The sequence below is a fragment of the Panulirus ornatus genome, chromosome 1 (genome assembly GCF_036320965.1).
Source record: "Panulirus ornatus isolate Po-2019 chromosome 1, ASM3632096v1, whole genome shotgun sequence".
In the NCBI taxonomy this organism is placed as follows: Eukaryota; Metazoa; Arthropoda; class Malacostraca; order Decapoda; family Palinuridae; genus Panulirus; species Panulirus ornatus.
In genome coordinates, this window is record NC_092224.1 from 29,625,486 (window position 1) to 29,913,843 (window position 288,358).

At 40.2% G+C, this 288,358-nt stretch overlaps 3 protein-coding genes across 6 annotated transcripts in view; 1 reads left to right on the forward strand and 2 right to left on the reverse strand.

The window, feature by feature from the left end:
• Nucleotides 1-59,548: 59,548 nt before the first annotated feature.
• On the forward strand, nucleotides 59,549-187,791 carry LOC139760579 (uncharacterized). The gene is given in 26 exon segments (XM_071684357.1): nucleotides 59,549-60,371; nucleotides 66,174-66,412; nucleotides 74,135-74,223; nucleotides 79,712-80,033; nucleotides 82,862-82,962; nucleotides 83,482-83,580; nucleotides 89,146-89,239; nucleotides 90,668-90,867; nucleotides 91,300-91,582; nucleotides 92,641-92,821; nucleotides 93,826-93,971; nucleotides 119,274-119,601; nucleotides 119,990-120,146; nucleotides 123,134-123,419; nucleotides 128,438-128,608; nucleotides 128,765-128,973; nucleotides 133,882-134,142; nucleotides 134,144-134,407; nucleotides 134,409-134,772; nucleotides 137,630-137,774; nucleotides 141,398-141,707; nucleotides 161,771-161,893; nucleotides 162,035-162,191; nucleotides 166,121-166,584; nucleotides 166,782-166,913; nucleotides 185,947-187,791. Coding segments are annotated over 26 exon segments (5,916 nt in total). The 5' UTR covers nucleotides 59,549-59,943; the 3' UTR covers nucleotides 186,310-187,791.
• Nucleotides 187,792-188,479: 688 nt separating this feature from the next.
• Nucleotides 188,480-207,661, reverse strand: Trs23 (trafficking protein particle complex subunit 4-like protein Trs23). Its single transcript, XM_071696796.1, has 6 exons — nucleotides 207,496-207,661; nucleotides 204,807-204,986; nucleotides 199,426-199,583; nucleotides 193,645-193,764; nucleotide 191,295; nucleotides 188,480-188,869 (listed from the first exon to the last, which is right to left on the reverse strand). Exons 1-6 carry the CDS (start codon nucleotides 207,644-207,646, stop codon nucleotides 188,670-188,672), a joined length of 810 nt encoding a protein of 269 aa, XP_071552897.1. The 5' UTR covers nucleotides 207,647-207,661; the 3' UTR covers nucleotides 188,480-188,669.
• Nucleotides 207,662-215,503: 7,842 nt separating this feature from the next.
• Nucleotides 215,504-288,358, reverse strand: part of mtd (TLD domain-containing protein mustard) — a 756,074-nt gene continuing 683,219 nt past the window's right edge. For 3 of the 4 annotated variants that reach the window (XM_071696920.1, XM_071656180.1, XM_071696985.1), the window contains 8 exons: nucleotides 268,920-268,949; nucleotides 268,355-268,517; nucleotides 266,732-266,927; nucleotides 264,070-264,150; nucleotides 235,582-235,710; nucleotides 230,719-230,874; nucleotides 226,412-226,581; nucleotides 215,504-222,518 (listed from right to left, as the gene is read on the reverse strand). In XM_071696920.1, coding sequence (XP_071553021.1) covers nucleotides 222,383-222,518; nucleotides 226,412-226,581; nucleotides 230,719-230,874; nucleotides 235,582-235,710; nucleotides 264,070-264,150; nucleotides 266,732-266,927; nucleotides 268,355-268,517; nucleotides 268,920-268,949 — 1,061 coding nt within the window. In that variant the 3' untranslated portion in view covers nucleotides 215,504-222,382. The remainder of the gene's footprint in view (nucleotides 222,519-226,411; nucleotides 226,582-230,718; nucleotides 230,875-235,581; nucleotides 235,711-264,069; nucleotides 264,151-266,731; nucleotides 266,928-268,354; nucleotides 268,518-268,919; nucleotides 268,950-288,358) is intronic. The other variant, XM_071656091.1, reaches the window with a different exon arrangement.

Here is a 288,358-nt window from a genome sequence, read left to right on the forward strand (position 1 = left end):
CGCCCGTTTCCTGTGCACCAGCTTTCGGTGTGGTTATGAGGGGGGGGGGGTTAGGGCTTCGGGTTTTGCTGTGGAGGGAGGGAGACGGAGGGAGGGGTGTTTTATAGGCAGAAGGGAGAGGGTGGGGAGGAGGCTGCTACTCAGGCAAAAAGAAAAGTCCCGGACGGGGACTGAGGCAACACGACCCGTGCCTGGCTCGCCCGAACCCTCCTCCCGCAGGTGACCAACCTAACTCACTCCTGCCCTGCCTCGGCACCCTCCACCCTCCTCCCTCCTGCTGCTGCTGCTGCACCACTTCCTGTCATCTTGTGGCTCGTATATTCATTATTTGCTTGTTTTGCCGAAATTGAATGACCGCCAGAATATACATTTTTTTTTTCTCTTTTTTTCCACAATTTGGTAAGTTTGGCGTGGGAGTCTAGTGTGAGGGGGGGGGGGGGTTTCCATGCAGTTGAGACGGACGGTGTGGCGGTGGTGGGTCAGCGAGCAGCCAGGAAAGGGGTTGGGTTCAGTCCAGTCGTTACCTCTGGGTTTGGGATACAGTTCGCAACGCGCTCGCGATGACGTCTGAGACTTCGATGTGTATTGTACCTCAGTCGTATACGATTGACGTTGTAGGTAATGGTGGAAAAAGGTATGACGAATTATATTGTCATTGTTTTCATTACAAGTGCAATAAAGTTCGATTATTCAGTGATGCATTGATTTGGCTGTATTTTTTTTTTTTTTTAGAGTTCTAAAATTGTGGTAATGATGTGGTGTACTTGTCCCACAGGGTAGTGCAAGCACCACAGATGTATACTTGTACCATTGGGGTACACATGTACCATAAGGGTACACATGTACAGGAAGAATGCACTTGTACCGTTCATTAACTCTTGTACAACATGAGTGCAAGTGAACCCCGGTACTGAGGTGGTACATATATACCTCCCTGAGGGTACAAATGCATTCACAAGGAGGTACAGTAAACCTGGGAGCGGGAGGCGTACGGTGCGTCAGCTAGGGTAGCGGGGCGGGAGGCGTACGGTACGTCAGCTAGGGTAGCGGGGCGGGAGGCGTACGGTACGTACGTCAGCTAGGGTAGCGGGGCGGGAGACGTACGGTACGTCGGCTAGGGTAGCGGAGCAAGCCTAACCCACACGCTGCCAGCCTCAGGCCTTCAACGTGGACTTTAATACCCTGCAGGTGGACTGGGAACGTCAGACGTAAGCCCAGTTGCCCCTCTCCGGACTGAGGTGTTTTCGCTACGTCTTATATCTTGCTCTTGAAGACAATGGTGGGCCTGGTTGCTGCCTCTGGAGTTTACAGCTAGGCTTGGGGGATCGGTAGCTTCATATGAATGGTTAGTCTTGACTTGGTTAGCAATATTCTTAAGTGTATCCCTCACGTACAGATCATTCTTTTGAAAAAGATCTTTGCCTCAAGTTATGAACTTCAGGTGATTGTATAGAATATAACTTTTGGGTTATAATTCAAACATCGCTTGTTGTTCTAAGGAGAAAACGGTGATCACTCATTTTCTTTCCTCGACGGTGATCACTCGTTTTCTTTCCTCAGTGGCATCATTGTTCGTATGTTCCTTGTGGTACGTACATCTTATTCACGTCATATCAAAGAAGGCATGGAGTGGTGTTAGTACCTGGCGTGGTATATCTCCATGCACTTTCATTGTGTATTATCATTACTGTTATTTTACGTTATAGACTTTAGTTACTGAGACATGATCTCTTCAGCTCGGGTCTCAAACGAATTACACACACACACACACACACACACACACACACACACACACAAAGAAAAAACAAGGCGTGTTAAGACAGCTGTGTCAAACATATCTTGAAATGATTTTGTGATCTTTTTATGATGTGTAAAAATTTAGGTGACACCAGCCGCACAGAATGAGGAAAGGAGGGTGGAAAGGGGATGGGGTGTGGTGTCAGAGATTGGTAGTAATCTTATCAGAAACTTTGACGATTACTGGATGCACGACCGGCGTTGTCCAACTGGTGCTCAGTGATGTCTGAGTCATTTGTCAAGATTAGGGTACTCCGTATATGTAAGGTGTGGGTGGGTGGGTGGGGACAGGCGGAGCCCGTCAGCACTGGCCTCATGACCTCCAGCACCACAGACCACCGCCCGCTACTAACCACCGCCACCACTAACCATTGCCACCACAAACCACCACCCGCTACCTGTTGCAGGAAGGCCACTGGGGTGTATGACTGCTTATGTGGGTGTGTGCACGTGTGTGTGTGTGTGTGTGACTGGAGTGGCGTATGACCTCGTAGGACACATGTTACAGATGTAGACCTCACTGGTACCAGGATACACGTCACAGGTGTGGACCTCACTGGTACCAGGATACACGTCACAGGTGTGGACCTCACTGGTACCAGGATACACGTCACAGGTGTGGACCTCACTGGTACCAGGATACACGTCACAGATGTGGACCTCACTGGTACCAGGATACACGTCACAGATGTGGACCTCACTGGTACCAGGATACACGTCACAGATGTGGACCTCACTGGTACCAGGACACACGTCACAGGTGTTGACCTCACTGGTACCAGGACACCAAGTGAGATACATGTGAACACATCGTGTTAGGTTGTCTTGTAGTGTGAGGCTCGGAGATGATAACTATATTTTCACAGAATTTATGTATATAAACTTTTGGATAACAATCTTCATAAACATAGTTTACAAACTTTAGGGTAAAATATGAAATAAGATTTTGCAAAGTTTTTGGGTGGGGTAATTCGTATAAGAGAATTGTTTTTTTTTTTTCTAAACTTCGAAGCCCCAAAATCTTCATTAAAGTTCATACACTTTTGGGTAACAGAATCTTCTTAATAGAGAAATATTCATTTCTGCTCCTGTACTGGTAGAGCCACTGGGAAGTCATTCCTTCCTACACATCGATGTCAAGTTTTTTTCTCCTCCTAGTGTAAATGAGCCTCCGTAGTGAGTGGTGTGGATAGTGTGGCTGGCTCTGAAGCACCGGGCCCGTGTTACAGAGTCTCGGGCCCAGGTTTGCAAACGAACGCTCACCCCAGCTGTTCGTTCTCCTCATCAAAGATAACATATGCGTAAGTCTGTGTGGTGTGGAAAGTCTGGGATGACAAAGGGTTACCGGAGAAGTGGTGTGAGTACTGTGGTGGTGAACTCTTTCCTGGCTGGTGGTGCACGGGCGGCTGCGGTGCGGCGGCTGTCACGACACCAGGTTGGAAATTAACCTTCATTATCTGGCGTTGTTGTAGGCGGTGCAGCGGGGAGGTGGCGCGTGAGGGCTGGCAAAAGGGAGGGAGGGAGGGCTGGCCACGCCGGGCCGCCTGGAGTCGCGCGAGTGTAATGACGCTTTCTTTATATTAACAATAAACTGCCCAGGGGAGAGGGAGTGTTTTTTTTTTTTTTTGTAACTTATGCGATCGTGGAAGGACGCGAGACAAGCAGAGGAGAAACCCGGAAAGTGGTGTAGTTTGACTCGGCTCAGTGTAAACTGATGATGTGGTTTACGCCGGGACAGTTGACAGTGACAGTGATCATGTTGAGGGACGAGAGACTGCGCTTGGCCACTTCCTGCATGTGTTTTGTGCAAGAATATATATATATATATATATATATATATATATATATATATATATATATATATATATATGGAGACAGGAGAGATAGAACACTGTTCACGTACGTTTTTCATGTGATAAAAGGCGACTAAAAGTGGCATTAGCAGAGGGCTAGAAATGCCCCACCACCCTCTTGTATAACCACTTACTTTCCAAATGTAGGACCATTAGGACGGAGCCAAGCGAGGATTTCCTCCACGAAGACTCGGCCTTCTGATCCTGACCCCACTCGGCTCCAGCTGGAAAGGTCAGCAAGTACAAGAATATACCTCCACGATTGTCCTTGTGAGGAGGAAAAAGGAAATATTTTTCCTCGTTGTCAGTAAGTCTGACAACACGGGTTTATACGATAACCATCTGTGTGTTACGAGGGGAGAGTTATAAGCTTGTGTTGCCCCGTCTCTTAACCTTGTGTATGTCTACCATGTCTTTACACCGTTTAGAGTACACACACACACACACACACACACACACACACACACACACACACACACACACACACACACACACCAGCCTAAGCCAGGCACCAATTCATCGACCAGTTCCGACGTGATGATGAACACAAGGCTGACTGCCAACCCGAGAATTCGAACCCATGGGGGTTCGATCACGGGTAGACCCAAGCTGATCCATGGCCAGTAACGCTAACCACCACACCACGGAGGCCCAAGAGCAGCTCTTGGCCACCTGGTGATCATACGTTGGTAGGGAGGACGCTAAGGGAGTCTCCCGTGATTATAATGGTCACAACTTGAGGAGTTTGTTGTCTGTGAAGCTCACAGTGTAGGAAGGTTTGCTGTCGTACGTACATGGCAACACTTCGGAGCTCCGCCATATTTCTGAGGTCACAAAATCTCTCTTTTTTTCCACTATGTATATAAAGGTCGGCGCTGCTTAACCCGTATCACTAGCTCACCTCACGTCGCCTCTCATCTTCACCAGCAGATGATGACGAAACCGTCCTTTCTTTGATTTCCTCGGGGTCGTATCTCATCAGCCTCCATCCTTGCGTCGCCGAGCCTTAACAACTAGTCCAGCCTATGTTGCTCATCGCGTTCAGCAGGAGCCTCGTCAGGATGTGCCAGCGTGTGGTGGTCCCTCCCTGTAGACACAGTCCCTGGCCATAGTTACTCTCTGGCCGGGTGAATGGGCGACAAGACGACCGCGAGACCCTACAGGTGATGGTTATCCACACTGTAGGGTCGTCTGTGGCCGCTTTACCACCACTCACCCCCTGCTGGTGGTCGTCCAAGACTTGGCCACACACACTCTTCCCGCCGACCCTCGCCCGGGTCACGGGGGTTCCATAAAATGTGGTATTTGGTTCACTGATGAGGCCGTTAACCCTATGGGTGATGGTTCAGGGCAAGGGAGGAAGTTGTCCAAGTTGGGAGGAGAGGAGGGGTTGAATAATGCGTGGGCGAAGGAGAAAAGACTTGCTGGAGAGAGAGAAAGGTAATGGGGAAGAAGTTGTGGCACCTGGGTAGCAAAGTAGGGGAGAGGGATTGTGTCGTGGAGAAGGTGAGAGGAGAGGGGGAGGAAGTAAAGTGGGAGGGGGGGAGGAAGTGGCGGTGTAAGTGAGTGGTTCACGCTTGACCAGCCTCACACGCAACATACACTCACGCTTCTGCCCCCGCCCTCACCCACTCCCCCACCGTCTGCACCTCTCCCTCCCCCAGTATCTACCCAACTCCGGCATATCCCCGCCCTCAGCACATCCTCCTCACCTTGCTTGCTCCTCTTGCATCACGTCTTCTCACTTTTTCACTTTTCCGTAGTGATGCGTCACGACTCATGCTGCAGGCAGGGGTTTCAGGGAAGCAGGTGCTGGCTCAGGCCAGGCTGAATATCTGGCTCAGGTGAGTCATGACTCTTGGGAGCTGATGGAGCCCTGCATCCCCTGGGGATGAAGTGCTGGTGCCCTTGGGGATGAAGTGCTGGTGCCCCTGGGGATGATGAACTGCCACCCGTGGGGGGGATGTAGTAGCAAAGGAGACGCTACTTCAAGAGAGACAGACAGTGCGTCACAAGAGACGCCACATCAAGAGCGACACTACTTCAGGAGAGAGACAACACCTTAGAGAGAGACGTCTCCCTCAAGACCGACTGTATAACGTGATACTTCGATATAAGTCTTGTCCTGCGATACTGTCCAAAGATATTGCTCACAGAGCTCTTGGTTCCTTTGATGCTACTTAATCAGAAGGGCTTAGTGTCCCGAGACAACAGCTGAGTCTCCTAAGATAATGTGCGTTGTGTCCTGAGGCAGGGGATGAGCGGGAGGACATGTGTGTTGTGTCCTGAAGCTGGGTATGAGCGGGAGGACATGTGTGTTGCGTCCTGAGGCAGTGGATGAGCGGGAGGACATGTGTGTTGCGTCCTGAGGCAGGGGATGAGCGGGAGGACATGTGTGTTGCGTCCTGAAGCAGGGGATGAGCAGGAGGACATGTGTGTTGCGTCCTGAAGCTGGGTATGAGCAGGAGGACGTGTTTTGCGTCCTGAGGCAGGGGATGAGCGGGAGGACATGTGTGTCGCGTCCTGAAGCTGGGTATGAGCAGGAAGACGTGTGTTGCGTCCTGAGGCAGGGGATGAGCGGGAGGATATGTGTGTTGCGTCCTGAAGCTGGGTATGAGCAGGAGGACGTGTGTTGCGTCCTGAGGCAGGATCGACCCGCTGGGACATTGGTCTAAGCGTTCCAAGATACAATGTTTACCTTTAGACAGTGTTCTGGTATATACCCTCAGCGTCTCGTGATAAATCTAAAAAGGCTTTGTTTGGTGGCGTATTTATGGCGTGCTTTACTGGGTTAATGAGAATGCTGGACCATTTTATTTTTCTCGGTGGAATGTGTATAATGAACCTCCCTTAGAGGGTCGTGTATGGCGGGCTATATTTGGCGGGCGGTGTTCGATAGCCTGTGCTTCGGCTATATTTGGCGGGAAGGTGTATGGCGCACTCACTGGGCGGGATTTATATGGCCCGTTTCTTAGGTGGAATTTGTGTGGCGCACGTATTAAATGGGATTTATATGGTACGCGTGTTGTGTGGGGTTTATATGGCATGCATATTGGACGGGATTTATATGGCGCATATGTTAGTTGAGATTTATATGGAGCGCATATTGAGCGGGATTTATATGGCGTGCATATTCGACAGGAATCATATTTCAGACACATACAGAGGGATTTATATGGGATGCATATTCGACGGGATTCATATGGCGCTCATATTGGATGGGATTTATGTGACGTGTCTACTGGGAGGGATTTCTCTACCCGGCCTGAGGGGTTGGGGTTTGTTTCTTTACCTGATGGACAAGTCACGACTCCACAACACCGCCAAGGTCAGACACCAGCCGCCTAACTGTACCAGGCATCTCGCAACTGTAAATTAGTAAGACATTTACATGTAAATAAGAGTCCCAGCAAGTTTGTTTTTTTTCTCTTCTGTTTTTACTTCGTTGTATACAAATGTCCGTCGTGTGATGACTGGGTTGTGGTTCTCTCTCTCTCTCTCTCTCTCTCTCTCTCTCTCTCTCTCTCTCTCTCTCTCTCTCTCTCTCTCTCTCCTCTCTCTCTCTCTCTCTCTCTCTCTCTCTCTCTCGTAGAGGCGTAGGGAGGTGCTCGACATCCATGGCAGAGGAGATTAGGTATCGAGAAACAGAGTTGGGCAGATCAGACTTGGAGGAGGGATAGGTCGGGAGATCATGAGGACAGATCTGGGTCAATTGTTTTACACCCGACGGGAGCAGAGACACACCAACATGGGTGTAGTGTAGGAAAAGCTGCCAGGGAGACAGCAAGTTCAAGGTCAGACTTAAACTAGGAACGTTTGGTGACACATATGCCATACAGTGTGTGGCTACACGGTATGACCAGGTGACGTACGTGGAGCCATGTCGGCGGTGGTACTTGACTGAGGACGGGAGTTTGACTGTGTGTGATGAGTCGTTTGATCTCACGGGGGAGGAATTTACTTGGACAGTTGGTGATTATATCCAGCGGAGACGTACATTTTGGTGATCCCAAGGGACGGTACCGTGGTTCGCATAAGACAGTACCGTGTTAGGGGTGGTAGCAGCGGAAGGTACGGGTGAGCGGTGCTGGAGGGGGTCTACTGTGTAAGTAAGTACTATATCGAACCATCGTCTGAGTGCCTCCTCTCCACTTATTTCGAATCTGTGCTATCGACATTTTGATCTGCCATCTTCCTCTTAGTGTGTCCATACATTCCTTCGTTGAATTAACAACTTCCTTCACTATCTACATGTAGTTTTAAGGTCACTTACTGACTCGCCAACATCAAAAGATCATGCACAGTAGTTAGCTTTCCTCGCTCCTCCCGTCACGAATTGGGGATCTATGAAGACATTAGCAGCAGGAGGGACGGGTTCCTGCTGATGGTGTTAAGAGGAGGTACAGGTTCCTGCCGATGGTAGAAGCAGGAGGTACAGGTTCCTGCTGATGGTGGCAGGAGGAGGTGCAGGGGACGTTTGCTCGGTGTTCTTGAGGCCAAAAGTGACCCTTGTTGATTTGTTAATCAAATAAAACACAGGCTTGTTAACCCTCGTGAGCACGACGGTACGACCCTTGAGTACGGCGGTACGACCTCTGGGTACGACGGTCTGGGCTTTGATGCCTATAGGTCGTACCGTCATGTTCATCCTCATACCGTCGTGGACGAAGGTTAATTACCGGGACGATAATGAATAATTAAGCGAGAATATAAAGCGAGAACTGTTGTGCAGCGTCTTTAGCTAATTCCTCTTTTCTGAAGGCCTGTGGTTATGTCCGTGGGAAGGTAAACAATGCTTGTTTCGCAGGAACTTGGGGTGTGTGGTCAGGAATAGCCAGTCACTAATTAGATTTTTTCATGTATTTTGTGGTGTATTGCACACGAATGCATGCCTTTTACTGATACCTCAAATGCTCGTCTTCTAGCGTTATAACGTATTTATGTGGGTTTAATTTCAGCAACCGCTAGTATTTTGTTAGTGAATCAGTTTGGTGGAGATACCCCTGCGATTTTCCCGTTTTCTCTGGTTGTAGTTGACGATAAACCTGCGACTGAAATCAGTGATGACTTTAATTCGTTCATTTACCGTTTTGATTTTTTGGACTCGGTTACTCCAACTAATATTTAGGTAACGGTCTCAAGTAAGACGTGGTGCTAGCGATGCCTGAAGCGTATGAACGGGTCTTAGAACGCTTCCGCTATCATTGTTGGCACGGGCTGTGAACCGATACCAAAGTTCCAGTTGAATTGAAACATCCCAAGTCAGTATAGCGTCCATATATTGAAAATAATTGGTTTCAGTATGTTTGGTTAGGCTTCCTGGAATATTTTTCTCTGATAAGTATTGACTTCAATTCTGGTGGGTAAGGCTGTCATAACACTCGACCAGGGAATGAATATTGGTTTGTCTGTTTTTGAGATTAAATCGCGTAAGCTCCTCTGACTTTTTATGCATTCATTCTTTACGAGAGCTGAGAGAGTGCAAGTGTTTATGCATACATACATTATGTATGATGAGTATTTGTAGATTTGATCGGGAGGCGTCATTCAGAAACTATATATTTTTTTTAAATGGCTACCGATTCCCTGTGTTTAATGTTTTGACGTATACCACGGTATGCAGTTCTGGTGATGATTCAGTCACTTTGTCATGAAAAGGTATGGATAGTTACCTTATATTGACGCATAAATATATGTCTATGTCTACAACGAAATGAAAATTCCACATTTAATGAGGAGATTTATCATTTTTTTTTTTTTTTTTGACAAAACGCCTCCATCTGCAAGTTTCCCTAGAACTCATCCTCACAGCCCCGTAGTTCTGATTCGGCTTAGGATATTCCTCATTCACTCCTCTGCTGCACTATCTCCATCTACGTGAAATAGGAATTTAGGATACTGTCACTGCACTAGTCAGGTAACTGCATCATAAAATGTGTCATCACCTTCCACTGACGGGATGTACCACAAAAAAAAAAAATATTTTAGGAAGTGCTTTTCCTTTACGTTGATTATATTGATCTTGTTTCTTCATGTAATACGTAATAGGTTTTGATGACCGTTCGGCTTTCGGTGACCATTACGTTAGCGTCATACACAAAGTGGTGGGGGTGTATGTAACATTTAGGCTGACGCAGCAGCAGCGGCCAGCGATCAGAACAGTTTTACTTGGACTTCCATATATTACCTTGTGGTGTATGTACATACTTCCTGCTCCAGTTTCCCTTCTATCCTCTTAAGGCTCCTGAAGCACTCACTGACAACTGGCTACGTCCAACGGTGGGGACCAAAGGTCACAAAGTGTTGTGATATATATATATATATATATATATATATATATATATATATATATATATATATATATATATATATTTTTTTTTTTTTTTTTTTTTTCAAAAGAAGGAACAGAGAAGGGGGCCAGGTGAGGATATTCCCTCAAAGGTCCAGTCCTCTGTACTTAGCGATACCTCGCTAACGGAGGAAATGGCGAATGGTATGAAAGAAAGAAATATATATATATATATATATATATATATATATATATATATATATATATATATATATATATATATATATATATATATGTGTGTGTGTGTGTGTGTGTGTGTGTGTGTGTGTGTGTGTGTGTATAGGGTGCGTGAGCGTGTTACGGGGTGAGGGTTTTATTTTTATGTTCGCGTGCTGTGGGATTCCGCGTACTTATTGGTTACAACCGCGAATGAAAAGTAAGGTTGGGCTTGGCATTATCGTCGTCGGCTGGAGAGAAAGGGAGTACAGTCTCGTGGAGGAACTGTCACCACAAAGAAGTCTATCCATCATTTTCTTGCTTCCGATTGTACCGCAACCTCGAAGTTGCAGGAGCCCATTAATGGGGTCCAGAGTTTATGGTAATAATATAATGGAGTCTTGCCTCTCATTTAGACAATGATAAAGGAAGTGGTTATGGTTCCGTTAAGCACGACCGGAATTCTCGTCCATAAACGTTTATGTTTAGGTTGGCTTACGCTAGGTTAGGTTAGGTTATGACAGGGTAGGGTAGGTTAGGGTAGCTTACGCTAGGTTAGGTTATGATAGGGTAGGTTAGGGTAGGTTACGGTAGCTTACGTTTGGGTAGGTTAAGTTGCTGAAGAAAATACCGATTGTGTTCTTTGAGCATTTTACCGACTGTTGCCGTTTGAAGTTCATGAAACAAAATCCGCTGTAAATTTGGTACAGCGGTGCTCCAGGGTCGAATCATCGTGCACAAGAGGGTTTGATACTATCTTCGTTACCAAAAGCAAGAGAGTTCTTACCACCCGCAAAAAAAAAAAAAAAATAACCAAAAAAATAATCAACCCTCACATTACCTTACGTTGAATTCTACCCTCTCGAGAAAGATGCATTGTTGATTACAAGTACCTGAATGAGAGTACGTTTTATGAAGACCTTGCTTAGTTGGAGAAAATCCAACTGGAACTTCAATCCACGATTTCGCAAAAAAAAAAAAAAAAAATAAATAAATCGCTGACTTTTGACACAGCGTGTATATTTCTGGAAGATAGGGTTCATAATATCTGTGGCGCCACGGTCACAGGGCAATGGAGATAAGGGTCTTACGAAAAGGGCAAACAGAGGAGACAACATATATCTCAAGCAGCGTCTGTTAAGTCCTTGTATAAATCAGTTATGTCTTCCTGTTTGGCTTATGGAATTTCTAAGGGTCGTTGATCAGTATACCGTGGACATGATTGGTCAACACCCGGAATGGTTGAAAAGCAAAAAGGGTGGTGGTCAGCTCAGACGGATCTACCCAGTGTCTGTTGCATCCTACTGGAACGAACGTAAAGACATAATTATCGAACCTGGATCTCTTGAAATGTGAGTGTTGGTGGGCCTTACTCACTGTCCACGGCCAACTTTCAATTCTGTGTGAAAGTTAAGTTTATTCAGATGGAACGGACATTTTAAGTTCACCTACTGATTATATCGGAATTTTCGACATTGATTAAATGCATTACAGTTAAACGGCTTCAGAGTCCTTGAACTTTTAAGAACAGATCCCCGCAATGTATTTTGTTGTGCAGACGACGGTACCCAAGCAAGGAGACGTATGTTTGATTAAATACGAATTTCTCGATTAATTTATGACAGGACCGTTGTGAGGCTGGGTAAGAACTTGTACTGCACACCGGTCAGTATATTATTATTATTATTATTATTATTATTATTATTATTTGTAGTAGTAGTAGGACCATTATCATTATTTCTATTATTATTATTATTATTATTATTATTATTATTATTATTATTATTATTATTATTATTATTTGTAGTAGTAGTATCATTATCATTATTTTTATTATTATTATTATTATTATTAGTATTATTATTATGATTGTATAATACATGTACAAGTTAATCATCTACTCGGTGAGTGTTCAAGGCTTGCAGCAGACCAGCGGTCACTGAAGCTTGATCCGTTATCCGTTAGGCAAATGCCATGATTAATGATGACATTGTTTGTGCCATGTGTTCTTCCTTGGTGTGTCACTTCGTACAGAATTTTACAAGAGTTAAATGATTCGTATCCAGAGATCTCGGTAATTCACTGGAAGAACAAAAACACGTATTAATTTTGTGATTTCCTCCCGTTCAGATAATCATCTATCAGGAACAGCTCGTGCCTGGCTATCACGTATATGGACCACGAGAGCAATATGTGAAACAAATATAGTTCAGATATTTATCATTTCAAGTAAATTTATTTCTTTTTGAATTTTAGTGATAAAATAGAGCAATTAGCGTTGCCCTCACGATTTTAGTCTCAATTGTTTGTGAGGTTGATTCATAGCTTCAAAAACTTTCCAAAAATCAGTTTCGCTTAGCACGGACTAGTTAGTTTAGCTAGCATACCAGCAGTGACATATAAAATTACTATCATAGGCTTTTTAATTCTTAAGTTTATTATTGCAGGCTTGTTAACATAAAATGTATTAAAATATTTAGCAAATTCAAACTTGTGTAATTTCAGGACTTCACTCATAAACTGTTCGTTCTTGTATGCTGCTCACAATATTTCCATCCAGCTACACGATGAACCTTGGAAACATTTGCTTCTCGATGGTCTTTTCCTGTACGGTATAGTGGAGTTGGTGTCCAGAACATTGAAATGTAGGGAAAAATCATTTATTAGATGCTATGATTAACATCTGTTGCTTTTCTGTTTTTGGTTAACTGAAATTATGTTAACATTTGTATGAGTATTTTTGAATTGTAGTTGTATGTCATTACATCCATATCATTTTACTGTTGTGAGCCTGAGGGTGGAACCCAGGCTACCACGAACAACGGGCGGACATGTAGTTAGAGTTACGCTGCCAGACGTGTACGGGAAACAAGTTGGTGACATTGACGAGAGTAACGGAGCGGTCACGCTTTACATAGTGTCAATAAACGCTAATGATGTAAAAACCTAGAGCACCGATATATCTATGTGTAATAACAAAAGAGGTCGGTGTTTCCATTAACTTTGAGCTCGACGATACAATATTTGAAAACGACGCTATGATGGACTGGTCGCCATACCCACGGATCGTACCGGCATGATCAGCAGTCACACCATTGTGTTAAAGGGGTTAAAAGTTACCATTTGTACCAATAGATTTTCGTTATTGTAAATAAGGAGCCTGTAAAATTAGCAGCTTTAGCCATCCCACCGTGCAGGCCAAAGCTTAGCATAACGAAGACGCTCTCAAAGGTAAATATAAACAAAGTTTTGGGTCAAGTTCCTAGTTCAGGTGGTAGAGGAGAACGAGTCTCTTCATTATCCTACGGAAAAAGGAAGCTTTTTGTGTGCTTGGTTCAGAATTACACTAAAAGTTACCATAATGAATAACATTACGTGGATAAACGTTGACCTTACCAGGCTTTTTGTGATTTCTTTTGTCATTGTGCTCGCGTCAACCTCTTATTTATATACCATGTCTTAACTTCACTGTGTATGCACACACACACACACACACACACACACACACACACACACACACACACACCTTGGCCTCAGAGAGGTACCCATTTATCGACCTGTTTTAGAGGAAGGAAGAACAACCCACCTGAGTTAGGTATGGGCCAAATTCCGCGCCCGTGATTCGTACCCATGCGGGCTTGGCTGGTCGATGCTGACTCGAGAATAACGTTGACCACCACACCACGGAGGGTTTCTCCAGCGCTAGTCGAATGTTTTACAGGAGGCAATATGTTATTTGATTTTCGGTAATCATGTTTACCAACTGATTATGCTTTTATCTCGGGTCATTCTTCAGTGACTATTCATGCGCCTGAAGTGAAACTTTTTCAGTTTCTCAAATAAGTTGAGGTATTCAGACAGAGAAATAAGACATTTTCACAAAATAATGGACGTATACATATTGTGGTTCCCACAGAAAATGAGACAGCACAACTAGCGCACTTGATCACGCCGGAGAATACAGGGGAAAATGGCTATCATGTTTCTTGAGACTAAAACTTAACATTTGCTGTTATCACCAGTGATTGCTCTCTGCTACCGGACGCTTACGTTGACATCATGCCTCTTTTTTGTGCACGGGTTATAAGGCTTCACTACGGTATGTAGCAGTGTTGTTCAACGCTCCATCAATGATATTAACTGTCAATTCTTTACTGTCTTACATTATGAATAACCCGTACCTCTCTCTTTGGAGTGAGTTGGGTGTGAAATGGTAAGGAAATGATCAGGCTAGATCTCGGATAACAGAACGAATGACGGAAATATCTTGAATTATATATTGTGAAGGGCATAGCTTAGCTGGAACAAAAGGGACACCTGCTGCCCACCTGCTGTGTCATCGTATTACTGAGAGCTGCAGGAGTATGATGATTACCAAAGGCTCAAGCCAGAGGGCGCTGCCTCCCGACGACCACTGGCATTCTGCGTTTATATTGTTAGACTGCCAGGCGAACGGACGGGCGGGCACTCATTACCAAAATGGCTTTCAACTTTTCTATCAAGCAGTCGCCCAGACTTACCGTTAGGCATTTAAAGGTTTTCGTTATCGTGTATTTATTTACGTTTATTGCAAATCGAGTGGAAAGAGAAGGTGAGTCTTCTGTTACGCCATTCTGTTCCCAGTGCCAGCGGCGGCTGCTGGTCGTCGGAAACGTCATAACCGATTATTAATGAAAATGAAATCTGGCGAGGTGTTCACAGGGCAGGGAGGAAAAAAAACTGGTCATGAAGTTGCATGTGTTGGGAAGATTGATGTGATGAAACTGGTAAGTTGGCTGTCATTCTTTCCTGCTTGTCTATTACGTTCCAGATGTTATTATGTCGAGTTCCTCGTTAGAGTGCAGGTCTTCAACAGTGTCCAAGGTCGAATGACGTGTTCGATGAGGAGAAACTGGTTTTTCTGGTACGATGGAGAAGGGAAGCATTATAGCGAGTGATGATGATTGATCCTCTCATATCACTCGGCGTGTAAGAGTGCAACGCACTCGGGTTCTCGCGTTTTTTCTTATAATTTTTTTTTTTTTCGTTTCATGATTATTATACTCAGAGAAAACTAGCTTTTTCTTATGTGGCTAGATTCTTATACGATGGTAACAGACATGGGGGTGGGGTGGGTGGGGGGGTTAAGAATGGAATCACGAACGCGCCAGGATAATGTCACACACACACACACACACACACACCACATAATCACATCATCAGGATTACACGAAAGTGCACTTTCGAACTTATCGTGTTTCATTTTCCCCGTGGACTCATAGGAATATACTTGATCACGCTCAAAATTGTGATTCTATCCCATATATATATATATATATATATATATATATATATATATATATATATATATATATATATATATATATAATGTATAAACATATATATATGTATATAAACATATATATATACATTGGAATCTCCGTACATTGTGGTTGTTGCTTATTATGCTCCCTTCAGCAGCAGTTTATCTTAGAGAATTTAGCTTTTTTTGAGTTGTTTGGATGGTAACTTGCTAATGGTGGTCAGTTATTCAACATGTTTAATGCAACATTTGTACAGAAATAAGTTTATTGTTAAACTTTGGCGGCCTTTTTTTGAATAAGAAATTTTATTTGATAACAAAACGGCTGATAACAGTATTCAAGGCAGTTTCGTTCGATAGAACAAATAAGTTTGCTTTAGACCTCATAGAAAATGGTATGGCTCACAGAACATGGCAAGACTTTGCAAGCGTCCATCGTAAAAAAAAAAAAAAAAAAATCGAGGAATTGAGAAAGTGTCAAAGTCTGCATGATGATTAATGCAACAAAACTCAGAATTTGTGACATATCACAAGCACATAGTCAAGACTTAAGTTTTGTGTGTACTCATCACCGTTGTAAGCCTCGCCTAATAACCGACCTATTCACTGCGTAACCAAGTTTTCAGACTTCGCGAAGTGAATGATCTCTCTCTGGCGCTTCTGGTTGGCAGAGAAGGCCCGCAGCGGTCGATATATGAGCGGAGGTTAATTACTGTCATATATCCTAGCGTCTGTTGCAGGTGCCGACCAATTAATTCTAATGACTAGATCAGCTTGAGGATTTACTGCTGGTGCCCGAGGATATTATCATCTCTGGCCATGAAGAACAGTCTTAATGAGGATCCTGTAGTGTTGAATAAGACGGATGTTGTCTGTCTGTCTGTTTGACTGGAATACCAGAGTTGGTGCGCACCGTTCTAATGATAGTAACACTTGTCACCCAACAACGACATTATTAAGAGTACTTACGTCCCATTTGCGAGAAGGATGGCTAACAGAAGACATCTTTAGGGATCAACACCAAGTCTTAAACTGGGGACCAGATGACGACTGATGATGTAAAAGAAATTTAGGATAAGCTGAGAGTGGAAGAGAACGGACACGCGAGGCGATGTTTGCTAGGAATATGGACCCCTTGATTAACACCAGTTACAGGAAGTAACATCAGCAGGAACGTGTGGGGTGATCTAGAAATCCAGCCGGGTAAAAGAAGACCTGACATCAGGAATGAACACCCCCACTTCTCCCCTGTGTGATCTGACTGATGGGAAGGTGTCAACCTCAGTTCTTGGGTGACCGAAGTTAAGAAGGATGTGTTTGTGTGTGTGTGTGTGTGTGTGTGTGTATGTGTGTGTGTGTGTGTGTGTGTGTGGGAAGTATCAATATGGCTACTCTGTGCTAAGTGCGGTATATATTGTAGTATTTGTAGCCTAAGCCGTTCTCTAAATCATTTGGTAATGTATCAAAAAATCCGAAAAGTCCTGTCTCCCCAAAAAGTCACCCTTGGTGGGAGCTTCCACAGCGCCCACGAAGCTGGTCGTGTCCACCAGGCGGGACCGCAGGTTAGGATATGTGGTGGTGTGTTTATGTCCATAGAAGGAAAAAAGAATAGGAAGTCTATTGAGCGTTTTTTTTCTTGATGGAGGTTCAGTACCCTCCTTTGCCGGCAGGCGGTGTTCTCAGCCTGGCATTACAAGCAATTCCTGTTGTCACTTCTGTTCCATGAAAAAAAAAGCCAGACATTTTTGATTCATCATAAGCAAAGACTGTCTTAACTGTACCTCGGAGAAACGTACAAAGAATATCGTAAAAGACAACTCATTTTCTCCATTACCTCGGTCGTTCCAGTGAGCAACTCCACACAGTGCTATCCCTGCTATTTTATAACTGGAAGGTTAACCCATATGAAAAAAAAAGTGAAGTGACACTTAATCGCTTTTCGTGCCAGTCTGAGAACGCCTCCTGCCGACAATGGTGGATAACAATTTCTACTATAAGAAAAATGGCTTACTGTCTTTTCTTTTTCTTTTCATTTTTACCTAAAGTATGTCTTCGTGGGGTGAACATAGGACAGTTGAAGACTTCGTGTTCAGAATTTTCAGGAAGGAAGTTGCATCTTGGGTAACAGGAATCTTGGAATATGTTGAATGGATTCGTGTAAAGTTGATGAGATGAGTGGTGTTCAGAACGAAGATGAGAAAGCATAACTTGTACATGTCTAGGGAGTTTAGTTTCAGGTGGACGTTGATCATCTGGTAGGGTGGTGTGCTGTAGACCGTGTTGGGAGGAGGGGGGATGAGTTTGTGCTTGTCGCGTCAATTTTGCGTGCGTTTTGTCAGTGTCGTGTTTCCTGGGGGAGGGTCGGAGGATCTGTAGGTGTAGCTTGCTCAGATGTGAAACAGGAATAAGGCTTTTTATTTCTCCTTTGGGGTCGGTTGGCGGCTGGTTATGAAGTGGCTTGGGCGAGGGGAGTGTCTGGTGTTGCCGCAGAGAAGTCAGTGCCGAGCATGCTGAAGTGGGGTTCAACTGGAAGTATGTTTGTGTCGTGTTGCTAAATTTCTGCAGCCAGACGGTTTTTCTGAGTGCTTCGGTCGTGTGGATTGCAGTATTGTCATATTTGCCTTTGGCAGGGAGGACGGCCAAGAGGGTGGTGAGGCGTAGTGTAGGGTGGATCAAGTGTTTGTAGATGATACTAAGGGATTCTGTTTCTAGTCTTACTCTGGTACCAGTAAATGTTGTGTAGGGGTTTGGTCCGTTGTGGCCTTTATCTTGATGATTTGTGATGTGATGATTGTATGGATTGTTTTGTTGAGTATATATATATATATATATATATATATATATATATATATATATATATATATATATATTTTTTTTTTTTTTTTATACTTTGTCGCTGTCTCCCGCGTTTGCGAGGTAGCGCAAGGAAACAGACGAAAGAAATGGCCCAACCCCCCCCCCCCCATACACATGTACATACACACATCCACACACGCAAATATACATTATACATTATACACGTGTGCGCCATTTCTCGTCTGAGCAAGGTAGCGCCAGCCACCTGTACCGAGGGTTCCGTATACTGTCGTGAAACAGAACCTGGAAAAAAGTGTATGTATATTTCTCAATAACAGAATATAGATAGTCATCGTAGAGGTGATAGAAGCCCGGTAAGTGCTATGACGTATCTGTGTTGTCGCAGATGAACGAAGTTATGTAGCCTTCGCTGCAGGTGTATTTCTCTCTCTCTCTCTCTCTCTCTCTCTCTCTCTCTCTCTCTCTCTCTCTCTCTCTCTCTCTCTCTCTATATATATATATATATATATATATATATATATATATATATATATATATATATTGTGTCTGTTATATCACATTTACAGCATAGTGATGAAGAGTTTCTGCTTGTAAAAAAGATCGATTATTTATTAAATGATGAAACACTATTAGGCTCAAGGGTGGAGGAGAGGCCAGAGGAGGAGGAGGAGGAGTTGAGGATACGAACAAGTAGCACGTGCAGGGCAGCGACCAGCTGGGACTTGCGTCATCTATGGAGGGACACGAAGTCTGGTGACCCCTCGTCGTGAGTCACGACCCGTACATGGGTGGACGAGGCTGTAAGAGGGTCGGATATTACCTGCCTTGTGAGGCTTCACTTCTGGCGAGCTGCTAACTGTGTAGGAGGTAGATGCTGTATAGTGGGTTAGGTTATGGAGCTGACGAGAAACATAAAAGTTAAGGGTATATTGGTGTCTCCTAAGTGCAGACCAGCAGGTTGTGATGCGCGCTGTTGGAAGTATACAAGTGTACTCCTACCACCTCCGTGCTTATATATTTCGCTATCACGCTCTCTGATCTGACTCACCCAATTAAGGATCCATTCGATTTTGATACATTGGGACCATAGCTATTGCCGTAACATTTTCCAGAGACTTGGAACTTGTCATGATAGAGATATAAGAAGATTGAAACAAGTTTTAGATATGTAGCAACTTGTCATGCTAGAGATATAAGAGGATTGAAGCAAGTTTTACATATGTAGCAACTTGTCATGCTAGAGATATAAGAGGATTGAAACAAGTTTTAGATACGTAGCAACTTGTCATGCTAGAGATATAAGAGGATTGAAACAAGGTTTAGATATGTAGCAACTTGTCATGCTAGAGATACAAGAGGATTGAAACAAGTTTTAGAAATGTAGAACTGGAGGGCTGTCCGAATTTGCTGGTATTTGGGATATGAAGGGAGGTTGAGGTAAAGAAAGTAAACCTTCGGTTTATACCTAGTGAATCGACCATGTAATCGTCTGTTGGGTGTCGTTAGGGGGACTGTTATGAGACGTATATGTTATCGTTGGAAAAAGTTGTGGACTTATATAGTAATAGTTTTCGAAGTTTACATATGTTCAGTAGACGAGAAGAGGTAGAACCCAGGTGAATTATTTATTATCGCAAAAGAAAACGAGCTCTTCTAATTTATTTTCATATAAGACAGCTTTGTTGATTACTTCGCAAAAGAACACGAATTCTTATAACTTATTTTTGTATAAGACAACCTAGCTGATTACTTCGCAACAGAAAACGAACTCTTCTAACGTATTTTCGTTTAAGACAGCCTAGTTGATTACTCCGCAAAAGAAAACTAACTCTTCTAACTTATTTTCATATGACAGCCTAGTTGATTACTTCGCCAAAGAAAACCAATTCTGCTAACTTATTTTTATACAAGACATCCTTGTAATCTGGTGTGTCCATCTGGGTGTTCGTAGGTGAGGAGGGTGAGTGGTGGTTTTTAGAGCGAGTCTGGTCATGTGTCTGGTCCTGACGGAGTGGTGTACTCTCTCCCTCTCTCCCCCGTCTGTGTTGCTGCCGGCCCCGCTGTGTACACATGCTCCTCGACAACTGATCAGCCGATGTCAACCCGTCTGCAGGTGTGCATGATACAAGTATACCATAATCAGGACAGTGTGTAAAAGTACTTCACCCACGGAAATTTAGATTTACATACAACATGCTGACCTTGCCTGCTCTTCGTTGGCCTATTGATGCGTAGAGCAGCGCCTGTACCGTATGTAGCCACAGAGACTGAGAGAAGAGATGTAGACAGATGTAGGAATCTTAATGTCTTAGTTAACCACGCCTGATTAACTGTTATTCCTGTATTGCATGACTGACACCAGAGTGAATTTTGCCAGACGCGTTACTGTCTGAACACGCCGGGGGCGACTGTACTGGGTGGGTGGGTTGATACAGTTGAAAAATATGATGTTCGTCTAGAATGTATTTTTTGTTGGTGAATATATATATATATATATATATATATATATATATATATATATATATATATATATATATATATATATATATATATATATATAGAGGCGGCTTTTTTTTCTTTTTTCTTTTAGAGAATGGTAAATTTTTTTGAGTATTCAGTCTTGATTATTTCTAATGATATCCAGGTAGATAACACCTCTGTAATGGTCGGGCAGTGACAGGAGCATTACCTTTTCGTCGGTCACTCATCCTCCATTAAGGAGAACAGTCAAGTCTAGCCCCTGGTACACCTTATGGACATACTGCTTTACAGACCTAGCGTATACCGCAGACATTCTTAAGCGTGCTCGCTTATATCCTGTCATGATGAACTCCTGGTTGTAGTGCTTAGCGTAGTGCTCAGAATATGAAATTCAATCTATCTTTTGGTTATAACATAGATAATATTACACATGCACACTGGCTTCCGCGGCGAAGTGGTTAACCCGACCACCGGAATTCGAATCCTAGGCGCCAGAAGTCGGCCAATAGCCGATCCTACTGTTCGTTCTACCCTCGGGGCTCGTAGGGACATTGCTTAGGCGAAAGTGTTTGTGTATGTCTAGATATATAAACTGTAAAGGTTCAGAGAGAGAGAGAGAGAGAGAGAGAGAGAGAGAGAGAGAGAGAGAGAGAGAGAGAGAGAGAGAGAGAGAGAGACGGGGCCCCACGAGTGTTAAATTCCTTCCTTGCACATTATGAATTGGTAATTACTGTACCCAGACAAAATATCGCTGAATCACATTACCCAACTTCACCAGGTGCAGCAAAATAATGAGTCGCACATCATAATATGAATTATCGTACATGTGCTTTTCATTATATATATAGTTTTTTTCTTCTTTTCATGACTGCATGAATCACGATACGACCGTAACATTATTATAGTTAAATATAATACTGGCAGTTATCTTGCCCAAACACAGCGATAATAACTGAACCACCAGTAACTGAGGTCACGACTTTATTATGTTCACTGCGTCATTACAAATGGAACGCACGGCACGTCAACACTGGTCGTAATATGTTGCCAAAAAACACAGCTTGGCAAATTCAGCTTCCTCTTGGAATCGTTCCCGAGACCATGTTGGAGGTATTTCCAGCACATTCGGTGGCCAGTCACGTAGAATGGGAAGTCATAAATATAGCAGAGGAGAGTGGCCGATATATCTCTGTAGATATTCTCTTCGTAATCATCCTGTGCAGTGATGGGTGTCACGGAGACCCTCGCTCGTCGCCTGAGTCGCAAAGTGACGTTACAAAGTTTCCAGCTCTTGCGCACAGCCGACCGTAAGTGTCGCTCTTTTGCCTGAGTACCTTCAGTCAGTCCACTGTGGGGGTTGACACAGGGTTGGGGGGTGTGGGTGACATACAGGGTGTGTGCAAGATGGAGCAATCGGCCGCGGGGTAGCTGGAGGGGCTTCGTGCGGGACTTGGCCTCGCGCTCCTCCACCCCCTCACGCCATGCTAAACCTGGTTACTTAAAACCACAAATTGGCTTAACTTCTGACATTCACCGCAGGCCGCGGGCACGGCGACACAAGGCCCTTTTTCATACAGTCATAGTCCACTGACTCTTGCTTTTACCTGGCACTGTGTGTCCAGCTATTCCTCGAACGAGGCGTTCTTAAAATGACTTGTCTTGCTCATCACCGTGATGAATACCTAACGTATTGTGTATTGTTAACTGTGTTATGACTGGTTTTTAGTGTCCTGTGTTTGTGCAAATTTCTCTCTCTCTCTCTCTCTCTCTCTCTCTCTCTCTCTCTCTCTCTCTCTCTCTCTCTCTCTCTCTCTCTCTCTCTCGTATTCATTATACTTAATTGTCGTCTCTCGCGTTAGCGAGGTAGCGCAAGGAAATAGACGAAAGAATAGCATAACCCACCCACCCACCCACACACACACACACACACACACACACACACACACACACACATATATATATATATATATATATATATATATATATATATATATATATATATATATATATAATACAGGAGAGGTCACTTTCAACGAGGCTGCATCATCGTCAGTGAGCTGAAAAGAATACAATGTCAAAATGGTTAAAAGTTTGTGGTAATTTTTTGGAAATTATTAATTGAAATGATCTCTGGCGAAATGCAGTCAACGCTATTTCCGTAATATTTCCAAAAAAAAAAAAAGAAATTGAGTTGAAATTGTTTTGAATGCTGTGTCACAAGACACAGTAGGATGCATATATTTTTGTTTGCGAAATTCAATGTGTGTGTGTGTGTGTGTGTGTGTGTGTGTGTGTGTGTGTGTGTGTGTGTGAGCTAATGCGGCACGGGCAACGAAATACCATAATCAAGGCTATCCCATCAACATTGTGTACATAAAACCCCAGCCTAAGCCAGGTATCCATTTTATCGACCAACCCGTAAGGGAGGATGAACAGCTAGGTTGACTTTGGACTGACTGCCGCAAGCAGGATTCGAACCTATACGTATGCGCGACCTCAGGCCGCCTATGAATGCGTCACGGTCAACGACGCTAGTATATATATATATATATATATATATATATATATATATATATATATATATATATATATATATGATAGTGTTCCCTCGTATTGGCGCGCTAACTCGAGTAGAAATGTGGACTCCCTTTCTGGGATCGGAGGCTGCAGCTACTCATCATCGAAGCCAAGCTCTGGAAAGAAAAACACCACCAATTTTCGAGCAAATGCAGCATGTCTCCTTCGTCACTTCGACGTCATGTTAACTTACGAAGGGAGGCGCCACCACACGCATCTTCACTACACCCTCGACACCACTGGCCTTCGACCCGACCCGAAAGGGGTCAGGCCAGAGGCCAGGGCTAGGGTGCTTATTGTTGGAAAGAGAAATATAAAGGTAAAAGAAGGTGAATAAAAGAGTGTTTCGTTCCCACTGAGGGAGACACAACAATGACTACGAGGAGTTTAAATATTTTTTTTTGAGGAAGTGGATGATTTTCGACCGAGTCAGGACCGTGGTCAACATTTGCGTCATTGCTCTGGGTCGGAGCAGGGATCAAGGGAAGGAATCAAAGTGCGGCAACATAGTGCTGCCCCACAGAAACACCGACTAGAAAAGTCTGGATGGGAGAAATTCCTGTTGGAAACGCTGGATGAACACGCTTGTCAACATATTTGTTTTAAGGACTTTTCGTTGGATTTTTGTAATGAAGCTTTTTATATGAACCCCTGATCGCAGTGTTTTATAGATAAGACCGGACTGGACCACTGTAGAAAGCCACATCGTCACGCCAGAGCGACCAGGAGCGTGGCTCATAATGTCATAGACCGCTGGGTCACTCTGCCTTGAAGTTCCGCTGGTTTGAGACACGCTTGGCCAAAATATTGTATGAAAACGTAGCATGAAATCGCGGTATGAAGCCCCCGCATTGAGATTCTGAAACTCTCGTTTCGAAGCGTCGCCGAAATCTTGATTCGAAACGCAAATCGGAGCAGTGCCTTCGCAACGGTGTCATTCACTGCTGACTGTGTGAGAGCTTCCTTGCCAGTGACCCAGACAATACCCACTTAGTCGCATTACCGCCGCTAAGCTGACGGGTGAATGGAAGGTTCCCAGACCTGAATTTCCTCCACGGTGACACCACTGGGGGCCCGACGGTGGGAGGAGGAGCCTCCAGCTGCTCGTAGTACAGTTCGGCGTCAGGAGTGGTGGTCGTCATGGGTGTCGGCTCACTAGTGCATGGTTGCTGCCTCATGTATGGACCACAGGCCCCACGTCAGGTATCGGGCGTCGGCCTCCAGAAGTGAGCCTCGATGTTGAGGTATCTTACTGGTCGCGTCAGTCGGGCCACAATTAACCCAGCTGTTCATCGTTTCCAAAGGGCCGGTCGATAAAATGAATACTTGGCTTAGGCTAGGATATATATATATATATATATATATATATATATATATATATATATATATATATATATATATATGTATATGAGATAGATTGATGGATAGATAAATATCATTTTCCCCGTGAACTCATAGGAATATCTTGATTACGCGCGAAATTGTGATCCTTTCCAATATATATATATATATATATATATATATATATATATATATATATATATATATAGAGAGAGAGAGAGAGAGAGAGAGAGAGAGAGAGAGAGAGCGTTGATAAGATGGCCTTGATTAAGGCATTCAGTTGCCCCATGTCGTTTCAGCTAGCGTAAGATGGATAATTCAGTCTCCCACACCCTGTTTTTTTTTTAAAGCACTTTATTATATTGTTTCTTAAAGGTCGTATGAAAGAAGTAATTGAATGTTTATGGTAATCATAAAGATTTGCTTAATTGATAATTTTTTCTCTCTTCCCGCAGGTGAGTAGTATCATCTGGGAGACGAAACTCTGCTACAGTAAGTCGTAACGTTCCCTCACACACGTCTGCTGCTTGACACCTGTGTCACTCACCCGCGAGAGTCCTCAGGGGTTCCAGTCGTCTGTTGGTCTGGTTAGTGCTATTACATCCACGTATACTAGTGCCTTTCCTGAACTGACAACATGTATGGTATGGGTACGTTCTTTGAGACACCTGGAGGAAGCGTGTCCAGGTTTTCTTCGACAGGGAGCTATAACTTGACGTAGCTGGACTTAATATTAGGCCGTGGCAGTCCATTAAGCGTTTTAGAGTCTAACTAATCAACCAGCCAACCAACTACCCTGGTAATCTTTTCAGCACCACCATACGACCTTTGAACAGGAAGGTACGAACCTTAAGTATGACGGTACGACCTTTTCGCTGTGATGGCCAGGACCTTTGACCTCACCTTTAAAGGTAAAGGTTCAAAGGCACGAGATTTCTTTGTGCTCCTCCCTCACGGTACGTGGACCCTCTCCTCCCTCAGGGCACGTGCTTCCTCATCAGGGCACGTGCTCCCTATCTACCTTCAGGGCACGTGCTTCCTGTCCTTCGTCGGGGTACGTGCCCTATCCTCCCTCAGGATATGTTCTGCCTATCCTTCTTCAGGTAACATGTTCCCTATCCTCCTTCAGGGTACGTGCTTTCTATTCCTCCTCGGGGTGCGTGCTCCTTATCCTCCCTCAGGTTACGTGCTCCTTATTCTCCCTTAGAGCACTTCGTCCCTATCCACCCTTAAGGTACTTGCTCTCTATCCAACTACAAGGCGCATGCTTCTTTTCCTCCCTGAGGGTATGTTCTCCGTTTCCCCCAGATACGTGTTACATATCCTCCCTCGGAGTTCGTTCTCTCTTTCCACGGGGTACGTGCTCCTCCTCTTTTATGGCACGAAATCCCTATCCACCCTCAGGGCACGTGCTCCCTATCCTCCCTCAGGGCACATGCTCCCTATCCTCCCTCAGGGCACATGCTCCCTATCCTCCCTCATGATCCGTGCTCCCTATCCTTCCTCAGCACACGTGCTTCTGTCCTCCCTCAGAATATGTGATCTCTATTCTTCCATAGGGAACGTGTTCCATGTTCTCCCTCAAAACACGTCCACCTTATCCCTCAGAACACGTCGTCCACCCTATCCTCCCGTAGAAACACGTCGTCCACCCTATCCTCCCGTAGAAATAGATGGCCCCTACCCTTCCTCAGGACACGTCCTCCTGCTATCCTCCCTCAAGGAACGTGCTCACCATCTCCCTTCAAAACGCAGTGTTCCTCCCAGCCACCCTTCAGTAACAACCACCTTCTTCCTGATCCCACAATAACAAGATCTATAACTGTATCAAGGTCCTGTTACGTCACGGTGCTGTGGTAATTAACCGGCCCGGTAAATACAAGATACACCCACTTCCGGTGGGCTTCGTGTGTGTGTGTGTGTGTGTGTGTGTGTGTACGGCCGCTGTGCCTTTGTCTTGGCGAGGTCAGCGGGCGAGGCAGTTGACGAACGGGTAACATGGCGGGGGCTAACCTTGTACACAGTATCCTTAGCTCAAGGCTATTTCTCAACACATCTAATTAATTGTGCCTTTTGTGACTCACGTTAGATTAAAGATAAGTGGTAAAGAATGAGCTGTATCCAGCTTAAGTGACATTAAAGAATGACCTTTCGGAAATTGAGTGCTAAAAAGAAAGAAAAAAGAAAATGCGTACAGCGGACTGCTTTTTTGGGATACATTCAGCTTGAAACACAGCCTTTGATGAAGAAAACGGAGACAAGTGTTTCCTGGGGAAATTGTTTTAGATTAGCTTGCTTAATAATGGGCATGAAATGGAACCAGTATAAGAGCTGAGCTTGAACAACATAAACCTCGTTTCCATTAGATGAAATTTGTTCTGGAGTCGCAGATTGCATTTCAGACTGCGGCTCATTCTCCTAATCTATGTAGAAACGCGTTCGCGATTAATGAATTTATATTGCTGGTAACTTGGATTACCCTTGGATTGTGTTCCCGATATTGTGTGTGTGTGTGTGTATGTGTGTGTGTGTGTGTGTGTGTGTGTGTGTGTTGATTAAAGAGGTTAAAAAGAAGCTCACTTGAATCGCGTAGAAGTTGATTTCCTGTTGCAGTGGTAGTATACTGTATCCAGAGTACGATGAGACCGGGGAGCGTGATTTGGAACATTTATCATCGTACGATACCAGGTAGGTGATAGTGGGGAGGGCGATGAAGGTCAGGGAAAACGAGGGGTTAAAAGAATACGCAAGAGTTTGGTGAAAGACTTGTAGATGTAGAAGTCAATAGAACCTACGAAAACCTTATTTGACCTCCCAAAGCAGTCGAGATTTATAGTAGAAAAAAAAGTATCACTTAGTGTGTTGAGCTGCTGGGTACTCTGTTCAGAGGCTGATCGCTGGGAGGGCGGGCGGCGGCGCGAACTGCAACTTGGTTTGGTGTTTACATTATTGGCCAGTTGTGCGACGGGGAAATCGGGTGTGTGTGTGTGGAGTATTCCGGTTGTAACATTAAGAAGTAAGGCACATTTCGGTCTCTGTAGGTGATTGGATAAGGTTCTCATGGTTCCTGATCTACAAATGTGTCACCAACTTTTACCTGAAGTGAACCAATATTTCCCCTGTTTATATAAAGCCGTCTCCACTGTATTATATATTACTGAAGGATTAAAGAAATGGATGCTCCTAAATGCTCTTACGGTCTCATTCTGATGTAAATAACTTATACTTACAATGGAAAGCAAAATTAATTTCCCTGGTGATGTTTCAGGTGATCCCCATACCATGTATCATTAGGGATTAATTCTAAATCATCCGATCATTTGTTTTATGAATTTTGCGTTAGATCACTTGATTCGTGGGATACATTTCCTAAGCCGTAGGCCGTGATGTTTGTGAGTGTTAACTCGAACCTGTTGAGCACGACAGTACAGTCTTGAATAAGACTGGACGACCCTTGGTTTTTTTTTGGGGGGGCCCTGGCCATTATATCCTTGAGCACAGTGCTTAAGGATGGTGCCACCATGCTCATACATGGTACCATCGTGGAGAAAGATGGTACCAACCGACGTACTTAAGGATCGTACCGCCCAGCTCAAGGATCATACCGACTTACTCAAGAACCACACCACCGTGGTCAAGGATCGTGCCGTTGTGCTTGAGGTAGAAAACGTAAACACCAAAAGTGGGTTAGATATAGACCAACCGGTTAAGTATGGATCTGGTTGCGTTGCTGTGGTGTAGACTTGGTTTGAGTGTGGACCAAAGGAGCTTACATGTTAAGTTAGGGTCTTAGGTGTGGACCATCTGGCTTGAGTGTTGATCAGGTGGGACAGGATGTAAAGGGATGAAACCCAACCCTTCCATTTGCAGCCTAGGAGTGCCTCAAGTGAGACGAGTTCGTACCAAATGTTTTGGATGTAGACCAGGTGGCTTGGTTGTGTACCACGTGACTCGGGTGTGGACCCGGTGGCTCTATGTGTGGACCAGGTGACCTAGGTGTGAACCCAAGGACTTCTGAGAAGCGGAGATAACGTCAGGTGGTTGGCTGACTTCAAGGAAGGACTGGTGACCCGCGGCGCAGCTCCGCCCACGGTAACCTTGTCAACAGGAGGAGAGGCCGAGAGAGGAGAAACTTCGTCTGTGGGAGAAAGAAAGCTGAGGCCACGATCTCTTCTGCGGGAGAGGAAGGGAAATGAACGTGACCTTGTGGGTGAAAGATTCCTTCCTCCTGACAGCGAGAGAAAATGATCATAGCCTTTGCCTTTGCATGTGAGAGAGGAGAGAGAGAGAGAGAGAGAGAGAGAGAGAGAGAGAGAGAGAGAGAGAGAGAGAGAGAGAGAGAGAGAGAGAGTTTGACCTGTATTTCCTGCTACAATAGCGTGGGAGACATGATCACTGATCCATGCTTACAAGGGTGAACGATATACACTTATGATAACAAGGCAATTGCTCTTGAACTCTTGATGCAAGGGCAAAAGAAAGTTCCTTATAGTTTGTTTGTTTCTTGACATGAGAATCGTAGGAAGGACTTGCTCCCTCCACGTTCTTCGCCTTGATCTGTTGCCCGTGGGACAAGGTAGTGTTGTGCTAAAGTTCTCTCAATAGTTGAGCTTCATCAGGCAGTATACTTCCCAGGGGTTATGTCCACCTTCCCTTTCCTCTGTAGTGGTGTCCCGCAGGACACGAACGTGGGACCATCGTGCTTCCTGGTCTTTATATGTGATACCTTGAGAGATGCACCTGCTTGATAGTAGTTTGTTGATTCTACCAATAGTGTCAGCGTCGCCCACAGGTCTTCCAGGTGCATTGATGGTATCAAACCTTTAAGAACTCTCCTTCCTCCGACTCGCATTCAGCAATCATCTCTGCTCGAAATCATTGCAGTTGTCTTATCCGTTAAGCAAAGTGTTCCATTATCCAGAGGAAGTGCGACGCATTTCATGTTATGATAGGTCGTTCTGGTCTTGGGCCAAAAGCGTCTCCAACAACGTGTGCCTTCACTCTTCTGTTCTGGCTGTGCTACAGCTGTTTCACATTGGCAGAATAATTCTATCTGCTTTTCTTTTTCTCTCATTCCATCTTGGACGACTCCCCTCTTTAGTTTCTCTCCCTAACTTAGTACCCTCATATCTAGCTTTTAGTCGCCGATCTGTTCCCGTAGGTGATTGATCAACTCTCTCTCTCTCTCTCTCTCTCTCTCTCTCTCTCTCTCTCTCTCTCTCTCTCTCTCTCTCTCAACACCAGTGTCCCTCATGGTTCTGTTGTGTCTCTTACGTTCTGCTTTCACTTCGTCAACGATTTTCTTTCCTCGGAAGGTAACCAGATGCTGTCATCTCGTGACGACTCAGCACCGCCGCATTCCTCAACCTCTCCTTCCACTCCGCTCCATCCTGTCTCGCTCGATCTGTGTCTCGTCTCGTCATAATTTCTTCTGTAAACTCAGACAGGATATCCTAGTGCGGCAGATGAAGCCTCGTTAAGTTTATTGCCTCTTAAAGCCTAATTTCTGCTCGTCTTATTTTCTCAGACCCATTATAACTTTCTCATCTGTCTTGATGGATCTGTAATTTCACCACTGAGCACAAATGAACGTACATAGTATTACTGTAACATGTAATGACTGTTTAGAAACCCCGTGTTACATTGATAGTTTAGTTTACCCTTAAGACATTAGGAATCGAGTTCAGATGCCGTAGATTCTTTTCTTGCTAGCAGTTTCCTCGGTTATACAAGGATTGTTTCGTTGTTGTATGGAGTACTGCTCTCACGTCGGAAAGGTTCATACCCCTTACATACTCACTAGGTAGAATCGAGTCCAGAGCTGTCCGACTTACCATCTCTCCTACTATGACTTCCAGACTTAAGCCACTTGCCATACGCCGCAGTGTGACCTCGCTTTCCCTCTTCTATAGATAGTACTCTGGTTTCCGTTTCTCGTTGCTGGCTGCTTTGTCCAACCACACGTGTCACATGATTACTGTATGGATGTCGGTAACTCAAGGGTGCTCCTTTGTGATAACTGTTTCATTCCCTACACACTGAAGCCTTGAAACTCTTACGACCCGTTCATTTTTGAAAGGCAGATTTTCTACGTCCTTCAAAGCTCTTTTAAGAAGTTTTCCTCCTATTTCTTGTTCTAACCCTCAGGTGTATATTTTTGTTTTTGACTGGAAACTTCAACAATGGGAAAAGAAACCCATTAAGAACCTCCGGAGCTGGACCACCGCCAGTAGCGTCACCTTGAACCATAACAAGACGAAGACGGTGCACACCAGCCTGGCTTACACGCGAGTCCCACCCACTATTGTCTCACAAGGCCTCAGCTCCCCCCAACCCCACCCGTCCTCCCACTTGTTCACCCCACCGAACTTCTCTTTGTCACTCTGAATAGTATGCGAAGCTCATTGTCTTGAAATGGAGTCTAATTCCCACATTGTCGCTGAAAAGAGTCCATTTCCCTCCATGTTTTGAGACGAGTTCATATCCCTCCAAATTTTAAACAGAGTTCATTTCCCTCCAGGTTTTGAAGCAGAATTCATCTCCCTCCAAATCTTAGAGTCCATTACCCTCTAGGTCTCGGAACAGACTACACATCCCTCGGTGTCTTAGAATCCATTTCCCTTCCATGGATTAGGGTCCATATCCCACCATTCCTTGGGTTGAAGTTAATCCCCACCTTCTCTTTGGAACAACACGTCGATACCTTCATCGGATATTTCAGCTGTCGTCTTTATAATCTTCATCGACAGGTTTCCTTTCTGGAATTTAAATCAGGGACCGTATGCGGATCTTTCTTTCTTCCTACACTCACCTGCTCTTTCCCTTCCCTGGTCTTCCTTCTTGTCCACCACAGAACAGGACTGTTGGAAAGGATCAGTCGTAGTCCCTCTCACACCACCCGCCAAGTGGCGTTCAGCACACTACAGAACCCGGGAATCTACCCGACCGTCACCCTGACCTCATCTGGCAATTCGGAAAGACGCTACTGTTACTACTTTCGCCACCGTCACCTCCTGTCACCCGAGGAGCTTCGTCTCGATGTTGCAGCTCGCCACAGAAACCGCATCAGACCCATCTGAACTCCCACAGACGGCTACAACAACAGCGCCATCCCAGCTATTGTTGACATCGTCAGTAATAGATAGTGTCATCCCAGTGTCTGTTGAGATTATCTGTTTGAGCCCCTTTCTCTTTTTAGTGTCACTGTCTACACTGTTTGTATATTCATCTTTTTAGCATTTAGGTGCAGGTAATTCGATACGTTATTATTAGTATCATTATTATTATGATAATGAAAATAATAATAATAATAATAATAATAATAATAATAATAATAATAATGATAATAGTAATAATGATAATAATGATGATAATAATGATAATGATAATAATAATAATAATAATATTATTATTATTATTATTATTATTATTATTATTATTATTATTGACCTAGTATATGTGGAGGAAGTCAGTATCAAGCATAGTTCTCTCGACAGGAATGATATTAATGATCATAACAATAATAATGAAGTTGTGTACCCCCACCACTAGGTAGACTACGCAATACTCGGTAAGCTGCTGCGTCACATGATTACTGTGTGGCCGTTGGCAACTCAAGGGTGGGCCGTTTTGATAACTGTTTCTTTCTCTGCACCTCGAAGCTTTGGAACTCTTGTACCCTTTCATGTTTTTCCCAGTAACAGTGATCCGACGCTATTCAAAAGAGAGGTTTTTCACTTCCTCCTAAATTCATGAATATTTTCTTTTGTCTCATCTTTTTCCCTTCCATTAACTTTCTCCATAATTTCATGTAGGTCCAGCCTTGATGTGGACTTCTGTCCGTGACTAGAGCCTCCAACTTAAGGAAAAAAAGGAAATAACATTTGTTAACTTTAGCAGTGAACAGTGCATAGCGAAACGCACGTAAAAGGTAACCCAAAGAAACTATGTTAGAAATCACCTCAGCATTTATTTAATGTTGACGTTGGGTAAAATGGTGGTGTTGGTCCAAGTGGGAGTTGTGTTGGCGTAAGGGCCGGAGAAGTCTACCTGCCAGGCACGCTGGGAGGCATCAAGACCCCGGTACTTGAGGAGGTTCCTGCCTAGTGAAGGAGAGTAATGAAGGGTGGGCCTCAGACGCCCGTGTCAGCACGCTCATAAACTGCTCCACTGAAGGAGGGGGATGGCAGACCTGCCTAGTGGATTGGACATTCTCTTGAAGCGCTTTTTGACGGGGGAGAATACTAGCCCGTCGTAAGAGGAGTAGAGGTGGATGATTTTCCTAATGTGGTTGGAATTACAGGGGGCGAAGTTAACCCCTGGAGTACGACTATACGAACCTTGAGCATGAAAATACGATTCTTGAGCACGGCGGTACGATCTTTGAGCACAACGTTACGATCCTTGAGTACGACGGTACTACCCTCAAGTACGACGGTACGATCTTTGAGCACGAAGGTACGACCCATGAGCATGACGGTGCGACCCTTGAGCACGACGGTACTACCCTTGAGCATGACGGTACGATCTTTGAGCACGACGGTACGATCCTTGAGCACGACGGCACGACCCTTGTGCACGACCTTACAACCCTTGGGTATAATGGCTTCGCTCGTTTTTTTACATCTTGGCTCTTCAACGTCAGGTGAGGGGGTGAGGCCGTCATACCCAGGGTCCGTGCCCCTCGTACTACACCGTGAACCACAGGCTTAAAATACCATCCGTAATGAAGGGTTGATAATGCTGGGCTATTGATCGTGTGTGATACGTGAACCTGGCGGCGGCAGCGGCGTCTGGTTGACTCACTACCCACCACCACTATCACCCCCCCCCCCCAGTGGGGGTAATGCAGGGGGAGGGATAGGGAGGAGGAGGAAGGGGGGGGACACCTCAGGGTGGGCCTGGGGATCCCACTCGTAAAAGTTACTGTCGAATGTCCCGTGAGTCATCCTTCCTCCTCCTCCTCCTCCTCCTGTACCTTCTCCTCCTGTACCTCCTCCTACACATCCTCCTCCTCCTCCTCCTCCTCCTCCTCCTCCTCCTCTACCTCCTCCTACACCACCACCACCACCTCCTCCTCCTCCTCCTCCTCCTCCTCCTCCTCCTCCTCCTCCTCCTCCTCCTCCTCCACCTCCCGTCACCCACACCAACACAAGTGAACTCCCACCACCGGGTCACGTACCCCCAGGCCGCTTCATTTCCTGCCACCTTTAACACCCTAGTGGGAACAAAACGCCTCCGAGAACTGTGTTGTGTCGGGCGTCTGTGTGTGTGTGTGTGTGTGTGTGTGTGTGTGTGTGTGAACTCCTGACCGTCAGCCTCATGGCTTGTTCCCCCTAGTAATAAGGTTCCTCACAGTCGCAGAAAACGCCTGACTGTCAGCCTCATCAAAGTTTCAGTCATACGTCGCATGACCTTCTGCCTGGTAGCGTTGGTAAGTTCAGAGCTCCCTCCCTCCCTCCCTCACTCTCTCCCTCCCTCCCTCACTGTTGCTCACATCTCTTTGTTCAGGTGCAAATTAGGTGCAGATTTTCATTCTCCGTCTGCTTCTGCCTCTGGGTTGTCCCTGGTATGTCCATATTGATCTCCTAAGTGGGGGGAAACCCCGGACTGACTGTGTGCCATTCTTGTGAGTCTGTCGTGTGTGGGGTGAATGAGACGATGTTATCCAGGTCATCAAACCCAGCTTGAGGGCGAAGGTGCGACCCTTGAATAATATGATTGCCTCACCTCAGCTTAACCCTTAAGGATGAGATGAGATATCAGGACATCATCAAACCCCTCCCTCCCCCTCGTGCCCCAGGGGGTTAAAGGTGGTTCAGCCTTTCGCCAAGGTATGGTTGACCATCCTCACTATCCATGGTTGACAGTTTTCACAACCCATGGCTCACCATCCTCACAATTCATGGTTGACCATCCTCACAATCCATGGCTGACAGTCCTCATAATCCATGGTCGACAATCCTCACAACCCATGGTTGTCCATCGTCACAATCCATTGCTGACAGTTTTCACAATCCATGGCTCACCATCGTCACAATCCATGGCTCACCATCCTCACAATCCTCCTGATTTTTTCCTCTCAATTTGTGACATTCTGTACAGTGTGGTTGTGAGGGAGGGGGGGATACATACGTGTGAATTTTCCCATTTTGTAATTACCTGTTTGTGCTCTCCAGAGAGGAGGTTCTACAGCTATGGTGGAGACTCTCACGTCTCTTGAACTTTCTCCACCATCATGCAACTCTGTAAACTCCGGAATGCAGTCCCCACAGTCACACACTCGTCACTCACGCACTCCACCACATGCACTGTTCTTGTACTGTCAAAAGATTATGTTTTTCCTCCATATTTTTTGTATAGGTTTTCGTGCCAGGTTCCATGTTGTGGCCTCTGGTTGTTCCGTGCGTGCATTTCCCCGAAGATGTGTTCGCTGTTGATTTCCTCACACTGGTTTAAGGCGGTAGAGGTTGGGATCAGGTCACCCCATCCTCTTCTCTCTTTCATAGTGGGCAAATGTAAAGTCTCTAACCTTTCCCTGTAAGCCAGCTCTCTTAAATTCGGGCCTAATGTAGGAGGTGAACAGCTTGCAAAATATTTCTTTATCCATTTACTTGAATGCTGTTTTGATCTTTGCCAGGCAGACACCTTGGCTCCCTGACTGCTTTTCTCCTCATGTGGGACTCTGGCGACAGTTTAGGGACAATGCCATCCGCCCAAGTCCTTCTTTCGCATAGATTCCTGTAACTTACTCCCGGCCTGACGATATTAATATGTGTGTGTGTCTGTGTCTGTCTGTCTGTCTCAGTTTTTACATGTTAAAATGTTAGCCATGTCCTGGACAGTGTTGCTACCAGAGTGTTGACACTTCATGGCACTGTCGCTGCTGGTGTATCGTAAATATTTCCCCCGCCAGGCGCTCCGTATTGCCACACCTCCACCTCCACCACCACCACCACCTCAACACTCCTGAACCTTCTCCAACACCACCACCTCAACACTCCTTAACCTTCTCCACCAACACCTCAATGCTACTTTCTCCAACACCACCTATCCACGAGCTTCTCCAGAACCTCCTCCTCAACACCAGCTTCTCCAGCACCTGGACACTACCTTCTCCAACACCTTAACACCAGCGTCTCCAGCACCATCTCAACACCATCTTCTCCAGCACCACCTATCCACCATCTTCTGCTGCACCACCTGAACACTACCTTCTCCAGCATCATCTTAACACCAGCTGCTTCAGGTCCACCTCAACACTATCCTCTGCAGCCCAACTTCAACCCTACTCCTCCAGCACCGCCTCAGCACCAGCTCCTCCAACACCGCCTCACTCAACACTACCTCCTCCAACACCACCTCAGCACTACCTTCTCCAGCACCATTTCTCCTTACTACTGTCTCCCCAACACTGACTTCTCCATCATAGCCTCACCCGTTTCTGTTTCCCCAGCAACAGTATCTCCAGCACCACCTGCCCCATTTCAATGTCCCTAAACGCTTACTTTTCGAGCATTACATCATAGTTTTCTCACAGTTTCCCCCTTACAGAACCCTCCTCACTTCTTACTTCCCTCAACATGACACACATAACCCTTCCTCATTCACAGCTGTGGGGCCAACACCCACTCCTCCAACATCCTCATCTTCCGATACATCTCACCCTTGGCCACCCCCTCCTCCTCCTCCTCCTCCTCCTCCTCCTCCTCCTCCTCCTCCTCCTCCTCCTCCTCCTCCTACCTCCCTCCTACACCCACACCCTTACCCTCTCTGCAGGCAGGGCGGGAGGGGTTTGGGAGGAGGGAGATGGGGAGGAGAGCACCAACCCTGTGACGTCAGGCGGTCGATCCAGCGGCCCTCCTGGCTCCAAACACCGTGGCTGTGGCCATGGGAGGCACCGACCCTCACAGCTGGTCTCTGCTGCTCCTCACAGCTGGCATTGTTTACACCACCCTCCCCCTCGCCCCTCGCCCACCACCACGCGACACCGGGAAGTGCTGGCTGCTACATGGGGCTGTGGTACTAACAGACTACCAGGGACGGACCCCCTGGTGGTCTGTGTCCTCTCGTCGTTAACAGACCCCCTTCCCTCGTGACAGTTTGGAGACTTCAAGGTCGTCACCGTATGGACCCATTGTAATTGAGCTGACACGCGAGGCATCGATCGAAATGCGGTGTTGACTCATGGACAGGTGCACAGCAGACGGTAGACAGCCGGGCACAGCCCTGCACACACTCTCTCTCTCTCTCTCTCTCTCTCTCTCTCTCTCTCTCTCTCTCTCTCTCTCTCTCTCTCTCTCTCTCTCTCTTCTCCCCCCGAGTGACGTACATATCTCATGACTGAATAATAATGGTGCAGAGGGAGGGTCGACTGGTGACGCCCCGGTAGACGTGGTGACACAGGTAGCGTTGGTCAAGCCCCGCCAGCCTCCCTCCCTCCCTCCCCTGCCGAGGTCACCCCCCTAAATACGTTTTTAGTTTCCTTAAAAGAAAAAAAATGAAGAAAAATTTGAATTTCTTAAAAAAAAAATGAAGGAAATTCTTCCCTCACAGTGTTTACACCGCCGTGTGTTTCCTTCAAGTTATTGTTGTGTGGAGAGAGAGAGAGAGAGAGAGAGAGAGAGAGAGAGAGATGGGGGTTCCCGGCTGCAGTAGTTAGGGCGGTGGATGGTTCCAGTAGCTGTGTGTGTGTGTGTGTGTGTGTGTGTGTGTGTGTGTAGTCTTTTACGTATAATTACCAATTTGCACATTGCTGGGAGGGAATTCTACACCCGTACCACCGTGCCTCTCAAATATTCTCAGTTGTAACTCACTGCTGCGACGTTCTTACTCGTGAACTCATAGTTCCTTCACTTGTTTCACGCGCCTCTTGCCTTCACACATTAGCACTATACAGGTGTTCCTCCAGTCCTCAGGCACGTCAACATGAACCATACATACATCAAGAATCCTGTTTTCTGTTGTTGGCTCGACTCAGCGAGGCCCTTGTCTACCGCTGTTGGCCCGGGTCTTGCCAGCCATGCAGGACACATCACTGGTCCAGACTTGGTATAGATTTATCACGCCATAGTACAACCACCAGGTCATCATCCTCGGTCTTATCAGCACCAAGACAAGTGTATGAACGTTTCAGCTCATGAATCGCCTCGCCCCCTCTGTACCTCACTACTCCGTCCAGTTGTTGTGCGGTTACAACACAGCATCAGTTATGTAGGCAAGGTGTGGCTTGGCTCAGTGGACGTGCCCACCTCCCACTACCTCGTATCTAGTGATGGCACCAGATCACTGTAAATTGATATTCTAGAAATAATCCTAATTCCTGTAAAGACATAATGTCTAACTGGAATCCTCAGACTTCCGTTCAGCACGCCATTGCTCTCATTAGTAACCCGGATTTTCATGAAAACCTAAGGACAACGAAATCAACCCAAACATCTCGACTCTCACCCATCCACTACAGTTTCTTAACAAACCTTCTCACTGCCGCTTTTCATGATGATCTCTCGCAGTAACTCGTGGATGGCTCCTGCCAACCACAGCCTCCCCTCCTCCGGCACAGTGCTAGTGGCACTAGACATCAACCAAGCATTAGCCACCGTCCCTCGACGTGTCCTCACACACAAGAGACTTCGTAAGAATGACAAGAAAAGAAAATGTTTAATTCCAACTGTCTCTCCTCCTTGAAAAAAAGAGAAAAAGTCCATTCGTTTGTAAAATGAGCTGAGAGTTACATCTCAGTTGTGCAGCACCACATGAGCAACAGTAAACACGTTAGGAGTACATCACGAAAATGACACGCTGGTATCCCCAAAATAAAATGTCTCTATCACCACAGATATTCACAGTCAACACAAAAGTTCACACACAAACTAGATGCTCTTAAGAACAGTCACTGGCACCAGTTTCAGACAGGAAAAAAGAAAAAAAAGAATCCCCAAGTATTGTATACAGACAATATACCCACTCCACTCTAAACTGTATATTTCGTGCTTGATCATTCGCGCCTTCATAAGCGGTCGTAGCAGAACCTCAAACTCAGTCAAGACAGAGCACTCAGAACAATCACCGGCAGTCAAGACAGAGCACTCAGAACAATCACCGGCTGCATAAGAACCAAGAACATTCACCAGCTGCAGTAAGAGACAAAAGTACTTGACGTTCTCAGCAGCTAATTCTGTGCCGTACCGTCGGCCGTCTCCCACCCGTGCCACATCATAGCCGCGTAGCAACCTTCCACACGGAAATCAAAAGCTCTCTCTCCCCCCAACCACAGTTTAACAACCCATCCTCACCAGAATCTCCACTCCTTAGCAAAACCCCCACCTTCATTAAACACCTTCACGTCAACATGACCAGACGGACGCGAAAGAACCTTCCCTCGAACCCAGTCTTCATTTCACCAGACTAACATTACCCCCCCATATGGAACGTTACTCCACCGAAAAACGCGAGTCACAATAGCGCGTGTGTACTTTTGGCCACCAGCCATCCCTTCAGTATCACAGACATTGATTAACATCACGGTATCCCACATGACCAGGATGGAACCTCCACACCTGCATACCATCTCCTCGCCTGCCCCTTATCCCCACACCTTCATTTATCTTGCCCAAACAGACATCACGACACTTCAATATCTTAGGTCTGGCCCATTAGACGTGGATGACCTCCTGAGGGCCGTGGGAACCCACGCTAGAGGTGTTTGTCTTGCTGGGGCCTGGCTGTGATTAGGGGACTCCATGGCTGGTTCATTATAAATGTATGCCAAAAATGAATATAAATATATATATATATATATATATATATATATATATATATATATATATATATATATATATGAATATATATATAATGATTGTGTGTGTGTGTGTTACTGGACCCCGTCTGCCTGTGGTTATACCGCGGGTAAGGTCACCACCATCAGCGAGGCTGTGTTATCGTGTGTTGACCAATGCGAACACTAGTCTCGTGGAAGAGCTTTCTCCTCCAGCGGAGGTCATCACATCCCTGCTTATGGACGTGGTGCAGTCGTGGTGGTGCAGGAACTCCTGGAGAAGGGTTCCTGACAGTAACAGCAGGACCCTTTCAAGAAAGGGGTCTTAGGGTAATGAGAATCACACACACACACACACACACACACACACACAGAGTGGCTAAGGATGAAAGAAGACATTGGAGACAACCGGAGCACTTCGCTCTTACGTTTCGGTTCAGCGAACCATTTTCGGACGTGAAGTTCTCTGTATACAGAAAACCTACGAATGGAGACGATTTTAATGCATTTTCCATGAGCTCACAGTATGAGAGTGAAGACTGGTGTTGTGATTGGTTTTTATGTGGGAGCATTTAGGATATGCCGTGCTGACTTGCTGGAGGACTGAGTTCAAGCATGTTGACGAAGCTTTCAAGGAGCTGAGGTACCCAGATGGCACGATGTTGAGATTAAGAAAGTCAAGGAAATAGATGAACAGACATGGCATAGAAGGAAAGAGTGAGCTGATGGAGGATACATGAATGTTTCCTAGATCAACCACTCACTTGAAATGGACAGATGATTACAGAAAGTCGGGAGTCAAGATAGTAAGCGAAGCAAGTGCGAAAAATGGGTGATATTTTGAGACTAAAGACTAAGAGAAACAAACGCAAGAATAGCGTCGTGTACATCATCAATGCTGGCTTGTGTTCCCCGCGGTTACTATGGAGAAGGTGGGCGTGGTTTGGACCAGCGCCTGGATGAGCACAAGGCTGTGTGTGTATGCACAGGACTTCGAATTCCTTCACGGTTCATGCACGGGATTGTGGGTACCTTCCAGGATGGAGGCAAGCAAAAGTGCTACATGAAGATTTGGAAATGAAAGAAAAATGGTAGAGGCAGCTTGTAGCACGAGAGAGGAGACGACGAATCATAGAACCATGGAAGCTGAAGTGGCACAGGGTGGGTGAGGTTGGGGGGGGTTAAGGTTCTGGGAGCACTATAGAATGTGTGGAGAGAGAGTGTTATCTGGGGGAGCAAAAATGAGTATGGCTGAAGGTATAGTGCCCCATTATTATTATATGGATGCAAGGCATGGACTATATATATAAGACTGTGCGAACGAGGATGGGTGTGTTGGAAATGAAATGTCTACGAAGAGTATGTGGTGTGAAGTGGTTATATCGAGTAAGTATTGATAAGTATTGAAATAGTAAGAGAGAGGTGCGGGAATGAAAAGAAAGTGGTTGAGAGAGGTGAAGAAGTGGGTATGCTTAAATAGTGTGGGCATGTGGAGCAAATGAATGTGGAAAGGTTTACAAAGAGGATATATGTGTCAAAAGTGGAGAGAAGCAGGAGAACGGGGAGATCAAAATTGGACATGGAAAGATGAGAGTGAAAAAGCGATCGGGACCTGAACAGGCAAGAGGGTGAAAGGCGTGCACGGGATAGAATGAACTGGAACGATTTGGTAGACAGGAGTCTCGACTTGGTGTCAGTGGACTGAGCCAAGGGATGTGAAGCGTCCCGCCTCTCACACCGTAAAAGCTTTGGCTTTCCAGGTGCTGGGGTCGATGATGTTGCTGAGGCTGTAGAAGTGGAATGTGATGGTGCTGACGATACTGTTTCGTTTTATGTGTCATGTAGGCACTAACGACCTACTGAAATAGAGATCGCAGGAGCTCTAAGAGAAGTATCGCCAGCTTATTCGATGTTTTCGAAACAGAAGCAATAACACCCATCTCAGTGGTACTGCCCAGGATCGATACCGGGAGCGCCCTCTCCAGTACGGCGTTCACCCGCAATATAGATTAATGAACCTTCGTTTCCAGGAGGGAGTTGAATTCGTAAACATGTGGAAGCAGTCTTGCATGCGTTCTGATATGTTTACGGAGGACGGGCTGCACCTGAATAAAGTGGGAGTTGTGCGTTTTAGCAAGTTCCTTGGTGGGTCTACACGAACGTTTGGGTCGAAAGAATAACACAGCACGTATGGACCAGGTCTGTCCCCCTCCGAAAGTGCTTTTCGAAACAAGAAGTCTCAGTCACATATCAGAAACATTTGTGTAAATGTACTGAGTGTACATAACAATATTTTAAAGTTAGAGATAACTGCACTGGTAAAAGAAATTATGACATTGACGTTCATGAGTCGTGGTTAGATATCAAAAGATAAAGGTTTCCTGCCAAATACGTAATATCTGTTGAACTGTGATAGGTGCAGTGAAGTAGTCGGTGTTGTGAGAAATGGTGTAGCCACTGATCATATCGACTTCATTATGCAGAAATTAACGATAAGCTTCGTATGAAACTAAACAGTGGGACTAATTTACCTTCCATAGCAGTAGAGGAAACATGTATGCCAATACGTAGTAGACGGTCCGTTGCCATAGAGAAGCCAGTACAGTGGAGCGACGAAATAAAGAAGCGACTGTTGCCTAAGAAGTTAGCACATAAGAGACCAGAGACCAGTTACTAACGTGATAGATTATGTAAATTAGCGAAGAAAGTCTAAAAGACTTCGACGTCAGAGTAAGCGTCGATATGAAGCGTATATTGCCAAAGAAGAGCAAAAGACACCGAAAGAGGTTTTGTAGTTAGAATTAAGAGAGCCATTGCCCAGTCGTTTGGTGTATTGACTACAGAAAACGGTGACTTTGAAAATAAAGCCACGGCAAAGATCTGTAATGATTTTTTCCACTTGTATTTTCATAGAGGGGAGGAAAAAATGATTTTTTCCCACCTGTATTTTCAGAGAGGGGAGGGAAAAAATGATTTTTTCCCACCTGTATTTTCAGAGAGGGGAGGAAAAAAAAAAGTCCTGCAGATATTGATGTAAAATCTGAAGTTGTATTAGCGGTAGCAAATTGAATAAAAGTAAATAAAACATCAAGCCCAGATAAGTTTTATTCGAGGGCACTGAAAGAGGCGAAAATGAGATAGTCAAACCCTTGACTGCCCTTGTCAGTAGGTCCCTTGCTACGGGAGAAGTTCCAGAGGATTTCATGTTTACAAACGTAACACCGATATTTTAATATCGGTAATATGTTATTGCCCGGAGATTAGCGTCCATCTAGCATAGTCTTTTCTTCGAAAATATATGGAAATTATCATTCAGAAAAAAAAGACACTTGATAAAGGATTCTCAGTGTGGTTGTCGACGAAATTGCTCATGTCTGACAAATCTATCTACCTAGATTTTCTAAAAACATTCGTTAAAGTTCCGTATCAAGTTTCCAGTAAAAAATCAAGTCACTGGGCAATGGTGGGGGTTTTACTGAGGTGGATGAGAGATTGGTTACTGGCCGTAAACAACTGCGAATAGCGGCCAAGCCTCTAAATGGTTAGACGTAACAAGTGGAGTGCTGCATGGATCACTTCTGGGGACCGGGTCTCTTTCTTGTATATATGATAGTGATATTGATAATGGCCTGTATTGTAAGATATCGAAATTCGTAGATGATGATACTAAGCTGTGATGTAAAGTAAGATATCGAAATTCGTAGATGATGATACTAAGCTGTGATGTAAAGTAAGATAGCGAAATTCATAGGTGATGATACTAAGCTGTGATGTAAAGTAAGATATTGAAATTCGTAATTGATGATACTAAGCTGTGATGTAAATTTACAGCTGAAATTCGTAGATGATGATACTAAGCTGTGATGTAAATTTACAGCTGAAATTCGTGGATGATGATACTAACCTGTGATGCAAAATTTACAGCTGAAATTCGTGGATGATGATACTAACCTGTGATGTAAAATTTACAGCTGAAATTGAACGTCTCCTGCTTCAGAGTGACATAGACAAAACTGATGGATTGAGCTGACAGATGGCAAATTAGTTCTGATATGGATACGTGTAAGATTTTACCGATCGGAAGTAAAAACGAGAATGTAAGCTACAGTGTGAATTCTGTTGAGCTAGAAAGGGTAAATGAAATTAATACTTGGGATTTGATAATCTCTTGTGACTTACAGCCGGGTAAGCAGTGCACAGAAGCAGTTAAAAGGGAGCGAAGAAAAATTCTTGAATTCACAGGTAAGAATTTTGAACATAAAGTTTGAAGATAACATCGCCACTCTTTTAAGGTCATTGGTGCGTCCTCATCTTGAATAATGCCTTCAGTTTTGGGCACCTTGCATGAAAAAAAGACACAGACCGAATGGAGAGAGTGCAGGGTCAAGCTACCAAGATGATTGCCAGACTAACGAATGGAGAGAGTGCAGGGTCAAGCTACCAAGATGATTGCCAGACTGAGAAATTAATTGATCCTATGAAAACCGAGTGAACAACTTAAGATTTTTTATGCTTACGAAAGAGAAGGTTGAGACGGGATCTAATACAGGTATTCAAAAATGATCAAAGGCTCCGATCATCTCGATCTAAGCAGGTACTTAGGGCTTGATCTGTCTCATTTTTACTCGTAGTAATGAATTCAAACTCGAATGAGGTGAAGTGCTTTTTCTTTAATAGGATCATTAACTTTTTGAAATATTTTTTTTTCCAGTCAGGATGGTTTGGAAGCAGTGCTGTAGACTCATTTAAGAATAGAACTGATAAATATTTCGCTTCAAGCGTCTTTAATTACATGAAAAGTTTGCAAATGTTTCCCTGAAGTTTATATGCTTGCCTTTTTTACGCTCACACACATTCACAAATCGCACAGCCTCGAAAGGACCCAATGGTCTGGTGCTGCTTGAATTATTTCTTGGTATTCCTAAGTAAGTCTCCCTCACCCCCGCTGTTCTTGCGTGTCTTTCCATCTGCCACTTCGCCTATCCCTCCCCCGGTCTTCCTTCCTTCCTCCTCCCTTCCCCCCGACCGTGTGGGTTCCCCGGGCCTGTCCCTCCCCGGCAGGCAGCCGGTGGTAGTGAGAGTGGCCAGTGTCGCCCCAGCAGCCGTGCCACACACTGCCTGGCTTGCCTCAGCCTCACCCTCTCCCCGCCTGCCTCTCACACCCACCTGCATCTCACCCTGTTCGGTCTCCTCACTCACTTCCCTCTCATCTCGTTCTTGCCTCACCGGTGGAGTGTGAGGCATGGCTCGGCTCCTTATGATCTGGGAGTGGTTTTGGTGCTGGCGGCCATGATAGTGTGAGGAAGTGGAAGTGAAACTAGTGAGAGAATGAGGAAAACAGAGTGAAAAAGTGAGGAGAGAGAGAGTGAGGAAGTTCTCAAAGAAGATAGTGTGAGAAGGTGGAGGTTCGAGGAAGTGGAGGACCGATTAAGAGTGTAGGAGAGTAAATGACACTATGGAGGACTGAGGCAGTGTAACAGGATGAGGGATGGAGGAACCGAGTGTGCGAGGGGATGAGTGAAGGGTGGAATAGAGGAGAGAGAGAGAGAGAGAGAGAGAGAGAGAGAGAGAGAGAGAGAGAGAGAGAGACTGTGTGTGTGTATGTGTCTGTCTGGAGGGGGAGGGGTGTGAGGCAGCATGAGGCAGAATATTGACAAGGGCCGGGCCTCGCGCTGCCCGCAAACACACCCCGGGTTACTATAGCAAAGCACTGTGGTTGTCCCGTCCCCGGGCCTGGCTACCTCCCTCGTGGGGATGACGACCCACCCACTCCACCGGACCCGGTCTCTCCAGAGCTACGGAGATGGTCTTGCATCACCCGTGAACCGCAGGACCAAGAAAACCGAAAAATTCCAATAATCAAGCGACAATACACAAAGCTGCTGTGCCAGCGGAGTTGTGTGGTGATTGTGATATCCCTGAAGTGTCCTTCAACCACTTGTGATACTGTGTCAGACGTGAGGGAGGAGGAGGAGGAGGAGGGTGACGAGTGTACACACGTCTGGCATGCTGGTGTCGAGGCATCAACAGGTTTAGCAGCGGAACGTGGCCGTCGGTGGCTGTGTGGTCGATCAGCTGATTGGTGTCGGCGGAAGAGACGTACTGCCCCGCCCACCTCTCACGGCCTTTATCACGTACACTCCCTCACCTCTTAGCTCCCCGTCGTCTTTCCCACCCACAACTACCTCTCACCTTCGTCACTTCCCTCATCTTGCTCCCAACACTGAAGACGCAACACAGAGACGCCACACCGGTATCCCAGTCTGCCATGAGTCGCGAGTGAGAGAGAAAGGAGAACAGTGAGCGAGCGTGTGTGTAGCATCGTTCACCCAGCGAGATGGGAACTAGGGCCCCGTGGTGTGCAGACGTCGGCCCCTTCGCCCGGCCCCGCGCGTGGACACTCCCTCCTGCAGCTGCAGCAGACACCAGCTAGTGATCACCATGGCGAACGTCTCCCCTTCCTAAATCCCCTCTCTCCTCCTGCTGTGGGAGCTGAACTGGTGTTCTCTCCCTCTCTTACTCCTTCTTCTTCTTCCTCCTCCTCCTCCCGGTTGATGACCAACGCCCTGCCTCTCCCCCTGCTGCGTCATGGCCTCAGGGTCGTGGCCCCAGCACCCCTACCAGGGGAGACCCTACCGTGGAAGGGGAATGCCGTACCGCGCCTCCCCCGGCCTCCCATATGGGTAAGACTTGACAATAACCAGATTTTCATTCTTGTGAACAGCTACCCTACGGGTGCTATGGCGGCTCCGACCCCACTTGTACGATGTTTGAGTCATCGTAACCCCTGGGGTTAAGTTATTGTACCCAGAGGGTTGAAAAGAAAGTGCATCGAGGTGCCTGATTGGTTTTGAACCCTTAGGTTTAGTGGCTTAACCCCACAAGTACGATGATTCTTTCCACGAATATGATGACTGCAACTTATGAGTGCGATCACGTAACTCCAGGTGTATGGTGACTTTTTCATCCTCCCGAGTATGATGATTTAAACCCTAGGAGGACGTTGACTATATACCTCACGTGTATAATGACTTTTAAACCTCACGAGGACGATGACTGTCGTCGCCTCGAGGTTGACAGACATAAGAGCAGTATGACCAGGTTAGGTTAGGTCAGGAAACATGGTCTCGTAGACTCTACAACCAACACATGTCAGCACTGTTTTTCGCCTCAAAAGTTCAGACGCGAACGGTGGTGGTGATCCGGTGAAATATACATATAAAATAAAGGTAAAAGAACTGGAGAAAAGAAAAGAATAAAATGGGATGAAACTATGTGTTTGAGAATGAGTCGGGTCGTATCCGTTAGGGAAGACTTGAGTGGGTAAGGGCTCCACCTTGCATTTGCCAAAATTTAGCGGTGTAAGGGAAGAAACTGGTGTCACAACGGCCCCACTTGAATTGACGAAGCTTAGCGGTGTAAGGGGAAGAAAAAAAGACATATCACAATGGCTTTCCCCTGATTTGCCACAAGTCTTGAGTTGCTAGAGCTTAACGGTGTCAGGAAAGAGACAGACGTCACAACGGCCAACCCCTCATTTTCCAGCGGCCACACTGAGATCGTGTGATGTAGTGGTGGCACGTCGGGTATCATGAGGTGTAGTTAATGGTGAAGGACTAGAAACAATGAGGATATGTATGGGAGGTACTGCAAAGACATTTGTCCCGTGTCAGGTACACTCTTGAGTAGGGGCGTCTCCAGCCAGTGGATGAGCTCCCTCAACTGACATAAGGTGCTGTAAGGATGGGAAGAACAACTTCTCCCTACAAGTCACATGAAATCACCTCATGGTTCGCACTTGAAACATACTGGATGTGTTAAAATATCTTCAGTAAAACAGGGAAGAAGTAAAAGAAAAATGTTTGCAGATGGTTTACCATCTTTAAGTTTATGCACCAAATTTTAACTTTTTTAACCATAGAAGACGTGTTGTGCTGTTTATGTGTAATTGCTACCACTGAGACAGGCTGCGTTTAATGACATCCCACTCAGAATCATAAGCAGTTTAGATGAAACTCTCTTCATCTGTAGCAGACCTAACGAACTGCAGTACCTGTTGAAGATTCCTTGTGTTATTGTCAACTTAAAACCGACTCCTGGCTGCTATTTGCATGAAGTGTTGCGAATGTGGTCTATTGAAACACTTTTGTGGGTCAGCCTCTCTCACCCTGGAAAAACTTGAATGGACGTAGATGAAGTAAGGTAGTGAATCTGTTGTGGACTGTAGGATTACTTCATGCAGATGATCTGTGTTGATTGTCTGTGATGGATGTTGCATTCGTCTTCCAGTTTTGAGATTATGAATAACCCAAGTGTTTTGTGTGATGAAGATTGATAGGAGATACGTTTTGAAATCTTTTCTTTTTTCTTTCAAACTATTCGCCATTTCCCGCATTAGCGAGGTAGCGTTAAGAACAGATGACTGGGCCTTTGAGGGACTACCCTCACCTGGCCCAATTCTCTGTTCCTTCTTTTGGAAAATTAAAAAAAAAAAAAAAATGAGAGGGGAGGATTTCCAGCCCCCTGCTCCCTCCCCTTTTAGTCGCCTTCTACGACACGCAGGGAATACGTGGGAAGTATTCTTGCTCCCCTATCCCTTGATATTATGATATTGACATCAAGTGATCTCACATTAATGGAAAAATATAAATCAGTATATTGATATTTCACCAGTATAAAGCCCTGATTGAGATCTGACTAAGGTAAGCTGAAATGGTATGGACACATGGAGAGTATGAACGAGGCAAGATTGACCAAGAGAATCAAGTTGAAGGAGGACATCGATATGGAGATGGACTGAAAGAGGTTTGAAGGTGTCTTGGTCTGAGTATTCAAGGGTGATGTGAGAGTTATGCATGGAGGGGTAGAATGAACATGGAATGATTGGGGAGTGGACGTGATACCAGTGACCTGAACCCGTGAAGGGTATATGAAGTGGCCAGGGGAAACCACGGAGTGGTCAGGTGGGATGTGAATGGCGGGTTCTGGTCTCGAAACATTCTATATAACAGCTAGAGAGTTGATGTATGCCACTGAGGCCTTTGTTTGTCTATGTCTGACACTCCTTCGCTGCGATAGGAAACGGAGAACGAATATGAAGAAAACGAGTCACATGCAATAGAGGTCCACTTCGATTTGCCTACTTCTTATTTTGGGCATGATGTCATCACCACTTCGATGTGTCTTGTCTGTGTAAACGTCCCTCTGTCTCTCTGTCCGTTTGTGTCGCTGCGTCACATTTCATTACCACAATCACTCCCGAGACCTTATTGCACGGGACGCTCTATGTTGGCAACACACGCGACCTGGCCAGAAATGCAGAGATGGTTATTGTCACGGAACATGAGGCAGTGAGAGTGCATTTTGTTCTGTAAATAAGATAACTAGATTAAAAAAGAAAAGTGCTGTATAATGAATGTATGCTAGTGTATGAGTGAAACATGGGCAAGTGCTGTATAATGGCTATACGCTACTGTATGAGTGAGGTATGGAAGCGTGAAGGAATTAACAAGACCGCGTGACTGAAGTGCTTCACAATCTGTTTACATGAAGTTACTGTATGAATGAAGTGTGTTCCTGTGTGGGTATGTTACATTGTAATGTAACTCTCTACTACAGGGTGCGTCATTTACGGTACTGTATGAGTGACGAACGCAAGGTTAGTTCTATGATTTTTTGTTTTGGAATATGTAAAGCGATGGCACCGAATGCTTATTCAGGGCTGTTCATATTATATACATTGACTCCCATTAAAAGATATATAAAAACTTGTCTCTTGTATAGGATCTAACATCTTTGCTTCCTTAAAAAAAGAAAAAAGAAATTGTCTTAATTCGATTGTCTGAAATTTCTCAGTACTTTACACTAGTTCAAATATAATTCATATTTGATATTGAGCCATAGTCGTGGCGTTCCAATAGTACATGTTTCATGGTAACATAATGGTTGCGTGTGTCATGGTTGACAGTAGTATGCCCAGTTCACAGTCGACAAAGTTTCATCGTCTGAAATATGGCGATGGTTGTTGTGGAAAGGGGGAATGCCACACGTCACCATTTGTCTTGATTTGCCGTAGATTATTCTTAGGGGATTTTGTAAGTCCCATCTGGCTCGTCATTTCCATCTAACATTATTGTGTTCTTAAAATCATTGTGCGGTATAACTCCAGTATGTAAGTTGTTAGATTTGTTTTTTGTTATGATGAAGGCTCCAGTAACGGATAAAAGTTCACATCTCGGCCGGGCCTTAATTGAGATATAGCTGCTTTACTCTCAACAGTTAATGTAATTGTGGATTATATTATACTGTGAATGAAACGCATTATGGTACGACAGACCTGTGTTAGTGTATGAGTAGATTACTCTGTAGTATTTGTGAGTTACGATTTAAGTGATACATGATTGTGAGTAACGATTTTCTGAGTGAGCTACGCTGTTTTGAGTGAATTTCTATATTGCATAGACTGTTTTACTATTCAAGTAAATCTTTTTCGTGTATTAGTGAAGTGCCTCGCAGAAAGATGAACCAAAAACTCTAAGCCTGAAATTATCTGAATGAACACTAGAGTGAACATTTATTTCCAAATAGGCCAAACACTGCTGTATCTTTAAATCTTTGGAACCGTGGCAAAAGTATATGATAGTAAGGGTATTATTACCAAGTGAATAGCCATAAGCGTTAGGTAACCTCACCGTTGAATTACAATCAAGACAAAGTCTCCATTACGTTACAAATTGCCTACCAGCACCATTAGTATACAGTCACGGAGACAAATTTCGTTAAATGACATCGCGCGGGGCAACTTGCCATCTGTCAGAGTTAACAAGTGTGTGATAACATCAATTTGCAACCCACGCCACCGCCTAGGCTCCAGGGAATTCCTGATTCATTTTTCTTCAAGCGTATCGAGGGATCTTTAATTTACAGAGGTAAATGATAGGGTATATGTTATACAGCTGTACTACCTCTGAGTAAGGTTAGAGAGGTATTAGGTGGTAACAGTCAGCGTGGTGAGTGAGTGTTGTGAACGGAACAGTTGCCAACTATTGAAAAACAAAGCGTAATGTTTCCAACAACCTGTTAAGCATGACGGTACGACCACCTGAGAATGACAGTACGACCTTTTGAGAACGATGTTACGACCCTTAGGTATGATGGCGTGGCTTTTGACTTGACCTTCATGGGTCATGTGTTATCTTGGTAAAAGGTTATACCGCCGTGCTCAGAGGTTGTACCGCCTTGATCAGGGGTTGTACTGCCGTGCTCAGAGGTTGTAACCGCCGTGAGCAGGGGTTGTACTGCCGTGCTCAGAGGTTGTACCACCGTGAGCAGGGGTTGTATCACAGTGCTCAGAGGTTGTACCGCCGTGAGCAGGGGTTGTACCCCCGTGCTCAGAGGTTGTACCGCCGTGAGCAGGGGTTGTACCACCGTGCTGAGGGGTTGTACCGCCGTGCTCACGGGTTGTACCGCCGGTTTCAGGAATGCTTCTGATGAGATCGAGGACAGCGAGAGGAACCTCAGGTGGTGATTATGGGAGCACCAAGAACGCGTGACGTACAGTACTCTCCGTCACTCTCAACACACTTTGCTCTCGACTTGTACCGGCGGGTCCAGCGGCTCGCCCTCGCTTAGGCTCAAACAGAAACTCCAGCAATTGAACTTTTTGACATAGTGTCTAAGTGATAGAAATATCATGAAGTAACACTAATCCTGAAATTCAAGCCTTCGTTTGCATGAAATAGATATGTTTCTCGAATTGGCTTAAGTCTAGTTTAGTAATAATGGTTTGAGACGTTACTTGATAAAAAAAAAAAATGAATAGGATTAAGCATCACACCGTGTACTGCTCCATGATATTTGTGTATATTTGAAGTGTCTAATAGAAATCTCTAGCGCCCTGCTGTATTATGATTTTGTATCTTTCGTAAAACATTTTTCTGAACTCAGTACCTGAAGAATAACAGTTCACCGACATTTTGATCAGTGAGGAGGAGTTACAGATTTTGAAAATACTTAACGTAAAAGAAAGGTGCATAGTATTGTGGTGATAATGGAGGCAAGGCCGGCGCTACACAGGCCCTGGCCAGTCGACCGTAACGCGCCTGCTGCCAGACGTACGCGGAAATGTCTTTACATTCCAAAAGTCATGGAGGCGTTCATCATAAGCACTCAAGATATATCGTTGTGTAAGCTCATCACGCAATGTAAGGGGCTCTAGTTTATGATGCTTTTAATGATGATGGTCTGGTGTATGTCAGCAGACCTTGGATGATGGCAGACTGGATTAATGCAATGTGATCGTTGTGTGTGTTGGGGCTGGAGTCAAGAGGTGGCTTGCTCACCTGCTGACTCATCATTGTTCAGAGGGGAATACATATACGAAGCACTTTATCCATTTTCTGAAGGTGTACTAATTCTGAGACTCACGGTTGTACAGTGGGTCTTTTAGAGACTGATTGATCTCATGATGGAAATGGGGAAAGAAAGGCTAAGGAATAGTATTAATTAAATATGGTGGGACGTGACCAAAGACTTTATTCACGGGAAAAAAAATCCCCCAAATATGTTCCCATCCTGCGTAGTTTATGTGCTGCCAACATTATGTAGATTTATGGACATCATTTTCATTTACCGACGACTACACATCAGCTAAGTGAACGCTCATTGGGTATGATAACATCCATACGTGATCAAAGAGCATCCGGCTATATGTTCAACAAGCATGATGGACTTTGTTGTGATTGGCTATAGTGTAACTTGCCGTGTTGTGATTGGCTGTACTCTGCCTTCTCGTGCTGTGACTGGTTGTACTGTGGTGCTCTGTTGTGATGGCAGTACTGTGACTTCCCTTGTTGTGAGTGATGTAATGTGACTTGCCGTGTTGTGATTTGCTGTACTGTACCATACTGTACTGTGACTTGCTTTGTTATGAATGGCTGGCCGTTCTGTGACTTGCTCTGTTGTGACTAGCTGTACTGTTACTTACCATGTGACTGACTGTGCTGTTACTTACCATGTTGTGACTGGTTTTACCGTGACTTGCCATGTTGTGACTTGCTGTGTCGTGATGAGCTGTACAGTGACTTTCCATGTTATGCTTGGCTGTACTTTGACTTGCTGTGTTTTGATAGGCTGGACTGTGACTTGTCGTGTAACTGACTGTACTGTGACTTACCTACCATGTGATTCGCATGACTATCACTGCAACGTTTCGTGTTGTGATTGGCTGTGCTGTCACTTGCTGGGTTGTGATTGGCATAGCCCGTCACATTTCATGTTTTAATTGACTGTACTGACACTTGCCGTGTTACGGACTCTGGAACAGTACCACCTACTCTTGCAGTCAAATTTGACCAGGGAAAAAAGAATACCACGAGACCCGGTTCTTTGTTGACGTTGGGGCCCGCGGCGTAGAGAGGTGTCACTCCCACCCCGAGTGCAATTAACGCGAGTACCATCATGACCAACTGAAATACCGGTGCTGCATGATGATAGGTTGTTTGTCTCTGCATAGGAGGAGGGGTAGGAAACCCTCTCCCTCTCTGTATGTTGCATGCGTGTCGTATGCATGTTGGATTTTTTATTTACTTTTTTTTTTAATAGTTATCAGCAGCTGAAGATCAATAAGACGGAATCCCAGCCATGCATGGAACAGATTAGAATATTGTCATCACTACATGTAGCTGTTGGAGGTGCTAAGTATCTCATTGTCTTTCACAAAGCATAGTTTTTTGTTTTATTTTTTTATCGCTCAGCGATATGTGTGGCTGAAATTTGATCCGTAAGTTATAATGGCTTTTGCTTTTGTGTATAGTAAATACTCTATTGTTTATTGATGAATTCTTTTTAACTGCCATATGATTATCGCGAACTATTCTTAGTGTTTCCATGTGTGACTGAATATATACATCCCTTGAAAAAATAACACCCACGTTTAGATTGATTCACATACAGGTAGTACGTTTGATATATATATATATATAACTTTAGGCTTCATGAGTTTAATGTTTTCATGACATGTTCTGAGTTTATAAATAATACTTGCCGGGAAAGTGCAGTATCAGCAATTGCCAAATGTCCGTTTTATTCTGTTTTCAAAAAAGTAAATGTAGATATTTTTGAAATTGTCATTGTTTTTTGGAGGGGAATCACCTTACTTGTGGGTTTATCGGCTTACATTATACATGTCGATGTTAATCAAGATTCCCGGGTTATATATAATACGTTTTGATATTTTTTGTGCCCATGCGTAAACAACCACTGAAGCTTGAGATAAATTGTTCGAAGAATTATGTTGGAGTAAACCTTGCGCATTAATAGCTCCCAGAATTTTGAATGTTCTGGGGAACGATTTGTTTCTTAATTGTCCGGATAGTTCTCAGATATATTTGATTTGTTTCATTAACATCGCTAATTGGAAGCGATGACGATAATATGAACATAAACGAGTGAAACATTTGATGGAGTGCCTTACGTGTAATATGATCTCGATAGTTAATTCGTGAAGATTTCTAAGAGACATATACCTGTAGGAGGAGCTCAACCATAGAGGTTATATAGTAATGTGGTGGGTAGATGAGTAGTAGTGGCAACCTCGACCCGGTGGAAGCGTTGGCCATCTTCAAGACATACGCTGCTCAGCAAAGGACGGTAAATCACGTACTCTTCTGTCCTTTATATACAGGAGCCCCGGAGTTGGGTTAGGTTTCTTGGTGTCACTATTATGACCATATTTCTCCTGCACTTGAAAGCCTTCACCACTGTGGTCGTGTTTTAACATTGTTAGTTTTTTATTTATTTATTTACATGGTACCATTTTATTTTTGGGTTCGTTGAGTTTCCCAGTAGAAGAAAAGTTCTTGAAGCTTTTGTGACATTAACGTGTCTTTTGACGGAAGTTAGAATTTTTTTTATATTCCGAGCCAGACTTAACTGCCGCTGGACTAGATCTAATTTTCAGTTGATTTTTCCCCCAAAAAAAGGAATATCAATCTTAGCAATATCTTGTCCATAACCCAAGTCAGGAGCCGACAGTGACAATTGTGTAAGAAAATACTTCTAAAGTAAATAGAATTTTCCGTCTGCAAAAGAAAAGCTATTTAACAAATGTATGTCAAATTTTAATTTCACAGCAGATGAAGACGTGTGTTTGAAACACTTAGGCAGAGTAGACCATTACCTGTCCATGGGCGGGTTCTTTGTACGTGTACCGTGGCACCCACCCGCTGCTGCTGCTGTGTTGTTGACCTCCTGGTCGTATACCGTGAAAACGCTACTGTTGTATTTGTGGAGTGCTCGTCGTGTGCTGTGGCTCGATGCTACTATCTTGGTGGCCTCATGGTCGTGTGGGACCCGGGGAAATTTCACTACCCAGGGAATTGTGGTTAGAAAGAGCAGTTGACTCGAGTTCACTACATGGCGTAGGAAACCAGTTATTTTAATCAGGGATTTCTTTCGTAAGTAACTGAGGAACTTGAGCTTTACTCCTGACGAAGGTGCTAACTATCTGGGGTTTGCTCCTGGGTAAGGAACCTAATATTTACGCCTGACTTAGGAACCTAGGACTTACTTCTGACGAAGGAACCTTTGATGCATTTTTGTCGAAGGAACCTGGGATTTACTCCTGACGAAGGAGGAGCCAGGGTTTCATAAGTGGTGCATTAACTTTTGATAATAACACTTAGCCTTACGTCTCGACGTCTGGGTCAGGGAACTGAGGATTATATCAGTGTGTCAGTACTTGACTCAGGTACCTGCGGTTTCCACTTAGAAAGCTAAGTTTTTCACTTGGAAGCGAAGATGTGCATAGCATTACCGACAATTGGTTTTACTTGGTTTAGACACCTGTGGGTCGTACTAACCCAAGGATATGGTCATTATACTAGGCCTGGAGTCCTTAGGGATATTGCTATGCTGAGGACGCGCGATTCCTCCCTGCCTGAAGACTTCATGTCATGTTTACCTGACTTAATGACCTTGTGGTGCTGGGACAGCAGATTCTGTGGTGCAGAAGGAGGAGGAAGACCATGTGCAACAGCTGTAGGCAGATCGTGTGGTGGAGGTGGTGGTGGCAGCGGTTGGTAAGACCATTAGCCAGTCGTTTAAGTCGTCGTACTAAAAGTGTTAAGTCGCGGGACTTAAGGGTTTACACATCGTTCATTGACGGGGAGCGGGACACGGCCGGTAAATCCGGCTTGGATTACCGTCCCAACGACATGACACTATTTCTGTCAGTTCGTCTCGTCTGATTGTTTCAGTACCTGACCAGCTTCCTTTCATATATATATATATATATATATATATATATATATATATATATATATATATATATATATATATATATATACTAACCAGGACTTCTCAAACTTACATTACTCTGTCTAGCACGGTTTTAATCAGATTGTTCTGGGCTTTTTTCTAACCTTGAGTGTTCATTTTGGTGTCATGTTCGGAGCCTTCCTAACCTGGAAGATTCCGTTTCTCCAAAACCATTTATTCACACTTCTCATTTTCCGCTAACAAACCAGATAAAGAAAAAAAAAATCAACGCAAATTTACCGGATTGGTGCGAGACCTCTTTACTCATCCTTTACTCACCTTTTACTCACTCTTTGAGCAAGACTTTACGACCCCCGGGGTGCGTTGGTGTGAGCACCTTCCAAGTGACCGAAGGGTTAAGGTTAGAGGCGCCTGGCCCATCATACTTGAGGATCGCACCATCGTACTCAAGGGTCTTACCATCGTACTCGAGGGTCGTACCATCGTACTCATGGGTCGTACCATCGTACTCGAGGGTCATACCATCGAACTCGAGGGTCGTACCATCGTACTCGAGGGTCGTACCATCGTACTCAAGGGTCTTACCATCGTGCTCGAGGGTCATACCTTCGTACTCAAGGGTCTTACCATCGTACTCGAGGGTCGTACCATCGTATTCAAGGGTCGTACCATCGTACTCAAGGGTCGTATCATCATACTCTATCATCATACCCAACGGGATGAAAGTATGATTGGATTTCTGGGGAGGGTGTTGGACGTTCGTGAAGCGTGGCGTTTGGCTTTCAGTCATACTTTCATTATTCTTCCGTCGGAGTGGGTCGTCTTCTTGAGGGTGTGGTAGTGGTTGGAGGAGGCGCTGCTGCTGCAGCATTTCGTGTGTGGCCGTCGGCCTATGTTCGTCGTGGTCTTCGAAGAGGTTCTGGGTACTGGACGGCAGTGTGTGTGTGTGTGTGGATGTGGTTATCGGCGCTGTCGGATATGAGTTTATCGACGTGATCCATCGTAGTTCGTGATGTCGACATGAATTTAGCTGGCATGCATGCTTACCGACAGGGGTGTGTCATTGTATTTTTATTTTCCCCCACGTAGTTATGTAGTTGATACACAAATCTGTCTTTGTGATGACTGTGGTAGTTGACGACGTAGTGGTGGTAGTTGAAGACGTAGTGGTGGTAGTTGACACACAAATCTGTCTTTGTGATGACTGTGGTAGTTGACGACGTAGTGGTGGTAGTTGAAGACGTAGTGGTGGTAGTTGACACACAAATCTGTCTTTGTGATGACTGTGGTAGTTGACGACGTAGTGGTGGTAGTTGGCAGTGGTGGTACTAATTGTTGTTGATGACGATGATGGTCGTGATGATGGTGTAGACAGATGGGGGGGCGACAGTCACGACTCCTTTATTATGTATAAGATAACTAAGATAACCAGACTAAGTAGGTGCGTTGCCCGTTGTCCCTCCTGTAGGACGGGGGAGATGAGAGGTGGGGGGAATGGGGATGGCGGAGAGGGGGTTGGCTCTCTCTCTCTCTCTCTCTCTCTCTCTCTCTCTCTCTCTCTCTCTCTCTCTCTCTCTTTCTACCTCAACAGGTGTTGCAGGTGTCTCATGCTGTACAGGTGTGTTTTGTGGTCTCATCAACCTACTTTAACGAGGGACACAGGTGTAATGAGTGGGGGTTGGGGGTGTGAGGGGGGGTGCTTGTTTAGTGAAGGGGGAGGGGGACTATTAATACAGTTTTATAGTTTTTTTTTTTTCAGTGTTCGTCGGCTGTGTCATATTGTTTGGTGAATATGGTCACACACACACACACACACACACACACACACACACACACACACCAGTCGAGTGCTGACATGCACTCTTGACCTCACGTACATAAGTTGTGCTCAGCTGTACACGGCTGCGCGGTGTTCCCCTCAGGTTTATTATGCCCTGCTCCGCTATACTTTGCTCTGTTGTAATGTAAGGTTTTGCTTTGCTGTATTGTGCTGTGCGTTGTTCTGCTTTGCTGTGCTCTGCTGTGATCTACCGTGTTCTGCTTTGTGGCACTGTGTTCTTTTGTGTTGTACTGTGCTTTGCTCTGTTGCACTGTGCTCTGCCTCTGTTGTACTGTGTTCTGTTCTGCTGTACTGTGCTCTGGTCTGTTACACTCTGCTCTGCTCTGATGTACTGTGCTCTGTTTTATCACACTGTGCCCTGTTCTCCTGTACTGTGTGCTCTGCTATCTTGTAGTCCTGTGCTGTGTTGTTTTGTGTTGCACTTTGCTACATTCTGTGCTCTGTTAACCGCGTTGTTTGACGTCAGTCGTGTGTGTGTGTATATATAGGATAGGGGAGAAAGAATACTTCCCACGTATTCCCTGCGTGTCGTAGAAGGCGACTAAAAGGGGAGGGAGCGGGGGGCTGGAAATCCTCCCCTCTTGTTTTTTTTTTAATTTTCCAAAAGAAGGAACAGAGAAGGGGGCCAGGTGAGGATATTCCCTCAAAGGCCCAGTCCTCTGTTCTTAACGCTACCTTGCTAACGCGGGAAATGGCGAATAGTTTGAAAAATATATATATATATATATATACTTTGAATGGCCATACTTATTTCCTGCTTACTGCGTTACTTGACGAAGACATTTTTTCTGAGAGTTTGACCTTAACCCTTGAGGTAGATGGTACGACCGTTGGCCATGGTGGGGCAGGTCACTAGCTGCTTCTGTTGCAGGGTGTGAACGTAAGACTGATTCCTGGAGTATGAGACCTTATCTTTAGTATAAGTTGGTATACATGTATAAGGTCAGCAGTAGAGTGTTGTATATCCCTTTTTTTTTTTTTCGCTTCCCTTTTACGTACAGAGTTATGTGTTGGTGGGGCCTGGGGCTTATAGAAATGTACCCTGACTCTTATGTAGCGTTGATCGGTGTGTGTGTGTGTGTGTGTGTGTGTGTGTGTGTGTGTGTGTGTGTGTGTGTGTGTGTGTGTGTGTCCTGAGTACATATCCCGTCAAGGAATTATTTTAGCCTTTTACCCTTTCCATATATATATATATATATATATATATATATATATATATATATATATATATATATATATATATATATATATATATAGTGGTGTTGGTGACGGGAGGTTATCTAAATCTTTGTACGATATTCTGAATCTTGAGTTTTGGAGGAGGAGATGGTTGAGGTTGGCGCCGTCCAAGGATGACCTCAATGAAATTGGGTGTCTGTGTCACAAGTGTTCTCTGATTGTCACGATATTAATGGAATCACTGGAGAAGGGAGCGAGGGAGGGAGGGAGGCAGCTAACTACTGCCCTCCCTCAGCGTTCACAGGTGAGGTGAGGGAGGGAGGGAGAGAGTCCAGGGACCACAGTGTTCCCTCACCTGACGACTCCTCTTGATCCTCGTCCCACTCACACACATATAGTGTCACCCTGGCCACTGTTGTGCTGCAGTGTTAACCCCCGAGCCACAGCGGTGCGACCCTTGATCACGACGGTACGACCCTTGTGTACGAGGATGCGACCCCTCTGGATTCGAAAATACGACCCTTTGAGTACGAAAGATCCGCACCGTCGTGCTCAAGAGGTGAATGAGGAAGGTCAAATGACAGCTGTGTAGGTGTAATCAAGCGTTTCCCCGCTACTATTTCTGGTTCTGAGCCAACCTTGACATAGTTACGACACAGATGCCCACCACACTCCACCACACTCACACACAGCTGTAGCCACATACACACACGTGAACACCTGCGCCTCGGGCTTGGTGGTGGTGGTGGGCGGTGGGGGCGACTGCCGTCGCACCTTCCTACCGCCGGAGTTTTGCTGGGGTGAGTGTAGTGCAAGGACGGACTCCCCGCCGCCCACCGACCGACCCAGCTCTGTGTGTCGTGGCCACAGGAGATGTTGCTATGGAAGATACCGTTGGTGGAGACACTTAAGGGATGAAGGCTGCCTTGGAGGCCAGGTCCCCGTAGTGCCAGTCGATTTTGGCCTCGCCAACTTCTGCTGTACGGATTTCCCCTTGTCATGACATGTACTGCAGTTTCCTTCTTGAATGGACTGGCCTGGTGATGTACACCTGTTGCGGAAACGGAAGGGAAAGGTTCCCTCGTGAAAGAGGACAAGTTTTATTGTCCGGGTGTGTGTGTGTACCGGTGTGGGGGTCGGTCTGGGGTGAGTCACATGTAGGGACAGTGCCCCCAGGGGAGGAGGCCCGGCACCACCATGTTGGGACGTCCAGACGTGACCCCGCCCCACCCTCCACCCTTCCGACGCCCGTGGCTGCCCTGGATGAACCTCGCGTGGCCAAAGGTCTTCCCCTTCTCCAAGCTTACCTCCCTCTCCCGTGTCTTCTCTCTGGGGAGCTCCCCGGGCCACGTGTGGCGTACCCAGCCCAGGGCTACCGCCAGGGTCTCCTCTGTATGGATGTCACCCACCTCCCATGCCCGACACGACGTCATGTCCCCCTCTTCTGCTGCCACGCCCGCCTCTACACCTAGGCCACCCTCGCCATCCTCCACCCCGTCGGAAGCGTCCGTGCTTGCCGGCTGTTGCCCCTGCGGGAAGTGTAGGTGGTGCTGCTCCTGCTGCCTGTGTCGTGACCCGCTGCTGACCAGAGCCAATCACGCCAAATGGTTCAAGTGGCTCCTCAGGTGAGACGTGACGTGGCTACCGTGCTGCCACCTGCTTTCACCTGGTCCTCGCCTTCGAGCCCAGGTTTGTCTTGCCAAGTGTACATATCTTTTACCTGTCATGTACAGTCCTCGGGAGAGGTGCTGTTGCACTCCTGGCTGCCCTCTGTTCTCCAAAACCGCTTGAGAATCACGATTCATTTGCCTCTCTTAGCATTCCACATCACACCTCATGCCCATCATTCACGCCTAAACAGATCACCTTCAGTCCATCAAAAAAAGGAGACGTCTGGCCACAGAGGAAGGGGCGCTGTTGGACTGTCAAAGAAATGTCCATACTACCTACTTCCCCCTCACCCCTTCTCTTTAATTCTGGTCTACTCACATATGTATTGCGATAGATTAACTCGTTACAGAAACCTGTAGAATGAGAGAAGTGTTTCCTCAACGGTAACAGTTACCTTATAGCAGGTGTTGTGTGTGTTTGTAGAAGTACGGGTTCCGTGCTGGGTGTTGTAACACGGGGCGACGGTCACGTAACTAAGCCAGCTTGGTGTAGTGGGGAGCTGATTACCCTGTGCTGTAATTCGGCCGTAGGTGTACGGAAAGATTGATGCGCCCTTGTATATGGAGTACTGCTTTCACATCGTGCCCCCATGCTGGAACTGAAAGCTTGACCCACATGCCCAGCGCCGCAGTCTTGGTTGCCTTTCCTTCTATAGATATTACTCAGGTTTCTACTCTCGAGAACTGTCTGCTGCTCGTGTGTGTGTGTGTGTGTGTGTGTGTGTGCCCCTTCCCCCCGCCATTAGCTAGCTCACGTAATACTCGGTAGGCTGTTGAATCACACGATTGCTCTGTGGCTATTGGCAACCCAGGGGTGAGCCATTGTGGTGTCTGTTTCTTTCCCAACACCGCTAAACTTTAGAAAACTTTTATCATTTTTTTATGTTTTTGTTTTCCCTTTGTCTCGACCAGTTAGCAAAGGAAGGTTTTACGTCTCAACCAAAGTTCTTAGAGCCTTTTTTTTTTTCCCCTGAGGACATACGTCAGTAACTGGAGACTTTGACATAGAAAAAAAGAAGAGAAAGGTGACGGTATTAGGTGGGCCGCAGGTACATGGACATATCTTCTCTACACCAGTGCTGACCCGAGGCCTGCTCACAGCTCCAACTCACAGCCACTTGTATCGTACAGGAGAGACAACATCCTTTTCAAAAGGCGATTTATTTGTGGAGTGAGATGCAATGTTTGCAGCCATTTGGGGAACATAAAGCTCTACACGATAGAAGCAAGACAAACGTATGGATCTCATGTTGAACTTACTGCAGGAGACACATACACTGAGAGGGATTTTCAGAGGCGATTGCTTTTATTTCAAAGGTTTGCCCATGAATACCGATCCGTTAGGATATTCGGCTCGTGTGACAAAAGTGATACTTATCAGTGCTGAAAGGTTATTCGTGCTGCTATAATCGTCAGAAGGTGATGAACCGCAGGATTAATGAAGAGCTGTTGAGGAAGGTAAGGTTTAACTGTGATCACGTCTTAGAAAACCTCATCCCAGATCAGCCATGATGAACAACCTGCCAGACGTAAAGGTAGAAATGAGCGAAAAACAACGTTGTATCCCAGCTCTTGGGTAAAAGTATGACGGACGAAAATTTGTGCAAATAGAACTCTTTTTAGATCGTTCGATGAGTTCGCTCTGATTCTGACGAAAAGATTTTAATTTGGATCTGATTTTTTTCACAAATGATGACCAGCCATGTTGGGGAGGGTGGGTAAACCTGTGGGCGTCGCTGTTCAGAAGAGGACCAGAGAGGGTTGGTCCTGTGACTTGAACTCTTGAGGCAGGTCATCGTACACATTCAACATGAGGCAAAATGCTACGCAGAGCACCAAGTACACCCTCACGTACCCTATTTAGAGCCCCAGGTGTACATACATGCCCTGCCCATAGCCCCAGTTTTCCACATGTGACCCGCCCAAAGCCCCAGGAGTACACACGTGCCCCTCCCACAACCCCAGGTGTACACACGTTCCCTCCCACAACCCCAGGTGTACACACGTTCCCTCCCACAACCCCAGGTGTACACCTGTACCCTTCCCACAACCCCAGGTGTATACACGTTCCCTCCCACAACCCCAGGTGTACACCTGTACCCCTCCCACAACCCCAGGTTGCCATTGAACGGTAGGCAGGTATGGGAAGGAGGACCCATGGCCCAGGCTGCAGCAGCAGGCGGCAGCAGTGAGGCAGACCTCCGGCCGGGGGGTTAAAGCTGAGTGTCGTCTCCCTGCCCCAGAGGCTCTTCCTGCTCCTGGTGGGGCTGCTGACGATGTTTCCTTGACTACGGCCGCTGTTGCATCGCCCATTGTTGCCGCTTAATGCAAATGTTTCTTTGGCTGCCGATGCAGGTACAGCTGCTGCTTGTACAGCCGCTGTTCCTGCTGCTGATACAGCCGCTGTTTCTCTTGCTTGTACAGCCGCTGTTCCTGCTGCTGATACAGCCGCTGTTTCTCTTGCTTGTACAGCCGCTGTTCCTGCTGCTGATACAGCCGCTGTTTCTCTTGCTTGTACAGCCGCTGTTCCTGCTGCTGATACAGCCGCTGTTTCTCTTGCTTGTACAGCCGCTGTTCCTGCTGCTGATACAGCCGCTGTTTCTCTTGCTTGTACAGCCGCTGTTCCTGCTTCTGGTACAGCCGCTGTTCCTGCTGTTGGTACAGCTGCTGATCCTGCTGCTGGTACAATCGCAGTTCCTGCTGGTGATACAGCCGCTGCTCGTACCTGAATACCAATATGTTAGTTTAGGTGCAGGTGTGGGTGCCTGACCGTGCCTCAGTATATTGCTCCTGCTGAAGACGTATAGACCCAGCTCCTGACGCGCTGGTGAGGAACACACTGACCCATGTGCCCTCGCCACTGCTCTCTCTTCTCTCTCGTCTTGCCTTCGCTGCGCACGAGGGAGTCGACCCCATACGGGTATTGCAGTGTAACCAGACGGGAGTCACACCCAGAGATAGACAGGGAAGCGACGAACCGACTTCGGGAAATCGTTGACGAAGTCACAGCACCGGGTAGAAAGACTCCTGGTCCCCTTCGTAGTGCGGTAGGCTTACGTAAAAGTGGTGTACCCCGTATCCCTCAGCGGGAGCAGAGCAGAGCACGTAATGTGACGATGAAGTTTTGACCACGAAAACATTTCCCCCGTCGGTATAACTGGCTGCAGGCCCGTTGGTCCTGAATGGTTGACCGCGGTGTCCACGGGTTTCAAAGTTCGACTGCCTCTTAGTCGCTCCAGGTGGCGTTGAAACAGTGTAGCATTCACGACGTAACGTGTGGGGCCGCGGGAGACCGCCTCCGTGTAGATGTTAGCGTGTATACCACTACCTCTGGTGTCAGGCCACAGGATCTTGGCGTTCTGGTATTCGTCTGTGTTTGTAGTGAACGACGTGTGAGCGAAGGCATCAAAGGGGGGGTCAGCCGAGGCTTTGTTCGCTATGTTGTCTCGTTCAGTTCTTCCTGGGCTAATGCGGGAGATATACTGCTGAACACGTCCATCATACGTGAGGATCGTACCTTCGTGTTCAGGAGGTCGTACCGTCGTGTTCAAGGGGTCGTACCCTCGTGTTCAGGAGGTCGTACCGTCGTGTTCATGGGGTCGTACCCTCGTGTTTCAGGTGGTCGTGCCCTCGTGTTCAGGAGGTCGTACCGTCGTGTTCAGGAGGTCGTACCGTCGTGTTCAGGAGGTCGTGCCCTCGTGTTCAGGAGGTCGTACCGTCGCGTTCAGGGGGTCGTACCCTCGTGTTCAGGAGATCGTACCGTCGCGTTCAGGAGGTCGTACCTTTGTGCCCAAAAGTTTAATGTCGTCTCCCAACCCTCCCTCGTAGAAACAGTCGCGTCTTCCTCCTCAGCAAAGAAGGTTGTTCTCATGAAGTACATGTCCTCCCTCTCTCCTCACTTGGAAGAGAGCTTTCTCCTCTCCCCCGAGGAGAGTTCCCTCTCCCTCCAGCCAGGGGACAGGCCTGCCCGAGCCTCATCACGCAACGGTGACCGTGTGAACCCTTGCTGTAGGACGGGTTATGGCGTTACGTCACCAAGGAGTTCAGTTTAGAAGTAACCACCTCCGTTACACCAGGTTTACTTCTGTTTTCCCTTTTTTCCCATCTCGACGGGTTCTTCTCTTTCCCATCCCGACGGACTCTTCTCTTTCCTATCTCGACGGGTTCTTCTCTTTCCCATCCCGACGGACTCTTCTCTTGCCCATCCCGACGGACTTTTCTCTTTCCCATCCCGACGGACTCTTCTCTTTCCCATCCCGACGGACTTTGCTCTTTCCCATCCCGACGGACTTTGCTCTTTCCCATCCCGACGGACTCTTCTCTTTCCCATCCCGACGGACTTTTCTCTCTCCCATCCCGACGGGCCTCTTCTCTTTCCCATCCCGACGGACTCTTCTCTTTCCCATCCCGACGGACTCTTCCCTTTCCCATCCCGACGGACTTTTCTCTCTCCCATCCCGACGGGCCTCTTCTCTTTCCCTTCCCGACGGACTCTAATATTTCCCTTGGAGACGGTATTTTCTATGCCTGAGGTAAACCCTTTATCTAGCGTTTGGAACAAGCCATTGTGTGGCCTTAGGTCCACAGTCAACCATTGTGTTTCTCAGTTTAGTGTACGTCTTCTAATGTGTTCCGAGTTCAGAGTAAACCATTATGCATTCCTGTTATTGTTCTTGTTGTTCTGAATAAACCACCGTTGTGTTCTCAAGTTCGGAATGAAATATTTGTTTTCAAGGTTGTTCTCAAGTTCGGAATGAAATGTTATTTGTTTTCAAGGCTGTTCTCAAGTTCGGAATGAAATATTACTTGTTTTCAAGGTTGTTCTCAAGTTCGGAATGAAATAGTATATGTTTTCAGGTTGTTCTCAAGTTCGGAATGAAATATTTGTTTTCAAGGTTGTTCTCAAGTTCGGAATGAAATAGTATTTGTTTTCAGGTTGTTCTCAAGTTCGAGATGAAATAGTATTTGTTTTCAAGGTTGTTCTCAAGTTCGGAATGAAATAGTATTTGTTTTCAGGCACGGAATGAACCATCTCCTGCCCCCGTAGATGAACCACCTGTCTTTCCTCACCATACAAACATCCTGTGTTCTGTTCCCTGTTCCTTCAGGACATCTCCACCTTCGCCCGCTGAAGGACGGGAGGCGCTGCGCTCCACGTACGGCAGAGGGGCTCCATCATGCTCTCTCCCTCACGATAATCTTTTCCCCTCTTCCAGAAATCCTCCTCCCTTGGACCCACCGTAAAGACTGGCTGACTCTCTCTCTCTCTCTCTCTCTCTCTCTCTCTCTCTCTCTCTCTCTCTCTCTCTCTCTCTCTCTCTCTCTCTCTCTATCTATCTATCTATCTATCTATCTATCTCTAATTCTTTCTCTATCAATCACAACCTCATCCAATCGGATTATCTCTTTGCCAGCCACCTCTCACATTCTCTCTCTCTCTCTCTCTCTCTCTCTCTCTCTCTCTCTCTCTCTCTCTCTCTCTCTCTCTCTCTCTCTCTCTCTCTCTCTCGTATCTTCCCCACACCCTCCTTATCTTTCCCAGCCACCTCCTACCTCCCTTATCTCTTATCCAGCCAACCGAGATTCTCATCTTTCTTATCTTTCCCAACTTCGCCACTCACCCCATTATCTCTCTCCCAGCCCCCTCTCGCCCTCATCGCCCTTCCATCCACCTCTTACCCTCCTGTTCTCTCTCGCATCACTTATGTCTCTCCCAGCCATTGCTCACCATCCTTTTCTCTCTCTCTTCCGCTGCAGCAGCGTAGCGTCGCCAGGAGCAGTGGTCGGTGCCGCAGGCGGCAGTGCTGGCAGCTGCGCCAGGTGCGGCCAGGCCTTCTCCATCTTCTTCAAGAAGCGGGTGCAGTGCGGCGGCGGCTGCGGCCTCCCCGTGTGCCGCAAGTGTGCCCCTTGGAGTACCGCAGCCAAGGCATACGTGTGCGGCGTGTGCTCCAGCCCGCAGCCGCAGGAGACCAGGGAACCCCGATCCCCAGATGATGGTTAGTACTGGAGGCCACAGTGTGTGTCTGTATGTATGTACGTTAGTAGTGGAGGCCACACTGTGTGTCTGTATGTATTTACGTTAGTACTGGAGGCCGCAGTGTGTGTCTTTATGAATATGTACGTTAGTACTGGAGGCCACAGTGTATGTCTTTATGTATGTACGTTAGTACTGGAGGCCACAATGTGTGTCTGTATGTATGTACGTTAGTACTGGAGGCCACAGTGTGTGTCTTTATGTATGTACGTTAGTACTGGAGGCAGCAGTGTGTGTCTGTATGTATGTACGTTAGTACTGGAGGCCACAGTGTATGTCTTTATGTATGTACGTTAGTACTGGAGGCAGCAGTGTGTGTCTGTATGTATGTACGTTAGTATTGGAGGCTACAGTGTGTGTATGTATGCATGTATGTATGTATGTATGTATGTATGTATGTATGTATGTATGTATGTACGTTAGTACTGGAGGCCACAGTGTGTGTCTGTATGTATGTACGTTAGTACTGGAGGCCACAGTGTGTGTCTTTATGTATGTACGTTAGTACTGGAGGCCACAGTGTGTGTCTTTATGTATGTACGTTAGTACTGGAGGCCACAGTGTGTGTCTGTATGTATGTACGTTAGTACTGGAGGCCACAGTGTGTGTCTTTATGTATGTACGTTAGTACTGGAGGCCACAGTGTATGTCTTTATGTATGTACGTTAGTACTGGAGGCCACAGTGTATGTCTTTATGTATGTACGTTAGTACTGGAGGCCACAGTGTATGTCTTTATGTATGTACGTTAGTACTGGAGGCCACAGTGTGTGTCTGTATGTATGTACGTTAGTACTGGAGGCCACAGTGTATGTCTTTATGTATGTACGTTAGTACTGGAGGCCACAGTGTATGTCTTTATGTATGTACGTTAGTACTGAGGCCACAGTGTGTGTCTTTATGTATGTACGTTAGTACTGGAGGCCACAGTGTGTGTCTTTATGTATGTACGTTAGTACTGGAGGCCACAGTGTATGTCTTTATGTATGTACGTTAGTACTGGAGGCCACAGTGTATGTCTTTATGTATGTACGTTAGTACTGGAGGCCACAGTGTATGTCTTTATGTATGTACGTTAGTACTGGAGGCCACAGTGTGTGTCTGTATGTATGTACGTTAGTACTGGAGGCCACAGTGTATGTCTTTATGTATGTACGTTAGTACTGGAGGCCACAGTGTATGTCTTTATGTATGTACGTTAGTACTGGAGGCCACAGTGTATGTCTTTATGTATGTACGTTAGTACTGGAGGCCACAGTGTATGTCTGTATGTATGTACGTTAGTACTGGAGGCCACAGTGTGTGTCTGTATGTATGTACGTTAGTACTGGAGGCCACAGTGTGTGTCTGTATGTATGTACGTTAGTACTGGAGGCCACAGTGTGTGTCTTTATGTATGTACGTTAGTACTGGAGGCCACAGTGTGTGTCTTTATGTATGTACGTTAGTACTGGAGGCCACAGTGTGTGTATGTATGTATGTACGTTAGTACTGGAGGCCACAGTGTGTGTCTGTATGTATGTACGTTAGTACTGGAGGCCACAGTGTGTGTCTGTATGTATGTACGTTAGTACTGGAGGCCACAGTGTGTGTCTGTATGTATGTACGTTAGTACTGGAGGCCACAGTGTGTGTCTGTATGTATGTACGTTAGTACTGGAGGCCACAGTGTGTGTCTGTATGTATGTACGTTAGTACTGGAGGCCACAGTGTGTGTCTGTATGTATGTACGTTAGTACTGGAGGCCACAGTGTGTGTCTGTATGTATGTACGTTAGTACTGGAGGCCACAGTGTGTGTCTTTATGTATGTACGTTAGTACTGGAGGCCACAGTGTGTGTATGTATGTATGTACGTTAGTACTGGAGGCCACAGTGTGTGTCTGTATGTATGTACGTTAGTACTGGAGGCCACAGTGTGTGTCTTTATGTATGTACGTTAGTACTGGAGGCCACAGTGTGTGTCTGTATGTATGTACGTTAGTACTGGAGGCCACAGTGTGTGTCTGTATGTATGTACGTTAGTACTGGAGGCCACAGTGTGTGTCTGTATGTATGTACGTTAGTACTGGAGGCCACAGTGTGTGTCTTTATGTATGTACGTTAGTACTGGAGGCCACAGTGTGTGTCTTTATGTATGTACGTTAGTACTGGAGGCCACAGTGTATGTCTTTATGTATGTACGTTAGTACTGGAGGCCACAGTGTGTGTCTTTATGTATGTACGTTAGTACTGGAGGCCACAGTGTGTGTCTGTATGTATGTACGTTAGTACTGGAGGCCACAGTGTGTGTCTTTATGTATGTACGTTAGTACTGGAGGCTACAATGTGTGTATGTATGTATGTACATTTGTGCTGGAGGCTACAGTGTGTGTCTGTATGTATGTACGTTAGTACTGGAGGCTACAATGTGTGTATGTATGTATGTACGTTAGTACTGGAGGCCACAGTGTATGTCTTTATGTATGTACGTTAGTACTGGAGGCCACAGTGTATGTCTTTATGTATGTACGTTAGTACTGGAGGCCACAGTGTATGTCTTTATGTATGTACGTTAGTACTGGAGGCCACAGTGTATGTCTTTATGTATGTACGTTAGTACTGGAGGCCACAGTGTATGTCTTTATGTATGTACGTTAGTACTGGAGGCCACAGTGTATGTCTTTATGTATGTACGTTAGTACTGGAGGCCACAGTGTGTGTCTGTATGTATGTACGTTAGTACTGGAGGCCACAGTGTATGTCTTTATGTATGTACGTTAGTACTGGAGGCCACAGTGTGTGTCTGTATGTATGTACGTTAGTACTGGAGGCTACAGTGTATGTCTTTATGTATGTACGTTAGTACTGAGGCCACAGTGTGTGTCTTTATGTATGTACGTTAGTACTGGAGGCCACAGTGTGTGTCTGTATGTATGTACGTTAGTACTGGAGGCCACAGTGTATGTCTTTATGTATGTACGTTAGTACTGGAGGCCACAGTGTATGTCTTTATGTATGTACGTTAGTACTGGAGGCCACAGTGTATGTCTTTATGTATGTACGTTAGTACTGGAGGCCACAGTGTATGTCTTTATGTATGTACGTTAGTACTGGAGGCCACAGTGTGTGTCTTTATGTATGTACGTTAGTACTGGAGGCCACAGTGTATGTCTTTATGTATGTACGTTAGTACTGAGGCCACAGTGTGTGTCTGTATGTATGTACGTTAGTACTGGAGGCCACAGTGTATGTCTTTATGTATGTACGTTAGTACTGGAGGCCACAGTGTATGTCTTTATGTATGTACGTTAGTACTGGAGGCCACAGTGTATGTCTTTATGTATGTACGTTAGTACTGGAGGCCACAGTGTGTGTCTTTATGTATGTACGTTAGTACTGGAGGCCACAGTGTGTGTCTGTATGTATGTACGTTAGTACTGGAGGCCACAGTGTATGTCTTTATGTATGTACGTTAGTACTGGAGGCCACAGTGTGTGTCTGTATGTATGTACGTTAGTACTGGAGGCCACAGTGTGTGTCTTTATGTATGTACGTTAGTAGTGGAGGCCACACTGTGTGTCTGTATGTATGTACGTTAGTACTGGAGGCTACAATGTGTGTATGTATGTATGTATGTACGTTAGTACTGGAGGCCACAGTGTGTGTCTGTATGTATGTACGTTAGTACTGAGGCCACAGTGTGTGTCTTTATGTATGTACGTTAGTACTGAGGCCACAGTGTGTGTCTTTATGTATGTACGTTAGTACTGGAGGCCACAGTGTATGTCTTTATGTATGTACGTTAGTACTGGAGGCCACAGTGTATGTCTTTATGTATGTACGTTAGTACTGAGGCCACAGTGTGTGTCTTTATGTATGTACGTTAGTACTGGAGGCCACAGTGTGTGTCTGTATGTATGTACGTTAGTACTGAGGCCACAGTGTGTGTCTGTATGTATGTACGTTAGTACTGGAGGCCACAGTGTGTGTCTGTATGTATGTACGTTAGTACTGGAGGCCACAGTGTGTGTCTTTATGTATGTACGTTAGTACTGGAGGCCACAGTGTATGTCTTTATGTATGTACGTTAGTACTGGAGGCTACAATGTGTGTATGTATGTATGTACGTTAGTACTGAGGCCACAGTGTGTGTCTGTATGTATGTACGTTAGTACTGGAGGCCACAGTGTGTGTCTTTATGTATGTACGTTAGTACTGGAGGCCACAGTGTGTGTCTGTATGTATGTACGTTAGTACTGGAGGCCACAGTGTGTGTCTGTATGTATGTACGTTAGTACTGGAGGCCACAGTGTGTGTCTGTATGTATGTACGTTAGTACTGGAGGCCACAGTGTGTGTCTGTATGTATGTACGTTAGTACTGGAGGCCACAGTGTATGTCTTTATGTATGTACGTTAGTACTGGAGGCCACAGTGTGTGTCTGTATGTATGTACGTTAGTACTGGAGGCCACAGTGTATGTCTTTATGTATGTACGTTAGTACTGGAGGCCACAGTGTATGTCTTTATGTATGTACGTTAGTACTGGAGGCCACAGTGTATGTCTTTATGTATGTACGTTAGTACTGGAGGCCACAGTGTGTGTCTTTATGTATGTACGTTAGTACTGGAGGCCACAGTGTATGTCTTTATGTATGTACGTTAGTACTGGAGGCCACAGTGTGTGTCTTTATGTATGTACGTTAGTACTGGAGGCCACAGTGTGTGTCTGTATGTATGTACGTTAGTACTGGAGGCCACAGTGTGTGTCTGTATGTATGTACGTTAGTACTGGAGGCCACAGTGTGTGTCTGTATGTATGTACGTTAGTACTGGAGGCCACAGTGTATGTCTTTATGTATGTACGTTAGTACTGGAGGCTACAATGTGTGTATGTATGTATGTATGCATGTATGTATGTATGTACGTTAGTACTGGAGGCCACAGTGTGTGTCTGTATGTATGTACGTTAGTACTGGAGGCCACAGTGTATGTCTTTATGTATGTACGTTAGTACTGGAGGCCACAGTGTATGTCTTTATGTATGTACGTTAGTACTGAGGCCACAGTGTGTGTCTGTATGTATGTACGTTAGTACTGGAGGCCACAGTGTGTGTCTGTATGTATGTACGTTAGTACTGGAGGCCACAGTGTATGTCTTTATGTATGTACGTTAGTACTGGAGGCCACAGTGTGTGTCTTTATGTATGTACGTTAGTACTGAGGCCACAGTGTGTGTTGTATGTCGTTGATACGGCGGGAATTTCAGGCAACGGATCTGTGATCAGATGACAACACAAGCGACACCCGCCGCCGGGATTATTCGGGTCTTCGAGATGACCTTCTGCGAGTGGCTTGTCCCCGGAAGGTGGTGGGCGGGGGTGTGGTATGGCACTCTCCGCGCTCCCCCGACTGCTGTTTGTTTACCCAGTGGAATTGCCTTTTTCCCCAGTGGGATGACTTTATAAGATGAGGACAGGTCTTGATGAGGGGGGAAAGCTTCAAAAGGTTCGGTATAAAAGGTTAAAATTCTTCGAGAATGCCCGATTTATAAGGGTTTATGCCTATAAGGGAGACTTTAAGAAGGACTAGATCCTTTTAGACGGCAATTTAAGAGTTTCAGATCCTTTCAGAAGGCTACGGAGAAGGTTCATGTGTTTTCACAGGGCCCTTTACGATTGTTTTGATTCTTTCAGTGAGCCTGGTTCAAATGCTTCGAAAGAGGCCTGTATAAAGGTTCAGATCCTTTTAGAACTTCCAGTAAGTAACTTGAGAACTATTCAGAGCCTATTAAGAGGGTATACATCAATTCAGAAGTCCTCATATGAAGGCTCACGTTCTTTCAAAGGGCTCAGTAAAAGGTTCAGGTATTTTTGAGTGTTCCAACGCGAGAGATCAAATACTTTCTGAAGGCCCGGTATAGTTGCTCAAATGATTTCGAAGAACCCAGTGAGGAAGTTCATATGATATAAGGAAGCCAGAAAAGATTTAGGTCCTTTTGTGGAAACCCTTTATGAGGATTCAGATCACGTTTCATATGAAGGCTTAGATCCTTTTTAAAAACCCTTTTCTGATGGTTCATATCTTGAAGGACTGACATGAAAGTCCGGTTCCTTTCAGTCTCCATTTGGAAGATTCCGTTCCTTTTGTAGGGCCAGGTATAAAGGTTTAGATTCTTTCTGAGAACGTGTTGTGGAGGCTAAGAGGGTTTATGGTCTTTCAGTGTCTGGTATCATTAAGACAGTTTCATGTGGCCTGGGTGGGATGTTCAAACCTTATCAGTGGAACAGTTGTAAAGGATTAAATTCTTTTAAAGTTTGGAGGGCACGGCAGTGAAGTTTAGAATCTTTCTTTGACAGTTCAGTGGGAAATATCCTATCTCGTAAGAGGCCTCACAAATTGGCTTCACATCTTTTTAGAAGGTTCAGTTCCCTTCAGAAAGTTTAATTGGAAGGTTAAGATCCTTTTAGAGCGCTTGATAAGCAGGTTCAGATTCTGTCAAAGTGCCCAGATTGAAGGTTTCGAACCTTTCCAGGTGTCTATTCTAGGATCACATTTTTTTGTTTCAAAAAAGCTTGAAAGTTTAGATCGGGTCAGAATACCAATTAGTAAAAATCAGATCCTTTTAGAAAACCCGTCAAGAAGGTTCAGTTCCTTTCATTTGTTCTGACAAAGAGGGTTGAAGAAGGAAGGAAGGTTCAAGCCTCTTTCAAAATGTCTGGTAGGAAGGTACAGATAACTTCAGATGTTAAGAGGCCAGGGAGAAAGATTCACATAGTACAACAGATCGAAATAGGATTGAGTCGACTCTTTCACAGGTCACCATATATGAGTCGAATCCATCTTAAATGTCGGGCAGGGATGCTCAACATCTTTACGTAAAACCCTAGTTGGAAGATTCAGATCCTTTTAGAAGTTCTAGAAGGAAGTTTTGATTCCTTTCAAAGCCCTTGGTGTAAAAGGTTCAGATCGCTTGAGAAGGCCAGATTGGGATGCTCAGCCGGTTCTGTAGGAGAGTTTAGATCCTTTATAAGGTAGGAAAGTTCAGATAATCTGGGATGGTTTAATGGAAAAGTTCAGGTCCTATGAGATGGCTTGATGGGGTATTTCAAATCCTTTGAGAAGGTTCGACAGAATGGCACAGAGCCTTTCAAATGGCTTTTCACCTTTCAAGATGGCCAACATAAAGGTTCAGGTTGATTCAGAGGGTCTTGTAGCCTTTCAGCAATGCCTTTAGGGAGCTTTAAGGTATTTTGAATGGCCGTATATGAAGGTTTAACTCCTTTATTGGTACCATGTAGGAAGGTTCGGAGTATATAAGAGAGCCATGTATGAAGGTTTAGACTCATTCCTAGCATCAAGTACCAAGGTTTCATAGTCTTTAGAGAGCCATGTATGAAGGTTTAGACTCATTCCTAGCATCAAGTAACAAGGTTTCATAGTCTTTAGAGAACCATGTATGAAGGTTTAGACTCATTCTTACCATTAAGTAACAAGGTTTCATAGTCTTTAGAGAACCATGTATGAAGGTTTAGACTCATTCCTAGCATTAAGTAACAAGGTTTCATAGTCTTTAGAGAACCAGGTATGAAGCTTCAGACCCGGTTCGAGAGTGTTCGGACCTTTGGTGTATACATTATGATCATACTAACATGTTACATGCTGTGTTGACTGACCCTTCCCTCTCTGCCTCTCGCCCTCACACAAGCAACCCCTCTGGACCTGAGCAGGATCTCGGAGCAGAGCAAGTGGGACTTACTAATTTACTATTACTGCTTCTGCCACGGTGAGCAGGAGGTACTTGTGCCCTGCTGCTGCAGCTGCTTCCTTTTTTTCTCCCCTCTCTGCTTCCGCTTTTTTTTCTCTGTGCTGGTTTGCTTTGATTTCTTTTAATGTGCTTGCCTTCGTATGGCTTTATTTCTGCTGCACCTGCTTTTTTTTTGTCCCTGCTTGTGCCTGTTGCTGCTGTGACTGTACCTGCTCAAGTAGCTTCTCAGCTCTTCTCTTCTCCTGAGCGTGCGCTGTGGACCTCCCGCATGAACGTCCTCCAGATTAAAAAAAATAGAGAAAATTACACTCGTACTCTACAGGGTTCAGACACACGTCTGCAGTAGTGTAATTTGATTTAATGGCAGTAATGTAATTGAATCTGAACTTTGTATAATCATATAGTCAGGCCTGAAACGTCTGTCTGAGAATGGTAATGAAGTTTCTGTAACCAGAAGCTCCAGCTGAGGTCCTGTACACTTTTCAGTAGATAAGAATCATTTTGTAAAGTTTATATCACTTTTTCTTCCTCTTAGACAAAATCTTTTGTTGATTATCATTTACAATTTACAGTTAATTATAATTGTACATATATACTTCTGTAGAGTTGATGAGGTTTATGTATGTAAATTGATACTTTTGTAATGAAAAAAAAGACCATGAGAGATAGAATCATTTAGTTTGAAAATGTTTTTTGAGTTTTGATCTGACAATCGAATCGTGTTTATGATGGGCAGTGGTTTTGTTGACAGCTTTGAAGGGGAGCAGCAGTCATGATAACCCATCGTTAAGGCAATAGTGAATATGGAACCATCCATCTCATTTTCTTCACGTGGAACCATCCATCTCATTTTTCTCCACATGGAACCATCCATCTCATTTTCTTCACATGGAACCATCCATCTCATTTTATACACATGGAACCATCCATCTCATTTTATACAGTTGGAACCATCCATCTCACGACATGAGCATTTTGTCCACACACACACACACACACACACACACACACACACACACACGCACACACACACACACACACACACACACACACACACACACACACACACACACACTGTACACACTCACTGTTGTTCTGTGCTTCGTCCGTCGTTGCAGTACAGACGTCTCGGTTACCTGGGTGGGAGTGGAAGGCTGCGCGGGAGCGAGCGAGATCTCCGTGTGATGGTTCGTGTCATTTGAGACTAAAGTCATCAACGCGCTGCCTGAGGCTATACAAGCGATCCCAACACAATGCCTTTACCTCCTCCCTGACCTCCCTCCCTGGTCTCCCTCCCTGATCCCCTCCCTGATCTCCTCCCTGACCTCCCTCCCTGATCTCCCTCCCTGACCACCCTTCTTGACCTCCCTCCCTGACCTCCCTCCCTGACCTACCTCCCTGATCTCCCTCCCTGACCTCCCTCACTAACTTCCCTCCCTGACCTCCCTTCCTGATCTCCCTCCCTGACCTACCTCCCTGACCTCCCTACCTGATCTCCTCCCTGACCTCCCTCCCTGACCTCCCTCCCTGACCTACCTCCTTGACCTCCTCCCTGACCTCCCTCCCTGACCTCCCTCCCTGATCTCCCTCCCTGATCTCCCTCCCTGACCTCCCTCCCTGACCTACCTCCCTGATCTCCCTACCATTTGTAGAATGTATGAACGACCTCCAACACTTCATAGAACCTGACGACTAATGTGACCTCGCCATCCCACCGCTGAGAGAGTTGTGAATGACGGCAAGGATGAATGCCTTGACCTCAATGGGATTGGGTGGGGATGGGGGAGGTTGGTGTTAATGGCGGGCCACACGCTGGCTGCTGCCACTTTAATACCACCTTCCTCGTGGACGTCATCCCACACCAGATGATCATCTACACGGGACTGTAGTCTTAAAGGTGTGTGTGTGTGTGTGTGTGTGTGTGTGTGTGTGTGTGTGTGTGGTTGAGTGTGTGTGTGTGTGTGTGTGTGGTTGGGTGTGTGTGTGTGGTTGGGTGTGTGTGTGTGTGGTTGGGTGTGTGTGTGTGTGTGTGTGTGGTTGGGTGTGTGTGTGGGTGTGTGGTTGGGTGTGTATGTGGGTGTGTATGTGTGTATGTGTGTGTGTGTGTGTGTGTGTGTGTGTGACACGGCGCTCACCTCATTGGTCATCGCATTCTGTTGGAATCATTCACAGATATCTGAGGCATGTAGGAAAGGGGAGGTCGTGGGGTTCTGTTCTCGTAGGTGTTAGCGTTCTGGTGGCGAGGCTGGCTGGCTGGCTGGACGTCCGAGAGTGCGTGGCCCGCCTCTGACCTTGCTCGTCCTTCCCTCCATAGTATTGTGCGTCCCGCGGCAGGACCCGCTCCCCCAGCATGGGGCGCGGCAGGAAGGTGTCTTCAGCGTGGGTGTGGTGCTGGAATGACGCTTCCCCTGGGAACGTGTTTTTTTTCTTTACCCCCAGTCATTATTGTGTGTTCTCGTGAGACATCTTTCTTTCCCCCTCCTCTCTACACCTGCCTCACCCCTTCCTATACCTACCCCCTCACTACACCTGCCTGACCCCTCTCTACACCTGTCTGACCACTCCTTACACCTGCCTGAACCCTCCCTACACCTTCTCCCTCCCTACACCTGCCTGACCACTCATTACACCTGCCCTCACGTCCCTACACCTGCCTGAACCCTTCCTACACCTGCCTCCCTCCCTACACCTTCCCCCTCCCTACACCTGCCCCTTACTACACCTTCCTCCTCACTACACCCCCTACCTACACCCTCTACATCTCCCCCCCCCCCTTCTTTGTACATTGTTACCCTCCTTACCCCTTCCCCAATCTCTTCCCCTCCCCCTGGTAATGATGCCCTCCCACCCCATCACCCAGCCCCTCAGCCACATCCCTTCCGACAGACTTGCGCTCTTACTCTCACATCCTGCCCCTCCGTCTCTGACACATCCTCTCCCTTGGCGCCTCTCCCCCTCTCCTGCTCCTCCTCACCCGCCTCTCCTGACCCTCCTGACGCCTCTGCCACGGTCGCCGCTCCTCCTTTTGGTCGGTCTTGTTACCATCCTACATACTCTCTCTCTCTCTCTCTCTCTCTCTCTCTCTCTCTCTCTCTCTCTCTCTCTCTCTCTCTCTCTCTCTCTCTCTCTCTCTCTCTCGTATCATAAACATTTTCTTCTTTGTAGTTTCCCTCCCCTAGGGAGGGTCGTGTCTAGTGCTGCCATCTTGCTCTCAAGCCTCCCTTCCTTTCCTTCCTTCTTTCCTTCCTTCCTTCCTTCCTTCCTTCCTTCTTTCTGTTCCTTCACCTTTATACCTCTACTTCCTCTACCTCCTCTCCTCCTCTGTCCTCTCTCCCTTTTCTCCTGTTCTCCATATTCTCTTCCTTACCATCCTCCTCCTCCTCCTCCTCCTCCTCCTCCTCCTCCTCCTCCTCCTCCTCTTCCTCCTCCTCCCCCTCCTCCTCCTCTTCCTCCTCCCCCTGTCTGTCCCTTCCTCCTTCCCTGTACCTTCTCCCTCAGTTCCTCCTGCTTCTTCGCCACCTAATCCACCTTTTCCCCTTCCTCTCACCCCCTTCCTTCACCTCTCCCTTCCATCTCTCCCGGCACCCTCTCTTCCTTCTCACCTTCCTCTCCCTGGCATCTCTCCTTTCTCCTCCCCTCCTCCTCCCAGCACTGATCCTTCCCCTCCTCAGGAAGATCTCCTCCTCCTCCTCCTCTTCTTCCGGCCTCCTCGCCCCTCCCAGCATTCCAACCTCCGCCCTCAGCCCCTCCTCGCCCCTCCCAGCATTCCACCTCCTCCACCCCTCCGCCCTCAGCCCCTTGGGACCTGTAGGTCTTGTATATTTACCTCCCTCGCCCCCCTTCCCCCTCCATTCCTCCTCCTCCTCTCTCATCCCTCACCCACCTGCTGCACCGTCCTCCTCCTTCCCCTCCCTCCATTTCTCCATCTCCATCCCTTCCCCTCCCTCCCTCCATTTCTTCATCCCCACTCCTTCCACTCTCTGCCCTTTTTTCCCTCCATCCCCAACTCCTTTCCCTCCCTCCGTCCTCCACTCCTTTCCCTCCCTCCGTCCTCCACTCCTTTCCCTCCCTCCGTCCCCCACTCCTTTCCCTCCACTCTCCCTCCCCCCCTTCTTTTCATCCTCAGTGCGGTGGCTATTTACATTTTTTTCTCCCCTCCCTCCCTCCCTTCGCACCCCCATCCCTCTCCCCCCAACATGGCCTCCTGTCAACACCCATCTATAATTCCCTTCAACTAGGGGGCGCTCCTGGTGGGCAAGGAGAGAGAGAGAGAGAGAGAGAGAGAGAGAGAGAGAGAGAGAGAGAGAGAGAGAGAGAGGCGGACACGGGCGGTAGGGAGAGTGAGGGAGATGTACACACGCGGGTCTAGCTAGTGAGAGGCCAGCCTGAGAGAAGTGCGCACGGCAGGTAAGGCTGCTGCCAGTACTGGAGACCGTCGGGAACATCGACTGTAGATTGTCCACCGCCGCGTGGCATGGCTCCTCCTTGTCCTCTTGTCATCGTCGCCATTCTCTTCTCTCTTCCTCTTTCTCTTCCCTCATGTTCGTCCAGGGGGTGTCTTATTTACTCTCTCTCTCTCTCTCTCTCTCTCTCTCTCTCTCTCTCTCTCTCTCTCTCTCTCTCTCTCTCTCTCTCTCTCTCTCTCTCTCTCTGGCCAAAGTTCCACAGAGCAGCACATCAGTGTACTGTCGTGTGCTGAACAGCATCTCATTTCACAGCGCCTTCTGTGTGTGTGTGTGTGTGTGTGTGTGTGTGTGTTGGGGGAGGGGGGGGGACCCTCTCAGTACATCTTGACTCGCTACATCATCATATGTTTATGGTTTTCTTTACTTATTCATGTATTCCTGTCTCACTATACACATTCAGTTTCTCCAACCGATTCATCAAGAATAAAAGACTATACATTTTAAGGCCTTTATAATGTGTGTATATATATATATATATATATATATATATATATATATATATATATATATATATATATATATATAGATAATGTTATGAGAACTGAGTAAGAAGACAGGAAATCGAATCGGGTTCGCTGTTAACGAAACACCAAACTCATACTTCAACCAACCCCCATGTTTGTTTATAAGTGACGTCACGCAGTGCGGAGGCCTTTTTTGTACACGACGTTTGCTTAGTGTGTACGCACGCGCGTCCGCTCTCATACCTTCGTCAATGTTAGGTTTGTGCTGAATGTCGTATCCAGTTTCGTTATTATACGTAATTGTCCAAATGCTCCTAAATAGTCTTCGTATTATCATTACGCTCTGCACCAGTTCTACCCACAGGTTGGACACTTCCGTCACTGTTGGTAGATATGAACCAAATTGAATGTGATTATTATACCTTCAGTGTCGTCACTGTTCACCCTATCCATGTAAGCAGTGACGACTGTGATTATAGTGATTACCATAGCTCTGCATGCTTGGGTTCTATTAAAAGCACACAGTTATCACCCTGCAGTGTATATTTTAATATGTACTCTTTTGATTCGGTTGTAATGGCGCGTAGCCTCGCCAAGATATCCTAGGATGTTGTCATCCTGTTGCCCTTACAGACGACCCGTACTTATCCTCCCCTGGATCTTGGCTGCGGGGAGTCATATTGATGTGCACGTTAATGTTGATATGCACGTTCGTGCTGACGTTGGTGTCGGCATTGACGCTGGTGTGCATGCTGGTGCTCTCGTGCATGCCGTTCTTGACGTGCATGTTGATGTTCATGTGCATGTTGGTGTTGCATGTTGCAGAGAGGGACCTGTTCAGCAGACACCACGCCGGCCTCAGCCAAGCCCTCGCCCGACTCTCCTACTCCCTGCAGATGTCCATCCTCAGTAAGTGCGGGGGATCTGGAATGGGTAGGAGACTGCTGGAAGGGTAGATGAGAATGATACAATAGACAGTCTGGATGATTATACGAGCCAGTTAAGGCACGTCAGAATCTGGAAGTGTAGATAGAGAAAGGGACATGTTAAGTGAATAGAATAGTAGATGGAAAGGGGAGACATTCGTAAGACTAAGACGGAAAAGAAGACAGCAGGGTATGGAAGAGGAATGAGGGAACGAGTCAGGGTTGGGTGGAACACACAGACCAAGAAACACGTAAGGGAGGATCAGTATAAGAATGGTGATAATGATAAAGGCAGAGTAATACATGATGATGAGTGGGAGATGTATGAGGATGGTGATGAGTTTGAGAAGTCTAGTGTGAATTGAGTGATGAGTATGAGGGTCGTGGGGAGGAGACGGGTGATGAGGATGGTAATGAGTATGGTGGATGAATGTGAAGAAGATGGTTAAAGATGATAATGACTGGTGATGATGTGTATGAGAATGGTGAAGAGTATCGGAATAGTGAGTTTTTAGAATAATCGTTTTGGCGGATGATGACATGCGATAAGTGTAGGGGATTATGAGTATCTGGATGAGACACTCATGATGATGAGGGTGGGAAAGATGAGTGTGAGGACTGAGGATGACAGTATGCAAGATAGATGAGGAGTGTGAGGAAGCGAAGTCGCTATACCCATTACCTCCTAGATTTATGAGGTCGTCTAGCCTCACATTCGACACACTGTCCTTAATAACACCTCATACCTTAGTTCTACAGATAGTGAAAGTGTTAATTCCCAGTTTAATTTTCACCCCAAGAGGTCATGAGTAAGTCAGATGATGAGGAGGTTGTCATGGACGAGGGAGTGGGAGCAGCGTTGCAGATGTGGTAGTGGTTTCAGCAGGTGTGTGTATGTGTATGTGTGTGTGCGTGTGTTGGAGCGACCATGCCAGGTGTGGGAGAGGCGCCAGGTGTGCCACTTTTATGACATAGCGCGACAAAGCGATATATTTTAGCGATATATTATGACCGGGGAAACCTGGTATAGCAAGACATACCTAGCAGTGTGTATCCATCCATACTCTCCTACGTTTCTATAGCTAGGTTGTATAGTGAAGTTTAGCCAGACCTTCCAAGCATACTAGTGCTGTTGCGCAGTACTGGAGTGCTATTTCTGAATGGCTAGATATAGTGAGGTATAACTATATACATTTAAGATACAGGCGAGTTTGTATACGTGAGTGAAGGCAGACTACTCTGGTGGTGTGGTCGGGTATAACCAAATATTGCAAGGAGAAGTCAGATATATCAAAATAGAACGAGCTATAGTTGATATGGGGTATAAGGTAGATATAGCCAGTTTTAGTGAGGTGTGACCAGTCGGATGAAGTAGAATAAGATATATCTTAGTATAACGAGGTATAACCCAGACATTCCAGCGATCTTCAGGTACATGAAGATATACAGAAACACCCGTAGATTGGCATATCATGATGTAACTGAGTATATTCCCATGTGTACCAGTATATCCTGTATTACCTCGGAGGATCCTTTTTGTGTATTTTTGTTTCCCCCTAGACTAGTAGACGTAGCGTAGATAACAGTAGATATAGTTACGTTTTATTTCGTAGAGTAACTGACAATGTGTGATTGTTGTCTTGGTAGATATAACTGCTTTTGTAGGTAACCTGGCCCGTAGTTATTATAATACAGATGTAACTAGCATATATATATATATATATATATATATATATATATATATATATATATATATATATATATATATATATAAGACCATGTACTACTATCTTTATTGTTAGCTATAGTTACCAGCATCACTGTTGATACAAGATTGAGTAGCTGTCTCTCCATTGTAATGTATTGATGACAGTCATACTAGGATACAGTAATGATAACGTATATAAAAAAGGTGACAGCGGCATTTATGATACTGCTTTGATAGCCATCTCGATAATACATCACCCGACTCCCACCACGACAAGATGATACAATACACAGTTGATGAATCACCATAAACACAATACAGTAGGTACAGTCACTGTAATACAATAACGACACCCACTGCCACTGACGCTACGCTGGTGAAACCAACCTCCCCCGCCCACTGTATACAAGAGGCCCCGCATCACAGCATCACAGCACCACCACTGCATACACCATCACAACCACGGTACCACAGCACACTCACCAGCACCACACCATAACGTCCGTAGCACCACAGCCACAGCACCACCCCATCACGGCACCACAGCAGCACACCACTACAGTAACAGTACCATAACCACCGAAGTCATAGCCACAGCAGCACAACACACAGCATGAGTACCACACACACACACGACCACAGCACCAGCACAACACGAACACAAGCGCAGCTACAGCACTAGCACCAGCATGGTCACAGCATTACAACACAGCACCAGCATCAACCCACCACAGCACCACACCGTCAAAGCCCCAGGATCAGCACCACATCTACACAATCACAGCATCAGGACCACACCCTCACAGCACCAGCATCACTCCACCTCAGCCACAGCACCACACCAACACCACCACAGCCTCAATACCAGCACCACAACAGCACAGCCTCTTCGTTACATCATCACCAGCACCAAATCACCACAGCCGCAGCGCCACAGGAATACACCACAACCACGTCACCACAGCCACAGAACACCACCGCACCACCACAACCACAGCACCGCATCACATCACACCACACCACCACAACCACAGCTGCCCCCCCTCCTCCAGCAGCAGTAGTGTAGAGCACCACTAACCCAGCCGTTGCCGTGCCCCCGTCAGATCGGCCGCTGCCACCTGAGGACCTTCCCACCACCCGCCACGCCCAGCTCTCCCAGCACGTCACCAGAGCTATCAAGGACGCAATGATCCTCCCTAGCCAGGTAGGTACTGTGTCTTCAATGATCATCTCCAGCCAGGTACTGTGTCCTCCCCAGCCAGGTTCTGTCCTCATGGTCCTTCTCAGCCAGGTACTGTCTCCTCATGAATCTTTCCGGCCATGTACTGTCTCCTCGTGATCCTCTCCAGCCAGGTACTGTCTCTTCATATTTCTCACATTGCATCTGTCTCCGAGGCCCCTCAACCTCCATAGCTAGGTACCAGACGAAGCCGCTGTGGTCAGGTAAAGCCTGTAGATAGTCTCTATGTCATTCGTCCCATGGGTCACACTGTTGTTGTATGTGAAGCTGTTTATGTTTGAAGCACCTGCTATACAGCTATGTCACGCGTGTCATACGGTGATAGATCGACAGACAATGCTGTACACAAAATATGTACGTAAGTATCTCACCCAGTGGACGGTGGTATGCATAATGTGCCTTGCAGTTAGTAGATGGCGTTGTTTTTCTAATGCGTTACACGCAGGGTGTGGCACCGTGACTGATGTTTCCTTTCCCCACCAGACGGAGGGGTATGACCCGGCCGTCTCGCCAGAGACGCCCGTTGAGGACTTCAACTCCCATACATACGAGGATATCCTGGCCACCGCCATCCTCAACAAGGTAATGTCTGCTCCTCATACTGACTGACTTTATAGGCTGACCTCCGTTTTCTAAACGCCCCCTTTCAGAGCCAAGTTTCTGAGTATGATAGTCGTTTTTCCCCCAGAAAAACAGTCTGTATTCAGATTTCTCGGGAGGGAAGGACGAAACACGTCTGTTGTGTTTTCTGATGATCATATATATATATATATATATATATATATATATATATATATATATATATATATATATATATATATATATATATATTCCTAAGAGTCCACGGGGAAAATGAAACACGGTAAGTTCCCAAGTGCACTTTCATGTAATAATCACATCGTCAAGGGAGAACAAAAGAGAGAAATATAACAGTCAGTTGATATACAACGAAGAGACGAAGCTAGGACGCCGTTTGGCAAACATGCGATTGTCTTGGACACTCGCATGTTTACTAAATGGCGTCCTAATTCGAGTCGTCATGTTCAAAGGTTGTCGTCATAGCCCAAAGGGTATAAAGTCGTCGTACTCAAGTTAGGTCGTCAGATTCATGTGGTTAATTCCTCATAACTCAAGGTGGTAGATCGTTTATTTCTTAATGTTGAATTACACACACACACACACACACACACACACGCACACGATAGAAAATTGGCTTTGCAGTGAGTCGTGAATAACCCAAAAAAATGTTTCGGGCGTTGATCCATTTCCATCTTCACTGTCAAGAGCATTCCCTGAGTGGGTGTACAGTGACCAACGACAATTCGTGTCTTGGGTTACACAACCCAACAACAACAACAACAACAACAACAGAAAAATGTAGGACGACACTGTCCACAACAAGATTTTTCTTGTCGGATGCGCCCTATATTTTATCATAACGCCTAGGCTTCCGTCATTATCACCACCGCCATTGACTTCTGTTTTACGACCGGGAACTATTTTCCCCATGAAATATATTGGAAGGTACGGAAAAAGTGCGGACTTAATTTCAGAATTCAGGAGAGTGGCAATAGGTAATGCAATGGAAGATTTAAGTTCTTCAACAAATGGGGACGAATGAAACTCATGATGTGTAGTTTTTCTTCGTTACCATGGGCGTGTAATATTATACGTATTTGCCATAAGACATCTGGCTCTGTATCATGGTGCCTAAGCGTTACTTGAGGCCACAGAAATGTCAGTAACACTACATATGTATGGTAATGAGCTGCAGAGGAATACAAAAGGTAATTATGACTCACGTGACAACGCATCATGACTGTAACACATCAACACTAATCCAACACAGTACATGGGACTTAGTGTCATCGTCTTTCGCTAGTTGCGCTCTCCCTGCAATCCCATTAAGTGGACACACTTCGAACTACCGCCATTTTAATTGCCTTACACCAGTATTTCGAAATAATGCGCTTAGTTCGTTCTCACGTGCCAGGAAAAGTTAAAGGTTGTCCTAGGTTCTGTTGATGAGCGAACGAACATGTTTTACCTTACTTTTTTCGCTGTACAAACCCACATATTCCCTTTTCTTCATATCCCTGCCCAGTGGTGAGTTACTTTTACCCAGGGTTAAGAATAATACAAATCACACTCCGAGGGTCTTATTGTATTATGCATAGCAGTATTCTCCACATAACCAATGCCAAACAGTCAGTTACATTCCACAATTTGATTTCGGGCGTCGCGAAAGTTTACCGACGGATCTCCTACTGTCGTGGGTGAGGTTAACCAACATATAGCAATGTTGGCATTGGTGTTGAGCACCGCAACATTGCCATAGGTCGTGTTGTTAACGTTGCTTCTCTGTTTGGGAGGCGTAGTAAAGAAGGTGTTGTTTTCCGGCTCTCAAAGTGATCAAGAAAACAAAATTAAAGTGGCAGTAGCATTATCATCATCAATCCGGCAATGAACCACACTGCATCGGAGGCCGAGCGAACAGTGTTGTGAACGATGCATGTGATGGGTAGGTTGTTGTTTCTCTTCCTAGGTATGGTCCTAGGTATGGTATGGTATTGGTTGTTAGTTGTGGTTCTGGTTTTTATTAGCTACTGTACCGGTTTTGTGTTCAGTGCCGGTTCCGGGAGTTCTATGTATAGTGCCGGTGCTAGGATATGGTACCAGTGGCTCGTTACGTAACCGTTGCGCTGCTACAACCGTCGTCAACACGTAACGAATCGTTATAAAGACATAACCAAAAAAACTCATCCAGCTATGACTTGAACGTTCTTGTCAAAATTCTTTTCTCAAAACTTACAAATCTCCTTCAGTTCGGGAAATTCACGGCTCTTAATTCGATCGTTGCCAGAAGAGATGAAAAGAGTTCTTAGAAGGTGTGTTATTAGAGGACCTAAGCCGTCTAATTTATCAGGTTAAAGGGAACAGATCCCTTAGGTGATCCGCTTTTATGACCTCTGGGATGTCTGGACACAAGAGCCATGACGCTTGCCAGGGAAGCGTGAAACCCACCAAGTGTGGTGGATTCATAGTACGAGGGAGCACAGCCCATTTCTGGGATGTCGAGGATCCGTCGTTTTAAGTTAATTTGCCTTTTTTTTTGCGTTATTATAAAATTTATTATTCATCTGTAATTTGATTTCATCTTACGCATTTGTCTTGTCATTGCCGTTATGCTGTTAAGTGTCCTTGTCCTGTTCTGTGCTGAGCGGGAGTTGGAATTTTTGCTGCATTGGCATCTGGCTGCCAGTGTCCAGTCGGCAGCAGGGAGGGGAGGTTCGAACGTCTACCGACATCAACACCGTCGAGGTACTCCCCACCTTCTCTGTGTCCACGCTCTTAATATACTGGGAAACGTACTAACTGTGTACATAGTTCATCACTAAAGAAGAAAAGAGCCTATATACTTTTATCAGTTAACAAGAAAGAACATGTGATTCAGGTGATAGTGAGAATTTTCACCGTTAAAACGGAGGTCCCAGTATATATTTTATAACTTATTTACAGGCGGTGTTTAAACCTTACTGGCTCATCTTTGTGCCTCATCTTACAAAATGGACCTACCGAACATTGGCTCAACCTGCAACACACTGGACAATGTGATTACAGATTATTTTAGGCCAGAGCCAAACGCGTGATTATGTACACAGTGATCAGTAGCCACCTGCTGATGTTAGTTGTGACGTGCTGTAAAATGGTGTAACGTGAATTGCTTAACAAGAAAGGATATTGTCTGAAAACATTTCACGAGAGTAGTGGGTTGTGATGGTATTTTGGTAATTGTCACATGAGAAATATAGGTTGCTAACCAGGTAAGTGAACATGAATTACTTTTGAGTACCGTACAGAAGTGGGGTCACACCATCAGTAAGTATATATATATATATATATATATATATATATATATATATATATATATATATATATATATATATATGGAGCGGGTGGCTAGAAATCCTCCCCCTCTCGTTTTCTTTTTTCATTTTCCAAAAGAAGGAACAGAGAAGGGGGCCAGGTGAGGATATTCCCTCGAGGGCCCAGTCCTCTGTTCTTTACTCCTATGTATGAACACACACACACACATCTGAGCCTGATGCAGGTACCCATTTATTGACCTGACTCGAAGGGAGGATGAGCACCTGGGTTGGGTATATGCCGACTGCCACGCCCAAGATTCGAACCCATGCTGGTCCGACCCCAGGCTGGCTAGTGGTGACTCGTGAACAATAACAATAGCCAATACACAGATACCTCTTAGAATAATGCGTCATCGTACACTCTGGTTGTTAGATAGTAGCTCACATTATATGTGTATTTTCACCAAACTCCTCGTAACCTCTAAACTATCACTTTCATATGGTTGAGTTGAAGCTAGGCAGTGCATGAAACACAAACCAGTATGTTTTTTCTTCCAAAATGCTTCCCCATGCAGGCAGTTTGAATATTCAATACTGTCTGCGGTATAACATACAGAATTGTAATCTCAGGTTGATAAAGCACTTGTGTATATATTGCTCATTATTAGTGTTTCCCCTGTGGCAGTGTCTGAATGTTCTCATTTAGATACAAAATTATCCGAATTATTACCCAACACGCACACTAGATGTACCTTTTGGAATTAAGGTGGGGAATTGTTGCCAATATGGGTGACTGTGATTACGTTGAGTTACCGGTGCTCTGTTGGTGTTGATGAAGAGCAGTACGAAGTCTTACTGAATAAGCTTGACTGTTGGACTGTCTAGGAGATGAGTTGAAAATTATCGGAGTATGTTGTTACGTCTGATTTGAAAAAAAAAGATATCATATTGGTTGCACCATAGAAGGCGCTGCGCCTTCGGTAATCATTTAGTTAATGCGTCCGCCACACTCTTTTTCCTCCATATCTTAGAAACCAGCGAAGGCAATAGAACGATAGTTCTTCCCTCCACATCTTAGAAACCAGCGAAGGCAATGGAACGATAGTTCACACCAATTCTAGTTAGTAGGAATTTGGGTCGTACCATCAAGGTCAAAGTCGCAACAAGGGACATGGTAGCTTTTATGTCTGCTTTATAACTTTTTGAAAGGTGGAGGTGACTAGAAGGATAATCTGCGCAAATGGTACTCAACACAAATCGATGTCTTGCTTGGCCCACCCTCAATTGCCGTACTTTCAAGGTGTTGGGAGTGTATGTCTGGTTGGTTGAAGTTTTAAGATTCAACTTGGGGATTGGTTGTTGTTATTCGTGCTTGTCAGAACATTTGAGTGTGTGTGTGTGTGTGTGTGTGTTTTGTCAGGGTTGTATTCGTTGAGAGTAGAGTCATACTTCTTTTTTTTTTTTCCACTAGATATCTCTTGAACCAGTGGAAAGTTTAGATTGATACTGCAGAAACCTCAGCTATTACTGGACGATGTTTTGCCACCTGGGTTTTTTTTTTCTCCTTAAAGGTCAGTGTCGCAGTAGGGAACATGGTATGATTCGCCTCCAGAACTTCAGAACCAGTGGTGGTATTGGAATGAGACTTTGCACATTTATGACCGTCTATGTTTGATCTTATACAAGACCCCCTTATAACATGGTTGTCAAGTTGCCCATCCAGTGACATTTCACTGTTATCTAGAGATTGCTGGGAACATGGACCCCATCATTCTACAAGGATCCCGGTACTTACTGATGCTGAGTGACAGATGGATATCTGTACTGGTCCTCCCCTCCTCCCCCCCTCTGGTCTCTAACCATGTATTGAAATAAACCAGCGTCAGCAAAATGACCCTTGTGCTAAAATACTGATCATCGCAAAGGACCCTTGTGTCTGGACTTGAACTACCCCCTCACCCTTGATCTGGCAGTACACTTACCCATTTTAGACAACTTAACTCTAACATGTAATTCATAGATCTACAAATTTTATTGTACACTTAACATTAACATACAGACGAGAGAATTACAAAATACATATCCTAACAATCACTTTTGTCGTTATGTGTCGTCTTGAAAGGAAGCTTCTGAAATTAAGAACCAATAATATGCTTTTAACTCACAGCAGATTCATTTGTGTTGGTCTGGTTTTTAGAAATGTTTATAGATTAATTTTTTTTTGTGTTGATGATGTTCGTGATTGTAGAGTAATCAGTGCTATCTTGTCACTTTCCAGGTATTAGAATCATGTGAGGGAGGACGACCAGATGAGGTGACTATTGAAGTCAGCCATGATGTCACAAGCACAGACACAGACAGTGGCATGTCAGGTCAGAGATTATTCATTTTGGGTCATAACACAAGTATATATATATATATATATATATATATATATATATATATATATATATATATATATATATATGTCTTCCTAGTGCTACCTCGCTGGAGGGGAATGCTTATTCATGTGTGGCGGGGTGGCGACGGGAATGGATGAAGGCAGCAAGTATGAATATGTACATGTGTATATGTGTATATGTCTGTGTATGTATATGTATGTATACGTTGAAATGTATAGGTATGTATATGTGCGTGTGTGGGCGTTTATGTATATACATGTGTATATGGATGGTTTGGGCCATTGTTTCGTCTGTTTCCTTGCGCTGCCTCGCTGACGCGGGATACGGCGATTAAGTATAATGAATGTAATAGATATTTGATTACGTATTGATTCGGGAGTCCTCTCTATCTATATAAAGTTCCATGAGCACTGAGGAAGATGGCCACATCCTCCAGCTGGGAACACAGGTCAAAACCTGCTGTGATGTTGTGTATGTGTCTATGTGCATTTAATAAGTGCTTTATGTCTTCTTTATGGTAGTTGCGTTGTGGACAGGATGGGTCTTTTGATGTGTTGAGATGGTGTTTGTTGTGGTGTAGGGATGGATGATATCTAGAGCATAAGGAAAAGAGTTTGATTCATGTTTGACTCGGGAGTAGCAGTTTCTGATGGGAGTGTATGTCTGGTTGGTTGAACTTTAAGGTTCAGCTTGGTGGTTGGTTATTCTTAATGCTTGTCAGAACATTTGAGTGTGTGTGTGTGTGTGTGTGTGTGTGTGTGTGTTTGTGTGTTGGTCAGTGTTATTATTCGTTGGGAGTGGGGTTGACCTGTTAGTAGAGGTTACTCTTCTACGTAGGGATTGGTGGTTAGTTATAGAGTGGATTGGGTGGGAGGGGTCTAGTACCGTTTCTCAGATTGGAGTGCCAAGTATGCTGAGGTGGAAATGTATAGGGAGGGATCTTTGTTTAACTGTAAAGGTGTTGAGTGCTATTGTGGTGTCTAGGCAGGCAGTGATTATTTTGAGAGCAATTTTTTTGTGGTTTATAATTTTGCTTTTGAGGAAGTGGAATGCCAGGCACTTGAGACGTAGTGTAGAGTGAAATGAATGAATTGTTTTTAGAGGTACAAGTTAGTGTTTTGGAAGCATTGAATTTGTATGGTGCTTTTGCGTTGATTATACAGAGTGGTGAATGAATGTCATATATTGTATTATATGTGATGCTTCGAATAGATGATGTCTTGTGTTGTGGTATTGATTGTCTATGCAAGGTGACTGAAGGGTGTAGGCTGGATTCGTGTTCATACAGGGTTAAAAGAGTAGCTAATTTGAGATAATGATTAGGATTAAGGTGTTCAAGTGGCCATGCTGTCTCATCTTCCACAAAAATTAGATAATTTGTTTCGTGTACTGTCACAGGTGGTGCAAAAGAGAGTCGGCGAGGTCGACACACGAGAGGTGAGGTCAGTGAGGCTGGGTCAGAAGGCAGTGAAGAAAGATCACTGACCCCGCCACTCCATTCTGACTGTAGGCCACCAACTGTCAGCCCTGATCAAGGTGTTGTGACTGATGATTGCTGGGCTGGTGCTGTGTCAGACGGTCCACCACTACAGTTTAAGGTTAGCCAAATTATTGATTACTCGAATTCCTAGTGCAATGAAAGTCATAATCTTTTTTTTTTATGCACAGATAACCTGTCTTATATGTTTCATTGTGGTGTACATACCCATCTCATCAGGTGTATGAGATAGCCAGTGCAGCAGTGGTTGATGAATTGAGTAAAATGACTCAGGAAACGTCGGGAATCAAGTCATTGCATGTTCTGATTCTCTCATCAGATGGACTCTGAGGACGTAGTGATTAAAGCTCCACTCTAGCGATTTTATTTTTTTTTAGCCACACAACTTTTGCAGTAGAAAGAACTTTTAAGTAGCTGTGCCATCCTAATCCCTTAGATTGAGGACGTAGTAATTAAAGCTCAACCTCTAGCTAGCCACTACTTCTGCAGCAGGAACCACCTCTTAAGTAGCTGTGCCATCCCGATCCCTCAGATAGAGGAGCATGTCGAGGAGATCACCACCCATCACCTGACCGACGATGATCAAGACCTGGAGGGGACGTACGATGATGACATCAGTGACTCTGGCGGGTCCTGGCAAGGTTCCCGGTGCTCTTTGGACGACCCGAGAGGTACGAGGCACCACAAGAAGGTGACGCATCACTCGGTGACAGAGGAGCCCCTCTTGTCCACCATCAATGTTGCCCTTCCTGACCCAGCCCACATCACCTCCAGGAGGGTATCCTTCCCAGAACTTGGTGCTGATATTTTACATGGTAGGTCTCTCCCTTTCACCTTTACAATCTACTGGCTTTCGGAAATGCATTGATTTTTAGGAGACTGAAATGATTCATTGTAGTATAGTGTTGATTATTTACTAAACAGTAGGAGTTTGTGCTAGATACTCTTAATGTACTCATTTTACCTTTAAAAGAGTGTTAGGGTTAAGATAGTGAGGTATTGTATGTGTGATTTGGCTAGTATTTTAGGTTACTTCATATATATATATATATATATATATATATATATATATATATATATATATATATATATATATATATATATATATATCCTTTCCTTTCCTTTCATACTATTCGCCATTTCCCGCGTCAGCGAGGTAGCGCAAAGAACAAAGGACCGGGCCTTTGAGGGAATATCCTCACCTGGCCCTCTTCTCTGTTCCTTCTTTTGGAAAATTAAAAAAAAAAAAAGAGAGGGGGGAGGATTTCCAGCCACCCGCTCCCATATATATATTGGAAATGATCATGGAAGATATCTCATAATGCTTCCCCGAGGCGAATGAAAACCCAAGCAAGATGGGGTAGTGAGCATTTCGTACACGCCCTGTTGCCACTCTGGCCAAATTTCATAATAGGTACTCATAAGTAGGCTTTCCTCTTTTGTTTTTTTTTCCATCTTGACCTACGCTCCTTTGACCTTCTCTCTCCTTGCCGTTATGTATGACTTGTCTCAACTCGATTTGACTACACACGTCCATGTTAAATGTTACCCTTTGCGCCCTTTTTCCCCAATGTCATGTCTTCCTTTATGTCGTTATTTGCGAATATTCATTGCATTACGTCTGGTCACGTTTTCAGTTTGTCCCATTCACCATATTTTCTTTTTTTTTCTTTGTTTAGAATATGTTCTTCCAGCCCAAAGATCATCGTGGACCTGCATTTAATGTCCCCCCCGACCCCGGCCCCCCTCCTCATGCACAACTTACTCTCAGCTCCCCTCCAGTGAAAGCAGAAAAAAGTTGAGAGAGAGACACACACACTCTTGATCATATTCCAGCCACGGCAGTCTTATACCCGTTGCTCTCCATTTTCAGATTCGTGTTCTAACACCGAGTGTTGTGAGGTGGGTCCTGGCGACATGGTGGTTGACTCAGATACTTGGGAAGAGAACTGGCTCTTCCGTCGGCATCGTCTTGTGGGTGCTGCCGCCACTGAGCCAGTCACGATGCTCATCCCCAATCCTGAGGCTCATGTCCCAGCCACTGTGGGCAATAGGTTAGTCTCCTTCTCCTTTGGTGTGTTGTATTCCAAGATCCAGGCACCTGTGTCCCATCCTTCCTCGCGATCTTTCTGAGTAGCTATACGAGGTGGTCCCTTTTGACCATCTTACACTGTCCGTGTATCAGAATTGATGGTCATGTGATGTGTCTCTTTAAAACTAATCTACCAGGCGAGACTCATGCTGCAAGTCAGGGTTCATTTCTCAATGTTTCGATCATTGTCCTCCTCAGGAGAATATGACGAAACGTCTTACATAGGGTTGTACACAATGCTGCTGATATCAGAGCTTCCCACTCGCTGTAGCACAGTGCTCCCTAATTGGTCAGCTCCTCTTGCCCACCTGTCACATCCCGCCGCTGTGTTGATATTGTCCTCAAATAGAATGTAGGCTGCTTCCACTGCTTTTCTCCTCTGTCTGTCCAAGCCTCTCTGGTTGATTGTGCTTCCTCTCATCTTTTTTGATCTTGAACTCTCAAGATCCGGTCGTTTTCACCCAAGTGTGCCTACAGAGGGTGCAGTCCAGGCTAGTGGAAAGTGTGATTATCGGTATAAGAGATGAGGACCTTCCCTTTCTGAGGAGGGACTCTATTGACCTCATAACTCTCTGTGTGAAGTTGGGCCATATGAGTTCATGGGAAGAAGTACCAGCAGCGGAGCAAGCTAGCCATGGGCTCAGTGGTGAGTGTTGCCCTAGTATGACTTCGTGGATCACTGGAAGAGGAGCACTACAAGAACATCATAGGTAAGACAGCAACCTGGATGAAATGATGTGGGTGATGCGCTGGTCATTGTCCCCGGGAGACATGATGTACGAAGGATTCTACAAAGAAATGGAATCCAGAACAGTATTATTTGTAAGACTAATCTAACATTGCCCTCAGTTCAAACAGCATTGATTTAAGTTTTAAGGTTTCTTTTTTTGTGACTTGCATGTTAGTGACTAAGGAATGATACTTGATCTGTTATGATGGAACACACACTTATTGGAATAATTCCAGGGACGTGGACGAATTATCAGAGCTTTCGGAGCAGCACTCTTTTTGTAGTGGAGAGCCATGGAGTACAAGTGAAAGCGAAGGCGAGGGAGAGTTGAGGGAGACCTTCCAACCCTATGCTGCCTCCAGAGAGCTTTCCACGCTTGCAGGTCAGTAAGGTGGCAATCTTGCAACTGTGTATGATGTTGATTTATGATATCAACATTACACATGACAGCTCGAGTATGGATGCGGATTTAACCTTTCTTCGTCTGTTTCCTGATGCTGGCTCGCTGACGCAGGGAGCGGCGATCAAGTGTAAGAGAAAAGAATGTATATGTATCATTTTTTTTTATTATTGTTATTTTCTTGCAACTATTGCCTATTTCCCGTGGGGCGGGGTGGTGTTGGGATTCGATGACGTCAAAAAAAAATCATGACCTTCAATTAAGCTGCTACGCGAGAAGCATTTTAGATGATTATCAGATTATTTCCATCGTATTTACTGGGTATCTATCGGTAACTGAGAGCATCTTGATACATTTTGGGTTAAAATATACCCTGAACTATTACCTGCAATTTTTTGGTATTTTTCTCAGGAAAATAGATTTCCTTCATAGCCTCATTATATGACCTTTAATTCAGCTGTTAAATGACTGCAATATTAAAGTGTTATCTGATCATTTACATTGTATTTCCTACGTATCTATCGGTGAATGAGGGCATTACTATATATTTCCCACGATTATTTCAAGTATAGAAATATTTGAAAATACTATGTTTCAATTTTGAAATAAGAGTGTTTTTTAGAGCCGAAAATACAATGAATACCTCATTATAAGATAAGGTTTTCATGCTGAATACAAATCTGTGGTTAAAATATCGTTTGGTTGTCTCTATGACCTTTAGATATACCCTTGAACGAAGACAGTTTTCAAATATATGATCAATTGCATCGTATATACTTGGTATCTATCGGTCAAATATATGATCAACTGCATCGTATATACTTGGTATCTATCGGTACATGAGTACATTGTTATATACTTTCCATGTTTATTTCAAGTATAGAAGTGTTTAGATACATTATATTTCAATTTTGAAATGAAAAGCTTCTTCATTTGAAAAATATCCTGAATAGAAAGTTTTGCTATTTTTCTCAGAAAAATAGATTTTCTTCAAAACCTCATTATAAAATAAAAATTTTCATGGTGAATACACAAATCTGGGGTTAGAATATCGTTTGGTTCTCTTTATGACCTCTGTATTTGCTGTTTAATAAAGACAATATTAAGATATTATCTGATCATATCCATTGTATTTACTGGACATACATCTGAAGCTGAGGGTTCTGTTATATATATATTTTTACGATTATTTCAAGTATAGAAGTTTTTGAATATGTGATGTTTCAGTTTTGAAATGAAAATTTTTTTAGCTGAAAAATACACTTTTTCGTATTTTTGTCAGATATAGATTAGCTTTCAAAACTGAAAAATACCCTTAATTATTGAGTGCACTTTTTCGGATTTTTGTCAGTGAAATAGATTTCTTTCAAAACCTCATTATTAGAATATTTTTCATGGTGAATAAAAATCTTGGAGTCACGATGTCGTTACGTCGACTATAAAATTATGACCTTTGAACTGTTACATAATGCAATTTTAAACATTTTATGAACATTTGCATCGTATTTCCTGGGTATCTATCAGTAACTTCCAATATTATTATATATTTCTCATGAGTATTTCAAATATAAAAGTGTCTGGATTTGTTATATTTCAGTTTTGAAATGAAAATTTTTTAACTGAAAAATACCCTGAACTTGGAATTTTTGATGTTTTCCTTAAAAAATAGATTTCCTTCAAAACATCATTATTAGCATTATTTTCCATGGTAAATAAAAATAGGGTAAAAATGTCGTTATTTCGAATATATGTCCTTTAATTGAGCCGTTAAATAATGCAAATTTTAGAGTATTATATGATCATTTACATAGTATTTCCTAAGTATCTATCGGTAACTTACAGCATTATTATATGTTTTCCATAATTATATCAAGTATAGAAATGTTTCAATATGTTATATTTCAGTTTTGAAATGAAAAGTTTTTTAAGCTGAAAATTATCCTGCACTTTTGCGTGATTTTCTCAGAAAAATAGATTTCCTTCAAAACCTCATTATTAGCATTATTTTGCATGGTGAATACAAATCTGGGGTTAAAATGTTGTTATTTAGATTTTATTTCCTTTAATTGAGCTTTTAAATGATGCAATTTTCGAGTATTATACAATCTTTTACATCATCTTTCCTGGGTATCTATCGGTAACTTTCAGCATTAATATATATTTTCCACAATTATTTCATGTATAGAAGTGTTTGAACATGTTATATTTCAGAAAAATAGATTTCTTTCAAAACATTATTATTATCATTATTTTGCATGGTGAATACAAATTTGGGTTGTAAAATGTTGTTATTTAGATTGTATTTCCTTTAATTGAGCTTTTAAATGATGCAATTTCAGAGGATTATATGATTTTTTACATCGTATTTGCTGGGTATCCATCGGTAACTCACAGCATTATTATATATTTTCCATGATTGTTTCAAGTATAGAAATGTTTCAACATGTTGTATTTCATGTTCGAAATGAAAAATTTTTTCAGCTGAAAAATACCCTGGAGTATTACCTGCAATTTTATTTATTTTCGCAAAAAATAGACTTCCTTCAAAACATCATTATAAGCATTATTTTGGATGGTGAATACAAATCTGGGGTTAAAATATATCGTTATTTCGACTTAACGTCCTTTAATTGAGCCGTTAAATAATGCAAATTTTAGAGTATTATATGATCATTTACATAGTATTTCCTAGGTATCTATCGGTAACTTACAGCATTATTATATGTTTTCCATAATTATATCAAGTATAGAAATGTTTCAATATGTTATATTTCAATTTTGAAATGAAAAGTTTTTTGAGCCGAAAAATATCCTGAACTATTACCTGCACTTTTGCGTGATTTTCTCAGAAAAATAGATTTCCTTCAAAACCTCATTATTAGCATTATAAAAATAGATTTCCTTCAAAACCTCATTATTAGCATTATTTTGCATGGTGAATACAAATCTGGTGTTAAAATGTCGTTATTTAGGTTTTATTTCCTTTAATTGAGCTTTTAAATGATGCAGTTTTAGAGTATTATACGATCTTTTACATCATCTTTCCTAGGGTATCTATCGGTAACTTTCTGCATTAATATATATTTTCCATGATTATTTCAAGTATAGAAGTGTTTCAACATGTTACATTTCAATTTTGAAATGAAAAGTTTTTTCAGCTGAAAAATACCCTGACCTATTACCTGCACTTTTCTTATTTTTCTCGGAAAAATAGATTTCCTTCAAAACATCATTATTATCATTATTTTGCATGGTGAATACAAATCTGGGGTTGAAATGCCGTAAGGTCGACTTTATGTCCATTAATTAAGCTTTGAAATTATGCAATTTTAGAGTATTATATGATCATTTGCATAGTATTTGCTGGGTATCCATCGGTAACAGAATTATTATATATTTTCCATGATTGTTTCAAGTATAGAAATGTTTCAACATGATATATTGCAATTTCGAAGTGAAAAATTTTTTCAGCTGAAAAATACCCTGGACTTTTATTTATTTTCGCAAAAAATAGACTTCCTTCAAAACATCATTATATGCATTATTTTGGATGGTGAATACAAATCTGGGGTTAAAATATATCGTTATTTCGACTTTACGTCCTTTAATTGAGCCGTTAAATAATGCAAATTTTAGAGTAGTATATGATCATATACATAGTATTTCCTAGGTATCTATCGGTAACTTACAGCATTATTATACGTTTTCCATAATTATATCAAGTATAGAAATGTTTCAATATGTTATATTTCAATTTTGAAATGAAAAGTTTTTTGAGCTTAAAATTATCCTGAACTATTACCTGCACTTTTGCGAGATTTTCTCAGAAAAATAGATTTCCTTCAAAACCTCATTATTAGCATTATTTTGCATGGTGAATAAAAATATGGGGTTTAAAATGTTGTTATTTATATTTTATTTCCTTTAATTGAGCTTTTAAATGATGCAATTTTCGAGTATTATACGATCTTTTACATCATCTTTCCTGGGTATCTATCGGTAACTTTCAGCATTAATATATATTTTCCATAATTATTTCAAGTATAGAAGTGTTTCAACATGTTATATTTCAATTTTGAAATGAAAAGTTTTTTCACCTGAAAATTACCCTGACCTATTACCTACACTTTTCTTATTTTTCTCAGAAAAATAGATTTCCTTCAAAACATCATTATTATCATTATTTTGCTTGGTGAATACAAATTTGGGGTTAAAATGTTGTTATTTCGATTTTATTTCCTTTAATTGAGCTTTTAAATGATGCAATTTTAGAGTATTATATGATATTTTACATCATCTTTACTGGGTATCTATCGGTAACTTACAGCATTGATATATATTTTCCATGATGGTTTCAAGTATAGAAGTGTTTCAACATGTTATATTTCAATTTTGAAATGAAAAGTTTTTTCAGCTGAAAAATACCCTGACCTATTACCTGCACTTTTCTTATTTTTCTCAGAAAAATAGATTTCCTTCAAAACATCATTATTATCGTTATTTTGCATGGTGAATACAAATCTGGGGTTGAAATGCCGTTAGGTCGACTTTCTGACCATGAACTAAGCTTTGAAATTATGCAATTTTAGAGTGTTATATGATTATTTGCATCGTATTTGCTGAGTATCCATCGGTAACTTACAGCATTATTATATATTTTCCATGATTGTTTCAAGTATAGAAATGTTTCAACATGTTATATTTCAATTTCGAAGTGAAAAATTTTTTCAGCTGAAAAATACCCTGGAGTATTACCTGCACTTTTATTTATTTTCGCAAAAAATAGACTTCCTTCAAAACATCATTATAAGCATTATTTTGGATGGTGAATACAAATCTGGGGTTAAAATATATCGTTATTTCGACTTTACGTCCTTTAATTGAGCCGTTAAATAATGCAAATTTTAGAGTATTATATGATCATTTACATAGTATTTCCTAGGTATCTATCGGTAACTTACAGCATTATTATATGTTTTCCATAATTATATCAAGTATAGAAATGTTTCAATATGTTATATTTCAATTTTGAAATGAAAAGTTTTTTGAGCTAGAAAATATCCTGAACTTACCTGCACTTTTGCGTGATTTTCTCAGAAAAATAGATTTCCTTCAAAACCTCATTATTAGCATTATTTTGCATGGTGAATACAAATCTGGGGTTAAAATGTTGTTATTTATATTTTATTTCCTTTAATTGAGCTTTTAAATGATGCAATTTTAGAGTATTATATGATATTTTACATCATCTTTACTGGGTATCTATCGGTAACTTACAGCATTAACATATATTTTCCATAATTATTTCAAGTATAGAAGTGTTTCAACATGTTATATTTCAATTTTCAAATGAAAAGTTTTTCAGCTGAAAAATACCCTGCACTTCTCTTATTTTTCTCAGAAAAATAGATTTCCTTCAAAACATCATTATTATCATTATTTTGCATGGTGAATACAAATCTGGGGTTGAAATGCCGTTAGGTCGACTTTATGTCCATTAATTAAGCTTTGAAATTATGCAATTTTAGAGTATTATATGATCATTTGCATCGTATTTGCTGGGTATCCATCGGTAACTTACAGCATTATTATATATTTTCCATGATTGTTTCAAGTATAGAAATGTTTCAACATGTTATATTTCAATTTCGAAGTGAAAAATTTTTTCAGCTGAAAAATACCCTGGAGTATTACCTGCACTTTTATTTATTTTCGCAAAAAATAGACTTCCTTCAAAACATCATTATAAGCATTATTTTGGATGGTGCATACAAATCTGGGGTTGAAATATATCGTTATTTCGACTTTACGTCCTTTAATTGAGCCGTTAAATAATGCAAATTTTAGAGTATTATATGATCATTTACATAGTATTTCCTAGGTATCTATCGGTAACTTACAGCATTATTATATGTTTTCCATAATTATATCAAGTATAGAAATGTTTCAATATGTTATATTTCAATTTTGAAATGAAAAGTTTTTGAGCTGAAAAATATCCTGAACTATTACCTGCAGTTTTGCGTGATATTCTCAGAAAAATAGATTTCCTTCAAAACGTCATTATTAGCATTATTTTGCATGATGAATACAAATCTGGGGTTAAAATGTCGTTATTTAGATTTTATTTCCTTTAATTGAGCTTTTAAATGATGTAATCATAGAGTATTATATGATCTTTTACATCATGTCTCCCGGGTATCCATCAGTAATTTACAGCATTATTATATATTTTCCATGATTGTTTCAAGTATAATAATGTTTCAACATGTTATATTTCAATTTCGAAGTGAAAAATTTTTTCAGCAGAAAAGTACCCTGGAGTATTACCTGCACTTTTATTTATTTTCGCAAAGAATAGACTTCCTTCAAAACATCATTATAAGCATTATTTTGGATGGTGAATACAAATCTGGGGTTAAAATGTTGTTATTTATATTTTATTTCCTTTGATTGAGCTTTTAAATGATGCAATTTTAGAGTATTATACGATCCTTTACATCATCTTTCCTGGGTATCTATCGGTAACTTTCAGCATTAATATATATTTTCCATAATTATTTCAAGTATAGAAGTGTTTCAACATGTTTTATTTCAATTTTAAAGTGAAAAGTTTTTTCAGCTGAAAAATACCCTGACCTATTACCTGCACTTTTCTTATTTTTCTCAGAAAAATAGATTTCCTTCAAAACATTATTATTATCATTATTTTGCATGGTGAATACAAATTTGGGGTTAAAATGTTGTTATTTAGATTTTATTTCCTTTAATTGAGCTTTTAAATGATGCAATTTTAGAGTATTATATGATATTTTACATCATCTTTACAGGGTATATATCGGTAACTTACAGCATTAATATATATTTTCCATGATTGTTTCAAGTATAGAAGTGTTTCAACATGTTATATTTCAATTTTGAAATGAAAAGTTTTTCAGCTGAAAAATACCCTGACCTATTACCTGCACTTTTCTTATTTTTCTCAGAAAAATAGATTTCCTTCAAAACATCATTATTATCATTATTTTGCATGTTGAATACAAATCTGGGGTTGAAATGCCGTTAGGTCGACTTTATGTCCATTAATTAAGCTTAGAAATTATGCAATTTTAGAGTATTTTATGATTATTTACATCGTATTTGCTGGGTACCCATCGGTAACTTACAGCATTATTATATATTTTCCATGATTGTTTCAAGTATAGAAATGTTTCAACATGTTATATTTCAATTTCGAAGTGAAAAATTTTTTCAGCTGAAAAATACCCTGGAGTATTACCTGCACTTTTATTTATTTTCGCAAAAAATAGACTTCCTTCAAAACATCTTTATAAGCATTATTTTGGATGGTGCAATACAAATCTGGGGTTAAAATATATCGTTATTTCGACTTTACGTCCTTTAATTGAGCCGTTAAATAATGCAAATTTTAGAGTATTATATGATCATTTACATAGTATTTCCTAGGTATCTATCGGTAACTTACAGCATTATTATATGTTTTCCATGATTATATCAAGTATAGAAATGTTTCAATATGTTATATTTCAATTTTGAAATGAAAAGTTTTTTGAGCTGAAAAATATCCTGAACTATTACCTGCACTTTTGCGTGATTTTCTCAGAAAAATAGATTTCCTTCAAAACCTCATTATTAGCATTATTTTGCATGATGAATACAAATCTGGGGTTAAAATGTTGTTATTTAGATTTTATTTCCTTTAATTGAGCTTTTAAATGATGCAATTTTAGAGTATTATACGATCTTTTACATCATCTTTCCTGGGTATCTATCGGTAACTTTCAGCATTGATATATATTTTCCATAATTATTTCAAGTATAGAAGTGTTTCAACATGTTACATTTCAGTTTTGAAATGAAAAGTTTTTTCAGCTGAAAAATACCCTGACCTATTACCTGCACTTTTCTTATTTTTCTCAGAAAAATAGATTTCCTTCAAAACATCATTATTATCATTATTTTGCATGTTGAATACAAATCTGGGGTTGAAATGCCGTTAGGTCGACTTTATGTCCATTAATTAAGCTTTGAAATTATGTAATTTTAGAGTATTATATGATTATTTACATCGTATTTGCTGGGTATTCATCGGTAACTTACAACATTATTATATATTTTCCATGATTGTTTCAAGTATAGAAATGTTTCAACATGTTATATTTCAATTTCGAAGTGAAAAATTTTTTCAGCTGAAAAATACCCTGGACTTTTATTTATTTTCGCAAAAAATAGACTTCCTTCAAAACATCATTATAAGCATTATTTCTGGATGGTGAATACAAATCTGGGGTTAAAATATATCGTTATTTCGACTTAACGTCCTTTGATTGAGCCGTTAAATAATGCAAATTTTAGAGTATTATATGATCATTTACATAGTATTTTCTAGGTATCTATCGGTAACTTACAGCATTATTATATGTTTTCCATAATTATATCAAGTATAGAAATGTTTCAATATGTTATATTTCAATTTTGAAATGAAAAGTTTTTTGAGCCGAAAAATATCCTGAACTATTACCTGCACTTTTGCGTGATTTTCTCAGAAAAATAGATTTCCTTCAAAACCTCATTATTAGCATTATTTTGCATGGTGAATACAAATCTGGGGTTAAAATGTTATTATTTAGATTTTATTTCCTTTAATTGAGCTTTTAAATGATGCAATTTTCGAGTATTATTCGATCTTTTACATCATCTTTCCTGGGTATCTATCGGTAACTTTCAGCATTAATATATATTTTCCATAATTATTTCAAGTATAGAAGTGTTTGAACATGTTATATTTCAATTATGAAATGAAAAGTTTTTTCAGCTGAAAAATACCCTGACCTATTACCTGCACTTTTCTTATTTTTCTCAGAAAAATAGATTTCCTTCAAAACATCATTATTATCATTATTTTGCATGGTGAATACAAATTTGGAGTTTAAATGTTGTTATTTAGATTGTATTTCCTTTAATTGAGCTTTTAAATGATGCAATTTTAGAGTATTATATGATATTTTACATCATCTTTACTGGCTATCTATCGGTAACTTACAGCATTAATATATATTTTCCATGATTGTTTCAAGTATAGAAGTGTTTCAACATGTTATATTTCAATTTTGAAATGAAAAGTTTTTTCAGCTGAAAAATACCCTTGCACTTTTCTTATTTTTCTCAGAAAAATAGATTTCCTTCAAAACATCATTATTATCATTATTTTGCATGGTGAATCCAAATCTGGGGTTGAAATGCCGTTAGGTCGACTTTATGTCCATTAATTAAGCTTTGAAATTATGCAATTTTAGAGTATTATATGATCATTTACATCGTATTTGCTGGGTATCCATCGGTAACTTACAGCATTATTATATATTTTCCATGATTGTTTCAAGTATAGAAATGTTTCAACATGTTACATTTCAATTTCGAAGTGAAATATTTTTTCAGCTGAAAAATATCCTGGAGTATTACCTGCACTTTTATTTATTTTCGCAAAAAATAGACTTCCTTCAAAACATCATTATAAGCATTATTTTGGATGGTGAATACAAATCTGGGGTTAAAATATATCGTTATTTCGACTTAACGTCCTTTAATTGAGCCGTTAAATAATGCAAATTTTAGAGTATTATATGATCATTTACATAGTATTTCCTAGGTATCTATCGGTAACTTACAGCATTATTATATGTTTTCCATAATTATATCAAGTATAGAAATGTTTCAATATGTTATATTTCAATTTTGAAATGAAAAGTTTTTTGAGCCGAAAAATATCCTGAACTATTACCTGCAGTTTTGCGTGATTTTCTCAGAAAAATAGATTTCCTTCAAAACCTCATTATTAGCATTATTTTGCATGGTGAATACAAATCTGGGGTTAAAATGTTGTTATTTAGATTTTATTTCCTTTAATTGAGCTTTTAAATGATGCAATTTTCGAGTATTATACGATCTTTTACATCATCTTTCCTGGGTATCTATCGGTAACTTTCAGCATTAATATATATTTTCCAAAATTATTTCAAGTATAGAAGTGTTTCAACATGTTATATTTCAATTTTGAAATGAAAAGTTTTTTCAGCTGAAAAATACCCTGACCTATTACCTGCACTTTTCTTATTTTTCTCAGAAAAATAGATTTCCTTCAAAACATCATTATTATCATTATTTTGCATGGTGAATACAAATCTGGGGTTGAAATGCTGTTAGTTAGACTTGTATGTCCATTAATTAAGCTTTGAAATTATGCAATTTTAGAGTATTATATGATCATTTACATCGTATTTGCTGGGTATCCATCGGTAACTTACAGCATTATTATATATTTTCCATGATTGTTTCAAGTATAGAAATGTTTCAACATGTTATATTTCAGTTTCGAAGTGAAAACTTTTTCAGCTGAAAATTACCCTGGAGTATTACCTGCACTTTTATGTATTTTCACAAAAGATACACTTCCTTAAAAACATCATTATAAGCATTATTTTGGATGGTGAATACAAATCTGGGGTTAAAATATATCGTTATTTCGACTTTACGTCCTTTAATTGAGCCGTTAAATAATGCAAATTTTAGAGTATTATATGATCATTTACATAGTATTTCCTAGGTATCTATCGGTAACTTACAGCATTATTATATGTTTTCCATAATTATATCAAGCTTAGAAATGTTTCAATATGTTATATTTCAATTATGAAATGAAAAGTTTTTTAAGCCGAAAAATATCCTGAACTATTACCTGCACTTTTGCGTGATTTTCTCAGAAAAATAGACTTACTTCAACACATCATTATAAGTATTATTTTGGATGGTGAGTACAAACCTGGGTTTAGAATATATCTTTATTTCGACTTTACGTCCTTTAATTGAGCCGTTAAATAATGCAAATTTTAGAGTATTATATTATCATTTACATAGTATTTCCTAGGTATCTATCGGTAACTTACAGCATTATTATATGTTTTCCATAATTATATCAAGTATAGAAATGTTTCAATATGTTATATTTCAATTTTGAAATGAAAAGTTTTTTGAGCTGATTCTCAGAAAAATAGATTTCCTTCAAAACCTCATTATTAGCATTATTTTGCATGGTGAATACAAATCTGGGTTAACATGTCGTTATTTAGATTTTATTTCCTTTAATTAAGCTTTTAAATGATGCAGTTTTAGAGTATTATATGATATTTTACATCATCTTTACTGGGTATCTATCGGTAACTTACAGCATTAATATATATTTTCCATGAGTATTTCAAGTATAGAAGTGTTTCAACATGTTATATTTAAATTTTGAAATGAAAAGTTTTTTCAGCTGAAAAATACCCTGACCTATTACCTGCACTTTTCTTATTTTTCTCAGAAAAATAGATTTCCTTCAAAACATCATTATTATCATTATTTTGCATGGTGAATACAAATCTGGGGTTGAAATGCCGTTAGGTCGACTTTATGTCCATTAATTAAGCTTTGAAATTATGCAATTTTAGAGTATTATATGATCATTTACATCGTATTTGCTGGGTATCCATCGGTAACTTACAGCATTATTATATATTTTCCATGATTGTTTCAAGTATAGAAATGTTTCAACATGTTATATTTCAAGTTCGAAGTGAAAAATTTTTTCAGCTGAAAAATACCCTGGAGTATTACCTGCACTTTTATTTATTTTCGCAAAAAATAGACTTCCTTCAAAACATCATTATAAGCATTATTTTGGATGGTGAATACAAATCTGGGGTTAAAATATATCGTTATTTCGACTTTACGTCCTTTAATTGAGCCGTTAAATAATGCAAATTTTAGAGTATTATATGATCATTTACATAGTATTTCCTAGGTATCTATCGGTAACTTACAGCATTATTATATGTTTTCCATAATTATATCAAGTATAGAAATGTTTCAATATGTTATATTTCAATTTTGAAATGAAAAGTTTTTTGAGCCGAAAAATATCCTGAACTATTACCTGCACTTTTGCGTGATTTTCTCAGAAAAATAGATTTCCTTTAAAACCTCATTATTAGCATTATTTTGCATGGTGAATACAAATCTGGGGTTAAAATGTTGTTATTTAGATTTTATTTCCTTTAATTGAGCTTTTAAATGATGCAATTTTCGAGTATTATACGATCTTTTACATCATCTTTCCTGGGTATCTATCGGTAACTTTCAGCATTAATATATATTTTCCACAATTATTTCAAGTATAGAAGTGTTTGAACATGTTATATTTCAATTATGAAATGAAAAGTTTTTTCAGCTGAAAAATACCCTGACCTATTACCTGCACTTTTCTTATTTTTCTCAGAAAAATAGATTTCCTTCAAAACATCATTATTATCATTATTTTGCATGGTGAATACAAATTTGGGGTTAAAATGTTGTTATTTAGATTGTATTTCCTTTAATTGAGCTTTTAAATGATGCAATTTTAGAGGATTATATGATTTTTTACATCATCTTTACTGGGTATCTATCGGTAACTTACAGCATTATTATATATTTTCCATGATTGTTTCAAGTATAGAAGTGTTTCAACATGTTATATTTCAATTTTGAAACGAAGTTTTTTCAGCTGAAAAATTCTTTTGCACTTTTCTTATTTTTCTCAGAAAAATAGATTTCCTTCAAAACATCATTATTATCATTATTTTGCATGGTGAATACAAATCTGAGGTTGAAATGCCGTTAGGTCGACTTTATGTCCATTAATTAAGCTTTAAAATTATGCAATTTTAGGGTATTATATGATTATTTACATCGTATTTGCTGGGTATCCATCGGTAACTTACAGCATTATTATATATTTTCCATGATTGTTTCAAGTATAGAAATGTTTCAACATATTATATTTCAATTTCGAATTGAAAACTTTTTTCAGCTGAAAAATACCCTGGACTTTTATTTATTTTCGCAAAAAATAGACTTTCTTCAAAATATCATTATAAGCATTATTTTGGATGGTGAATACAAATCTGAGGTTGAAATATATCGTTATTTCGACTTTACGTCCTTTGAGCCGTTAAATAATGCAAATTTTAGAGTATTATATGATCATTTACATGGTATTTACTAGGTATCTATCCGTAACTTACAGCATTATTATATGTTTTCCATTATTATATCAAGTATAGAAGTGTTTCAATATGTTATATTTCAATTTTGAAATGAAAAGTTTTTTGAGCTGAAAAATATCCTGAACTATTACCTGCACTTCTGCGTGATTTTCTCAGAAAAATACTTTTCCTTCAAAACCTCATTATTAGCATTATTTTGCATGGTGAATACAAATCTGGGGTTAAAATGTTGTTATTTAGATTTTCTTTCCTTTAATTGAGCTTTTAAATGATGCAATTTTAGAGTATTATACAATATTTTACATCATCTTTCCTGGGTATCTATCGGTAACTTGCAGCATTAGTATATATTTTCCATAATTATTTCAAGTATAGAAGTGTTTGAACATGTTATATTTCAATTTTGAAATGAAAAGCTTTTTCAGCTGAAAAATACCCTGACCTATTACCTGCACTTTTCCTCTTTTTCGCAGAAAAATAGATTTCCTTCAAAACATCATTATAAGCATTATGTTGCATGGTGAATAAAAATTTGGGGTTAAAATGTTGTTATTTAGATTGTATTTCCTTTAATTGAGCTTTTGAATGATGCAATTTTAGAGTATTATATGATATTTTACATCATCTTTACTGGGTATTTATCGGTAACTTACAGCATTAATATATATTTTCCATGATTGTTTCAAGTGTAGAAGTGTATCATTATGTTATATTTCAATTTTGAAATGAAAATTTTTTTCAGCTGAAAAATACACTGACCTATTACCTGCACTTTTCTTATTTTTCTCAGAAAAATAGATTTCCTTCAAAACATCATTATTATCATTATTTTGCATGGTGAATCCAAATCTGGGGTTGAAATGCCGTTAGGTCGACTTTATGTCCATTAATTAAGCTTTGAAATTATGCAATTTTACTGTATTATATGATTATTTACATCGTACTTGCTGGGTATCCATCGGTAACTTACAGCATTATTATATATTTTCTATGATTGCTTCAAGTATAGAAATGTTTCAACATGTTATATTTCAATTTCGAAGTGAAAAATGTTTTCAGCTGAAAAATACCCTGGACTTTTATTTATTTTCGCAAAAAATAGACTTACTTCAACACATCATTATAAGTATTATTTTGGATGGTGAGTACAAACCTGGGTTTAGAATATATCTTTATTTCGACTTTATGTCCTTTAATTGAGCTGCTGAATAATGCAATTTTAAAGCATTATATGATCATTTACATCATATTTCCTGGTTATCCATCGGTAACTTACAGCATTATTATATGTTTTCCATAACTATATCAATTCTAGAAATGTTTCAATATGTTATATTTCAGTTTTGAAATGAAAAGTTTTTTGAGCTGAAAAATTTCCTGAACTATTACCTGCACTTTTGCGTGATTTTCTCAGAAAAATAGATTTCCTTCAAAACCTCATTATTAACATTATTTTACATGGTGAATACAAATCTGGGGTTAAAATGTCGTTATATAGATTTTATTTCCTTTAATTGAGCTTTTAAATCATGCAATTTTAGAGTAATATATGATGTTTTACATCATCTTTCCTGGGTATCTATCGGTAACTTACAGCACTAATATATATTTTCCATGATTATTTCAAGTATAGAAGTGTTTCAACATGCTATATTTCAATTTTGAAATGAAAAGTTTTTTCAGCTGAAAAATACCCTGACCTATTACCTGCACTTTTCTTATTTTTCTCAGAAAAATAGATTTCCTTCAAAACATCATTATTATCATTATTTTGCATGGTGAATACAAATCTGGGGTTGAAATGCCGTTAGGTCGACTTTATGTCCATTAATTAAGCTGTTAAATAATGCAATTTTAGAGTATTATATGATTATTTACATCGTATTTGCTGGGTATCCATCGGTAACTTACAGCATTATTATATATTTTCCATGATTGTTTCAAGTATAGAAATGTTTCAACATGTTATATTTCAATTTCGAAGTGAAAAATTTTTTCAGCTGAAAAATACCCTGGAGTATTACCTGCACTTTTATTTATTTTCGCAAAAAAATAGACTTCCTTCAAAACATCATTATAAGCATTATTTTGGATGGTGAATACAAATCTGGGGTTAAAATATATCGTTATTTCGACTTTACGTCCTTTAATTGAGCCGTTAAATAATGCAAATTTTAGAGTATTATATGATCATTTACATAGTATTTCCTAGGTATCTATCGGTAACTTACAACATTATTATATGTTTTCCATAATTATATCAAGTATAGAAATGTTTCAATATGTTATATTTCAATTTTGAAATGAAAAGTTTTTTGAGCTGAAAAATATCCTGAACTATTACCTGCACTTTTGCGTGATTTTCTCAGAAAAATAGATTTCCTTCAAAACCTCATTATTAGCATTATTTTGCATGGTGAATACAAATCTGGGGTTAAAATGTTGTTATTTAGATTTTATTTCCTTTAATTGAGCTTTTAAATGATGCAATTTTAGAGTATTATATGATATTTTACATCATCTTTACTGGGTATCTATCGGTAAATTACAGCATTGATATATTTTTTCCATGATTGTTTCAAGTATAGAAGTGTTTCAACATGTTATATTTCAATTATGAAATGAAAAGTTTTTTCAGCTGAAAAATACCCTGACCTATTACCTGCACTTTTCTTATTTTTCTCAGAAAATCGATTTCCTTCAAAACATCATTATTATCATTATTTTGCATGGTGAATACAAATCTGGGGTTGAAATGCCGTTAGGTCGACTTTATGTCCATTAATTAAGCCTTTAAATTTTAGAGTATTATATGATCATTTGCATCGTATTTGCTGGGTATCCATCGGTAACTTACAGCATTATTATATATTTTCCATGATTGCTTCAAGTATAGAAATGTTTCAACATGTTATATTTCAATTTCGAAGTGAAAAAATTTTTCAGCACTTTATTTTCGCAAAAAAAGTAGACTTCATTCAAAACATTATAAGCATAATTTTGGATGGTGAATATAATTCTGTGGTTAGAATATATCGTTATTTCGACTTTACGTCCTTTAATTGAGCCGTTAAATAATGCAAATTCTAGAGTATTATATGATCATATACATAGTATTTCCTAAGTATCTATCGGTAACTTACAGCATTATTATATGTTTTCCATAATTATGTCAAGTATAGAAATGTTTCAATATGTTATATCTCAATTTTGAAATGAAAAGTTTTTTGAGCTGAAAAATATCCTGAACTATTACCTGCACTTTTGCGTGATTTTCTCAGAAACATAGGTTTCCTTCAAAACCTCATTATTAACATTATTTTGCATTGTGAATATAAATCTGGGGTTAAAATGTTGTTATTTAGATTTTATTGCCTTTAATTGAGCTTTGAAATGATTCAAGGTTAGAGTATTATATGATGTTTTACATCATCTTTCCTGGGTATCTATCGGTAACTTAAAGCATTAATATATCTTTTTCGTGATTTTTTCAGGTATAGAATTGTTTCAACATGTTATATTTTAATTTTGAAATGAAATGTTTTTTTAGCTGAAAAATACCCTGACCTATTACCTGCACTTTTCTTATTTTTCTCAGAAAAATAGATTTCCTTCAGAACATCATTATTATCATTATTTTGCATGGTGAATACAAATTTGGAGTTGAAATGCCGTTAGGTCGACTTTGTGTCCATTAATTGAGCTGCTGAATAATGCAATTTTAAAGCATTATATGATCATTTACATCATATTTCCTTGGTTATCCATCGGTAACTTACAGCATTATTATATGTTTTCCATAACTATATCAATTCTAGAAATGTTTCAATATGTTATATTTCAGTTTTGAAATGAAAAGTTTTTTGAGCTGAAAAATTTCCTGAACTATTACCTGCACTTTTGCGTGATTTTCTCAGAAAAATAGATTTCCTTCAAAACCTCATTATTAACATTATTTTACATGGTGAATACAAATCTGGGGTTAAAATGTCGTTATATAGATTTTATTTCCTTTAATTGAGCTTTTAAATCATGCAATTTTAGAGTAATATATGATGTTTTACATCATCTTTCCTGGGTATCTATCGGTAACTTACAGCACTAATATATATTTTCCATGATTATTTCAAGTATAGAAGTGTTTCAACATGCTATATTTCAATTTTGAAATGAAAAGTTTTTTGAGCTGAAAAGTACCCTGACCTATTGCCTGCACTTTTCTTATTTTTCTCAGAAAAATAGATTTCCTTCAAAACATCATTATTATCATTATTTTGCATTGTGAATGCAAATCTGGGGTTGAATTGCCGTTAGGTCGACTTTATGTCCATTAATTAAGCTGTTAAATAATGCGATTTTAGAGTATTATATGATTATTTACATCGTGTTTTCTGGGTAGCCATCGGTAACTTACAGCATTAATATATATTTTCCATGATTGTTTCAAGTATCAAAGTGTCTCAACATGTATTTCAATTTCGAAGTGAAAAATTTTTTCAGCTGAAAAATACCCTGGAGTATTACCTGCACTTTTATTTATTTTCGCAAAAAAATAGACCTTCCTTCAAAACATCATTATAAGCATTATTTTGGATGGTGAATACAAATCTGGGGTTAAAATATATAATTTTTTCGACTTTACGTCCTTTAATTGAGCCGTTAAATAATGCAAATTATAGAGTATTATATGATCATTTACATAGTATTTCCTAAGTATCTATCGGTAACTTACAGCATTATTAAATGTTTTCCATAATTATATCAAGCATAGAAATGTTTCAATATGTTATATTTCAATTTTGAAATGAAAAGTTTTTTGAGCTGAAAAATATCCTGAACTATTACCTGCAATTTTGCGTGATTTTCTCAGAAAAATAGATTTCCTTCAAAACCTCATTATTAGCATTATTTTGCATGGTGAATACAAATCTGGGGTTAAAATGTTGTTATTTAGATTTTATTTCCTTTAATTGAGCTTTTAAATGATGCAATTTTAGAGTATTATATGATATTTTACATCATCTTTACTGGGTATCTATCGGTAACTTACAGCATTGATATATTTTTTCCATGATTGTTTCAAGTATAGAAGTGTTTCAACATGTTATATTTCAATTATGAAATGAAAAGTTTTTTCAGCTGAAAAATACCCTGACCTATTACCTGCACTTTTCTTATTTTTCTCAGGAAAATCGATTTCCTTCAAAACATCATTATTATCATTATTTTGCATGGTGAATACAAATCTGGGGTTGAAATGCCGTTAGGTCGACTTTATGTCCATTAATTAAGCCTTTAAATTTTAGAGTATTATATGATCATTTGCATCGTATTTGCTGGGTATCCATGGGTAACTTACAGCATTATTATATATTTTCCATGATTATTTCAAGTATAGAAATGTTTCAACATGTTGTATTTCAATTTCGAAGTGAAAAAATTTTTCAGCACTTTATTTTCGCAAAAAAAGTAGACTTCATTCAAAACATTATAAGCATAATTTTGGATGGTGAATATAATTCTGTGGTTAGAATATATCGTTATTTCGACTTTACGTCCTTTAATTGAGCCGTTAAATAATGCAAATTCTAGAGTATTATATGATCATATACATAGTATTTCCTAAGTATCTATCGGTAACTTACAGCATTATTATATGTTTTCCATAATTATGTCAAGTATAGAAATGTTTCAATATGTTATATCTCAATTTTGAAATGAAAAGTTTTTTGAGCTGAAAAATATCCTGAACTATTACCTGCACTTTTGCGTGATTTTCTCAGAAACATAGGTTTCCTTCAAAACCTCATTATTAACATTATTTTGCATTGTGAATATAAATCTGGGGTTAAAATGTTGTTATTTAGATTTTATTGCCTTTAATTGAGCTTTGAAATGATTCAAGGTTAGAGTATTATATGATGTTTTACATCATCTTTCCTGGGTATCTATCGGTAACTTAAAGCATTAATATATCTTTTTCGTGATTTTTTCAGGTATAGAATTGTTTCAACATGTTATATTTTAATTTTGAAATGAAATGTTTTTTTAGCTGAAAAATACCCTGACCTATTACCTGCACTTTTCTTATTTTTCTCAGAAAAATAGATTTCCTTCAGAACATCATTATTATCATTATTTTGCATGGTGAATACAAATTTGGAGTTGAAATGCCGTTAGGTCGACTTTGTGTCCATTAATTGAGCTGCTGAATAATGCAATTTTAAAGCATTATATGATCATTTACATCATATTTCCTGGTTATCCATCGGTAACTTACAGCATTATTATATGTTTTCCATAACTATATCAATTCTAGAAATGTTTCAATATGTTATATTTCAGTTTTGAAATGAAAAGTTTTTTGAGCTGAAAAATTTCCTGAACTATTACCTGCACTTTTGCGTGATTTTCTCAGAAAAATAGATTTCCTTCAAAACCTCATTATTAACATTATTTTACATGGTGAATACAAATCTGGGGTTAAAATGTCGTTATATAGATTTTATTTCCTTTAATTGAGCTTTTAAATCATGCAATTTTAGAGTAATATATGATGTTTTACATCATCTTTCCTGGGTATCTATCGGTAACTTACAGCACTAATATATATTTTCCATGATTATTTCAAGTATAGAAGTGTTTCAACATGCTATATTTCAATTTTGAAATGAAAAGTTTTTTGAGCTGAAAAGTACCCTGCACTTTTCTTATTTTTCTCAGAAAAATAGATTTCCTTCAAAACATCATTATTATCATTATTTTGCATTGTGAATGCAAATCTGGGGTTGAATTGCCGTTAGGTCGACTTTATGTCCATTAATTAAGCTGTTAAATAATGCGATTTTAGAGTATTATATGATTATTTACATCGTGTTTTCTGGGTAGCCATCGGTAACTTACAGCATTAATATATATTTTCCATGATTGTTTCAAGTATCAAAGTGTCTCAACATGTTGTATTTCAATTTCGAAGTGAAAAATTTTTTCAGCTGAAAAATACCCTGGAGTATTACCTGCACTTTTATTTATTTTCGCAAAAAAATAGACCTTCCTTCAAAACATCATTATAAGCATTATTTTGGATGGTGAATACAAATCTGGGGTTAAAATATATAATTTTTTCGACTTTACGTCCTTTAATTGAGCCGTTAAATAATGCAAATTATAGAGTATTATATGATCATTTACATAGTATTTCCTAAGTATCTATCGGTAACTTACAGCATTATTAAATGTTTTCCATAATTATATCAAGCATAGAAATGTTTCAATATGTTATATTTCAATTTTGAAATGAAAAGTTTTTTGAGCTGAAAAATATCCTGAACTATTACCTGCAATTTTGCGTGATTTTCTCAGAAAAATAGATTTCCTTCAAAACCTCATTATTAGCATTATTTTGCATGGTGAATACAAATCTGGGGTTAAAATGTTGTTATTTAGATTTTATTTCCTTTAATTGAGCTTTTAAATGATGCAATTTTAGAGTATTATATGATATTTTACATCATCTTTACTGGGTATCTATCGGTAACTTACAGCATTATATATATTTTTCCATGATTGTTTCAAGTATAGAAGTGTTTCAACATGTTATATTTCAATTATGAAATGAAAAGTTTTTTCAGCTGAAAAATACCCTGACCTATTACCTGCACTTTTCTTATTTTTCTCAGAAAATCGATTTCCTTCAAAACATCATTATTATCATTATTTTGCATGGTGAATACAAATCTGGGTTGAAATGCCGTTAGGTCGACTTTATGTCCATTAATTAAGCCTTTAAATTTTAGAGTATTATATGATCATTATTATATGATCATTTACATCATATTTCCTGGTTATCCATCGGTAACTTACAGCATTATTATATGTTTTCCATAACTATATCAATTCTAGAAATGTTTCAATATGTTATATTTCAGTTTTGAAATGAAAAGTTTTTTGAGCTGAAAAATTTCCTGCACTTTTGCGTGATTTTCTCAGAAAAATAGATTTCCTTCAAAACCTCATTATTAACATTATTTTACATGGTGAATACAAATCTGGGGTTAAAATGTCGTTATATAGATTTCATTTCCTTTAATTGAGCTTTTAAATCATGCAATTTTAGAGTAATATATGATGTTTTACATCATCTTTCCTGGGTATCTATCGGTAACTTACAGCATTAATATATATTTTCCATAATTATTTCAAGTATAGAAGTGTTTCAACATGCTATATTTCAATTTTGAAATGAAAAGTTTTTTGAGCTGAAAAATACCCTGACCTATTACCTGCACTTTTCTTATTTTTCTCAGAAAAATAGATTTCCTTCAAAACATCATTATTATCATTATTTTGCATTGTGAATGCAAATCTGGGGTTGAATTGCCGTTAGGTCGACTTTATGTCCATTAATTAAGCTGTTAAATAATGCGATTTTAGAGTACTATATGATTATTTACATCGTGTTTTCTGGGTATCCATCGGTAACTTACAGCATTGATATATATTTTCCATGATTGTTTCAAGTATCGAAGTGTCTCAACATGTTGTATTTCAATTTCGAAGTGAAAAATTTTTTCAGCTGAAAAATACCTGCACTTTTACTTATTTTCGCAAAAAAATAGACCTTCCTTCAAAACATCATTATAAGCATTATTTTGGATGGTGAATACAAATCTGGGGTTAAAATATATAATTTTTTCGACTTTACGTCCTTTAATTGAGCCGTTAAATAATGCAAATTATAGAGTATTATATGATCATTTACATAGTATTTCCTAAGTATCTATCGGTAACTTACAGCATTATTATATGTTTTCCATAATTATATCAAGCATAGAAATGTTTCAATATGTTATATTTCAATTTTGAAATGAAAAGTTTTTTGAGCTGAAAAATATCCTGAACTATTACCTGCACTTTTGCGTGATTTTCTCAGAAAAATAGATTTCCTTCAAAACCTCATTATTAGCATTATTTTGCATGGTGAATACAAATCTGGGGTTAAAATGTTGTTATTTAGATTTTATTTCCTTTAATTGAGCTTTTAAATGATGCAATTTTAGAGTATTATATGATATTTTACATCATCTTTACTGGGTATCTATCGGTAACTTACAGCATTGATATATTTTTTCCATGATTGTTTCAAGTATAGAAGTGTTTCAACATCTTATATTTCAATTTTGAAATGAAAAGTTTTTTCAGCTGAAAAATACCCTGACCTATTACCTGCACTTTTCTTGTTTTTCTCAGGAAAATCGATTTCCTTCAAAACATCATTATTATCATTATTTTGCATGGTGAATACAAATCTGGGGTTGAAATGCCGTTAGGTCGACTTTATGTCCATTAATTAAGCCTTTAAATTTTTGAGTATTATATGATCATTTTTGCATCGTATTTGCTGGGTATCCATGGGTAACTTACAGCATTATTATATATTTTCCATGATTGTTTCAAGTATAGAAATGTTTCAACATGTTGTATTTCAATTTCGAAGTGAAAAAATTTTTCAGCTGAAAAATACTCTGGAGTATTACATGCACTTTTATTTATTCTCTCAGAAAAATAGACTTCCTTCAAAATATCATCATAAGCATTATTTTTGATTATGAATTCAAATCTGGGGTTAGAATATATCGTTATTTTGACTTTACGTCCTGTAATTGAGCCGTTAAATAATGCAAATTTTAGAGTATTATATGATCATTTACATAGTATTTCCTAGGTATCTATCGGTAACTTGCAGCATTGTTATATGTTTTCCATAATTATATCAAGTATAGAAATGTTTCAATATGTTATATCTCAATTTTGAAATGAAAAGTTTTTTGAGCTGAAAAATATCCTGAACTATTTATTACCTGCACTTTTGCTTGATTTTCTCAGAAAAATAGATTCCTTTCAAAACATCATTATTAGCATTATTTTGCATGGTGAATACAAATCTGGGGTTAAAATGTTGTTATTTCGACTTTATTTCCTTTAATTGAGTTTTTAAATGATACAGTTCTTGAGTATTATATGATGTTTTACATCATCTTTCCTGGGTATGTATCGGTAACTTACAACATTGATATATATTTTCCATAATTATTTCAAGTATAGAAGTGTTTCAGCATGTTATATTTCAATTTTAGTTTTTTCAGCTGAAAAATATCCTGACCTATTACCTGCACTTTTCTTATTTTTCTCAGGAAAATCGATTTCCTTCAAAACATCATTATTATCATTATTTTGCATGGTGAATACAAATCTGGGGTTGAAATGCCGTTAGGTCGACTTTATGTCCATTAATTAAGCCTTTAAATGATGCAAGTTTAGAGTATTATATGATTATTTGCATCGTATTTGCTGGGTATCCATCGGTAACTTACAGCATTATTATATATTTTCCATGATTGTTTCAAGTGTAGTAATGTTTCAACATGTTGTATTTCAGTTTCGAAGTGAAAAAATTTTTCAGCTGAAAAATGCCCTGAAGTATTACATGCACTTTTATTTATTCTCTCAAAAAAATAGACTTCCTTCAAAATATCATTATAAGCATTATTTTTGATGATGAATTCAAATCTGAGGTTAGAATATATCGTTATTTTGACTTTACGTCCTGTAATTGAGCCGTTAGATAATGCAAATTTTAGAGTATTATATGATCATTTACATAGTATTTCCTAGGTATCTATCGGTAACTTGCAGCATTGTTATATGTTTTCCATAATTATATCAAGTATAGAAATGTTTCAATATGTTATATCTCAATTTTGAAATGAACATCATTATTAGCATTATTTTGCATGGTGAATACAAATCTGGGGTTAAAATGTTGTTATTTCGACTTTATTTCCTTTAATTGAGTTTTTAAATGATACAGTTCTGGAGTATTATATGATGTGTTACATCATCTTTCCTGGGTATGTATCGGTGACTTACAACATTAATATATATTTTCCATGATTATTTCAAGTATAGAGGTTATATTATATGTTATATTTTGATTTTGAAATGAAAAGTTTTTTCAACTGAAAAATACCCTGACCTATTACCTGCACTTTTCTTATTTTTCTCAGAAAAATAGATTTCCTTCAAAACATCATTATCATCATTATTTTGCATGGTGAATACAAATCTGGAGTTGAAATGCTGTTAGGTCGACTTTATGTCCTTTAATTAAGCTGTTAAATAATGCAGTTTTAAAGTATTATATGATCATTTACATCGTATTTCCTGGGTATCCATCAGTAACTTACAGCATTATTATATATTTTCCATGATTGTTTCAAGTATAGAAGTGAAAAGGAGGCTATGCCATTAGTTGAAAAAAAGGTAGTACAGTCTTACTCAAGAACTTTTCATTCCAAAGAAGTCCATTTTCCTTGCTTCTGATCACAGCACATCCTTGAAACTGCTGAACTTCCACGGAAAGAGTCCTGGGCTTATGATGATAATGATAAGAAAAAGTATTTACTCCAGAGGAGTCCATTTTCCTTGATTTTGATTTTAGCACAGCCTTGAAACTGCTGAACTTCCATGAAAAGAGTCCTGGCCTTTTGATGATAATAATAAGAAAGAGTGTTTACTTATATGAGTACTCATGATGAGAGTTTGCAAAAAGATAGGATTAGCACTTAGCACTGACCACAGGAAATGTTAGAGTTACAAAGAAAGATTTATGTGAGTTACGTGATGTCAAGTGTTATGTAAGAGATGTAGAGATTGTATGTACATGGACTGAAAGCCATCAGTCCACATTTGAGTGAGGCTGAAGAGAAAGAAGCTCCTTGGGTTAAAGGAGTAACACTTGAGACCTTCTGAAGTGCTGACTGATTGTACAGCTATCACTAACCCTCTTATACTCTGGCAGGTAGGAGAGAGAGAGAGAGAGAGAGAGAGAGAGAGAGAGAGAGAGAGAGAGAGAGAGTAATAGGGTGGTGGATGAGTGAAACAAACCAGATAAGATCAAGTGCGTTCACTGAGTTTTATAAGGTTCAAAAATATTATGAAAAACTAATTCTCTATATGCATGATTAAGTTAGTGTCATGAGATACTAACATTTACATTTACATAATACATTTCCTTTGAATAATACTTACATGAAATCACATAGCAAAATATGCAGACACTCGAAAGTGCCAAGTAAAACGAAAGAGATGATATTAAATAAAGATTTCGTCATCCCTACAGGTGAAATTGTAGCAGAGTTTGCTCAGCAGGACCAGGAATATACTGTAGACTACAGTGTCCCTAGCCGAGTCACAGCCACATACACAACACAGCAAGGCACTGGTGGGAAACCTCCTCATTCATCCCCTCAGACCAAAACCGCTCACACTCAAAAGTCTTCAGGAACACATATGTGGACTCAGTGTCTGGATAGAAATCACAAGGAAGTCCCCAGAGGCTACCATGATGGGAAGACTGTGGAAGGTGTTAGGAATCTTGGAATTACAGAGAAACCACAGACAGATCCAGATTTCATATCTGATAATGAGAGGCCAGTGCCAAAACCAAGGTATGTAAAATGCACAGACACCAGTGCTGTCATTATCAGAAGTAAAAAGAGATATGCGAACAAGATATTGGGTGAACTTGCTGTGATATTTAGAACTGAAGCACCGTCGGTATAAACTGGTTATGTAACAGAATACTACTTCTGTTTGTGTGTAAAAGTATGTTTGCTATTCTGACCTTGAAATATCAATTTCTTGCATTATGTTTAACACAGTGATTTCTGTGAAAGGAATGAATAACTGAAATAACATGCATTTCATTCTGAAAGCTGTGTGATAATTTACATAATTTTTTGTGTTTTGAAATATTGAAAGTATGATCTTGGTACATATTCTAAAACTTTAGAGGACTTAATAGATTAATTTAAAATTGCTAATCTTATCCAATAGGAAACTTTCTTTAGCTATGGTGCCTCCTTCGAAGACTTCCTTTAAGTCTCCTGTGCAGATCCATCCATCTTTAGCAGAGGACCTGACCATTTTAAGCCCCCCCTTGGGGGTACCTCATCCTAAAAATGCTGAATGGAGAAAAACTGGAGGAAGTGAAGTGTTTTAGATATCTGGGAGTGGATCTGTCAGCGGATGGAACCATGGAAGCGGAAGTGGATCATAGGGTGGGGAGGGGCGAAAATTTTGGGAGCCTTGAAAAATGTGTGGAAGTCGAGAACATTATCTCGGAAAGCAAAAATGGGTATGTTTGAGGGAATAGTGGTTCCAACAATGTTTATGGTTGCGAGGCGTGGGCTATGGATAAGGATGTGCGCAGGAGGATGGATGTGCTGGAAATGAGATGTTTGAGGACAATGTGTGGTGTGAGGTGGTTTGATCGAGTAAGTAACGTAAGGGTAAAGAGGATGTGTGGAAATAAAAAGAGCGTGGTTGAGAGAGCAGAAGAGGGTGTTTTGAAATGGTTTGGGCACATGGAGAGAATGAGTGAGGAGAGATTGACCAAGAGGATATATGTGTCGGAGGTGGAGGGAACGAGGAGAAGAGGGAGACCAAATTGGAGGTGGAAAGATGAGTGAAAAAGATTTTGTGTGATCGGGGCCTGAACATGCAGGAGGTGAAAGGAGGGCAAGAAATAGAGTGAATTGAGTCATGGTATATACAGGGGTTGACGTGCTGTCAGTGGATTGAAGCAAGGCATGTGAAGCGTCTGGGGTAAACCATGGAAAGCTGTGTAGGAGTGTATATTTGCGTGTGTGGACGTGTGTATGTGCGTGTGTATGGGGGGGGGGTTGGGCCATTTCTTTCGTCTGTTTCCTTGCGCTACCTCGCAAACGCGGGAGACAGCGACAAAGTATAAAAAAAAAAAAAAAAAAAAAAAAAATACTGTATATTATTATCCTGAGAAGTCAAGTACTTTTACCTTGTGTATTCTTTAGCAGTAAATTTGTGATAGTATTCTCGCTTTATTGTGAGATACTGTATTATACGGTATATGCATATTTCTATATATTTTTGAAGATGCATTTTGCTTGTCATTTATGTTAGCTGATTTACTTATAATCTGCAGACATGTTAATAAGAGGTTTCACACCCTCACCTGTCTATCTATCTATCTATCTATGTCTATATCTCTTACGCCTGCTCCTTTCTGGAATTCCTTCAAGGGGGTAGCCATGGCAATAGAGTCTTCATACCTAGTAAACTCCAGTGCTGTTTTTTAGCCTTTGGTGCCTCACCCCTAACAGGCCACTGGCAAAGGGCAAGTCGAGGGCATCGTTTGCAGAGGCTCCTACCTAATGCCCCTGCCTTATCTAATGCCCCTACCTACCACTTCTATCTATTGTTCCTTCCAGTTTACCAAAAGGCAGGGCGAGCACATAGTGCTCACCATAGGAAAATCTAGAGTTACGAAGAATGAGCTGTTTAAGTTAAGTGTTGTTAAGTGTGATGTGTGATAAGGAGAGGTTGTATGTTTGTGGACAGAATGCCAGTAGTCCACATGTTGGCAAGGCAGAAAGAAAAGACAGCTACCTGGGTCAGAGGAGTGCAATTTGACAACCATTAGGTACTGGCACACTATGCAGCCATCACTAACTCTCCCAATACCCAGGTGGGAAGTACTGGTCATTGACTGCCTGCCAACTACTACCTACACCTACATTTGTTAAAATGGTAAGTTACTTTGCAGATGAATCTGAACAAAGCACAGTGAATTATATGTAATATTGCGCCTTGCTGGGAGATGATTACACATTATCTCTCAAAATTCAATTTTTTCATCTCACTAACACCCACATTTCCAAACTGCACTACCTTTTATGTTTTTTATTTTTCCATCACACCAATTAGTTCACTGTATATTACAGTGGTTTTGCTTTTCATGTTAGTCACTTGTTTCTAATTGTCTTATAGAGATTCTCTCCATCTCTTAATCTGTTTTCCTCAAACTCTTGGATCCCTCTTAATTCCTGTATGGGGAAAGAATTGTGACAACATACTTAAATTTTTAGAAAGTTTTATACTTGTTTTTGTTACCTAGATACCCATTTGTGCAGTAGGGAGAGAGGGCTCTACTGTCATGGAACCCCATCCCTTAAACTTTCTCTGCCATCATATAACTTATGCATTTGCATACTAGCTTGCACAGTTTCACTTCATGTTTGGTTCCGCTCTTCTACCTTTCTGAAACGAAGATTGTATTTCTTCACTTTTGTTCAACAAAGTTCTTCCTTTCTACATCTTCAGGTTGATGTGCATATGCAATTTACAAAGAGCTGTTCATGTCAGCATTGTCAAACTGATTAAGAAACCTAAAGGTTGTGATCTGGTTGTTCATTGCTCTTCTCTCTTCCATGTTGGCAAATTTTGTGACTCATTTCTCTTAATTTAGACAACTTATTTGTGGCTTTCCTCTGATCCTTCTTAGTTAGTCTATGCTTTTTTGATTGTAATGAACAGACTCGATAAACATGTTCTAGTTTGGTATATGTTGTGGATATTTTGCTGAATATATCCAATAATTGCGAACTGAGTTGTCTCTTTAAACATTCACTTCAATCATTTCAAATATGATATTTCACCTTTGTCTGTGCAGTACAGCCATTACATCTGATATCTTGGATTTTATCTTTCCATGGGTGTATTTGAGCTGAAAAGCTGTTTGCTATTTCTTTGTATGGCAATACTGCTTTGCTGCCATAAATTAGTAACAGTTTATTCAGACACTTTTCAGCAACCAGCAACATGCCATGAACTACCCAGGTGGAAATGAAAATGGATGTTGTATATAAATTCATATGGGTAATATATGTAGATGTATTTAGATAATGTGACACATACCTTTGGGTATCACAAAATGATTGCATAATATGTGTATATATTAAGCTGTTAGGGGAGACATATCACATGCTAGATAGTGTTGCTGGCTGAACTTATATCCATTTATAATTTTACCACACAAATAAGTAAAGTTTTGATGAATGCATCATTTTTTCAGCAAAAAAAGCTCCTTCGAATGACAAGAATATAAGATTGACGGTATATGTATTCATTGTTTTGTCATAATAAGACCTCCAGAACTTGAAGATGGTATATAGCTTGACTCTCTGTCTGTCATATGCAGTACCACCAATTTAACTTTATGTAAGATCCATGAAATTAAAGACACAATCCCCATCTCCAACAGGATTGAGCTGGTATCAGAATGGTTCTCTGGTACCTGTGGGTGACTGTGACCACTGGACATGGCGTCAGGGATCCACCCATCACCTGCATGTATATGGTATCACACCTGCTGCTGCTGGGGTGTATGCTGCTGCTGCCTACACTGCCACAGACTGTGTCTGGGCTTTTTGTAGAGTTCAACACAAAGGTATGGAAAAGGAGGAGCTTTGTAACCTTCAACTTGTGTACTTATGTGTAGAGGTCTTTAAAAGTTTTTTTTTTTTTTTTTTTTTTTTTTTTTTTTTTTTTTATATGCAGTCTCAGGGGTGAGGGGATTGGGGGTGCTTGGGAAGCTAATCAGTTATTGTTTGCTGTTGACATGACACTGGTAATAGTCTCAAGTGATAAACTGCAGGGAGCAATATGTTGTCAATGACTGAAACAGGGTGTATGAAGTAGTCAGGGGAAACTGTGGAAATTTGGGGGGGTTTAATTGAGGATTGGGGCTGTGGTTTTGGTGCATTGCACATGACATCTAGACTTTTTCTTTGTCTGTTCTTGGTACATCCTTCCAAACTGGGGGATTTCAATTATTAAGAGAATTAGGATTCTCATGGTGATAGGGACTAATGTAGACAACTTTTTAGAGTGTATATAGGAAATCTCCTGTACCAGCATGACACAGAGCATAGTATGATGAGAGTGATTGATACACCGTTATTGCTAGACCTTATCTCTGCTTATACTAGCAAGGGTGTTGAGAACATTACATATGATACACCAGTTGGAAGACGTGATCTTGTAATGCTGATTGAGTATGTGGTAAAAGGACATTAAAAGAGCAGAGATGAGATAGAAAATAAAAAGATATTATTATCATTAATTTCTACAATAACTTAGATCAGGAAGTGAAATTTAGTTATTTGAAATTTAAAGAAAAGGATTAAAGGCATTGGTACATCAAGCCTCAAATAAATGGGAATGGTAAAAAAAGGAAGGAACAGTTTAAAAAAAGATGTCATAAAGCAAAGGAGCTTCATGATGTTCAGCGGCAAAGATATAGAGGGCAATCTATCCAGCTGGCATTGGCAAAGTATAAGAGAGCATGGAACGAATATGGCAAGATGAGGAAAGAGGAACATAGGCACTTCAGAAAGTATATTGGGGACATGGCAGTAGGTGATACTTGGTAGGCAGCCAGCAACCAGGAAGGTATATTACCAGTACTCCTGGGTATCAGGAGGGTCGGTGATTTCTACATAGTGATCCAGCTTTTCATTGGTTGTCAAGTTGCACTCCTCTGACCTACATAGCTGTCTTTTCTTTCTGCCTCACCTACATGTGGACTGCTGGCATTCTGTCCACAAACATACAAATTCTCTCCCTGTCAACACAGCACTTGACAACAATGAACTCACAGAGCTCATTCTTCGTAACTCTAGATTTCCTGTGGTGAGTACTATGTGTTAACCCTGCCTTTTGGCAAAAGGGTTGGAGCAATAGATAGTAGTAGGCAGGAACATTTAGGTAAGACTTTTAGGTAGAAGTAGTAAACTGGAACATTAGGTAGAAGTGGTCAGTAGAAACATTAGGTAGGAGTCTCTGCGAACACTGCATTAGAGTGGCCCTCTGCCAGTGGCCTGTTAAGGTTGAGGCATTACAGTCTAAGAAGCAGCACTGGAGTTCACTAGATATGGAGATTTTTTTGCCAAGGCCACCCTCTTTGATGGAGTTACTGAAGGGAACAGGCATCAGAGATATAGATAGATAGATAGGCAGCTAAAAATCCAAAATTTTTCCATAAGCTTATCAAAAGCCATTTGTCAGTTAAGGAGCAGTTAAATAGGCTATGGGATTCAGGGATATATTGGATGATGTAAGGGTATATGAGGAACTAAATAGCAAGTTCAGAAGTGTTATCACAGAGGAAGACACTATAACCTCAACATCAGTGTGATAGAATGGGGAGGCGGTTTTGGAAATCACTGAGATCTGGAAATGATATTAATAGAATATTGAAATGACTTGACCCATATAAGGATCATGGTCCTAATGAAATTTCATTATTTATGCTAGAGTTGTGCATATATGCTTGATAAGCCACTTTAATGACTATTGAAGATGTCACTGGAGAGAGGCATAGTACAGTGAAGATGGAAAAGAGTAAATCTTTATATCTGTATACAAGAAAAGAGACTGTAAATAGTTGTTGAACTACAGACTTATCTCACTAATGAGTGTGGTGTGTAAGATCTAGAAAATTTATTTTTTGAAAGCAAGTGGATGACTTTCTGCTCCTAAGTGAGAGACAGCAAAGTTTTATGGAAAAAGATCATGTGTAACTAACCTCTTACAGTTTTACAAGAAGGAGCTGAGACTGCCAGACACTGTATCACATAAGAGGCTGAATCTCAAAGCAGGATAGATTATCTCACGGGAGAGATGATCACAAAGGACTCATTTCAGAGGAGCCTTTTCCAAATAGGTTAAAGTGCAGGGTGCCATAGGGTTTAGTTCTAGGACCATTGATATTTATTTTTTATCTACATTACTAACGTACCTTATGGTATGGAATCCTACATGAATGTAGTTGCTGGCAATGTAGAAGTCATGAGGATTGCATCAGCTTACAAGGAGACATAAACAGACTCGAAATATGGTCTGAAACATGGTTGATGGAATTCAAATGTAAAGTAATAAGGTTGGGACGAAGTGAAGGAAGCCTCAATATGATTGTTACTTGTCGCTTATCAAGAAGTAAGCTTCAAGATTCTTTGTGTGAGAGAGACTTGGGAGTAAACATCGTCTCTAACCTGTCACTGGAGTCCCATACTAAGATAACAAGAGACAAACTTTCTGCTGGCAAATATTGGAATAGCTTTCAAGTATATGGATAAAGAAATATTCAGCAAGCTTTTCATATCATACATAAGGCCAAAAACTAGAATGTACTTTTTAGGCTCAATCACTGCACGTATAAAAGTACAAAGAACTCAGAAAAGGTTCAGAGGAGGACAGCAAAGATGGTACCAAAATTAAGAAAGATAAGGTATAGGAAAAGTTGATGGCTTTAGATTTATCTACCTTGGAAGAGAGAAGAGTTAGGGATGACTTGATCATGACCTTTGAGTTTTTAAGAGAGATTAGTGAAGTAGACAGTGTGTAGTACTTTGAGAGATTTAGGGTTAGAGGAACCAAAAGACATAAATTGGAAGCAAGTAAGAAACTTGTAAATAAAGATGTAAAGAAACACTTATATAGTATGAGTAGTGGATGCCTGGAATGGATTGGCTGAGGACATGGCTAATGTAGACAGCATACATATGCTCAAGAGGTTGTATGATAAAAGAAAGTGCTCAAGCGATGGGTCTCCATGAGTATAAACACTCCCTCTCTTTCTACAGTACAGATAGGTAATTAATTACCAACTTCTGCAAGTTTTTACTCATATCTGCCACCAGTCCTGTGTTATCAGCAAACAGCAGCTGACTAACCTCCCCAACTCTCTCCAAGACTTTCATTCACCTCCCTTACCACTCCATCCATAGAGACTAAGACAGCCATGGTGACATGACGCACCCATCCGCAGACCCACCTTCACCTGGAACCACTCACCCTCTTCTCTGTCTACTTGCACACATGCCTTACTCTTTTGATAAAAACTTATTGCTTCTCATACCTTTCATCCCAGACCCTGTATTTCTAACACCTTCCACAAAGTATATCCATCAACCTTATGATATATTTTCTTCAGATACACAAATGCCATATACAGTTCCTTCCGTTTCTTTGAATATTTCTTACATGTTCTTCAAAGCATTCACCTAATCCAAACATTATGTATCACTCCTAAAACCACATTGTTTCTCTCCAGTCTAATTCTCTGAGCATGCCACCAACCTCTCAGTCACCATGCTCCCATAAGGCTTACTCGGTACACTCAGCAAACTTATCCCTCTGTAATTCATACACTCACCTTTCTTCCCCTTTCATTTATATAGTGGCACTATGAATGCATACTACCAATTCTCAGGCATCTCACCATGGTCCATATATATTTTGAAAATTCAAAATAACCAGTCAACAACAGTCGCCTTTTTTTTTTAAGAGATATATCTGCAATACTATCCACTCCAGCTGTCTTACCACTTTTCATCTTACACAAGATTTTCAACAACTCTTCTCATTTTATCAAAGCATTTATCATGACTTTCATTTTGCATACCTACCCTGCCTGAACAGCCTACATCTCCCTCCCTATCCTCAAACAAGTTCAACAATCTTTTGATTAAAGTACTCACCCCATCTTCTCTTCACCTCATCCCAGCCTGCTATCATTCCCCATTTGTCCCTTTCACTTACTTCCCGCCCCAAGAGTTTCTTCAATCTCTATGATACTTGCAGTACTCAGGAAGCCATTCATGTCCACCATCCTGGCTGAACCATAGGTCATAGAGTTTTAGTGATGTGTGTGTATTCGTATGGGGAAAGTGCAGGGTATCTAAGCAGTAAGTGTTCAGTGTGTTCATTGTAGTTGTTGTTTTTTGTAGGTATGAATGGTCCTGGAATGTGTTGAATCACTGTGTGTAATAATATAGAGATGGATGATGTCCAGAGGATAGATAGGAAGGGTGACTTATTTCTATCTAGATATAGTGGTTTCAGGTGGATTTATGTTGACTGAGGTGGTGTTTAAGACTGAGTTGAGAGGGCAGTTGTTTAGTGTAGTGCTTGTTGGGTCATTTCATTGTGTGTGTATGTGTGTGTGTATTAATAATGTGTTACGTTTGCTGGGAGTGGGGACATCTTTGAGAAGTTAACTGAAGTGTGAGACAGTACAAGTAGGCTTTTTCTTTTTTTTTACTTTGGGGTTGGTGGTTAGTTATGGAATGGTTTGAGTGTGAAGGGTGTAGTGCTGTTGCAAAGAAATGAACGCTGAGCAAGTTGGGATTTTACTAGGAATATCTCTGTTCCCTTGCTTTAGAGAGGTAGGTTAGGTACAAATGAATTATTACCTTGTTTACATACTGTACATCCAGTGTATTGCTGTTGTGTAAAAAAAGTAATTGTTTAGTACTCATGAATTTTTTATCCATTATGGGAGTAGAACACAACCATTTTCAGGGCAACCCCATTAAGTTACTAATATTTCCATAAAACTTTTTTTCTGCATTACTTTTGCAGAACAGGTTTACCTTGAATCACAATTTTTCTTCTTTATATCAGCAAGTTCAAGACTTCAAAAGCGTCCCACCTTCACCAAAGGATTATCAGATATTTCCATTGAAGAAGGTGGAGAACTGTACATCCAGTGCCAAGTACAAGGTCATCCAGAACCTAGAGTCATTTTCTCCAGGGGCTTGGAACGACTAGAACCTTCTTCCAGAGTTGCAATAGGTAATTGGGTAATAAGGGAAACTACATCTTGTTCTTCCTCTTGTCAGGAAACCATTAACATGGTTTGCCAAATGTTACAATTGTTTGACAAAAACTGAAAGACAGTGAGGGATTCACAAGTAGCAGAATAGTTTTGTTCATCTTGTTTCCATTCAGAGAGTGACCAATATGGTACATGGACATTACGCCTGCGAGAGTGCACTACAGCAGATAGTGGAGAGATCAGTGCCACAGCTGCAAACATGAAGAGTACCATAACTTCCCGATGCAAAGTCAGGGTTGTACCAGAAGGTACCCCAGTTCTGCAACAAGACCATACCAATCATGAAAGGTTACAGTCATCAAACTTGCAATCAAACAAACAGGTGTGTATATCTGAGAAGGAATGTTAGTTTGATTTATTTTTTTTAGAAGTAAAAACAGGAAGGTACCAAATGTGCTTCAGGCAGTTGGGCATCCTTGCCTTTTGTAGCTGACCTACAAAGTTAAAGCTGGAGACCCTAGCTCTTTAAATGTTCACCACAAAAGATGCATGTGATCTCAGATGAAAATAGTGTGCCTGCAGCTGCTTTCAGCAAGAGATTGAGGTCTGTATGTGAGAATAGCATATATGGGAAATAATTGGGGAGTGTAAGGGTATGGAAGTTGGAGACACCTTCAGAAAGGGAAGATTAGATGGGTTCATATGAGATATTGCATAGATGGTGTGACAGTGGAATGAAGGATTTGAGGTAGGCCTGCAAGATGTTGCAGATGGTTATGCAAGAGGTTTGGCATTGTTCTTGAAGGATTTTTTGAAAAGATATTTCATTGCAAGTGTGTTAGCAAAATATTATTAGTTGCAAAAAATTAAGTATAGGAAGTTTAGAATATCTGTAATTGTTGCATATATGCCATGTAATGATAGACAGGAAAATGTTTAGTATACCGTCTTGAGAGAACTTAGAGGAACACTGGAAGATTAAGATGCAATGAAGAAGCTATATATGACACATGACTTGAGTGGATAGATGAGGGACAAGGTGAATGAGGGATATGAGTTGGGTAAGTGTTCTCAAATGTACATTGAATTTTGGCAGTTAGACAAGTGGAGGAAATTGGCCAAATTAAGAAAAGCATATATGGATTTTGAAAAGACTTATGATAAAGTGAATTAGAAAGTTCATTGGGAGATTCAGACTCTGTATGGTTTGCATTGAAGATCTGAATATTGTATCAAGCTGTTTTCTAATGGAAAGAGTGCATGTGTAAGAGTAGGAGGTGTTATACTTAGATCAGCGTAGGATTGCTTTATGGTTTGGTGGCTATATGGTTATATGGTTGTATGATGTTTTTTATGGATGAGACAGTATACAAAGGCAAGTTGGGATGAATATGGTGTATTACTTGTGAATGTGTATGGGAAGTTGTGACTACTGTTATTGCTTGCATATGATGTTGTGCTGTTAAGGGAAATTAGAGAGAATGTTAGGCTTCATAGATGATGTATATGGCAGGAAGATTCTGAAAATGAATGCTAGTAAAAGGAAAGCCTCGTTTCTGAAAGGAATGTGGCTTTCAAGATTGAATATGTAAAAGTAAAGTTCAGTTAAAGATGGTGGTAAGAATTCTAACATTAAGAGTAACTCTTGCAATGGAGAAAAATTGGAAGGTACTGAGAGGTTTAGTGAGTGAAAGAAAATGTGTACAGGAAGTTACATAAAGAAACACTTGTTCTAACACTGATGTATGAATATAAAGCCCAAGTTCATATATATATATCAGGATAGCTCAAAATTAAAAGCAGAAATGGATAGCTTTAGTAAAGCAGGTGAATTAGGAGCAAAGAACAAGAATGTCATGATATTTGGTGTGAAAAAGTAATTAGGAAAGTGCATATATGAAAGCACAGTGTCTGCAAAAAACCCTTGTCCGCCCCATATATATTCAAAGGCGGTGTCACACTTACATTATAGTGCTTTGTCATCTCTCCTTTGCCTTGATTACCATCAACAGACATCTAAGCATGGAACTGGCAAGGTTCCTGAAGTATCCTAGGTCCATGTTTTTGGTCCATAGGATCTTAGTCTTCAGATTGAGGCAAGGCACTGATGAGGTGCTGCAAGAAGTAAGCTTGACTTGTCAGCTGGTTTCAACTGTGCTCAACTAGGTTAAGGTCTGGGGAGTTCTCTGGCCACATCAGCAGTTGTATATTTTTGTCTGATAACCAATTTATCACTTTCTAGCCTCATGGCAGGGGACATTGTTCCACTTGAAGTGATCACACCCATGAACCTCATAAAAAGGAAGCAAATAGTTCTGTAGCACCTGAATGTACTGCTCTCCATTCTTTGTAGTGATTATAGGAAAGTACAATTCTCCCCTACCCTTGACACTGCCAAAATATCCCCAGATTGTGAAACTATCTGGGTATTTCACCAGCTGGCACCCTTCAGCCTCCTCATCCTCCCCCTGCCTTGACACCACTCACTTAAAGGAACTTTCAATGGAAAACATCACCTTACTCCACATTGCTCGCCCTAGTCCTTCCATTTCTTTGCAAATAAAAGTCATCTGCATTTCATTTCCTTTGTAAGCAGGAGTTTGGCATTTGGCTTGCGATAGGGAATGTAAAGTTCTATTGCAGATGATGTTGAATGATTCTTTGAGAGATGTTCCCTTTACGTTTTGGAAGGCTTTTCTTGATTTTGGCAGCTAGAATGCAGGGTTGTTTCAGCATTTCTTGTTTTTGGAGTTAATTTTGAGATCTAGAAATCTTCCTTGGGTGACCAGGGATAGGTTTTGGTGATGGGATGACATTGTCATGAAGGCCTCAGGCACAGGCAAGCAGCCACCTGATCATGCGTTCTAAGTTCCTAGTGCATCTAGAAATCTCACATGTACCCACATTTTCTTGCTTTCAGTTGAAAATCCAGGTTTTTTTCTCAAGAGAAAGGTAAGAGCCAGCTATCTTGAAGCATAGGTGGAAGAAATACAGCACCCAGAAGCAAAATTACCAGAATGTAGCAGCTAGGCTCCTAGGAGTAGAGAAAGAACATCCTTCCCCAAAGATAGTGTGAAGCACACTTGAGGCAGATTGCTGGTGCTTACACTATTGAATACACTAGTCTTGGAGTCCAGATGAAGGACGATTTCACCCTGAAAGCATCATATGCTTGTACCCCCTGTTAACCTTCGCCTTGTTTCACCTTTGAAAATGTTTAGGGGGTGAATAAGGTTTTTTGCAGAATGTAGGTCAACTGATTATTTGCTTAAGAACATATATATATATAGGAGTCAAATTGATGTTATAAGGACAAGGGGCAGAATGAATAGATAATGAACAGATAACAGGATAAAGTTGATTAGGGCTAGGAATGCTTAAGATGAGGATTCCAGAAAAGTAATTTGAAAGTGGATGCATTGAAGCATTGTGTGATTGAAGACAATGTTTTCACTTATATTTGTAACTTGATTTACAAAATGAAAAAGCAAAAAGTCATTTCCAAAGTTTGGAAGCTCATGTTTCGTTTTGAAAGATTGGGCATGGGTTGATGATGTGTGTGAGTGATATCAGGTGCTTAAATACAGGGTGACAGATCACCTGACCACCTGATGTTGAGATTGAAATTCCAAAATGTTTATCGCACTTTTCTAAAAAGCCACCTGGATACTCACCCTTACACAATAACAAATGTTCATTCCTTTACCATCTGGCCTGTTAGAGAAGCATTTGGTGGACATTTTGGAGCTTCAATGTTGACAATCATGACTGGCTTCTAACACTTCATATGGGAGGCTTTATTAGCTAATACATCCAGTAGAATTGGAAATGGAATTCATGATAATATGTATATGGATGGATAGATTGGAGCAGAGCTATGAGATGGAGAATAGGGGAATATGGCTGTACAGTTGTCAGTTTCAGTGGGTTGTGGAAATTGTATTGTGAGTGAAAAGTGACTGGCAGATGCCTATATGATACTATGTCACTTTCATAGTATAGATCCATTCTTTACTTCATATAATGATATTTACTAATAAACTTTCCATAGATTTTAGGGGTAACACACACTATTCTATACTCCAAAGTATGTTGAAATAGTTGCATTTTCTAAATCACTTCCTTTTTAAGAATTGTAGTTTTTGTGCCATGTTCCTGTATTTAGAGTTTGCTAAGTATTAACTGAAAATACCATTCATGTTTGCTGCACATAACATATCTGAAGTATGATAAAGTTGAATTACTACATCACATATTGTGGTAATGATAATATGTGAAGACCTTATCATTTCTGTTTCAGTAAAAAAGTTGTAGGCAGTTTTCAAGTAAAATATCTTCTTCTATATTAAGAATTCAACTTTTAGATTTCAAAAACTTACACCAATAAGAATGATATAAAAGTTTGAAGTAATTGCAGGGTGTATTGTGCTTTGATGATTATTTGATTATTAGATGTTCCTTGTATTCAGCAAAATAAAGAGAGATTTTGGATTCCACTGGTAGTCCATTCCTGACTAGCATTCTTGCTGTATAGGGGGACAACGATGACAGTTCCCGCTCATACTCCGAACTTCTCCAAAGATACTTCTTGTGCTGCTGGGGGCGCCCTCGAATAGACGACTCAACCCCTCTTCTCCTTCAGTCCTGAGGCAGACATTTGTAATGGATATTTCCACTACTGATTAAATTTATGTAATGGCTACCACTTTGTCTTCTTAGACCCAACAATAGTCTTTGCACACTTTGATTTTTTATGGCATTAGCCTTCCTTGGTTGTTTTTACTTATCAGTAGGTCCATGTCTATCATGCTGTACATGGAACCAGTGCTATTTAGTGTCCTGGTTCTTCTCTGTTATATCATCTTTTACAGGATTTGGCATGTTTATTAATTCAGCTGAACCACTGAAAGTTTGAGTGTCCCATCTGCTTATGTAAGAGAAATTTTGATGATTGAACGTTCTATTTTCAGTTTGTTTTTACTGATTCACTAACTTAAAGGGAAGGTCAACTTCTCCACACATTTTCTTTTTTGCATGTTTTTACATGTCATTGCTTGCACTTTATTTTATTTACACTGAAAAGTTGTCTTTCTTTTTCAAAAACTTCCTGTTATAAAAGCTTGATGTCATAATTAAGTATAACATGACTTGGATCATGTTGAATTCATCATTGACACATTTACTAACTGGTGTTAGAAATTATTTCACTAACAATATATGCTACTGTAAGTCAACACTTTAATTACCTATTTTATGCTGTTAACATGTTGTACAATGTTGTTCTCGACAGCACATCCCCAGGCCAGGTAGCAGGCACAAGAAGAAAATACATGACCCTGGCTCACTCCCATCCAATACCACATGGCCTTCCTCAGAGAGCCTACTAACCTCTGCCAAAATACTACCTCCATCACTCCAGGGGAACTCAACTGCATCACCAGGTGTTGGCGCAGATGCTAATGATTTGGATGATATTCAGCGGATTCCCACAAGACCAGGTATACTCCTGAAAGATGTGTGTATTTGCACCTCTAAGCCTACTATAGACACTGGGACATGTTCCCTTTTGTAAACAGACAGCTGCAGATGGTGACATGTGCCTTGAGTCTTCCATGGTGTTCAGTGTTTCTGGAGCTTCTAAGCCTGTAATGCATGGAAAGAAAGTGCCCTTAGAACCTGTAGAGTATTGTGACATAGTAGATGATGATACAAGTAATGGTGATGGTACTGATGAAGAAGGGGCTTTTTCTGATGAGGCATGCTCACACTTGGTATATTTGGCCATTGAAATTGGTATAAGTCACTCTTACATCTGTTTTAAATGAATCCCTCAGTCTTATCTTCACTAGCCTAGCTTGTCCATATAGCTCTTTGCATGATGCTAGTCTCAGTCTTGAATATTATCCTTCCAGCCACAGTGATAATTCCTCCTCATCTGATGAGGAACAGCCATTTAAAAAATCATCATACAGAAGTTGCTCTTCCTCAGTAACATCTGTACTTAAGGGTCACAAAGCTAATATCCTCCTCTCGGTAGACCCCAGTACCCCATCTTCTTTGACTGCTTACGAGTTGCATGCCTCTAGCATGCTGAGGGACCACCATCAGGAGTATGAAGAATGTACACAGGGTGATGAGCCTTTCTCTCCCTTTCAAGTAACTACATCTCAATCCCCACCAGGTAATTGAATGGGATTTTATGTTTTTCTAACTGTTGATTGTTTTTTAGGTTCAGACTGTAGTATTCTTTTAGGGGTAAAGTACTAATCATGACTGTAAATGGTATTTGTTAGCCTTATTGTGCATTTCTTATTTAAGAGCTGTGAATGATAATGATGAAAACCAGAGATATGTGATTGCCATATTCATTCACACTCAGTCTCTGGCTGTCATGTGTGATGCCCCAAAACCACAGCTCCCTATCCACATCCAGGCCCCACAGACCTTTGCCATGGTTTACCCCAGACATTTCACATGCCCTGGTTCAGTCCATTGATAGCACGTCAGCCCCGTTTTACCACATCATTCACGTTCACACTATTCTTTGCAAGCCTTTCACCCTCATGTGAATTCTTTTTCCCCAATCCTATGGTTTATTGTTATTACATGGTATTATTATCACTATTATCATGCAACCCTAGGACCTCTTTTGAGTGGCCCTTGCAGCTTTGAGGTTACATTTCTTGCAGGAACAAAATAAATGATGGACTCTTTTGGAGTGAGATGGTCCTCAGTGAGACATTACTTTCAAATCATTATTCAGCCTTATCAAAAGTAACCTCTTGTTTTAGTGGAACCATTTTCAGCCGAGCCTAGTAACACTATGTTTACCAATGAAAAATTAATGTAACAATATTGTAAACTTTACCTATGAATATTCATATTTAAAGTTTTAGAGCATTTAGTTCTGCCAGCCATACAACTTATCCCTGTTTATGCTGTATCATATACAAACATCTTCACCTCATATACTATTGCATTATGTCTTTTATTTTCCATTGTCTTCATTCACACTTACACAATATGATTCCTCTTCAGCATACTTGGTATTTGATTCTTTGCTGCGTTACTAGACCCCGCCCACTCAAACCAATCCATAAATAAGCACCATCTCCCAAGTGGAATCAGTGACCATTTCCTGTTCACTAGCTGGGTTTGCCATTTAATTGTTCATTCCATTAGTCAAGCCACGATGCTTTTATAAGGAGCTTTATTGACGTGTTCAGAAAGTGTGTTTTTGAGGGTTATTCTGTTAAGAATATGAATTCGAACACTATTTGAGGCTTGAATTTAAACATGGCCAAAAGAAAATAATCATCAGATAGGGAAAAAGGCATGATTTTTAGTATAGTTGTCTGATTATTGTAGTAGAGAAAAAGTGTAGCCAAGATTTTTATGAAGTCTGTTGGGGATGAGAGAGCTTGGGAAGTGAGTCAGTTGTTGTTCGCTGATGATACAGCGCTGGTGGCTGATTCATGTGAGAAACTGCAGAAGCTGGTGACTGAGTTTGGTAAAGTGTGTGGAAGAAGAAAGTTGAGAGTAAATGTGAATAAGAGCAAGGTTATTAGGTACAGTAGGGGTGAGGGTCAAGTCAATTGGGAGGTGAGTTTGAATGGAGAAAAACTGGAGGAAGTGAAGTGTTTTAGATATCTGGGAGTGGATCTGTCAGCGGATGGAACCATGGAAGCGGAAGTGGATCATAGGGTGGGGGAGGGGGCGAAAATTTTGGGAGCCTTGAAAAATGTGTGGAAGTCGAGAACATTATCTCGGAAAGCAAAAATGGGTATGTTTGAGGGAATAGTGGTTCCAACAATGTTGTATGGTTGCGAGGCGTGGGCTATGGATAGAGATGTGCGCAGGAGGATGGATGTGCTGGAAATGAGATGTTTGAGGACAATGTGTGGTGTGAGGTGGTTTGATCGAGTAAGTAACGTAAGGGTAAGAGAGATGTGTGGAAATAAAAAGAGCGTGGTTGAGAGAGCAGAAGAGGGTGTTTTGAAATGGTTTGGGCACATGGAGAGAATGAGTGAGGAGAGATTGACCAAGAGGATATATGTGTCGGAGGTGGAGGGAACGAGGAGAAGAGGGAGACCAAATTGGAGGTGGAAAGATGGAGTGAAAAAGATTTTGTGTGATCGGGGCCTGAACATGCAGGAGGGTGAAAGGAGGGCAAGAAATAGAGTGAATTGGAGTCATGTGGTATACAGGGGTTGACGTGCTGTCAGTGGATTGAAGCAAGGCATGTGAAGCGTCTGGGGTAAACCATGGAAAGCTGTGTAGGTATGTATATTTGCGTGTGTGGACGTGTGTATGTACATGTGTATGGGGGGGGGGGGTTGGGCCATTTCTTTCGTCTGTTTCCTTGCGCTACCTCGCAGACGCGGGAGACAGCGACAAAGTATAAAAAAAAAAAAAAAAAAAAAAAAGATTTTTAAGATTATCATTCTACCCTACTGTTATTGATATGGTAAAACTCAATCATGAGGTATATTTGGGCAGGATCAGCTGTCCAAGATATGACTAGGCATCTAAAAATCATGGCATTCTGTATTTAAACAATATTTTTTTTTCATTTTATACAGTGTTACACAGCATATGAATATGTATTGATGCTATACATACAGTCTGATGTGTGCCATGATAAAGTCTCAGTTCACATAGAATACTGCAGAAAACATAAAGCAAATATTTGAAAAAATTTAGTAAAATACCTATCCTCTGTACATTCAGCTTTTGAAAAGCTTTCTTTGGGTAACATTAAGGAGTATGATGTACTTAAATAAACATACATTAGTACATAAATCTGTAAAATTCTGGTTAGGATTTTTTTGCTCTGTAGTAGGGTCATGAGGTATAGTGAGAAGTTACATTGCTGAATCTGATATTTATTGTCCCAAAAGTGCTTCACTGTTTCCTTTATTTCATACTTATGTGATTTTGGTTAGGTTCTGTATTACTTTCCATCTCAGGAGAGTATCCATGTCCTGTGGATACGTTGCTTGCATTCTTATATAGAATTGATTTCTGTACAATTTCAGGTACAATTGCTGAGAGAGAACACCGCAAGTGGGAAGCTGCAATACCCTTGCCTAACAATCCTTATGCCCCTGAGCGTCTGGTTCACCGCCTCTCACATGCTCGTGTATCAGACCATACCACTCATCCTCGTCGTGCCCTCAGTATGTAAGTGCACATCTGAACAGTAAGTTGTACTGATAACTGCACAACACTTTTTTCACTATATATATACATATATATAGTGTGTGCGAGATAGTGCTAGGAAAAGACAACAAAGGCCCCATTCATTCACACTCAGTCTCTAGCTGTCATGTAATAATGCCCGAAACCACAGCTCTCTTTCCACATCCAGGCCCCACAGAACTTACCATGGTTTACCCCAGATGCTTCACATGCCCTGGTTCAATCCATTGACAGCACGTCGACCCCAGTATACCACATCGTTCCAATTCACTCTATTCCTTGCACACCTTTCACCCTCCTGCATGTTCAGGCCCCGATCACGCAAAATCTTTTTCACTCCATCTTTCCACCTCCAATTTGGTCTCCCACTTCTCCTCGTTCCCTCCACCTCTGACACATATATCCTCTTGGTCAATCTTTCCTCACTCATTCTCTCCATTTGACCAAACCATTTCAAAACACCCTCTTCTGCTCTCTCAACCACACTCTTTTTATTTCCACACATCTCTCTTACCCTTACATTACTTACTTGATCAAACCACCTCACACCACGTATTGTCCTCAAACATCTCAATTCCAGCACATCCACCCTTCTGCGCACAACTCTATCCATAGCCCACGCCTCACAACCATACAACATTGTTGGAACCACTATTCCTTCAAACATGCCCATTTTTGCTTTCCGAGATAATGTTCTTGACTTCCAAACATTCTTCAAGGCTCCCAGAATTTTCGCCCCCTCCCCCACCCTATGATTCACTTCTGCTTCCATGGTTCCATCCGCTGCCAGATCCACTCCCAGATATCTAAAACACTTTACTTCCTCCAGTTTTTCTCCATTCAAACTTACCTCCCAGTTGAATTGACCCTCAACCCTACTGTACCTAATAACCTTGCTCTTGTTCACATTTACTCTTAACCTTCTTCTTTCACACACTTTACCAAACTCAGTCACCAGCTTCTGCAGTTTCTCACATGAATCAGCCACCAGCGCTGTATCATCAGTGAACAACAACTGACTCACTTCCCAAGCTCTCTCATCCACAACAGACTGCATACTTGCCCCTCTTTCCAAAACTCTTGCATTCACCTCCCTAACAACCCCATCCATAAACAAATTAAACAACCATGGAGACATCATACACCCCTGCCGCAAACCTACATTCACTGAGAACCAATCACTTTCCTCTCTTCCTACACGTACACATGCCTTACATCCTCAATAAAAGCTTTCCACTGATTCTAACAACTTGCCTCCCACACCATATATTCTTAATACCTTCCACAGAGCATCTCTATCAACTCTATCATATGCCTTCTCCAGATCCATAAATGCTACATACAAATGCATTTGCTTTTCTAAGTATTTCTCACATACATTTTTGAAAGCAAACACCTGATCCACACATCCTCTTCACATCCTATATATATATATATATATATATATATATATATATATATATATATATATATATATACATAACAGCCAGAGACTTAGTGTGAACGAATGTGGCCTTTGTTGTCTTTTCCTAGCACTACCTCGTGGGCATGCGGGGGGATAGGGGTGCTGTTTCATGTGTGGCGAGGTGCCAATGGGAATGGATGAAGGCAACAAGTATGAATATGTACATTTGTATATATGTATATGTCTGTGTATGTATATGTATGGATACATTGAAATGTATTGGTATGTATATGTGCGTGTGTGAGCGTTTATGTATATGCGTGTGTATGTGGGTGGGTTGGGCCATTCTTTCATCTGTTTCCTTGCACTACCTCACTAACGTGGGAGACAGTGACTAAGTATGATAAATATAGATAAATGATATATATATATATATGTTTGTTTCATACATGGGTATGGAGGATGGAAGGAAAAGGATACAAGTACAGGAGCCTATAGCAAGAAGGGAGGTAAAAAAGGGGCAATAATGAGGTTGAAGGTAAGCAAGGCACTTGGTGTCGATGGAATTTTGGCTGAAATGGTGAAGTATAGAGGAGAAAGTGTGATAGACTGGATACATTTGATATATGATTTAGCATTGAAACATAGGATTGTGTCTAAGGATTGGATGAAAGCAATTATTGTTCCTTTCTGCAAAGGACAAGGTGCTAAAGATATATGTAGCAATTATAGGGGATTGAATATGTTAAGTATACCAGTAAAAGTGTATGCAAGAATGTCAATTGATAGTGACAGAAGTGACTAAATGCAGAATAAATGAGGAGTAAGGGGTTTTAGGAAAGGTAGGGAATGTGTGGATCAGATTTTCATGATAAAATGACTGTGGAAAAGTATCTAGCAAAACGTTGTATGCAACTTTTATGGATCTTAAGAAAGCGTATGACTGTCAAGTGAAATTCTGTCAGGATATGTTAAGGGGTAGGGGTACAACTGTTGCGTGATGAGAAAGCCTTCTATAGAGTTGAGTGAAAAGTTTTGGTATGCATTTGGGTGTGAGGCAGAACTGTATGATGTCATCATGGCTTTTTAACATATATGTGAATGTGGTGATAAGAGAGATGTAAGTACAATTAGAGAAAAGGGGTGTAGAGATGTAAAATAGTAGTAAGGTATGGTGGCCAGTGACAAGCCTGTTTGTTTGGATGATACTCTTTGTTTGCTGAGAGTGGAGTTGCAGAGTCAGCATAGGTGATTGAAACAAAATGCAAGTGTTTGAAAGGAGACAGTTGAAAGTATAGATTTTTCAAATTTCTATAGAGGGAAAGAAGAGTGTACTAGACTGTGTTATAGATATGGGATGAGAAAGACTGGAACAGGTGAGAGAATTTAAGCACTTATGAGCAATCTTGGGTAAGTTTGGTTATATGGAAGGAGAGACAGCAGTACAGGGTAGAGGAGTCACTGGGTCCCTTTGAAGAATAATGAAGGGTAAAAGTGTAAGTATGGAAGTGAAGAAAGGATTGAGAGATGGCATATTCCTTCCAGCCTTGACTTATGCTGCCAAAACATAGATATAGAATGAGTCAAATGGGTCATGAATCAAGATTGTGGAAATGAGCTGTTTGAAAAGAGCATGTGGTATGACTAGATGAGATGAAAGAAATAGAGGGTGTATGAGAGATTTGATATGGCAGGAATGCAAATGGAATTGTAGAGTGGTAAAAGCATAATACTTTGTGGTAGTTTGGGCATATGGAAAGAATGCAGGACAGGGAGGTTACAAGGAAAGTGTTTAATGGTACAGTTAAAGGAAGACCCCCTGTGACCTGGGGGAATAAAGTGGAAGAGTTTTATAGGGAGAGAAATGTTGGAAGATTGCATGAAATTGTGTATGTGAGGAAAGCATTAAAGGATAGCGATAAGTGGAGACCTTTTTTCCAGAGCCACCATCTTGGTGGGAGTTCCCAGAGGGAGAAGGCATTAGAGATATGGATAGATAGGTAGACATGTATTATTAAGTTTATTATATTCCATAGATATCATACTAAATACCCAGTGTCTTCTGTATAACAAACTTCACAGTAATACTGTTAAGATTTGTAAATATCTTGATAATTTCTTTTTCAAATGAATTGAATTGATGATTCTATGATTTAATCTTTGTAACACTTTATGACTTCTGATTCTTTTGCATGGTTAGAGAATTGGCTGAGGAGGGTGAGAGGGAGTTAGATCCCAGCCTTCGTGATGGAGTGCCACCAAAACCTGACCTGAACAGGTATAGTCGAGACTATTATGTGGCTCCAGCCACCAACATTAGGTCTTCCCAACATTTCATGCATCAGAAAAGTCAACAACATCAAATACATCATCCAAAACAGCAGCAGCAAAAACCGTGGCAACAGCATCAACAAGAACAGCAGCAGTCCCACAGAAGTCTTCTTCAGTCATCATCCAGTGAGCATCCAGCAGTATTAAGAACATCACCAGAACCTACCACACATACCCAGGTACACAGCCAAGTGCCATGTAAAGATACCGGGGAACCCTGCATGTCAAGTAGTCAGAATGAAAAGCTGATGTATTCCTCTACATTTCCAGAAATGTCCATTTGCAGTGGTACTAGTTCCTACTTATCTCTTTCACATAATAGTACTAACGCTCATAACACTAATGCATGTATTACAACTAGTTGTGGAGGTGCCTCTGACAAATGCACTGTTAAAGGTTCTGACATCATATTTAGTCATATAATTGATTGTTTCAACAAGAGGAGTGGTTTCCTAACAAAAAAAGAGGCAGAAAGATCAAAGTTTAGTAATAATTTACAGTATGGTATGACTGATGACAGTGAATTAACACCACCTGTTATGATCAGCCATACCACCCTTGACCAAAGATCCTTGACTTTCACCTGTTCTTTAACACCCACGTGTACCTCTGCACCCACTCATTCCGTCTCAGTCCAGCAATCATCAACATGTACACAATCCTCAAAGTCCAGTTGTTCTTCCATATCATCTGATTCCATTACTCATGACAGCTCTCCACTTTCCAAGCTTATAACACCAGTTTCTCCAGAGGATGTTGGGATAAGGGAACTTGAGGATGAGTTGATTCATCATGATTTCACTCGAAGCTCCTTCAGGTCTCTTCAGGCCTCCAAAAGTTTTAGTCTCAACCCACTCTTTGAAGATGAACTAAAAACATGCAGTGAAATTCAGAGTGTAGATAACCAGATCCCAAAAAGCAATAATAGTAAAAGGTTTACAGCTTCCCATCTCTCAGAACCATCATCAGACTACTATAGCTCTTATGAATCCTTGCCCTATTTGTCATCATTCAGCCGTGAAGGAAGCCTGAAACTTCCTAATCCCCAAGTGACGATGGAGGCCTTTGAGAGTTTCTCTGAGATGGGTGGTTCTATGAGACATCCAAAAAAGAAAACAAGCCTAAAGCCTTGGGGAAGTTTTAAGCATAAGAAGACCATGATGTTTTGATAGTAGAGACACTGCAGAGCAGAGTTTGTTGGCAAGATATTTTTAGTTAATGTTGTCAATTGAAGTATAATTTTTATGTCAGTTATCAGTAAATAGTTTGGGTTTTGGGAAAAGGATTACTTGTGTAAGAGTTAAATGAAATCCAGAAGTATATAATGGAAATGTCATAGGATTTGTGGAGAATTGAGTAACCCGTGGACATAACATGAAATTAAGTAAAAATCTTATGAATAAGGATTTAAAAAATGGATGAATGAAACAGATTGACTGAGGCTGTAGTAAATGCTGACAGTGTACATGAATTTAAGAGGTTGTATGATAGTAGAGAGTGAACAAGAGATGGGCCCCACAAGTGTGCAACAAATGGGCAGTTACATCCACCTTCTTCCTTTTGTGGATAAAACCCCAAGACTTACATCCATACAACTGTTGGAACTTCTGTACCTATCTTTGTCCTTACAGACCCTGACTTTCTCCTTCCACACCTCCATAAATCTTAATTGTCTCAGTGACTTTTGCTTTCTAATCCTCAAAATTCATGTTTTTGGGGTTATTCATAGAATGTATATAACCTTACATTTTTTGCATAACATTGAAAAATAATCACTTAGAAATAAGTTCATTTCATCCATTACTTTCGTCCAACAGTATTTAGAAGTCTTGCAAAGGTTTCAGCACAATGCACTAAAAAGTGCAGGATTAAGCCCGAGTGTCAAGTAACTTTCCATTGCCTGTGTTGTATCATTTTTTTTCAACTACACTGGAAATTTTATCACTGATTATTAATCATGTTTTGATCTATACTGCAAATCTTTTCTTTTAATAATCTCTGTGATTTATTGATAATTTTTTCATAACAGCAAAATTACGTTTTTATAGTTACCATCTGCTCCGATCAGATGCAGTGTTATCAAAGTCATGCTGGCACTGACAAAATTGCCTCAACTTCTGCTAGAAGACCTTCTACCTCATCTTGGTCAACTTTCAATGCTAGAGGTGCCAGTGACCATGAAATCATTCTCCACATGATCCAAAGACAGAAAAAACAAATCAGCCTTAATTATATTAGGATTGTTTACTTTTTCCTCTAAACATGGCTAAAAGTTGCCTAGTTCCCCCATAGAGAACTCTTGAAAATATGCTGTCCTTGGTATGGTTGGAGGGTGACTGATTTCAGGGAGTTATTTTCATGCACTGCCACCTTAGCCACCACCCAGATTTGACATGTGGCTTTGAAACTGAGGCACAAAACTCAGTGCATAAATTCCCATCTTGAGGCATCGTCCAGCTCGTGTAAATCTGAACTTGGAGTTATAAAGGGGTTAATGCCACTGGGATCTTACCTCCCCTTTCCACCCTCTGACTCGCTTCAACCCCCATTGTTCCATCTGCTTTCACTTCTACTTACAGGTACTTTGATCAAAACATTCCTCTTCGTTCAAGTCCTCACCATTTACTCTTACTTTAGACTACCCTCTCCCATTCTTATGCAGCATCTCATCACCATACTTTTGATCATATTTACTCTCTCCATTCTCCTTTCACACAAGACCCAATTTTCAGTCAGCTGCTTTTGGATTTTGTCTTGATTGTCTATCACCAGCACAATGTCATTAACAAATTATACATACCTGAACCCACAGCCCTTAGCATACTGTAAGCCCGCCCCTTTCTACAAGACCTTTACATTTATCTTGTTCACCACCCCATATATAAACAGATTAAACAGCCATCCATGATGCAGACCCACTATCGTTGAAAGTACTTTTTATTCCCTTCCTATTCACACACATTTCTTACTTTCCTGAAGTGAGCTTAACTGCATTCAATTTACAGACGAAGCACACTTGAATACTTTTATGTTGTATGTATGGTCACCAACCAAATATACTAATTTGAACAAGCCTAAAGAGAATTCAGAAACTCTACAAGTGTGAATAAAGTATGATGGAACACTTGTACTACCATGAAAGATTGAAAGAGCTGCAACTTTACACTTTTGAGAGAAGAAAAAGATACATGGCATTCTGTGCATACCAGCAAGTTGAAGTTCAGAAAATAAGTTGGAAGTAAACCAGAAACAGAATAATGAAATCCACAAATATTCCTAGAAATATATTGGAAAGATGCATCACTCCCCATATTCCTTTCCAACATCCTCACTCCAAACATTTTTCCCAGCAGTTTCACTACTGCCATTACTTTTCCAGCATTATGTCTTCTTCAGTATCCCTATTCCCAAACATTTATTGCCCATGCTCACTTTCTCCCAAGGCTTTCAGTTTCCCAATGCTTTCCATGCCTGTACTCTCCCATTTCACTTCAGTCTCACTCCCCACAGCACCCTCATTCCCCTCAGCACCCTCACTCTCCTCAGAACCTCCACTTCATAATACCCTTATTTTCCCAACACCTTCATACTCTAGCTCCCTCATACCCCCAACTATTGCACTCCCCTATCACCCTCATTCCCCTAACACCTTCATTCCTCTAGCACTCTCACTCTTTAGCATTGTCATTCCCTAGCACCCTTACTTCTAAAAGCTCTCATTCCCCAATGCTCTTAGTTTCTCAATGCTTTCACATCATTATCACTCCTGTTCCAAACTTTACTCCATCATCATTCATTACAGTAAAATTATATGAAGTAATGTCTTACATTCAGCAACAGGCAGCTTACATATCTCTCATGCATTCTGTTTACTGTGTGATAGAGGAACATTGAAAGATAACCTGGCTTTTGGTGATATCTAAGACAGTTATCATCATTGGAACATTCTTTCACTCTGATAAACCCTGTCTTTTTATGCCCCAAACTTTGTTGTACTGACTTCTGATAAGGCCTGATAAGGATAGATGAAATAACGATGAGATCATAATCTATACTGTGAACCAAGATAAAGGGGCACATATTGGAGGTAGGTTGTCAGTAAGTGGAGGTATTGCTGCTGGTGCTGGTGAGGCTACTAAGACTTTGGAACACTGGTCATGGTATAGACATTTATGGCTTCTGCTTGCTTTGCTGGTAAGACATTTTTGATCTGTCATTGCCAGTGTTTCATTGCAATTAAAAGTGGTAATGGGCCACTTCATTTGAGGAATCTTTGACAACAGCATCAGGATACCTTATTCTCTTTCACAGTGACTTGATATCACCATAAAGTCACTTGTAGGCTCAGATTGTTAAACTGTGAGCTAGTGCTGCACAAGACTCCTTAGTATAGTATTATAAATGTAAAATGATCTTTACCCTCATTGTTATCAGGCATATTTGCTGTCATCAGTAACATGCTCCTTGTTTCTCATGCAGGGAATAAGTGGGAAGTATTCTTTCTCCCCTATCACCAGGGATAATATATACATTATATTTTTATTTATATTTATTTTGCTTTGTCGCTGTCTCCCGCGTTTGCGAGGTAGCGCAAGGAAACAGACGAAAGAAATGGCCCAACCCACCTCCATACACATGTATATACATACACGTCCACACACGCAAATATACATACCTATACATCTCAATGTATACATATATATACACACACAGACACATACATATATACCCATGCACACAATTCACACTGTCTACCTTTATTCATTCCCATCGCCACCTCGCCACACATGGAATACCATCCCCCTCCCCCCTCATGTGTGCAAGGTAGCACTATGAAAAGACAACAAAGGCCCTATTCGTTCACACTCAGTCTCTAGCTGTCATGCAATGATGCCCGAAACCACAGCTCCCTTTCCACATCCAGGCCCCACACAACTTTCCATGGTTTACCCCAGATGCTTCACATGCCCTGATTCAATCCACTGACAGCACGTCAACCCTGGTATACCACATCGATCCAATTCACTCAATTCCTTGCCCGCCTCTCACCCTCCTGCATGTTCAGGCCCTGATCACCCAAATCTTTTTCACTCCATCTTTCCACCTCCAATTTGGTCTCCCACTTCTCCTCGTTCCCTCCACCTCCGACACATATATCCTCTTGGTCAATCTTTCCTCACTCATTCTCTCCATGTGCCCAAACCATATATTTATATATATATATATATATATATATTCTTTATCTTTTAAACTATTCACCATTTCCCGCGTTTGCGAGGTAGCGTTAAGAACAGAGGACTGGGCCTTTGAGGGAATATCCTCACCTGGCCCCCTTCTCTGTTCCTTCTTTTGGAAAATTGAAAAAAACGAGAGGGGAGGATTTCCAGCCCCCCGCTCCCATATATATATATATATATATATATATATATATATATATATATATATATATATATATATATATATATATATATATTTTTTTTTTTTTTTTTTTTTTTTTTTTTTTTGCCGCTGTCTCCTGCGTTTGCGAGGTAGCGCAAGGAAACAGACGAAAGAAATGGCCCAACCCACCCCCCATACACATGTATATACATACGTCCACACACGCAAATATACATACCTACACAGCTTTCCATGGTTTACCCCAGACGCTTCACATGCCTTGATTCAATCCACTGACAGCACGTCAACCCCGGTATACCACATCGCTCCAATTCACTCTATTCCTTGCCCTCCTTTCACCCTCCTGCATGTTCAGGCCCCGATCACACAAAATCTTTTTCACTCCATCTTTCCACCTCCAATTTGGTCTCCCTCTTCTCCTCGTTCCCTCCACCTCCGACACATATATTCTCTTGGTCAATCTTTCCTCACTCATTCTCTCCATGTGCCCGAACCATTTCAAAACATCCTCTTCTGCTCTCTCAACCACGCTCTTTTTATTTCCACACATCTCTCTTACCCTTACGTTACTTACACGGTCAAACCACCTCACACCACATATTGTCCTCAAACATCTCACTTCCAGCACATCCATCCTCCTGCGCACAACTCTATCCATAGCCCACGCCTCGCAACCATACAACATTGTTGGAACCACTATTCCTTCAAACATACCCATTTTTGCTTTCCGAGATAATGTTCTCGACTTCCACACATTCTTCAAGGCTCCCAGAATTTTCGCCCCCTCCCCCACCCTATGAATCACTTCCGCTTCCATGGTTCCATCCGCTGCCAGATCCACTCCCAGATATCTAAAACACTTCACTTCCTCCAGTTTTTCTCCATTCAAACTCACCTCCCAATTGACTTGACCCTCAACCCTACTGTACCTAATAACCTTGCTCTTATTCACATTTACTCTTAACTTTCTTCTTGCACACCCTTTTTTTTTTTATCAGTTGCTGTCTCCCGTGTTAGTGAGGTAGAGCAAGGAAACAGATGAAAGAATGGCTCAACCCACCCACATGCACATGTATATACATAAATGCCCACACACGCACATATATATACCTATGCATTTCAACTTATACATACACCGACATATACATATCTACACATGTACATATCCATACTTGCTGCCTTCATACATTCCCGTCGCCACCCCGCCACACATGAAATGACACCCCCCCTCCCCCCACGCGTGCTAGGAAAGGACAACAAAGGCCACATTTGTTCACACGCAGTCTATAGCTGTCATGTGTAATGCTCCGAAACCACAGCTCCCCTTCAACATCCAGGCCTCGCAAAACTTTCCATGGTTTACCCCAGACGTTTCACATGCCCTAGTTCAATCCAATGACAGCACATCAACCCAGTATACCACATTGTTTCAATTCACTCTATTCCTTGCACGTCTTTCACCCTCCTGTGTGTTCAGGCCCTGATCACTCAAAATCTTTATTCACTCCATCCTTCCAACTCCAAATTGGTCTCCCACTACTCCTCTTTCCCTCCACCTCTGACACAGATATCCTCTTTGTCAATCTATCCTCACTCATTCTCTCCATGTGACCATACCATTTCAATACACCCTCTTCTGCTCTCTCAACCATACTCTTTTTATTACCACACATCTCTCTTACCCTTTCATTACGTACTTGATCAAACCACCTCCCACCAAATCCTCAAACATTTCATTTCTGACACATCCACCCTCCTCCACACAACTCTATAGCCCATGCCTCGCAATCATATAACATTGCTGGAACCAATATTCCTTCAAACATACCCATCTTTGCCCTCCGAGATAACGTTCTTGCCTTCCTTACATTCTTCAACGCTCCTAGAACCCTTACCCCCTCCCCCAGACCTGTGACTCAGTTCCGCGTCCATGGTTCCATCTGCTGCCAAATCCACGCCCAGATATTTAACCCTTCACTTCCTCCAGTTTTTCTCCATTCAAACTTACCTCCCAATTAACTTGCCCCTCAACCCTACTGAACCTAACAACCTTGCTCTTATTCACATTTACTCTCAACTTTTCTTTCACACACTTTCCCAGACTCAGTCACCAGCTTCTGTAGTTTCTCACCTGAATCAGCCATGAGCACTGTATTCTGTCCTGATTAACTTCTGTGTTAATCCTCTTTATTAATTCTTGATGGTTTCAGACATAACTCTCTTGATCTTTTTGGTCTTGTAAACTGCATCATTTCTTGATAACTTATCTGCTCTGTCACAGATAGTCAACTTGCAGTGTCATGAATTGTTAACTAATCAACTACTGATGCTCCTTGTTGACCTGTCATGTGATCTTCCTCTTTAATTTTTAATTGAGGTTAAATACACTTACAAGTAAAATAGCTTTGTTGTATTTACCTAAGAATGGGGGTTATTCATTCTTTTCTTTTTCTTAGTCTAGACTGTTCATTTCCTCTTCTTATGTTCTTTAATGCACCAGCATGTTAGTGAATGCCTTGCTCAAAGTTAATTCAATCATTATGTAAAACTTTGAGAACTTTGTGATGTCAGAACATATTAAAACAGTCAAATGATATAAAGAAATATCTTGACTGAAATGCCTCTTTAGTATTTAAGCCTAATAGAGTAGTAATTTTGCTCAATAGATATCGCTTTACTAATACTAAAGATGTTAGAATTACTGGTGATTAGCTAATATTATAAACCGTTGTAGCATAAACAGGTAAGCACCCTACCCTGTGATGATTATAGTGAATAAAGAAGCTTGTAGGAGTACATTACTATTACATTTGTTACGTATGCCCATGAATATAGTTTTAAGCATGTCTGGCATGAGTATAATTGAGGTAGCTGATGGTTTTTCTTTACACTAACACTTTGTAAAATGGATTTGCATGCCTACTACTTGTGCTTCTTTGATGCATGTCCGAGGAAGCTTTTCACCCTCCTGTATAACACAATTTATGGAATAAATAGTATTTTCTTCACCTGTATTTCATTCTTTTTTTGGAAACCAGGTATATGTTGCTATAGTCTGTGACTTATGGTTTTCTTTCCAGAATGTAAAACGTTTTATAAATAGATCATTTTAGTGGATCCAAAGTAATTTAGCAAATGAGACTGAAATTATAGATCACTAGTAGCGTGGACTGAAATACAGCAATGAAATTTTATCATGCTGTTCTTATATGTTACTTCCATCTTTTCTTTTCACTTGCTCTTTGTATTTGGTAAATAACAAATGTACCCAAACAATGTTGATTCAAGAGAAAGAACTAACTTCATTCATTACAAAGGGTGGCATGATAGTATACATATGCGAGAGAATTGGGTTCCTATGGGGTTGGGAATCTTAGTTCTGCAAGATCCGTTCCTACTAATACTATGTGTATGCACTTGATCTATCCCACATAAAGTAGGAATGAAATTAAAGATGATGGATTTGCGTTACCAGGGAGGTACTTCTAGTTGAAATTTAGATATTGAAGAGATGGGATAGGTTAAAGTTGAAGGTATCCCTCTTGTGTGTAAGCTTCCTGGTGTTTTTGTAAGAGACCTAACTTCAAATAATGACTTAACAAAATAATCCCTGGGGATAGGGGAGAAAGAATACTTCCCACGTATTCCCTGCGTGTCGTAGAAGGCGACTAAAAGGGGAGGGAGCAGGGGGCTGGAAATCCTCCCCTCTCTTTTTTTTTTTTCCAAAAGAAGGAACAGAGAAGGGGGCCAGGTGAGGATATTCCCTCAAAGGCCCAGTCCTCTGTTCTTAACGCTACCTCGCTAATGCGGGAAATGGCGAATAGTTTGAAAGAAAAGAAAGAAATATATATATATATATATATATATTTTGATAGCACCTCCCCTCCAGCAGCCCTTTCTAAACATAAAAATTGGCACCTGAACACAGGTGACTAGAATAACTTGCAAAAATTCTTTTCTGTCTTTCCATGAGCAAATTACTATCTAGTATGTGGTGATGCTTTTGTCTTCACCAGATGCATAGCATAGGGTAATGCTGTGGGAATGGAAGCATTTATCCCTCTCCTCCTCCAAGACAACCTCTTTCCAGTTGTTGGTTCAACCATTTCTGAACTGAGGTCATTCTGGCAGGAGATCAGGTTTGGAAAAACCCTCCTTCCTCTGATTTCTGTTCATCATTTATCACTGCCTGTAATCATTGCAGTTACGTCATCTATGAGGCAAAGCATTCCTTTATTCAGAAGTTGTGTGATGGCATCTCATCCACTGATAAGTCTTTCTTTTCTCTAGCAAAAGGCATCACTAACAGCTTCTGTCAAACTGCCTTTACTTTATTTCTCTGTTCTGATAGTGCAATATCTGTCTCTGTCATAAACAAAGCAACTCTCTTTGGTTCCTATTTCTTCTGTAACTCTATCCCTGCTACTCCTCTTATTAATCCTATGCCTCTTCCCATAATCTTCCAAACTACTCAAAAAGCAGGCTTATGGTCCTGATGGCATACATTCCTAAGGACTGAAAGAGTGTGCCTCTGAACTTGCACCTGCATTTGCTCATCTGTTCTGTTTCTGCCTGAAAACCAGAACTTTCCCTTCTTGAATGCATGCATTGGTACATCCCATCCCCATAAAGGGGACTGGTCTAACCTCTCAATCATCCTGTTGCTTTAGCATCTACCATTTCAAAAGTCTATGAATTCCTCCTCAACTCCCATATTCTCAGACATTTTGCATCTCCCTGATCACCAGTATGGATTTCATAAGATGAGACCCACTGGAGATATTAATTTCTATCTTACTAATGTCTGGTCATCATTCCTTAAAGATTTTGTGGAATCCTGTGTACTTGCCATTGAAATATACAAAGCTTTTTTTAAGGTGTGGCATCAGGATCACATCTCTAAGCTCCCTTCTTTTGGTTTCCCTCCCTTACTTTGTCCCCTCACATGTAGCTTCCTCTTTGGCTGATATATCTCTGTGGTTGTTGATGAATTAGCCTTTTTCCCCTTTCTCCTTCAACAGCTGTGTCCCTCAAGGTTGTGTCCAGTCTCCTACACTTTTTCTGCTTTTTATCTGCGATGGGAATTAATAAAGGCAGACTAATAATTATGTACATGTGTATATATGTATATGTCTGTGTGTGTATATATATGTATACGTTGAGATGTATAGGTATGTATATTTGCATGTGTGGACGTGTATGTATATACGTGTATGTGGGTGGGTTGGGCCATTCTTTCGTCTGTTTCCTTGCGCTACCTCGCTAACGTGGGAGACAGCGACAAAGCAAAATGAATAAAAATAAAAATATCTGTGATTTCCTGTCTTCCTTTAATAATCAAAATGCACTCCTATGCTTACAACTCAGCACTGCATTCCTCCAAATCCTTCAGTTCTACTAATCTCTTAATCTGCATCTCACCTCAACACAGCTTTCTCAATAAACCCAGACTTGAACAGGATATCTCAATGGGATAGACAAAATTGAGTTAAGTCTAATGTCTCCAAGACCAACTTTCTAACCATCTCTCTTTTGAAAATTCCTCACAACTTTATGTTGAAAAGAATATCGTGCACAAGGCAGCTGGAAATCAAAAACTCTTTCACAAAGACATCAGGAGCCAGTTTTTGGTCAAGGTACAGCTAAACAGAATAAGGGAAATATCATAAAGGATATGTGAGAAACTGATTAGCAAGTTCAAAAGTGTTTTCACTGTGGAAGACTCAATAGTCCCAACTCTAGTGAGATGGAATGGGGTGGAGCTTTTGGAAATCACCAAGATATTTAGAAAAGATATTAAGAGAACACTGAAAGGACTTGATCTGTACAAGGCTCATGATTCTGATGATATTTCATCATATGTGCTATAAATGTGTGCAGATACACTTGATAAACCACTTGAATTACTATTCAAGATGTCACTGGAGAGAGGCATAGTGCCAAAGGAATGCAAAAGGGTAAACATCATACCTATATATAAGAAAGGGGACCAAGAACAGGCTTTGAACTACAAACTGGTTTTGCTAACAAATGTGGCATATAAGATTCTTTAAAAGATTGCATGTGGGTGACTCTGTGCAGAAATTACATAAAAGAGAGACAACATGGTTTTAGGGCTAGTGAGCTCAGTGCTAGACAAAAGGGAATATTGGGTGGAATGTGTATATCGATACTACCAGAAGGCATTTGACACTGTACCACATAAGATGCTACTTATGAAGCTGGATCACCATGCAGGTGATCCAGCTAATTTGAAGATTATCTCAGTGGGGAGGAAAAATGAATGCATGTCAGAGGAGCCTTTACCAAACGGGTTGCGGTAACCAGTGTAGTCTTGCCAAAGGGTTTGATTTTGGACCATTAATCTTCTTGATCTCTTTTGATGACTTGCCTGAAAGTATGGAATCCTGCCTGAATATGTTTGCAGTTGATGCAAGGTTCATGAGGGAAGCTAAAAGTTAGGAGAATTGCATCAGCTTACAAGTGAACCTAAACAGACTCCAAAGTTGGTCTGAAACATGTTTGATGAAATTCAACTCTAGCAAATTCAAGTGATGAGTATATGATGAAGCAAAAGATGGCTTCAATATGATTATTACTTAGCAGGAAATAAGCTTCAAGATTCAGTGTGAAAGAGGGACTTGTTAGTAGACATCGTCCTTTATCAGTCACCAGAATCCCATATTAAGAGAAAAGATATGGAGACAAACTGTTTGCTGGCAAATATCAGAATTGCTTTTAAGTATATGCATAAAGAAATATTTAGCAAGCGGTTCATATCCTATGTATGCTTCTCAGGTTTGGTCACCACAACTACAGATGCAAAAAGAACTTTTAAAGAAAGTCCAGAGTAAGGCAGTAAAGATGATACCAGTCTTATGACAGCCAAGCTACAGGGAAAAGCTGGAGGGTTTGAAATTACCCACCTCGGAAGAGTGAAGGGTGACCTGATCAAAACCTTTAAGTTTTCTGAAGAGACCAACAAAGTGGACAGTACTTTGAGAGATGTAGGGATTTAAGAACCAGAGCATATAACCTGAAATTAAGTAATAATCTTGGAAATAAGGATGTAAAGATGTACTTTTATAGCATAAACGTGGTGGATAAATAGAACAGATTGACTGAAGACATGGTTAATGCAGACAGCATTAAGAGAGATGAAAGCAAAACTAGGTAAAAGGGGTGCAGAGATGGAGTGTGACAGTGAGATATGGTGGCTAGTGGCAAGCCTGTTTGTGGATGATACTGCGTTGTTTGCAGAGAGTGAGGAGGAGTTGCAGAATGTTGTAAGTGTGTTTTATGATGCATGTAAAGCATAGGAGATTGAAGGTAGATGCAAGTAAAAGTAAAGTAATGGTGTTTGAAAGGAAATGGAATGAAAGTATAGATTTTGTAAAACCATATAGATTGAAACAAAATACATCAAATTGTAATGTGGATGTGGAAGGAAAAAGACTGGAAGAAGCGAGGGAATTTAAGAATCTGGGAGCAGTCTTGAGTAAGTGTAGTGATATGGAAAAAGAGAGAAGGGATAAAGCAGTACAGGTTAGAAGAGTCATTGGGTCCCATAATTGAATAATGAAGGATAGAGGTGAAGTAGGGAAGTGAAAAATTGATTAAGGGAAAGCATAGTCCTCCCTACCCTGACCTATGCAGCCAAAACATGCATGTGGAATGAGGTGCAGAGGTCAAAAATCCAGGCTATGGAAATGCTCTATTTGAGAAGAGCATTAGGTGTGACTACATGGAATGCAGAAAGAAATGAAAGTGTATAGGAGATGTGGAATGGCAATGAATGCAAAGGAATTGAATTGTAGAGTGGCAGAATGGGTGAAATGTGATACTTTGAGGTGGTTTGAGCTTGTGGAAAGAATGCAAGACTGGGAATTTACAAGGAGAGTGCATGATATTACAATTACAGGGGATGGTGTGAGTGGAAGACCACCTGTGACATTGCAAATAGGGTAGAGGAATACTGGAGAGAAACAGAGGAAGAATGCATGAAATGGTGCATGTGAAGGAGGTATGTAAGGACAGGGATAAGTGGAGACTTTTGCCATGGCCGCCACCTCTTGATGGGAGTTCCCGGAGGGAACATGCATCAGAGATATAGATAGATAGATAACATATATAAATTCAAGAAGTTGTTTGATAGTAGAGTGTTCAAACTTCCTTCCCATGTTGTACAAATTGGTACATAATTACAAATAGGAAATATCATTGAGCAGTTACTTCTCATTTGCCATGCACTTTTGCACATAGACACACATTGTAACAATTTTTTATGATTGTGGTCCTGACCAGTGGATGTGATCAGCTTTCTGAGTGCTGCAAGCGCCCCATAAGGCTAGAAAGGACTCCTGGTGCATATATATATTGGGCCATTTCTTTCGTCTGTTTCCTTGCGCTACCTCACAAACACGGGAGACAGCGACAAAGCAATATATGAGTGAAACGAAGCTCAAGGGTAAAGGGGAAGATTGGTTTGGGAATGTCTTGGGAGTAAAGTCAGGGGTTAGTGAGAGGACAAGAGCAAGGGAAGGAGTAGCAGTACTCCTGAAACAGGAGTTGTGGGAGTATGTGATAGAATGTAAGAAAGTAAATTCTCGATTAATATGGGTAAAACTGAAAGTTGATGGAGAGAGATGGGTGATTATTGGTGCATATGCACCTGGGCATGAGAAGAAAGATCATGAGAGGCAAGTGTTTTGGGAGCAGCTGAATGAGTGTGTTAGTGGTTTTGATGCACGAGACCGGGTTATAGCGATGGGTGATTTGAATGCAAAGGTGAGTAATGTGGCAGTTGAGGGAATAATTGGTATACATGGGGTGTTCAGTGTTGTAAATGGAAATGGTTAAGAGCTTGTAGATTTATGTGCTGAAAAAGGACTGGTGATTGGGAATACCTGGTTTAAAAAGCGAGATATACATAAGTTTTGGAAAGAGGGGCAAGTATAAAGTCTGTTGGGGATGAGAGAGCTTGGGAAGTGAGTCAGTTGTTGTTCGCTGATGATACAGCGCTGGTGGCTGATTCATGTGAGAAACTGCAGAAGCTGGTGACTGAGTTTGGTAAAGTGTGTGGAAGAAGAAAGTTAAGAGTAAATGTGAATAAGAGCAAGGTTATTAGGTACAGTAGGGTTGAGGGTCAAGTCAATTGGGAGGTGAGTTTGAATGGAGAAAAACTGGAGGAAGTGAAGTGTTTTAGATATCTGGGAGTGGATCTGGCAGCGGATGGAACCATGGAAGCGGAAGTGGATCATAGGGTGGGGGAGGGGGCGAAAATTCTGGGAGCCTTGAAGAATGTGTGGAAGTCGAGAGCATTATCTCGGAAAGCAAAAATGGGTATGTTTGAAGGAATAGTGGTTCCAACAATGTTGTATGGTTGCGAGGCGTGGGCTATGGATAGAGTTGTGCGCAGGAGGATGGATGTGCTGGAAATGAGATGTTTGAGGACAATGTGTGGTGTGAGGTGGTTTGATCGAGTAAGTAACGTAAGGGTAAGAGAGATGTGTGGAAATAAAAAGAGCGTGGTTGAGAGAGCAGAAGAGGGTGTTTTGAAATGGTTTGGGCACATGGAGAGAATGAGTGAGGAAAGATTGACCAAGAGGATATATATGTCGGAGGTGGAGGGAACAAGGAGAAGAGGGAGACCAAATTGGAGGTGGAAAGATGGAGTGAAAAAGATTTTGTGTGATCGGGGCCTGAACACGCAGGAGGGTGAAAGGAGGGCAAGGAATAGAGTGAATTGGAGCGATGTGGTATACCGGGGTTGACGTGCTGTCAGTTGATTGAATCAAGGCATGTGAAGCGTCTGGGGTAAACCATGGAAAGCTGTGGAGGTATGTATATTTGCGTGTGTGGACGTATGTATATACATGTGTATGGGGGTGGGTTGGGCCATTTCTTTCGTCTGTTTCCTTGTGCTACCTCGCAGACGCGGGAGACAGCGACAGAGCAAAAAAAAAAAAAAAAAAGTATGTAAGTAGGAGAGATGGCCAGAGAGCGTTATTGGATTATGTTTTAATTGACAGACACGTGAAAGAGAGACTTTTGGATGTTGATGTGCTGAGAGGTGCAACTGGAGGGATGTCTGATCATTATCTTGTGGAGGCTAAGGTGAAGATTTGTATGGGTTTTCAGAAAAAAAGAGTGAATGTTGGGGTGAAGAGGGTGGTGAGAGTAAGTGAGCTTGGGAAGGAGACTTGTGTGAGGAAGTACCAGGAGAGACTGAGTACAGAATGGAAAAAGGTGAGAACAATGGAAGTAAGGGGAGTGGGGGAAGAATGGGATGTATTTAGGGAATCAGTGATGGATTGCGCAAAAGATGCTTGTGGCATGAGAAGCGTGGGAGGTGGGTTGATTAGAAAGGGTAGTGAGTGGTGGGATGAAGAAGGAAGATTATTAGTGAAAGAGAAGAGAGAGGCATTTGGAGGATTTTTGCAGGGAAAAAATGCAATTGAGTGGGAGATGTATAAAAGAAAGAGACAGGAGGTCAAGAGAAAGGTTCAAGAGGTGAAAAAGAGGGCAGATGAGAGTTGGGGTGAGAGAGTATCATTAAATTTTAGGGAGAATAAAAAGATGTTCTGGAAGGAGGTAAATAAAGTGCATAAGACAAGGGAGCAAATGGGAACTTCAATGAAGGGCGCAAATGGGGAGGTGATAACAAGTAGTGGTGATGTGAGAAGGAGATGGAGTGAGTATTTTGAAGGTTTGTTGAATGTGTTTAATGATAGAGTGGCAGATATAGGGTGTTTTGGTCGAGGTGGTGTGCAAAGTGAGAGGGTTAGGGAAAATGATTTGGTAAACAGAGAAGAGGTAGTAAAAGCTTTGCGGAAGATGAAAGCCGGCAAGGCAGCAGGTTTGGATGGTATTGCAGTGGAATTTATTAAAAAAGGGGGTGAATATATTGTTGACCGGTTGGTAAGGTTATTTAATGTATGTATGACTCATGGTGAGGTGCCTGAGGATTGGCGGAATGCGTGCATAGTGCCATTGTACAAAGGCAAAGGGGATAAGAGTGAGTGCTCAAATTACAGAGGTATAAGTTTGTTGAGTATTCCTGGTAAATTATATGGGAGGGTATTGATTGAGAGGGTGAAGGCATGTACAGAGCATCAGATTGGGGAAGAGCAGTGTGGTTTCAGAAGTGGTAGAGGATGTGTGGATCAGGTGTTTGCTTTGAAGAATGTATGTGAGAAATACTTAGAAAAGCAAATGGATTTGTATGTAGCATTTATGGATCTGGAGAAGGCATATGATAGAGTTGATAGAGATGCTCTGTGGAAGGTATTAAGAATATATGGGGTGGGAGGCAAGTTGTTAGAAGCAGTGAAAAGTTTTTATCGAGGATGTAAGGCATGTGTACGTGTAGGAAGAGAGGAAAGTGATTGGTTCTCAGTGAATGTAGGTTTGCGGCAGGGGTGTGTGATGTCTCCATGGTTGTTTAATTTGTTTATGGATGGGGTTGTTAGGGAGGTGAATGCAAGAGTTTTGGAAAGAGGGGCAAGTATGAAGTCTGTATTAGATGAGAGAGCTTGGGAAGTGAGTCAGTTGTTGTTCGCTGATGACACAGCGCTGGTGGCTGATTCATGTGAGAAACTGCAGAAGCTGGTGACTGAGTTTGGTAAAGTGTGTGAAAGAAGAAAGTTAAGAGTAAATGTGAATAAGAGCAAGGTTATTAGGTACAGTAGGGTGGAGGGTCAAGTCAATTGGGAGGTAAGTTTGAATGGAGAAAAACTAGAGGAAGTAAAGTGTTTTAGATATCTGGGAGTGGATCTGGCAGCGGATGGAACCATGGAAGCGGAAGTGAATCATAGGGTGGGGGAGGAGGCGAAAATCCTGGGAGCCTTGAAGGATGTGTGGAAGTCGAGAACATTATCTCGGAAAGCAAAAATGGGTATGTTTGAAGGAATAGTGGTTCCAACAATGTTGTATGGTTGCGAGGCGTGGGCTATGGATAGAGTTGTGTGCAGGAGGGTGGATGTGCTGGAAATGAGATGTTTGAGGACAATGTGTGGTGTGAGGTGGTTTGATCGAGTAAGTAATGTAAGGGTAAGAGAGATGTGTGGAAATAAAAAGAGTGTGGTTGAGAGAGCAGAAGAGGGTGTTTTGAAATGGTTTGGGCACATGGAGAGAATGAGTCAGGAAAGATTGACCAAGAGGATATATGTGTCGGAGGTGGAGGGAACGAGGAGAAGTGGGAGACCAAATTGGAGGTGGAAAGATGGAGTGAAAAAGATTTTGTGTGATCGGGGCCTGAACATGCAGGAGGGTGAAAGGTGTGCAAGGAATAGAGTGAATTGGATCGATGTGGTATACCGGGGTTGACGTACTGTCAGTGGATTGAATCAGCGCATGTGAAGCATCTGGGGTAAACCATGGAAAGTTGTGTGGGGCCTGGATGTGGAAAGAGAGCTGTGGTTTCGGGCATTATTGCGTGACAGCTAGAGACTGAGTGTGAACGAATGGGGCCTTTGTTGTCTTTTCCTAGTGCTACCTCGCACACATGAGGGGGGAAGGGGATGGTATTCCATGTGTGGCGAGGTGGCGATGGGAATGAATAAAGGTAGACAGTGTGAATTGTGTGCATGGGTATATATGTATGTGTTTGTGTGTGTATATATATGTGTACATTGAGATGTATAGGTATGTATATTTGCGTGTGTGGACGTGTATGTATATACATTGTGTATGAGGGTGGGTTGGGCCATTTCTTTCGTCTGTTTCCTTGCGCTACCTCGCAAACGCGGGAGACAGCGACAAAGCAAAATGATAATAGCCTCCACAAGATAATGATCAGACATCCCTCCAGTTGCACCTCTCAGCACATTAACATCCAAAAGTCTCTTTCGCGCGCCTGTCAATTAACGTGTAATCCAATAACGCTCTCTGGCCATCTCTCCTACTTACATACGTATACTTATGTATATCTCGCTTTTTAAACCAGGTATTCCCAATCACCAGTCCTTTTTCAGCACATAAATCTACAAGCTCTTCACCATTTCCATTTACAACACTGAACACCCCATGTATACCAATTATTCCCACAACTACCACATTTGAACACCCCATGTATACCAATTATTCCCACAACTACCACATTACTCACCTTTGCATTCAAATCACCCATCACTATAACCCGGTCTCGTGCATCAAAACCACTAACACGCTCATTCAGCTGCTCCCAAAACACTTGCCTCTCATGATCTTTCTTCTCATGCCCAGGTGCATATGCACCAATAATCACCCATCTCTCTCCATCAACTTTCAGTTTTACCCATATTAATCGAGAATTTACTTTCTTACATTCTATCACATACTCCCACAACTCCTGTTTCAGGAGTACTGCTACTCCTTCCCTTGCTCTTGTCCTCTCACTAACCCCTGACTTTACTCCCAAGACACTCCCAAACCACTCTTCCCCTTTACCCTTGAGCTTCGTTTCACTCAGAGCCAAAACATCCAGGTTCCTTTCCTCAAACATACTACCTATCTTTCCTTTTTTCACATCTTGGTTACATCCACATACATTTAGACACCCCAGTCTGAGCCTTCGAGGAGGATGAGCACTCCCCGCGTGACTCCTTATTCTGTTTCGAGTGAGTAACGTAAGGGTAAGAGAGATGTGTGGAAATAAAAAGAGCGTGGTTGAGAGAGCAGAAGAGGGTGTTTTGAAGTGGTTTGGGCACATGGAGAGGATGAGTGAGGAAAGATTGACCAAGAGGATATATGTGTCGGAGGTGGAGGGAACAAGGAGAAGAGGGAGACCAAATTGGAGGTGGAAAGATGGAGTGAAAAAGATTTTGTGTGATCGGGGCCTGAACATGCAGGAGGGTGAAAGGAGGGCAAGGAATAGAGTGAATTGGAGCGATGTGGTATACCGGGGTTGACGTGCTGTCAGTGGATTGAATCAAGGCATGTGAAGCGTCTGGGGTAAACCATGGAAAGCTGTGTAGGTATGTATATTTGCGTGTGTGGACGTATGTATATACATGTGTATGGGGGGGGGGTTGGGCCATTTCTTTCGTCTGTTTCCTTGCGCTACCTCGCAAACGCGGGAGACAGCGACAAAGAATAATAATAAAAAAAAAAATATATATATATATATATATATATATATATATATATATATATATATATATATATATATATATATATATTTCTATTTATTTCTATTCTGCCTTGTCGCTGTCTCCCGCATTAGCGAGGTAGTGCAAGGAAACAGACGAAAGAATGGCCCGATCCACCCACATACACATGTATATACATACACGTCCACACACGCAAATATACATACCTATACATCTCAACGTATACATATATATACACACAGACATATACATATATACACATGTACATAGTTCATACTGTCTGCCTTTATTCATTCCCATCGCCACCCCACCACATATGAAATAAAAAAACCCTCCTCCCTCATGTGTGTGAGGTAGCGCTAGGAAAAGACAACAAAGGCCACATTTGTTCACACTCAGTCTCTAGCTGTCATGTAATAATGCACCGAAACCACAGCTCCCTTTCCACATCCAGGCCCCACAGAACTTTCCATGGTTTACCCCAGACACTATACCTTCCTGCTCCAGGATCCCTATGCATGAGGTTCGTAGCACTTTGGAAGCATGCCATGCCCACTGAGTGGGTCCCATTGGTCAAAAAAAGTGATGTTGTGTGTAAGGTAAGTGCCCGACATTTAAGTAAGAGTTCATTGTCTTGCAGTAAGGAAGTTGCACCTTAGGAATAACAGGTCATGTGATATGTTAAATGGAATGATCTGTGATAACCAAAAATGCATGGGTCATTGATAATGCACTATTTGACTTAGGAACAGATACAGATCAGTGAAGGTGGACTAAAAGGTTCCAGTAAAAGTAGCAGTGAGGCCACCTTAAGAAGTACAGAGTTGGATTCCTACCATCTCAGTGATTGGAAAAAAGAACTCCGATCAATTCAGGTATAGTACTAAGTTTACCAGTTTTGTATGTTGTATGGTTTTCTGATTATTGAATGAACTCATGAAGCCATCTGGTGAATTCATTATCAAAGTACAGTTGCATCCATATGTTAAAAACAGTATTTAATCATTTTGAAACAGGATGCGTGTGTGGGACGTGAAGTAGCCAAATTCCAAAGAACAATCAATGAGACTCAACGAAGGTGGGAGGAAAACTATGCACGTCATGTTCCTAGAAGTTCTTACTTTAATGGACAGTCTGACAGTTCCACAGAAGTTCTTCACAATCCACGTGTTGGTATGTTGTTTTTATCCATGGAAAGTGATAGAATCATGTAATTTTGAATTCATTTATAATTACTCCGGGACCTCTTAAATTTCTTGCATCACCTAGTATAGCATTAAAGAAATATAATCCTTCTAATATCCTTATTCCCTGGGAGATCATGTATCTTCATCTTATACCTTTTTGATATGTTTCCATGAATTACTCTTTCGTTATAGATTCTTTATTGTCCTTCCTTGTTTGGCTTGAGGTTAAAAACATTGTTCTTTATGCCCTCCATTTGTTTCCAAGCACATTTTATCATAAACTTTATATATCTCTCCCTCCAACTTTTCAGACTATAAAGCTATAGCTTTTTCCATTGTTCATGGTAATTTATATGCTCAGTCCATTCATCTTAATTGTAAAATGTTTCTGAAATCTCTCTGATGCTCCCTCACCAGCATTAGCATTTCTAAGGCCAGATAGGCCTCTTCCATTTAATTGCTGGCTTTGGGTAGATGCTGCTGGATGTGTGGATGCCAAATTAACGAACACAAACACAGCAGGTTGCAGGAAAACCACTTAAGCAGGTATACTTAAGTCACACAAGTAGCACAAATCAGCATTCAACAGTGGTAGCTGTGAGACTGACCCTTTGTCAGAAACATGGCAAACTCCACTTATGACCCACATTTACTCACCAGTCAGCCCTCACAAAAGTTTCAGCCCACTTACTATTGCACACACGTTTTGAAATATTTTACCTATTTGTAAATATCTTACTTAGGGGAAATACGAATTTAAAGTATGAGATTTGTTTCTGATGTCATAATCTGTGTTCCTGGCTATGAAACGTACTATGTGGTTGCCTTTTTTTACTTGCTGCTTGGCACTGTTTAGTGTACTTCAAGTAGTTGCTAATGACAACTCCAAGGTCCTTTTCTTCATTTAGCTTAGTTAGAGAGTTTCTGAATAGTTTGTAAGCTGTAACATATATCCTTTTCTCCAAAGTGCATAATTTTACACTTGTTTACATCAAACTTCATTTGCCATATGTCTGACTACCCTGATAGTAAGTTATAAGATCTCTTTGAATAATTTCTCACTCCCGCCTGCTTACAGTTCTGCCTCCTGGTTTAGTATTGTCTGTAAATTTGAGAGTGAGCTCTAGTTCATTAATGTATATTATGAAAAGAATTGGGTCTAGGACCAACCCCATGTGGCACACTACTTGTTACATTTAGTCAGTCTGAGGGTTCACTATTTAATGCTAAACACTGCTTTGTTCCGGTAAGCAAGTCCCTGATCCATGTACAGAGTTCTTCACTGATTCCATGTGCTATGAGTTTATTTAAAAGTCTCTTGTGAGGTACTTTATCAAAAGCCTTTTGGAAATCTGAATATACTACATCAGACAGTACTTTTTTGTCCCATTTCTGATAAATAATATTAAAGAATTCCAAATTTGTCAGACAGTGTCTTCTATTGCAGAAACTGTGTTGGTTGTCCAGATATGATTTTGTGATCTAGAAACGTTACAATTTTATTGTATTATTTTTCCATTGACATAAGGCTAATTGGATGGTAGTTCAAGGCACACTTTTTGTCTCCTTTTTTATATTTAGGAGTAACATTTGCTTGTTTACAGTCGGTTGGCACCTGACCATCTGATAGAGATTGGTTGAATAATTTGTTATGGGGTATATCAGCTGTCTCCTGACATCTTTTAAAAATCTTGGAGCTGTTACCTGGGCTGTTGGTTTTGTTAAAATTTAATTGGTCCAGGTATTTAATTATTTCAGAGCTCTTTATTTCTCTAACCCTCAACTCTTCTTCATCAGACCCTTGAAACATTTTCATTGGTTGTGGTATTCGAGATGTTTCTTCAATTGTGAATACAGATTTAAAGGAATAATTTAGTATGGTAGCCATTTTCTTTTTCATCAGAAGTTAGTGTGTCATGTTTGTTTCATGATGGTCCAATTCCTTCTTTTACTGTTTTCCTTTGTCTTCTATATTTGAATAATTCCTTAGGATTATTCTTAACTTTCAAGGAAATTTTTTTTCTTCCCTGCGTTTACTGTCTTATGACCTTACACTCTCTTTTGATTATGATTAATTCCTGGCAATTTTCATTGGTTTCCATTGACTTTAAATTCTTATATGTTTTCTTTTTTTGGCAAATCAGTTCTTTTATTCTCCCATTCATCCATGATGATTTTGAAATATTGCAAGTAGTGTGTTTTTAGAATTACTCTACAATTCCTATACTGTGTGAATGTCACGAAGTTGTAATGAACTAGTACTGCGAATTTCGTGTCTGATGTTTTCAAAATTTGCTCGCCTTTATTCTGGGATCATGGTCTAAATTTTAGCTCTAATCTAATCAAATTGTGATTGCTCTTTGACAAACTCTCACCGACTGACCCTACTTGGCCTTTCTTTGTAAATTCTTCTGCCTAGGTGATATATCATTGTCTGTTTCCTGTATTGCTACCACTTTTGCTGACAAGAATCCAGCTTCCTCTTCCCACCCTTATATCCTGACATCTAGTTTTTACAAGGTTTTGCTGTTTTCCCTAACACCTACCAAAAGCCTATCAAATACATCACAGACTAAACAAGAATTGTACTAACCTTCTCTGAGGAGAAAATCCCTGGTAAACTCCCAATGGCATCAGGGCAGGCAACTTGAGAAGCTGGAACCATCTTCTAGGATTTCACTAAGATTCAGAGGCTTTCTCTAAAATTCAGGGGATTTCAGTATGATTAATTTGGGTCACTTTGTGGCACACAATAAGGCCTGTTTGAAATTGGGTTGGTGAGCACATCGCAAAAACACTTCTCTCCTTGACAAAGGTTTCTACCAATCTCTCTATCAAAGATTCCTCTCAACTCTCGTCTTTCCTGTGACAGTTCTGCAATTCCATCTCGACTCAGTGAACATACTTGGTATCACTGTAACATTCACTCTTTCTTAGAAACCTCACGGTATAGAATAACTAAGTCTGCCTCTAGGAAACTGGGTGTCCTGTATAGATATCGAAACTTTTTTGCTTCCAAACATTTGCTCTGCTTATACATAGGACTGATTCATCCTTATATGGATTACTGCTCTCATCACATCTGGGTTGGTTCTAGCTCTGCATCCTTACTTAACATGTTTGAGTTGAAAGTGGTCCTATTTATGAATTCTCTTAGGCTAACTTCAAAACTTGACCCTCTTGCCCCATGCTGCAATGTTGGTTCACCTTCCCTCTTCTGTAAGTATTACTTTGGTTTTTGCTCCCAGGAGTTGGTTGCTTGTGTGCCCCCACCACTAGCTATGACCATGCAATACTCAGCAAGCTGGTGCATCCCATGATTACTGTGTGGCCATTGGCAGCTCAAGGGTGGCTTGTATTGGTAACAGTTTCTTTCCCTACTACTCGAAGGCTTTACTTCACCTGCTTGTGGTTATATTGCAGATGAAATTTCACTTTTGCCAAGGTTTTATCGTTGTTAGTGAATGAAAAGGAGTATCATTTCTCTGTTACTGATTGTAGTGCAGCTTTGAAGCTGCAGAAGCTCTGTATAGGGATCCAGGGGTTACATAATAAAGTTAAAGTAATTGATTTAATTTGTACATTGACTGATTTTTTGTCGGTAGAATAATTTTCAGTTACTATACTTCCATGAGATTTTCATCAAGATTTTAAACTAACTACAGTAATTTATTTATTGATGTCTAATTTACAAAATCTGAATAACTGTTGGAACTAACCCTGATGTGAAAATTGATTGCATTTTTTAGCTTAAAAGTTTCACTTGATCATACTGGATATTTTCTCATTTCTTTATTGTTTTTCATGCAAAATATATCATTTGATTTTTCCCATGGACGTTTTAACTAATATCTGAAAGAATTTTACAAAACCCTATTTTGAAAAAGATTTAATATGACGGTCTATCACTTTCAGATTCATACTTGGTTCCCCCACGGCATGACCTTTGGCGGACAGTGAGTGAGGACACTATTACTGCTCACCCAAAAGAAAAAGCTGTGGTACAGCCACTCTTAAGGCATACAAGTGTTGATAATTTGCAGCCGTCTACTAAAATCTCCAATCTTCATAATTTGGGGTCAGTTCCTCAACAGAATATGAACATCAATTCTGTAAGCAGTATGAGCAATATCAATGTAAATACTACAACTAATCTTAGCAAAAGTGCTAGTTACCAGCACAATTCACACTACAAAAGATCAATGGAGAGTATGAGTCCATATAGTGATGGTGAAAGCCATGGTGAGGGGATTGATAGTGATGCCTCAACTCACACACAAGATGAGGTTCCTACGTTACCGTCTGTTAGAAAATTGGCCTCAAAGTTTGATATTGCCAACCGAGAGAGAGTTAATGATTTAGACAAACATGAAAAGGATGTAAGTATTCATTTTCATTTCTCATTTACAATGAATATGAGACTTTTAATTCAAAACCTTGATTATCCACTGAAGTATCATTGACAAACAAGAAATAGTACTTAGAAGTTTAAAGATGATTATATGCAATTATTTCATAGCACTCTGAATATATAATTACTAACTATGTCATGAATTAATTTGTGCTTTGTAAACAGAATTCTCTTTCATTCTATGGGAAGAAGAACATCCACCTGATTGAGAAGGTATCCCCAACTGATCAACCATACAGTCGCAGCTACATCAACAACCTTAATAAGAGAACGGAGAAGCCATACATTGTTAAAGAGGTAAGGTATTTGCCTGATGATCGAGATTCTCATCATGCTCCTGAAACTGGTTTATATAATAGTGATGCTGACAATTCAGAATTTGATGATCATGCATCACTTACCAGCTTCAGTTTGCCACCAACATCTAGCTCACTTAGTGGTAAATACAGCTTCAGTACCTCCAGCCTCATAGACACTGACTTTTGCAATTCAGTAGACTGTAGGGACATAAGCAAACTTACTACACGTGACCACATAGACGATAAAACTATTTTTGGAGTGACTCTCCATAAGACAGGACAGAGTTCTACTGTCACTAATGATAGCAGGAAACAAGCATCAGTTTCCTGCATTTCTCCAGCAGAAGCAATGCCTGTTGAACATATGAACTATGGAAGCAAATGCATCTCAAATATCACCATGTGTGATCAAGAGAGGAAAATGACACCACTTGATTGTCTTTCAGATGCAAATGCCCTTCGACAATCATCTTTCATAGAAACACATAATGGAAGCATTTTGGGTACATCTGATCTAGATTCTGATAAGTTAGAATATCAAAAAATGCTTCCTAGTGTGTTAGATTTACATTTAGCCTCAGATTTATCTAAAATGAATGCCTCAGTTTCATCTCTACAAGCAAACAAAACACTAGGCATTGAACAGCCAGCAACAAGACATTCACCATTTAACAGGCAGAGCAGCCTGTCAAGCATCTCTGTATTATCTGGCCCAGCATTTGCACCCAAGGGAAAAAGACGTATGAGTGATTTTCTGAATAATTACCGTGGACAGAAATCTTTATGTGAGACTAATCAACCAGATATTATATTTGACAGGAATATAAATAGGCAAAGGTCTAATGATGCCTGTAAACTGCTTGAAAATTCATTTCAGGGTCAGTTGAAAGAGTCATCTAAGAGAGAGACATTTGAGAAATCAGAAAGAAAAAAGTTATTCACGGCTATATATTCCGACACAGAATCACCCAAGAGAGAGACATTAAGAAAATCAGAAAATGGGAGGTCATTCAGATCTCCAAATTGTGACATACCTCAATCTTCAGAGCTCCAAAATACTAGAAGCTCTAATATTAATGAAGAAATACAAGAGGAAACAAGAAACAAATCAGTGGCAGCAAAAAGTGATATTTCAGTGAAACTCCCTGCCATTGATAATATAGGATGTTTTACAGAGAAAGAAGACATTAATCACCCATCAGGAAAGAACTTATCTCCATTTTCATTAGGCTGTAGTAGTGAAGAATCAGTTGTCAAAAAAGGATATAGGATGTCAAATGCTGCTACAGACCATGGATTGCTTCAGATACCTGTCACTGATTTTTCAGATGATGTTGATGGTGACTCCATTTCTCAAAAAACTGACATTACATTTACTGCTACCCAGGTATACAGTGAGGAGGAGGATCACTGTACAATAGATCTAGATAAAACACATGTATCAGCATTTCTGGGTCAAGTAAAAGAAAATTTCCAAACACTGACAGAATCAGAGGTTGACATGCCCACTGGCCAAAATTCATGTGAAGATAATGGAGACAGAGCAGTCAAAAACATGAAAAGTATGCATCCCATGAAAAGACATAAGAGTATTGGAGATTTGTTAAAGGAATATAGTAATATAAGTTCACTTGAGCAAAAACCTAGATTCACTGCAGTAAAACCAAATAAGAAAGAGAATGTGATCAGAACAGATTCAAACAAGACTATCATAACTATCTCAAACACTGAAATGCACTCATTACCGAAGATTCAAAATATTGATACATCTGAGCACACTGCAAAGAATTTGAAATTGCTTCCATCCAGAAGTGCTGGACCTAATGTCAAAATTCCTTCTGTTTCAAAAATAGATACTTCTGTAAATAATATGTATTACAGTGACCTTGAAACCACCAAGCAAGCAGATGATACAGTTCAAACAGTAGATGGTTGTGCTATAAATAATAAGTTGCAAGGGGACACAAGCACATGTACAGTGATCAGCATGTCAGATGACACTTCAGCATCCTCTAGCACTGTTGCAGTGCATCATGCTAGTATTGTGTGTATAGAGGACAACATTGAAGAAGGTAAGAACTATTTGCCCAGAGTTAGTGCTTATGGCAAAGCCTTACCTGATTCAGGAGCTATCAGTGGTAATATGCAAGCTGTTACTGTACCTGTTGAGCATTTGCCTCCTCCTGGTGTTAATGATATGGCATTGAATGGCTTAAAATCAGAGAATAAACTTTCTGTACATTCCATGGGGTCTGGTTTAATTGGAGCAGGGTTTACAAGTCACAGTACAACATCAAATCCTTCACAAGATGGGATACAAATTAATGATGTTCACATAAGCACCAAAAAAGATATTAATGAAGTTAAGGATATTCATCTTGACATAAAGAAAGGTGATGTTTATAAACCAAGAGCTGTAGGACCTCACATAACAGTGATATCTGTAGCTGAATCGTCTGTCAACCCTCTCCCATCACATACGCATGGTATGTCCTGCCCCTTAGATTCCAGTGATGATGACCTCCCTCTTGATGACCCTGCTGAAATCACCAGAATAATTGTTCACGGTTCTCGCACTGGCAATAGCAACAAAAAGATGATAAAAAGACATAATCTTATAAAGGCATCAATTCCAGCCAACTCACCATTTTCCCCATTAAGATCAAAGTCAACTATTCCAAAAGCAGATGGCCCATCTGTGAAGAAATTAGGCCCTAGAGATTCCTGTGATGAAGGTGTCGACTTCCAAATGAGTGATATGGAGACTACTCCCTCGCCTACTTCCTTGGAGTCAAAATCAACCAGTAGTCTGGACAACATCGGGAAGGAGGTCTGCGAACCCATGGTATAGTGCAATTTATCTGCACGTATGCATGAATCAAGAGGGTTCACAGAGAATGAGGTATTATTTGGCATCATTGCAGTATGGGTTTGCTTTCTTTGGCTAATGTCTTTCCAGTTCTTGTAAAATATCATAGCCTGGTTGCCTAAATTTCAAGTATCCTACTACATTATGGGTGTATATACTTTGTTAGCTGTTTCATCACAACTTTAAATAAATGCTCAGCAAGTAGGTTTCATTGTAACATTCCTAGAGCTACACACATTATACTGTTAATGAAAGTGAGTGGTAATAGAAAAAAATTTTCTTTGTATAAATGAAAAGATGCATATTGACTATGGTATCACCATTTGATTGCGGGTCCTGACCTTCATCTGTCTACCATTTTGCTGCAGGTCTTAATTTCTGTTAGCTAATAATATTTTAGCTTGGCGCCTTTCACATTGCAGCTGACGCTTTGGCTTTGTGGCAGAAAGATGCTATGAGCCTCGCCATTTAGGCCTAGTTACCCTTTTGATGTCAGAGTAAGGATTATGGCATTGCTCTGTTGCAGCAGAAAAGTAAACTCCAGTAGAGTACACATGAAATTTTAAATATTTATTTGCTACTTCCCATGTTAGCAAAGTAGTGCTAGGAGTGCATGAAGAAAGGCCCAACCCACCCACATACACATGTATATACATACACACACACACACACACACACATATACATACCTATACATATACATACCTATACATATACATACATATACATTCACAGACATACATATATACACATGTACATAATTCATACTTGCTGCCTTTACTCATTCCCGTCGCCACCCCACCACACATGAAATGACAACCCCCTCCCCCTGCATGCGTGCGAGATAGTGCTAGGAAAAGACCACAAAGGCCACATTTGTTCATACTAAGTCTCTAGCTGTCATGTATAATGCACTTAAACCACAGTTCCCTTTCCACATCCAGGCCCCACAAAACTTTCCATGGTTTACCCCAGACGCTTCACATGCCCTGGTTCAATCCATTGACAGCATGTTGAGATATTTCTTTCTTTCTTTCAAACCATTCGCCATTTCCCTCATTAGCAAGGTAGCGTTAAGAACACAGGACTGGGCCTCTAAGGGAATATCCTCAGCCTGGCCCCCTTCTCTGTTCCTTCTTTTGGGAAAAAAAAAAAAAATATATATATATATATAGATAGATAGATAGATAGATAGAGTTGATAGGGATGCTCTGTGGAAGGTATTAAGAATATATGGTGTGGGAGGCAAGTTGTTAGAAGCAGTGAAAAGTTTTTATCGAGGATGTAAGGCATGTGTACGTGTAGGAAGAGAGAAAAGTGATTGGTTCTCGGTGAATGTAGGTTTGCGGCAGGGGTGTGTGATGTCTCCATGGTTGTTTAATTTGTTTATGGATGGGGTTGTTAGGGAGGTGAATGCAAGAGTTTTGGAAAGAGGGGCAAGTATGAAGTCTGTTGTGGATGAGAGAGCTTGGGAAGTGAGTCAGTTGTTGTTCGCTGATGATACAGCGCTGGTGGCTGATTCATGTGAGAAACTGCAGAAGCTGGTGACTGAGTTTGGTAAAGTGTGTGAAAGAAGAAAGTTAAGAGTAAATGTGAATAAGAGCAAGGTTATTAGGTACAGTAGGGTTGAGGGTCAAGTCAATTGGGAGGTAAGTTTGAATGGAGAAAAACTGGAGGAAGTAAAGTGTTTTAGATATCTGGGAGTAGATCTGGCAGCGGATGGAACCATGGAAGCGGAAGTGGATCCTAGGGTGGGGGAGGGGGCGAAAATCCGGGAGCCTTGAAGGATGTGTGGAAGTCGAGAACATTATCTCGGAAAGCAAAAATGGGTATGTTTGAAGGAATAGTGGTTCTAACAATGTTGTATGGTTGCGAGGCGTGGGCTATGGATAGAGTTGTGCGCAGGAGGGTGGATGTGCTGGAAATGAGATGTTTGAGGACAATGTGTGGTGTGAGGTGGTTTGATCGAGTAAGTAACGTAAGGGTAAGAGAGATTTGTGGAAATAAAAAGAGCGTGGTTGAGAGAGCAGAAGAGGGTGTTTTGAAATGGTTTGGGCACATGGAGAGAATGAGTGAGGAAAGATTGACCAAGAGGATATATGTGACAGAGGTGGAGGGAACGAGGAGAAGTTGGAGACCAAATTGGAGGTGGAAAGATGGAGTGAAAAAGATTTTGTGTGATCGGGGCCTGAACATGCAGGAGGGTGAAAGGAGGGCAAGGAATAGAGTGAATTGGTTCGATGTGGTATACCAGGGGTTGACGTACTGTCAGTGGATTGAAATCAGGGCATGTGAAGCATCTGGGGTAAACCATGGAAAGCTGTGTAGGTATTATATTTGCGTGTGTGGACGTGTATGTATATACATGTGTATGGGGGTGGGTTGGGCCATTTCTTTCATCTGTTTCCTTGCGTTACCTCGCAAACGCGGGAGACAGAGACAAAGCAAAAATATATATATATATATATATATATATATATATATATATATATATATATATATATATATATATATATCCTTTCCTTTCATACTATTCGCCATTTCCCGCGTCAGCGAGGTAGCGTTAAGAACAAAGGTCTGGGCCTTTGAGGGAATATCCTCACTTGGCCCCCTTCTCTGTTCCTCCTTTTGGAAAATTAAAAAAAAAAGAGAGGGGAGGATTTCCAGCCACCTGCTCCCTCCCCTTTTAGTCGCCTTCTACGACACGCAGGGAGTACGTGGGAAGTATTCTTTCTCCCCTATCCCCAGGGATATATATATATGTATATATATATATATATATATATATATATATATATATATATATATATATATATATATATATATATATTTATTTTATTATTATACTTTGTTGCTGTCTCCCGCGTTTGCGAGGTAGCGCAAGGAAACAGACGAAAGAAATGGCCCAACCCCCCCCATACACATGTATATACATACGTCCACACACGCAAATATACATACCTACAGAGCTTTCCATGGTTTACCCCAGACGCTTCACATGCCTTGATTCAATCCAGTGACAGCACGTCAACCCCGGTATACCACATCGCTCCAATTCACTCTATTCCTTGCCCTCCTTTCACCCTCCTGCATGTTCAGGCCCCGATCACACAAAATCTTTTTCACTCCATCTTTCCACCTCCAATTTGGTCTCCCTCTTCTCCTCGTTCCCTCCACCTCCGACACATATATCCTCTTGGTCAATCTTTCCTCACTCATTCTCTCTATGTGCCCAAACCATTTCAAAACACCCTCTTCTGCTCTCTCAACCACGCTCTTTTTATTTCCACACATCTCTCTTACCCTTACGTTACTCACTCGATCAAACCACCTCACACCACACATTGTCCTCAAACATCTCATTTCCAGCACATCCATCCTCCTGCGCACAACTCTATCCATAGCCCACGCCTCGCAACCATACAACATTGTTGGAACCACTATTCCTTCAAACATACCCATTTTTGCTTTCCGAGATAATGTTCTCGACTTCCACACATTCTTCAAGGCCCCCAGAATTTTCGCCCCCTCCCCCACCCTATGATCCACTTCCGCTTCCATGGTTCCATCCGCTGCCAGATCCACTCCCAGATATCTAAAACACTTCACTTCCTCCAGTTTTTCTCCATTCAAACTCACCTCCCAGTTGACTTGACCCTCAACCCTACTGTACCTAATAACCTTGCTCTTATTCACATTTACTCTTAACTTTCTTCTTCCACACACTTTACCAAACTCAGTCACCAGCTTCTGCAGTTTCTCACATGAATCAGCCACCAGCGCTGTATCATCAGCGAACAACAACTGACTCACTTCCCAAGCTCTCTCATCCCCAACAGACTTCATACTTGCCCCTCTTTCCAAAACTCTTGCATTTACCTCCCTAACAACCCCATCCATAACCAAATTAAACAACCATGGAGACATCACACACCCCTGCCGCAAACCTACATTCACTGAGAACCAATCACTTTCCTCTCTTCCTACACGTACACATGCCTTACATCCTCGATAAAAACTTTTCACTGCTTCTAACAACTTTCCTCCCACACCATATATTCTTAATACCTTCCACAGAGCATCTCTAGCAACTCTATCATATGCCTTCTCCAGATCCATAAATGCTACATACAAATCCATTTGCTTTTCTAAGTATTTCTCACATATATTGTTCAAAGCAAACACCTGATCCACACATCTTCTACCACTTCTGAAACCACCTGGAGGTTTTGGCTCTGAGTGAAATGAAGCTCAAGGGTAAAGGGGAAGAGTGGTTTGGGAATGTCTTGGGAGTAAAGTCAGTGGTTAGTGAGAAGACAAGAGCAAGGGAAGGAGTAAGCACTACTCCTGAATCAGGAGTTGTGGGAGTATGTGATAGAATGTAAGAAAGTAAATTCTAGATTGATATGGGTAAAACTGAAAGTTGATGGAGAGAGATGGGTGATTATTGGTGCATATGCACACGGGCATGAGAAGAAAGATCGTGAGAGGCAAGTGTTTTGGGAGCAGCTGAATGAGTGTGTTAGTGGTTTTCATGCACAAGACTGGGTTATAGTGATGGGTGATTTGAATGCAAAGGTGAGTAATGTGGCAGTTGAGGGAATAATTGGTATACATGGAGTGTTCAGTGTTGTAAATGGAAATGGTGAAGAGCTTGTAGATTTATGTGCTGAAAAAGGACTGGTGATTGGGAATACCTGGTTCAAAAAGCGAGATATACATAAGTATACGTATGTAAGTAGGAGAGATGGCCAGAGAGCGTTATTGGATTACGTGTTAATTGATAGACGCACGAAAGAGAGACTTTTGGATGTTAATGTGCTGAGAGGTGCAACTGGAGGGATGACTGATCATTATCTTGTGGAGGCGAAGGTGAAGATTTGTGGGGGTTTTCAGAAAAGAAGAGAGAATGTTGGGGTGAAGAGAGTGGTGAGAGTAAGTGAGCTTGGGAAGGAGACTTGTGTGAGGAAGTACCAGGAGAGACTGAGTACAGAATGGAAAAAGGTGAGAACAAAGGAGGTAAGTAAGGGGAGTGGGGGAGGAATGGGATGTATTTAGGGAAGCAGTGATGGCTTGCGCAAAAGATGCTTGTGGCATGAGAAGCGTGGGAGGTGGGTTGATTAGAAAAGGTAGTGAGTGGTGGGATGAAGAAGTAAGAATATTAGTGAAAGAGAAGAGAGAGGCATTTGGAAGATTTTTGCCGGGAAAAAATGCAAATGAGTGGGAGAGGTATAAAAGAAAGAGACAGGAGGTCAAGAGAAAGGTGCAAGAGGTGAAAAAGAGGGCAAATGAGAGTTGGGGTGAGAGAGTATCATTAAATTTCAGGGAAAATAAAAAGATGTTCTGGAAGGAGGTAAATAAAGTGCGTAAGACAAGGGAGCAAATGGGAACTTCAGTGAAGGGGGCTAATGGGGAGGTGATAACAAGTAGTGGTGATGTGAGAGGAGATGGAGTGAGTATTTTGAAGATTTGATGAATGTGTTTGATGACAGAGTGGCAGATATAGGGTGTTTTGGTCGAGGTGGTGTGCAAAGTGAGAGGGTTAGGGAAAATGATCTGGTAAACAGAGAAGAGGTAGTAAAAGCTTTGCGGAAGATGAAAGCCGGCAAGGCAGCAGGTTTGGATGGTATTGCAGTGGAATTTATTAAAAAAGGGGGTGACTGTATTGTTGGTAAGGTTATTTAATGTATGTATGATTCATGGTGAGGTGCCTGAGGATTGGCGGAATGCTTGCATAGTGCCATTGTACAAAGGCAAAGGGGATAAGAGTGAGTGCTCAAATTACAGAGGTATAAGTTTGTTGAGTATTCCTGGTAAATTATATGGGAGGGTTTTGATTGAGAGGGTGAAGGCATGTACAGAGCATCAGATTGGGGAAGAGCAGTGTGGTTTCAGAAGTGGTAGAGGATGTGTGGATCAGGTGTTTGCTTTGAGGAATGTATGTGAGAAATACTTAGAAAAACAAATGGATTTGTATGTAGCATTTATGGATCTGGAGAAGGCATATGATAGAGTTGATAGAGATGCTCTGTGGAAGGTTTTAAGAATATATGGTGTGGGAGGAAAGTTGTTAGAAGCAGTGAAAAGTTTTTATCGAGGATGTAAGGCATGTGTACGTGTAGGAAGAGAGGAAAGTGATTGGTTCTCAGTGAATGTAGGTTTGCGGCAGGGGTGTGTGATGTCTCCATGGTTGTTTAATTTGTTTATGGATGGGGTTGTTAGGGAGGTGAATGCAAGAGTTTTGGAAAGAGGGGCAAGTATGCAGGCTGTTCTGGATGAGAGAGCTTGGGAAGTGAGTCAGTTGTTGTTCGCTGATGATACAGCGCTGGTGGCTGATTCATGTAAGAAACTGCAGAAGCTGGTGACTGAGTTTGGTAAAGTGTGTGAAAGGAAGAAAGTTAAGAGTAAATGTGAATAAGAGCAAGATTATTAGGTACTGCAGGGTTGAGGGTCAAGTCAATTGGGAGGTAAGTTTGAATGGAGAAAAACTGGAGGAAGTAAAGTGTTTTAGATATCTGGGAGTGGATCTGGCAGCGGATGGAACCATGGAAGTGGAAGTGAATCATATGGTGGGGGAGGGGGCCAAAATTATGGGAGCCTTGAAGAATGTTTGGAGGTCGAGAACATTATCTCGGAAAGCAAAAATGGGTATGTTTGAAGGAATAGTGGTTCCAACAATGTTGTATGGTTGCGAGGCGTGGGCTACGGAGAGAGTTGTGCGCAGCAGGGTGGATGTGCTGGAAATGAGATGTTTGAGGACATTATGTGGTGTGAGGTGGTTTGATCGAGTAAGTAATGTAAGGGTAAGAGAGATGTGTGGAAATAAAAAGAGTGTGGTTGAGAGAGCAGAAGAGGGTGTTTTGAAATGGTTTGGTCACATGGAGAGAATGAGTGAGGAAAGATTGACCAAGAGGATATATGTGTCATAGGTGGAGGGAACGAGGAGAAGTGGGAGACCAAATTGGAGGTGGAAAGATGGAGTGAAAAAGATTTTGAGTGATAGGGGCCTGAACATGCAGGAGGGTGAAAGGTGTGCAAGGAATAGAGTGAATTGGAACGATGTGGTATACCGGGACGACGTGCTGTCAATGGATTGAACCAGGGCATGTGAAGCGTCTGGGGTAAACCATGGAAAGTTGTGTGGGGCCTGGATGTGGAAAGGGAGCTGTGGTTTCAGTGCATTATTACATGACAGCTAGAGACTGAGTGTGAACGAATGTTGCCTTTGGTGTCTTTTCCTAGCACTACCTCGCACACATGAGGGGGAGGGGGTTGTTATTCCATGTGTGGTGAGGTGGCTATGGGAACAAATAAAGGCAGACTATGAATTGTGTACATGTGTATATATGTATATTTCTGTGTGTGTATATATATGTGTACATTGAGATGTATAGGTATGTATATTTGCGTGTGTGGACGTGTATGTATATACATGTGTATGTGGACGGGTTGGGCCATTCTTTCGTCTGTTTCCTTGCGCTACCTCGCTAACGCGGGAGACAGCGACAAAGCAAAATAAATAAGATGAATAAATATATATATATATTTTATCCCTGGGGATAGGGGAGAAAGAATTCTTCCCACATATTCCCTGCATGTTGTAAAAGGTGACTAAAATGGGACGCAGCGGGAGGCTGGAAATCCCACTGACAAAGAAGGCTGCTTCTGCTCACATCCGTTCTCTAGTTGTGTTCTGTAATGCACCAAAACCACAGTACCCTATCCACAACCAGGCCCCACAGACTTTTCTAAGGTTTACCCCAGTTGCTTCATATACCCAGGTTCAGTTCATTGACAGCATATATACCACATCATTCCAATTCACTCTGTCCCGTGCAAACCTTTCTTGCATGTTCAGGCCCCGATCACTCAAAATCTTTTCACTCCATCCTTCCATCTCCAGTTTGGTCTTCCTTTTGTCCTTGTTCCCTCCGCTTCTTACACATATATCCTCTTTGTCAACCTTTCTTCACTCATTGTCTCCAAATGCATAGGTTATACACAGATTAAATCATTTAGTTATTTCAGTAGTGATACCTATGAAAAAGTAACCAGACCATTTCCCTTATTTGATGTCGTAACACCTGCAAAAACTAACGCTGTTCAGCATGTTCATAAATAAACTTCATACCAAATAGAACCAATACAACAAGTATATCACCCATAATGATGCTCTCACTCATTTGCTATATACAAATTGCCTGAACTGCTTGTAAACAGGACTGTGATGTCAGAAAAAATATTGTGCGTCAGAAAATATCTGCATTCTGTCCAGTGCTTACTCAATTAATTCTTTGAAAATTTTGCTTTTCTTTAAGCGGAGACTTTCATGTGTGGTATTTTCGTACACACCCTTACTGTACATTCAATTTTGGGTTCTCCTTGTGGATGTTTTGGTGTTTGTTATAATGTGGGTTTTATTTATGATGAATTGTCCTGTGACTGATGGGTTTTTGGAAGCAGAATGAGCATCTGTTTAAGTTTCATGGTAGAATGGCACAGTGTATTCCTCTTCTGTGTTCTGAAATTCTCTCAATTGCTGTTCAATTTCAGTGTTGTCACTGCATTGTGATTTGGTGGACACTGAAGCTTCTTTATACACAGTGTGCATGAAACAAAAATTTATCTTGAAATTTTATAGATTCATACACACATTTTAGATTCATATACAAAATGTCTGAATTATGTCAGATGGATTATGATAATACAGAAAAATCTGCAGTGTGGGTTAATCTAAAAATAATGTGGAAAGAACTGTAGATCATCTGAGACTCAGTATAAAGATTATATTATATACTGGGTTAAAGATTAAGGAAACTTTACATTATTTCAAAACAAAAGTATATTTAAATGATGCCCAAGTAACTGAAATATATATCTCATTCTGTAAAGTAATTTACATTAAATCAGGAAAATGCATGGAAAGGTGTATGTGAAGGAGGCATGTAAGGAGTGGGAGAAGTGGAGACTCTTCGTGACCACCCACTTGGTGGGAGTTCCCAGAAGGAACAGGAATCAGAGATATAGATTGATAGACATACTTTTTACTTGTGAAAATATTAAACAGCATAGACTTCATAAAATCATAAATCAGATACCATAACAGTAGTCATTTTCCCCTCAAGCAGTATAATCCCAAGTACTCTTATTGTGATGAATTAATGAATCTGTCAGTTTAGACAATGATTCATTTGATCAACCAGTAGTTATCACCTAATGTAGGTAGTAGTTGATAGGCAGCCAATGACCAGGGAGGTATATTACCAGTACTACTTGCTTAGGTATTAGGAGGATTAGTGACAGCTGCATAGTGGGCCAGCACTTCAGGGGTTGTCATGTTGAACTCCTCTGACCCAGGTAGCTGTTTTTTCTTTTTGCCTCACTCACATGTGGACTACCGGCATTCTGTCCACAAACATATAATCTCTGTCACACTTCACATTTTGACAACACTCAGCTTACACAGTTCATTCTTTGTAACTCTAGATTTTCCTTCATTTTACACTGCACTAGCCCTACCTTTTGTCAAAATACTAGGAGCAATAGATAGAAGTAGTAGGTTGAAACATTGAGGCAGGAGGACTAGGCAGAAGTAGTAATTAGGACATTAGGAAGGTGCATAAGGTAGAAGTAGTTGGTGGGAACATAGGTAGGAGTCTCTGCAGACACTGTTCTAGAGTTGCCCTCTTCCAGTGGCCTGTTAAGGCTGAGGCATGAAAGGCTAAGAAGTGGTACTGGAGTTCACCTTTTTATATTCCTAGCTAAGTTGGCCAAAAAAGTATCCATAGTTTTTATCAAGCATGGAAATGTACAGTGATATGTTTTTTATAGAATAAAGAAAGGAAATTCATACAGGTATCATAGGGATAATGATGAGTGTTCACTTATTTCTGACAGTTGAAGCTTTAAGGGAAGGCTTTAGATAATTCAAGAAAGGTGCTTCCCACAGTTTTTCCTGAGTTGAACTTTTCAGCTTTATAAGCTTTACCACACATTGCAAGTTGCACAAGCCTTTTTCTTAAGCTCACTGTAGCAGTAAAAAGGTTTTGTATGTCTGTGAAAATCTCATTGCAGTATTCAAAACATAGCACTGAAAAGGCAGAAAAAAGGCCTTAATTTGTTATGTGCTCTGAATCAACTTAGCCCGTTAATGTCACAATAAGATTGTTTTCAACCTTCATGATTCACAGTTTTCATGTTTAAAAAAGTATTTAACCATACATTTTCAAAGATATTCACATCATGAAAAAATAACTTCAGAAGTGTATTTCATCTACTACCTTCACTGTAGTAATAGGTTGAAGTTTTGTAGATGTTTCAGAATAATGAGCTAAAACTGTAAGAGGCAATAGTGGTACTAGCCTATTCTTGTCATGATAAAGGCAAGAGACTCCAAACATAAAGCTTCAGTCATGTCTGTGTAAAGACTAAGGTTTTCCAGACCTGTTGGCATTGTAGTAGAAGAGTGAACGTTATGCTTAAGGTCACCTGGTAGGCATTCTTCAGGCTTCTGCTTATGAAAGTGTTTGAGAAAATCCATATGTGTAATTTCCATAATCCAGAACTTGAGGTTGTGGTCCTTTGAAAACACCTGAGGTGGTCTAGTAATTCCTAAAGAATCAGAGTGTGGCCTAGCTGCAGAAGATGAAGAGGAGAAAAAAGATAAATCTGGTTTTAGTAACTTCAGTCCAGGGACAGAACATCTGTTGCAGCAGCCTGCCACATCTAACAGTTGAGAATTTACTCTATCAGAATTTGGCTTCTAATGGTCACACTATACCTAACAAGACTAAGTTTGGGATTTGAGTGATTTATCATGAAAGTCTATTACATCATAAATTTAGTCCTTTTAGGTAAAGGATCCATCAGACTGAGTTTGGGTTGTACTAGTATAGTCCATTAGTTCTTGATCTGTCCCAGATGTTGGGTGTCACCTTGTATCACCTTGGTGCACTTTTTCAATTATATATTTATTTATTTTGCTTTGTCGCTGTCTCCCGCGTTAGCGAGGTAGCGCAAGGAAACAGACAAAAGAATGGCCCAACCCACCCACATACACATGTATATACATACCCGTCACACACGCAAATATACATACCTATACATCTCAACTTATACATATATATACACACACAGACATATATATATATATACACATGTATATGCATGGGAAGTATTCTTTCTCCCCTATCCCCAGGGATAAGCATTCTCTCCATGTGACCAAACCATTTCAAAACACCCTCCTCTGCTCTCTCAACCACACTCTTTTTATTTCACTAAAAGCAGTGGCCTCTACATAAACACAAATAAACAGTTGTAGATCTTTCAAGATGAAACAAGACTCACCCTAGTCACCGGTTGCCAGTCTGAATAAACGTTCATGGTTGCCAAGTAAATAATATCATTACCTGTGTTCTTATGCTATTGCCGTGTTCTTTGTGGTTACAAAGCCTGGACATTTGTATCAAATCATGGTAGATAAGAGTGCTATTAATGTTGTACATGCAAAGATGTCCAGGAAATGCCTCAGCATTTCTGAAAATGATTGCATGGGGCAAGTTGCTTATGCCTATGCTTACCCTATTTCTGAGCAGTTGGTGATTCATATAACTCCAGGTGACCCAGGAACTCTTTCCTTCTGATTCAGAGAGGTCTTCGTTACTTTCTAAACACCTCCAGTCTTGTGGGGAAGGTGACCTACAACAACAATTATCACAAAAATTAGGTGGTAAGTTTTCATTACCTTGTTATTATTATTATTTTATTCATAAACATACCTTAAAAAGTTCAGAAGGTAACTTGAGTCTGCTTTTAATGGAACCTCCACCCTACCCAATTACTCTGTTAGAATGGAGTTTCACAGTAATGGATTGGTTCTAGTGGCAAAGGGGTCCCTTAGTCATATGGAAAGGATCCAATTAAAAAATTCCTTCCATATCTACATTTCTGTTGATATTCTATTTTCTATTATACTTTGTCACTGTCTCCCACATTAGCAAGGTAGCACAAGGAAACAGACGAAAGAATGGCCCAGCCCACCCACATATACATGTCCACACACGCACATATACATACCTATACATTTCAATGTACACATATATATATATACATACACATGCATATACATATATATACATGTACATAATTCATACCTGCTGCCTTTATTCATTCCCGTTGCCACCCCGCCACACATGAAATGACAACCCCTTCCCCCCCACACGTGCGTGAGGTAGCACTAGGAAAAGGCAACAAAGGCCACATTCGTTCACACTCTGTCTTTAGCTGTCATGTATAATGCACCGAAACCAAAGCTCGCTTTCCACATCCAGGCCCCACAAAACTTTCCATGGTTTACCCCAGATGCTTCACAAGCCCTGGTTCAATCCACTGACAGCACCTCGACCTTGGTATGCCACATTGTTCCAATTCACTCTATTCCTTGCATGCCTTTCACCCTCCTGTATGTTCAGGCCCTGATCACTCAAAATCTTTTTCACTCCATCTTTCCACCTCCAATTTGGTCTCCCACTTCTCCTCGTTCCCTCCACCTCTGACATATATATCCTCTTGGTCAATCTTTCCTCACTCATTCTCTCCATGTGACCAAACCATTTCAAAACACCCTCTTCTGCTCTCTCAACCACACTCTTTTTATTACCACACATCTCTCTTACTCTTTCATTATTTACTTGATCAAACCACCTCACACCACATATTGTCCTCAAACATCTCATTTCCAACACATCCACCCTCCTTCACACAACCCTATCTATAGCCCAAGCCTCGCAACCATATAACATTGTTGTTACCCCCATTCCTTCAAACATTCCCATTTTTGCTTTCCGAGATAATGCTCTAACCTTCCACACATTTTTCAACGCTCCCAGAACCTTCACCCCCTCCCCCACCCTGTGATTCACTTCTGCTTCCATGGTTCCATCCGCTGCCAAATCCACTCCCAGATATCTAAAACACTTCACTTCCTCCAGTTTTTCTCAACCCTACTGTACCTAATAACCTTGCTCTTATTCACATTTACTCTCAGCTTTCTTCTTTACCAAACTCAGTCACCAGCTTCTGCAGTTTCTCACCCAAATCAGCCACCAGCGCTGTATCATCAGCGAACAACAGCTGACACTTCCCAAGCCCTCTCATCCACAATAAACTGCATACTTGCCCCTATCTCCAAAACTCTTGCATTCACCTCCCTAACAACCCCATCCATAAACCCCTATTTTCATTTGCCCTCTTTTTCAGCCACTGGACCCTCCTCTTTACCGGTTGCTAATTCTTTTTGTGCATCCAACCATTTGCTTTCCTTCCCTGTATTATCCATACACCTCTCTTTTCTCTTTCCCCAACAGCTTTACTTTGTCATTCCATGACTCATTTGTCCACCTCCCACATGCCATACACCTTTTACTAATGTCAGTCCTGCTTCCCTAAATACTTCTCATTCCTCATCCACTCTCCTAATTTCATTTACTCTCCCATTGTGCCATTCTACATTCTGTCTATCCTGGTATCTTTTCAAAGCTCACTTACTTTCACCACTCTCTTGCCACCCATATCATTTTGTCCTTTCTGAAAGCACCTGCATATCTGCATCCACCAGTTAATGAACAGGCATCCCACCAGATTCCCTTATCAGCACTTTCACATCCAATAATCTCTCTTTTACACATTTATCAGTTAGTACATACTCCAGTAATGCTTGCTTACCATCTTTTCTACTCCATGTATACTTATGTACATCCCTCTTTTAAACTAGGCATTCCCAGTCACCCATCTTTTTCATCACAAAAAATCCACAAGCTGGTGACCATTTCCATTCTCAACACTGAATATGCCATCCCCCAATTATGCCCGCGACTACCACATTACCCACTTCTGTATCCAGTATCTCATCCAAATTGTGCTCATTTCTTCCCCAAAACTCTCACAGCTCTTCATCAGTCTTCTCATGGCCAGGTGCATAAGTATCAAAATTGTGCTCATTTCTTCCCCAAAACTCTCACAGCTCTTCATCAGTCTTCTCATGGCCAGGTGCATAAGTAGTAATAATCACCCACTTTTCGTAGTCCACTTTCATTTTTACCCACATCAATTGTGGGTCGACTTCTTTGCGCTCTTTCTTACATTTCCATAATGTCTGCATTACCATGGTCAATGTTTTAACTCCACTACAATAGTGTAATGTCAGTGTTTTAACCCCCAACAGAAATTAATCCAACATGCACCCTCCATACCCTTAACGGTGAACCACTTCCCCTCCGCAAAACTCCAACGCTAGGTATCACATACAATGCACACTTGCTGTCCACTGCCCACTTCACAGACATCAACACATAGGCCATGCACAAAGTAAAATGCCCTCAGAACAAGGGAAAAAAAAAGGGGATCCTTAGTATCCTGTACAAACAACTTGGCTGCCTCATCAAAAACTCCACCTAGATGTCAAGGGTCAGAAATGGGTCACACAGTAGAGATCAACAATGAACCTTGCACTATGCAAACTCTATTGGTGATCTGAAAGAAGGAAATGAGTTTCTTAGTGTTTAAAAAGGTGGAACTTTGGGTGTGGGTGAGTTTTAGAGACTAGAGATAGTGGAAGTTAGAGCAATGGGATGATGGTGAGAGTTTGGAGAGAGACAAAATAGGCAGAAAAGAATTGAAGCTAGCATCGGGGCACACTCCTTTAGGCCACCCAGTTTATATGCTGTAGCCACCTGTGATGTCATGAAAACACAGAAAATCTTTCACAGGGAAAACAAAAGAGTGGGCTTATGTTCAGTAGGAGAAGGTAGGGAAGGAGTAAAAGTGGAATCATCCAGACTGTAGATCAAGGAAAATAAGATGCTGAAAAAAGCATCTTTATTAGCTAAAGTCAGCTCTAGATTGATCATGTTGGAAAAGCAGGAGAAAAGATTGCTTTACAAAAGGTTTTGGAGATCCTCTTGTTTGACTAGAAAAATTCATAAGTTGAGGAGGAGGTCACATCATCACACTTCCTTTTTATGAATGCATGTTTGAATCTACAAATAACAGCTTTGCAATGATCTAAGCAGAAATGAAGGTGGAATGAGACTTGGATCATGAGAAATGTTCGTGGCTGAATACACTCTGATATGATGAGTATTAGAGAATAAATTATTGCACAAAACTTGCAGATTACATAAATCAGTCACATACTATTATATTGTTGAGGGTGTGGTATGTTTTTAGATACTTGCCACCCTCATCAAAGTTTTACCCTGACATCCTAAAATCTGACTGACCTTAAACTGACATGTAACTTGACTTTTGCATTGGCCACTGAATATTTTGGTTACTTTATAGTTTCAATGCAACTCTTGTATCAACATCATAGAATTATGCAAAATAATTGTTTTTATGAAAAGTAGAATTATTATCTGTATTAGGTATGTCAGTTAACATAATTTGGTCTTTCATTTAATTAAGCATGATGTTTTAATTACAGATTCAGTTTTGATAAAGGGTTGATGTTATTTTGCTCCTCTGTTACATAACCTGTTTTCATATGCTAAAAGAGTAATTTAGGCTATGAGGTATGCTAATCCATTAAAGCAAGAGCAAGTTGTCTCTAAATTGTAATAGGTCCTAGTATTAGGCAAAGATTAAGGATGGCACATGAAAGCATGCTGTGATTAGACATGATTTCTTATTCAGTCTTCTTTCATCTCTATATCTTTTGTAACCATTATGTATGGGATATGATATGCATTTTCATAGTCTTTACTGAAACTGTCACTAAGATTTCTGTGGTATTGCCAAAAGTTTGATTTTCTGAGCCATTTCCTTGTTTATTCTTTTGACCAATATGTGTATTCAGATGTGGTATGTCTTTCCTTTTCATGCAGCCTCTATTCATTAATAATGGGAGATGGTGTAAGAAGAAGTTTACAGTGAATATGTAAACCTGGTTTACACGTAGTGTATGTCATCATGAAGCATCATATTGCACCCTCTTGATACTGAGTTTTTGTTTGGTAATATTCTTTCTCAAGAAATAACTTTTAATGCCATTTAATTTCTTGGATTCATATTTGGAATAAAAATTGCATCTAAGTAAATGGACTCTGATTTAACTGTGCCATAAAATCCCCAAATCTCATCAGTTAATGTATTTCCATAACCTACAGGTACATAGCTTGACAGCTCGCAGTGTCCCTCGATACTTCCGTGAAGGGTTACGAAATCCTCACGCTAATAGCCAAGAATTCACATCCAAACCCATATCACACTTCAGTTCCCATTCTCCTAGACGTGATGCACCATCCCCGGAACACCTAGGTATCCCTTGGGGTCCAGTTGCAATTCCAGTGCGACCAACTCAAGTTCATGGTGACACAAGTGATGATTCATCTGCCCCATCTGGGTCTCCACGCCGTGTTCATAGAAGACGGAGTGGAGGACGCCGTGACCATCCAGCATGGTATGCAAGACCAGAATGTGGTTCTCTTACTGATCCAGCCATGGATGCTGCTGCTGACAGTTTCTGCTGAGAGGAAGTTTTGATATGTGTTTAGTATAATACTGATGTTAAAGACAAACATTTTTTTAATGTTAATGTGGGTTATCAGGAAATGACACTCACATCATGAAAATGTGCGATGCCTTATTCAGCATATCAGGAGTTGTATGAAAAGTGGCTGAGAGTACTAATTCCAGAAACCTAAAATAAAGGTCAACACAAGCAGGTAATATAGGTCATATAAACTGCACACAAGTACTTTACATTCCTAAACTTTACCATTTTAACTCATTTGTGTATATAGAATGATTTTCTTCATGATTTTAAAACTTTATCAGAGATTCTAGAAAACAAATGAAGTGAAGTGTGCATTCATGGGACCACAACTACATTGCCAAGAAAGGTAGGGTAAGATCTACACCAGGTGAGACAAGGGCAGCCATGGTTGACATGTTACCTTTGAAAGTGAAGGTTCTTTTTTTGGACTCTAACATAGTCATTTCTTTTGTTTCACCTGGTTACGAGTTGAGGAGATCAAGGTTAGCAGTCTTAATGGTGTTGTACATTGAAAAGGGCAGCAGCATGTTGTTCTAATGCATGTGTAGTGAAGTGAGAAAATACAGTCCAGGAAACCAAACTATTGCAAAGAGTGATAGGCTCCAACCACGTGATAGAAAAGTGGCTGTGGTGTAGCAATTAAGGTGTCACACCCAAAGGCAAAGGTCATGGGTTTAATTACCTGGTGGTCATCTGTATTCTGTGTGCTTGCATTGTAACCATACAATGAAAACTTCCTTTTTTCACACAACTCGGATAAAGTTTTCATCTCAGAAATGAAACGATACGAGTGAAATGAAGGTGCATAAGTGATTGTTATTCATGAACTTACAGTGATGTACTATAGTGTATTGTTAATGATATATTGTTTCATCTGTCATACAGGTGAGACTTGTACATAATGGAATTATTAATGTCATTTGAATCAAAGTGTCCCAGAACAAAGCAGAACCTGAATATTATTTATAATATAGTGCGAATCATATATAAGAAATGTAACAAAGTAAAATTATTACATTGTCAGCAGCAGACCAGGTTAAAACTACAAGTAGATGTGGAATGACAAAGTCATTCTTAAAGCAGGATGACTGTCAGTTACCAAATTAACATTAGATTTAGAAAAGATGAATATTATAGCATTTCTAATTCAGATTAACTTTATAGCTTCCAGAATTACTGTTCATGAAGATAGCATTTGTACTATAATTGATAGCTGTGATTAAACAAATATAATGGAAAGTATAGGCCTCCTGGCAACAGTACCAAGCTCCAGGGATAAAGACTGTAATTATTGTTTAAACTATTTCCTTTCTTTTCATTTAGTAATGAATACACATGATGGCAGATTACCTGTGGTAATAACTGTAAGAGTACTGGTGCCTTCCTGGACTCTGTTGTAACTAATTGCCTTAAATGTAAGTGATGTATGATGAATAAGTAAAGAGAGTTATATGTATAGCATTGAAGTATAAACCTTTAAATTTACTCTGTAGGTTGAAGATTCAAACTCAGAGAATGTACACTTGATATTTAAAAGATATATATACATGCAATTGGTTTACTACATAAACCTTGATTTAAAGGACTAATAGGGGGATGGGGTGTCTGCTAATGCCAAAAGTCCATTAAATCAAATGGAACCTAGTTGAAGAAGAAATGGATTTAGTGAAAGAGAAAGAGAGTTAGTGAAGCATAAACTTTACAGTATTTCTTAATATAAACTTGTTTATGGCAGTTTCTCACTTTATCTTTTGTTTGGATGTCCTTATTGTGACATGTCAATAGTGTGTACATCTACCTCCAGCCACAGTAAAGGTGGTATACAAAGGAAGCTTAGTGCAAAGGAACCTTTCCGTTTGCAATCATTTTTAGAAAAAAGGTTTCTACATTCACATCAGTTATTCACTTTTTTTATGGGGATATAGTAACTGCAATGTTCATCAATTGTTGGTACATGACCAACTGAAACTTACATCACATGAGAGATTACCAAGCCATTGTTGTAAACACTTGACACCAACCCCTCATCCCTTGCTATACATCACTCGCTCCTCCTGATGCACGAAGGTACTGGTCTGGGCACCCCATAGACATTCACTTCAAATCTCCACTACAAAGACAAAGGTCGACAAAGGATTTAGTGATTAATTTTGCATACGTCTTTTATTTTATGGGAATATAACTTTTTTGAGCTTTATATATTTTTTTTTTGCACACACAGCAGCAACCAGGTTTTCAGGTAGACTATGTGTAAGGGTTAAAATAAGGGTCTCTCTCTTCCATAATTACAAATCATATCCCTTACACTAAAGGCCTTGGGGGAAAAAAAATCATTCACACATTACTTATTCCTGATCTCTCTGCTTGTTCCAGAGTAGTTTTTAGATGTTCATCAAATAATTCACATCTGATAGGCATCTCTAAGGAATAAAAGGGGTTTTTGAGGGCATAATCGGAGTAGATTTCATACACACGATGAAGAAGGGCATCAATTCCACTTTGCTTTGTGTCTGAGATCACCATGAATTTCACTCCTGAAAAAGAAAAAAAAAAAATGTACACATATACATGCATATATATATATATATATATATATATATATATATATATATATATTATACTTTGTCGCTGTCTCCCGCGTTTGCGAGGTAGCGCAAGGAAACAGACGAAAGAAATGGCCCAACCCCCCCCCCCCATACACATGTATATACATACGTCCACACACGCAAATATACATACCTACACAGCTTTCCATGGTTTACCCCAGACGCTTCACATGCCTTGATTCAATCCACTGACAGCACGTCAACCCCGGTATACCACATCACTCCAATTCACTCTATTCCTTGCCCTCCTTTCACCCTCCTGCATGTTCAGGCCCCGATCACACAAAATCTTTTTCACTCCATCTTTCCACCTCCAATTTGGTCTCCCTCTTCTCGTTCCCTCCACCTCCGACACATATATCCTCTTGGTCAATCTTTCCTCACTCATTCTCTCCATGTGCCCAAACCACTTCAAAACACCCTCTTCTGCTCTCTCAACCACGCTCTTTTTATTTCCACACATCTCTCTTACCCTTACGTTACTCACTCGATCAAACCACCTCACACCACACATTGTCCTCAAACATCTCATTTCCAGCACATCCATCCTCCTGCGCACAACTCTATCCATAGCCCACGCCTCGCAACCATACAACATTGTTGGAACCACTATTCCTTCAAACATACCCATTTTTGCTTTCCGAGATAATGTTCTCGACTTCCACACATTCTTCAAGGCCCCCAGAATTTTTGCCCCCTCCCCCACCCTATGATCCACTTCCGCTTCCATGGTTCCATCCGCTGCCAGATCCACTCCCAGATATCTAAAACACTTCACTTCCTCCAGTTTTTCTCCATTCAAACTCACCTCCCAATTGACTTGACCCTCAACCCTACTGTACCTAATAACCTTGCTCTTATTCACATTTACTCTTAACTTTCTTCTTCCACACACTTTACCAAACTCAGTCACCAGCTTCTGCAGTTTCTCACATGAATCAGCCACCAGCGCTGTATCATCAGCGAACAACAACTGACTCACTTCCCAAGCTCTCTCATCCCCAACAGACTTCATACTTGCCCCTCTTTCCAAAACTCTTGCATTCACCTCCCTAACAACCCCATCCATAAACAAATTAAACAACCATGGAGACATCACACACCCCTGCCGCAAACCTACATTCACTGAGAACCAATCACTTTCCTCTCTTCCTACACGTACACATGCCTTACATCCTTGATAAAAACTTTTCACTGCTTCTAACAACTTTCCTCCCACACCATATATTCTTAATACCTTCCACAGAGCATCTCTATCAACTCTATCATATGCCTTCTCCAGATCCATAAATGCTACATACAAATCCATTTGCTTTTCTAAGTATTTCTCACATACATTCTTCAAAGCAAACACCTGATCCACACATCCTCTACCACTTCTGAAACCACACTGCTCTTCCCCAATCTGATGCTCTGTACATGCCTTCACCCTCTCAATCAATACCCTCCCATATAATTTACCAGGAATACTCAACAAACTTATACCTCTGTAATTTGAGCACTCACTCTTTTCCCCTTTGCCTTTGTACAATGGCACTATGCACGCATTCCGCCAATCCTCAGGCACCTCACCATGAGTCATACATACATTAAATAACCTTACCAACCAGTCAACAATACAGTCACCCCCTTTTTTAATAAATTCCACTGCAATACCATCCAAACCTGCTGCCTTGCCGGCTTTCATCTTCCGCAAAGCTTTTACTACCTCTTCTCTGTTTACCAAATCATTTTCCCTAACCCTCGCACTTTGCACACCACCTCGACCAAAACACCCTATATCTGCCACTCTATCATCAAACACATTCAACAAACCTTCAAAATACTCACTCCATCTCCTTCTCACATCACCACTACTTGTTATCACCTCCCCATTTGCGCCCTTCACTGAAGTTCCCATTTGCTCCCTTGTCTTACGCACTTTATTTACCTCCTTCCAGAACATCTTTTTATTCTCCCTAAAATTTAATGATACTCTCTCACCCCAACTCTCATTTGCCCTTTTTTTCACCTCTTGCACCTTTCTCTTGACCTCCTGTCTCTTTCTTTTATACGTCTCCCACTCAATTTCATTTTTTCCCTGCAAAAATCGTCCAAATGCCTCTCTCTTCTCTTTCACTAATACTCTTACTTCTTCATCCCACCACTCACTACCCTTTCTAATCAACCCACCTCCCACTCTTCTCATGCCACAAGCATCTTTTGCGCAATCCATCACTGATTCCCTAAATACATCCCATTCCTCCCCCACTCCCCTTACTTCCATTGTTCTCACCTTTTTCCATTCTTTACTCAGTCTCTCCTGGTACTTCCTCACACAAGTCTCCTTCCCAAGCTCACTTACTCTCACCACCCTCTTCACCCCAACATTTACTCTTCTTTTCTGGAAACCCATACAAATCTTCACCTTAGCCTCCACAAGATAATGATCAGACATCCCTCCAGTTGCACCTCTCAGCACATTAACATCCAAAAGTCTCTCTTTCGCGCGCCTGTCAATTAACACGTAATCCAATAACGCTCTCTGGCCATCTCTCCTACTTACATAAGTATACTTATGTATATCTCGCTTTTTAAACCAGGTATTCCCAATCATCAGTCCCTTTTCAGCACATAAATCTACAAGCTCTTCACCATTTCCATTTACAACACTGAACACCCCATGTATACCAATTATTCCCTCGACTGCCACATTACTCACCTTTGCATTCAAATCACCCAACACTATAACCCGGTCTCGTGCATCAAAACCACTAACACACTCATTCAGCTGCTCCCAAAACACTTGCCTCTCATGATCTTTCTTCTCATGCCCAGGTGCATATGCACCAATAATCACCCATCTCTCCCCATCAACTTTCAGTTTTACCCATATTAATCGAGAATTTACTTTCTTACATTCTATCACATACTTCCACAACTCCTGTTTCAGGAGTACTGCTACTCCTTTTTTTTTTTTTTCAAACTATTCGCCATTTCCCGCATTAGCGAGGTAGCATTAAGAACAGAGGACTGGGTCTTTGAGGGAATATCCTCACCTGGCCCCCTTCTCTGTTCCTTATTTTGGGAAAAAAAAAAGAACAGAGGAGAGAGCTTTAGAGGGTATATCCTCACTTGGGCCACCTCTCCGTTAATTCATTTGGAAAATTATAAACGGAAGGGGAGGATTTCCAGCCCCCCCCACTCCCTCCCCTTTTAGTTGCCTTCTACGACATGCAGGGAATACTTTAGAAGTATTCTTTCTCCCCTATCTCCAGGGATAATACAAATAAATATGTGTATATTTATGAATAATGAATGAATATATACATTAATCACTTTTTTATGGTTTGGATATAATAACTGTAATCTAAAGAGACAAGCAAGAACAAAATTCTTTCTTTTATATTTGTTCAACACTTTAAGTGTGTTAGTCGCATATGCTCATCCGTTCTCTAGATGTCATGTAATGCAATGAAACAGCCCTCCATCCAAAAAGATGCCTCTGACCTTTTCGTGGTTTCCCCCGGCTGCTTCATATGCCCCAGTTCAGTCAACTGACTTCAAATTGCCCCATGTATACCATGTCACTCCAATGCACTCTATCCTATGCACACCTTTCATCCTCCTGCATGATCAGGTCCTTAGCACTTAAGATCTTTTTCACTCCATCCTTCCATCTCCGATTTGAACTCTCCCTTCTCCTTACCCCCTCCATGTCTGACACTTATATCTTCTTCGTCAACCTCTCCTCAATCATTCTTGCCATGTGGGGTGACATGGGAAGAAGAAAAAGAACTGAACCTTTGTTTTCCCTGTAAGTCTTAGAACACGACTAAACTGGGTGGGAACAGAGGGCTGAAGACACCTCCCTTATTGTATTCATTGTATTTCAATTTCTAAAAGATGGACAAAAGAAGAGTTAAATGAAGTAAATATTGCATAAGCAACCTCTGGACACTGGAGGAAAATGCAATGGATATTAATGGACAGTAAAAAGACTTGCAGTACATACTTCATATATAATATTCTAAGTTCCCTCATCTATCCCTGGGGATAGGGGAGAAAGAATACTTCCCACGTATTCCCTGCGTGTCGTAGAAGGCGACTAAAAGGGGAGGGAGCGGGTGGCTGGAAATCCTCCCCTTTCTTGTTTTTTTTTTAATTTTCCAAAAGAAGGAACAGAGAAGGGGGTCAGGTGAGGATATTCCCTCTAAGGCCTAGTTCTCTGTTCTTAACGCTACCTCGCTAACGCGGGAAATGGCAAATAGTATGAAAAAAAAAAAAAAAAAGTTCCCTCATCATTTCTAAAAATATTCTGCTGACCTTCAGATTACAATAGCTTTATCACTGCAACAGCATTATTAGTTTTCAGTATATCAGTTCCTGAAAGGGTATGAGCATGACATAAAAGTATACATTTGCATACAGTGTTTTTCAACCATCATGCAGTGAAAAGCTCAAGGGTACTGTGTCAAAAAGCTGAAACAAATTTGCAAATGCACTGCAAAATGACAAAGGCTGGACAGCACTGGCATAAAGTAATATTGCAAAGAAATCTTTGAATCTTCCAGTATTCTATCCCTTTTCTATTATATGGCCAAATGATCTTCCAAAGCGTTATAAATGCTTGATTTACTTTTTTTTATGAATGGAGGATTATGAGACAATAAACATGGGTAAAGAGCATATCCATGATAGGGATAAGCCTAAAGTCATCATACCTGTAAAGTCTGAAAACAGTTCATCCTAAAGTTATCTGCTTCCAGGACCTCTATGCCTGAGCTTTTCTGTTCTGGGCTGAGCTGAACTGCAAGAGCATACAGAGGATAAAACATGGAAGCCTGAAAATAAAAAATGAAAAATTATACTACTGCCATCTTCTCTACAAAATTATCAACAATAAAGATACTTGACAAATGATATAACCACTTTTCTTTGTGGTAAAGCCCTAAACAAACAACTTCTGTAAGCTGTCTGATAAAATTATGAATAAATTCTAATTTCAGTTGTTCTAACTAGCTTGTATTTGGTATGTTTGCAACCCCCGTTAGCAAATAAAGGTTTAGCCACCCAGTAACTTATATACTTTTATATGGAAAATCATCCAGACAATACAACTGAAGTACCAAGTTTTACAGCCATGAGGTTTTATCAAACATTCACCAATTAATAAAATCACTTTTCTAAAACATCCACAAGAACTTTACCAAAAATTCTGTACATGTGTATAAATGTATATGTCTATGTATATGTATGTATATGTTGATATTATCAATATTATCATACTTAATCGCCGTCTCCCGAGTAAAGCGAGGTAGCGCAAGGAAACACGAAAGAATGGCCCAACCCACCCACATACACATTTATGTACATAAACACCCAAACAGGCACATATACATACCTATATATTTCAACATATACATACATATATGTATATACTTTTATATTTATTATACTTATACTTTGTCAGTCTCCCACATCAGTGAGGTAGTGCAAGGAAACAGACAAAAGAATGGCCCAACCCACCCACATACACATATATATACATAAACATCCACACACGCACATATACATACATATACATTTCAACGTATACATACATATACATACACAGACATATACATATATACACATGTACATAATTCATACTTGCTGCCTTTATTCATTCCTGTCGCCACCCCGCCACACATGAAATGACACCCCCCTCCCCCTGCACGCACTAGGAAAAGACAACTCAGTTGCTAGCAGTCATGTATAATGCACCGAAACCACAGCTCCCTTTCCACATCCAGGCCCCACAAAACTTTCCATGGTTTACCCCAAACGCTTCACACGCCCTGGTTCAATCCATTGATACCACTCTATTCCTTGCACGACTTTCAACCTCCTCCATGTTCAGGCCCCGATTGCTCAAAATCTTTTTCACTCCATCCTTCCACCTCCAATTTGGTCTCCCACTTCTCCTCGTTCCCTCTACCTCTCACACATATATCCCCTTTGTCAATCTTTCCTCATTCATTCTTTCCATGTGACCAAACCATTTCAACACACCCTCTTCAGCTCTCTCAACCACACTCTTTCTATTACCACACATCTCTCGTACCCTTTCATTACTTACTTGATCAAACCACCTCACACCACATATTGTCCTCAAACATTTCATTTCCAATATATCCACCCTCCTCTGCACAACCCTATCTATAGCCCATGTCTCACAATCATATAACATTGTTGGAACCACTATTCCTTCAAACATAACCATTTCTGCTCTCCAAGATAACGTTCTCACCTTCCACATATTATTCATCCATTCCTGTCGCCAACCCGCCACACATGAAATAGTATCCCCCCCGTCCAGTGAGGCAGCGCCAGGAACAGACAAAAAAGGCCACATTTGTTCACACTCAGTCTCTAGCTGTCATGTGTAATGCACCTGAAACCACAGCTCCCTTTCCACATCCAGGACCCACAAAGCTTTCCATGGTTTACCCCAGACACTTCACATGCCCTGGTTCAATCCATTGACAGCACGTCCACCCCAGTATACCACATCGTTCCAATTCACTATTTCTTGCATGCCTTTCACACTCCTGTATGTTCGGGCCCCGATCACTCAAAATCTTTTTCACTCCATCCTTCCACCTCCAATTTGGTCTCCTGCTTCTCCTTCTTCCCTCCACCTCTGACACATATATCCTTTTTGTCAATCTTTCCTCACTCATTCTCTCCAAACCATTTCAACACACCCTCTTCTGCTCTCTCAACCACACTATATTACCACACATCTTTCTTACCCTTCCATTACTTACTCAATCAAACCATCTCACACCACATATTGTCCTCAAGCATTTCATTTCCAACACATCCACCCTCCTCTGCAAAACCCTATCTATAACCCATGTCTCAAAACCATATAACATTGTTGGAACAACTATTCCTTCAAACATACCCATTTCTGCTCTCCAAGATAACATTATCGCCTTCCACATATTCTTCAATGCTCCCTCCCCACCCTGGGACTCACTTCTGCTTCCATGCTTCCATTCACTGCCAAGTCCACTCCCAGATATCTAAATCACTTCACTTCATCCAGTTTTTCTCCATTCAAGCTTACCTCCCACTTAACTTGTCCCTCAACCCTACTGAATCTAATAACCTTGCTCTTATTCACATTTACTCTCAACTTTCTTCTTTCACACACTTTACCAAACTCAGTCACCAACTTCTGCAGTTTCTCACCCGAATCAGTCACCAGTGCTGTATCATCAGGAAACAACAGCTGACTCACTTCCTAAGCCCTCTCATCCAGAACAGACTGCATACTTGCCCCTCTCTCCAAAACTCTTCCATTCACCTCCCTAACCATCCCATCCATTAACAAATTAAACAACCATGGAGACATCACGCACCCATGCCGCAAACTGATATTCACTGGGAACCAATCAATTTCCTCTCTTCCTACTCTTACACATGCCCTACATCCTTGGTAAAAACATTTCACTGCTTCTAGCAACTTACCTCCCACACCATATACTTTTACAGCATTCCACAAAGCATCTCTATCCACCCAATCATATGCCTTCTCCAGATCCATAAATGCTACATACTAATCCATCTGTTTTTCTAGGCATTTCTCACATGCATTCTTCAAAGCAAACACCTGATCCACACATCCTCTACCATTTCAGAAACCACATTGCTCTTCCCCAATCTGATGCTCTGTACATGTCTTAACCCTCTCAATCAATACCCTCCCATATAATTTCCTAGGAATACTCCACTAATTTATGCCTCTGTAATTTGAGCCTTTATCCACTTTGTCTTTGTACAATGGCACTATGCATGCATTCCGCCAATCCTCAGGCACTTCACCAAGATCCATACATACACTGAATATCCTTACCAACAAGTATATGTAAGTAAGTAGCAAATACGATCAGCGAGCATTAAAGGATTATGTACAAACTGACACTTGCGCAAAAGAAAAACTTTTGGGAGTGAATATGGTGACATGGGATATCTGATCATTACCTTGTACAGGCAAGGGTGAAGATGTGTTGAGATTTTCAAAAGAGGAAACATAATGGGTAAGAGGAAAATGGTGAAAATAAATGAGATTGGAAAAGAGACTTGAGTGACAAAATACCAGGAGAGCTTGAGTGTAGAATGGCAAAAGGTGAGTAAACAAAGCCAAGGAAGTAGTGGGCAAGGAATGGCAGGCATTTCTATAAGCAGTGCTGGCATGTGCAAGAGATGCATGTGGCATGCAAAAGGATGGGCAGGTTACAGATGACAATGAAAAGTTGTGAATGAAAAAGAAAAGAGAAGTATTCAGGTGGTACTTACAGAGAAGGAGCATGAATAAATGGGAGAGATATAAGAAAAAGCAGCAAGAGTTCAAAAGGAAATTATAGAGGATGAAAAGGAGAAGAAATGAGAATTGGGGTGAGCAAGTATCAGTAAACCTCACGGAGAATAAGATATTTTGGAAGAAACTGAAGTTTGTGCGAAAATCAAGAAAACAAATGGGAAAATTGGTAAAGTGGTAACAGTAAGTGATAAAGTGAGGCAGAATGGAGTGAGCATTTTGAAGGGCTGTTGAACATGTTAGATGATAGGGTGTTTGGGTCAAGGTAGTATGTAAATTAAGAGTCATGGAGAGTGGTTTGGAGGAAGCCTTGCATAAGATGAAATGTGTTAAGCGGCTGGAGTGAATGGTATTGCAGTTGAATTTATGAAGAAAGTGGGTGACTGTGCTGTTGACTGGTTACTTAGGATTTGCAGTGTATGTATGGATCATGGTGAGGTGCCTGAGGATTGGCAGATTGCATGTACAGTGCCACTGTATAATGGTAAGTGTTCAAACTAAACAGATATCAGTTTGATGAGTATACCTGGTAAGTCGTATGGAAGGGTACTGATTGAGAGGGTGAAGGCATGTACAGAGCATCAGATTGGGGAGTAGCAGTGTGGTTTCAGAAGTGGTAGAATATGTGTGGATCAGGTGTTTGCTTTAAAGAATGTGAGAAATACATAGAGAAAGACATGGATTTGTATGAGGCATTTAAGGATCTGGTAAAAGCAAATGAATGGGTTGATAGAGATGTCTTGTGGAAGATTTAAAGAAAATACGGTGTGGGAAGAAATCTGCTATAAGCAGAGAGATATTCTTATCAAGGGTCTAAAGCATGTGTGCAAATAGGAAGAGAGGAGAGTGAATGGTTTTAACTGAAGGTTGGCTCATGGTAGGGGTGTGTGAAATGTCACCATGGTTGTTCAATTTATTTATGGATGGGTTGCACAGGAGGTAAAAATGCAGGTCTTCGAGAAAGGGGAAAGTATGCAGTCTGCAGGGGATGAGAGGGCTTGGGAAGTGTCAGTTGTTCTTCTTTGCTGGTGTTACAGCACTGGTGGCAGATTCGAGTGAGAAACTGAAGTTGCTAACTGAGTTTGTAAGAATGTGTGAAGGAAGGAATTTGAAAGTAAATGTGAATAAAAGCTAGGTTATTATGCTTAGCAGGGTAAAGGAGCATATTAATTGGGGTATAAGTTATGATGAAAACTTTAGCAGAAGTGAAGCATTTTAGATAATCTACCTGAGAGTGAACATAACAGTAAATGGACCCATGGAAGCAAAAGTGAGTTATAGGATGGTTGAGGGGGTGAAGGTTCTGGGAGCACTGAAGAATGTGTGGAAAGAGAGATCATTATCAGGGAGGATAAAAATGGGTGTGTTTGCAGGTATAGTAGTCCCATCAATATTATATGGATGCAGGGCGTGGGCTATAGATAAGGCTGTGCAGAGAGGGGTGCATGGGTTGGAAATTAAATGTTTGAGGAAAATAAGTGGTGTAAAAGGTTCAACTGAGCAAGGAATGAAAGGGTAAGAGAGAAGAGTGGTAATAAAAAAGAGTGCAGCTGAGACAGCTAAGGAATCTTCCTTAGCTGTCTCAGCTGCACTCTTTTTTATTACCACTAAAATGGTTTGGACATATGGAGAGAATGAGAGAGGAAAGGCTGACAATGGGGATATATGAGTCAGAAGAGGAGGGAACTAAGAGAACCAGGAGACCAAACTGGAGATGGATGGATGGAGTGAAAAAGATTTTGAGTGACTGGGGCCAGAACATGCAGGAAGGTGAAAGGCTTGCAGGGGACAGAGTGAATCAGAATGATATGATTCACTGGGGTCAATGTACTGCCACTGAACTGAACCAGGGTATAAGAAGCATCTGCGGTAAATGTTTGTGGGTCCTGGTTGTGGTTTCAGTGCATTACATGTAACAGGTAGAGGATGGATGTAAGTATATGTGGCCATTCTTCATCTGTTCCCGGCATTACCTTGCTAATGCAGAAAACAACGATCAAATATAAAAAGAAAAATATTAGCAACATCAGTAACTCTTGTGAGTGGTATAATTTCTACAACAAGCATTTAAAGGTTCACCATACATACACATATGACAAAAAATTTCAAAAAATGTCTTATATAGTATAAGTACCTGGAAGATTTTCTCATTTGTTGTGAGTCTGGGTCTCGCAAATTTAAGGTTGATTGGGTAATTTGCTTCATCAGCCAAAACTTCCATTGCATCACGGCCATCATCAAGCTGCTGGCCAGTGACTTTTATGCCATTCACAGCTACTAATGTATGACCCACTGCAATTTATAAAAAATACTAAATGAGGTCACTGTACATTCCTATAATATCTACAATGATATTTTTTTTTCTTTGTCGCTGTCTCCCGCGTTTGCGAGGTAGCGCAAGGAAACAGACGAAAGAAATGGCCCAACCCACCCCCATACACATGTATATACATACACGTCCACACACGCAAATATACATACCCAAACAGCTTTCCATGGTTTACCCCAGACGCTTCACATGCCCTGATTCAATCCACTGACAGCACGTCAACCCCAGTATACCACATCGATCCAATTCACTCTATTCCTTGCCCTCCTTTCACCCTCCTGCATGTTCAGGCCCCTGATCACACAAAATCTTTTTCACTCCATCTTTCCACCTCCAATTTGGTCTCCCACTTCTCCTCGTTCCCTCCACCTCCGACACATATATCCTCTTGGTCAATCTTTCCTCACTCATTCTCTCCATGTGCCCAAACCATTTCAAAACACCCTCTTCTGCTCTCTCAACCATGCTCTTTTTATTTCCACACATCTCTCTTACCCTTACGTTACTTACTCGATCAAACCACCTCACACCACACATTGTCCTCAAACATCTCATTTCCAGCACATCCACCCTCCTGCGCACAACTCTATCCATAGCCCACGCCTTGCAACCATACAACATTGTTGGAACCACTATTCCTTCAAACATACCCATTTTTGCTTTCCGAGATAATGTTCTCGACTTCCACACATTCTTCAAGGCTCCCAGGATTTTCGCCCCCTCCCCCACCCTATGATCCACTTCCGCTTCCATGGTTCCATCCGCTGCCAGATCCACTCCCAGATATCTAAAACACTTTACTTCCTCCAGTTTTTCTCCATTCAAACTTACCTCCCAATTGACTTGACCCTCAACCCTACTGTACCTAATAACCTTGCTCTTATTCACATTTACTCTTAACTTTCTTCTTTCACACACTTTACCAAACTCAGTCACCAGCTTCTGCAGTTTCTCACATGAATCAGCCACCAGCGCTGTATCATCAGCGAACAACAACTGACTCACTTCCCAAGCTCTCTCATCCCCAACAGACTTCATACTTGCCCCTCTTTCCAAAACTCTTGCATTCACCTCCCTAACAACCCCATCCATAAACAAATTAAACAACCATGGAGACATCACACACCCCTGCCACAAACCTACATTCACTGAGAACCAATCACTTTCCTCTCTTCCTACACGTACACATGCCTTACATCCTCGATAAAAACTTTTCACTGCTTCTAACAACTTGCCTCCCACACCATATATTCCTAATACCTTCCACAGAGCATCTCTATCAACTCTATCATATGCCTTCTCCAGATCCATAAATGCTACATACAAATCCATTTGCTTTTCTAAGTATTTCTCACATACATTCTTCAAAGCAAACACCTGATCCACACATCCTCTACCACTTCTGAAACCACACTGCTCTTCTCCAATCTGATGCTCTGTACATGCCTTCACCCTCTCAATCAATACCCTCCCATATAATTTACCAGGAATACTCAACAAACTTATACCTCTGAAATTTGAGCACTCACTCTTATCCCCTTTGCCTTTGTACAATGGCACTATGCACGCATTCTGCCAATCCTCAGGCACCTCACCATGAGTCATACAATGATATACATACATACAATGATATATATACATTTATATACAATGATATACATACACATATACACGCATACAACACAAAACAAAAGAATATGGTTCACTGGGTCCCAGTCACACTCCAACCTGCTTCAATCTCTCCCTACATAATCTCCCTGTGCCCCTACAAACCACAATTAGAAAGTCCTCGTATATGTAGATGACTTTACATACACATCACACGACCCTAACAGAACAAGCAACACCAAATTTGTAACATCACATCTTGTAACCAGAACATTTATTTTCACAAAACAGACTGTCTGCATCTCCTAAGATATCTGCTGTCAACCTTTCAACCCCTTACAGACATGAACTCAACTTTCAAATTAACATAACCCTGAAAGATCAACCACTGCCACTCAAAAAGGCACAAACCAAACTACACTCTTTTTATTACCATACATCTCTCTTATCCTTTCATTACTTACTCAATCAAACCACCTCACACCATATATTGTCCTCAAACATCTCATTTCCAACACATCCACCCTCCTCTGCACAACTCTATCTATTGCCCATGCCTTGTAACCAAAAGAAGGAACAGAGAAGGGGCCAGGTGAGGATATTCCCTCAAAGGCCCAGTCCTCTGTTCTTAACGCTACCTTGCTAATGCGGGAAATGGCGAATAGTATGGAATATATATTCGCCATTTCCCACATTAGTTAGGTAGCATGAAGAACTGAGGACTGAGCTTTAATGGGAAACTCCTCACTAGGCCCCCCTTCTCTGTTTCTTCTTTTGAAAAAGTAAAAACTGGAGGGGAGGATTTCCAGCCCTGCACTCCCTCCCCTTTTAGTTGCCTTCTACAATACACAGGGAATATGTGGAAAGTATTCTTTCTCCCAAAAGAAGGAAAAGAGAAGGGGTCAATGTGAGGATTTTCCCTCAGGTTCAGTCCTCGATTCTTAATGCTATCTCACTAACATGGGAAATGGCGAATATGTATGGGGACCCCCCCCCGTATTTAAATTTCTAAAAAGGGGAACAGAAGTCAAGTGGGGAGTGCTCATCCTCCTCGATGGCTCATATTGGGGTGTCTGAATGTGCGTGGAAGTAACCAAGATGAGAAGAAAGGAGAGATAGGTGGTATGTTTGAGGAAAGAAACTTGGATGTTCTGGCTCTGAGTGAAATGAAGCTCAAGGGTAAAGGGGAAGAGTATTTGGGGAAAGTCTTGGGAGTAAAGTCAGAGGTTGGGGAAAGGACATGAGCTAAGGAAAGAGTAGTGCTACTCCTGAAGCAGTTGTGGGAGTATGTGATAGAGTGTAAGGAAGTAAATTCTAGATTGATTTGGGTAAAACTGAAAGTGGATGGAGAAAGATGAATGATTATTGGTGCCAATGCACCTGGTCATGAGAAGAAAGATCATGAGAGGCAAGTGTTTTGAGAGCAGCTTTGATGCACGAGACCAAGTCATGGTGACGGGTGATTTAAATGGGAAGTAATGTGGCAGTGGGGGTATAACTGGTGTACATGGGGTGTTCAGTGTTGTAAATGCAAATGGTGAAGAGCTTGTGGATTTGTGTGCTGAAAAAGGACCGGTGATTGGGAATACCTGGTTTAAAAAGAGAGATGTACATAAGTATAGGTATGTGAGTAGGAGAGATGGTCAAAGGGCATTATTGAATTATGTGTTCATCGCTAAGCATGTAAAAGAGACTTATGGATGTTAATGTGCTAAGAAGGGCAGCTGGAGGGATGTCTGATCACAATTTGTAGAGGCAAAGGTGAAAATTTTGTAGAGGAGAGGATGTTGGGGAGAAGAGAGTGGTAAGAGTAAGTGAAGCTTGGAAAGGAGACTTGTGTGAGGAAGTACCAGGAAAGACTGAGTGTAGAATGGCAAAAGATGAGAGCAAATGACGTGAAGGGAGTGAGTGAGGAATGGGATGTATTTACTGAAGCTGTGATGGCCTGTGCAAAAGATGCATGTGGCATGAGAAAGGTGGGAGGTGGGCAGATTAGAAAGGGTAGTGAGCAGTGGGATGAGGAAGTAAGGTTGTTTTGAGAGAGAAACGAAAGGCATTTATACAATACTTGCAGGGAAGTAGTGCAAATGACTGGGAGATGTATAAAAGAAAGTGGCAGGAGGTCAAGAGAAAAGTGCAAGAGGTGAAAAAGAGGGTAAATGAGAGCTGGAGTGAGAGAGTGTCATTAAATCTTAGGGGGAATAAAAAGATGTTTTGGAATGAGGTAAATAACGGGCATAAGACAAGATAACAAATGGGAACACCAGTGAAGGCGGCAAGTGGGGAGGTATCAACAGGTAGCGATGAAGTGAGTATTTTGAAGGCTTGCTGAATGTGTTCAATTACAGAATGGCAGATATAGGGGGTTTTGGTTGGGGTGTTGTTCGAAGTGAGAGGGTCAGGGAGAATGGTTTAGAAGAGAGATAAGAGGCAGTGAAAGCTTTGCGCTAGATCACTGAGAATGGAGAACATGAGAACTTCAATATCCCCACCATTCTAATGGAAGGAATTCAATCATTCCCTATGGTGAACACTGAAATCCCCTAGAAAGAGGATCTCAGCTTATGGGTGAGATGTCACCGCCTCATGGCAGCAGTTTAGATAGTTGAAGAGAGATATAAAATTTGTAGAAGTAGAGAAGCAGCAGGAGAAACAAAGGAAAATTGTGGTAGTAGGAAGCCAGACCTTAAGCCAGGTAACATCAATGCTTGGGGACTCAAGGTCCTCGAGGCATGCAATAGGTGTGATAATGTTGGAATGAGCACAGAAACCACCTCTGAACCAGAACCGTGAGTAGAGATTATAGTTGGATATGAGAAAGGGGCTAGTGAGAAAATCAATAAACAAGTAGGTCTCAGATAGAGGTAAGATACTAGAAGAGGAACTAGACAGTGCAAAATCAACAGAAAAGAGGTCACCAAATAGACCATGAATGTTAGTATATTTGAACAGAAAAAGAGACGTCTATCAGGGAGAGAAAAGTCGTGGAAAGGGCCAGTAAGACTACTGTCTGAACTCTCCCTCTCACTGGCAGGAGAGACAAGTGGGAACCTGGATATTCCAAGCATCCCATAATGCCAGGGACTTGGGCCCATAGGCTTGCTGGACTCTATCATGACTACATTTAAATGATTGTGCAGACAGATGGTAATAGAACTTATGTGAAAGAAAATAGGTGAGGTTTGAGTGGGTGTAAGGTGCTTGTACGAAGATGGTATGACTAGCCCCGTAATCCCATTCTGACGTGATAGAGAGTAAGACCAGCAATCCTAACATAAAGGGTGTTAGATAGTTCTCGGTATCAACAACACAGAAAAATTGCCCAAGTGTCCATTTTCTATATTAAAGGGTGCATCACTTCCTCCAACCTCCCAACCTTTAGTAGTTTCACCCCTTAACTGATACATCTACTAAAGCAAACAGCATGAGACATGTGTTATTAAGGAAGTTTTAGACAACACATAGTAAAAAAACATGAAATATGTATAATATAACTAGGCCTTAACAAGCTACTTTAACCCACAACAAACTTAGTTTTCGGGTTAACTTTGAACTCACATTAACAGTCCAGACATTACCTTTGATACCATCCCGCTGACCATAAGATACCACTATATTCCTGTTCTGTACATCAAGCTTCACCTCTAAAGGATAACTGAAAGTCTTCTCATTCTCTACTGTTGGTATGTTGTGGTCATGTTGATATATCAGCCCTCCTGATTTGCTCAGAATATATACACTGTAAACAGGCATCCTACCTGAAGGAAAATAAGATTAATGTTTAAACACTTACCTATTGATAACTTTTACTATTCTGAGCTTTTACAATAGAGTACTCCACCAGACACAGTGTTTAGTATAAGGCTAAGACATAATATTCTGCTCCTAATGAAGAGTATGAGAATATAAGAATGGAAAAAATGTCAGAAAATTTCAAGTATTTTATAATGATTTCTGTTGTCCTGTAATATCAAAATTTCAAATTCATTAAAAGTATCTTTTTTTTTTTTTACCAATGCAGTTCTAAATTGCAGAGAAAATGTATCTGGGCTGACAAGTCAATGACATCAGTTACTGTTTAGCTTGTGACTATAGACATTGTTTATGGGTACTTTCAGGCCATTTTTCTAATTTTTACCAAAAGTCATGACTTTTTCTCAGGATAAATAATCTAAACAGATTCACATGTATCTAATCCCTGTTCAATGGGGCTGATGAGGTTCAATCCAAATCAGTGTAAGGTAATGAGGATGGGTTAGAGCAAAAGAAAGTCTCAGGGTAACTGGTATTTTGCAGGAAAAAAATTACACTCATGGTTTACAATGTGCCTTATCTATCACCAGAGATACACATCAAGAGATATGGGAAATAGGCAACCTGTCAGCTGGCAAATATAAAAATTGCATTCAATAAATTATTAATTAATGAGGTAGGACAAAAACTGGATTATGCCTTCAAAGTTTGGTGACTGCACCTGCAGCAGCACAAAGATAAGAAAAGGGAATTACAGAGCAGGCAACTGAGATGGTACTGTACCTAAGAAAACAGCTACAATGAGATGCTGAGGTTTACAAAGCAGTCCACAATGGAAGAGAGGAGAGAGATGGCTGACCTGATAAGTCTTCATGTTTCTATGCAGAGTGAACAATAATGAGAGCAGATAGTCCTTCAAGAGATGCAGCATGAGAGTAACCAGGGTCCATGACAAAGTGTTCATTAAAAAGCAAGTCTAGAAGTACTGGTTTAGTGTTAGGTTGGTGGATGGGTGGAATAACCTAAAATCAGAGACAAAGAACGGTGGCAGATTACAAAGGTTTAAAAGGTTACTTGATAACACTGAAAGTTCAGAAGTCAGGGCCCAGTGAGTGTAATGACTCTTTACCCAACCTGTACAAATAGGTAATTATACACACACACACCTCTCACAAAGGGATTGGAAAATATCTCGCATGTCAGTTAAACCATAATAAAAAACAAATGATGAATAAGTGAATTATTCTGTATTTTCAATGGCCATGATGATGTATTTGTAATGTATATCAATAATACTACTAAGCCCCTTGGTAACAATATGCTGAAATAACCATTAACAAATTATGATTTCAGAGTATCAAACTGATATTAGTAATCTATCACAAGATGGACGTAAGTGGTCAACCTTTGGAATCTTTGTTCTATTCTTACAGGATTGCTGTTTGGTGTACAAATAAGAAATTAAGGGGTTGTTTTTGGATTGTCACCGTTACTTCTTATCATTCGATAATAAGGAAGAGACATGCAAAATGTGGAGTTAAATACCAATACTTGAAAATCAAAAGAATATCTTACCCGTCTAAATACTACAAATAGGTACAAATTGGAAAACGTCATTAGTGCAAGGTTCTTTCAAGAGAACAGGAATGTGTTAATTGGTAATAATTACAAGATCTTTAGAAACAAATTTGTAAAAACATTAGAAAGTACTTCCCACAGGGAGCATTGGACTCCTGGAATGAACTACCATATGAAATTATCAACTGCAAAAACTCATAGAATAGTTTCTCACTGGCAGTAGAATTATTTCAAAATGAGAAAAGTTTATAGGCAAGCAAAATAGCACCAACAGGTGCATACTAGTCTCACTTATTGCTAATGGTAACTTACTCAGGACATGACAGATCTAGTTATGGATAAAATTTCTCAATATTGAAATGCATTCCAGTGGATGGCACCATGCATCAATGGATTCAATAAGTAAACAGAGAGTTTAAGAATCTATAATCATCCTAAAATATAATCCTCTATGGAAAAGATTCCCTTATGCAAAAACTCAATCCCTTTAAATTCATAAATATCTGGACTTGCTCAACATATCTACAAGATTCAGTTTCTATCATGTTTACATTCATGTTTACATTTCGAACATTACAATGCCTAGTGCCAGCTAGAGCAGTGTGTCACCACAACAAAAAAGAAAATCATCCACTGTTAAACTCTAAGGGTATATTATCTTGTTTTCTGAAGATATGTGTAGTTCGTAATCGATCTATAAGACAAATATAGCTCTAAATAAATCAACCAAGGACCAGGTGGATTGGTGTTGCAGCTGTCCACGGGCCAGTCATTTGCAAACGACCTTTCAATGAAGCATGGTAAAGACAGTCACGAATTATTTTGAAATGCTTTTTAGTATTCCTCTAGTTCTACTTCACAGATTTAGACTAAAGTGGTATTGTTCGATTCCCTTCACTCTTACGACTTGGTGTAATGTTTTCATCCCACATTTACTTCCTAATTCAAAGCCCTGCCCACTCGTTGGAGGCTTTGCCTTCTGGAGGTATGTGCTACAGGTAACCCCCCCCCCCCTTCTTAATATCAACTCCACGAAGTGGAAGACATCCACTGGTACCACTTTCGTCAAAATGCCAACAACTTCCATTTCCTGACCAATAACACATATACTTCACAAGGAGCTTCACTAAACGCGTCTAGAATATAAACAACTAAGCCAGAAAAACACACAATAATTAGGACCAAGAACAGACGACAAAACTGTTTCAAGACAATTTCATGTAGAACAGGAGGCGGAATTATTATAATCAAAAATGCAAAACTAAACTTACATTAATTATAATCTGCTTACTGTAAGGTGCGGGTTGATTCACTTTCACGTCACTATGACCATAAACTTTAATACTATCAATACTATTCCGGGTTTAAACAGACAACTAGGAAACTAGAGTTTGACAATTGGTGGGCGTATTTAACTCAGGCTCGTGTAAATCCAAAATTGATTATCAAATATCTCTTAACAATGTCACAGTCATTGGATTTTATGAAAATGTTCTTAAATATCTACCAAAAGTATTGATTTTACTATTAATTACAATAAATGTTAAAACTACCAATACAAAATACCTATTGAATGATGGGTATTTAATAACACTACTCCCACTGTTCCAGTATTGTGTTGGTCACCCGCCAGCGAATACCAACATCAGATACCACGAAAACACGGCACCTAAAATTGTTAGCGCACATGACACATACAATATGCTTTATCAGAAAATTAAATGCATTATCATGAATATTAAATATTATCATTGAATTTCAAATCTTAATGGCTACTTTTTATAGATTATTTTATTTAGTAGCCAAGGATGGCAAAAATTTTCATTAAATCACGAAGGGGACATTCTGTTACGTTTTTTGTGTCCAACATACTTCCTCCATCACATTTGTAATCACGTTACATCCTTCATCACACACAAAAATCACTTCACAAATGTTCGTGCCTCCTGAACAGAGGTGCGGATTTTCTGAGTGATGACATTTTCAAAATAACACGATAATTTCGTGATAAAAAAAAAAATCTATTGGGGGACGGGGGTAAGGCCATCTTTCCTAGGGGTAAGGCCATCTTTCCCAAATAACAACTACATTCCTTTGATTATCGTTACCATTCTTGCACGGCTGTAATCATAATTATATACATAATGTAAAAATTCACGATGAGCAAATGCATAAATCATGTACTTGCCAGTATGCATATACTAAGTAACTATGCTCTTTTTCTTTTTTTTTTCTGCTACTGCGGCAAATCTCCTTCCCCTTGAAAGTGATTTTCTGCCTACACTGGTGAAGTGTGCTTATGATCCCCCACATCATGTACCATCAGATGAGCTTACTGAGATCATATGCAAGGATGTTGATGATACTACTCCGTGTGTGCCACCATTTATCATTGATTATTCTAGACAATGTTCTCGTGCCGTTGTCTGCTCGTGTTCCCATCCCCAAGGGCTTGGACCCGTGGCACGCGTTTTGCTACTGCTTCCCACAGTTTTTTTGTGTAAAGACCAGCTACACGAGGATGGGCTGTCATGGAATTCTTTTCACTCTTTTGTCCTTCCCTCTTCATATTACGGTTCTCTCATGAAGACTCGGGTCTACAAACACCCGGGTTCGATCCTGGGTGTTGGAGGTTTGTATGTTCTATAAAGGTGCTCGTTCCTATGCACTTTGTTCATATTCATATACCTCCGCGTTGTACAGTTAGGTTCGGTAAAATGCTATCTGCTGGTTGTGTGCGCCTGTTGGGAAATGACCGGTGTAGACCCCGTTGCTCACCAATGTGAGACGAAGGGTATTCGAGTACATAGTATTCGAATAGTTATTTTCTATTATCCAGGCCCATAGCCAAACGGTATCATTCCCGCCTGTGGCACAGGTGTCCCGGTTCGATCCTAGTTGTTGGTTTGTATGATATATATATATATATATATATATATATATATATATATATATATATATATATATATATATATATATATATGAAGGTGGAATCGCACCTCAGTTAAGTACCCATTAATGCAACTACATATTTAAGGAAGAAAGTGCATGATCTTAGCCATGACTTGCCCCTGCCCATAAAAACTTTCATCGACTTAGTTGAGCTTTGAAAGATCATGAAGGTAATTTTTATAGACAGAAATTTGGTCTTGCCATGGGAAACCCTCTTAGTCCGATTCTTTGTAATTTATTTATGGAATATTTTGAGACTGAAATTTTAACTAATCATCTGAAAGCCTGTTTTATCTATGTGTATGATGTGTGGTCCTTGTGGCCATCCTCCCAAGATTGTGATGTTTTCTTTAATGAATTAAGTAACGTCCACCCAACAATCAAATTCAAGATGGAATGGGAAAAAGAAGGCAAACTGCTCTTTCTAGATGTGTTGATAAATAATCTGATCATTTGTTCTTTAAAATCTACAGGAGGCCTACCAACTCTTGAGAGGCATATTCATTATTTCTCATTAGATGATTCTTCTATGAAAATGCCTGTAGTTATGTCTATGTTTTTAGGAGCACTACGGATATGTGATCCCATAGGCCTGGTAGATGAATGTAATCATTTGAGACGTATCTTTCGGCAGTTACATTACCCCAATTGGTGTATGAATAAAGCTTCATGTAACAAAAATGTGACAAATATGGATTAGCCTAAATGTTTGCTGTTGCCCTATTTTTCTAACTTAGCTAATCTAAGACGTGTTCTAAAGTGCTTGCAATGTTGCTTTCCAGTACAATAACACCTTAACAAATAGTAGGCCAAATCATGCAACAATTGGGAGTGTTTACGCCGTCAAATGCAAGGCATGTAAATATATAGGCCAGATAGGTAAAACTGTAACAGTCATTCAATAAGCAGGGATGATAACAAAAATGCGATCGCTAAAGTAATGAAAGTGATTACCCCCATAGATCTTGAAAATCCACTTATTTTATACCCCTGCTGATTATGCCAAACGCATCGTCATTGAATGCTAATACTAAGAACTTTAATATGTCCCCAGGTAATTTTGAAGCCCATCCTAACATTAACCAAATCATTGTGAGAAGCGAAAAAAAAAAAAAGAGTTCAAGACGCACCCAGGTCAATCCGTGTCATGTGACCCTTTAATCACTCTCCCTTACAACGGTTCTGGGTTACAAAGGTCTGAATCAGACGAGTCCAGCCTGACCTCAGCTCCACACCCAGACAATAACAGATTCGCTTAGCCCAACTTAAATGTTGTTAGTGATGGACTATCTACATTCTTACTGCGTTTTTGTTCTGCATTACCTCAATAGCTAATGTTTCTATATTTTTGTTCCCATATTTTGTATCTAGGTAGTAGTTCTCATTGCCCTTCAAAATAGTCGATTTGCATCATTATTAGAGTTTCCCCTTACTTTCTATGTGCTATATACTGTGGGCTTTTCTGTGTTTCTTGTATACATTTTGTCTGCATTTTACATTTCATATCCCAAGTTTTGTGAAGCATTTTTTTGTAGATGCCTCTGTGAAGTCGAAAGCTTGATTGAAATATGGATAATTTTGGGCACGAGGCATTGGAGCACCTAACTAATGGTAGAATGATAGAGAAAATTAGAGAGAAGATAATGATTGAGTGTAAGGAAGTAAATTCTAGATTGATCTGGGTAAAACTTAAAGTGAATAGAGAGAGAGGGGTGACTGTTGGTGTTTATGCACCTGGTCATAAGAAGAGATCTTGTGAGGCAAGTGTTTTGGGAGCAGCTGAGTGAGCGTGTCAGCAGTTTTGGGTGATTTAAATGCAAAGGTGAGTAATGTGGCAGTTGAAGGTATAACTGATGTATAAGGGGTATTCAGTGTTATGAATGGAAATGGTGAAGAACTTGTGGACTTGTGTGCTGCAAAAAGACTGGTGATTGGGAGTACCTGGTTTAAAAAGAGATATACACAAGTATATGTATGCAAGTAGGAGAGATAGTTAATGGGCATTATTAGATGGTGTCAATTGATAGGCATCAAAGAGAGACTTTTGGATGTTAGTGTGCTGAGAAGGGCAGCTGGTGGGATGCTTGATCACTATCTTGTGGAGGTGAAGATTTGTAAAGGTTTTCAGAGAATGTTAGGTTGAAGAGAGTGGGGTGAAGATTTGTAAAGGTTTTCAAAGAATGTTAGGTTGAAGAATGGTGAGAATAAGTGAGCTTGGAAAGGAGACTTTAGTGAGGAAGTACCAGGAGAGATTGAGTGTAGAATGGCAAAAGTTTAGAGCAAAAGAATGTGAGGGAAGTCAGTGAGGAATGGGATGTATTCAAGGAAGCAGTGATATCATGTGCAAGAGATGCATGTGGCATCAGAAAGGTGGGCGGTGGGCAGATTACAAAGGGTAGCAAGTGGTGGGATGAAAAAGTAAAGTTGTTAGTGAAAGAGAAAAGAGGGACACTTGGACCATACTTGCAAGAAATGAGTGCAAATGACTAAATGTATGAGAGAAAACAACAGGAGGTCAAGAGGAAGGTGCAAGAGTTGAAAAAGAGGGCAAATGAGAGTTGAGACAGTACCAATAAACTTTAGGGAGAATAAAAAGATGTTTTGGATAGAGGTAAATAATGTGCGTAACATGAGAACAAACGGAAACATTGGTGAACAGGTAGTGATGAAGTGAGTACTTTGAATGTTTGTTGAATGTGTTTGATAAGAGTGGCAAATGTAGGGGGTTATGGTCAGGTTGGTGTCCGAAGCGAGAGTCAGGGAGAGTGGTTTGGTGGAGAGAAGAGGTGGTAAAAGCCTTGCTGGAGATGAAATCCGGCAAGGCAGAGGGTTTGGATGGTATTGGTATTGGTAAGGATATTCAGTGGATGAATGGATCATGGTGAATTGATAGAGGATTGGTGGAATGAATGTATAGTGCCACTGTACAAAGGGAATAAAGACAGGTATTCAAATTACAGAGGAATAAGTTTGTTGAATATTCTTTGAAAATTTTATGGGAGGGTATTGATCGACAGGTTGAAGTCATGTACAGAGCATCAGATTAGGAAGAGCAGTGTGGTTTCAGAAGTGGTAGAGGAGGCATGGATCACGTGTTTGCTTTGAAGAACATATAAAAGAAATATTTAGAAAAACATATGGATTTGTATGTGGCATTTATGGATCTGAAGAAGGCAGATGATAGGGTTGATGGATGTTTTGTGGAAGGTCTTATGAGTATATGGTGTGGGAGGTAAGGTGTTGGAAGTAGTGAAAAGCTTTTATCAAGGATGTAAGGCATGTGTACGAGTAGGACAACAGGAGAGTGACTGGTTCCCAGTGAAGGTCTGTCTGTGGCAGGTGTGTGTGGTATCTCCATGGTTGTTTAATTTGTCTATGGATGGGGTGGTTAGGGAGGTAAATATAAAAGTTTTGGAGAGGGGGCTAGTATGCAGTCTGTTGGGAATGAGAGTGCCTGGGGAGCAAGTCAATTGTTGTTTGCTGATGATACAGCACTGGTGGGTGATTCAGTTGGTGACTCAGTTTGGAAGTGTGTGAAAGGAAAAAGTTGAGAGTAAATGTGAACAAGAGCAAGGTTATTAGGTTCAGTAGGGTTGGAGGACAAGCTAATTGGGATGTAAGTTTGAATGGAGAAAGGTTGGAGGAGGTGAAGTGTTTTTTATATCTGAGAGTGGAATTAGCAGTGAATGGAACCATGGAAGCGAGTCATAGGGTGGGGGAGGGGACAAAGGTTCTGGAAGCAATGAAGAATGTGTGGAAGGATAGAGTGTTATCTCAGAGAGCAAAAATGAGTATGTTTGAAAGAATAGTATTTCCAACAAAATTATATGGTTGAGAGGCATGGGGTATAGATAGGTTTGTTTGGAGTGTGGATGTGTTGGAAATGAAATGTTTGAGGACAAATATGTGATGTGGGGTGGTTTGATTAAGTAATGAAAGTGTAAGAGAGATGTGTGGTGATAAATAGTGTGTTGAGAGCAGAAGAGGGTGTGTTAAAATTATTTGGACATACGGAGAGAATGAGTGAGGAAAGGATGACAAAGAGGATATATGTGTCAGAGGTGGAGGGAACAAGAAGCAAGAGACCAAATTGGAGAGGGAAGGATGGAGTGAAAATGATTTTGAGCAATTGGGGCATGAGCATGCAGGAAGGTGAGAGGTGTGAAAGGAATAGAGTAAATTGGAACAATATGGTATACTGGGGTCGATATGCTGTCAGTTGAATGAACCAGGGCATGTGAAATGTCTGGGGTAAAACTATGGAAAAGTCTGAGGGGAGTTGTGGTACACATCATAATTAGAGACTGAATGAACGAATATGGCCTTTTTTGTCTGTTTTCCTGGTGCTACCTTGCTGATACAAGGAGTGGCGATGCTATTTCCTGAGGGGTGTGGTGGGACCAGGAACAGATGAAAGCGAGTATGAATTTGCACGTGTATATAGCTGTGTATGTGTATTAATGTACATGTTGATGTGTATATGTATGTGTATGTATATATGTGTGTATAAGAGTGGATGGACCTTTCCTCCTCTGTTTCCTGGCACTACCTCGCTGATGCACGAAACAGCAGTCAAGTATAATAAAAAATAAATAAATAAATAAACATCCTTCCATCTGGAAGTATGGAGTGAAAAAGATTTTGAGCAATTGAGGTCTGAACATACAGGAAGGCAAGAGGCATGCAAGGATTAGAGTGGATTGGAATGATGTGGTATACCAGGGTGGATGTGCTGTCAATGGATTGAACCAGGGCATGTGAAGCATCTGGAGTAAACCATGGAAAGGTCTGTGGGGCCTGGATATGGAAAGGGAGCAGTGGTTTCGGTGCATTACACATGACAGATAAAGACAGTGTGAACGAATGTGCCCTTTTTGTCTTCTCCTAGCGCTACCTCACTGGGGAGGGGGATACTATTGTGTGTGTGACGGGGTGGCGACAGGGAAGAATGATGGCAGCAAGTATGGATATGTACATGTGTATATATGTATTTGTCTGCGTATGTATATGCATGTATATGTTGAAATGTATACGTATGTATATGCATGGGTGTGGGCATCTATGTGTATGTACATGTGTATGAGAGTGGGTTGGGCCATTCCTCGTCTGTTTACTTGCACTACCTCGCTAACACGGAAGATGGTGGTTAAGTATTAAGAATAAATGAATACAAAGACAAACAATGAGAATGATTCTGTACCATATGTGAATCTTCAGTTAGGATTAACGAAATTCCTATTCTCACCAAGTTTGACACTTATCAGAGGATTTAGCAGAACAAGTGATATGAATAAATTTTACGTCATAAAGATGTATGAATCAAAACCATCTTGACACCTGAGCTGAAAATTAGATATAAACACTGATCTCAACAATGATGAAAATGAATCTGAGGTCAAGCCGAGTGTTACTTCTGAACAGAAATGTTCAACTTCCTCTAAACTTCAGCTCAGGATAACGATGGATAATTTCACAAAAATTCATTCCAATCATGAGCTGGCAAAGTTCAGTATAGGTATGGAAAGATGTGGATAAATGAGAACTCTCACCAAGTTTTCTAAAAATTAAAAATTTTTCACAGGTGGTGAATATAATGTAAAGGAATGTTGGCAAATGTGCGATATGGATCACTTATGGAACTTAGGGACTGGTTAAATATTTAATCTCAATTTTTCTTCGTATATTCAAAATCAAAAAGCACTAGATAAGCTAGTGACTTTATACCATAGTCTGCAACATTTGCATATAAACAGGTAAAGTGTTCATTCTAGGGATATAAGAACATGACGAAACGATTGTTTTAACTTGTGGTCTTTAGGTATTCAGGAAGAGTAAAATATTTGGAAAAACAAGGTAACACAGATTTGTCTCTAGGCATTCGGTTAGAGTAAAATATTTAAAGTAATATAAAATGGAAAAGACGAATAAAATGTGATGTGTAAAAAGCTCAATGAATCATGTCAGTCTAAAAACTGGAAACATATACAAATGATATAAGTTGATTAGCTTTATTCATACAAACATTGACATCCACACAGTAACTTTCTCTATTTACAAATGTATACATATATAGCTACATTCATATATATATATTTATATATATTATACTTGCTGACTATACTATCATTATACAGTTGCTACAATAGAGGATACCCTTTCAACTTGCAAGATAACTTTATGAACACATAATGCTACTGCAATTTAGTTTTCCTTAAAATCCTATACCCTTTATGTGGTCTTTTATTCTTAAAATGTGATTGAATAAAACCACATACAAATATATGCATATGTACACACAAATGTGTATCATACCTATATATTTGTATATATGTAAACAACATTCACACATACTCATTCATGATTAAGCTCATTTTTCTTCAAAAAATAAGGAGGAAATGAGATTGAATACACGATGTAAATATGGTTCACTTGTAGTCATACATTTCCTAAATTGCATGGGATACAGCAGAGGGAAAACTTTATATGCGATCAATTCAAAAATAAACAAGAGAAATAGTAAAACTTGGTGAGAGCAATGATGAATACCAAACCACGTGAAACATTTTTTTAATAGTCTGAGGAAAAGTATGGGTGAAAACAAAGCATTACAGCGGAGAAAAAAGTTTCAAAGCTTTTCTACATGACTTTTGTCTCATCCCTCTCCTAGGTTAAAATTCAACTTAAGCCAGAATAATGCATGTTTGGATGAACTAACTGCAAACTACTGGTATCAAATGAATGCTTACATTCATTCTAAAATCAAGATAAAAGAAACACCTCCATATTCTCTGATATATCATTCCTATGAAAATGTGCTTTTACCAACTTCATTATGTTAAAATCTAGCAACTGATAATGCCTCACATGGAGTACATGTAAGGAAATAATTACATGAGTGAAAATTTAATATAAATCTTCAACTTATAAAGGAAGCTCTGATGTATCCCAAAGCATGCAGTAGGAATAATCCCAAACACCTTGCAATATATACTTTATTTCAAACTATATACAGGGATCTGTATTATATATATATATATATATATATATATATATATATATATATATATATATATATATATAATCACAATAACTAAAAGAATGCAAATAAAGTACAAGAAAAGCTAAATAGGTGGGATTACTTTTTAATGCTCATAGGTATAACCAATAGTTATTTCACAAGCACCTGGTTCAAATGGAGAAATCCACCTCACCTGAAACTTTTAGTTAATACGAGTAAATGGGAGTTAATGTTTGCACAAGTGCAAATTCTGCCTGAGATATCAGCACAAGCCACAGAGTTAAGTTGTATCGCTTGTTTATGCAATTGTGTTTATCCATGACACCTTATGGTCAGTTGAAACACAAGTTCTACAGTTGATTTCTCTTATAATGACTAATTTGCATTGTAAATATTACTAAACTGTGTATCATTAGCATCCCTACCACATTCTTACATTGTCAACTTTACAACCTACACAATATGTACACATTTCTCATCCATCTTGCATAACACAGAGAAAAAATAGTATAATGTAACTTTTATATTGCTTACCATTCTGAGGTCATGTTAACAATAATATTTTCAGTCAAACTTGGCAATTTTGTCACAACTAAACTATGACATGTAAAGTTCATCCTTCGTAAATGGAAACAATCATTCATGATGGTTTTAAATATAAAATCCTGCTTTATGAAGGGTGGGATGTTGCAATTCTTTCCAACTGACTGGATTTGCATACTTGCAATAATAACTAATCTGGATTTTTCAGTTCACTTCTGCAAGTCCATTGGTAACTGAAGGGAATTCCCCAAATAAGCCTCATAAGCACTACTATTGCCGTTTTTGAGTCCTTTTAAACAGTAAACACCAGCACAAATAAAAAACAACAAAGCTTGAAGTTTAAGCATCTTTCATCAAGGTACTAAAATTTAAAAGCCATAACAAATTTTTTTAAAGTGTTTTATCATGACTTCTTTATATAAAATAATGGAACAGCTGCAAAAGGGTTAGCATGTACAGCACGAAACACAGGAGAGGATACAAATCTGTCTAGTAAAACTAATATAGTTTTACTGACATCACAACACTGTAAGCAGAGTTTCTGTTGCCTATTTCTATAAACAGTACCACATTTCATTTGATTTTCATCACTAAATACATACCAATATAAAAATCAATATGTGGCCTAGCCATGGTTCAAACCCACCATGTATGCATTAATAAGGGATCTTTCTTATCTAAAGCAAAAGCAAAACTCACTAAATCTATAATGAAGAACATTACTGAACACAATCAAATATTCTGAATATACTGTAAATTAAATGAAACTTTACTGATACACTTTCTAGCTAAAATCTGCTGGTGTTGCCATACATTTCTTGCAATGTTTTCTGCTTACAAAGATTATAGCATAGTTTACTAATTACACAATATATTCACAAGAACAACAAATCTACCAAAATAGAACATTTATTACTCTATACTTTGTATATCATTATCTAACAACCTTTATCTGGTCAGTGTCTCAAACTTTTCTACACTCAAATATTTATATCATGTCACACCTTAAATATTCAACAAGCACTTATGAGCAAAAAGCAACAGTAAGTTGATGCAAAACCATCAACATCCATTCCATGTAACCAAAAGTCCTATAAACAGTGAAATACAAAGATATGGAATACTACCAGTCATGAATAGAAAGATATACCCAGGAACAAGACAACAAAAACACATCTTATCATAACTTTCGTTCTTTAATGTGCAATATCAATATCAAATCATCATTCAAAATAAAAAAAAAGACCTGAATGTGGAAAGAAGCATAATATGCACAATACAGAATGCTAGATTTCTTATGCAATGAAAGAAAAGCACAGCAAAGAGCTACCAAAGACAGGGTAACACTGCTATAAATAAACACATGAATTACAATATCAAAAATTAACTAGATCTGGCAGACCAACTTTATGCTATAATCATCCTTTAAAGACATTATATAACCTTAACAGAGAAAACGGTAATTTCAAAGCCAAACTTAACCATACATAAGAGCAAAGATGACACTGGAAATCCTTTTATATACTACACTGTGGATGAAGGGGAATAAAATGGAAACCATGATTTACAGACTGCCATTAACCTAGCACAATAAATCCACAGATAACTGTTAAATTAGTGCTCTTTCCAGATTGTGCTGTAAGCTACTTTTATCATACCTTCTGAAGCACAATTTAAAGCTGTATGCCAAAGTACTGAAATCACATAAATTTCAGCAATAAATATTCATGGAATATAGATGACAGTGCAATTACTTACTTTCCTGTCCTAGCAAGGTCAAAAAGTGTGGTAAGTTTGTCTGTGTGAGGCGCTTGCAGGCTATAAGGGAGTAAGCATTTAGTGTCTTTAAAATTGAAGTTTTATCTTTGGCATGAAGGGTCCTGTGATATGTTGAATCAGTGTTTGTGGTTTTTTATAGCAGACAAAAGGTGTATAGGACACAAATGAGAAAGTATTACTCATATGTGCCAGGGTAGTGTAGTTTCAGATGGATGCATGTCTAGAAAGATAGAAATTGGCACTATGTTGGGATGGCCATTGTTTAGCATTTGCCAAATCTAGTCATTAAGTACATGTTTAGTAAATGTCATATTTTTGGGAGAGGGAAAGCTGAGTATGTATCAATGTGGTTTATGGGAGGCAATGTGCTGTTAATGGGGCAAACCAAAGAATGCTCTATGGACCTTGGCTGTAGGTGGCAGGCTCTGGTTTCAGATGGCTGTAGGTGGCAGGCTCTGGTTTCAGGACATTATACATGACAGCTAAAGAGTGGCTTTGTGCAAACTGCTCATTTGTTCCTGACAATCCCTCACAAAGGCAAAAAGCAATCAGGGATAAAAAAAAAATTAATACTTACTATTATAACTTTGTAAGGCTACTTGTAATCTAACCATGTAGTATGAAAAAAAAATCAAAATGAATCTTCTCTACATGGCATGAAAGGTCAATATGGGGCCTAAAACAACTACACAAAACAAAATTATCTTAATTTTAACAATGTCACTATCTCAAGATAGAAGCAACTCTTTATGTACTTTTTCATATAACTGGCAAACATTATTAGAGCATCATAATGAAGGACCCACATGAAGTACACAATGAATACACCTTACCTTTCAAGAATGTCTTATGACTCCATCCATGTCAAATACCAAATAGATAAGTTAGGATTAACTAATTTTTTTTTTTCCAAAAACCATTGTAATAAAATCAGATTTTACTGTTAAGATAAAATGAATGTGAAATAAAAGTTTTCCATCATATGGCATCTGTTAAAGCAATCTAGTTCTACTTGCTTCAGTTGTCTTCTAGTGTGGAACACCTTGAATCAGTTACAGCCACAATTAAAGCCTTTATCAAATGAGGTTATCAATAGCTTTCTGGAAGGTGATAATATATTTATGAATATGAGTGCTACTGGCTAAAATTTCAAGCAAAAGTCATCATTTACAAAATGATGACTGACTTTGGGAGTGCTTTCAACTGCACTAACATCACAGACTATCTACTTTTAAGACCCATTGGTTACATCCTGATACAGATAGGACTTAAATAATTCACTGTAAACAAGATCATAAAGAGTAAAAATGATTCTAAGAATTACTGGAAGTTACAGAACTTAATGGTGCATGGAGGGTAAAAGACAAGGTAATAATGTGTTCATGTCAATATACAATTAACTGAAAAGTAGAATGTAGGTGAGTGAGCTTTACAAAAAACGTAAAGACAGAAATGAAATGTGACACAAAGAAGATAGCTGAGCTACCGAAGCAAGGGTTTACAGAGTATGGACAAAAGAATAAAGCACAGGTGTGTGGTAGTATGATGGCCTTTAGTAGGTACATACCTTTTTGTGATGGCATGATCTTATGTACATGAAGTTCACAATTACAGACACATAGAACAAAGATGATCATTTATCCTTTATTCCTTATGTCTTTCTGTTTAGTCAGTATGGATTTCCTTTTTCATTCTTTGCTCAAAACAAGTTTAACAAGGCTCCTACTTCCTCTCATCATATACCATGGCTATAAAATAACATCCATCAAACGTGAAGATGGATCTTAACCATATGTGCATAATAGCAATGGCATCAAAACCGAGCACTCTATACTTTCCACATATCAGTCCCCAGTGACTAAGAGTTGATACTTATCAAATAAAGACTGCAAAGGTAAAATGATATATTAGAAGGATGGTCTAAATTCCCATTTCCCAACCTTTACCTTACCTACTTCACAAAAATTAGGCTCAGTCCAGTACTACCACAACAACATGGTAGGGTAACATTATGATTAGTGTCACCAATTACATTTGACTACCAAATGGCAAAGTTCAGTACACCTGTATTCAGAATGGAAAAATACTCAGTATCTTTACTTGAAGCTCTTACATTTTCCATCTCTTGCTAAGATGCTGAAATTCACCTGTTGCCATTCGTAAAGTTTCTGTCACTATATTTCAATCGTAAACTCTGATCTTCCATTGTTACATCACCTACAGCTCATATTCCTACACTTCAAAATTATTTCCCACTTCAAGATTGTTCTCATTGAGCAACAAACTAATCATCAATCCATTTTGAAAACAGCCTGACTACCATATACCAGCTGAAAACTATTCCATGTCATACATAGTACTATGTCCAACTTTTGCTGCTTACCCTATTACAGCAAAGACTGATATCAAATCTTCAGCATGGGATCACTATAAGGCTTAATTTTCTAAAATTTGCCTTTTTAAAGCACTATCTAAGGCTTAAATTAGCTGACAGCATCATTCATCAGACTCTATGCTTGGAAACAGCAAAGCATCAGCATCAAATAATGTTTTGTGGAAGTTCCAGATTGGAGAACATCTTCATGTATGCTCTCAGGGGGTGGTATATATCACTCCTCCTTACATCAGGTCCCATGTAATGAAAACAAAAGTTAATAGGGAAAACATTACCCAACAAAAAAGGAGAGGAAGCTTGGTAAATTTTATGAACATATGCAATAAGTAAACAAGTCCGCATCAGATACAAATGTTTCATCTTATTACATTAACACTGACCAACTCATAAGTTAACAATGATAATTTCCTAAAAAAGAAAAGGCATGACATGGGTCTACACAAAACAAATGAAACTTAAGTGATGTGTTCAATTGCTAGCAAGCATGAGAAATAAGAATTCTATTAGCTTGACCGAACTGTTCATCTCTAATCTTCTTTCCATATCTGGTACATAAAACATGTTGTTCCTCTTAAAGCAAAGAGCTTACCTTTAATAAACAAAATAATAAGAGATTCAGTTATAAGTCAAAATCTAGTATAAAGTATGATAAAGATATCCAAAAGATGAGACAAGCCCCAAGATACTAAAACTTCCACAATTATCATGCAATCTCAAAACATTTTAGTGATTAGTGATAAAACAATATTTGCTAGAAATATAAACAAATGCATAAGAACTTACATCAGTAAGATAAAATGGAATGGAATAAAAGACTATCCAAGCAAACCAGAGTAATAACTTTACTAAAGTATCTTTAAATAATCCATTTTTTTGAAGGGAAAGCTATTTTTGGAGAAGAAAATATATAACTTTCAAAACTTCACTGATATAACTCTTGCATAATCCCTCCACAAACATTGGCAATCAACATTTTCCAAATTACCACATGATGAGCTGCAGCACAACCTCCTACCACATGGCGGGTTCCTGCTCCCACAGCGCCAGGCTTAGGGTCTTGCTGCAAGCAAATTGCCACTCAGGGCTTGGGGCACTGGAATCACATTTTAAAACCACTGGCAAACTGTGTATGGATCTCACTCAAAGCACCAGCATTCTACAGACTTGATGATGAAATCTTCAGTGTCAGTCAGCTGTGGGTTATCGAAAGTCTTGCAAGACTGTGTCCTTCCTTGGTAAAGATCCCCATCTAACCAGAGGCCAAAGTTACCACTGAAAATTACATACAAATTAGTAAGCATATATTTGAAAAAGCAAAGATAAACGGTCTTGATGCCTTTCCAGTCTTCACAAGGTAGCATCAGGAACAGAATATAAACAGTCTGATCAACATAAATTCAGGTTCAATCTGTTAAGCACAATGTACCAAAACCTGAGCCTACTATTCACAGCCAGGGTTGCCATACTACTCCATAGTTTATTCTGACTGCTCCATATTTCCTGGTTCAACCAATTACCAGCATGTCATCTCTCCCATATATCAAACTGCTCTAATTCATCCTAACAAGGTAATGCACGGACCCAACAAACTGATCAAGCCCTTACAAGCCACTCTCCTTTATTTCATCCATCCATTTTTTACAAGGTCTTTCTCTCTCCCTACTCCTTGCACTTTTGAAACAAAGATTCTCTTTCTGTCTCTTTCTATGTCCTTTCACTTACCCTCAAACTGACAATGAGATACTGATGGGCTGGTCTCATAGGTTGTAAAGATTTACATGTTGGTGGTAAAAACAAAAAAGCATGCTACAGTACAAATTTTGTTGAACTGCAAAAGTTAGAGGAAAAAGACTTGGGCATAATCTCTGGTGACCTACAACCAAGTAAGCAGTGCACAGAAGCAGTGAAAAAAAGAGCTTCTTGGATTTATTTGCTGGGCCTTCAAATTTACATCTAGGGAAATCATCCTTACTCTTTACAATTCACTGCTTTGCTCCCATCAAGAGTACTCTTTTAACTTTTGGTCACCTTACCAAAAACAGAAATAGATAGAATGGAGAGAATGCAGTGTTAAGCTTCCAGGATCATGCTTGGGCTGGGAAAGACATCCTATGCAAGCCAACTATATGACTTGAATCTGTTCAACTTCGAAAAACAAGGGTTAAAAAGAGATCTAATACAAGTATTCACATTATCAGAGGCTTTGATAATCTTGATATAACAAGTTACTTTAGACTTGATTCAACTGATTTCACTTGTAGTAATGGATACAAACTCTTGGACAAGTGTTTTACCTTGAATAAGAAGCATTTTTTCTTCAACAGTATTGACTTACATTATTTATGCCTCCTCAGTCACAGTTTGCAGGTTCACTTTGAATCATCTGCATACCCATTAATTTTTACCACATGAATCTGTGAGTTTCTGATATCTTCCACTATAAAGAGCCTCAAAAGCACCTAATGGTCTGTTACATTTCAAATTACATTGTGTAATGCCTAAATCACTTCAATTATCCTTCAACAGCTCTCTCTCATTTGGACTATACTCACTACCATACCCCTCCCTGATGATGATGTATTTCACATGATCATCAAGCATCATGCTGCATTATATCATCCCAAGATATTTCATTTCAATCACACGGATCCTCCTATTTTCCTTTACATTCAGTGCCTATGAATTGTATCGATAAAAAATTGTGGGTATGACACTACCTTTAAGCACACCCATTTTTACCTTTGCAGATCATGAACCCTTCTTCCATGCACTCCACATACCCAAGACTTTAAACCCCTCTTCCTAAGACTCACTTCAACTATCTATGGTTCCATCCAATGCAACATTCATTCCCTGTAGCCTACAGTAATTTACTTCCTTTAGGTCCTCCCAATTGCATTATCTTACCTTGTTCAAATTAACTTTCAACTTCCTTGTTTTACATGCACTCCCAAGCTCTGTCAACAGCTTCTAGTGTTTCTCTCTGGAGTGCAACACCAAAGATGTGTCAACCCAAACTCTGCATACTGCAGACCCACCCCTTGCTCTGTCCATAAACACAAACTGTCACAGTAACATCATACTTTCTATATGGTGATCCATCTTCACTGAAAACCACTCATCCTTCTCCTTGCATACTTGCATTCCATTCATCTCATATATCCAGAAAATCTTACTTATGGCATCCTTATCAATCCTATAATTTACTTTCTCCATATCCATGAATGCTCCACACAAATAACTCTTTCTCTAGGTATTTTTCAAGCATATTCTTCACAGCAAACATGTGGCAACATAAACTCTACCTCTACTAAGACCATATTGTTCCACAATCATATGTTGTGCATGTCATCAACCTCTCAAACATCACTCTACCATACAACTTACCAGGTGTACTTAAAAGGCTTATTCCATTATACTGTGAATGCTTACTTTTGTTCCCTTTGCTTTCACACATGGGCACCATATAAATACTGTGTCAGTCCTCTGGTTCCTCGTCCTGGGTGATACATGAGTAGAACAGCCTGACTGAACAATCAACAATACAGATGATCCCAACTTATAATGGTTTGACAATTTTTCAACTTTAAGATGGTGCGATAGCAATACACATTCAGTAAAAACCTGACTTGGAATGTGGAATTTTGACTTTCTCCTGGGCCACTGATATGGGGTACAATACTCTCATGATATGTGCAGTAACCGTGGCTTCCAGTCAGCCACAGGATCACAAGTGTAAACAACTGTTACTCTTCAGTGTACTATGTTCCCAGTGTTTTTTTTCATTTTTTGTTTTGTGTTTTTGCATCCCATCATGTTTACAAAATGTTCATCTTTCTCCTGCCTCCTCAAATGTATTTTCTACTTACGACAGGTTTATTGGAACATAACCCCATCGTAAGTCGAGGAGCATCTGTGCAAACTACGCATGTTCCTGACCGCTGTGACCACTCTCCTAATATTCTGTATCTATTTTTCACTTCTTGTAAATCCGCTGTAAATACACAATCTTGCCCCCTATTGGTTCATCCACTTCTATGGTTGCATTCACTGCCATGTACACCCTTAGATATCTAAAGCACTTCACTTTTCCAATTTTTCTCCATTCAAACTCACACTCTCTTCCAAACTTGATCACTAACTTTTGCATTTTCTCACTTGAATCTACCACCAGTGCTGTATCATCAGCAAACAACACCTGAATCACTTCCCAGGCCCTTTCATCCCCAAAAGACTGCATATTTCTCTCTCTATTCAAGACTCTTGCATGTACCTCCCTGATCCACACACCCTTTACCACTTCTGAAACCATACTGCTCCCATAAATCTGATGCTCTATAAGTGCCTTTACCCTCTAAATCAGGGGTTTCCAACCTTTTTGTTCCTCTGTACCCCTTGGGCATTCTGACAGGTTTCCATGTACTCCAAAAAATTAATTTTGAAGTGCTACATATATGTAACTTTGTAACATGAAAGAAAAAGGGAGGAGAGCTTGCCTAGTTGGATGCTCTCCTCATCAGTTGATTTGTAATGAGGGTGCTCTATATTGCTTATGTTCTATATTACTCATGGTGTACAATGTACAGCAGCATACACCATGGTTATACTCTCAGACCCCTATGTACCCCAGGTTTGGGAACCTCTGCTCTAAATCAATTCTCTCCCATACAACTTAACAGGTATACTAAAAAAAAAAACTCAAGACTTCTGTAGTCTGAACACTCACCTTTATCCCCTTTGCCTTTAGACAATGGCACTATGCATGCACTCCACCAATCCTCGGGCACCTTACCATGACCCATACATACCAATGAAAATCCTTACCAACCGATCAGCAATAGAGTCACCCCTTTTCTTTATCAATTTAACTGTAATGCCATCCACTCCTGCCACCTTGCCACATTTCGTCTTACACAAGGCTTTCACCACCTCTTCTCTCCAGGACTCTCTGACTTTGTATAGCACCTCGACCAAACACTCAGGCACATTTAACGATGTGTCAGAGAGAGAGAGAGAGAGAGAGAGGGGAGGGGGTTCAAGTACACATGTACAATTTTACTTTAATCAAGTGTGAAAGTACAGTACAGAAATCTATGATGTTCTGTAATTCATCTGAAACCTGAAAAGCTTTAATCATAAAAAACTTAAAAAGTCTGAGAACTTACTCGCCACCTCCAACAATGAGAGACTCATTGTTGCCTTTGACAAAGAAAGTGTTTTCTCCTGTCCAAGGAAACACCTGGAACTCTGGATGGAATGAGAAGAGGAAGGACTCCCCAGTACCATAGTAGAGTTCACTTACATGTAAGGAGCAAGAAACCACAGCACCAAAGACCTGAAAAAAAATGTTTAAATTTAATATCTGAAAGGAAAATCTTTTACTGAAAGAACACTTATGCACTATCATCATTCATCTTGAAAATATTAAAATCAATGATCAGAAATACTATACTGATATGTTAACACTCACTACCTTTATGAACAAAGAGCCTATGATCAATTATATAAGGTAAAAAACTTTCCTGATCTTTCTATACATCCGATAACTACACATATAGAGTGACGGATCAACCATTTTATTGCACCATGCCACTACCTCAGTTATACGTAGTATAATGCACTGTCACCATCACGAGTCTAAACCTTCGCAACTTGTTTAAATTCCCAGCTGATATATGATTCCATAGCCACCTCTATACTCTCAAAGAAAGTGTAACTACACAATCATTTCACAATGCATGATATACAGGATGACTATTGCAAACAATTTTACAGGATTAGAAACAACTTCACATGTGCTATTTTATATTTTTGACGACAATAACAAGAAGGGTGTACTTTGAAATATATATTAATGACCTTTTTCTTTCTTCTCTCATACTTGTATAATACTTACCAGATTAGTGAGGAAGAGCCTGGAACAAAGAAAAAGGCCTCATTTGCTCACATCCATTCTCCATGTCGTATGTAATGCACCAAAACCACAGACACTTTTTGTGGTTTTCCCTGGCTATTTCATATGCCCTGGTTTAGTCCATTAACTGCATGGCATCATCCCCGGTATACCAAATTTTACTAATTCTCTGTCCTATGCACACCTTTTACCCTCCTGCATGCTCAGGCCCCAAGCACTCATGACCTTTTTCACAAAAATTACAGTAAAGAATTTCTATCTCTGTAAATATTTATTTATATATTTATCTATTTTACATAATCACTGTTTCCCACGTCAGTGAGGTAGCACCATGAAACAGATAAAGAATGACGCATCCATTCATATACACATATATATATGTATATGTTTATGGATGGGGTTCTTAGGGAGGTGAATGCAAGAGTTCTGGAAAGAGGGGCAAGTATGAAGTCTGTTGGGGATGAGAGAGCTTGGGAAGTGAGTCAGTTGTTGTTCGCTGATGATACAGCGCTGGTGGCTGATTCATGTGAGAAACTGCAGAAGCTGGTGACTGAGTTTGGTAAAGTGTGTGAAAGAAGAAAGTTAAGAGTAAATGTGAATAAGAGCAAGGTTATTAGGTACAGTAGGGTTGAGGGTCAAGTCAATTGGGAGGTGAGTTTGAATGGAGAAAAACTGGAGGAAGTGAAGTGTTTTAGATATCTGGGAGTGGATCTGGCAGCGGATGGAACCATGGAAGCGGAAGTGGATCATAGGGTGGGGGAGGGGGCGAAAATTCTGGGAGCCTTGAAGAATGTGTGGAAGTCGAGAACATTATCTCGGAAAGCAAAAATGGGTATGTTTGAAGGAATAGTGGTTCCAACAATGTTGTATGGTTGCGAGGCGTGGGCTATGGATAGAGTTGTGCGCAGGAGGATGGATGTGCTGGAAATGAGATGTTTGAGGACAATGTGTGGTGTGAGGTGGTTTGATCGAGTAAGTAACGTAAGGGTAAGAGAGATGTGTGGAAATAAAAAGAGCGCGGTTGAGAGAGCAGAAGAGGGTGTTTTGAAATGGTTTGGGCACATGGAGAGAATGAGTGAGGAAAGATTGACCAAGAGGATATATGTGTCGGAGGTGGAGGGAACGAGGAGAAGAGGGAGACCAAATTGGAGGTGGAAAGATGGAGTGAAAAAGATTTTGTGTGATCGGGGCCTGAACATGCAGGAGGGTGAAAGGAGGGCAAGGAATAGAGTGAATTGGAGCGATGTGGTATACCGGGGTTGACGTGATGTCAGTGGATTGAATCGGGGCATGTGAAGCATCTGGGGTAAACCATGGAAAGCTGTGTAGGTATGTATATTTTGCGTGTGTGGACGTATGTATATACATGTGTATGGGGGTGGGTTGGGCCATTTCTTTCGTCTGTTTCCTTGCGCTACCTCGCAAACGCGGGAGACAGCGGCAAAAAAAAAAAAAAAAAAAAAAAAAAAAAAAAAAAAAATATATATATATATATATATATATATATATATATATATATATATATATATGCCCACATATGCACATAAACATGCACATATGGAGACATTACATACATACATGTACTATTCATAAAAAATGCGTATCAAATATAAAAAATATTTAAACTATTAAAGGATATTTGCTGGGATGCATGAATTCATGCCTCATAAATCACCATACATTACATAGAAAATAAGCATCCATGCTGCAACACGGGCCTGCCAATCATCACTGGAACACTCTCTCATACCAATATGGAGGAAAGGAAAATGCTTTTTGTGGTATTTTCTTCTGTTGGGAAATTTTCTTGGATGTTTTCGTTTTTACATACAGGGAAGTTATCTTTTCAGAAAAAATGTATGATGAAAAGGTTAAGAATCTTCTTTAAAACACTACAATCAACTCACTTTTTTTCCAACAGTGCTCACATACTTAATTTCAGCAATGATTAAGGCAATCACTCAATGAGTGACACTTTAAATATAACAAAAAAGGAATGTCTATTTACACCCCATATATCTCTTTGCTACAATAAAGAGAAAAGCTGTTCTCTAAAAATTACAGTCAAATCACAAGTACACACACAGCTCTTCAACGACACCTACTTTTCTTACACAAACATTTGCTATCTTTCCTCATCACCTTCAGTTTTCCCCAATATCTATTCCCATTCCTCCATATGAATATTTTTTCTCATCAACCCTTTACTATTTGCTGAAAAGCAAATAATATGTCATCTTGTTCTATCTAACAGAATAATTCATGATTTCTGCCCAATTAACTCATGCACTGCTATTATTGTGCATTTCCATACAATCATAATACATCTAAAATACTCCTGCATTCATAAGAAACTGGCATCATTTTAACATATCTTTTTTAATATACATAAATATTGCAAAAATGTCATAAAGATCTTAAGAACATGAAGTGATTAATTAATCCTAGAAATACGATCACTCTAACTAAATTCGTGACAAAAACAGGGACTCATCAGGTAGGGGTTAGACCACAAGTTATTAAAAATAACTTGGTATCAATAAGTAAGCTTTTGGAAGTGAAGTATTTTAGATATCTGGGAGTGGATTTAGCAGCGGATGGAACCCTGGAAGCAGAAGCGAGTCATAGGGTGGGGGAGGGGGAGAAGGTTTTGGGAGCGTTGAAGAATGTGTGGAAGGCGAGAATGTTATCTTAGAGAGCAAAAATGGGTATGTTTGAAGGAAAAGTGGTTCCAACAATGTTATATGGTTGCGAGGCATGGGCTATAGATAGGGTTGTGCGGAGGAGAGTGGATGTGTTGGAAATGAAATGTATGAGGACAATATGTGGTGTGAAGTGGTTTTATCGAGTAAGTAATGAAAGAGTAAGAGAGATGTTTGGTAATAAAAAGAGTGTGGTTGAGAAACCAGAAGAGGGTGTACTGAAATGGTTTGGTCACATGGAGAGAAGGAGTGAGGAAAGACTGACAAAGAGGATATATGTGTCAGAGGTGGAGGGAATGAAGAGAAGTGGGAGACCAAATTGGAGGTGGAAAGATGGAGTGAAAAAGACTGAGTGATCGGGGCCTGAACATACAGGAGGGTGAAAGGCATGGAAGGAATAAGAGTGAATTGGAACGATGTGGTATACCAGGGTCTATGTGCTGTCAATGGATTGAACCAGGGCATGTGAAGTGTCTGGGGTAAACCATGGAAAGTTTTGTGGGGCCTGGATGTGGAAAGGGAGCTGTGGTTTTGGTGCATCACACATGACAGCTAGAGACTGAGTGTGAACAAATGTGGCCTTTGCTGTCTTTTCCTACCACAACCTCGCATACACACAGGAGGAGGGGGGGGTGCCATTTCATGTGTGGTGGGGTGGCGACGGGAATGGATGAAGACAGCAAGTATGAATATGTACATGTGTATAAACGTGTGTCTGTGTATGTATATGTATGTGTATGTGGGTGGGTTGGGCCATTCTTTCATACGTTTCCTTGTGCTACCTCACTAATACGGGAGACAGGGACAAAGTATAACAAATAATAACAGAATATAAATATGAATAGAAAAAACTTACATTTTGGTGGGTATCCTGGATGAAAAGCATGATAGGAGTCTCCACTTCACCCATCTTTCGGTACAAAGAGTTCAAGCTGAAGCCATGTTGTGATGTGCTGAACACTAATTTCCACGCATAACCTTGGGCTCGAGCAGGCAGTTTCTTGTACAGACTCTATATAAGTATAATGTGAAAAAAAAAATATAAATGAGTCTACTAACAAATGAGGAGTACACCAAACATATATCTTTTTTTCTTTCATACTATTTGCCATTTCCCGCGATAGCGAGGTAGCGTTAAGAACAGAGGACTGGGCCTTTGAGGGAATATCCTCACCTGACCCCCTTCTCTGTTCCTTCTTTTTTAGAAAAAAAAAAAAAAAAAAAAAAAAAAAAGAAGGGAGGATTTCCAGCCCCCCATTCCCTCCCCTTTTAGTCGCCTCGTACAACACGTAGGGAATACATGGGAAGTATTCTTTCTCCCCTATCCCCAGGGATAATATATATGTATGTGTATATATATATATATATATATATATATATATATATATATATATTTTTTTTTTTTTTATACTTTGTCGCTGTCTCCCGCGTTTGCGAGGTAGCGCAAGGAAACAGACGAAAGAAATGGCCCAACCCCCCCCATACACATGTACATACACACGTCCACACACACAAATATACATACCTACACAGCTTTCCATGGTTTACCCCGGACGCTTCACATGCCTTGATTCAATCCACTGACAGCACGTCAACCCCTGTATACCACATCGCTCCAATTCACTCTATTCCTTGCCCTCCTTTCACCCTCCTGCATGTTCAGGCCCCGATCACACAAAATCTTTTTCACTCCATCTTTCCACCTCCAATTTGGTCTCCCTCTTCTCCTCGTTCCCTCCACCTCCGACACATATATCCTCTTGGTCAATCTTTCCTCACTCATTCTCTCCATGTGCCCAAACCATTTCAAAACACCCTCTTCTGCTCTCTCAACCACGCTCTTTTTATTTCCACACATCTCTCTTACCCTTACGTTACTTACTCGATCAAACCACCTCACACCACACATTGTCCTCAAACATCTCATTTCCAGCACATCCATCCTCCTGCGCACAACTCTATCCATAGCCCACGCCTCGCAACCATACAACATTGTTGGAACCACCATTCCCTCAAACATACCCATTTTTGCTTTCCGAGATAATGTTCTCGACTTCCACACATTTTTCAAGGCTCCCAAAATTTTCGCCCCCTCCCCCACCCTATGATCCACTTCCGCTTCCATATATATATATATATATATATATATATTTTTTCTTTTAAACTATTCGCCATTTCCCGCGTTAGCGAGATAGCGTTAAGAACAGAGGACTGGGCCTTTTTTGGAATATCCTCACATGGCCCCACTCTGTTCCTTCTTTTGGAAAATTAAAAAAAAAAACAGAGGGGAGGATTTCCAGCCCCCCGCTCCCTCCATATGTTTACTTAATTAATCTAACATCTGATATATCATACAAGGCCAGTGAAAATGTGCAGTATTCTGATGAAAAGCTTGAGATTTAGCATGATGTACATGGTTTTCTACTGCAATGTATGGATGCTAATACATGATTATGTGCAAACATGATTGTGTTAAGTGTGTCTGTGATTGATAACCTACTCCAAATTCTATGAAAAGGGAGTGTTAAACTGGTGGGGTTTTAGCTTAGTGTGTGACTACCAGTCTAGAAAATTTTGGGAGGGAGTATCAAACTCAAGAGACTCATTTCCTTAAACTTCCATCAAAATATTGTTACAAAATGTGTACCTGAAAGTGTTTCAAGAGCAATCATTAGCTTGCTTTTGTCTTGTGCAAGGAGTTCATTCTTGCAATCAGAGATCTTAGGTGTGAAGAGCATTTGTACTTTCCTAGAGTTTCCTTCACATCAATTTCTGTGCAATTAATTGCATAGGTCCTAAACACAACTGCATTTGGGGTTGGGAAAGAAGGAACAAGGTTGGCAGGGTGGCCTAGGATTACCGGTTATGGAAAAAAAAACTTGGAAATGGGCTACAGGAGAAAATGTACACAGGGTAATAGAAATAAAGACAACTCTTTGCATGCTGAAGAACCTAAACTTTAACTGGATTTAAGCCATTAACCCTCAAATGGTGACTAAAATCATATGGAATATTTAGCCAAAACCATACAACTTCAACCTTTCACACCACTGTTTAAAGATCCTTATGAGTTATGCTAACATTACAAGCTTAAAGATGCCTTAATCATCATTACTCATGAATAAGATGACTCTTCAGAAATAATATAGACTATTGGATGCTCTAAATGATGAAGACAATTTTTCAAGTGTAAGCAGAGATAGCATGGGCAAATGAATACCCTAATCATGGCCTTTTCAGTAATATGCTTCACATATACACACACATGCACACACACGTCCATTCTCCAGCTGTCATGTGCAATGTACTGAAACCTCAGCTCCACGACTTATCCTGAGGTAGGGGGTGAAAGAATTCTACCTCCGTATTCCCCACAAGTCATAGAAGGTGACTAAAGTAAGTGGGAGCAGGGGTCTGGAAACCCTTCCCTTCTTGCACAGTAAACCCTCAAACAATTCCATGGAGTTAAATACCTTCAAAAGTGGCATAAGAGTCACCATAAATTTTGGGATAACTTATGCCATTCAGATTTTTGATGCTGAAAAACAATCATATCAAGTGTCATGGTTAAAGGTCGATGTTTCTTCAAGTTATGAAGCAAGTTAGTTCCAGATCAAACCTTTTTATTCATGGCTCAAGAATAATATAAAGTCCTATGGCCAAAGGCAAATTTTCTGTCATATAATTCAATAAATGCTTGGAAACAACTGTATAAAATTTCATGAAGAAAGGTGGAATTTTCAATAAGTTTAGAACCTTGTTTCTTTTCAAGTTAAACCTTTTCATAAGAGGCATAAAAATCAAAACAGAGATATGCTATTCAATTCTTTAGGTGCTTGGCAACAATTGCATAAAGTCTCATGGCTGCACGTTAAGTTTTCTTTAAGTTACAAGATGGGTTATGTATGAAGATAAAACTTTACATGGCAATAACTTGGGCAAATCCATACTAAACTTATAAGTCGTATGCCAGTTAATTCTTCAAAAGTTCTAAAACAACGGTATAAAGTTTATAGGTATCTGATTAACCCATCAAGGTGTGGCCAAGGTTAGGTTTTGAATTGATGTGAGACTCCTGACAACGGATGGATGACAAATAGCTAGATAGGTTAGACAATGAACAGATGGACGGACAGTGACAGTGATCTCAAGTGTCTGCCATGTTTAGATAGCAAAATAATAATTATGTGATTATGAGTTTTCAAGTCATCACCTACACTAAGTAAAGATTATAGCATGGCTGCCAAAGATACAAAGATATAAGATGGTTATATGGACAATAGACAGATGGATGAATGTCTGGATGAAAGACAAATGGAAGGATGATCAGGATAATATAAGATGTGATCCATAAGTGTCTACTATGCTATGCCAGCGACAGAAAGAGAAATTTAGCTGTAGTATCACTGAGAGGAGGAACTTCAGAAAATGAAGATGTATGTAAGCATTGGGAGAAGAGCAAAATACAAAGTTAAAAAGTAATGTCTGTAAAGTCATTTTATGCCAATCAATGTCAAGACACCTAATTATAATTGAAATGTTGATATAATCTGCAAAACTAACTCAGTTAGGGATGAAACAGATAAACTGTTCCTTACTAATATAATATAACCCCAGGAGTCCTCGATGATCCAGAGGTTCCTGCAGCTTCAAGGATGTGCTACACAAAGTAACAGGAACAGGAAGGACTCCTTTGAAGCAAAAAGTTTTTTTTTTTTACATGACTGCTCTATTTTGTCAAATGACAAAAATACAGCCTCATCAAAGGTGACTTTTTACATGCAGTGAAACCTCAAGGTGATTAACACCAACTGTTCCTTTAAACAGCATTATACTATTCTCAAACAATGCTGCAGAGATCAACAAAACTTGCAATGAAAATGAAAACTAAATAAAGTTAAGTAACGCACCATAGCAGCCTAAAGGTATATAAAGTACGGACATATCCTTAAACAATGACATCCATGATACATTCAAGCTAAGCTACAAGCTGTTGGCTGGTCAGGCCTGTCATTACAGGAAGGATGAACAGCTAGGCAAGATGTATCCTGTCTGAATGTGCCTGGGATTAAACCTGGGCCTATGGATTAGAAGTTAGTGATACTAACCACTATTCCTATAGAGCAAACAGTTGAAGAAATTAAAGCTCACATTTCTACTATCAAAACTAAATAAAACTAAAAACAAATACAGAATACTTGGTGAAAAGTAAAAGTATCAAAAGGTATTTATAACTGTGAAATGTTATGTGCAAAAAGGATAATATGTAGTAATGCAAAACTGCTCTGGGCAGAATTTCCAAAAGTTCTAATGTGAATGAGCAAGGCATGAACATTACTCATGGTAAGATTCAATCCAAAGGAGACAGATCAGTTTTACACTAAATCTATTGTATAAAAATTGATGTGGTCATAGGCCCCAGTATAATAAGTCCTGCATTTGAAGAACTATATGATATGCAATAACTATATTTCAATATAACATCATTGAATGATAAGTATTCATCTGAACAGAGGCAGTTTATCTGTAATAATGGTGCAGTCAGAACAAAAAGAAAAAACAACTAAGAATCCACACAATTATGATGCTTTTTCCATTTTTACAAAATTAATGACATCTTACTTTCAAGAATGGATTAAAGTATGCACTATCATGACATAAAACATTAGAAATGCATAATATACACGGCCAGCACCATACTAAATAAAATTTTACTCACTTTTCGAACATGGTCAGTGATGATTTCTGATGTACCAACAACATCAGGTAGAAAGGCCTCCAGGTCTAAGCTGGTGAGTGAATTTGAAGAATAAAGTGCTCTACGTAGCTCTTCACTCATAGATACCACCTGCCATTTAAGATCAACCTTATCATTTCCAGAAATATATTATTAACAAGATATGAAACCATATTTCTTACGGTTTTACTTCAATCAACATATGTGTAAATACTCTAAAACACATATAAATACTCTAAAACAGACTAAATGTATCTAGGCAGTCCCTACAATCTAGCCTTCAACTGGCTTTGAATATTGTATCAAAACTAATGCAACTTGTAAAAACACACACAAACTACTTCCTAGTACTGCAAACTCTTATTCATGTCTACAGCTTGGGACCTAGGACACTGAGAAAAAGGATCTGGGTATAATGACACTTCCAACAACAGACTTCCCACATGATGCTAACATACCACAACTACATCTACAAAATAATGCTAACACAGTATCATAGAGAAATTTTACTACAACCTAATAATGATTAATTCAAGGTATACAGCACTGAGGCCCACACAACAAACACTTATGTAGCTACCAGTAGTCTGGTGGGTATAATGGTGGGAATTCAAAATCAAATCTGAAGCACTGAAATACATATCAATGACAATATCCTCAGCCCTAATCTAATTCACTTATGAAGACATCAAATACAAAAAGACTAGAATTACTTCAGCATTTTCATCATCATCTCTCTAATTACTTAGCATAACACAAATATCATATTTCTGCCTGCAAATCAATATAAATAGGTAACATTTTTCATAATGTAAAATTCTTTTATGAATGTCAAGAACCTGCAAATTTTCAAAATGCTGAAAACAGAGTTTACTTTATTCGAATTTGAAAGAGCATTAATCTATGATACACTAACAGATTTAGCACAAAAACTGATAAACTTCTGATATTATACATAATTCACAGCTACAAACTTTCATGTACAATCAAGATAAAACAAATAAAGAATTGTAAAAGGACTACAGTATTCATTACTTTAGCCCATTAAAAACAAAGTTATACAAATATTCATATATCAAACTTTAGGGAGAATAAAATGATGTTTTGGAAGAAGGTAAACTTTATGAGAAAGACAAGAAAACATGGGAACATCAGTGAAGAGGGAAAGGGAGGAAGTGACAACAGGTAGTGATGGCGTGATGAGGTGATGGATTGTTGACTGTGTTTGATGATAGATGGGCAGATGTAGGGCGTTTTGGTGAGAGTGGTGTGCAAAAAGAGAGAGTTTGGGAAAGTGGTTTAGTGAAGAGAGAAGAGCAGGTGAAAGCCTTGTGGAAGATGAAATCTGACAAGGTGGCAGGAGTGGATGGTATTGCACTTGAATATATTAAGGAAGGGGGTGACTGTGTTGATGATTGGTTGGTAAGGATATTCAATGTATGTATGGGTCATGATGAAGTCCCTAGGGATTGGCAGAATGCATGTATAGTGCCACTGGATAATGTATGTGAGAAATACTTAAGAGAAAAACATGGATTTCTAAGTGGCATCTATGGATCTGGAGCAGGCAAATGATAAGGACGACAGAGATGCTTTATGGAACTTCTCAAAACTATATGGTGTGAGAGGTAAGCTGCTAGAAGCAGTGAGAAGTTTTTATCAAAGGTGTAAGGCATGTGGACAAGTAGGAAGAGGAGAGGGATTGGCTCCTGGTGAAGGATGGTCTACAGAAGGGGTGTGTGATATAACCACAGTTGTTTTCATTTGTTTATGGATGGGTGGTGAGGAAGGTAAATGCAAGAGTTTTGGAGAGTGGGCAATCTGTTAGGGATGAACGGACTTGGGAAGTGAGTCAACTGTTGTTTACCAATGATACAGCATCACTAGCTGATTTGAGCGAGAAACTGATGAAGTTAGTGACCGAGTTTGGAAAAGTGTGTGAATGGAAAAAGTTGAGACTAAATGTGAATAAGAGCAAGGTTATTAGGTTCAGCAGTGTTGAGAGACAAGCAGGATGTAAGTCTGAAATGAGAAAAATTGTAGGAAGTGAAGTGTTTTCAGATACCTGGGAGTGGAATTGGCAGTGAATTGGCAGTGGGAGAAGGGGCGAAGGTTCTGGGAGCAATGAAGAATGTGTGGAAAGACAATGTTATCTCGGAGAGCAAAAATGGGTATGCTTGAAGGAATGGTAAATCTAACAATATCATATGGTTGCAAGGCACTACCTGGCACTACCTTGTTAATGCAGGAAATGGCAATCAAGTATTAAAGGAAAACATTATCAGGAGATATGTATATAAGAAATATATTCTCCTGTATTTCATGAATGTAACAAAAAAATCTCTAGTCAGAGCTTTCCTCAAGAACAGACCTACATATAAAGTACCTAAAAATGTAATCTATATGAAATTACAACTCTCAGGGTCTGATTCTCTCTAAAGAGAAAATTACCTTAAATCATTAGACTGAACTACATCAATTAATCTGAAATCAGTACCTGCATCCCAAACTGCTCTTGGTAACCTGAGGAGATGGATGAGATCCCAATTCCATCAAACTCATCTACTGTGTATATAAATTCAGGCACCACTGTGGGGTAGCTTATACTGGAGAGACTTCACAAAATCTATCCATATGCATAGATAAGCATAAATAATACTCTTTTACAACAGGCTTACCTCTGAATGAACAAAACAGCTCTTTAATTAGAAAAATGGGAAGAATGGACCTATGATCTAATGGTTATAAAATTCTAGACTTTACTAACTCTAATTTGGATATGTTTATACTTAAAACTTTCTGGACCTCAAGAGTTAATTGTTTATTTGTCTTCTAATGACATCAACTTATGAAGCTAATGGTAACTTTAACTTTTGTTTCCTTAAATGTCTCATTTCTGGGCATCCATTTGTTTCTGAAACACTTCTGATAGAAGAGGAGATTAGTTTGCAAGTGGTGTCAAAAATCATTTACATTTATCCTTGTTCTACTTAGATCTTATACTCGTCAATCAATCGTATGTTAGTATAGTATAGCAGTACTTGCTACAATATTATTATCTATATATATGTATATCTCTGTAACCCATTCCCTCTAGGAACTCTCATCAAGGGAGTGGCCTTGGCAAAAGAAAAAAAAAAGGCTCCAGTTATACCTGTCCTTACAGGCCTTCCTTGCATACACCATTCCATGCAATTCTTCCACCATTTCTCTCCTTCCAGTACTATTCCACTTTATACATGCATTTCATTACGTCACAGGTGGTCTTCCCCATATTACAATCATACACTGTCCTTTTAAACTCCCAATCTTGCATTTTCTCAACATCCTAAACCACTTCAAATACTGTTTCACCCAATCTCCCACTCAACAATTCATTCCCTTTGCATTCCATCCGGTCATACCAAATGCTCTTCTCAAACAGCTTATTTCTAAAGCCTGGATTCTTGACCCATGTGACTCATTCCATGTCCATATATTTTGGCTGCGTAAGTCAATGGTGGAAGGACTATGCTGTCCCTCAACCCTTTCTTCACTCTATAGTTCACCTCTACCTTTCATTATCCTTTTAAGGACCCAATCACTCTTCTATCCAGTACAGCTCTCTCCCTTATCTCTCCTTCCATATCACCAAACTTACCTCTTCCACTCTTTCTCCCCCATATCTATAACACACCCTTTCTCCCCCATATCTATAACACAGTTCAGTACACTTTCTTTTCTCCCTTTCAAACACCACTAGTTTACTTTTTCTCACTTACCTTCAATCACCTACACTTACACACATCATAAAGCACACTACAACTCACTGCAACTCGTCTTTACTCTAAGCAAACAATGAAGTATCATCCACAAACAGGCATCTCACTAGCCACATACCTCACACCACACTCCATCCCTGTATCCCTTTTTGCTAGTTTTGTTTTCATCTCTCATCACTCAATCCACATGTTATGTTCAAAAGCTAAGGTAACGTCATACAGCCCTGCTTCACACCCACACATATACAAAATCCTTTGCTTAACTCTCCATTCACTCTTATGCATGAATTTGCTCCTACACAGAAGGCTTTCACACTGACTGTAGTTCCCCTTCCCAATATATCTTTAACACATCCCATAAACATGCCACTTGACTTTGACATACGCTTTCCCATGATCCATTTTAGATGTATACAGCTTCTTACTTTTTGCCATATCCCTTCCCACAATCATTCTCACTGCAGAAGTCTAATCCACATATCCCTAACCTTTCCTAAAACCCTCTTGACCCATACTTTTTGTGCATTCAGTTGCTTCCATCACTCTCTCGATCAACAGTCTTGCATACACTTTCCCTGGAACTCTTAAACATGTTCTCCTGTAGTTGCTGCATAAATTCTTAGCACCTCTTCTTTTGAATATGGAACAGTAATAGCTTTCACTCAGTCCTAAGGGACATCCTTAAAGTTCCATGCTAAATTACACATCAAATGCATCCACTCTAACACACTTTATCCTTTAAACTTCAACATTTGAGTAGGCCTCTGCATGTCTCCTTTTCCTCCTATCTTCCATAACTATTCGTGTCAAAAAAGCTGCCTCAGCTTCTCCCACATTCCAAAAGTATTTTCAAATTACTCTTTCTATCTTCTTTTCACTTCCTCCTTTTGATTCAGCATCTCCCCTTACCTACTTTTCAGATTTACATTTCCACTCTTACATCCACCTCTTTCCCTTCTCACCTCCTTCCAATACAATATCTAATTTTCCCTTGCCTTTTCATTCAATTTTTTCCACTCATCTCCTATTTCACCGGTCTCCTCTTATCACTTTCTTAATGTTCCACTTACACATCTTATATTCTTCTCTACTCCTTTGTTTAGCTTCCAAAGGTACATTCCTTTCAAGCAATCTAACAAATGCCTTAAACTTCACTTAAACTTCAATTCTAATCTCATCTGTCTACCATCTATTTCCCCTTTTATTCTTATATGATCATTATCAATAAAATCCCTAACTGTCAGCTGTTGATTTGTAACTTCTAAATTACTTTATTAATCAAAAATGGTTTTATGTAATATTATATATAAGTAAGGATCTAATGACACATGAATGCTATTCTTCAATTACTGATAAATAACTAATGAAGATGGAAGCAGCAAAGCCTTCTGGAATAAGTATAAAGAAAATTAGTAAAGATACAATATTAATAAAGATGTTAATCTACTTTTTCCTGGCACTGATTTATATCATCAAGCTCCACTTCACTTCTATAAGAAGTTCAACTACCAAATTATATATATATATATATATATATATATATATATATATATATATATATATATATATATATATATATACATATATATATAACACACACAAGGCCATTACATATAACACATATCTGGGATCCACAATACAATTAAATTGCTTTAAACAAACTAATACCCATGCAAAAGATATACACAAGGCACATGCTTGAGTAGTTACACTAAACAAACTGACAATCCAAGAAATGGTTTACCATACTACTTACCATAAGATCTCGGCAGGTTCTCTTAGTACTTATAAAAAATATTTTTCTCCTCACTAAACCTGCCATTCTAATGAGTTAAGCCACAAGAATCCTGTAAGGGCTTGTTTTTTCACTCTAAAACTAACACTGAAAAGTGTGGACTGTGTAGCAAGCCTTCTCTGATTAATTTTCTGTATATGTTCTGCTGTGTCTAGTATATCATTTGGACCAAAGTTTTATTATACATATATAACTTGTACTAGAATTGATGATAAAGTGGGTATCAATATGTAATACAAAAAACTATGCATTCGGAAGACCATTGATTTAACCTAACACAAACAGGAACAAGAAATTCGACAACAGATAAAAAAAAAAAATCTACACAACTTGAAAAACCAGTCTGGATTGCTTCCCTTTCAACAGGATAATCATAAACTTTTCTGACATATCATACAGTCAGAGACTGAACTTACTCCCTCATCATCAATTCTCCTTTCTAACATATATGTGTCATCAAAATATACATTGAAAAACATAATTACTCTGCATGAGTACATAAATGACTGTGTATGAAGATGCATCACAGTAGTAAGGTCCCATGATATGATAAATCTCTATAAATTGTACTTGGCACTTTTTTTTTTTCAGTGATTTAGTCATAATTAACCCTAAATACTAAATTTGCACACATCGACACATTGGCTGTTAAAAATGTCCTTGGAATCACAGTCTTTAAAGATGGTGGGCTTTGAAGCTAACTTATAATGAATTGGTATATGCAAAATAAACCACTAGGTAATATACCCTGCAGTTGTCATGGTTACGCTACCTTATCCCCTTTATATAAACTTGCGTGTCAACATAAGAGGTCAATCTAGGTATGATCATACAATCATCATCCCAACCACTTTTATCATAACTGTCAGCGAACCTGCCATGCATACCGAATACCTGGAGGACAAAAATGTCAACCAACTCATCCTCAGTGGACAGTTATAAGATATATCGGCCTTGAAGACTGCAATAGCTGTCAAAGTGTAAATTAACTCCATGACAATTTCATGCAGACATCACGAGGGCTCTGCACTGTTTTAGTGACACAAAGATCTTTGGATGACAACGCTCTTTGAATTTTCGACAGATGCACTTACTTGGGTATTCATGTTAATAATGGAGTACTTTAAGTGAAATCCTTTGCCTCGGCAACGTCCTTTCAACCCCAGGCCTCCACCACATTGTGCTCACCTCCGGACAATCACCAGTGCAAGATTTAGTGAAACCACCAAAGCATATTTCCCTATACTTTCTTAAGTAATTAAGTTTCAAGGTTTACCTGTCAGTATGCAAATCACAAATCAGACAATACCGCATTCCCATCAATATGAGTGTCACCAAGGACTCTAATCCTGTTTTCGAAACTCGGGTTTTGGCATTAATATGTCTTATGCTCGCTCCAGGGCCGTCCTATCATCAATCTGGAGAGGCGAGTCCCCCGTTTTCTACGACTGACATCGGGCTTTACCCTCTGCCAAAAAACGTATTTGGGGATCTAGCGGTGTGTGGCAACTCCTTTTGTGGGCTTCCCAACTCTCACATGGCCGCCTGCTCACCTTGCCACATCTACCCGTGGTGCCGTACATCTATATAAAAAGTTACACTGACAATAAAACATTAAAGCGAACACAAAGAAGAGCGCTTTCTTCAATTCTTTACCATTTACCTTCGATATGCTGTAATAATACTGATAATCTGCACATACTGTCAAACTATCAGTAAGCATTAGTCGCTGATACGCGAATATTAGATAATACCTTTCATATTTTTTTTTTTTTTTTTTTTTTACAAAATTGTACTTCAACATCTGCATGAGTAAATGAATATTACTTTATGTGAAAGTTGGCTATCACTACTTTTTCTAAACATGAAAAACGTACTTCACAACATTTGCATGAGTGAATAAATTAGTCCAATCCTAGCACTGCATCAATAAATGATTGCTGCTCTACAAACTGGTCCCTGAAGAACAATCATTAGTTGTACATTCCTAATAATAAGTCATGACACATACGAAAGAACCCTCGACAAATCTATTTCCCTCAATACATTTTCGTACTGTATAATTTACAGGCATTGAGAATAATAATAATGAAATTAACAAGAGTATTTTCATTAACAATACTAACCATACTTCTGTGTAAAACTCATCTGAACGTCTTACTAAATATATCAGAATTTAGTTTACTAAATATATCAGAATTTTAACATAGATCATTACCGAAATGCACTATTATGTAACTCTTCCTTCCTACCTTTTTAAGTCAGGTCTAACAGCACCCGAGGAGCTGATTTAACTTTACTCATTCCCTCTCTGAACCTGACTTTCACCCAGACGCCTATGACTGGAGCACGTTTCGCCCGTGTCATGTTGGCCACTATCTTTACAAAAAAGGAAAGTTACACAGAGTGAACATTCATCTGCGGTAAAAATGTATCATCGTTAACGTCTTCCCGGGGGACTTACTCGTTCGTGAGCAGCGGTAAAAATGTATGATCATTAATGTCTTCCTGGGGGACTTCCTCGTTCGTGAGGGGTCCATTATTTCCCGAACTGCGTGAAGGGAAACAATCTAAAGAGGCAGTAGGACCTCATACAAGGAGCCTTACAGTACGGAGAAACACACATAAAAGGCTGCGCTACAGTCAGTAGTAGGGAAAGGATGAACTCTGATGCATCATACAGCCTTACCGAGGGTAACTTTTCATTTGCAACGTTACAAGCAGGAGTCAGGTAGTGATTATATATATATATATATATATATATATATATATATATATATATATATATATATATATATATATATATATACACAAGCAGGACCAGTAGGTCTTTATTTCGCATTTTTGTGATATTACACGGAAAAAAGGGAGAAAAACTCGGAATCTTGATAAATGCGGGAAATCAAGCCTTTGCACTAGTAGCAAAACTTCACAATTCAAACGGGCGAAAATCGGGCTAATGTTACAAAATACGATAATAATACTCCCGACGGCAAGGACGAATGGACTGACCAACTGTCTCGCTGACTGACGGCTTTTTTTTCCAGTACGATCGGCCATTATAAAAGCAGAAGAAACCCTTCCGCCACGCTGGGCTAGATACAGTTGATCCCGCCTGGGGAAGCTCAGATTCCGTCTCACCGGGTGGTGAGCTGAGAAACAATCGGTGTAGTTTTACCAAATGGTGTCCTAGCTACGTCTCTTAATTGTATATTTATTTCTTCTATCTCTAGCTACGTCTCTTCGTTGTATATTTACTTCTATCTCTAGCTACGTCTCTTCTTTGTATATTCATTTATTCTATCTCTAGCTACGTCTCTTCGTTTTATATTTCTTTCGTGTACCTCCCCTGATGATGTGGTTATTGCACGAAAGTGCACTTGAGAACTTATCGTATTTCATTTTCCTCGTGGACTCAGGAATTTACTTGATCACGCGCAAAATTGTGATCCTTTCCAACCGGAGTAGACACCTCTGAAGGAAATATAATATTGATGGTCATACATTATGTAAGTGGGCCATTTTTTTTCAATTTTGATCCTACGCGCGGCCACAGTATGTCCGTGAAGCTTCTTACCATACTTTGGCGGCTGGCTAAACCATATCTGATTAGTAAACATAAGTTTCATAACTTTGGAGGTAAATGCAATTATTTACATCGAAAAAAACTAACGCGAATCATTTAACGTATTTAATTGATTCAAATACGCTTAGTTGTAGTTACTACGATCTGTAACAGAAATTGTTGGAACTTGGATTATTAATGTGATACATTGAAATTGTGTTGTGAACTTTTGCCAAAATCCGTTTTCACCATTGAACAGGCAACACCCAGTGTGTTTCTGAAATGAACATAAGAAGACTTCGCTTTTTATGTTTGACAATATTCATTCCTGAAAATAACTGCTTACAAATGTAAGTACTGGAGAAGACGGATACTATCGTCAATGCACGTGAAATTGGTTTAGGGTAAATCTGTGGCGACATATACAACTTGTAATTTAAAATTCACGTCCTTATATTTATCTTTAAACACTGTTGCACAGCAAAGCGATCAGTTTCATATGTAAAACTTCAGAAACGGTCAAAATGAACAGCAAATGGAGATGCAAATACTTGTAGTTCCATTTCGAAAGCATTTTGATCGGTAACACTTGATTCAAATTCCCCTCTTAAAGCAAGTACGTCATCTGCATATTTTGTCACTCTTATCTGCTGGTTGCACGCGCAACAAGCTCCGTTAACTGTAATGCATTGTTATATAAACTGATTTTCCCATAAGCATAGCTTCTTTCAAAGTCCATTGATGTGATTAGCAACAATCAACAAACATTTTTTTCTTTGAAGAGTTTTAATTCCGTAAGCTGTGCAGTCAAATCTAGCATAATGGCCGGGTATAAAACCAATCATTGCCAGATAATTCTTATACCCATAAACATTCTTAACTCATAATGTTATAAAATCTTAATACTTTCCCCATGCATAAAATCTTAATTATCTTCCTATGTTTTGACGTCGCACTTTGTAAAATTGCAGGACAAAAACAACTATCTTATAATCCCATCATTTGTTCACACTAGTCTCGCAGCCATGGCTGGACCTCTCGTTAGACCATTGAATTTTCTCTTAATTTTAAATTGTTTCAAAAATGTATTCATCACTTCACTAGACAAATCTTCGGTTGTGGTGTACCTTTCATGTTAGCTAGATGTTCTTCGGTTACCTTAAATTTTCAAGTCAGTCGTGCCACGTGAAAAAATAAATAAAAGGCAACGAGCAGTACCCTCGACGTACGTAAATTCATCCATACATATATAGAACCTGATTCAAAAATATTAACTGTGTCAACTGTTGGTTTGATTTGTTGTCTGTCAAGTCACTCATTCCTTCCATTAACAGCTTGCTGTGACAAGACTATTCACCAAATATATCGTTTCTTTTCAGGATATTAAAACGTCTGTGCGATTACTTGTATAACCTTCCCGTCTGTATATGGCTCGAGTCACGTAGCAATGTTTGATGACAGCACAGCTTACTCTTGTGCATTAACTTTGGCAAAAAATTCTTTTCGTTCACTGCACTTCTTCAACAAAGTTACTTTGTCTTTTCGTAGATAACCTCTAATTCTTTTTTTTTTTTTTATGTGTGCGCGCGCGTGTGTGTGTGTGTGTGTGTGTGTGTGTGTGCCTATTCTGATGTACATCGACTACAAATATTGTATTCTTTCAACACTGCGACGAATTACGAATACATCAAGTATGCTGGTCTAAAATCCGAAATTCACAGAAAGTGTTTCCCAAAAGCCCATTATCAAACTTTCTGCATTCACTATGGACACTCCTCTCATCCGTAGGAGACTGGGCCATAATGTGACTTGAAATCACTTTCAAAACCATAATGCTGCAACAGCTGATATACTAGTACGAATAGCAACAGAGGAGGTCCAATTGCTTGCACTTTTCAAAAGGTAACTGATGCAAGACACGCAAAATCGGCCCCAACGGTGAGTAACAGTCAGTACTCGCACATCACATGATGGTTGGGATTGGTTCTTCCTTAAACAGGGCAATGTAGGCGATAACAACGACAGGTTATTTTACTAATACCAATATTTTCAGGAAACCGGTCTAAAAGTTATCGTAAAAACTAGTTTTAATAATTTCTTAATTACGTAAATGCACAATCCTATAAATTTCAATAAGGACCGCAGTCACATTTCTTAATGTCAGACTCTAATGGGGCGGATTATAATGCTTAGCATTAGCGGGCAGTAGTTTGGCCATCCCTGGAACAAACTGGCGTGTCTCAAAAATTTTTAAAACACTACTATTCTAATATAACCCTGCCCAGTATATCCAATATAATGTACACTGTTACTGATAGAGATAAATATATCATGTACACAATATATTTCGAATTCTTATATCGACCAGGGCCAAAAACGCGGTGAAAGTTTGTAAATGGTCTTAGAATTATCTTGGACACCTGACACGGGCATTCCAAAATTTTTCTCTTCGAGGCCACGACTTTATGTCGACGGCATAATAATTCTTGCAGTCGATATACCTATACACCATATAACCAACAACAGTCTCCATTATGTAAGTAATGATCCTGAAACACATCAACTGACTTCGACTGCTAACAATTACCAAATTGTACTGCACTGGGAGCTTTACACTCGTTCCCACCCATCAGTCTTGAACACACTCTCCTACAGTGTCTGCAAAAATCCATGTCCGCCCCCCCCCCCCCCATATACTTTCAAAGGCGATACACCGATAAGGTTTATTGCGAGCACAAAGATATGACGCTCAGGGTGAAATCATGGTACATCTGGTTGTTCACGCAAGTTTTCTTATTGCTGTCAGCACCAGCAACCCCCCCCCCCCCCCCTCAGTGGCGCTGGTTATCTTGGTTAACTATATTCTTTCTTTACTCTTCCAGGGTGCCGCTTCATTTTGGAAATTTGCTTCTGGGTACTTTACTTCTTCCACCTGTGCTTCAAGATGGTTGGTTCTACCTTTAAAGAGGAGAAAACCAGAATTCTCGCCTGAAAGCAAGAAAATGTAGGTAAATTTCAGATCTTTGGTGCAAATATCCCAAAGGAGAATGACCAGCACCTATCCCAATATTAGCCACTCTCAGAAAAGCCAATCCCAATACATACCAAGCAACATGACCCATTAGCATACAGCTGTCGACATCCACATATCAATCACCAAAGACAGACTTAAAAACCACAGCAACTGATACCATCAAGAATGCAACCATACGAAGGCAGTCTACTAAATCCTAAACAGACATCCCATGGCCATCACCTTGACTGATGTCAACAACCCTCTCAAGAGGATAACACCTTTCCAAAGAAATGGCCAACCATGATCCTGAGGATTATTGTTTTAATGTTGGAGGCTCCAGACAGGGACAAAAGTCCACATAATGGCTAGGCCTCAACTGAAATATAGAGGCTAATGAAAAGAAGAAAGAAGAGATGAGGAAGTGTTTACTAATTTTGAAAAAGTGAAAAACCTGTCTTATAAAATGTGCCAGGTCAAAGTTACTGGGGAAGACACAAGAAGGTAGAAAGTTCCAAAGCTATGAGATGTTGGGAAATAAACAGTTATCAAAAGGGCCCATCCTTGAGTTATCAGCGGCAACACAATAATCATGAGACGCAGCAGTTTGCCAAATATTGCATGGCATAACTAATGGTGGGGGCAAAGCAGCAGCATGCTTTTGAGAGCATAAACCAAAGTAATACCTACAAAAAAAAGGGGGGAACTGAATCAACACTGTGGAGCAAGGCAACTGGGTCAAGTTTTGAAGTTAGCCTGGGAGCTGATAAATGGTTGCTTTCAACTCAACTCACAAATGCGAGAGAAGTACACCATACAAAGACAGATCAATCCTTTGTATACATGAGGCAATTGTTCAGAAGAAATTTTGGTATCTTAAAAGTACTTTCAGCTTCTTTGAAGCAGACAGCTGATTTCCATAATGTACAGTATCCAAGAAAAGGTGCATAATACAATAATACCAAGAATGTTCATCGAGTCAAGGGTGGATGTGCTGGAAATGAGATGTTTGAGGACAATATGTGGTGTGAGGTGGTATGATCGAGTAAGTAATGTAAGAGTAAGACAGATGTGTGGAAATAAAAAGAGCGTGGTTGAGAGAGCAGAAGAAGGTGTTTTGAAATGGTTTGGGCACATGGAGAGAATGAGTGAGGAAAGATTAACCAAGAGGATATATGCGTCGGAGGTGGAGGGAACGAGGAGAAGTGGGAGATCAAATTGGAGGTGGAAAGATGGAGTGAAAAAGATTTTGAGTGATCAGGGCCTGAACATGCAGGAGGGTAAAAGGCGGGCAAGGAATAGAGTGAATTGGATCGATGTGGTATACCGGATTCGACGTGCTGTCAATGGATTGAATCAGGGCATGTGAAGCGTCTGGGGTAAACCATGGAAAGTTCTGTGGGGCCTGGATGTGGAAAGGCAGCTGTGGTTTCAGGCATTATTACATGACAGCTAGAGACTGAGTGTGAACGAATGTGGCCTTTGTTGTCTTTTCCTAGCGCTACCTCGCACACATGAGGGGGGAAGGGGATGTTATTCCATGTGTGGCGAGGTGGCGATGGGAATAAATAAAGGCAGACAGTATGAATTATGTACATGTGTATATATGTATATGTCTGTGTGTGTGTGTGTATATATATATATGTGTACATTGAGATGTATAGGTATGTATATTTGCGTGTGTGGACGTGTATGTATATACATGTGTATGGGGGTGGGTTGGGCTATTTCTTTCGTCTGTTTCCTTGCGCTACCTCGCAAACGCGGGAGACAGCGACAAAGCAAAATAAATATAAATGAATTTATATATATAGTAGATACTCTTGTAACAAGTGAACTGAACTCCTCAAATGATGAAGAACTTGTTGTCAATGTTGAATTCCCTGACCTGGTAAACGCACTAATCTAAAGACCACCAGATGCAAAGCCTAAAAAATTACAGAACAGAGAAGAGACAGAATTATGTCTTGATCTCACAAACACAGCTCCTAATATATTTGTATTAGGAGACTTCAACCTACCACACGTTAAAAGGAGACCATAAATAACATCATAGCTGAAAATGCTGACATTGGTAGCAGCTTGGATGAGCAGCAGCAAAAAATTGAATTATTCAGACTATATGAAAAGTTCTCCCTCAGTCAAAAATAAACACAATCATCCAGAGGAAATAACATCCTGGAGTTAATCTTGACAAATAGTGTAGACCTATCATGTGACATTATCATCTCAAACATTCTGTGTTGAGATCACAACCTTTTCAAAGTAAAACCAAGTTTGGAGGCTAAACCACCTATTCAGAACACTTGTAATGGTGAAGGTATTTTCAATAATTTCAGTTTCAATAGTAAATTGATAAAGAGGGAAGATTTGACCAGTGGGACATCTGCAACATACTGGAAAATCCTTCTAAGTATCAAAACAGAGGAGGGATGCATATATGATGACCACTTGGTACTCCAAATATGCAACAGATATATACCTGGTAGAAGAAAGCACAAAAGTGAGACGAGCATTCTACAAGAGGTAAGAATGAATTGCAGACCTACTCAAGAAGCCACAGCTGACCAAGCAAAGGAAAGAAAATCTACCAAGTGAACTGCTGGACATAAACCATAATCTAAAAATGTCATAAACACATGAAAAAGAAAAAAATATTAATGAAATAAGAATATATGCAAAATGCTTATCCAGGACCACCATTCCAATGGCCCACTTAAAACATGAGAAAGTATTTTTACAGATGACTACCAGGAGATGACAGATTTTATAAAGGTAATGTGAATCTGTATTCACTAAGCCAAAAACCACATAAAAGATATATAACCCAACAAATGTTTTCCTAAACAGTAATCCCCTAAGAGATCACAAAGCAGATATCATCACCACAACATAAGATTTCAAGAGGGCCACTGAGAGGCTCTTGGAACTCAATCTTCACAAAGAAATGCAACAGACCTTTACTACATGCATTAAATATCCTCTGTAGAAAAAAATCTAGGTTCTAGTATCATTCCTGAGAGTCTGAAACTGATGCACATCGCTCCACACCACATGGGTGAAAGCGAAGCAGTTCCAAAAAATCGAACGACTGAGAGCATTTGCATTGCACATAATTACAACCTTCAATAAAGTCCTAAGAGGCAAGCGAATGGAATTTATGGGAGTAAACAATCTACATAATCTTGGACAACAGTGTTACAGGGTGGGAAGATCTTGTTTTTATCAGATGCTTGGCCACTATGAAATTTTGTTGAAGTAATAGTAAGCAAAGAAAATGGTGACATGATGTACATATACTTTACAAAAGCATTTTACAAATGTGACCATAGTGACATAGCACAAAAAATAAGAATGAGAATAACCAGAAAATTTGTAATCTATGCCATCTCTTGTACCTCCATGGTAAAAAGCTTAGTTCCCCAAGGAACTGCATTTGTATCCCTGGTGTTCCTCATTTCAATATATGACATTGTTGTGAACATGATGCGTATCATCCTTTGCAGATGATACAAGAATAATTATGAACCTCACACCAATATAAGGTGCAGAAGGTTTACAATGAGACATACAAAATCTTTGACTGTGTAGCCAAGAACATACTTTTCAATAGAGATAAATTTCAACTCCTCTGGCATAGAAGAAATGAAGAAATCAAAAACATCACAATGTTGGAGACACAGGCATTATCAAAAACCAACAGAATAATGTGAAAGATCTCCAATTAATAATATCTAACAACCTGACATTCAGTGAACCCAACAAAATAATGGCTGCCTTATGCAAGAGGATGGCAGGCTGGATCCTGTGGACCTTCAAGACAAGAAAAACTAATGTTGATATTATTCAAAGTGATAATTCTCTCATAAATTTAATATCTTTGCATCCTAACATCACCCTAAAATGCGAGTGAAACTGTGGAATTAATAAATGTTCACAGATTATTCACAGCCCATAACAATTTGGTAAAGGTCAGTTACTAAATTAGTTGACTGAAATCTCTGAGGCTATACTCCCTGGAGCACAGACAGAAGAATATATCATCTATACCTGGAAAATCCTAGAAGGCATGGTTTCCAACTTACATTCAGAAATAACATCCTACTGGCAAGACAGGGATGAATGACTTTAAAAAACATTACCACCGAGATTTATGGTGTGATATGCACAAAAAAGAAAACATCTTAAACATCTATGGCCCAAGACTTTTCATAACCTTGCCACAACCATCAGATACAGGATGTGATGCATGGCAGAGAAGTTTAAAAGTGCACTGAACAAGTATCTAAAAAGTGCTCCAGATCAGCGAAGCTATGGGGACTATGTGGGCCTTATGGCAGCGGCTTCCTACAGTTTGGCTGACCAATGACCAAATCCAATGACCAGGGCTGTTGGAGTGAAGACCCCTGAAGCCTTCACCTGGTATGGACCAGGTATTTAGAGGTAAAAAGTCAGGTATAATAAATCTTCCAAATTCTTATGATAAAATAAACTAATGAAAAAACTAAACGTGGGAGGAACAAGTGTCTCTGAATTGCTAGAATGCAGTTGGCATTTCCCCCACAGATTGCTGGTGAAAGAAATGGATTTCCTGATGGGGGATAAGCGAAGGACTCCTTTAGTGGACTGAAATTATCAAACTGATGAAGAACAAAGGATGTGATCTACAACTGAGAGGCTAAAGAATATACAGCTGCCCACTATGTTGGAGAGAGGAGATAGTGATGATAAGGAAGTTGTTTAAATGGATGTGAAGTACTGATTTAGAGTAGGGAAGTTGAATGACTGGAAAAACTAAGTGATGAAACTATAAATGCCAAGAGTGTACAAATGTTGAAAGAGAATGGAGAACTCTCTCAGATAATCAAAAAAAGGTAATTATACATCAGGGATATCCTTTCTAACTGCCTCAAAGTAACCAGTGGTGTCCTGCAGGACTCAATGTTAGGCCAATACAATTTTAGATCTACTTAATTGACTAGCCAGGACTGGAGTCATATCTGGATAGGTCTGCAGTTGATGATAAACTTATGAGTTATATAAGAATCATGTGGTATTATCACACCTTAAAAACAGACCTAGACAGGCTGTTCACGCTTTATTCAATTGCTGTACCTAGTAAATCTAATTTTCTAAAAATTCATATTACTGTACACAGTCATATGAATTGGTCTGATTTTGCAAACTCTGTTTTCAACCTTTACCCCACATATCTTCTACCTTCGGTCGTTCTGAACTTACACTTTGTGTAACTTTTCAAAAGTGATGCTCATACTCTTCACAGCCTATTTTGCAGTACTAAGTACTTAATATGAAAAACAAAATAACACAAAATAAAATCAGGAAAACTTTTACCTTCAGCTTGGTCTTTGGTAGTTAAAAATATGGTGACAGTTGGAACTTTAAATGTCTGAGTGAGGCATTCATGGTCTTAAATACCTTTGCTTGTTCAAGTAGTAAACAGTCACAAATTTGTTGATGGCAAACTCAAAATTATAAAAATATGTTTTTGAAAATTTCAACAAGTTCAATTCTTTCATAAATAATACACTGTACTTTGGTCACTGTTCTTTTTCCTGATGATGGTTGCATTAACCATTCAAAAAAAAAAAAAACGCATGGTCAAAGTTGATATATATTTCTGTTTAATTTGAGTGCTGATGTTCAAAGAAATCAATGGCACGCCTCACTTGATCATCATACTTTTGCAATATTGAGATAACCTGTTGCCACTTCTGTAAATCTCCTTGAATCACCGATCCTTGTAAATCTCTTGCCATCTTTCCTAAATTTGTCTCTGATCCAATGAGAATAATTCCTTCCACAAGTGACTCCACCATCTTGAGGAATTCTCGGTCATCTGATGAGCTTCCAACTGGAAATTTGAAAAATAAATCTTTCCCTCCAGTTTCTGTAACTTTATCTAATTCCTCTTGCTCAGGATCTTGCAATGAAAAATCTTCTTGTTCTTTCTTTGCCTTCTTTACCTCTAAGTGAACCCTGAGCCTTGTAGCTAGGTCAGAGAGTGCCATAAAATGTTTGTGAGCATGTGATAAGTTGTGGCTAACCTCCTGCAGGTGTTGTTCATGCTTATCAACTTCTTCTTTCAAAGGATCAGTAATGCGAATGCTTCTGTCACTCATTTTTCAGCTAATGTTCTTCAGAAGTACTGAATATATCTTTTACATAAAATTCTGGTGGCAGTGTTACTAATAACAACAAGATAATTATCTTGAAATCTTTTATAAGAAAAGTTTTTGCACACAAAAAAGTACTGTACTGTATAATATCACTTGATAGTACAGAAAATCAGTCTACAGGCAATGAAATGCAAAATCACCAGCAGAAGGAGCTTCTTCAACCTTTAAAAAGAATCTACTCCTGACACATCACAACTCACGGTATACAGGATGTGACTATCTTTTATCTCTTAAACTCGACCAGCATACACAAACATAACAGATGAGTTTTACCAGATGCATGTCATATATCTATTTTCAGTACATATTACAAATAACCCATCCATTTCAAAAAACACTTCTCACCAAGTTCCAGATGACTTTTGAAAACATTCTTTAATAAAAAAAATATAAAAGCATAAGAAAAATCAGTAAAATAATAATAATAATAATAATCCACAAAAATCAAAACTACTGTACTACAGATATTCAGCTGAAAACAGAAGTCATAGGAAAAACATGTGATTTAATAAAATTTTCTATTAAATATTGCACTTACTGCATTTATGTAGGCCATAATACTTGAAGCCATACCTTACATGCTCACAAAAAGTAGTTCTACAAACCTTCAAGCAACCCTTATTATATGCCTTTTATCATTATCTTGTGTGTCATCATTTTGGCTAGACACTATAAAATCATACATGCTGGCATATCTCCACTATCCTCAGAACATAGTATTGTATCCCACATCATCATTTAACAATCTATCTAATGTTTATTTAACCATATCTTATGTTCATAGATTTCATTTCTGTATCCTTCATCTTTTAGTTGTGTTTCCTTACATCTATTTCATTTTCAAACTTTATATCCACTACATACAAAAAAACATTCTTTATTTTCATCAAAAGGTCCAAGATTGTTTTTTGTAGAGAATGAGCTGTGAGTTCAGTATTGTCAAGTGTTGTGTATGATGAGGAGAGATTGTATATTTGTGGACTGAATACTAGCAGTCTCCATGTAGTGGCAGAAAGAAAAAACAACTACCTGGGTCAGAGGAGTGCAACTAGACAACCAACTTGACAACCTGGTTGTCAAGTTGCATTCCTCTGCCCCAGGTTGCTGTCTTTTCTTCCAGTCTCACCCACATGTATACTACTGGTAAACATACAATCTCTCCATGTCATACACAATACTGAGCTCACACAGCTCATTCTTTGTAAGTCTAGATTTTCCTGCGGTGAGCACCATGCACTAACCCTGCCTTTTGGCAAAATGTTTAGAGCAACAGATAGAAGTAGTTAGTAGGAACATTAGGTTGTGACATTAGGTAAAAATGGTTAAGTAAGATAAATAGGCAGAAGCAATAGGTAGTAGTAGTCAGTAGGAACATTAGTAGTAACCTCTGCAAACAATGCACTAAAGTTGCCCTCTGCCAGTGGCCTGTCAAGGGTGAGGCGCTAAAGGCTTAGTAGCAGCACTAAAGTTCACTAGTTACGTAGACTCTACGGAAACTAACATAAAGGACTGATGATCAGTTTACCAAAGTATTAAGGAAAAAAGCATCATTCATACAACAAGGAGTTTTCAGATGCATTATGGTTGTAATACTTCGGGGGATCAATACCAGCTTTCCTATTAAGATCAAAATGATACCCATCACTACACAATGAGTTATTCATATAAGAGGCTTCAGAGAAAAGCATGTCTTTACTAATCAAGCAAGCCTTGATGCAAAGGTGGATAATTAATCACATTTACTGCTCAACACCATGAGAAGCACAATTAATTTTAAACTCTGAGATGGTATCAAGTAAATACTGACAGTATTTAAAAGGGTCCAAGGATTTCAAGCCGCTTTGCCAGAGTATTAGATGATTTCTTGCCTAACAGCAAAATGATTATGTTACAAGGCTTGTCAGTTTGGATGTATAAATGTTTATCAGAATAATTAGAACAAGCCCTTACAGTACTAATCTATAAGTTTATTTCAGATATAACAGCATTTTTTACACTGTTGCTTTTATAAGCACTTCCAGCAAATCACAACAATTGAGCTGAAATTGGTCTATCATGCTTGAACCTAAAAAAGTTAGGGACTAAGAGCTACCTGTCAGAAAAAATGAGGCTGGTGGAGGCATTATTGATGGGGTAGGCAAGTGTGCACCTAGAATGAACTGGTGGCATTCAACTGGACAACACTGCATGGACTTTGGGTGGTCATTAGTTAATGTCTTTCATATCATTATACTTCCTTTGTCATGTCCAAATGATGCTTGCTTGGTAGGCTAACACCTCAAATTCCTTCTAGCTCATAAGTCTGTTGCAGTAATATGCTACAGGGGTAATTCATCAGTGCAACAGGAAAAGGAACTATTTCTAAATGAGGAACTTTTAGTATTCTATGAAGACTAATATTATAAACTATTCAGTTGCATTTACATCAGCCATGTGGATTAGGATGCATTCAAGAAGAAAGATACTGTGCCTAACTCTAAACTGTAAGATTTCTACATTATAGGTTCTAAAAAAATATATAATAATAAGAAAAATAATAATAATAATAGTAATAATAATAATAATAATAATAATAATAATAAAATATAATAACAATAACAATAATCATCTACGGCCTACACTATTTCAATCATCCATTAACTCTAAACTGTAAGGTTTCTACAAGTTCTAAAAAAAATACAATAAGAATAACAATAATAATAAAAATCATCATCATCTACAGACTACATCATTTCAATCACTATGGATGATAATCTTTTGCTATGAGTTGCATTACCACAATAATGGCATGGTGATCATTAAGGAAAAAAGATTCCATCAGAGCAGAGTTTTACAGGCTGAACTATGGGTGGTTCTCTTGAAATCTGCATGATATCACTGTTACAACAAATACTATATGAGGTTAATCAGTATATATATATATATATATATATATATATATATATATATATATATATATATATATATATAATTTTTTTTTTTTGCTTTGTCGCTGTCTCCTGCGTTTGCGAGGTAGCGCAAGGAAACAGACGAAAGAAATGGCCCAACCCACCCCCATACACATGTATATACATACGTCCACACACGCAAATATACATACCTACACAGCTTTCCATGGTTTACCCCAGACGCTTCACATGCCTTGATTCAATCCACTGACAGCACGTCAACCCCGGTATACCACATCGCTCCAATTCACTCTATTCCTTGCCCTCCTTTCACCCTCCTGCATGTTCAGGCCCCGATCACACAAAATCTTTTTCACTCCATCTTTCCACCTCCAATTTGGTCTCCCTCTTCTCCTTGTTCCCTCCACCTCCGACACATATATCCTCTTGGTCAATCTTTCCTCACTCATTCTCTCCATGTGACCAAACCATTTCAAAATACCCTCTTCTGCTCTCTCAACCACGCTCTTTTTATTTCCACACATCTCTCTTACCCTTACGTTACTTACTCGATCAAACCACCTCACACCACACATTGTCCTCAAACATCTCATTTCCAGCACATCCATCCTCCAGCGCACAACTCTATCCATAGTCCACGCCTCGCAACCATACAACATTGTTGAAACCACTATTCCTTCAAACATACCCATTTTTGCTTTCCGAGATAATGTTCTCGACTTCCACACATTCTTCAAGGCTCCCAGAATTTTCGCCCCCTCCCCCACCCTATGATCCACTTCCGCTTCCATGTTTCCGTCTGCTGCCAGATCCACTCCCAGATATCTAAAACACTTCACTTCCTCCAGTTTTTCTCCATTCAAACTCACCTCCCAAGTGACTTGACCCTCAACCCTACTGTACCTAATAACCTTGCTCTTATTCACATTTACTCTTAACTTTCTTCTTTCACACACTTTACCAAACTCAGTCACCAGCTTCTGCAGTTTCTCACATGAATCAGCCACCAGCACTGTATCATCAGCGAACAACAACTGACTCACTTCCCAAGCTCTCTCATCCCCAACAGACTTCATACTTGCCCCTCTTTCCAAAACTCTTGCATTCACCTCCCTAACAACGCTGTCTCCCGCGTTTGCGAGGTGGCGCAAGGAAACAGACGAAAGAGGGGCGAGTATGCAGTCTGCTGGGGATGATAGGGACTGGGAAGTGAGTAAGCAGCTGCTCGTTGATGATACAGCTCTAGTGGCTGATTCGAGTGAGAAAATTCAGAAGTTGGTGACTGAGTTTGGAAAAGTGTGTGAAAGGAGAAAGTTGAGAGTAAATGTAAATAAGAGCTAGGTTATTATGTTTAGTAGGGTCGAGGGACAAGTTAATTGGGATGTAAGTTTGAATGGAGAAAATTGGAGGAAGTGAAGTGTTTTAGATATGTGGGAGTGGACTTAGCAGCAAATGGAACCATGGGATGGAGAGGGGACGAGTGTTCTGGGGGCAATGGTGAGCGTGTGGAAAGATTGATCATTATCTTAAGAGAGCAAAATTGGCTATGTTTGAAGGAATATTAGTCCCAACAATATCATAAGGCTGCGAGGCATGGGGTTTTGTGGAGGGGATGGATGTGTTGGAAATGAAATGTTTGAGGACAATATGTGGAGTGAGGTGGTTTGATCAGGTAACTAATGAAAGGGTAAGAGAGATGTATGAAAATAAAAAGTGTGTGGTTGAGAGAGCAGAAGAGGGTGTGTTAAAATGGTTTGGACATATGGAGAGAATGAGTGAGGAAAGATTAACAAAGAGGATATATGCCAAAGGTGGAGGGAACAAGAAGAAGCAGGCAACAAAACTGAAGGTGGAAGGATGGAGTGAAAAAGATTTTGAGCAATTGGGACCTTACCATACAGGATGGTGAAAGGCGTGCAAGGAATTGAATGAATTGGAACAATATGGTAGACCAGGGTCGACATGCTGTCAATGGACAGAACTAGGGCATGTGAAACATCTAGGGTAAACCATGGAAAGGTCTATGGGGCCTGGATGTGGTTAGGGAGCTGTGGTTTTGGTGCTTTAAACATGACAGAGACAGAGTGTGAACGAATGTGGCCTTTTTTGTATGTTTTCCTGGTGCTACCTTGCTGAAGCAGGGGGAAGTGATACTGTTTCCTGTGGGGCGGGGTAGTGCCAGGAATGCATGAAGGCAAGCAAGTATGATTATGTACATGTATCTATATGTGCATATATGGGCATTTATGTAAATATATGTGTATATGAGTCGATGGACCATTCTTCGTTTGTTTCCTGGCGCTACCTCGCTGATGCAAGAAACAGCAATCAAGTAAAAAGAAATATATTCATACTTATTTATTATACTTTGTCGCTGACTCCCGTGTTAGCAAGGTAGTGCAAGGAAACAGACAAAAGAATAGCCCAACCCACCCACATACACATGCATACACATAAACGCCCACACACGCACATATACATACCTATACATCTCAACTTATACATACATATACTTACACAGACATATACACATGTGCATATTCATACATGCTGCCTTCATCCATTCCTGCCGCCACCCCGCCACACATGAAATGGCATCCCCTTCCCCCACGTGCGCATGAGGTAGCGCTAAGAAAAGACAACAAAGGCCACATTCATTCACACTCGGTCTCTAGCTGTCATGTGTAATGCACTGAAACCACAGCTCCCTTTCCACATCCAGGCCCCACAAAACTTTCAGTGGTTTACCCCAGACACTTCACATGCCCTGGTTCAATCCATTGACAGCGCGTTGATCCCGGTATACCACGTCGTTCCACTTCACTCTATTCCTTGCACGCCTTTCACCTTCCTGTATGTTCAGGCCCCAATTGCTCAAAATCTTTTTCACTCCATCCTTCCACCTCCAATCTGGTCTCCCACTTCTCCTTGTACCCTCCACCTCTGACACATATATCCTCTTTGTAAATCTTTCCTCACTCATTCTCTCCATGTGTCCAAACCATTTAAACACATCCTCTTCTGCTCTCTCAACCACACTCTTTTTATCATCATGCATCCCTCTTACCCTTTCATTACTTACTCGATCAAACCACATCACATATCGTCCCCAAACATTTCATTTCCAACACATCCACCCTCCTCTGTACAACCTTGCAACCATATAACATTGTCTGAACCATTATTTCTTCAAACATACACCATTTTTGCTCTCTGAGATAAGTCTCTCTCCTTCCACACATTCTTCAACGCTCCCAAAACTTTTGCCCCCTCCCCCACCCTGTGACTCACTTCCACTTCCATGATTCCATCCCCTGCTACGTTCACTCCCAGATATCTAAAACAATTCACTTCCTCCAGTTTTTCTCCATTCAAACTTACCCCCCAGTTAACTTGACCCTCAACCCTACTGAACCTAATAAACCTTGCTCTTATTCACATTTACCCTCAACTTTCTCCTTTCACCCACTTTACCAAACTCAGTCACCAACCTTTACAGTTTCTCACCCGAATCAGCCACCAGGACTGTATTATCAGTGAACAACAACTGACTCACTTCCCAAGCCCTCTCACCCACAACAGACTGCATACTTGCCTCTCTCTCCAAAACTCTTGCATTCACTTCCCTAACCATTTCATCCATAAACAAAAAATTAAACAACCACAGAGACATCATGCACCCCTGCCACAAACCGACATTTACTGGGAAACAATCACTTTCCTCTCTACCTACTCATACATATGCCTTACATCCTTGGTAAAAACTTTCTCTGCTTCTAGCAACTTACCTCCCACACCATATACTCTTAAAACCTTCCACAAAGCATCTCTATCAACCCTATCATATGCCTTCTCCAGAGCCATAAATGCTACATACAAATCCATCTGTTTTTCTAAGTATTTCTCTCATACATTTTTCAAAGCAAACACCTGATCCACACATCCTCGACCACTTCTGAAACCACACTGCTCTTCCCCAATCTGATCTCTGTAAATGCCATTAACATCTCAATCAATGCCCTTCCACATAATTTCCCAGAAATATTCAACAAACTTATGCCTCTGTAATTTGAATACTCACCTTTATCCAGTTTGCCTTTGTACAACTGCACTATGCATGCATTCCGCCAATCCTGAAGCACTTCACCATGATCCATACATACATTGTATGATATGTATATGTACATGTATGTATACATTGAAATGTATAGTTATGTATACATGCGTGTGTGGGCGTTTATGTATATACATGTGTATGTGGGTGGGTTGGGCCATTCTTTCATCTGTTTCCTTGCCCTACCTTGCTAAGAAGGAAGACAGCCCCGATTGCTCAAAATCTTTATCGTTCCATCCTTCCACCTCCAATTTGGTCTCCCGCTTCTCCTTCCCAGCACCTCTGACACATATATCCTCTTTGTCAATCTTTTCTCACTCATTCTCTCCATGTGACCAAACCATTTCAACATAACCTCTTCTGCTCTCTCAACCACACCCTTTTCATTACCACACATCTCTCTTACCCTTTAAATACTTACTTGATCAAACCACCTCACACCACATACCGTCCTCAAAAATTTCATTTCCAACACACCCATCCTCATCTGCACAACCCTATCCATAGCCCATGCCTTTCAACCATATAATCATATATAACCACAAAACATTGTTGAATGTGTTTGATGACAGAGTGGCAGATACAGGGTGTTTTGGTTGAGGTGGCGAGCAAAGTGAGAGGGTCAGGGAGAATGGTTTGGTAAACAGAGAAAAGGTAGTGAAAGCTTTGTGGAAGATGAAAGCCAGTAAGGCGGCAGGTTTGGATGGTATTGTTGTGAAATTTATCAAAAAAAGGGGGTTACTGTGTTGTTGACTGGTAAGGATATTCAATGTATGTATGGTTAATGGTGATGTGCCTGAGGATTGGCAGAATGCATGCATAGCACCATTGCACAAAGGCAAAGGGGATAAAGGAGTGTATTCAAATTACAGATGTATAAGTTTGTTGAGTATTCCTGGAAATTACATGGGAGGGTATTGATTGAGAGGGTAAAGGCATGTACAGAGCATTAGACTGAGGAAAAGCAGTGTGATTTCAGAAGTGGTAGAGGATGTGTGGATCAGGTGTTTGTTTTGAAGAATGTATGCGAGAAATACTTAAAAAACAGATGGATTTTATGTAGCATTTATGGGTCTGGAGAAGGCATATGATAGAGTTGATAGAGATGCTCTATGGAAGGTATTAAGAACATATGGTGCGGGAAGCAAGTTGCTAAAAGCAGTGAAAAGTTTTTATCAAGGATGTAAGGCATGTGTATGAGTAGGAAGAGAAGAAAGTGACTGGTTCTCAGTGAATGTCGGTTTGTGGCAGGGGTGTGTGATGTCTGTGGTTGTTTAATTTGTTTATGGATGGAGTAGTTAGGGAGGTGAATGCAAGAGTCTTGGATAGCAGGGCAAGTATGCAGTCTGTTGTGGATGAGAGGGCTTGGGAAGTGAGTCAGTTGTTGTTTGCTGATGATAAAGCGCTGGTGGCTGATTCAGGTGAGAAACTGCAAATGTTGGTGGCTGAGTATGGTAAAGCATGTGAAAGAAGAAAGCTGAGAGTAAATGTCAATAAGAGCAAGGTTATTAGGTTCAGTAGGATTGAGGGACAAATTAATTGGGAGGTAAGTTTGAATGGAGAAAACCTGGAGGAAGTGAAGTGTTTTAGATATCTGGGAGTGGATTTGGCAGTGGATGGAACCATGGGAGTGGAAGTGAGTCACACGGTGGGGGAGGGGACGAAGGATCTGGGAGCGTTGAAGAATGTGTGGAATGCCAGAAAGTTATCTCGGAGAGCAAAAATGGGTATGTTTGAAGAAATAGTGGTCCCAACTATGTTATATATTTGTGAGGCAAGGGCTATAGATAGAGTTGTGTGGAGGAGAGTGGACGTTTTCGAAATGAGATGTTTGAGGACAATATGAGGTGTGAGGTGGTTTGATCGAGTAAGTAATGAAAGGGTAAATGAGATGTGTGGTCATAAAAAGAGTGTGGTTGAGAGAGCAGAAGGTGTTTTGAAATGGTTTGGTCACATGGAGAGAATGAGCAAGGAAAGACTGACAAAGAGGATATATGTGTCAGAGATGGAGGGAATGAGGAGAAGCGGGAGGCCAAATTGGAGGTGGAAGGATGGAGCGAAAATGATTTTGAGCAATCGGGGCCTGAGCATACTTGAGGGTGAAAGGCGTGCAAGGAATAGAGTGAATTGGAACGATGTGGTATACCAGGTCGACGTGCTGTCAATGGATTGAACCAGGGCATGTGAAGCATCTGGGGTAAACCATGGAAAGTTCTGTGGGGCCTGGATGTGGAAAGGGAGCTGTGGTTTTGGTGCATTATTACATGACAGCTAGAGACCGAGTGTGAATAGATGTGGCCTTTGTTATCTTTTCCTAGAGCTACCTCGCGCACATGAGGGGGGAGGGGGTTGTTATTTCATGTGTGGTGGGGTGGCGATGGGAATGAATAAAGACAGACAGTATGAATTATGTACATGTGTATATATGCATATGTCTGTGTGTGTATATATATGTATACGTTGAGATGTATAGGTATGTATATTAGCATGTGTGGACGTGTATGTATATACATGTGTATGTGGGTGGGTTGGGCCATTCTTTCGTCTGTTTCCTTACCTCGCTAACGCTGGAGACAGCGACAAAGCAAAATATAATATATATATATGAAACACTACTCAAATAGCAAGGAACAATGATATCAATAAGAAAACTAATCACTGAAAACTCTTGTCATCTACAGTGAAACCTTCTAGGCTAATGCTATGATATCAGCTGGCATCAAACTTTTACAAATTTCATCAACTCAAATTCTATATCATTAATAAACTTTCAGAGCTTGTTAGATGTGGCTTAAAGAATGGAAAGGTACAAACAGGTATGAAAGAAATAAGAAAACCAAATTACTATCATAAAAAATTAGTTTTAGCATTTGAAACTTTATGTACTCATAATACACTTAGAAAATAACAAGAAAGATACCAATCTCAGTAAAACAGCTTCTTGATAGTGGTGCAAAAATATTGCTTTTCATTAATATATAATGATTACTTTTCACATACAATTATAAAAGTAAATACAGCTGATTTCATAACACAGAATAGTGAATTTTCTACTGGGTTGGGAATATAGGGAAAGGAGGGTGGGAGGTGTTGCGTGAACAACAAGAGCCCACCTCTGGGTTTTCCGATTCCGTAGAGATGGTCATCTGACTCTTCATCAATGAATAGAGCTTAACATAAGGGGCTTTTATTTTCTGCGAGTTGTTCGTGGTGGGTTGTTGGATGGATTCAAATTGGCAGCATGGAAAGATTCATAAATAATTTAGTTGCTAAATACTGAGAACTGTAAGACTTGTGAATGAACGGATTAACCCTTGGCATGCAAACTCACAGCTGGACATATAATCCAGTGAGACCTCAGTATGCAGGTGGTGCTGGGGTCTTGGAGGTCACATCTAATGCTTCTGTTGCTGTGCAATAATAAATCTTACTGATAAAATATGACCATACGCCTTTTAGCTTCTTTCACCAAATGGAAATCAGTCACACAACTCACCCAGACAAAAACCATAAAAGAACTTAAATTAAATCAATTATAAATACAATAAGAAATATAAGAGAACTACAAAAAATACAATTAGTAACACAATTCTGTCATATCCCACCAATGGATACATTAAGCAAAATCCTAAATTTAAGAATTCAAGCAGAGTGATGGAAAAATCAAAGCATTTTGCCACAGTAAATTGTATTACATAAATAGCAGCAGTGGTAAAAAAGGCTGGGTGGCAAATATAGGTGAAGCAGTATATTAATCTACAATCATATAGTAGTTAAACACAATCTTCTTTTATCTTATGGCAGTTTCAGAGCTTGAATACTGTAGCACTTATGAAAAAGTCCCTGAATCAGATTGGATCCATGAATAATAAAAGAAATCTGAGAATTAATGGGTAATTTCGAACAGACTGATTGTTCATCTAATGATCTACTCTGTGTGTGTTGTGTGGTTGTTTAATTTGTTTATGGATGGGGTTGTTAGGGGGATGAATGCAAGCATTTTGCAGAGAGGGGGCAAGTATGCAGTCTGTTGTAGATGAGAGAGCTTGGGAAGTGAGTCAGTTGTTCGCTGATGATACAGCGCTGGTGGCTGACTCGGGTGAGAAACTGCAGAGGTTGGTGAATGAGTTTGGTAAAGTGTGTGAAAGTAGAAAGCTGAGAGTAAATGTGAATAAGAGTAAGGTTATTAGGTTTAGTAGGGTTGAGGGACAAGTAAATTGGGAGGCAAGTTTGAATGAAGAAAAACTGGAGGAAGTGAAGTGTTTTAGATATCTGGGAGTGGATTTGGCAGCGGATGGAACCATGGAAGCGAAACTGAGTCACAGGGTGGGGGAGAAGGCAAAGGTTCTGGGAGCGTTGAAGAATGTGTGGAAGGCGAGAATGTTATCTCAGGGAGCAAAAATGGGTATGTTTGAAGGAATAGTGGTTCCAACAATGTTATATGGCCGTGTGGCATGGGCTATAGATAGGGTTGTGTGGAGGAGGGTGGATGTGTTGGAAATGAGATGTTTGAGGACAATATGTGGTATGAGGTGGTTTGATCAAGTAAGTAATGAAAGGGTAAGAGGGATGTATGGTAATAAAAAGAGTGTGACTGAGAGAGCAGAAGAGGGTGTATTGAAATGGTTTGGTCACATGGAGAGAATGAGTGAGGAAAGATTGACTAAGAGGATATATGTGTCAGAGGTGGAGGAAACGAGAAGTAGGAGACCAAATTGCGAGGTGGAAGGATGGAATGAAAAGGATTTTGAGTGATCGGGCCTTAACATACAGGAGGGTGAAAGGTGTGCAAGGAATAGAGTGAATTGGAACAATGTGGTATACCGGGGTCCACGTGCTGTCAATGGATTGAACCAGGGGATGTGAAGCATCTGAAGAAAGCCATGGAAAGTTCTGTGGGGCCTGGATGTAGAAAGGGAGCTGAGGTTTTGGTGCATTATACATGACATACAGAGACTGAGTGTGAATGAATGTGGCCTTTATTGTCTTTTCCTAGCACTACCTCGAGCACATGCGGGGGGAGGGGGTTGTTATTTCATGTGTGGTGGGGTGGCGATGGGAATGAATAAAGGTAGACAGTATGAATTATGTACATGTGTATATATGTATATGTCTGTGTGAGTATATATATGTATACACTGAGATGTATAGGTATGTATATTTGCGTGTGTGGATGTGTATATATATACATGTGTATGTGGGTGGGTTGGGCCATTCTTTCGTCTGTTTCCTTGCAATGCCTCGCTAACGCGGGAGACATCGACAAAGTAAAATATATATATAATAATATAAGAATTAAGTATATTCTAGACAAAGTATTACTAAGCTTCAGATAAAGCCAGAGAAGATAATGTTTCTAACTGCGAAGAAAATTGTGAATAACTGAAATTCAACATGCATAATAGTAATAAGTTTTTTAAAGGATGTGGCCCCTTCACAGTTCCATCTTATTTTCAGTCAAAATGGAACCTTATTTTTCATAATTATGAGAAAAATCAGGCCAGAATTCTTTATGTCACATACTCAAATGGAAAACAATAACCAGCTTTCTTGACAAAAAGGTGACAGTGTTCTTACAAGGTTGTGATAAAAAGCATCTTAACCCACAAAAAACTGATGGAGAAAGAAAAAAGACAAGAAATTCCTACACTAGGGTGCAATTAACATCTTGCAGAAATCTTAAATAGTTAATACACCTTAGAGCACATTTATGAGCTTTTACTTACTAATTCCACTGTTCATCTTTTAGCGGATGACTATTACCGCCTGACTTACCTCCCATGATTCTTTGGTCATTTCTGTTAGCTCTCCAATACCATCTTCATTTTCTCCTCCTCCAGGTTCCTCATCATCCCAAAGCTCTGTATCCTCCTCCACAAGAATGAAGCCTCTCGACGCCACTTCATCCTCATTAAGCTCTCCATAGATCACATGTGCCCACAGCTGGAAGAAGTTGAACAGTTCATCTGATCTGAAAGACAAAGTCAGATTAGTGTATACTGTACAACATTGCTTAAAGCTAGAGCTTAAATGATTTATAATCTCTAAACAAAATACTCACAGGTAGCATCCATTAAATATTTGGAGATTTGTTTTGATGCTAGGGAAACAACTGACAGAAATAAATGTATAAAGGCCCAGCCCTGATGTGGACTTTTGCCTGCAACTGGAACCTCTATTTGGGGGTGTGTGCGTGCGTGTGTGTGTGTGTGTGTGTATTTGCCCTACATGCAGGGACAGCTAGTTACACCATCCCCCTCCCCAACCCAACACTATTCACCCATTATCCTTAACTCTCATCCCTTTCTTCCCATCCCCAAAGCCCCAATCCCCATCACTCTCTCAAGGTGTGTCCTAAGAGTTTCAGGGAGATATACAGATAGATAAATAGATATAAAAACTGACAAATAGAATGTGACATACAAATTCCTATCTTCATTACAATCAGATTATCATTATCATTACCATGGGATGGAACCTAAGGGTACCTATAAAATCTGGTTTTTAACTTCTATGGAGTTTCAGCAACATAGATATGTAGACACTGACATTTATACATGCTACATCCATTAAAACAAAAAATACAGCTGATGTAATGCTTGTGTTTTCAGAGTCAAGGTCAGTTATGATTTTTTTCCCTTCTGAAAAGGAAAGTTTAAAAAATATCATAATAGAAAAGGGTATTACATAAAGTGACAGTCAGATCATGAATAAGTAGCAGAACCCTGGCTTGAAACTGAGTTGCTACTTCCCCTGTAAAGCATGAGTGTGTAATTACCTATGTACTGTACAAGAGAATATTACACTCATGGGGCCACAACTCCTGAACATTCTCTACTGTCATAAAACTTCTTAAATTTATGTAGGCTGTCTGCATTAACCATGACTTCATTCATTTCATTCCATTCATGAGTGTGAATGAATGTGGCCTTTTTCTGTCCTTTCCTAGCACTACTTCGCTGAAAGCTGGGTGGGATGCTATTTCCAGTGTGGCTGGGTGGCAACAGAAATGGATGAAGGCAAGCAAGTATGGATATGTACATAAGTATATATGTATATGTCTGCGTATGTATATGTTGATATGTATATGTATGTATATGTGCATGTAAGGCTGTTTATGTATATATATATGTGTATACGAGTGGTGGGGCCATTCTTTGTCTGTTTCATGGTGCTACCTTGCTGATGTGGGAAACAGCAATTAAGTATAATGTATAAAATAAAATTGAGGTGTTGCTGGAAAGTCTATAGTAATTGTTGCGCTATGAGGTCACTTATGTATCTTAGATCTCATCAATGCCATTCTGCTTTGATGTGGAATGCATAATTAGTTTAAAAATCCTTTATATCATCTTCATTACTGTATACTGATTGGCAAAAAAATATTATATATCTAACCTGTTCTTTGGAATACTGAACCAATATTCTGGTCTCATCCTTTTCTTCCCATACGACATCACAGGAGTGGATTTAGGAATACTTTTGCCATCTGGTTTCCCCATCCTGAGACACAAATACAATGGGGGGTCTTCACATGAAGTGGCTGGTTTGGGGATTAGTTCTGCGAGATAGAAAACAAGCCAGTTGAAAACTGAATATTGAAAATAAAAAATGAAAATTGTCATTGTACATTTCAATATAAAATGATTCTCTTGCTGAAACAAGTATCAACACTTTAAAATCTGGTGTAAGCAACTAATCTGTGCAGGGGCCCCCGTTTGAGCTTTACTATCCTACGTGTGCACAAAGTCCCAAAAAGTGCAGCATAGCTGAAATCTGTGCCATGGGAGAAACAACATGTCATGCCAAGACAAAAATGCTTCTAAAACAGAAAATTTGCATAAGTGATTGGTGCATATATAAAAACAGGGCTTGAAAATACCATCTGAAACAAAAGCAACAAAATTGGTGTATATAATTCTGAGGAAGTGGGAAGCATTTAGCCCTATGAAGCAAATGGTACCTTTCAAATTGTCCTCCTTGATGCCTAAATCTTTCAGTAGAAAAAAGTTCACATTAGTCTCCATACCCTTTTACAGATTACAATTTAAATGTAAACACATGGAAATTACAGTTACTGATCAAATAACTCTGATCTCAAAGCAAATTATCTCTGCAAACATTTATTATTTTTTCAATATGATGGGAAATGTGGTATAGATATAAAAAAACAATCAATATGAAGCCTTATACAAGTTTTACACACAATCATGAAAAAGTTTTGATCCAGAGAGGCTACTTTCTGCTAAATATGAGGAATGATTTAAGTTCCAGCCTTTAAGATCACATATCATGGAGGATCCATTATAGATGGAGGAAGCACCTACCTATGAGTACCTTTATTGAGAATCTGCCTGGAGTAAGAAGCATCCAACATATAAACTAAGTATTTAACAATACTGTAATTCTCTGATGATGAGAACAATAGAGAATAGGAGTAAGACAGAGATGGAGGTAATGTCTTCTACAGCTATGCACATTAAATAAAAGTCCATCAAGGGTTCATCTGGAACTGTATTCAGTGAACTCAATCTGTCTTATTTCTCTCCGTGACCAAATTGTCAAATGATGTTCTCACCAGCCCCTTTCTCATACCCTATAATAATCTCCAGTTCTGGTTCAGAGGAGGAGTCTATGCTTATTCCAACAACAACACACCTGTAGTATACCTCGAGGACCAAGAGTCTCCAAACTTTCATGTTATCTGGCTCAAGGTTTGTCTCCCACCTACCACTGTTTTTCTTTGTTCCGCTTAATACTCTCCTAATTCTACAAATTTTATTTCGCTTAATACTCTCCTAATTCTACAAATTTTAAATCTTTCTTTGACTCTCTAAACTCATGCCATGAAGCCATGACATCCTCTCATCCACAAGCCAAGACCCTCTGCAAAGGGGATTTCAGCATTCACCACAGGGAATTACTGAAGCCCTCAACTTCTTTCTCAGTGAGCCAGAGCAAATCATCACCCACCCTATCTATATTCCTGACCGTTGTGACTACTCTCCCAATTTTCTGAATCTGTTTTTCACCTCTAACCCTTTGTTCTATAGCTACACAATCTCACCCCCAACTGGCCACACTCTCATGAATGTGTCTATTTCAATGGCACCTTACTTCCACAGCTCCTTCTAAATGCTAATAACTTATGAAAATTCTTTTCTGACTTTCCATGGGTAAATTACTGTCTCTTATATGGTGGCATTTCTGTCTCCAGCAAATACATAACAAGAGGTTACCGTTGTGGGAATCAAACCATTTATCCCTTCTTCCACAAAGAAACCTCTTTTCCAAACCATAGTTCAACCATTCCTGTTCTGAGGTTATTCAGGCAAGGGATCAAGCATATTGGGCTTGGAAGAACTCCCCTTCATCCAACTCCTATTCAACATTTATCAATATCTGTAATCATTGCAAGTACATTGTCTGTAAAGCAAAGCATTTCTTTATGCAAAAAAAGTGCAATAACCTCTCCTCTTCATCAACTGATAGGTTTTTCTGGTCTTTAGCTCAGGGCATCACTAACAACAACTTCTGTAGCTCCACTTTTCCTTCACTTTTCTGTTTCGACAGTACTATAGCCATCTCTCCCATTAACAAAGCAACTCTCTTGGTTCTCATTTCTCCTCTAACTTTACCATGGATGACTCTTTAAGATTCCTTCACCTTCTATGCTCCTCTTACTAATCGTATGTCCCTCCCCATACTCTCGTTTCGAAGCCTGAAAAATGCTTCCTTCTCTGGACACAAAAAAGACTTATGGACATGACAGCATCCATCCCTATGCACAAAAAGAGTATGCCTCCAATCTTGCACCTGTACTTGCTCAGCCATTCCATTTTTGTTTCAAAACAAGAACATTTCCTTGTTCCTGGAAGCATGTGTTAGGACAACCCACCCCTAAGAAGGATGATCGTTCTAACTCCTATAACAATTGTTTTGTTGCTTTGATGTCTACCATTTCTAAAGTCTTTGAATCCCTCCTCAACTCCCATTTCCTCAGACACCTTGAATCTTAGTCTTTTCTCTGATCCCCCACTAAGTTGCTTCAGTAAGGTGACATCCACGGATGATATTCTTTTCTATCTTACTAATGTCAGGTCATCATCCCTAAAGGATTTTGGGGAATCATATATAGTTGACCTTGGTATATTCAAAGATTCCAATAGTGTGTGGTATCAGAGTCTCATCTATAAGCTCTCCTCTTTTAGCTTCCCTCCCTCGTAACCAGCTTCCTCTCAGGCAAATCTATGTGACTTGATGAATTAGCCTCTCCCCAATTCTTCATCAATAGCAGTCCCTCAAGGTTCTGTTCTGTCTTCTAACTTTTTCTCTTTTTTATAAATTATTTCCTTTCTTCTACAACTAACCATATACACTCATATGCAGAAAACTCAACACTGCATTCCTTCACATATTTCAATGCCAGTGCATCTCATCTCCACACAACTTCCTCAATAAACTCAGACATGGACAGGTTATCGCATTGGGGTAGACAAAATATGATTACGTTTGATGCCTCAAAGACCGTTTCTGCCCATATCTGTCTAAAAACCCCTCATGACTTTTGTCTATAATAGTTCTGTAATTCCACCTCTTGACCTTCTTGACTCAATGAACATATTTGGTATAATTAAGATCCATACTATCTTAGCAACCCCACATTACAGAAATAGATATGTCTGCCTCTAAGAAACTGGGAGTCCTATGTAGATTTCAAAATTTCTTTTCTTCCGAAAATTGCATCATTTATACAAAGGACTGATCCATCCTTGTATAGAGTACTACTTCTTATCTGGGGAGGTTCTACCTCTGCATCCATACTTGACAGAGCTGAGTTGAAAGCAGTCCGACTTATCAACTCTCCCTGGCTAACTTCAAAACTTTGTCTTCTTTCCCTACGACGAAATGTTGGCTAATTTTCCTTCATCTGTAAGTATTACTCTAGTTTTTGCTCCTGAGAGCTGGCTGCTTGTGTACCCCAACCAATAGATAGACCATGCAATAGCCTACAGGCTACTACTATGTGGCCATTAGCAACTCAAGGGAAAAAGACATAATCATCGCATATTCATACATATAAGAGCATCTATACTGCCAGCCAGGGCCTACTCCATCACCTTAACACTACCCTGGTACACCAATATAGAGGAAAGCATATTTTTGGATATTTCTTCAATAAAATACATAAATATATTGTTAGTTTTTTTTTTGTGTGTGTGTGCACATGGTGAGCTTCATCTTATACCACAGCTGCAGGTTAAGGGCTTGTGAGTGACTGGCCTATAGAATGAGATGTCTGAGGATGGCAAGCACTTTAGTTAGGTAGTTTATACTTATGTTGGTTCAATCGCCTGGCCAAGTAAATCTAAATGTGTTATGGAAGCCCTGATTAGTAAAGAAAATCTTAGGCTAATATTGTGATGTACCTTACATCTTCCTTCAACAGCATTATAATGTCAGATTCAAAATTCAGCACCTCTCTACATATGAAATAATCATGATATCACAGCAGTTGTTTATCCCTGGGGACAGGGGAGAAAGAACACTTCCCACGTTTTCCCTGTGTGTCGTATAAGGCGACTAAAAGGGGAGGGGGCGGGGACTGGAAATCCTTCCCTCTTTTTTTTTTCAATTTTCCAAAAGAGAAAACAGAGAAGGGGGGCAAGTGTGGATATTCTCTCAAAGGCTCAGTCCTCTGTTTTTAACGCTACCTTGCTAACGCGGGAAATGGCAAATAGTATGAAAAAAAAATCACAGCAGTTGTATTAATCCTTGTACACACAGCCATCACAAAATTAACTTACAATCAATCTTAACATCATCATAAGTCTCTATTTAAAATCCTTAAAAAATATTCATAAAACACACAATTCTGACTACAATATCAAGTTAAAAACTTTTCATATTACTAGTCGAAGCCTTTCCCTAGGATTTTTTGAGATATTCTAGCAAGTATAAAATTTACAGCTCTAATATCATAGGTGCAAGAAGACACTGGGGTTAATTCATACTGTCTGCCCTTATTCATTCCCATCACCACCCCGCCACACATGAAATATCAAACCCCCCTTCACCCGCATGTGCGAGAGGCAGCGCTAGGAAAAGACAACAAAGGCCACATTCGTTCACACTCAGTCTCCAGCTGTCATGTAGAATGCACCAAAACCACAGCTCCCTTTCCACATCCAGGCCCCACAGAACTTTCCATAGTTTACCCCAGACGCTTCACATGCCCTGGTTCAATCCATTGACAGCACATCGACCCCGGTATACCACATCGTTCCAAATCACTCTATTCCTTGCACACCTTTCACCCTCCTGCATGTTCAGGCCCCGATCACTCCAAATATATTTCACTCCATCTTTCCACCTCCAATTTGGTCTCCCACTTCTCCTTGTTCCCTCCACCTCTGACACATATATCCTCTTTGTCAATCTTTCCTCACTCATTCTCTCCATGTGATCAAACCATTTCAAAACACCCTCTTCTGCTCTCTCAATCACACTATTTTTATTACCACACATCTCTCTTACCCTTTCATTACTTACTTGATCAAACCACCTCACCACATATTGTCCTCAAACACCTCATTTCTAGCACATCTACCCTCCTCCACACAACTCTATCTATAGCCCATGCCTCACAGCCATATAACATTGTTGGAACCACTTTTCCTTCAAACATACCCATTTTTGCTTTCCAAGATAATGTTCTCGACTTCCACACATTTTTCAACGCTCCCAAAACTTTCGCCTCCTCCCCCACCGTATGATTCACTTCTGCTTCCATGGTTCCATCCACTGCCAACTCCACTCCCAGATATCTAAAGCACTTCACTTCCTCCAGTTTTTCTCCATTCAAACTTACCTCCCCAATTGACTTGTCCCTCAACCCTACTGTACCTAATAACCTTGCTCTTATTCACATTTACTCTCAGCTTTCTTCTTTCATACACTTTACCAAACTCAGTCACCAGCTTCTGCAGTTTCTCACCCAAATCAACCACCAGCGCTGTATCATCAGCGAACAACAACTGACTCACTTACCAAGCTCTCTCATCCACAGCAGACTTGCATATATATATATATATATATATATATATATATATATATATATATATATATATATATATATATTCTTTCTTTTAAACTATTCGCCATTTCCCGCGTTAGCGAGGTAGCGTTAGGAACAGAGGACTGGGCCTTTTTTGGAATATCCTCACCTGGCCCACTCTGTTCCTTCTTTTGGAAAATTAAAAAAAAAAAAAGAGAGGGGAGGATTTCTAGCCCCCCACTCCCTCCCCTTTTAGTCGCCTTCTACGACACGCAGGGAATACGTGGGAAGTATTCTTAATCCCCTATCCCCAGGGACGTATAAAAGAAAGAGACAGGAGGTCAAGAGAAAGGTGCAAGAGGTGAAAAAAGGGCAAATGAGAGTTGGGGTGAGAGAGTATCATTAAATTTTAGGGAGAATAAAAAGATGTTCTGGAAGGAGGTAAATAAAGTGCGTAAGACAAGGGAGCAAATGGGAACTTCAGTGAAGGGCGCAAATGGGGAGGTGATAACAAGTAGTGGTGATGTGAGAAGGAGATGGAGTGAGTATTTTGAAGGTTTGTTGAATGTGTTTGATGATAGAGTGGCAGATATAGGGTGTTTTGGTCGAGGTGGTGTGCAAAGTGAGAGGGTTAGGGAAAATGAGTTGGTAAACAGAGAAGAGGTAGTAAAAGCTTTGCGGAAGATGAAAGCCAGCAAGGCAGCAGGTTTGGATGGTATTGCAGTGGAATTTATTAAAAAAGGGGGTGACTGTATTGTTGACTGGTTGGTAAGGTTATTTAATGTATGTATGACTCATGGTGAGGTGCCTGAGGATTGGCGGAATGCGTGCATAGTGCCATTGTACAAAGGCAAAGGGGATAAGAGTGATTGCTCAAATTACTGAGGTATAAGTTTGTTGAGTATTCCCGGCAAATTATATGGGAGGGTATTGATTGAGAGGGTGAAGGCATGTACAGAGCATCAGATTGGGGAAGAGCAGTGTGGTTTCAGAAGTGGTAGAGGATGTGTGGATCAGGTGTTTGCTTTGAAGAATGTATGTGAGAAATACTTAGAAAAGCAAATGGATTTGTATGTAGCATTTATGGATCTGGAGAAGGCATATGATAGAGTTGATAGAGATGCTCTGTGGAAGGTATTAAGAATATATGGTGTGGGAGGCAAGTTGTTAGAAGCAGTGAAAAGTTTTTATCGAGGATGTAAGGCATGTGTACGTGTAGGAAGAGAGGAAAGTGATTGGTTCTCAGTGAATGTAGGTTTGCGGCAGGGGTGTGTGGTGTCTCCATGGTTGTTTAATTTGTTTATGGATGGGGTTGTTAGGGAGGTGAATGCAAGAGTTTTGGAAAGAGGGGCAAGTATGAAGTCTGTTGGGGATGAGAGAGCTTGGGAAGTGAGTCAGTTGTTGTTTGCTGATGATACAGCGCTGGTGGCTGATTCATGTGAGAAACTGCAGAAGCTGGTGACTGAGTTTGGTAAAGTGTGTGAAAGAAGAAAGTTAAGAGTAAATGTGAATAAGAGCAAGGTTATTAGGTACAGTAGGGTTGAGGGTCAATTCAATTGGGAGGTGAGTTTGAATGGAGAAAAACTGGAGGAAGTGAAGTGTTTTAGATATCTGGGAGTGGATCTGGCAGCGGATGGAACCATGGAAGCGGAAGTGGATCATAGGGTGGGGGAGGGGGCGAAAATTCTGGGAGCCTTGAAGAATGTGTGGAAGTCGAGAGCATTATCTCGGAAAGCAAAAATGGGTATGTTTGAAGGAATAGTGGTTCCAACAATGTTGTATGGTTGCGAGGCGTGGGCTATGGATAGAGTTGCGCGCAGGAGGATGGATGTGCTGGAAATGAGATGTTTGAGGACAATGTGTGGTGTGAGGTGGTTTGATTGAGTAAGTAACGTAAGGGTAAGAGAGATGTGTGGAAATAAAAAGAGCGTGGTTGAGAGAGCAGAAGAGGGTGTTTTGAAATGGTTTGGGCACATGGAGAGAATGAGTGAGGAAAGATTGACCAAGAGGATATATGTGTCGGAGGTGGAGGGAACGAGGAGAAGAGGGAGACCAAATTGGAGGTGGAAAGATGAAGTGAAAAAGATTTTGTGTGATCGGGGCCTGAACATACAGGAGGGTGAAAGGAGGGCAAGGAATAGAGTGAATTGGAGCGATGTGGTATACTGGGGTTGACGTGCTGTCAGTGGATTGAATCAAGGCATGTGAAGCGTCTGGGGTAAACCATGGAAACCTGTGTAGGTATGTATATTTGCGTGTTTGGACGTATGTATATACATGTGTATGGGGGGGGTTGGGCCATTTCTTTCGTCTGTTTCCTTGCGCTACCTCGCAAACGCGGGAGACAGCGACAAAGTATAATAAAATAATAATAATATATATATATATATATATATATATATATATATATATATATATATATATATATATATATATGTCTCCATGGTTGTTTAATTTGTTTATGGATGGGGTTGTTAGGGAGGTGAATGCAAGTTTTGGAAAGAGGGGCAAGTATGAAGTCTGTTGGGGATGAGAGAGCTTGGGAAGCGAGTCAGTTGTTGTTCGCTGATGATACAGCGCTGGTGGCTGATTCATGTGAGAAACTGCAGAAGCTGGTGACTGAGTTTGGTAAAGTGTGTGAAAGAAGAAAGTTAAGAGTAAATGTGAATAAGAGCAAGGTTATTAGGTACAGTAGGGTTGAGGGTCAAGTCAATTGGGAGGTAAGTTTGAATGGAGAAAAACTGGAGGAAGTAAAGTGTTTTAGATATCTGGGAGTGGATCTGGCAGCGGATGGAACCATGGAAGCGGAAGTGGATCATAGGGTGGGGGAGGGGGAGAAAATTCTGGGAGCCTTGAAGAATGTGTGGAAGTCGAGAACATTATCTCGGAAAGCAAAAATGGGTATGTTTGAAGGAATAGTGGTTCCAACAATGTTGTATGGTTGCGAGGCGTGGGCTATGGATAGAGTTGCGCGCAGGAGGATGGATGTGCTGGAAATGAGATGTTTGAGGACAATGTGAGGTGTGAGGTGGTTTGATTGAGTAAGTAACGTAAGGGTAAGAGAGATGTGTGGAAATAAAAAGAGCGTGGTTGAGAGAGCAGAAGAGGGTGTTTTGAAATGGTTTGGGCACATGGAGAGAATGAGTGAGGAAGGATTGACCAAGAGGATATATGTGACGGAGGTGGAGGGAACGAGGAGAAGTGGGAGACCAAATTGGAGGTGGAAAGATGGAGTGAAAAAGATTTTGAGTGATCGGGGCCTGAACATGCAGGAGGGTGAAAGGTGAAAGGCGGGCAAGGAATAGAGTGAATTGGATCGATGAGGTATACCGGGGTCGACGTGCTGTCAATGGATTGAATCAGGGCATGTGAAGCGTCTCGGGTAAACCATGGAAAGTTCTGTGGGGCCTGGAAGTGGAAAGGGAGCTGTGGTTTCGGGCATTATTACCTGACAGCTAGAGACTGAGTGTGAACGAATGTGGCCTTTGTTGTCTTTTCCTAGCGCTACCTCGCACACATGAGGGGGGAGGGGGATGTTATTCCATGTGTGGCGAGGTGGCGATGGGAATAAATAAAGGCAGACAGTATGAATTATGCACATGTGTATATGTATGTGTGTGTGTGTGTATATATATGTGTACATTTGAGATGTATAGGTATGTATATTCGCGTGTGTGGACGTGTATGTATATACATGTGTATGGGGGTGGGTTGGGCCATTTCTTTCGTCTGTTTCCTTCCGCTACCTCGCAAACGCGGGAGACAGCAAAAAAAAAGAAAAAAATATATATACATATATTCATTTAATATACTTCACCGCTATCTCCCTCATAAGTGAGGTAGCGCAAGAAAACAGACAAGGAATGGCCCAACCCACCCACATACACATGTACATATACATACATATACATTTCAACATATACCTACATATACATACCCAGACATATACATATATACATAAGAACATATCCATACTTCCTGCCTTCATACATTCCCATCGCTACCCCACACACATGGTATAGCATAAATAAATACATAAATATATATTTTGACAAAGTCCATACAAAAGTGTACACCACTCATTCAAAAAGGTTTATGAGAGAAAAACAGATACATAAACTACACATACACAAATAAGTAAATGCAAAACATGAAACTAAATTATGCTACATAATATGAAATTTAATATAGAAGTACCAGTAAGTGAAACTTTCTTCCCAAAGAATACCTTACAAAACACTGTATCAACTTTCTTACTCTTCTGCTTAACGTTTACACAAAATTACCAGAATCCAAAAAGAATAAAACAAAACTTTTCATGACACACAACACCTACCAACCACAACAAGCACAGTGTATATACAAAGAACCTTAATTAATTTGTTCATAACAAATAAAAGACACTGATAAAACCTACACAATTTACCTGAAAGTGCTTAACACCAAGCATAGGACTGAAGCCTTAACTTAAGCATTCTGTCAGGCAACACACCTGCAATATCACACTACTCAATGATGCATGCTAAATGTTATCTGTTGTGTTTGGGCTCACACAGCTTTTGTTTGTACAAGTCAATACTTCTGATATTTGCTTATATACATGTCAAGCCAGCAACACAAGAAGTAATGAATAATATAATAAAAAAAATTTGGTGAATAGAGCAATTTTCAAAGGTCATGAGATTACTGTACTTTTTAAGAACAACACGGATTGAAGCAAGATGCAGTAATTTTACACATCCTCAACTAATACCCTGAGAAGGATATGACTGTTGGTTGGAGACATTTACCTCTTCATTAACTAACAAAAAAAGAAAGATAAAAAGATAAGCTCATGAGGTGCTATCCATCCCCTATTAAGGAGACCAAAATCACATATCATGTTTACAGCAATGATGCACTGAACTTTGGTTCATTAACTTATAGTGTCAAAAGCACTGGACCTACACTCATTAATCTAATGGATGCCAGTGTAACAAAGTTTCAAATGTAATGCTGCCATTTGATCTAAAAAGCCAGACAAGGCAATCCATTGAAAGAGCTAATATCATAATAAAAGAATGAGACTGGTAAGGTTGCTACAATACGAAAGAGAATTGATGAATGAACAGTATATTTCAACAGCTTCATGACGGTGCTACCTACTACACAAAACTATGATTTGTGAAACTAAGATTATTTAAACTAACAGAGTAAAAGTCATATTCCAATGCTTTTTTTTTTTGCTTTGTCGCTGTCTCCCGCGTTTGTGAGGTAGCGCAAGGAAACAGACGAAAGAAATGGCCCAACCCAAACCCATACACATGTATATACATACACGTCCAAACACGCAAATATACATACCTACACAGCTTTCCATGGTTTACCCCAGACGCTTCACATGCCCTGATTCAATCCACTGACAGCACGTCAACCCCGGTATACCACATCGATCCAATTCACTCTATTCCTTGCCCTCCTTTCACCCTCCTGCATGTTCAGGCCCCGATCACACAAAATCTTTTTCACTCCATCTTTCCACCTCCAATTTGGTCTCCCACTTCTCCTCGTTCCCTCCACCTCCGACACATATATCCTCTTGGTCAATCTTTCCTCACTCATTCTCTCCATGTGCCCAAACCATTTCAAAACACCCTCTTCTGCTCTTTCAACCACGCTCTTTTTATTTCCACACATCTCTCTTACCCTTACATTACTTACTCGATCAAACCACCTCACACCACACATTGTCCTCAAACATCTCATTTCCAGCACATCCATCCTCCTGCGCACAACTCTATCCATAGCCCACGCCTCGCAACCATACAAAACTGTTGGAACCATTATTCCTTCAAACATACCCATTTTTGCTTTCCGAGATAATGTTCTCGACTTCCACACATTCTTCAAGGCTCCCAGGATTTTCACCCCCTCCCCCACCCTATGATCCACTTCCGCTTCCATGGTTCCATCCGCTGCCAGATCCACTCCAAGATATCTAAAACACTTTACTTCCTCCAGTTTTTCTCCTACTGCACCTAATAGCCTTGCTCTTATTCACATTTACTCTTAACTTTCTTCTTTCACACACTTTACCAAACTCAGTCACCAGCTTCTGCAGTTTCTCACATGAATCAGCCACCAGCGCTGTATCATCAGCAAACAACAACTGACTCACTTCCCAAGCTCTCTCATCCCCAACAGACTTCATACTTGCCCCTCTTTCCAAAACTCTTGCATTCACCTCCCTAACAACCCCATCCATAAACAAATTAAACAACCATGGAGACATCACACACCCCTGCCGCAAACCTACATTCACTGAGAACCAATCACTTTCCTCTCTTCCTACACGTACACATGCCTTACATCCTCGATAAAAACTTTTCACTGCTTCTAACAACTTGCCTCCCACACCATATATTCTTAATACCTTCCACAGAGCATCTCTATCAACTCTATCATATGCCTTCTCCAGATCCATAAATGCTACATACAAATCCATTTGCTTTTCTAAGTATTTCTCACATACATTCTTCAAAGCAAACACCTGATCCACACATCCTCTACCACTTCTGAAACCACACTGCTCTTCCCCAATCTGATGCTCTTTACATGCCTTCACCCTCTCAATCAATACCCTCCCATACAATTTGCCAGGGAATACTCAACAAACTTATACCTCTGTAATTTGAGCACTCACTCTTATCCCCTTTGCCTTTGTACAATGGCACTATGCACGCATTCCGCCAATCCTCAGGCACCTCACCATGAGTCATACATACATTAAATAACCTTACCAACCAGTCAACAATACAGTCACCCCCTTTTTTGATAAATTCCACTGCAATACCATCCAAACCTGCTGCCTTGCCGGCTTTCATCTTCCGCAAAGCTTTTACTACCTCTTCTCTGTTTACCAAATCTTTTTCCCTAACCCTCTCACTTTGCACACCACCTCGACCAAAACACCCTATATCTGCCACTCTATCATCAAACACATTCAACAAACCTTCAAAATACTCACTCCATCTCTTCCTCACATCACCACTACTTGTTATCACCTCCCCATTTGCGCCCTTCACTGAAGTTCCCATTTGCTCCCTTGTCTTACGCACTTTATTTACTTCCTTCCAGAACATCTTTTTATTCTCCCTAAAATTTAATGATACTCTCTCACCCCAACTCTCATTTGCCCTCTTTTTCACCTCTTGCACCTTTCTCTTGACCTCCTGTCTCTTTCTTTTATACATCTCCCACTCAATTGCATTTTTTCCCTGCAAAAATCCTCCAAATGCCTCTCTCTTCTCTTTCACTAATAATCTTACTTTTTCATCCCACCACTCACTACCCTTTCTAATCAACCCATCTCCCACTCTTCTCATGCCACAAGCATCTTTTGCACAATCCATCACTGATTCCCTAAATACATCCCATTCCTCCCCCACTCCCCTTACTTCCATTGTTCTCACCTTTTTCCATTCTGTACTCAGTCTCTCCTGGTACTTCCTCACACAAGTCTCCTTCCCAAGCTCACTTACTCTCACCACCCTCTTCACCCCAATATTCACTCTTCTTTTCTGAAAACCCATACAAATCTTCACCTTAGCCTCCACAAGATAATGATCAGACATCCCTCCAGTTGCACCTCTCAGCACATTAACATTCAAAAGTCTCTCTTTCGCACGCCTGTCAATTAACACGTAATCCAATAACGCTCTCTGGCCATCTCTCCTACTTACATACGTATACTTATGTATATCTCACAATTTATCTAACCCTATGAACCTCACAAAAAATTCATGACAATGGAAAATGTTCAGATTCCTTAAAATATTAAAACCTGAATTTCCCAAAATCATTATACTGGATCAAAATAGCATGAAACTTGGAAACACTGCCAAGAACATAGTTGTGACTGATGAATCTTTAATTGCGAGGAGCATCAATTTTTCATCTGAACGGACAGGTTTAAAAGTTAACGTGACAACAAATATTGTTACAACTAAGAATGGATTCATACAAATATCATTATGCAAGTGGAGCAGGGTGAATTTTCCTAAAAATACCAAAGGAACTATATCTAACAATTTCTTAATATCAATATATCAATTATGAGATGATGAGTGCTGATAAGGGTGTATAGTACAGCACTAAACATTAAATAACTACGTTATGACAAAGTATATTCCTCTGAATCCGACATATTTTGGCCTTAATCTTCATTGTTGCTTTTATTTTCTACAAGCCTACATAAGGAGTCATTAAAGTACCATGGAATTGATCATGAAGGGGAAGCTTTGGTCAAATCTGAAATGACTGTAAAAAGTGCAAACTTGGAGCAAAATTATTTGAAACTTTAGTTATGAATGAGGAAAATGAAATGAAAAATGATAAAGGCAATACTCAATATGATTCTACAACATAACTGCAGTTAAGTAAAAAAGTTTGAAGGGAAAGAGGTTTTGTGATGTCACTAAATACTGTGCATGATATCCAATAAATGTTCCAATAAATTTTTTGATGATACTTGATCAGGTCAGAAACAAGAATGAAGGTGGGCTGAAGTATAGATTTCAGATAATGTAAAGCACAGCCTGTGATTTGTCACATGATATCTGTTGAGGAATGGCAATCCAATCATTAGGGATAGTTACATCTACACAAATATAATGTTCATCAAATTTGAAAAGAGGTCTGAGAGCAGCATGGCAAGCCAATCTAACTCGAGACGGTCAAAAAGTTATAAAACATATGCTTATCTATGCATGAAGATGATTCTCAATACTCCTAATTCACAAGTGTCAGGAAGACATTCATCTTGACTGAAAGAACAACCAAGTCCTATTGCAGTTCATGTGAATTACAAGAGTTAAGATGCTTTACTGAAAGAAATGGCAAGAGGGGGATTTATGAAGGTTAAGAACAGGTTGAAGAGGAAAGTCAGTATGGTGAAGAAACTATCAAACTGTGAGCTAAGAGTTGCATAAGAGATGATAATGAGGTTAAAGTTCCAAAGTCCACTAACGAGTGACAAAGCTAGCATATGAGATGATAATGAGGTAACAGTTCCAAAGTCCACCAATATAAATGATGAATATCTCAATCTTAAATTAGAGAGTTCTATAATTCTAATGACCTAGAAAATGAAAACTTATGTGAAATACAGCTCTGACTGTAGAAAGTAGGAATATCTTTGTTGGAGAATTCTCATAACTACCAATATGGCTATATCTCTTTTGGGTGAAATTCATGACTACCAATAAGTCTGCAGGTGAATACTGTGTTATACTTATACTGTTCACCTACAGATATCAATAAAACTGAAATGATACACAATCCAACATGTTAAGTGGTCTCTCCACTAAGGTAAACTTTGCTCTGAATCTTATTCTGAACTACATCTATCAATATATCTGACACCTCTTCCATTCACTCCCATCAAGGAGGTAGCCACAGCAAAAGTCTCCACTTACCCCTGTCCTTACAGGCCTCCTGTGCATACACCATTCCATGCATTCTTCTACTATTTCTCTCCCTCAAGTACTCTTCCACTTTATTTCCCCAAGTCATGGGTGGTCTTCCTTTCACACGAACAACTTTAACTGTACTATTATACACACTCCTTGTAAACTCCCATCTTGCATTCTTTCCACAAGCCCAAACGACTTCAAAATATTATGTTTTCATCGACTCTACCACTCCACAATTCATACCCTTTGCATTCCCTACCATACCATGTCTATCATATACCCCATCACTTCTTATATCATTAGCACATGCTCCTCTCAAGCAGCTCATTTCCATAGCCTGGATTCTTGACCTAGTGCCTCATTCCACTTCTATGTTTTAGCTGCATGGATTAGGGTTGGGAGAACTATGCTTTTCCTTAATCCTCTACCCATCATTATTCTATTAAGGAACCTAATGTCTCATCTACCTTTCACTGCTTTCTCCCTCATCTCTCCTTCCATATCACCCAACTTATCTGAGATAAATCCTAAATACTCAAATTCTATCAAAACTTCCATTCTTTCTTCCTCGACAACGGTAACAAAGTTTGGTACACTCTTCTCTCACTTAATACAGAATTCACGACTATATCTTCCATTATAATGTTCTTTTGCAAAAATGCATTATCTGGAAGCATTTTCAATAATTTATACAACTTGATATGTTATTAACACCTTCAGACACCTTTAACATTACCTAAGTGCCTAATGTGTTTCAAGTCGTTTGGGCATCATGCATCTGATTGGAAAATTACTTTTTCAAAACGCAGCTTTTTGAATTACTGATGCCATTTTACACAGCTCCTTTTAGAAATGTCATATCCAGCTCTTGAGTTAATAATACAAGAAATAGTCATCATCTAAAACCATAATCATTGTTCACAATAACACTCCTCAAAAATTTGTTCAAATACTGTGCTTACCGAACCTGTCAAAATTTATCGTACTTCATTCAATTTTTCCTATACTACCTAACACAAAATAATTATGTGGGAAGAAAAACACAACATAATGCAAAACTATTGCCTATAATTTCACCATTTTAACAGATGTTCAACAAGCATAAATATCATTTATCGTTTTCTTATAATAATTTTCTAATCCCGTTTGAAAGTGCAGTAGTTTTAACAATGTTAAGAAGATTTGAAGTATGAGCTACAGATGAGGATGTGTGGAGAAGGGCAAATGTGTAGGAAATGAAATGTTTGAGCATAATATGTGATGTGAGGAGGTTTGATCCAGTAAGTAATAACTGGGTAATAGAGAGGTGCAGTAATAAAAAAAAAAAAAAAAGGGCATGGTTGAAAGAGCTGAAGGTGTGCTGAAATGGAGAAAAAGAGAGAGGAGAGGTTGAGAAAGAGGATATATGCGTCAAAAGTGGAGGGAAAAAGGAAAAGGGGTACACCAAACTGGAGATGGAAAGATGGAGTGAAAAAGATTCTGGGTGACTGGGGCCTGAACATGCAGGAGGATGAAACCCATGCATGGGACAGAGTGAACTGGAATGAAGTGGTATACAGGAGTTGATGTGCTGTCAATGGACTGATTCAGGGCACATGAAGTGGGCAGGAGAAACCATGTATAAGCCTGCAGAGCCTGGGTGTGGATAAGGGGTGTGGTTTTGGTGAATTGCAAATGACAGTTTGAGAACAGATGTGAGTGAATGTGGCCTTTCTTCATCTGTTCCTGGCACTCTCAAAAATGTGGGAAACAGTGATCAAACATGGAAAAATTGTAAAAATTATTTACACATTTCCCATTTACAAACCGTCTTACCCAACTCATAAACTAACAAAATGGGAAAATGTCACACTGCAGAAGCATAATCACCACTCATAATTACACCATTTATAAATGCTGTTCAACCAATGCACTCACCAGTAATCATTTTCCACTCAAGATATATGATGCCTTTTATCTAATTTTCATGGAATTTTACACATTTCCATTAAAAGTCTAAACAAACAAGAACCTAAAAGTATTATTCTACAACAAAAACAGTAGAGGTATCAGAGAAAAGTGTGGAGAACTGATGTCTAGCATAACTGCCCAGGTAGCCAGCACAGAAGGCCCATGCCTTCAGGCATGTCAATAAAGCTTCAAAATCCATGGCCAAAAGTGTTTATGATTGTTATAAATGCTCTGGTGTTATAAAACATAAAAGCAAATGTATAAACACTACTACAGTGTCAAGATATAGTGTGATACGATATAACAATCTCAATATAACATGAACACCTAAATTACTCCCACTTTTTCATAACATGAGCTTTCAGGATATAATGCGAGCCCAGCTGGCCATGCACAGTAAGGTACCGATGATGTGCTTGCCATGATGCCACCATATCAGCTCTCTGCTAGCATTCAAAGAGTAAATACACATCTGCCACTCGTGTAGTCCTGAACTTCTGTCCACTTAAACCAGTCACCATTATGCCTAATCATCCAACAAGTATTCCTACTATATGTGAGCTTGTTCAAGATACTGAGAGACTTCTTTTGACAGAGACTCTTGTAAAGGATTTTAAATTAATGGGCATGAAAAATATCCATTTAGCAGATATACAGATAGTCCCCGACTTTGACTTTACAATGGTGCGATATCGATACGAATTCAGTAGAAAATGTACTTCAAATGTTAAATTTTGATCTTTTCCTAGGCTTATGATATGCTGTGTAGCAGCAGCAAGCCAAAGCTTCCAATCAGCCATGCGATCAAGTGTAAACAGCTGTATTAAATGTATTAAATCCATTTTCAACATACAATGTTTAACTTATGTATACAATACACACTTTTTTCAAAATGTGTTCCAAATTCAACCTGAGTCTAATATTTTGAAGGTCAGGTCTAGACTGACCACAGCCCTGGTATCATCCAAATTTCAAGTGCTATTATATGACATACAGGATCTTACACTCTTTGTATTTAAAACTAGTACCTTGTGAATAATCTTGAATAATCTATTTCATACAACAGAGTTATCACTAGACTGTTGATGGAACACAGACCATACAATGCTCTTAATGTTATACAGGCTTATCAAGTAAATTGCCTCCCCCAATAGTACCTGAGGAACAAGTCTAAGCACCTCACCTCCCAAACCAGTTTCTGATGAACAATGCTCCATGCTTCCCCTGCCTGACTATGAAGAACAAGGTTCTTTGCTTCCCCCACCAGTATCTGAGGAAAAAGGCTCCTTGCCTCACCACCAGTATCTGATGAACAATGCTCATTGCTTAACCCCACCTAAATATGAGGAACAAGGTTCTTCCATCTCCTCCCAGTGCATCAAGAACAAGGATCTGTGCCTCCCCCAGCGGTATCCAAAAAACAATGTTCCATGCAGTGTGGTATACAAGCTGTCAGTGGACTAAACCAGGGAACATGAAGCAGCCATAGGAAACAACAAAAATGTTTGTGGGGCTCTGGTTCCAGTGCTTTACACATGTCAGCTAGAAAATGGAAGGGGAAATAAGGCCTCTTCTTCAACTGTTCTTGGCACAGCCTCATTAATGTAGGAAAAGGCAAACAAGTATGAAAGAAAGGAAAAAATAAGAAAAAATGGAAATAAAGGTAGTACAGTTGAGCATTTGCAATTATGGAGAGGCAAGGCATGCCGTCGTACTTTAGTACAAACACTCATTTTTTTCGGTGAACGACATGGTAAAATTGTATTTCATTTACATCCAACAGGATTTTATCAACATAGTTCTCTTCTGTAGGTTTTTATCTATTTCATGAACAAATACCTATCTATAATTCTATCCTTCTAGCTATATCTCCAATGCCTATCCCAGTCCTGAAAAAAATGTGGACGTGACAAATAAGCAGGTTCCGATCTATCATTTTCTGTATGTGTTGTATGTTATTTTCATCACTTGGACAATGTTTTGAGTACTATTTGGCACATTATTTCCATTAATTACATAATTTTTTAGTATATTTCATCTCATTTTTTCCACAGTCCCTAAACCATATCTCATGGAAATGGATATCATGATGTAGTACAATTCAATATGGCATAAACTTTTGGTACCTATTTTGTCCTATATCATGACCCTACCATACTGGCATGATATATATTCTATAACATCAACTTTCGTCTTCAATAAATACATGGAAAGGCACTTATGGGGAATGATTTTGATGCTCAAATTAAGCTGAATCTTACATGTACCATGCCTACATCTGTAGAAAATATCAGTATATAGCAATGAGTAAAATTAACACACCCTCCTTATCAGGTTTTATGGTGAGATGTATGAAGTCATATCATATTTCAAAATTGTAATCTCAGCTTAATCCTGTTCCCTTTAAGGATACCCCTTCAAATCAAGAATCTTCTTTAGACTTCTCTAAAGGTATCCACAAGTTTTCCAATAAATACATATACTGTGTAAACAAAAAAAAAGTGTGAATGGCTCATGTGCTATTCTGAAAATGGTGTAAAATTAATCTTTTTTTTTTTTTTGATAGGCTATAAATATTTTCTTTCTTAGATATATATATATATAATAAAAAATAATAAATATATATATATATATATATATATATATATATATATATATATATATATATATATATATATATATATAGGGAGCGGGGGGCTGGAAATCCTCCCCTCTCGTTTTTTTTTAATTTTCCAAAAGAAGGAACAGAGAAGGGGGCCAGGTGAGGATATTCCCTCAAAGGCCCAGTCCTCTGTTCTTAACGCTACCTCGCTATCGCGGGAAATGGCGAATAGTATGAAAAAAAAAAAAAAAAAAAAAAAAAAAAAAAAATATATATATATATATATATATATATATATATATATATATATATATATATATATATATATATATTTTTTTTTT

Bases quoted from the DNA above. Each gene is read 5' to 3' on its own strand.
- Trs23 (XM_071696796.1), bottom strand. From the start codon at position 207,646: ATGGAAGTTGTTGGCATTTTGACGAAAGTGGTACCAGTGGATGTCTTC. The intron at 204,987-207,495 runs GTAAATGTGGGA...ATTTTCCTTCAG, and splicing joins GCAGGGCTTTGAATTAGGAA to GTAGGATGCCTGTTTACAGT. The intron at 199,584-204,806 runs GTAATGTCTGGA...TATAAATTGCAG, and splicing joins TCAGCGGGATGGTATCAAAG to TGGGTCATACATTAGTAGCT.